The 227,135-nt window shown below is 42.4% G+C and overlaps 3 protein-coding genes, 3 long non-coding RNA genes and 1 other non-coding gene across 8 annotated transcripts; 6 read left to right on the top strand and 1 right to left on the bottom strand.

Moving 5' to 3' along the window:
- The first annotated feature begins 25,610 nt into the window (after positions 1-25,610).
- On the top strand, positions 25,611-88,697 carry ARID4B (AT-rich interaction domain 4B). Its single transcript, XM_085056700.1, has 24 exons — positions 25,611-25,728; positions 25,843-26,504; positions 29,809-29,919; positions 34,637-34,702; positions 35,295-35,385; positions 39,209-39,288; positions 41,628-41,719; positions 44,180-44,318; positions 48,038-48,117; positions 49,447-49,520; positions 50,342-50,496; positions 54,850-54,922; positions 55,975-56,069; positions 57,194-57,291; positions 57,506-57,773; positions 58,789-58,961; positions 68,891-69,139; positions 75,641-75,725; positions 76,478-76,670; positions 78,097-79,305; positions 81,158-81,268; positions 83,989-84,204; positions 85,806-85,952; positions 86,925-88,697. Exons 1-24 carry the CDS (start codon positions 25,611-25,613, stop codon positions 87,053-87,055), a joined length of 4,716 nt encoding a protein of 1,571 aa, XP_084912826.1. The 3' UTR covers positions 87,056-88,697.
- A 2,207-nt stretch (positions 88,698-90,904) lies between these two features.
- On the top strand, positions 90,905-97,268 carry RBM34 (RNA binding motif protein 34). Its single transcript, XM_085055500.1, has 10 exons — positions 90,905-91,129; positions 91,273-91,415; positions 92,404-92,623; positions 93,212-93,271; positions 93,789-93,832; positions 94,304-94,387; positions 94,603-94,666; positions 94,796-94,838; positions 96,076-96,194; positions 96,900-97,268. Exons 1-10 carry the CDS (start codon positions 90,950-90,952, stop codon positions 97,209-97,211), a joined length of 1,269 nt encoding a protein of 422 aa, XP_084911626.1. The 5' UTR covers positions 90,905-90,949; the 3' UTR covers positions 97,212-97,268.
- Positions 97,269-98,201: 933 nt separating this feature from the next.
- TOMM20 (translocase of outer mitochondrial membrane 20) lies at positions 98,202-106,403 on the top strand. Its single transcript, XM_085055499.1, has 5 exons — positions 98,202-98,379; positions 103,588-103,634; positions 104,344-104,425; positions 104,711-104,853; positions 105,996-106,403. The coding sequence occupies exons 1-5, from the start codon at positions 98,256-98,258 to the stop codon at positions 106,038-106,040; spliced, it is 441 nt and encodes a 146-aa protein (XP_084911625.1). The 5' UTR covers positions 98,202-98,255; the 3' UTR covers positions 106,041-106,403.
- On the top strand, positions 99,226-99,360 carry LOC146439583 (small nucleolar RNA SNORA14). Its single transcript, XR_014851446.1, has one exon. It is a non-coding gene; the product is annotated as a small nucleolar RNA SNORA14 (small nucleolar RNA).
- Positions 106,404-111,880: 5,477 nt separating the features above from the next.
- Positions 111,881-135,309, top strand: LOC146439581 (uncharacterized). The gene is made up of 2 exons (XR_014850843.1): positions 111,881-112,469; positions 134,233-135,309. It is a non-coding gene; the product is annotated as an uncharacterized LOC146439581 (long non-coding RNA).
- A 9,439-nt stretch (positions 135,310-144,748) lies between these two features.
- On the top strand, positions 144,749-226,931 carry LOC146439579 (uncharacterized). 2 transcript variants are annotated; one of them, XR_014850842.1, is made up of 3 exons: positions 144,749-146,489; positions 226,290-226,522; positions 226,816-226,931. It is a non-coding gene; the product is annotated as an uncharacterized LOC146439579 (long non-coding RNA). The 2 variants fall into 2 exon arrangements; XR_014850841.1 differs by lacking the exon at positions 144,749-146,489 and having other exon boundaries at positions 222,169-226,522.
- LOC146439580 (uncharacterized) lies at positions 203,768-205,445 on the bottom strand. Its single transcript, XR_014851281.1, has 3 exons — positions 205,325-205,445; positions 204,995-205,149; positions 203,768-204,680 (listed from the first exon to the last, which is right to left on the bottom strand). It is a non-coding gene; the product is annotated as an uncharacterized LOC146439580 (long non-coding RNA).
- Positions 226,932-227,135: the final 204 nt, after the last annotated feature.

Genomic DNA, 227,135 nt, shown 5'->3' with positions numbered 1-227,135 from the left:
GAGAGGAGCCTTCGCCCAGTTCCCTTCCGTGCCCCCCGCCTCGGGCCGGGGGAGTAGCGGGCGGGCGGGCGGGCGGGCGGTCGCCGCGGAACAAAGGTGAGGGCGCCGAGCCGGAGAAGGAGCCCCCGTGCCCCGCCGGTGGCGGGCGGCGAGGCGGCGAGGGGCCCCGTGGGTGCGCGGGGCCGGGCGTGCGGCGGCAAGGGGGGCGCTTGTTTTTCTCCTGGTAGCGAGACTGCGGCGGGACTCGCCGATCCTCCGTCTTCCCCCCACCCCAAACACCCAGTGGCGGGCCGGGGGGAGGGACCGGCGGCTTCTCCTCCGGTCCCTCTGCCGGGAGGCTCGGAGCCCCCTCCTCCACACTCACAGACACACGCTCCGTGTCCCCGCCGAGCAGGTCGGGCCCCTCTCTCCCCGCCCCCTCCCTTCCTCCCTCCCCGTCCCCGCTCCCTTCTTTTCTTCTTCTTCTTCCTTTTCTTTCCCCCCCTCCGCCGCCTCCTGCCTGCCCTCCCTCCCTCCCCCCCCCCGCCCGGACCCGCTGCGCCGAGCCGGGGAGTTGCGGCTGTTGCTGCCGAAACTCCTGCGGCGGAGTCAGCGCTTTCCTTTATTTAGGGGGGGAGACGGAGGGAGGAGGAGCCGCCGCGATCCGGAGCCGCAGCCCCTACAAAAGCGTGTGTGTGTGTCGGGGGTGGGGGGACTGCTCCCGACACTCCGCTCCCCCGCCGCGCACACGGGCACTCTTCCTCGTACAATGGAGGAAGAGCCCTCCTCTCTCTCTCCCCCCTTCCCTCTCTCCCTCTCCCCGCGGTGAAGCGAGGACGGGGGTGTTCTCTGCGGCGGGACCCCCGCGGGTGCCCTCCGGTCGGTCGGTGTCCGGGGAGGGGGCGCAGCGCCCCGGGGAGGCGGCCGGGGCGCCTCCCCCCTCCCGCGGCAGCCGGGGGTGGGTTGTTGTTGTGGCAAGTTTCTCCTCCTCTGACAGAAATGGCGTCAATGGCAGCGAGTGTAGGGGAAGCCGCGGCGTGTGGGAGCCGCGGGGGGGAACAGCGGCCGAGGAAAGAGAGAAGGGGAATAGCCGCGGGAAAAGGGGGGATCCGGGGAAGGCAAGGGGGAGTTTCGGGAGGAGCCCAGCGCCCCCACCCGTTCCTTGGCTCCCCTCCCCCCGCCCGGTGCGAGCGGCTGGTGCGGTGCCTTAGCGCTTTGTTTTAAATTCCAGGTCCAGCCTCGGCCGCTCAGCCACGATCGAGGCTTTTACCGCAGCCTGAGCTCATCATGAAGGTAAAACGCTCGCTCGTGTGCCTGGGAGGGGAAAGGAGGGAGGGTTGTATGGAGAAATGCTGTCCTATCTGTCAGTCCATCTGTCCCGACCCCGGTGCGAGGCTCGGTGCTGGTGCGGATCCAGACTGCGGGCTGCTTCGCCCCCACTGCCGTGTTTCGGTGCCTTGGCTCGTTCGCTGATCGTGGGGCGGGCTTTGCTCCGCCGCGTTATGCTGGGAGAAGCTCGAAGTTCCCCGAGCAGGGGTTGTTCTCCTTCAGAAACATTGTTTGTAGGAGAATAAGGACATGGCTGCCTGGGCTGAGCTTGCTTCATGGAGGAGCAGGGCACAGTCACCCTGCTCGAGAAAGTAACGTTGCGGGGGAAATGCTGGCTCTACAACATTGTTTACTTGAATAGAGGGTAGATTTACTTACTTTCTATTCGTTAATAGGAGTTTTGTTGAGTGAATTATCTTGATGTGGTCGGGGAGGGTGCATGTAAGAGATTCGCTGCAGTGAAATGATTGCTGTAAGGTGCGGAAAGATTTTCAAACAGGTTCTAATTTTCCTCTCGGTGCTGTGTAGTATTCATGTACCTCGCTGTCATGCATTTTTCTTCTCTTAGACCTTTCTAGACTATTTATGTTTAGTATATTATGCAAGCTTTATAGAAAAACAAATCGTATTGGTGAAAGAGAATGAATTCTTCTGTGTGTGGCAAAGAACTGTGTACCTAAAAGTAGTTTTTAACAGCTGGGTTTGTTAGGTTTTTCTTTACCGTTTTGCTTAATACGTCTCGCTCAAACTGCCATTTGTGTTACCATGACCCCCATGTAATTCAGCTCCCGGTCCTGCTGGGCAGCAGTAAATCAAAATAATATAAAACTTATAAAAAACAATTGTTACAGACCTGTGATACATCAATTTTTTAGTGTTTATTAATAAAAAAGAGCAGTCTGTATGTGGGTACTGCCACTATCAGAGTTGTGCCTACTGTCTGTGAATGAGTATTATGTAAAATGTGTACCCAGTAGTATATTCATTGCTGGAATGTAAATGGAATAGACTCTTTTAATTTCTAGATTGATCTGAGTTGCTGAACAGTGAAGTCTTTCTGTATAGCTGTTAAAGGTTTAGCTTTTTTTTTTTACTTTGGTGACTTTATGACAGGATTTTTTAAAAGTAATGTTTTAATTGCCCTTCCTATGATTTTTCTTTAACAAGTGCTAAGATCTAAAATACTACACACATCTGTCTTATTAAAAGTAAACTATTTATGAATTTACAACAGGCTGTTGAAGTTGTATGATAGGGAACTTTCTAAATGTGGCTCATTGCCTGGTGGGGATACAGGAGATGGAAGCAAGATAAATAGGAGGCAGTATAGGGAGCTTTTTTTCCCCCAGAAGGAAAAAACACTTATTTAAATGACAGTTAAATTTACATACGTTTCTAATATTCTTTTTCTGTGTAAACAAATCTTAAAGTTACCATAGAGATTAGGTTCAGATACAGTGGTTTTAGAGGGATATTAATATGTAGATAGACAGTTGGGAGCATGAGGAGGTCAGATCACAAGTAGAACGCAAAGTGTTCTGTGAAATAGTGATATAGATCCACTTCAGGCTGAATTGAATGTATAACAGATGATTAAATTTAAAGTAGCAAACACAAAAACTGCTTAAAAAAAACCTAAGAGCCTTTTTTTTTAAAAAACCCCTCGCAACTTACTTATTCTTTGATAAGGTTTTTGCTACTGTTGCATGGGTTTTTTTGAAGTCAGGATAAATTCAGTCAGAGTGTTCAAGTGTTAAGTTTAAGTCTGTAATTTTTGCCGTTTGTGTAGTGCTAAACTTACATATGCTTGAGATAACTCCCAGTACTTTGTTTACTGTGCCCTGTAGTGTTAAGGGAGGTTAATCTGTAAGTCATTACTTTGAAGCTTTAGTTATTACAGGGAAACTTTTAACAGAATTGTGGTTCCAAAGAAATTTCTACCATTTAACACCCTAACCAAGATTGTAGGAGTAATACAGTGCATCAGTCCTTCTGGCTGGCTTAAATTTGTAATTTATTAGTTAAGGTTCAAAGCGTACAAGCTAGTCCAATAAGAAGCAGTAAGGGAGAATGCTTAAGAGAATTATTATTATTAGCTGTATTAGCTTTTTGTTTGTATCACTTCAAGGTAACATTGACTATACTACATCAAGATACTGTTTAAATATGACTGTATATTTCTGTGCATTTATTTTGTAAGTTATCCAAAGAGTGTGCCTCAAGGACACTTAAGCATATAGAGGATTTAGTGTTTTAAGACCTAGTCTTGCTTTGAGCTTGCTGACTGCAGACTTGCTTCTGCGTGTACAATTGAGGCCTGTGTTTTGATTTATGCCTTGGTCATTCTTTCGAGTGCAGAGGGTTGTGGATTCTGGTGCACAGAGCCTTAGAACTGGATTCCTTGTTAGTATCTTTGTCTCTTAAGGTGAACTTGAACAACGCATTTCGTTTAACTGACTCCTTTCCCCCATCTGTGTAGTATGGATAAAATGTTGATCTTCCTTTGTAAAACACTGTAAGATATATTTAGGAATAGCACCAACAATGGTATTGATACAAAGCTGTAAGTCACTCATGTTCTTGGATTTCACAACCCTTTGACACAAGAGGTATGTTGCCTGCTAAGAGATTACCAAAGGTGTTGGTATAATTGTTCTCCTTGTAATAACCCAACTCAATCCAAGGAAATAAAGTCCCTCGTATAAACTAGTAACTTTAGCTTATTAGGTAGTCGTCCCATGGACTGCAAAGATCACTTAAAAACGGACTTGAAATATGTCTTACAAGAAGTGTTCAAGTCTTAACAGAGTTATGCTTGTTATTGTGTTCTGCTAAATCAGGCTTTTTCCTGTGTTGATTGACCTCTGATAGTTAATACAGTTGTATAGATAATGGCTGTGATTGCTTGCATGTTGTGAAGTTTTTCTGTTGTTTAATTTAGCACCTTTTGTATAAGATCTCTGTTCATTAAGTGTGCTTCTGAAGAGTATAGAATCTGATGATTTAAAAACTAGTTGCATGCCATCAAATTACTACTTACTAAGTAGGTAGCAATATATACAAAAACATTCTTATTGTTTATTTTTTTCCCTCCGAAGTCAGGAAATAAACTCCAATGAAAGCAGAGTGTTTGCTTTTAAAGAGAGAAAAAAACACAAGCTTGGTTTCACTGATCATTTGTACTAAAAACTTCTGCAAATGCTCATGAGATTTTTAATATGTATAATGACAATTGCTTGATATATAAATATATGAATGAAGGTAGTATGCCCACTGTAGTTAAAAAGCTCACTGCTGACTGGAGATCAGAACAGTAGATGCCTCAAAGGCCAGGACTATGAATTAAGATATCTGAAATGGTTGTTAAATGTTTCGATACTATTTGCATGTTAGTGTTTTTCAGTCTGTAAAGTACAAAATATTTAATGGCTGTTGATATTTTTGTTTGGTAGAGTAGATGTTCCTGAGTGCTTGCTCGAAGTTGCCACACTAACAAATTAAGAAAGCCATGCATACAGTTTATGGTAGATTTTTTGTTTTGGTTTGGTTTTATTTCATCCTGAATTTACACTTTTGTTTCAGTAGTCTGTCCTAGTGACCTCTCCAGCTACCCACAGAGATCAGTGGTGCACACTTACGCTGTAGCTGCTTTCCCTTAAAGTGTGCCAGACCATTGCTCATATTCTCTGCCAATATGGCAGAGGACAAAAGCAAAATATCTAGTAAACTTTTCAGCCACTAATTTCCAACTTCGAACACAAGTCAGTTGAAAGTCCTGTTGGTTTTATGCAGGCTGGAAGCAAGTCATGGAATGTAGCAACCTTTAACTTTTTGGTTAACTATTTGAATTACAGCAGAAATTGAGATTTCTAAAGGAAGAGTACCATTAGAACAGTTTTTGTGATGGAGGCAGGAGAACAGGTAAGTCTTAAAAGGTGGTTTTCCCCTATAACTGGTTTTTACATTGTGAAAAATTATTTTCTTAAATTCTTTCCTGGTGTTCCAGTTTGAACAAGTGATCAGAGGCAGTTGCTGACTTCCTCATGCTTGCATAATTATGTAGAAAGGAAAGCAAACACCACTTGCACCAAGTAATTACAAGTCATGTTGGAATAATCTATGTTATTTTGAAATTGTTTATTTGCACTTTTAAAATGCTAATCTTTGTATGTTTTACAGTGGCTAAAAAGCATGGAAATCTTGAACTCAAATGTGCATGGGTAGTATGTGGCTGTTGAGTAGTTGTATTGGTTGATAAGGACTCAAAGTTAATTAGCCCACATAGTGCAAAAAAAGGCTGTCTTAGACTGAGAAGACTGAAATTGTAATAAACTGTAAGCATTTGTACAGTTAAGTTGCCTGTATTATTATCTTCAAAGCTGTGAAGGATTTTTGGATCAATGCTCTCACGGCAGCATAACTATTGTATCAGCATACTGTGTAAGAGAAATGTTAGTAGGCAGAATAATGAATGTGCATATCTTCACTGGAACACTTTGAGATGGTTATTCAGTTCACTTTGTAATCCAAAACAAGTATTGTATACATGTAGAGCAGAAGCATGCTGTGATACACATTGCATGTCTGTTTTCCAAGAAATTCTGCATTGTAGTTGAAAAGCCCTTTGAAACAAAGTGCAATGGTTTTGAGATATTAAGCTTTAAATTCAATATCAAATACTTAATCTGAATGCTTTGCTGATTGTATAAACTGAAAAAATAAGTGCTTACTTTGAGAAAGGTGGAAATATTGTTGTCACGAATTGGTTTCAGATTTTTGTTTAAATCCTACAGATACACACATTTTCCTTAGAAACATATAGTTTTATAATAGGCTGAAGAACAAAAGGGAGTTTGAGGTGTCTTCATTTGAAAAAGGTAACAAATTTTATAGAAAAGCCTAGAGCTCAACTTTACTTGGCACCCTAATGCCATCCAGATGCTCGATTATTTACCAGTTCATACTTATTTGAAAGTAGTTAAACCACTTTCTGTTCACTACCTGTTATGAAATGCAACTGTTAGATTCTCTGCATTTCTTACTTAATAGGCCCTTCAGCTGTTTTTACTGAAATGTACCTAGCTGAAAAACACGGATCTTGAACTGCTTCTGCCTTAAATGTGATTTGGGTCACAGTTGAGAAATGTTGGGAAGTCAAATATTGTGGCTGCTTGCTTTTTAATTTATGTGCTTTAGTAAAAAATACTACTTCCTGCCATTTCTGTTTAGCACTAAGTGCTGCCCAGTTACTGTGCTTGCTATCACTCACTGGGTATTTGGGTATTTTCTTGGATATGTGCATGGAATGGATTTTTAAAGACTTCTAGAAGACTTCAAATGGCCTCCAGGGAACTAAAGAAAACTGTTTAGTTCTATGCATAAACTAAATGTTAGTGATTTAATATGTGTTAGAATAATTATTCTAAAAGGTTTTGATGGAAAGTCATAAATCTGGGTAGTCTGGTTTTCTGTTCTTTTTTCTGTTAACATGGGGTGAGCAGATGAGGGTGTATTTCAGGGAATTCAAGTAAGGAGAAGACAGCAAGCCACTTTGATATTCAATACTTGACAAGACATTTATTTTCCTTCTGAAGATTAGTTTGAACCAGGGGAGAAATTCAATAAAGAGAGCATATTGTCTTTTTTTTTTTTTTTTTTTTTTTTTTTGCTTGGCAGTCTGTAGAGCAGTCATGACCTGTTTAGCAAGAACTGTTTGTAAGCAAGCTCCGGAAAGCCAGTTGTGAGAATGTCAGAGCAGGGTGGTAGAGGGTGTTGCTGAGTTACCTGTATAAAACTAGGACTGCAATGACCCAGCTGCTTGATGTTCGACCATTGTGTGATGGTGACTTCCTGAGTGAGAGCATATTAATTAATTGAATGTGGAGTACTATTTTGGGGGCTCCTGAACCTGTCTTCACTCTGCGGGAGATTCTTTTTAAGAGCTAAGCAAAAATTGTGCTGAACTACGAGAAGGCATTTTCCTACTGTGGGCAAAAGCAGTAGTCCTTTTCAATTAACATGGAGTTACTTGGTCCTGTTGCTGTTGTCTTTGAGCCTGTAGATGCTCTAGAATGAGCAGTACACCAGTAGTGTACTAGGTACCAGTAGTGTAGGTAGTCAGTACACCAAAGGAAAGACTTTTTAGCATCCAGAACTCCAATTCAGTAGTCTTTGACTGTGACTTTTGCAGATCACTTTAAGGAGTAACTGTTTAGACACAGCATTCTTCAGTTGTCATTTAAGCTAAGTGTGAATGCAGACATCTGTAGAGCTTTGTTGCAGAGCAGATCACCCAGGCTGGACTAATGTGAATAACACTGTTCTTGGGCAGAGGAGTTTGTTGTTCTCACTGTTTAATCTGTTGGTTTATCCCCCAACAACCTGTAGCAAAGGATTTTGTTTCATAAGTAGTTTGTCAAATTAAGCTTCTGTGGTCATGGAAGAATGCAGTCTTGCCCCCTTCTTGCACTCCTGGCTGTTTATTCTTGTCTTCTGTGCTAGCAGTCCATTTGCGTGGTGCCAGAGTACACGGAACTAAGCTGAAATTAAGAACAATCAGATACATATACTCTTCAGCTGCAGATAGTCCCTGTCCTGGCTGATCCCTGGCAGAGGAAGAAAGGACACAAAAGCAGAAGTGTACCAAGGCTGATTAGGATTGGTTTAAACTGCATGAGAACACACACTCTTCCCCATCCCTCTGCCAAGTTAGCAGCTTACAGTCATTAGGCTAAACATTTTGTAAACTTTCTACAGGTGAAACTGCTATAGAGGATTTTTTGTGCTTGCTTGCTACCTAGAACACTGGACTTCTATATAGGTTTGAAGTCTATGTTTTCTAGAAGATGTTGAGTGAAAAGATTGAATTGATGCTGTAACTTGAAGGGGATGAATAAAATTTAATTTTCAATATGATATAACTTAGATTTCAAAAGATGGAGAGGTCTTAAAGAAGAGATGGTATCAGATACCATCTGATTTTTTATCCCCCATTTTTTAAGGAGGCCAATATAAGCTTTGCCTCCCCTCCTCCTTCAAGTTCTTGTTCAGTATTTGGAAAGAATACCATTAATAACAATTATGTCTCTTTCTTCTTAAATTAGAGAAACAGTTGTTATTCTAATTTTCTGCAGCAAAATATTTATAAATATTAAATTTCTATCCTGTAAAGGTGACAATGTTTCTATACCTAATATTTATCTTAATAATTGATTCTGACAAAAGGTATTTTTACCAATGGGTGGAAGATGTAAAAAATTGTATTACCTTTATTCCAAATTAAAACAATAGGAAATGATAATTTGGGGAGAAATGACATCACTCTTTGATAAAGAAATTGAGGGGAATAGAAGTCAAACTTTGGATTTATTTTATTTTGTAAGTGTTAAGAAGGCCCATATATTTATGGGTAGACAAGTGGAGACTTGGTGACAGTTGGGTGTTAAAGCCAGTTGGAGATGGTAGCGTGAGGTGTGTGACATTTTCTGCTTATTACCACAAACTTAACACAGATATTTGGAAGATACCTTATCTTCCTTTCCAAGAACAGCGGTTCTTGCTGAGCTTTTATCTGTGATCCTTTCCCTTTTCCCTCTTAAGTGTCCTAACTTAGTATTCCTCATCATTTAGACAATCCTTCTAAATGGGATTTGGGAAATGGGATTTGACTTCAGCAAAATTCAGATCCATGTGTATCTGATGCAAGATTTCCGCTAGTAATAACTAATGTAGTAGGGAGTAATTTGTTTTTTCACATTCTCTTCTGATCTGAAAAAAACGTTTCAGTTTGTGGCAGGGCAACCTGATCCACTGTGATAATTTTTTTCCTTCCTATTTTCAGCTATCCTCTCAACAGCAGATTGCAAGCATAAATCTCATTTGTACATTTAAAATAGTCCACTTCATGTTTTCTTAAAAATAAATGTGGAATACATTCTTCTAAGATTACAAAGAATACTTTAAATTAATTTAGAATGGTGGAAGAGACTTTCCAATATCCTGTATGAGTATTTAAGTGAAAGGGTGTTAACTTAATCTTTTTGTTAATACTATGACTCTTAGGTTGGTGTAACTACTTTTGCTGGGAAAAATAATAAGGGATTGAGACTTCTTTAAAAATGAGTACATGTTATACCAGCATTTTAGAATTCAGGAATTTGTTATAGAATATGTGTTTTCACTTTTTAACTTATTTTACTGCTCTGCTTATTGAAAGATAGATGTTGCTGTAATATTAAATGAATATTACTTCAAATTACATCACTAAATCTAGAAATAAAATATATATAATTCTTAATCTTTGTGTTTCCATAAATATAAATGCATTTTTGAAAACATAGTAATAATTTTTTAAGTTTGTACCTCAGTTTCTTTAGAAGATTGTCCTGCTCGATGAGCATCAAGGGAGACAGTGAAATACTTAAGCATAAGTAAGACTGCAATAGTGTTTGAAAATTAGAGTATGATACATAACAATACCTTGCTGCCTGGAACAGAGACAAAAATGGAGACAATAATTCAACTGTGAGTAATTTCCATTTTGTAAATGCAGATTCATTCTGAGGTGCTCTTCCAGAACTTTACAATGACAAGCCACATACATTTACAGGTAGAACTTGATTTTGGTAACCATGTAGTGTCTTAGTCTTCTTTGCAGAATTTCATGTCCATTTTTCTGCAATGCTGGACAGTTTAAAAGACATTAAATCTTGAATTAATTCCTTTACTCACAGATCACTACTGCATGTTTTACATTCCTAGAAATGAAGTAGTACAAAAGATTGTGTCACCTGATGACATGCAGTATTGGATGGATGGGCTGAGACCTGCAGTCACTCTTCAAATATATTCTGATATTTTTGATCCGTTTTAGGAATTGACTGCCAAGGCTCCTGCCAAGTGTGTTCCTTGGAATAATTTAACATGAAGTTCCAGAAATATTAGTATGTATATTAGATGTCTGTCTGCACTAATTCAGTTTTTCTTTGCTAGTAGTTCTTTGGCTGTTGAGCTAATACTCTGATTTCATTTTACTTTGCCTGATGTGAGCAAAAATGTTGGATTGATAAGGTAAACAACATATTTCATTTTATTTAAAAAATCATCTTCTATTTCATACATTGTACATAATACAAAGTACATATTTATATATACACTTGCCAGTGTAGGGTGATTTAGGTTTTTAGATGCAAGTAAAGTGAGTGAGCTGCTTTTGTTACATTCTGTAGAGTATGAAAAATTCTCTTTTGGTGACATAATAATAGATGTGAGAGATAGGTGTATGTCCAATGACAGACTTTTTTACTGGTAGTGCCTTGGCATTGGTAGCATGTAGATAGCAACTCAAGTGGTAGTAGGTCAGCTTTAAATTAGTGGAATGTTTTTATTTGTGTCTCAAGTAGCACTGAGTTCAGTAAAATTATACTTACTCTTTGTTGCATTAAAATAGAGAACAATCTACCTTTCTGTCACTGGAGTAACTTGCTATGCAACAGCACTTACTTGAACATTTGAAATGGTGTAATGAAATCCTACTTACAGTCTGACAATAAATATTAAACATAGCATTTATTATGTGGAGTAAAAATGATCCATGGCACTTAAGTTGGCCTCATCAAGTTTCTCTAGTTATGTATATTGTATTTACATAGTTGGAGTCTTGAGGAAACAAATCAGCTTTTAAGATCTTCATAGAAATATATATATATATATATATATATAGATATATTAAACAAACAAAAAGCCAAAAGGAAATGGTAAAGTTCAGGTACTTGATTCCAGGCAAATCCAGATACAGTTCCACAACTTTGCTATCTTACTGCTGTAGCTGGATATCCTTACTATGTTTGCTCAGAATTGAACTTGGGGAAAAAACCTAAACCACCCCAATACTTGAATGTAATCTGCAGATGTGACTTGTGTTTACAAGAAAACTCAATCTTAAAGGAACTCTGCAGCATCTTTTCTTTTTTTCTGGCAGTTTCTCTTAAAACAGCTTTTGTGTCCACTGAAACAACATTCCAGCCAAAGTGGTATGTGGACACACATCAGTTGCTAAGTAAGGACAGTGTGAATGCCTGAACTATGTTTTCCTCTTCTAGCAGGATGATGCACAGTAGTTTTGTGATAATAAATATTACATTGGGCTCATTAGTCACACGGTAGTACTGAAAGATTAGGTTTATCCTTTAAGCCATGTGTTTCGGAATTTCTCTTCAATTATCTTAGGCTTAGGGGAAAACATTGATCATAAACATATAATTAATTAGAATTTAATTGGCATATGAAATTGATACTGTAATCTGGTGATTTGATGGAGACACTAATATTTTATTGATAGACACTCTGAGAATTCTGCATTGTGTCTCGGAACGAAAGACCTCTTGAGGTGCCTCTTATTCAACTTTTGAGAACAGAACAAGGTTTCATCTGGGAAGTAACTGTAGAATTGTTGACATACAAAAGACTATCAACTAAAACTTAAGATAGACTTTTTCAAGATAGACTTTAGTAATCCTAAATGTTACTTGTAGAAAAGAGACTAAAAAAATGAAGGTTTTAGTATAAGAGGCTTAAAGACTTTTAAGAAAAAAACTGGGCTTTACATAATAGTTTCAGCACACTTGAAAGCAGTGAACAGACTCTTATACCACCTATGCAACTTCAAAAATTTTATGCTCTGTTCTTTAATATGTTCAAGAGTTTTGTAGAATCTGAGCAAAGCTCTCTCTTTAAATAGTCACTCCCTGGAAATGGCTGCCATTAGTCACAGGCTAAGCCAGTGCAAGATGTTTTGGAAACAGGTGCAGCAATGAGTAGCCAAAGAAACTGAAGTATTCTCGGTAGATAAATTGGATAAAAGATATGAAACAAGTAGTTTAGGTTCTTTAATTCCTTAAATTGTGAAAGGTAACCTAGCTGAATATTAACTGCTTCTTTATTGTTCTTATTCCTTATAATACTACAGTGGTACTTACACTTTCCGTGTAGCATGCATCTAAAACATGTCTTCATAATTATGTAGAACTTGACAAATTTCCTTTACACTTGTCAGCTGGGTATTTCTGTTTTCTTATTATCTGTCTTAATGCTTGCATGCTTGGTTGGCTATGGGTATTTTCTGATGGAAAAGTAGAACTTACTGAACAGGAAAAGCTTGCATCACTGTTTTGAATAGTTGCCACATTGACTACATTTTGTGTTCTTACCCCAAACCTCCTTTCACAAACTTGAAACTTAAATACTGAACTCACATGTGGGTAGAGAACAACTCTGCAAGGTAAATGCTGTTGTGAAGAGGAATAAGAAAGAGAAATTATAAATTTTCTTTAATACCTTTGCTACTGACTATACAAGAGTATTTGGCCAGCACTATTCTCTAAAAATGAATTGACATGGGAAAGAAGTTTGCATGTGTGCTTATGTTTGTTAGATTTCTGTAAGTTAGGAATTGTGTTGTTAAAAGTTACGACACTTGTAAAACTAGTTCAGCTGAATATTCTTAAAGGGACACTGTAGTTATGATGAAAAAAAGAGAAAAAAATAGAAACTGTGGACTTGACATTTCAGTCCTCATCTTTTTTTTTTTTTTTTTTTAACCCACGTGCAATTGTACCAAGTTATGTATGCCTTCCTTCAGAAGAGGCATTTATTTCTGTTAATCTGGGGAAAGTGGAATGTACAAAGAAGTTGTCGGTTTCTTCAGTTTGGAGAGTGAGGGAAGGATTTACAATTACTTGATAGTTTGAGGAACTGTCCGTTTAAAAGAAAAGTGTATTGTGGAAAATAATGTTTATATTTTCCTGGAAGAAGATTACATTAGTGAAAATCAAGTTTATTCAATATTAGAAGTGTATTCAATAGTAGAAGTAGTCTGCTAGTGAGCATAAGTTACAATTTACTGCAGTTCTCCTGGGTAAATTACTCGCTGTACTAATTCCTGTGCTGCCCTAGCTAACCAGTGTCCAGCTCAGTTGAGAGATCTGCATTCTGCAAGGTTGTGACTATCGTATCTGACAGCAGTGGCCCAATAGGTGCTGGTAAGAAACATGAGGTGTAAAAGAAAATAATGTGGTCTCTTTCTCTTTCAGACCCAGACAATTGGTTATATGATTATAATTGGTTAAATAGCTAAAATCTTAACCAGTCTACTGTCTGCTGTTCTCGACTGGAATCTGTACTCTTAACCATTTTATAGTAGTGCCAGACCAAACCTTATTTGAATTGGTTTCTGTGCTGCTTGGGTGCTTCTACATAGTGTGTGTATAGTAATGCTCATACTTCACTTCTCCTTAACCGTATTTGTGTCTTGTCTCCAAAAGCTGCCTTCTGATTATCTTTAATATAGTGCTGTGTGTTCTGTAGCCTGTTTCTAAGGGGATTTAAGATACAATTAAGAGAGCTTGTTGTTAATAGGCATTATTCAGGGCATAACAATTATGTTGTTAATAATTCATTATTCAGGGACCTATAGCTCTGTTAGAATATAAGGGGGAAATCAGAGTATTGAAAAACTTTGACTAATGCAACTCTTCTTATGTAATTGTATTTATTTGCATGTATATAGTCACCTCTTTCTTTGCACATGCATTAGTTGTGGTTGCTTTGAAATTTCACAGGAGGTTTTTTTCCCCTTTTCCTTTTTCTTTTTTCCCCTGGGAGAGGAAGCTGAAGAATTTTTGGACTATTTTGAAAGGTGTAGTATCTTTCTGTAAAGATAGATCTCCATAGTTCCATAAAAGAAAGATAGTAGGGAGATAGATATTTGTATTGTACCATGATTTAGTGGCAGCTCAAAGATTGTTAGACTGTACTCCAGATGTTGGAAAAATACAGCCTCTGCATGGACTAAGGCTGGAGTACTATTGCAAAGAGACCAGTATAGATACACCTGTAAAGGATAATACTTGTAATTTTTACTTTGAAAAATTTATGCTGTAAAGGTAAAATGCTGTGAAGTTTACACTTACTCATACACACACAACAAACACATACGTATATATTTTAATACCTAGAAATTACCTACAGTTCTTTCAAAGGTTCAATTTTTTGGCTGGCTTGCCTTTGAATTTCATTACAATTATATTCTGTTAGACGTTTTAAATGCATAATTGTGGCATAGGGAATTCCAGGAAAGCCAAATATCAGGGCTTACTATTTTGAAGCCAACATATTGCACTCTTGTTGTTTCAGTTGTCTTATCCAATTGAGATGCGTTTTGTTAGCTCTTGTGTAATATTTTCCCTTTGAGACTAAAGAATAGTATAGCAGGTTTCTGGTGAAGAATAAGTGGCTAGTTTAGACCAGGAGTGAAGATCTGTCAAAGTGTTCCAAAGAAGGATTCACTTACGCTAAAACATAAGGAAAAGTATAGAGATTAATGTATATCTAGTTGAATTTAAACGTCAACAAAACCCAACACAAGTGAAAAGTATTTTGAGTTTGGCTAGTTTGCAAAGCGAGAGCCTTAAAAGTTATTGCTGGCACTGACCTAGAAAGGAAGACAGACTGTTCGTCTGTGCATGCTGAATCTCCTGAAGCCAGTGCAGAAATCTGAGGATAGTTTTTCAGAGCAAGTCACTGGAAAGCAGAGGAGAGCCTGGTTTGACTTTTCTAAAGTGCATCTTCAGGTTCTGTTACTTGTATCTTAGTGAATTTGAACCTTGCACTTTATCTGAGATGAAAACAGCCTGTTTGTAAAAGCCAGGAGAAAACCAAAAGGCAAGTTGGTAGAGAGAGCAGGAGTTTTTTTCTGTAGGTAAGGTATCTTTGTGCTACATGCTATTAATTTAATATAGTCTGAAATGGAGACTTAGATGACCATATCTCCACCAAGTGTGAATTTATCAGAACAAACTAGATGCCAGAGGTGTAATTGAATGAAATGATCTTTTCAGTGATACTGAACCTTCCTTCAGTTGATGTTTTTAATTGCAATGTCAGGCTCTGTGAAGGGGAGAAAGTCTGCATATTCATATTCCTGTAACTGTAGTGCATCTGTGAGTGCATGTGTTGTGTCAAATAGTGCTAATGGGATCTCTGGGCTAAATCCGTGCAAGACCATGAGACCACTGACAGAATGTTTTCTTGTATTTTGGTCTCTTTGCCAGTATGGTGTAATGTGAAACAGGTTTTCTGGATTCAGGTGTGCTTTAGTGTCTGCAATTGCTGTTAAACTCGGAGTTACCCTGTGCAAAGGAGTGACCTGTGAGCAATCTGACTTCTCCAGCTGTATCATTCTGGTTAATTTTCTTGTTCTACTGTAGATCTCTGCTCCTTTTGAAGCAGGACTTTTAAAGACTGCCTCAGCACTGGATCATCATCTTCGTACAAGTTATCTCTAGTCCAGTCACATGAAATATTGTATTTTTCAGTAATGTCAAATGAAGCAGTGTTTTTTGACAGGACTGATCCCATTTATAAATTGAATTAAACAGTGTCTATTTTGTGGGAAATTCTGAAATTTTTGAAATTAATTATTTAATTAGTTTGCCGTTTACAACTAGACTTCTTATTTTACAAAAACAGATTATTAAAGAAATGCTTTGTTCCGTGATCTAGTGGTAATGGTATTTTGCTAGTTCCCTTAGTCTATTCCTAGAGAATGTTCAGTTAAATCACTAATACCTGCCTTTGTTTGCAAATAATGTGTGCTGGATATGAAACTGACATTAACTGTTCTTTTGAATGCTATCCAACTAGATTAGACTTCGAATACAAACTTGTGTTTGACCTTGCATAGACTCCAGTGGTGAAGTGCCTTCAGCCAGTTTAAAGCCACTTCAGGGTTTTAGTGGAGGTATTTGACTGGAAGCTGTTTGTTTGACACCCAGATCGTTTGAAGAAGAGACAGTTAACTTGACTATCAAATTATTAAAGAAAAAAAAAAAGTAGTTTGGTAAATGTCATCTTTCTCATCCAGCCAGGGGCCTCATACATTCAGTTTTTGGAATTTGGAAAAAAAGAAATTAAAGAGCTAGAGTATGCAATGAAAAGGTAAATATCGAAAACGCTATCAAACACCCACAGGAAATGGAGGCAAAAAGAAGAGGATTATTTGCTAAGTTTTGAAATTTCTGTGGTTTTTTTTTGCAATAACCTTACAAGCTCTAAATTATTGTGGAGTACCACTTCATGTTGTAGTTTGAGGCAGGCTGCCAATTTGCCCATTGATTTATCTTCTTCTATTTTGTTAACTGCTGTGTGATCGTACAGTGAAATGATACAACATACTAAAGTGAAAGTAATTTAACAAAAGTAACAGAAACTAGCGAGTTGATGAACTTTACCCCTTAATCAAAGGTGTACCAGAACAGATGCAAAAGGAAGAATGGACAGGGAGAGGTGTCATTCATGTGGATTTGAGTTTGGAGGGCCAAAGCTTTTCCCTTTTACACTTGTGAGTTGTTAATTTAACTCACAAAAGAAATGTGAAAGAATACACCATCTGTTTTAACTGCTGGTGCTGAGCATCTAGCAGTACACACCTCCCCTCCACCTTACCCACTTTCAGAAATTAAGAACTAATGTCGGCAGTAGGTAGTGTCTGTCACCAGCTTTGATTGTTTAAGCCCATTTTATTTGATTTATTTTTGATGACTACTTTTTTGTTTTTTCTGCAGGTAGACAGAGATTTTTAGAATATTTATTTTAGCATTCCTGGCTTTCTTAGAGGAGTGAATAGGTTCAACCCTTTTTACTAGACTGATTTGCTAACTTTGTATAATGATCAAAACTCCATTCTGATGATCAAAATTACCATGAAAAAACAAATACATTAGTTTGACTTGCATTTAGAACAATTTTGTTTGATTAGATTTCCATCATAAAGAAGCCATATACTTTTGCACCAGTTAGATTTTAAAGCACTTATATTTTTAGAAGTTTCCTATCAGTTCTGTAGCATTCAGGCTGTTGTGATGTTTTGCTTCTTGCCACTTGTCAGCTTATACAGTTCTGCACAAAACATTCATATTTTGATTCTTATACAGGTAGCTGTGCATTTTGGTTGCAAATACAGCAGAAACTGTGTTAGCAATTTGTCACTTAAGATTTTTCTCTTCTTTAGTCCCCATTTTTCTTCTTTCCCTCCTGAATTTAACTAAAGGGCCTATTCTGTCTGTTCCTTTGCAGAGATAAAGCATTATGACTATTGCCATTTCAGAAATCTAATAAGCAACTGTATTAAATACAAGCTATGTTAGCAGATTTTTTGTAAGCACTAAGAAAAATGCATTATGAAATTTTAATCTGTTATAATGGGGTGTCTTAGAGACTGAAAACCGCACAGCTATAATAGCCACAAGATTGCAGGATTTCAGAGCAATGACTGTAAGTACAAGGCAGCCAGCTTTGGCCTACATAATTTGTTGAGAGGAAGTGGGGACTGACTGCAACAGTTGAGCTTTTAAAACTAAAGAAGTGAACAGATTGTTGCTGAGTGGAGTTGTATACAGAGTATTTTTAAAATGAGTATTATGGTAAGTAAGTTGAGCTCTAAGCCGAGATGAAACCATGTGCATACTTCCTGTCTGTCTGAGACATCGCACAAGTGCCTGGGGGTGGCAAAATGAGTTTTGACATACATCAGCACAAATCAGAAGTGGTAAAGCTGGTATTTCTTTGACTGAGTGATTTTTCTGATTACTTTGATTGGCTGTTTTGTGCATGGGGCAATTCACAGAATCTTGAAAAGCACAGGTAATTCTGAAGAAAGACTTCGTGTTCTGTAGCTGCCTTTTATCACAATATTTTGTTTTAAGTGTGGGAGTTCCTTGTTGATTCAGAATTTCAGTGTGAATACCTATAGCCATATTAGGCTTAGTTTGAATTGCTGCCTCAAAAGCTGCTTGATCATCCTTTTAATGTGTATTTAGTAAGACTGTTGATTTAAAGCCTTGAAGAAATGGAGTATTTTAATCAATCTTATCTCTTCAAGCAACTAATTACACAGTATATTCAGATCCTTTTTTTAAACCTAAAAACTCTGTTCATCCTGAAGCTATGGGATTTTTTTATGCCCTAGACTATAAGATTAAAGGTCCCTGCAGTGTTGCTTTTTTCCTGTGCGGTGAAAGAGCACTTGAGTCTGACACTATAGGCCAAATCCAGTGAAGGACTTAGCTAAGCTGTGGGTGTTTGTGATACTTCGCAGCATGAGTGATGGCACTGTAGAAGTCTCCTTTGTTTTGCATGCATGGACATGTGGCACTGGGTGCTCTGTCCACTGGGCAGAAAGAGAATTTGGTACGAGTGCTTTATAAAGTAGGGTAGATTCTGTTGCATGGTTAGTTCAGAACCTATCTACAAGCACCAATGACTTGTTCAGGCATCTCATTTCCTTGAAGGTACTCCATGGAATGGATTTGCAGGAGTCCCGATCCTCTGGAGGAGTGAGGTGGTGCTTTTATTCAATGAGCCAAGACTCCCAGCACATCGAATCCAGGACTTTGCTGCCTTCTCATGTAAGGTTTTAGCATCTGGGGCTGAAGGCAACCAACAGGCTGAGCTGGGGAGCCATCACCAGTCAAAACACTTGCCAGGGTTTCATGGTGGTGTGTGCCACCTTGGTACTTCACTGCCTTTTAAAATGGAACGTGCTGCTTGCTATCCCTGCTTCCTGGGGGTGCAGTTCTTGGGAAAATAGCCAAAAAATAAATGGAACATGAGGCACTGTCATACTTCTGCCAAAAAGGCAAATGCCATACTGGAATGTTAAAGTATTACTTGAAAACTGTGTGAAATTATATTTGAGTCTCTTGCAATTTAATAGGCCGTACCTGTGTTTTTAGGCACCAACTAGAAGGAATATGTGAGATAATTGAATCAAACTTCAGAGGAACAGTTATGACAAAATAAAGGGCCTACAGGTAAATAGAAATACATAAAAAAATTTTTACCAATAGGTGAAATTTACGCCATATGTTGTTTTCTTCTTTTAGAGATGGGATTACTCTAAAGAGTTGCACCTCTTGAAAGCTGCAAAGCAAAAGTACACTTGTCTCCATTTGCAGTATTGATAAGACAAGAAATAGCAGTAGCAAGGAGTGTTTAGGTGAGATGTTACAGAAAAGCCTGTAAGCACTGCAGAGAGTGTGGGATATTCACTCCTAAATGTAAGAACAGATATTACAGACACCTGTTACAAATAATAAAGCTAAAATGATCCTGCTGAGAGGAATGACCTTGATAAACTTTCATGTGTAATTAAGTTTTTGTTTGTTTTTCCCAGGAATCTCATCCACTGTAATTTCATATTTGATAAAGTGGTTAGATTAAATTATTTCAGTCTCTTTGTAGGTATTTTCTAAACTAATTTTCATAGTTTTTTTCTGAATGTCTTGTCCCTGGCCAGCAGTTTTACGCTGAATTACTATGCAGCAATGGAGGGAGCATGGCAGATCTAAAATCCTCTCTCTTGTCTAAAATTTCTTGTGTCACTGTATGACATTAGACATTTTATACTACCATGCTTTTTGTAGATTGGTGTGTACAGTTGGCTCTCTGCTACAAATTCATTTTGTCTCCAGAACCACAGTGCACATGTTCTTAGTTCCTGAATGCTTGGATTTGTGCACAGCCTTCATGTGCAGATTGGTTGCACGTAACTTACTAAAAAATGTGTCTTTAGGAAGGATTGATTCTCAATAAGAAAAATTCTGGTTTTTGCTTTGTTTTGTATTTGCATTTTTTGTTTTGTATTTACATTTTTTGTTTTGTATTGCTTGAGAGTTGTGTGTAGGTTTGACATTACTTTTGGTACTCCCCCATTCTCCTAGCTAGCAAGTGGCAAAAACCAAATCCAAAGGCTACACATGATTTTTTACCAGACTAATGATGTAATTTAATGTGTTATTCTAATTTTAATGTGGCATTCTAAAAAGTACTTTATATTAAATTACAGATCAGCTACAGTAATTTACAAATACATTTACTTATTTCTTACAAATATACAAAATAACATCTTAACATAAATGCCTAGAATTTTGGCATATAATTTTACCAGTACATATTTAAACATTGTCAATGTAATAAAATTATAGCTATAGTCAGTGAATTGATTTGGGTCAGTGTTTGACAAATCTCATGCTGCTGGGGGATTTTGAATTGTATGTCAGTCCTTCAGCTTTCCCTTTCTGTTTTAACTTAGCAACAGAAATAACAACTCCTCCCCCCTTTTCCTTCCTCATAGTCAGTTTAGAAAGTGTTGTACAAAATATGGAAGTAAACCAAGGCAAGAAATTTTATTTTGTGTTGGCAGAAAAAGGAGTCATACTTTATGGTTAGGGTTTTTTGGGTGTTGGTTTTGAGTTTTGGTGGTGGTTTCTTTAGGGTTCAGTTTTCAATTTAGCATGAATTTGTTTCTGAAGTTTTACACAATGAAAAGTAGTAATAAACAGAACCTTAATATGCCACAATTTCAGTAAAAAAAACCCCAACATTCTTACATAACTATTTGATTTTAATTTCTGTTCACCCTTCCTGCTCTTGCTATCAGTTTTAGCATCTAAAAATACAATTACATTTTTCTCTCCGCTAAAATGCCAGTATTATCAGTTACCTAGAATACAGACAATTAATTTCACAAATATAGATTTTCCTGTTCTGTATACCAGTACACTGAATTTACTGTACAACTAACTTCTTAAAAAGAAAACAATCATTAAATTGTCTTTGACTGGAAATAGAAATAATGCCAAAGAATTACCAAATAGTTTTAAAAATATATTTGGGGTTTTTTTTCTCTTAGGATTTCGTTGACTGTTGATTTTTCAGACTTTATATAGTCTTAGTCATTCATCATTTTGCTCAGAAACAGCATGGACTGGTTTGTTTGATTAAACTATCACATAATCTTTGTTCCAATCCATTTGGAACGCAAGCATATTGTTATTATATCATGCTTTTCAGTGCTTTGAAACATCCCAGGTTTTTCATAGCAGCCTCTCTAGACAGAACTGTAGCACATTTTTTAAAATGAGGCAAGTTTTCCAGACCTAATAATTTAAATAATGCTCCTAAGCAATATCTGAAGCTTTTAGTTGGAAAAAGGGTGTTTGACAATCTAAAAATTGAAGTTTACTTAAAAGTGCTAAACAGGTATCAAGGACATACTTTTTCCTAAATTATTTTACCCTCTAATAGTAAATTTTATAGATTGCTTCCTTTTTTTTAACTTACAGTTCTCCATACTTGAATGAATTTTGACTGTTGCACGAAAGACAAGAAATGTGAAAGAAGTCTTTCAAATATTTGTGATTAGAAGTCTCCATTAAGAAGCTCCTTATTTCAAAGTAGTTGTTACTTTTTTATATATATGTATGTAGAAACTTGATATTCAGGCTTGAAATATACAAAAAAGTCTGGCCAAAATGGATGAAGTTGCACCATTTTACAGTTCTAAGCTATAATGTTATATAGTTTGAATATTTAGCTAAACCTGACAGGGAAAAATTGCAATCTGGTAGCTATGGCAATAATTGACTTCAAGAAAGATTTTATATTTAGGGGAATAAAATGCTCTCCTAGCGGGAGTAGGCATTCAGAGTATCTTTCCTTTATGTAGTCTTTCAGCAATACAGAACAAGAGACATACAGAAGGAATTGTAAAGAATTGGCATTATTTTTAGAGAGCTTGATCAGCAGTTCTGGAGTGTTTTTATTAAAGAAAACATTTTATAGAGTGATATGCTATACTGATAAAAAGAACACAGATTTCCATTCTTAGGTCTGAAAGTACTATAGAGAAACATCAAATGCCTACTTGCCTTTGAGTGAGGTGTGCATTACCCCCATTCTGCAGACTTGAAAGTTGGTACACACCTGCTGGGCCACATCACGGTGAAGCAAGTCTGTGACCGAATTAGGAACAGAACCAGAATTCAGTGGATTTTATTCAGTATGGTAGGGGGAATAAATACCTAAATGCTGTAATTTTTTAAAGCATAGTCACCTTTCTGGATTTGCTATTTTGAATAGGAAATGAGGTAATTACAGTTTAGATGTTTGGCAATTACACTACTCAGTAAATTTCTGGATGGAGAATTGAGTTGCTATTTAGCAATGAGTAGGATAGGCTAACTTGTAAAATCTTTGAATTATTACTTCTCATTTTCTTAGTAGAGTTAAATATTTTTATAATTTTATTCATCAACTTATAGTTTAAAAAAATAATTAATTCCATGAAAATTCAACTTTATGTCGATAAGTAAAAATAATGAAAATCTGTTCTGCATTTATTATAGATGTAATAAATAAAAGAACTTGTAATCACTGAATTAAATTTCTTGTTTAGGATCTCTTGGTCCTTCATGGTTTTAGAACCTGTTAATCCTTTCCACAGCTCATTTTTATTTGGAGAGGAAAATCAGCTTTTGAACCCTTTCAAGTCTTTAAGAACTTTAAATAAGCTTGGCATTGGACTGACCTAGCTGAATAATTTGAAATAAAGAAAATACTCACTTTGCACCTGTAGAGAAGGCAATGGTTTAATGCTTCCAGACGTGTTTCCACTAAGCTCTGGTAACTTCCAGCTTGGTCGAGGGAACAGACAGCAATAACATTTTGCCACAGTTATGTGCTGTATAATGTTTGCTTTCAAGATTGGCGAGGTGTTACTTGAAACTTCCTGTAGATTTTAGATTGAAAATGGAAGTAGGTTTCATTACAAGAAGCTTCCTCCCTGCCTTTATAACTTAAAAAGACTTGGTTTGGTCAGGATGTTTCCTACCATAATTTTGATTTGTGGGAAATATTGATAAAATTGAACCATTTTCCTTCATAAATTTCAGAATTAATAGTTCTGCCTTTCTATGAAATGTACAGCAGTAACAAAACCAAAATATAAAGTCAAAATCAGATTTTCAGCCAGAAGACTTGCTCAAAGCACTCTCTTACTTTTGGGCTTTCGTGTAATAGCCTTTTCATGTGGAAGACATCACTACCTTTTACTCTGTTTTGTAGTTTGCAAGTTGCAGAAAAATTCCTCCTGTTTCCTATTGTGGTGTTCTCATTTCTGGAAGGTGGATGATGGGCCAATGGATTTACTTTTTTAAAAGGAGTTTTTTATTTTCTGGGCTTCAGTCTTTGTTTCAGATACTTCATTTGCATTTGAGGAGTTGTGTGCCTTGATGATACGGTTTGTAGAAAGGTTTTAGAAGTTTCTTAGCTTTGTCACTATGAAAATACATGAAAAATGTATTTGAAATCAACGATAAAGATATTATCCGCAAAACTGACTATATTAAAGTGTTACTATAATAGTTTTTCCTGCAGATGTCTGCTATTACTAAAAAATTGAACATCCTTCGAACTACAGCAGGTTGAGCTGTAAACAAAATCTTGTGCTCTTAATTACACTGTGATTTTGCTTATTAAAAGGTTGATTCTACAGTGTGTAGGCAGATCTTTGCTATTGGGTGGGACTTACTGCAGTTTGAAAGTATTTAAGGTAATAATCTGTAAGTTAAATGTGTTAGTATTTTGGGAGAAAATTTTTAATGGGTTTATGTCTTTTTGCACCCGTGTTCATGAAAATGTTTTTTCAGAATTTGTCTAGGAGATGTTGGATTTATACTTTATTTTAAAAAAAAAGATGCTGTTTGAAAACTGTGTCTTTTCAAGCCTTCATTGCCGCAAAGGTTTGCGAAAGCCTATTGAATGACTTTGAGGTGGCTGCTAACTCTGCAGCGTGGAAAGGGAATTTAAGTTACCAGCTATGTGAAATTTTTGCCCTTCATTAGAAGACCTAAGATTTGGCTTGGTTTTGGATGGAAGTAGTGGGGTATGATTGGTGGGATTTCCCACTGATTTGTGGGACTGGAATGACTGTAGATGCAATAGTCAAGTATGTGTGTATTGATTCCACTTGCAAACTGTGTTTCCATCTTAAATTATGGATGATGAGCAAACAGTGACAAAGCCACTTCTCTTGGAAAAATAAATTCAAAATACCATAGGCAGTAGGAAAATAGTTTTGCCACTGCTCCTCATGCCCACGATGGATGGGAAATCAGATTTTGAGCCTTATGATGTTTGTTTTTGAAACTCAGTAATAATTTGGATGCCAGGTAGGGTCAGGGGAGAGAGTCTTGAATCTTTAACAAGGTTTTTCTGAACCTTGGTTATTGAAATTAAACAAATCTTAACAAAACCAGTTATTTCTTCTCACTAGTTGTGGGATAGTTTGGCTGGTTTTTGCTTGCTGAAAATGTATCACTAGTTACTTGACTCAAGAGTTTTGTAGAGTAAATAAATGCTGAATTTGGAATGTTTAATGCAAACTGAAATCTTGGCTCTTCAAACTACATATACATGAAAGACTGAGGGAAGATTTTTCTCTTTGTGTATTACTCCAAAAGCAGTCCTGCACGCTTTCCTAGTAACCAAGTCTGCTATGTTTCTAGATTGAATACTTAATCTTGTTTTCATGTGGTTTACTTGAAACATCCTGTGCATGGTGCAGAAGAATACAGCTTAGGAGACAGAAATAATACATTCACACGCACTGTACTAGATGTGCTTCTGGGCGAAGCACAATGTAAAGCAATTTTATCAGCTGCTCCATGGCATGACAGACTTTACAAAGGAATTTGAATATAGTAATGCAGCACAGTTGAAAGAAGAGGTGCGAGGATGATTTCATCCCACATAGATGGAATAATATATGTGCGTAAAAAAAAAAAAAAAGCGCTTGAAAACTGGCTTATTTAACAGCTTTAAATTGTATGTAGAAGGGTGATGTTTCTATTTTAGATTGCAGTGTTAAAATGTGTATTCCATAGTGCTCTGGAGAGGTCTGTGTGTTTCCTCCCTCACACACGGAAGACCAGAACTATTAATAGCGATGTAAATGCCCAAATTCAGAAGATGTGCAGGTTGTTTTATGATGTGGGCACCTAGCCATTTATCAATCCTTCCAGGTATAATCGGCTCGAAAGCTGCAGCAGAACTCTTCCAGCAGCATGGTTTGCCTGCCAAAGAAAATTCCGCCACTGAATTGGTGGAAATTGCTGACTGGTCACCTAGAGACTGCTCCTTATTTAAGTGGGAAACCAGCTTTTCAGTGCGGCAGCCTGCACTGCAACTCCTGTGCGCGCACAGCACTTGGGAATTGAGATAGCAGAGAACTATTCATCCTATTCCCATTAATAAAACAAAATGAAGTGCTAGTAGTAGCATGGCGGTTGTCCATTAGTTTGGATTTCCTAATGGAAAGCGTAAAACTGCAGGAAGTCCTTTTCTTTTTATCCCTTCTTGCTCACCCAAGACAGCGCCGGAATTTTTTTTTTATAGTAATTTGGCCGATGATCTGGGATATTCAAGGCCAGGCGCATTCCAGCGGCGTTCGGAGGAGCGGCACTGCAGGGCGCGGGCAGCGCTCGCTCGTTTTCCCGGCCGGATCCCGGGAGCTGCCGCTGCTCCGTGCCCGACTCCAGCCGCGGCGGGCTCCCGGGAAGCCCTGCGCGCAGATTTACCCGGCAATCGCCTTAAGGGGACAAATTTAGTTTACTGCAATCCGCGCTTAATCTGCCGGAGCCCTGGGCGCCTTTGGGGAGAGGGCGCGGGCGGGCCGGCTGTTCTGGGGCTGGCTCGGGCAGCCAGAAACTTCTGGCAGCTTCCCGGCCCGGCCCCTCCCCTTAAAGCGGCAGCTCCCCGGAGGACACTGCCGCTCTTCTGCCGCCGCGAACGGGCTAAACAAGTTACCCGGGCGCCTTCTTCCTCCGGCGGCCTTGCCGAAGCTGGAGCATCGGCCCGGCTGTCCGCAGCTCCTCGAGGAGCCGCTCGAAGCGCTGGTAGCGCTGAGCACCCCCCTGCAGCGAATGCTGGGGCAGGGCTCATCCCGCTCTCCTCCCAAAACAGCCCCTCCGTACCCCCGCCTGGCTCCCGCGGGGCACAGCCCTCCCCTGGTACCCGGGTGGGGACGGATGGCCGTCTGCTGGTGTCACCCAGCACAGCCGGTCCCCCTTCTGGTAACCATGCTTCGGTCATTCATGCAGAATAGTGATCCTCTTGGAAGCACCTGCTTGGTTAGCGGCTTCTATGAAGATCTTCAGTGCCAGTTTTCTGGCAATAGTAAAACAACAAACGAACAAGCCGAGATATTTCCATCGGCGTCACTTTTCTCTTTGCAATGTGAACTGAAAGATTTTCGGAAGAGTACTTATAAAGGCATAGAAACATTGACAGGATATCCTGGGGTGTGTATTGAAGCTGCTGTGAGTGAAAGAAGTTCATGATCTCATTATAAATGAATGATGGCGTGTGCTGTCATTCTTTTCAGTTTTGCTGCTGACAAAAGTTTACTGATGGTTTTATGATATGCTACTGAAAAGGTGGTTCTTACCTTTAAAGTGTAAAGTGCAGGTGAGTATGTTCACATATAAATTTAAATGCCAGTTCATATTATCTTGTTTTAAAATAAATGAAGGCTGAGACAGCAACGTATGAGACTAGTACAGTTTTGTTTCAAGATGCCTTCAAAAATTTTAGGACGCCCAGAACTTTTTGTATTATAGGATACTCCCTCTTCCCTTTGAAGACCACTGCAATGCTTCTTGTTAAGATATTTTCAGTATTTTGAGACATTTTCCAAGATTACTGAACTATCAGATTCTAGCTGCATTTTAGCATACTGTTTGTTTTTTTCTGATAACCTGCTCTGAAAAGCATAAAAAGAAAGAAACCAAATTGTGATAAAAATGTCAAAATTAAATACACAAAGATACATTCAGTCTGAGTATAAGGACATCTATTAAATGACGTAAGCACAAAGCAGGGAAGGGATAACAGGTAAAAATAGCTGTATACTAATTTTTAATCTCTCTAATGTTGGTGGAATTGAATAAAACCTGGTTGAGAATAGGTGACTCAGAGTTGGTGAAAATAACAAAGTCGTGGTAAGAATTACCTAAAACTAATGCGAGACTTTTATCATTATTGTTTATTTTTGTAGTTTGCATTCTCTATGATGTGTCATATTTTGCTAATTATTGTAGCTTGACACTTTCAGCTGTTACTCTGTCAGAATGAGGGAAGTATTCTGGAAATTCGAGTTAAGTGATCTGCAGGGGGGAAAGCCCATGTAATTTGTCTTTCAATGGAATAATAAAATTGCAGAAAAAGATCCAGTATGTATCCATTGAATATTTCAGATGCTGTTTTAAACTATATAATGATTTATAGTGGTTGTTAAAGAAATTAATTTAATAATTTTTCTCTCAAAAGCCACTCTGATACTGTATTTCTGGTAAATAATACCTACATTGGTAATCAAATAGTCCATATGTTTGCTAATTTTGAAATTCTTTACAGTAGTAAATATTAACTAATTCCAGTGAAAGGAGTAAGAGAAATTTCAAAAGATTTAGGCTAGAGATTAAAATGAACTTGTGTGTTAGTAACAGAAATTAATCCCTACAAATGTCCTTCTTTGAATATTCTTTCTGGAAGATGTTGTTAAGAATAAGAGTAGTGATAAAGTAATCACAATATTGGTAACTACGATCTTTGTAAGAACTTAAAGTCCTGCTTAAAGTCTGATTGTTGACTTGCCTGTTCCTCTGCCATAAATTTTCAAACATTCAAAGATCAGAGGTTCAGATTATCTTGGTTTTCAAGATTATATCTTTTTAGTTAATGTCAATAGCAGTGAAGAAAAAGTGTTCTGTATTTTTCTGTACGTTCATCTTGTCAGTATGGATTGGTCTTTGAGATAATTTGTTTGGCTGTATAGAGAAGTATAGACCGACACTGACACAACTAGCTCTGTAAGTTTTGTTTACAGGAGAATTGTAGCTGTGTGCATCTGAGATCTGTCACTCTTGTTAAAGTATCCTCAGTACTCTGCACTTTAACTTCGGAAGATGAACTGGCGGGAGGTGCTATCACCACTATAGTGGTGAATGGGTTTCTGTACTAAAGAGTGCAGTGAAGCAGGAGGGATGCTCCCCTTTTAGGGCTTTACTGTCTTTGCGAGAGAATACATTGCTGCTTTTCTCTGCTCAGATTCATATTGCGTGAAACAGCCACTTTTTGGTTCACTTCAGTGAGAGTACTGCCCAAACCCAAATTTATCACTGTCTGAGTCCCTCTGTCAGCATCCGTGCAACTGCAGCAAGAGTAAAGCATTGCACCCTGCCTCAAAGGCAAGTACTGTTGGACAAGCTAGGAGGGAATGAATTTCAGAATCCCTACACTCTTAACAGATTTCTTGTTAATCTCGGTGGAGTTTTATTGCGATTAAGCCTGGATTAGGAACGGATAGGTGTTCGTGGATATAGTACCACCAACGTACTATATCCTAGTGCTCTGCATTCAGTCACGTACCACACATGCAGGGAGAGAGAGGGAGGGGTTTGTCAGTGCATCCATGTTTTTGATGATTTTAGTGCAGATTGGTAATGATTTGTAGTACTCAGAAATATATTCTGTTACCTACTCTATTACCTATGAGATCTAGGCTGGAACAGAGTCAGTGTAAAAATCATTAATAAGGAGTTAATCCTGTCGCATCTTAATGTTTCTCAATATCAAGTTTTATAAAACTTAAATTACTGAAAAATTGCACATTGAAGCATTCAGTTACGTACTTCCATCCTTTACTTCTGATGTATTAGAACTGGAAGCAGCTAGTGGGAATTATCTGATGCTGACTGCAAACACCTCAGTCTCAAATAGTATCAGTCTCTGATGCCTGTGAAGATTTATCTTTATATTCTTCCCACAGAGAACCTGGATGTGCAAGAGATGTCTCTTGTAAGCTGTGTTTGAATCTGTAGGGGCACAGAAACATGATGTGGCTTTGACAAGGGCTTAATCTCTCTTCTCTGCTCTTGTTTGGGGCTCTATGGAGGCTTGCAGCTCTTGAAAACAAACCTTGCACCCTCTGCCTTTCCTCTTCTGACGCATAGTCTGTGAAGTGATACTGAGGTGCTTCAGCTATATGGAATCTCCTTGCACAGATTGCATTAGGAGATGGTGGATTTCCTTTGAAAGAACCATGCCTTCATGAGCTCACTGAGTATACTGATTTGACCTATGTTCTCCTCCTACTCCCAAACCCACTTATTTCCCGCCTCTTCTGTTTCTTGTTTCCTGGTGTCTTCATGCAACTTAGCAGGTCTTGAGGCAATTAAAGAAGGTAGAACACTTGGCTGGCCTTCACTATTGCAGCGGAATTGATCATCTACTGTGTCTTCAGATGGTGCAGAGGCTGGAAGCCTATGTGATGCTTGTTGTAGATAACTGTGCTATCAGTTTATTATATTTATGATCTTCTATCATGAGATTATGTATGTATATTATGAAATTGTAATTATGAGATTGTAATTAGTGTTGTGTTCCGTGTTTCTGCTACTGTGATACACATATGCTGTCAATTTAAATTTCATTAGGTTGTTTTGTAATGCTTTGTCTACAAAAACTGGTGGGACCATGGCAGCTGTATGGTCTCACAGCCAGTGGTCAGTAACTAAAAAGCAGTTGGTTTCCTTTCTGTTCCAGGCAATTGATGAGCCTCCCTATCTCACAGTGGGCACTGATGTGAGTGCAAAGTATAGAGGAGCCTTCTGTGAAGCCAAGATCAAGACAGCAAAAAGGCTTGTCAAAGTCAAGGTATGTGGTTTTCCCGCAAACACTTCTTTTGAGGGGGTAAAAAAAGTTATATTAATGTTCAAAATAGCACAATAGGAAACTTCTTAGTCTCAGGACGGCTAAAAGGCTGTCTTGTCCTTGGAGGCTGGCAGTACGGTCTTTGAAATAACAGTAAGCTTATTATTGTTGGGATGGGAGGGGTTCCCCCACTCCCACACAATGAAATATGTTCTGTTTCTGTCACTACTTTGTCATTTGCTTGCATCTCGTGTTTTTGACCTTCAATGCCATAGGCTGACCTTAAACTAATTGATTAAAATGTGACAAATGTAGGCTTATGTATGGGAGAATGTTGCCAGAAAATAGCTAGGACTACTCGAAGTAGGTTTAATGTATTTTCTTTTACTTGAGGAGCACAGGTCACTGTCATTTAGCAGTGGCAACTAGATGATGCTCCAGGAATAAGGTGAAACTATTCTGCCTGCCAAAAAAGACTTGGCATATTGAGTTCTACAGAACAACATGCAGGGGATCTCACCTGAGCTTTATGATAACTAGCGAATGACTGAATCAATGTAAGCCACATGCAGTACAAATAAAAATTCTGGAAAGGGATTGCAAGAGATACATTTTAACATTCCTCAAAAATTTAAAGTATTGTTTCTAGAAATAAACACAACAATACACTGCAAAATGGCCATATATTTCTGTTTGCATAACGTTGCCCTAAATGTTTTTAACTTGGGAGGAGGTAGTATTTTTCTGCTTTGGCTCTTAACCTCGTATAGAAATATTACAGAGCAAGGATCAAAACCACCTAGAAAATACAAATTAGGTTGTTGTTCTGCAACAGAACAGGATATTTTTCTTTTATCTACTGTAAACTTCAGTGAAAAATGTGTGATACGTGAGTGGTGATAACCTGTTATTGAAGACTGTTGCACACTATGAGCTATTGTGCATTATTTGACTCTGCCCTCGTGCTGTGGCTGATTTTTGCCTCTAGTACATATGAGGGAGAGAGCAGGTGCTCTCCATAAACGCTGGTGGGAAGGACTGTTGTCACTTATTTGATAATAATGTTAAATACAAAAAGAAGATTTTAGTCTTAAATCTGACAGAAGAGCAAATTAGTGGTCTTTTCATTTCATTAGTCAAAACTCTTAATAGCATCAGCCGGTCTGTGCTTTACAGTACCATTGGGTTTAAGTGATTAAATATTGCTATTTAAGCTGTTAAGCATCAGTATTTAAGTACAGGGATTGTGTTGTGCCTAGATCAGTGAAATCTTAACTCATTTCACTTCTTTAGGGGACTTTCAGTCTACCTCCTTAGATGGCCACTTGCTATTTATTATTCAGTGCTAAGTATTTTCTTATGGGTTTGTTGCATTAAGTTTGGTTACTGTAAGGCTTGCAGAAAGATCTTGACATGAGGTGGAGTTTTTCTGTAAATTGTTTGTTGAGATACTGTAAAAATCTCTGTGGATTCAGTTTTGTGTGTGTGTGTGTGTGTGTTTCTTCACTGTTACTGTATTGCCTCAGAAAGTTCAACCCCAGTACTATTGTTGCTCTATAGAGTAATGTGATTTGTGGTTGAGATTCTTCTGTGTAAGTGCTGTAACAATATCTGTTTACATTGTCTTTTCTCCACCAGGAATGTGTATTCCTTAAGTTTACAGTGACCCTCTGATTTTCTCTGAAAATCTGTTTAGCTCTTTCTGGCACATGCATACTTCCCTCAATATTGGCTTTAACAAAGACTCTTACTATCAGGTGTGCTTTGTCTGGAATTTTGGTACGTTATCTGCAGCATTATTTTTTTCACTTGCTGAACGGTTTCTTTTGGCCCCAGTATATATTTTATGCCTTAGTCTTTAACTACTAGAGGAGAAGGAAAGTCAGTTAACTTAATGCTGTCAATTTTAGTATGAAGCATTCAAGTTTTATAACTAGATGTTCTGCTGAGAAAGTAGGGTGGCAACAAAATTCTTCTGGTGTGGAGTATGTAATCTTCAGACAAGTAAAATATGTTTGTGTCTCCTTTTATGTGCTTTCTTCTTCTGTTGAATTCTGCTTCCTAGAATATTTTGAGGAGATACCTTCACAATAGCTTTCCCATTATCACCATAATTTAATAACTTTATTCAATTTAATAGAGGTGCTATGTACTTATTATTTCAGTATCAATAGGTACTGTAATTCACAGTTTAGCAGTCTTTGGCAAATTCTGTATGTGGTATGGAATTCTACAGTAACATGTAACAGCATTGCAGCTTGGTTATGGAAAGCAGTAAAACTTCAGATTTGCCTGGACTTTTGAAAAGTGTTGAAGGTTGTACTGACTTGACTCAAGGGCAAGACTTTGGGTGTTACAAGAGTGTTACAAGAGTCTACTTCATCAGATCTGTTATAGCCTTTTTTTTGATAGTACTTAAGCTGGTTTATTTTGGCAGCGTCTCCTGAAACAATTAGCAGCATCATCCACCACCACTTGTGTTTGGGCACCCTGCGCAGAAGTTTCAGAAGAAATTGTTTTCTGTGTAGGTCTTTATTAAAAAGAAACAAGTAAAGCTTCTGCTGTAATAGGACTTATTAGGACTGTCTTTTCAGGATGGTGAAGCAAAAACAAATTCTAGCGGAGTCTAACCAAGTTGATGATGTGCTCAATGTCTTAATCTTTTGCCCGAGACAGAAAAAATCCACACTGCTAAATACTGAGGGAAATGAAACCCACATCTAATAAATACTGACATCACTTTTCTCAGCTTCAAGAAAGGCCAGCAGTGTCATGTTGAGTTTGGAGCTTAAATATTTCTGTTAATAACCAGTATTTTTTGAGCACATATGGGTATCTCAAGAAGCAAAAGCTGTCGTTATCAAAAATCTCCCCCCAAAGAGTCAAAGCCCCAAGACATCTTTAAAAACACAAACCATTTTTGAATATACAATAACAATTACTTTTCATCAGAGTACAGTGTGGCTGGCTCATGGTTCTGGATAGAATTCCTTTCTGCTGCAACATACATTTAAGATAACTATAGAAAGTAAATAAAATCAGATGTCTCTAAATCAGAAGTGATATACTGGATATTTTGTATGAGCCAGTACTGACCCTAGATTTCAGATTATTTTGCATCCTAACTGAAGATAAATTCTCCTAAAGAGGGAATTAAATGCCTCTACATGTCAGGATGAAGTTCAGAAGAGTAGTCTTTGCTCGCTTAATTCCTAGCTGAATCCTTTGTCTGCCTTTTAGTCACAAGGTGTGATTTTGTCTGTGTGGTGGACAGAAAGTATTTGCCATCAGTAGGTGAGATGTGCAGCACTAAAAAGAACTCTCACAACTATATGCGTTGCTGTAGTTCTGAACAGAAGATAGACAAGATGGCTATTTCATTGAAGTAGCACCTGAAAGGCAGTATAGCATTTCAGTGCATTTGTTTTCTAATCAGTCAAGATAGATTGTCCTTAGTCCTGGTTGTAGATTCTGTTCTTGGCAAAACTCCTTAGAATCTCCTGTCTGAGAAGGCCATGTAGGAGAACTGGTGTTAGAGAGCACTGTGGTTCTGAAGGAAATTTTGCTGTTGCTGTGTGCTGCAGTGAATCTCTCAACAACAGTGAGAGCGTGATCTTGTGTACGCCTGTGAAACAAATCCTGAGATTTGATGTAGGATTGCTATGTAGTTCAGAGTTACTGTTACACAGCTGGATCTCATGTTACATTCTTACTTCTTTCGAATACTCACTAAAAGCATCATATATAAACCAAGAGAGAATGTTCTGGTGAACATCAGAGTATTATTTGTGTGTGTTAATAAATGTATATAGGTACATAAAATGTAATGCCAGAATTCTCTCAGTTTCTTATAATTTTAAAAGCAGAGTGGAAATAAAACTTCAGATGTAATTGATCAGAGGATCCTATGACTTTCAGCGTAACCAAGTTAATTGTGAATGAAATGGAAGGTGAATGTCAATAGCACCTGGTACAGATAACTTAATCATACATTTGAATTTCCAGACCAATTTTTGTTCTGAGGACAGAGTGTGTGGGATTAAAGACAAAAAGCCTTTGTGTCTTTATGGGGATGACAGGGGAAAATACCTTGGAACTGTTTGCAGGATTTAGTTACTTCAGTTTTGAAGGACTGGACAGATAGCTGTTTTTACATTTCTTTCCATTAAACTCTCTGTGTAGGCTAGACTGACATTAACTGAAAGCTTGTTTGAGTTGTTCATTTTGTTTTGTCGATAGCGTGTCCTGTACTTGTGTGAGTCTTTCAACCATGAGATGAAAAATTTACTTTTGTCAGTAGAAGATAAAGGTGCTAAAACTGTTTGATTTCAAAGCATTGAAATGTAAGTGTATCTTTAAAGTTGCACTCAGAAGTCTTGAAACTTTCTCTTTTCTTGCTGTGGTACTAGAGAAGTTCAGATCATTTAAGAGAACTGCAGAGATCATTTTGAGCCATTAGACAATTTTGGTATACTCTTGTCTATCATTTCCTTTAGATATAATGGTGTATTGTGAAAGTTAAAAAATATTTTAGAAGTTTTGATAAGTAAGAAATTGGCCCTTCATATATCTAAAATATATTAATAAAACAGCTTTCAGCAAGTGGAATGATTACGGTGACTAACTGTAAAATGAGAGCAAGAGAAGGTGTATTGACATTTGGATGTGCTTATGCTGCTCAATTGTATCAAGTGATTGTCAGTTGAATTATATTTTTTAGGTAACCTTTAGGCATGATTCTTCAACAGTGGAAGTGCAAGATGACCACATAAAGGGCCCATTAAAGGTAATAAATTTGGTTGATATATTGCTAATGCTTTGGAAAACATTTTTTTTCCAGTATTTGACATAAATGTGCATGTGCAGTATGGGGTGAGAGTAGAAGGTTCAGCTTATTACACAAGCTAGATTTGATCACAAGGCATAAAAGGTAATGCTACAAAGTTAGAGGTAGTATACTCGTCATGTTAGCTTTTTCCTCTGTAGTTAAAGGGGATGCAGCACAGGCTGGTGCAAGCCTCTTTGTTCTTTTTGCCTTAAAGCTAAGAAGTATGGCTGGTGCTGATTTTTAGTCTCCATTTGTTTTGAGAACTCAGCTGGAGGATTTGATGGGGAAGCTCTTATACAAGAGAATGACATCACTCAAATTGGTTCTTGTTCCCCACCTGGTGGCAGGAAATAATCTGCTCAGTTAGTTGGCTTATTTTAAAGGAATGAAAAAAGACTGAGGGATATAAGTATATTCAAATGAAACTGGAAAAACATGTTTTATTTAGTATGGAATAGGTTAGAAATTATCTCTGTCTGCTAATACAGAGGTGTTAATTTCATTGCCTGTTTTAGAAACTCTCCAGTACTAAGTGACTTCTGTATTTTAGGTGGGAACTGTTGTGGAAGTGAAGAATCCAGATGGAACATACCAGGAAGCAGTTATCAACAAATTAACAGATGCAAGTTGGTATACTGTAGGTAAGAGAAATATTTATCTATTTGAATAAAACTCATGACTTAAAAATAAGCCTGTGACCTGGACGTGTCCTAAGCATGGATGAGAGAGATTTTTTTGGAGATGCTTAGGTATTCAGATATTTTATGAAAAACACTTAAACTTTTTACTTTGGGTTTTTATAAGAAACTGTACCACTTAAAAAGTGAAACTGGGACACCAAATAAAGACTTGGTGAATTGCTCTATAACTGGTGACTGCTTCTTAGATATTTAATATACTGTTGTTAAATACTCTGAAGCAAAGTGTACCGTCACACTTCATTTAAAAAAAAAAAAAAGAAATGCTTTTAGAACACAAGCTGTGACACCTACTTTTCCCTACTCCCAGACTTAGCCCTTACAACAGCTGCTGTTAAAACATACACGGCTTGTTATAATGTGGTATTTCAGATGTTACACGATATATGCACGTGCTCTCTAGCAAATACAGGGTGGGATTTTTGAAATTAATATACAGAAAATGTATTGATTCTTGAGAAATTACATAACCTTGTCCTGGGTAGATAACTGGGATATGGGGAGATGAAGACTAGATCTTGAAAGAACTTTAGCAAGACTTAGTTCTTTTGAGATATTATGGGTTGTTGTTAATTAAGTGATGTTGAACTACTAGAGAAGGACCTAATTTTCCCTAGTCATAGTCCGTTCAGAAGGGAATAGAGCTTTAAATTTAGATAAGATTTTACAGATAAGTTTTGAAGAAAATGTGTCTGTTTTCCTGTTGGAGAAGTGGAATCTATTGGTAAAGGAGAGACTGGGTTAGGATGGGGTAAAACGTAAGGTACAAAGACAAGATTTAACATTATAGATAGTGTTTTGGTAATTAATACCAGAAGTGGATCAGATATGAGAGATTTTAAGAAGCACATGGTACAGCTCGTGTTAAAACTGTGTTGTATGTCCATGTTTATGTTTCTGTGGAAGTGTGAGCTTAGCAGTTCAGCAAGAAGAATAAGTTGGGAAGCCATGCAGATGAAATTTTGAAGGTAAATGTCAAGGAGTTACAGTCAAAGTAGATACCTGTCAAAAATCCTGAACCTCAGAAAAAGGAAGAAGTGTGGGTTTTAGTCTCAACTCTTGTGTTTTATAGATAAAAGCAGACAAAAGCATATTGACCTTGCAGAATTGGTAAAAGTAGCACAGCTGCTGGCAGGGTAATGCACTTTGATAGGGAATTGACTCTAGCTGTGGATGATTAGAATTATCTTTGTCAGGAGGGTGGGTGGAATGAGACAGAAATTACCTTTACTGACAGTGATGACTTTGCAGATCTGAGTGAAAGTCCCACTGTAACATATACTGCCATTTACCAGACTGCAGAATTGGCACACATCTTAACTAGCAGTTACCTAATGTTGTCCTAGCACTTGCTGTGAAGGATCTAATTATTTGCACTGTTAATGATTTTGTGAATAAAACTACTATGATTTAGTCTAAAACTTGGTGAAGGCATAGATCGATCTAAAGTAGTACATTTCCAAAAGTTACTTAAGACCAGATGTGCCATTGCAGCAGTATGTGGAGAAGAATAACCCTTTGAGGACTGCTTGAGAAATGGTTTAACACTGAAACATTCGTAAAGTTGGTTTAACAGCATCCCTGTCTGTCTTGTATTCATAAGGTCTTGTCTGAATAGAAATTGTACATCAGTTTGCTTATGTGTCTTTCTTGGTGCTACTGCTTTCCTACCAAAGAATGATAAGAACTAAATTAAATTTTTATAAAAATCCAACTTACATAGTCTTTTAAAATTAGTATAGCACTTTGTGTTTATATATGTGTATATATGCATAAAACCTGTAAATATAATAGGCATACATATATGAATATATATATATACATATACATACACACTACCACACCACTCCTCCCCCTCCCCCCCTTTTCTTGCAGTTTCATAATACATGATTTTAAATACATTACACTACTGTATGCTGGCACAGTAGATTGTTTTCAGGATGTTCCAATAGATGAGAGTGTCATACTCATTAAGCCATATGGGCCATGCTGGCCACATAAGTCTTTCAGGGAGGTCAGGCTTTTCCTCTGAAAGTATTCGTGTTATGGAACAAGATTATGAATCCCTCTGGCGGGGAAGAGGGCACAAGCAGATTACCACATAGGACACATTATGGGCTGCCTACCTAGCTCTGAATAGGTTTACCTCTGCTGTAGTCAGCTTATCTCTTGAAGTGGATAAGTTTTTTTTTTATCTTTCATTATATAAGGAGATTGTTATGGTAATTAACACAAACTGGATTAGGAACCTGCTGACTTCTACACTTAACCAAAGGGGGGCTTAATTACGTATTGACCATTTGAGATGCAGTTCCAAATCCGTGTGGTTTGTGTGCAGTTCTTGCCGTTGATACTTTTCAACAGATTTTGAAGTCACAGATGTGCATCTCTAAGTGATACTTCATCACAGTTCAACAGTGTTCAGCAATTACTGTAGTATGTAATACAAGCTGGGGAATTGTAGTTACAAAGGGAAGTTTCTTCATTAGCAGTACTGAATTTTATATAGGTGTGAAAAATTCTTAGAAGTAAATAAAAGGTTCTTTAATATTAAGTAAAATACTAGTCAAGAATTTTGATGTACCTTGTTGCTTTTTGTATGTTTTTATTTAAATTAGTAAATGTTGAAGAGTATAGCACCCTCCATCTGAAAGCAAGAATTTAAAATTAATCTCTCTAATCTTGCTGGTCAACAGCCAATCTTTTAACTCTGTTCATTTGATCTGTTGATGGACAGAGGAGGAGGTTTAAATCAAGCTGAAAGGTACATGTTAAGAGATTGCTGAAAGTTTTATTTTTTAATGTAATATTTTAGTCTTACTTTGCAGTTGTTCATGTGCCCACAAAAATCTTCACGGTCACTGTTTTGTGGGAACAAGAATGTAATTTTTATCACTGTTCAAGAGGGAAGACGAGATCAATTCTTGTCTCACTGAGCAGTGCATGCAAAGCCTGAAAGTCAAAATTTGTTACCAGGTTTTCATCTGTTAAGCACCTGCAGAAGACATGACAAAAGCTTACTTTTTTAATATGGCCAGTTTATCAGGTTCTGAAGACCCCACCTTAAATGTGCACAGTGCGTTTCAGGATTCAAAAGGATAATGGATGCAGCTGAATGAACTGTATTATGAACTTGTTTCCAGCTGACCTAGTGATAGCAGAGATAGCAAAAAGTGTAGAAACTGGGAGGTCCACAGTTCTGTCAGTACAGCTGATTTTGATGATTGTCAGCACTTTGACTGTTGTCATCTTCCTTAGGCTGGTATCACTGTTGTTTTGTGTAATTTCATGAAGTCAGTAGAGAAAGGCATTAAACTTTCCTACATTAAACTGCAAGTTGTTTCTATAAATATCCACTTATGTTACTCCGTGGTAAGCATAGCTTTCACTTGAATATCATACGAGTTCTGGTTATGTGATAAAATTATTTAAAAATAGTAAATGTTAGAAGAAGAGTTTTTGAATTCTAGTATGTTGAATTTAATTTTGTGTCCCAATCCATGAATTGTCTGCTCAACTACTGATTACTCAAGATTCCTTTAAAGATATGACAGCATGAAGTAGATATGGTGAGAAAGTAGGTTATATATTCGGTCAATCTGTGAAATGCTTTACTGGGTCTGCAGAGTTATCCAGGCATAGGTTTGTTCTAAGGGTTGACTACAGGAATATACATCCCATTCTTTCTGACATGTAAATGAATCACTTACTAATATCCTGAGTTAAAAATAAATGTTTTCTTTCCTCACTTCTTACCTGGTGACAGTATTTGATGATGGTGATGAGAAGACTCTGAGACGCTCTTCCCTGTGTTTAAAAGGAGAAAGACATTTTGCTGAAAGTGAGGTAAATGAAGAATTTTTATATTACAACTTTTTATTTAGAAACTTCAGAAATTTAAAAGTGGTACTTTTTACTTCAGTTTTTAGTATGTTAGGTGTATCCATGCTACTAAAAATGAGGGTTATGCAAAGTACAGTCCACAGGGTCTGGGTAATTATTTTTTAAAATCAAGAAATACAATTAAATTTCACCAAACTGTATAAGTTAAGAAACAAAATCAGCATTTCAACTTTGAAATTTTTATGTTACTGATAATTCATAGATTGTAGATGACACAAAAAACCTGCGCTCACATAGCTACTTTGCATTGTATAAAAAAATATCTGTGAGTATTAGTCAGGAAAAAGCTACAATAGAATTATAACATGAAAAGTAATACAATTTATAACATTAAAAACTAATGGACATGTTTTCATATAATTAAGTTCTGCTGCATTTTTGATTGTCAAATCCAATATGTAATAGTTGATGAAAGAAAAATGCTTATCTTTTAGAAGGCCAAAAAGAAGTTGCTGTTACTTGTTTATTTGAGAACAGCTACCAGTATTTTGAAGCTGGCTCATGTCTTAGAGGTGACTTGCACATTAAAGTATGCAAACATTTGTAGCACATTTCAAATAATTGGAATTTCAGAGCTAGGGTTATTCCGTCATATTATGTAAGACAATCTGGACGGATGGGCAGATTTATGTAAACATGTTTGTTTATTGGACAGCTACTGAAGATGGGGCTTTTTGCTCTACTTAAGTGTGCTGTTATTATTGCAGTCAGCTGAGTTTGTTGCTTGCATACTGCATTCTTGTGAAGATTCACACATCTTCTAGAATCCTAAATCAGGATTAAACACATGTAAAGAAAGGAACCTAATTAGATGCCTTAATCTGGATTTAGATAGAAATGCTATAATTTTAAAGAATGTGGTATTCCTTCAATTAGCTCTTTGTTATTAATGATCAGCACAACTGAAGATTAGATTTTGTCTGTTCCATAAATACTATTCTAATATGGTTTCAGGAGTGTTGCCTTAGAGTACATGGTTGAAAATTTTAGTCTATATATAGATATCTTTGTGACCTGTTTGACTGAATGAGAGTAATTCGGACTATTTCGTCGGATTCAAAGAAACCTTACATTCAGATGACTGCTACTTCTTTTTTTATCATCTAAGCTTTTGATGTTTTGCCAGAAGTCACTGATAGGCAATTCACTGTCACCAGCTCTCAATGAAACATGTTGTACATTTCTAATAATTACCTTGTGATTGCACAGCTACACAGCAGGGAAAATTACATCTCAAATTTCTTTTGTAATTAGGCCAGTGCCCCACAGTTGTCTTGTTCTGAAGTTGCTTCCCACGTGTGTGGTGTAGAATCTTTTAGGACGTCCACCACAGTTGGAAGTAGTAATACATTTATTTTTAGATGCTAAAAAGCCAATTTTATTGTCCCTTTTTCAATTCTCTCTGATACAGAATACTTTTGAAATTCTTGTTGATGTTACACATCTAAAAATTCATACATAGCAAAGAAGTTGAAGTCAGAGGACTATATGTAATTTGGAAGGCTTTCTGCCTTCTTTCAAAGGACAATAATAAGTGGCTGTACAAAAAATTGTTGTGTACCAGGAGCCTTCAAATCTGGAACAGTTATCATTGAAACAATTAACAGCAGGCTTAGGGAAAGAAGATACTGCATGTCCATAAATTCCTTCTGTTGAAGCATTCTCCCTGAAGAGGGAAAGTTCTTTCTCCCCCTCTCTTTTTGTTTTGATGCTGATAAAGCATCAATTAGCACCCTCCCAATTATCTATATAGCAGCCTCTTCAATATTGTTTTAGAATCTCTTTCACCTATCAAAGTATGAATTACTAACAAAAAATACAATTAAGTTGTCATGTTGGCTGCTACTGAGTGATCTTGCAGTTTCATCTCAAAGGGGACCTTTGTTCATTTCTGTGTAGATGTTTCAATGTTTAGTCTAATGATAGGACAGGCAGAAAATCAATCTGATAAAGATGGAATATCCCAGGTGAGTAGAACATGTGATACCTACTTCTCTGTGTTGTAATGGTCCAAAACCAGAACTTCTGGGAAGAATAGTCTGTGTATGTTGGACAAAAGTTAATTATTCAGAGGTGCAGAGAAAGTGTTGAAAAAACCCCCAAAACAAAACACGTTTCTATTTAAAAATCTCGGCATGATATATATGATATACTTCTGTATTTCTTTTGTAATGAGAAAGTCTCTATTGACAAAAATTACTTCAACAAAGCAGGTAGTTTGGAGAATAACTTATGCCAGGTTTTTCTAATGTATATGCATATGTATTTTTTCATTTCAACAGACATTAGATCAGCTTCCACTCACCAATCCTGAACACTTTGGGACTCCTGTTATAGGAAAGAAAACAAACAGAGGAAGGAGATCCAATCATATGTAAGTTTAATATTTTGATATCTGTCTGCAATTCTGAAGCTTTCAGTATGTGTGGAGTTTTATTACTTGCATGTTCAGGCTTCTCTTAAAAAAAAAAAAAAAAAAAGGGGGCTGGATGAAAAGTGGTGTTTACCACTCAGTTTGATAGTCAGATACATGTGTATTGTTGCATGCAAGCATTTGAAATGTTCATGTAATCAATATTTAAAATAGTACCAGTTATAGGCAAGAGCTTTTTTTGGTTTTATTAAGTTTAAAAAAAAAAAGGTGGCATCCCAAATGGAAATGTGATGTTAAATTATATTGAAAAATACCTCTGTGGTGTTGTAAATGTGTTGGACTCAAGCTAAAATCATTACAATGCAGTCTTTGTCCAGCTGATATGAAGCCTTTGTGGAAGGACCCAGAATCCTCCTGTAGACCTTTGGTTTCTCAGTACAGGGTCTCTGAAGGGCTTTTAGAAGTAGATGAACGGTATAACAGAATTACAGAAGAATTACAGAACGGGTCAGGCTGGAAGGGACAACAGGTGATCATGTGGTCCAAGCTCCTTGCTCAAGCAGAGTCATCCTAGAGCACACAGCACAGAATTGTGTCCAGGTGGTTCTTAAACATCTCCAGTGAGGGAGACTCCACAACCTCCCTGGGCAATCTGTTCCAGTGCTCAGTCACCTGCACAATGAAAGTTCTTTCTAATATCCAGGTGGAGCTTCCTGTGCAACACTTTCTTCCCACTGCTTCTAGTATGGTTTGCAGCAAAGCTAACTGATATAAAAACAAAGTTCAAGGGTAGCATCTTGATTTCCTAGATGCCAAAATTCTAGGTAGCTGTGGTCTTGATAAACCAGTGTTAAGTGATTCAGTGCCTGTTTTTCATTGTTTGTGTGGGATGTTTTGATTGTTTACTTAAAATTTTTAGGTGTAGTGGTTTTCATGCTTAGGTTATCTACCTTTCTGCACTTCTTGGTAGCTTGAAATAAATTTTGCCCTGTATATGTAGAGGAGCTATAAATTTACTCAGAAAATTTCCGAGTTACTACTTTTGTGAGGTAGTGAAGGAAAAAGCTGTAAAAAGCTGAAAAAAGCTGGCATTACCAGAATGAGTGTAACATCTGACTGGGTTGAACAGGACATTATTATGTCAGAAGCAACACACCTATCTTTATTATGATTAATACTGCGTTAACTGTGTTAAAAGACAGTTGTGCCAGTATGTGTACAATTTGAGTTAAGAAGTAGCCTCTTCAAAATTGTTCTGGCTTTCTCTTTAGTCTTTGATTTTTTTTTCTTCCCATGAGAGATTCTTGAACCCTAGAAAGCAGCCTGGGAGACTTCCATATCTTTTAAAAGAAACCATTACTTAAAAAAAAAAAAAAAAGAGGAAAAAAAAGGAAACCAAAACAGTGCTAAACCAAAACAATTATCATCACTGGAAATAAAGTAATTTTAAGGTGCGGAAAAGGAAACTTTCCTTAGACTGTGTATCAGTTGCCTTCTGTTACACAAATGGTAACTGTGAGTTTTTTGTTAATACTGAATTTTGTACTCAAAGCAATTATGTGACAAATGGAAGATAGCTTTTAAAATAATGCTAATTGTGCTCATTGAAAATGCTGTTTATTTTCAGAGAATTAACCTCTGAAGTGACTATTTTAAAAGATACGTATAGGAAGAGCATCAAGAGTGCTGTTTTGTTTTGGTTTTGGAGGTTTTTTTGGTTTGTTTTTTGTTAATCAGTTGCAAGTAATTTTAGTTTGTAGTAGTTTTATACATTTAGACTCCCCACATGGTTAAAACCAGGTGCAGCTTTGTACTTGAACAGTCAAAACAATGAGCTAGAACCTTTTTAAATGAAAGTGTATTTGCACCTTGGCCCATCTACTTGCATTCCACCACTTCATTCAATGTGAAATTGAAACAGTCATGGAAATGCTTCACTGCACATCTTTAAAGAACTTTCTAAGGATAAATAGACTTCTTTTTCTCCTTGTTATTCATCTTTATATCTGATGTTTCTTCTTCAAAGATTTGTCCTTGAAATAGCTTTCCATTTTGCCTGGTTGTTAAAGTAAAAGCATGGAGAGATTAAGAGGGAAAACCAAAACAGTTTAGCTTAACATTAGTCCAGAACTACAACTGTAACAGTGTTTTTGAACAGTGTTTCTGTAGGGCAGAATGGTTTCCCTATGAATGTTCTGACAGTGCATTTCTCTTCCTCCATATGGATGCACGGTGGTGGGTTTTTTTGAGTTTTGCATGTCTTACTAGCAAGTGTGCATTTCTGAGTTTGTGATGTTTGAATTGTTACTACAGTTATAAATACGTTGTTCATTTTTATGCCAAAACAGGCAATTCAGGTCACTAGTGTTTATGCCTCTCTAACAATTAGCTTTGGATCTCCTGTAATTATAATAAGCAAATTTTGAATAGTTGAGTTTTAAGTCTCTTTCTGTTGTTTAGTCCTGAAGAAGAATCTTCATCCTCTTCCAGCGATGAAGATGAAGATGATAGGAAACAAAGTGATGAGTTATTAGGAAAAGTTGTGTGCGTGGACTGCTTCAGTGTGGATAAAAAGAAAGCTCTTTGGTTTCCAGCCTTGGTAAGAATTTAATCTTTATTATAATCCAGTGCAGCTTTTGTCATTTTCTAGGCACCAAAGAAAGGTGTGGGTTTTTTTTTTTTTCATTTTGGCATTTTTTTATTAGAACTTAACATGTTTTTTGAAATTGGACTGTACCATAATAGTCAAAGGAAATATATCTAGATATGTTTATTTAGAAAAAGGGATTGCTAGCATGGCCTTTGTTTTTCCAAACAGCTAGAGCTTGTTGACCTAATTCTAGCTCAGCAGGGTGTTCAGTATGATTGGACTAAAATTTCAGGGCTTTTTTCCTAGGCTGTTGCATGTCAATTTTCCTAATAACTGAGTTTTATCAAGGAAGGAAATATAAAGTACAAAGACAGGGGAAGTTTAGTGATTACATAGACATGATTTTTCAACATTCAGTATAAACACATAGGATAAAAATTCAAATGGTTTTTTTTCCTTGGTCACTACAGTAGGTAGTGGAAAATTGACAGTAAATTTACTTTAAAATTACATCGGAGCCATTCAGTAGTGGTATTTTTCTCTTCCTTTATTCTGGCTTAAAGATACATTTTAAGGAATAAACTTCTGAAAAAATGCCACAGCTAGGCCAGTGATTACATGCAGACTCACTGATCGATATATTTGGAAATTAGTATCTTTCTATATGCAATACCTTCTAGTACTGTGCTTTTTAATTTTTATTTCGTTTTTCATTGTAAATATTTGATTAATTTCTTCCTGGCAATGAAAGCTTAATATGTTTATCTAACTTCAGGAAGACTTGTGCTCTGCTTTTGAAAAGATGCCCTACAGTAACACTTAACTCTTAGTGTGTGCAGTAGCTCTCAATTGCAGCTTTCTGCTTGTCACCTGCTATGTCTTGTAATGCAGTCCAGCAGCTTTCCAGCAGGAGTTCTTGTGGTGAAGTTTGTGGAAGAAAAAGAGTCACTGAAATCTTTTTACAACAAGGGAGAGGACAGAATGTCCAGCAAGGAGATAACCATGTTTACAACAGATAGCTTTAAGAGAAGTTTCCAGTGATAAATAATAAAAATTGAGTTGTTTCTATGCTGAAAGCTGTCATCAAGATGATGCAATATCTGTCAATATCACCTGCCTCACAGTTCACTCAGAGAAGTGGTCAGTGAAACTGTCTTGAGCAGTTTTATGTCACACTGCTGGGTTTGCCTTTCTGGTCATGCCCATGACCTACTCGCTGAGAGGGGTTGGGCTTGCTTGTGGCACGTGTAGTGCTGCTCAGGGTAGCTGTGGGTCACACCTTAAAAAGTAGCTGAATTGTTGCTTCTGCTGAAAAGATACACTTAAGATACACAATTATTTCTTTGGCTTTCTTTTGAAGATAGGAATGTTCTTCATGGAAAGCTCCCCTCAATGAATAAAAAGCAGTAGGGGGGTAAAGTTTGAGGGTGAAGCTTGTTAACTCTGAAATAGCTTATCCTAGATTAACTCTTACTTTAGTAATCAGGTTTGTGGCTTTGCAAATAAACATCATACTGCATTTAACCAGAAAAGCTAGGCCAAAGAATAGGTTTATGGCTCAAATAGCTGCCTTGTTTGGTTTGGTTTGGTTTTCTTTGTCTTAATCCACTCCCCAGTAGCTGTGCCTCTTGGATTTATTACCTTGTAAGCAGGTTACCTCTGCTGTATCAACAAAGTAATCTTACCTTATTGCTGATAAATTTTGCATTAACTCTGTAGTATGGTAATTGTAATTACATTACTAATGAAATGAAAATTCAGGTTTAATGTCCTGAAGAATGTGTATGTAAACATTATTTCTTATTAATGAAACTATGCACAGATACTTTGGGTATAAGCACAGAGGACATTGTGCAAGTCTGTTATGTGAAAACAAGTTCAGGGATTAGTCTAAACCTTTACAGCAAGTAACAATTAAGATTAGTAGTGGAAACTGAGTATTTTGGATATCAAGCCTTTAACCAAGTAGCTTATCACTTACAAATTTAAAACTGTAGAGGTCTAAATTGGGTAAAAAATTATTCTGAAGACTCAGTGATTGACTACATCGTTTTAATCCTGCATACATGTTTGGGTTGGTGGAGTTTTTTGTTTGTTTTTATTGGTTCTTTGGGGAGGGGGTGAGCACAGTAACTAATTGTAATTGTAAAAGGGCCTGACAGTTGCTCCTTATGTCAAAGAGTGTGATTTAGTATGCCTTATAGCAATCCTTTGTTTTAATGTGTACTTAAAGGCTTTTGAAGGGTGCAGTGAGGAAATCTGCCCGCAGCATTTTCAGAAAATTGAGTTTACATAGGATCATCTTTTTCATCCTTCTGTGATTCCAGTGGAGTTTGTTTTGCAAGGAAATTGAGCAAACTTGATTCAGGCAAAATTGAGGCGCTGTTGCTTGATGTAAAGGCACTAGGTGAGGTTGTGGCAAGCTATTTTCCAACCTCTGAATGGATTTCTGACTACTAAGATGTTGATGCTTCTAGAAAACCAGTAGCTAGAGCCTGAAGGGCCTTTTTCCATCTTTAAAGAGCTAGGAGTTTACACTTGTCAGTTTAAAATAGAGGATTATAATCACTGTCTTTTACCTTGACATTGCAAACTGTATCTCAAGCTGTATTTCAGTTAGAAAGTTGTATTTTCCTAAAGTAACTTCTTCGTAGACTGTAGAATGCATTGAATTTTGAAACTTGGTCTGTTAAATTTTATTTGTCTTGAGAGGCATATTGAGCCTGTGCTTTGTGATATGGAACTCTATTTCCAAATCACTTGGAGCTTTTGACTTTAGCTTCTAAAATTCTGTATGGCTGGTGACCAATGTAAGGAGGAAAAAAAAAAAAAGCTTTTGCTACGCAGTATCTATGTATTTGGTGGAAAATTAGGACTGAAAGGCAACAATTTCTCTAAGAGTAGAGGCATTTCCCTCGGCTAAATTAGGGCTACAGTCATTTGCTGCTCCTTGAGGTTTTATAGCAGCCGAAAGTTTCCTAACTTTCAGGGATCTATACATGTTATGAGACGAGAGATGAGTGATGGAGAGGGTTACTTTTCTGGTTTATATTTCTGGCAATTCAAAGTATATATACATATATATTTGTATTTTTATAAACTCCTGAAGCTTCTTGATTAGTGACTTGTAGACTGGTTTAGCAAAATTTAAATAGCTTTTAAAATTGCAACAAATTATTCATATGTTGTCTCAGTGCTAGACTTGATTAGTCTACTTCTTGAGTTAGAGAACCTGTCATAATACTTGTACTTGAGGTGCACTTCTCTCCTAGGAAGAAGTAAGTCTTCCCTTATAAAATGGCATTTCATAAATCCTGTTAGCTTTTGTTTTGGCACTGTGTGTGATTACATCCTTGCCATTTCTAGAAGTTTCCAGAAGTAGTCTCTAACTCAGGTGGCAGCACTTGGTGGAATTTCTGTCCTTTTAGGATGAGGATTAGAATAAGCTGCAGAGGCATGACAGGTACTTACCTTTTGCCAGAATGCTGTTCTTACTTATGTTTCTGGCAGCAGCTGTCAGTTTCCCTCTAGGAAGCCAGCATGACCTCATGTATTCAGTAATTTCAGGAGGTCATCACTCCTGTGTTTTGAGAGATCTCAGTTGCTCTCATTTCAGGATTGCCAAAGAGAAACGAGCATAAAAGCTTTTAAAGAAGCACTGGTATATACTATTACTCTCTTGTCTTTCCTTTTTCTCTCTAAACTTAGCATTTTTAATATCTTTGCAGGTGGTTTGTCCAGATTGTAGTGATGATATTGCGGTGAAAAAAGACAATATTCTTGTTCGCTCATTCAAGGATGGCAAATTGTGAGTAGGAATGTAGAGGTTGATAATTGAAAAAAATTTATACCAATCTAGTGAAGTGTGGCATGAGATGTGTTGGGTAATCAGTAAGCTTAGTAAGTTCCTGCCAAGTTTTTTCTAATGTTTAAAAAAACCTGTTAACAGCCCACATTGTGATGAAATTAGTCTTGAACTTTGTCAGTATTAATAATGGGATGTATAAATCTCTCTGTCTTAGTTTTAATTTCATTGTTAAAATTGTGGCAAACACAGCAGTATTACGTGACTTCAAGAATGGCCTGAAACTCTTTCCTGCTGTGGTTGGAATAGAGCACTGCTTTTCAGGGATGTGGCTGTAAGCTTATCCAGCTACAGAAGGGTCGGAGGGGACGTGTGCATGCCTGCACGTACACCACATGCATACACAGAAATCCTCTTTCTTGTTTGAAGGTAGCAAGGCATATGTTTGTCTCAATCTAGACTGCAACTGCATCTTACTGTGCTTCTTGCTAAGAACTGTAATGCTACTCAACGTAGGAAAAAGGATAGAGAAACAGAGGAAACCAGACTGTCTGGTATTTGCAATGAAACACAGAACTTTGTGTTCTTAAACTGACAACAATAGAATTCTTTTTCTAGGTTTTAGGTTTTATTTTAAAAGTTGCAGATATTTATTGTGCTTGATTCAATTTAACAGAATGTTTTGCAGAAAGGATGTTGAAATATTTAACAGCTTTGTTGTGGTTTAATGACTTACTGAGTCTAGGCTATCACTTTACCATTTGATAGTTTTTCAAGCATCAGTGCACATCACCAAAGGAACACACATAAGATGCTTTCACACAAGCACATACCCACCCCCCCCCAGTCCTCCAGAGCTGCAGTTCAGATTTGCTTCCTTGGTTATAGACACAGTAGAAATCAGAAAGTGCTTTGTTCTTTCGATATGGAAGTCTTTAATTTCATACTGACAGTTTACACTAGTACTGATTTATGTTTTAAGCAAGGTAGAGTTCTAAATTAATGAAAATTAATGTGAAGGTTTAAAGTATTATATATATGGGAGACTGCAGAAACTCCCTGTTTGTGGAAGTAGCATGCCTTCTTCAGTATGCAGTAAATGCATGTACTTGGTCTAACCAATTTAGTGTAAAAGTTTTGGTTTTAATCCGCTGATTAATTATGGTAATACTGTACCAGACTTAACACTACAGAATTGTCAAGATATACTTCATAGGCTTCTTATGTATGTTTAGTAAGTGTGTTATAATCCTCGTGGTAGCTCTGTATTGTACTGTTAGTTTATCTTTAAAATATTTTAATTTTTTTTTTAATGCTTTCTAAATTATCTAGTGTTTCTGTGCCAAGAAAAGATGTCCGGGAAATCAGTGAAACTTCACCAAAGCCTGATGCTTTGTTAAAACAAGGTAAAAATAACATTCTGTGAGAAACGCTTCTATGTATTTGCTAAGTTACATGAATTGGACAAAATCTGTGGCAGATTGATTCATGTCTTAAAAATGATAAAATATAGGATCTTTTCTTATAAAATAATGTATTGAAGAGAACACTTCTGAAAAGTTAGAGGAACTTTTTTTGGACAAACAAAAACACCCAACCTGCTCTGCACCTACTTTAAGCGTAGACATACCAAACGAAGGATGTAATCATACAGTACATGTTGGTTTTATACATTATTTTAGTGTTTTTCCTTTTGCTTTAGTCTTTATAGGATTAGTCTCACAATAGTGCCCCTAATAGTTGTAAGTAAGTTGCCTTTATGGACTTTGAAAATCTGGAATTATGAGTGCATTTGAAACTTTAGGCTTGTGTGATGAAACTCTTAGAATTAGCTTGTGCTTGTTTCTTCATCCTTGCCCTCCCTGTTGGATATATATAAACTGCAGTGTAAACCTGTTGGATAGAGGTTTTCTGAATTAAATTTTAATATATGCCCTATACAGAAGATCGTTGTTTGTGTCTGTAGACACTAAAATGGTTAAAATACTAGTAATAGCTCTGAGTGGCTTGATGTGCAGAGAACTCTAGGCCAGTTTGACTGTGAGACAAATAAGGATGGACAGCGCAGAGTGGTTGTTTAGGTTCTTTGAATTTGGGGTGCAGTTCTTAATTAGCACTCTTTCCGTCTTCTCCCCTTCCCCATCACCCCGATTCGTGTTTTTTAAATTGAAATATTTGTGCAAACTGATACCTCCTCCAGTACTAACAAAGGCTGATTCTTTTACAGCTTTCGACCAAGCACTTGAATTCCGTAAAAACAGAACTGTTCCTAGTAACTGGAAAACAGAATTGAAAGAAGACAGCTCTAGCAGTGAAGCTGAAGAAGAGGAAGAGGATGAAAAAGAAAAAGAAGATAACAGCAGTGAGGAAGAGGCAAGTGAAGTTAGTAAAGGGCATGGATACACAGCTGATAAAAATTAACAGGGCCGTATATATTTAAGTAGGCCTTTTTAATGTTATGGGACATTTAACATGTTAACATAGGCAACACTGTTAACATAGGCAATAATGAATACCTCTCTCTTATCCTGGTCTGCTGAAGAATTGCTTCACTGCAAGCTATCTCTCTGACTACCCTGATGTAAAGAAGCAAAAGAACTTCCAATCAAAGCATTAGCCCATGCACTCCACTTCCACCTTTCTTCTCTTTTTTGTTTTGCAAGTATGGAGTCCCCACATTATGCTTGGTTTTCTAATTATCTATTCTTTCCTCCCAGCCTCCTGTCCAGAAAAAAAAATGAAGAAGAGAAAAGAAGAAAATTAGTGGAAATAACTTTATTTTACAGCTGGCTGAGAGGCTGAAAGAGAGGCTTTTGAATCTTTTACTTCTCTGTACCTTCTTGTGGTACTCTAAATCTGTATCTGCCCATAATCACTTTTTCTCTCACCAGGATTTGAGAGCTGTTCTTTTAATTTGTTAAGCAAGTGCCAGTAGTGCAGCAGACTTAATTTCCTATTAGTAGTGGAATTGTAAAGAAGAAACTGGACTGATTCGGGTCTTAAATGGTTGTTAGGTTCCTTCTCTCAGTACATCCTTCCTGGCTATTGTGGCACTGGCACAATAGTGTTTTATCTTTTAGTCATTCTTTTCTTTAAGATGTGTTGGGATACTGCAAAAGTGTGAAGTTATGACTTTGCCACCTCTCCATGCATGTAATTTCTTTCTGCCTCCTCTTTTAGCTCACAGAAGATTGTCCAGCTTTGATCAGGGATGCACTCTGCTTAGTATTTTGAGAAGCAAGGAATAGTTCCTTGGGCTCAATACAATTTCTGAACTTTCACAGCAGGTTCATGTCCAGCTGTGAACATCATGCTTGTAGATAGGTTTGTATCTATGCAGAATGATCTTTATATAGTGATCATTCCTTCACTGCTTCTAGGGGAAAAATACAGAGCCTGTAGTGACAGCATTTGTAAACATTTGACCTTTTACCCTTCGGACACCTTCTCTTGAGCTCCTCTTAGTTGCATGTGATGTTGTTTGAGCTAGTCTTTCCATGTGCTAGACATAAAGATTTAATCTCAGACAAATATTTTGGAATTTAGTGTATCATCTCTTGTGACAGTATTTTTTCCAGTAAACAGTGATTTCAGTCACTTGTTGAACAAGGAAGTTTCTAAAACAGGCAAATTTTTTTTCCCGTTCTCTTTTTTCTTCTTCTCTCTCCTTGGTGGTCAGTGGTGTGTGAGTCTGCTCTTCACCCATACTTGAGCAGTTTCTGCAGCTTCTTTTTGGTTTTGTGCCTATAACCTCCTGGTTATCAAGCAGCATCTCTTCTCAAGCAGGACCTGTGGGCCTGCTCTTGGTGCTTTGTTATCCACCTGCAGGTTGTTCTACTGCTTCCCAGGACTTGAAAAGCTCTCACTGGTGGCCTTGAGGGCCATCCATGTGGCCCCACTACCTGTAAACCAGAACAAAACAAAACAGAAAACCCAGTCTCTTAAAAATGTCACCATAGGCTTCAAAAATAGGTACTTCTCTAGATATGTTCACACCCACTTCTGTAGGTATGTAGATGCTCTTCTATATCTCATGTCTGTATACAGGCTTCTAGCCTATATAAATAGGAGTTGACATGCAAGTCCTCTGTACTTCTAAGAAGAGTAGTTTTTTTTTTTTTCTTTCACTTTTTTCCTAGTGGAAGATATTGAAAAATGGCCTTCCTTTCCCTTATGAAATTTGACGGTATGTAAAAGAGTTGTCAAAGACCCTCTCTTCTAGTGCTGTGCTGTAGTACTTTGTGAATTTTGTGTTGCAGAAAACATTTCTGTGTTCTTGGATTTCGATATCCTATGTAGAAGCCACTTCATTTTACATTTTAGCATAGACAGATAAGTTAGAGATTGCAGAGCGACCTGCTAGCATCTGGTTGTAAATAAGTAACTTGTAAATAAGCAAATATGACAGTGTGACATACCTGTTTCAAACCATTATCTAGGAAACCTTGTTGTCTAACTGTAGAGATTCTGAATGTGGTTGAAGATTATTAACAGATACTATTACTGTAGTATAGTATATACTGACTCTTACTAGTATAGTATAATATATACTGACTCTGTACAGATTCTGAGAAAGTGTAAGTGCTTTTCAGAGGCATGCAGAGTGTTAGCACGTGTTAGCACATGTTAGCACAACTTTCTTGGAAAGTTACTTTGTTCTGTATTTTGAAAAATTAATAAGGAGTATTCATTCACTTGCTTTTCTGGCACCTCTGTGAATTACCACATTAGAGACATAAGAGTACCCTTCAGGCTGTGTAGTGGGAAAGGAGTGTTTTATTCAGCCTCTTCATCACTTTTGCCTTATTTACCCCTGTATTTAAAAATAATACATTTCTTCTTCAGAACTTCATTTGGTTTCCTGAAGGTTTTGTTCAGTGACACCCCTCACCCCTCCCCTAAATGCTCTGTGGGACTAATGTCTTATGGCAAGTTTTTTCTTGTTGATGAGGAACGTGATAAACCCACATAGCTGCTTGTGGTGTCTATTCCACGATCAGCAGATGCTGGTAGAAGTCTTTTCCAAGTACCCTCTACGGGAGATTAAAATTAAAAAAAAAAAGACAGAGTTTTGGAGTTTTATTCCACTCAAGTAATTTGTTCTCCTTGGCCTGTGGAATGTGAATTTTCTTAACCAGGCTTTTGTCTGTACTATATGCAGGGCTGCAGCATCACCTTGTATGTGTCAGTGAAGAGTTGTGCTAGATGTGCCTGATTTCTGGTGCCCCTGCCCTGTGAGAAGGATCTCTAGTATACTGGTGGCAGTTCTCTACCCAGCCTGTCCTTCCTGCCTATCAAAGCAGCCTGCTCTGAGCTCTGCTGGTACACTGGGTATTGAATGCCCATCATGTTATGCCCCTTGCAGAGACTTTCCTCTTGCATTGCCTTTGCAAGACGGGAATAATTTCATTGCATTTCTGTTGATAATTTTACCTGAAAGGCAACTGTTTCAGTATATTGTGAATAGTGGTCCTTAATTTTTTTTGCCTGTTTGCTGTGATGTCATCCAAGTGCATTTAATGGGTAAGAGGAAGTATAGAATAAGAAAAAACCCTACTCCCTGACAATAGTTACTAACTTTCCTGACCTTATTTTCAGCTGTCCATCTCTTAAATAAAAAGATTCAATAGATGTTGGAGGGTTTGGGGTTTGTTTTTCTTTGTGTGTTTGTTTTTCCCAGTTCTGTTTAGTAATGATATTCTGTTTCTGTTGTTTTCTCAACTGTCTTAGCATACTTTAAAGACAGTATGTTTTGTCCCCTTGCTTCAGGGTAGGTGAAGCTTTAATATTTAGTACAAGGAGACTTTTGAAGAATGGAAATGATAAACATGGAATGAAAATACACTAAAGAAAAATAATTTAGTCTAGATTACTGAATGACTATTTTTGGAAACTTTACAGGTAGTATTAAAAATTAATCAACTCATGTTTGGTGTACTGTTTTGCAGCAGCTCAGTCATCAGAATTTCTTCAGGATTTGATTATATTAATCTGTTATTACTACTAGTTGTGGCAAGCCCCATTTCCTAAGGAAATTATGAGGTGTTATAAAGTAAGCCATAGTGCTTTGTTGTGAAACTCCACTGTTTATTAATCTAAGTAGATCTATTACAAAATTTTGTTAGTGCAATGAACTGAACTTCCAAAATATCCATTGTTATTTCAGTTCTGGGATTGATCCTGCTCAGCACCGTTCAGCTGGTACCCCATGGCAGTTCGCATGCAGTGCCATTGGCTGCGGTTTGCCAGTGCAGTGGATTAGAACTCCTAAGAAAGTGCAAGCACCATTTTCTCTTTGACTTCATCTCTGAAAGTGACGTAGTCTATCCAGGAATCAAGGAGTCACTTAACTGCAGTAGAAATAGAGCTCAGATTTCTGATATGATCTGGATCATTAGTAGAGCTGTCTCCCAGACTTTCTGCATAAATGGACAAAATTGAGAACACCTCTTGATTTGTGGTATCACTTGTGGTACTTCAGTGATTAATCAAAAATCCAATTTCAATATATGTTTACAGACAATGTTTTATATATTTTGAAACACTGTAGTTTATAAAACTTATTTTCATGTGGCATAGCACTGAGAGCATGTATCTCTCAGTACTGTATCCTGTTGCTGACTACAGTAAAACAAACTTAAACATTTAAACCTAAATTATCACTGCCTTATGTTTCTAATGAAGGATTGTAACTCAAAACGGTGACAATTTTCTTGTATGCATTGCTTTAAACAGGAGGAAATAGAGCCGTTTCCTGAAGAACGAGAGAACTTTCTTCAGCAATTGTACAAGTTCATGGAAGACAGAGGTAGGCATTTGAATTAGTAGTACTTTAAAAAATTGAATCTATGTACTAGTAGTGCTTTGCAGTACAGTTTTGGAAACAGGGAAACTGTACTCATTCCTTCTGACCTCCATACTATTCAGAAGATGAATCTGTCACTTGACTCATCTCCTAAATACAGTCCCATACTTCTGCTTTCAGAAATAAATGAATATATCTAAATAGATATCCTATTATGTTCTGCCTATATCCTACTGTATTTTCTATTGTGTACTTACAGTGTGTATAATCAAATATTTAGTATTCTACATCATATTAATTTATATTCTCAGTTGAATAACTAAAATAACAAAACACACACCTTTTAGATGCTGGAAAAATGGATTTACTTTGTGCTAATTTTCTTGTGTGAATCCTGATCACTTAAGTGCATGAACATTACCCCTAGATTGAAATGTTTTTAACAGCCAGTGCCATGTTAAATCTTTACGAGGTTTTTATACACTGCAAGAAAAGTGCAGTGCCTGTAGAGGAAAGGGTGAAGGTATTTGTGTTTAAATTACTATTATAACTGGTTAAGTTAGTATCTGTTTTAATGCTGTGTGAAATGAGTTAAACTGTTTACAAGAGATGACAATGTGATAGCTACTGCTAGTACAGTAGCAGAGGAAGTTTCAGCTCCTGAAGCATTGTGGGATTGTTCCTGGTGAGGATTGGGTTTTTTGTTTTTTATTGCAGTGAAAGGACTACTCTTGTATTTTTAGATGGAATTATTTCAGTGGGTGAAATAAAAATATGTATAATGTAGTTAGCAAGAAAATTTGCATCATTTCTGCATGTTCAGTAATGTATGGGAAAATGTATGTATATGCATTAAAAAACATAACCCATTTTCCCTCTAGTTCAGTAAGTAAGACTCTTGAGTTTTAGTTTCATGATGACAAAGTACCAGATGTAGGAGGTGAGGTTTGCAATACTATGTTTAATAATGTTGTAGTGCATATGATGTGAATTTCATGTTGTTCCAAAAAAACCCAAAACTTCAGAACACCCTAACAACTGTTTTTGTTTCCCAGGGACTCCTATTAACAAACGACCTGTATTAGGATACAGAAATTTGAATCTCTTCAAATTGTTTAGACTTGTACACAAGCTTGGAGGATTTGATAATGTAAGTATTAGTATGATGAGTACTCCAGAGCCATTAAAATCTGATGACACGGTTTATTATTGTGAAATAATTTATTACTCTGTGAAGCAGTGACAAAGAACACAGGACCTTTAGCCGTATGAAAGTTTTCTACTGTGGCTGTGTAAGACATCTTGTAGCTCTAAAAACCATGCTTTAACATGAACCAGAAACCGGTTATATGGTAAATAAATTACACATCTACTCAGTATTTTTAATTATTGATGCATAAAATCAGCCAGCATGTGTGGTTTTTTAATATTCCAATAAATATTTGTCTGATAAGGTTGTTACCTCCAAGTGAAAGGAGTCACTGCTCAGTAAAATCTCAAAGACAAGCAATTTCGTTCAGAGTCTGATGTGAGACCCTTAATTTCTACTTTTTCTGGGCAGTATAAAGAAGAATTTGCTGACTGGGATTAGTGAGACTGGTCTTGGGAGGAATAATTGAAACATGGAATTTATGGCCAAGCAGATTCTACTAGTGCTTTGAACTGCTTCCCGTGAATGTAGCCTGTCAGCTGAGGAGGTGTGTTTGGGCAGTGACACCTTTTGGATATACAAGACAGGTTGTACTTGGGTATTGCAGTACATCTGCTTTACCTTCATAGATGGTTTAGAAATGAGCACATCAAGGAACTTTGTCACCAAAGGACATATTAAGGATGTAATGAAAGACTAATAGGCACTATGTCTGGTGCAAGAACTGCCAGGGCTGAGTATTGATAGTGCTTTGAATTATTTCTTTCTTTCCAATTTAATTAAAATTCTAGCTCCAGTAGTTAAGAATTACTTTCAATATAAAATAAAAATAAAAATGATATACTGATTTTTCTGATGGTTATATTTTCTTTCCTTTGTTTTATTGCCACCTGGAGAGGAAAGCCTGTTGTGGCTTGTTGTGTTGCAGAAATGCTGAATTGCTTAAAATAATTACATTAGACTACAGTTCACATTACAGTGAAATACTGTGTGTGTGATAAATAGTAATTTTATAGATCAGAGGAAATTACTTACATTTATTTTCTGAAGCTGTAAACTTTGTCAATGTAGTGTTTTTGGTCAGTGAGTTAATTCAAAAACATTTACTTCATTGTCTTTAACAGATTGAAAGTGGAGCGGTGTGGAAGCAAGTTTATCAAGATCTTGGGATCCCTGTATTAAATTCAGCTGCAGGATATAATGTTAAATGTGCATACAGAAAGTAAGTAATAAAGCTATGAAGTTCATACTAATGCTTCAATGAACTGAAGTGATCCTGTGCTAGTGGTAATATACATAAAATCCATAACTCTTTGGTTATAATACAGTTTTTTAGGCCTTAAACTTACTGTCCATGTTTAGCTTCTCTAGGTAGCATGTTCCTTCTTCAGTCAAACTTTATTATCACAAACAATATCTTTTTTTTTTTTTTTTAGATATCTCTATGGTTTTGAAGAGTATTGTACATCAGCTAACATTGAATTTCAAATGGCATTGCCAGAGAAAGTGATGAACAAGCCTTGTAAAGACTGTGAAAAAGAAAAAGAATTGAAGATGCTTGAAGAACCAGAGCAGGATGCAAAAGAGATAAAGGTGGACAAGGATGAGCGCAAGCAGGAGGAAGTAGCAGTAGTACAACAAGAAGAAAAAAAGTTAGCTGAGAATGACAATGAAAGTAAAGAGAACGATAAGCCCTCTGCTCTGGTAATATATTTTAAAGTTCATGTTATATCTTGCTGATAGTCAGTTGGTGTATTAATAACCATGAATTAATGTAAAGACTGAAATCTCTATGATGGATTTAAAATAAGACAAAATCTTGCTGTAAATCTAATTGAGAGCAAGACATTTGTGCTATATTTACCCTAGGTGCCTGTTTTAGGGGATCATGGTGTCAAAATGTCTGACTTGTTAGAAAGCAGCTCCAACATTCCACTTGTTTGGGGGCCTGCTGGGTCAAATGGAAACTAATTAGTGTCCAGCTTTATCCTTATCTGGGTAATGCATGCTCACAGCTAACTACATTGCTGGTATTTTTATTCTGCACTTAGTTGTGCTTTTAAGCTCACATAAATACTGTTTTTATTCCTGTATTCCAGTGAAACCAATGAAGCTCTACAAAGACCTAGGCTGTATGATGTACACATGGTCTAATGTAGTTTAGTGGTCCAGAGAGACAAATGTTTATAGCTTTTCAAAATCCAGTTTTGACTCAGTGGCTTCAGCAAAGGAAGTTCAGGGCAATAAACTGATGTACTGCACTTTGCAGGCCTTGCAGTTTGCTGTGGAAGCAATGTGGCTCTCAAGTCAGTGTGCAACACAACTATAATGCTTCTGCATATAAGTGGCAGCCAGCCCTGGTCTGTCTGCTGGTATTCTCTGGGAGGAATGCCAGATGGGCCAGTATGGTATCTCTTCATCCCAAGTGAAAACAGGCTCTATGAAGAGTTCATCTTGGGGATTGCTTTGCACTCCAGATCTAAGAGCCACATGCTTATGTCATTGTGATAAAACAAGTTAGGACACTGGCTGCAACTTTGAACTCTGTTAGGTTTAGTTTAAGATTTTCAAAAGGAAAAATAGCAGAGGTGCTGTAATTTTAGGACAAGCTCCACACTGTAGCATTGTTTTGCTCTTGTAACTTCAGTATGTTTTGCCTGCCTTTTTAAAAATCGTTTGTTTTCACCTTGTGAGTTAACTTAAGGTTTTGTTATCCTAGGGCAACAAAAAAAATTTGCCAGATTCTGTGTTTACTCAGCCTGATCAAGAAAAGGACTTACATGTAATCAAAACCGAAGATGAAACCAAATTGGAAGACAAAGAGGAGGAGAAGATTAAAGAAATGGAAAATCCTACAGTAAATGCAGATGCTGAAGAAAAAGAAAAATCAGGGTAAGTTATGCTGTTTCTAATCAGATAAGACATATGGTATGGTTTTTTTAAAAATTTACTCTTGTAATTTGAGCTTTAAATCAGACATGCTGTTGTTAAATAGACTTGTATCTTCCAGGGACTGATGTGTTTATAACTTTGTCATGGTTAAGCCATTGAAGTTCATTGATCTATTTTTAAAAGAAGAGGCAGCTTAAGTTTTACAGGTTCCAGGCCTAAATATAAGCTAAGTGAGAATGGAACATGTAAAGCATCAGTGACTATTTGATTTAATACAAAAATGCTGCAGTCATTGCCAGTAGTATTCTTCTACTTGATTTTGGTACAAACGTATGGCAGACTTGTGGTTTCCAGCTTTTGCTGTTGGACAGTGGTGTGTAACATAGGAAAAGATGGAAGTAACTTGCATCACCCAGTTAACAGCCTTGCTGTTGAGTAGGCCTGGTACTGGCAGGAGTTTCTTGTGCAGACATCCAGACAGGTGTTTTGAGAGTAGGAGATTGAAATAATAGGGATGCTCAGGGCTATCTAATCAATGAATGTGTGCAAATCATTTGCTTTATAGAATGGGCAGGTTTTCCTGTTTGTGTGCAGCAAAGTCTTACAAGTGTTTATCAGCAGCCACACACAAAAGAAAATATAACCAAAATATGGTCCTCATTAATCCCCAGTGTGTTAACAATCTATATTCTTACAATCAGAACCCTCATACAGTATGGTTTCAAGCGTAAGGAACACAAAAATTGCCCTTAGAGGTCAGATAGGAGATCTCTTTTAATACGCTATTTGTCTTCACTGAAACCCAGCAACAGATGCTTAAGAGAGAAGCTGTTACAAGAGGGAAAGCAGTTAATGACACCTCCTTAGACTTTCACAGCAATCTGCATATCAGGGATGTGTTGGGTTTTGTTGGGCTTCTTTTGTAGTTAGTACCATCTGCTGCCTGACCAGTAATTCCCTTGTTCACTCCAGCAATTTTGTTGTTGATCAGCTGTCTTGATCTTCTGTCTAAATATCATTAGCTCTTAATGTTGTTTCTGGCCCATTGAAACTTGTGGCCAGAATATTGGAGTTTAGTGTATTGGTTTCTGATTCATTGGTAGTAGGGTTTTTTTTTTATTTATTTCATTAAGGCTTTCGATTTTTTTTTTAGTGGAGTCTGGAATGATCCTTTTGTAAAATGTTTTTGTTCTTAATATTTTCAGTAGGATTTCATTGGCAATTTCTGTAACTCAGAATTGCAGAATACAGAAAAATCAAGTTTACCTGAACTCAGTTAAAGAGCTTTTTCTCTATGGATGTGATTTTATTTGTATCCCGTGTAAACTTTTATTTTCTAAAAGACTAATTGCTGGACTTTGTTGCATTTGCTATTTTTAAGATGAACTAGATGAGTTGTACTGTAACGGGTTTGCAAGATTTTCAGAATTATTAAAGACTGATTTTAAAATGCTGCTTTCGAAATACAGAACTAAATTAATGGAAAACTTTGCAATGTTTAGAGAATAGCAGTTTTTAAAGTTTCCTAAATTGTGTATTTGTATGTGTGTATGTTTGAAATGTAACTGTATACTTGTTTATATACCTCAAAAGTACAGTGGCTTAATGCTTACCATGCTGCTGTATTAAATGGTACATGAAAAGATAGAAGCTGCATTTGTTTTTCACTAATCCTATATTTTTATTTTTTAAGTTTGGGTGTTTTTAATCCTGATTCATGTCAATTTGCATTATTTATGACATGAAAAAATGTTAAGAGTTTTCCTAGTTATTTATTTATGAGAACAACCAAAATATGTAGAAAATACTTAATTCCTCTTAAGTTTTCCTAATTTACCTGATAGTAATTGAACAAATTCTTTTCCCTCTGCTCCTCCTTACTCATCCTAGTGGAAAATTCTTCCAACTAGTATTTTGCTATTATGATTCATGGAAGATTGTAATGAGTTGCTTAGAATAGAAAGCGTAACTCTAAAAAGAGGTGTAGGTGGTGATGTGGTCATTGCTGGGAGGTAAGCTATGTTTCAAGGAATAATTTAAATTACAAAAACGGAACACTTATAGGAGTTAATTGTAAGTATTTATAAGCAGCGGTGCTGTAGTAGCACTGTTAGCATGATTACCTTTCCCTTCTACCCTCTTAGATTGACAGGAGGTACAAAATGCACTTGTATCAGCTTTAAAGAGCTTCTAAAAATGTCACTGTCATCCTAAATGCTAAACAATGTTTTTAGCATTAATACTGTAAAGGCATGAAGGAATTTTGTGGGGCATTGTATTAGATGTTCTACTTCCCTATACCAAACTTCATGGATTTGAAGTGGCTGAATTTCTACAAAGATGGAAATGCTGTGGTTGGAGTTTTTTGTTGACCTGAAATGCAAAATGAAAACAGGCATTTTTGTAGGTAGAAAACTAATCACACACACCAATACCTGAAATGTAATAAAAATAGATCAGTGTTATATTCAGACTGAATTTTTGTTATTTGATGTATTTAAAATGTCTTCCTGGAACTTTTTTTATGTTATGGGCCATCCATCTTTCCCAGTCTTAACAAAATAGCTAAACAAATTAAACCTAATGTTACATAAGCAAGCTTGTAGAGTTTTCGACTTGCATTTATGTGTGTAGGACTTTGGACACCTTCATGTACCTTATTTTTATATAGACAAAAAGAACCATGAGGATAGAAAAACTTCTGTGTTTCTTGCTGACTTTCTTCTGGGAGGACTGGATGTAACTCCCAGTTTCCAGATCACAGGAAATACTTCTGGAAGCCAGGGTTGTTTATATTTTCTACAGGTTTTGTTTCTCTGTGCAATCCTGTGTGTCTCAACCCTTGGAGATTGCTACAGCTTGAATTGTATGGTCCCAGCTACACAGACTTTAACAATAGGATGAAGAGGAAGGCTCAACTTTCTCTTCCTTTCTTCCCCAGAGTGCCAGTTTCTTGCCTGCTGGTGTATCTGTGAACACTGAGAGTAGAGATTCAAAGGCACCTTGCCCTTTATTCTATACATGCTTTTCTTGTTCACTTTTGGCTTTGTTGTTTAGGTTTTTTTTCCCGTGGCTAGTAGAAGGTACCTGTGCTAGATACAGGTTGTGCAACTTATGATCATTAAAAACAAGTTTAAAAAAAAAGCCAGTAATGTGTTACTTTTCATGTGTCTGTCCCAGAGGGTCCTTTACAAAACTGACTTTGTAAATTGTCCTTTTCCATAACATACAAGAAAGTACTCATACTTGGCCAATGAATAAACAAGAGTGTTTAAAGTCCTCCTTCTTCTGAAGTTCCCACAAACTTTATGTTGTGTGGAAGTAACGATCTTCAAATGTAGTATTGCAGAGTTGGTGTGCCTTTTCCTTTGTAGCATCTAATAGTCACTGTTTTAACTTGACTTGAGTCAGAGTCAAAAAATTGAGAACCAAGGTGTTTTTCTACACAATGAACAATGTAGACAATTGAGTATGTTCCAAAGAGATTGAGGCCAGGAGCCTAGCAGAGTTTTTAGAAGGTGTGGGTTTTTAGTGCAAGCTAATAAAATGGAAGTTAATTCTTTCAAAATTTCAAAAGGTGAAGTGTACAGTTTGGAAACTGAAGTGTAGATTAATTGTTATCTAACCAACATTAGTAAGATTCCCCTCCCCCGGCCCCCCCGATAATTAATTCAACTCCAAGTTTCTTTGTTGGTCTTAGAGTTTTTATTAAGAAGATTTTTTGGTTGGTTTTGTATTTCATTTTTGTTATAACACTTTGCTCCAAAGCACCTGGAACAGACCACCATCAGGAACTTTCTCATGAAATGGAAGTTAAAATGCTGAGAATCTGGGTAATTTTTGCTTCTCAACAAAAATTGGCATCAGACTTGTATATGGGTAGTATTTGGAATTTTGAGGTGCCCAGGCAAAATTCTTTTGAGTAATCCAAGGTACAGTACAGAAACATTGCAAGAGAGTTTAGTTCTCATATTTTCCTTCTTGTGGCTGAGGTGCTGCCTTAATCCTAGCACTAGGAAGGGCTCCCATCTCTGGATCTTAACCTTGCTCTTGCTCATCAGACTGGTATTTTCACGAGTCCTCCTTTGGCCTTGTGAATCTTGAATTTATTTGTTTTTTCTTCTTGAAAACAGTCTTCTTTTTTATTTCCTCCAAGAAATGCATGAACAAATGTTGCCAAAGAATGCTTTAGTAACCTAAACACTTCTGGTGGTCTGATATTGATGGTTTGGGTCTTTTTGGTGTGGTGTTCTGGCAGTTGGTACTGTCATGTTTTGACAATATTACAAGATGAAAATGCTAAACATTTACTCTTTGGCTAAATTCCATTCAAGACTATCAGCCATTCATGCAAGGGGAAAATCTTAATTTTTTAATTTAAAATTTTAAATTTAAAAATCTTAATTAGAGCATTTACATATACCTTTCATGCAGTAATAGATTCTCCCCTCCTGTAAGCAGTAGGAGGGAACTAGGAGTAATAAAAGCACTAATGGAGAGCTAAGTAAAGATGGGCATTGTTTCATGTGAAGGATTTTACTGAGGTTTATTGCCCTTGTAGGGTAAGAGGACTACCTGCTGTGCGTGTGCTGCTGATGAAACTTTTTGTACAAGAGTTAAATTTTCTGGTAACACCTGCTAGGGATTTCCTGGAAGCAATTTACAATGGGATTATATAGTAGTCAGAAGCTCCATTCCATATATGGGAGAAAGACATTGTTAGAGGCAGTATTTTCTTCAGTTCCTTATCTGTTAAAATGTCATGTCAGAGCTTTATGGTGGTCAATCTAAAATGGTTGGAAGAAGGTTAAAATCTTTTGGAGTGAAGAAGATTTGATATAAAAGGCCTTTCTTTTAGCTTCTGGGTTAGGTGAGAATTATTTATTGAGAGCTTTCTCCAGTCTGATTCAGGTTTATGAGGAATTGATTAGCTTGGGAGAAGGGAGAATAATGTGTCATGTTCAGTGCATGTGTAGTGTAAACATATGCTCAGAACCTTAGAATGTAGGTGTGTATGCAAAAAAACCCCCATTCTTAGGAGTTTTATTTATAGGAACATATTTCTATGCTCTTATTTGTGATGTGTGTTCTATTAATGTATTTCAGCTGTATTTGTATTAGGAAGGAAGTTTTTGTATAGTCATGTTTTCAGAAACACTCGAACTGATTTTTTCCCCCTAATATAGAATACAGACTGATACGTACCTACTTGCATGTAATGATTGCTTTTGGTACAGCAATAAGCTGCAAATGACACAATAATTAAGTGTAAAGTGGAAGTGTGAATGTACTGGCTCTGTGTATTGGATGGAAGGGAGACGTCTTTGATTTGGGAAAAATGGTTCTGCTGTCATATTCTACATAGCATGTGGTCACTGTGCAGGTTATTAGCCATGGTAGGTGTCATCAAGACTTACGTGTGTGGGAAAGTCCTAAACACTGATCAGATACTGCATGCTTCCAAGCTGAATGTGAACCAGTGCTCTAAAAACAGGAAGGCCTGTGCTCTTCAGTCAGACTTTGGAACCACCCATTATACTTTTGAGGAATGTTTAGAAACATGTGGCTGAATGATGAGAAGTGATAACGTGAGGTCCTCTCGCCTGCCTCCTCTGCAGCAGCAGAGGAATATGTTGGTTACAGAGCACCTGCTTGCATGACTGAAGTGTATTGTACTACACTCAGATGTGAGTCAAATCCAGTTAGTTCCTTCCCCTTCCCTTGGGACAGGGGACCCTAACTGCATTTATTCCAATTTTCTGTGTGCAGACAGAAGACCTTGGGGCTTTTATTTTCAGATTTTCTTTGTAGCATCAAAGGTGTTGTGGTTTAACCCAGCTGGCAACTGTGTACCATGCAACCAGTGGCTCACTTTCCCCCCACCCTGGTGCATCCAAAACAGAGCACTGTGCTTGCTACCAAGGAGAAACAAACTCTATCCCAGCCAAAACCTGGACAAGAGGGAAGACAAATACTGGTGATTTTTTGGGAGGGTTTGTTATTTTGTGTAATTACAGATGAGATCGCATTGTCGTGGCATAAGTAAAGGTCTTAATGAACTCTCTGCCTTGAAACTTAAGGTCACCTTAATACATCTGTGATTGAGAATATGAAAAGAGATTGAACATCTTTCAGCTCTGTATTATGAGAAGCAGAGGTTAAATTATGCTCTAGGATGAGAAAAAGTTAAAAAATAAGCAGGAAACAAAAATAGAAGCTAATTGCTAAACTTGAAGTGTCAATTACAGTAAAGTTTATTTCTGCTAGTGCTTCAATTAACTGTAATAACTGAATTGAACCAAATATTGAAACAATCTTCCTTCCTCAAATTTTAGAATAACCCCTGAAAAAAATAATCTTGCATATGCCATCTCACCTGCTGTGTGTACCAGTTTGGTGTGTCACGGGAAGTGCCTTTGGAGTAGGGTTAGATTTGCTGCAAAACAGGGATTCTAGGAGGCAGATAGAATGTTCCATATCACACTCTGTCTCTTAGGTTTCCCCTGGGCTTTGTTACAGTGACAGAGAACGTGGGTTGAAAGAGGTTCGCATGATGCCGCGTTTTCTTGAGAGGTGTAAGAGCAGCAGTGTTTCATCTGTTAACTACATCTGGTTGTTAATACACTTAATTACAGAGTTGTTGGTGTTAAATCTTTACATTGACTGAGAATGACCTGCTGTGTGTAGTTTTAGCCTTTTGAGGATTTTGCAATGTCTGTTGGAACTAATGATAAGCAATATTTGTTTGATCTAAACATTTTAATGGTTTTAGTTCATTAACAAATAGTTTTGAATTTTAACTCATTCATTTCTTGCTTCTGAAGTTTAATGTTCCCAATTTTTATGAGTTGGGGGGACGGTTTCTTTTTAGTCTGTGATTGTCATTTGTGGCTAGCACAGGCCTTTCTCGTGAGAACATTCCGCTGTGTTTTATAAACAAAGATAAAATTTGGATGTTTTTTAAACAGTGTCTCGAGATTTGGACAGTTCAGGCCTGGCCAGTCAGGCCTGGGGGGAGGTTTCTGGCTGACCAATCTGGGCGACATCTGAAAAGTCTATATATATTGAAATCAAAATAATAAACGCTCTTCCTTGCCACACTGAGAACTTGGGTCCTTTTCTCTGCTAGCGGCTCAACAACAACAGTCATTTGAAATGCTTTTGAGTCCTGGTAAGCTTTCTGGTGATACTTTGGACTCTGGAACAGTTACACTTCCATTGTTGTGTCTCCTATACAGTGTGTATGCACATCTGCTGCCTTGTTTCATCAGCTGCTGCTTGGGTTGTTCAAATTATTGCAGCTTTGTGGTAGATATTGGTTTTAAGTTGACAATTACTGTGTGTTGCCAAGAGGTTTGTTTGTTTGTTTGTTTGTTTATTTTTTCTTTTTTTCCCTTTTCCCCCATGTCCTCCCCCAAATGGTATTTTGATTAAACAGCATTGAAGGAAATCCAATGATCTCCTGCATACATACATGGACTAACGAGGTTATGACTGTGCATACTGGATGCCTACAATCACAATTCCTTCTTAAAAACCTTTGTTTCATGCCAGTCATGGCATCTCCTTTGTCTGCACTGCCAGGTTTGAGCTATTTCTGGAATTTTAAGACAATATCTTCCTTGGAACCATTGGTATTTGTTCTTGGGGTTTGTGTTGGGGTTTTTTGGCTTGGTTGGTTTTTTTTTCCCCAGGAGCTATATTTTTCCTGCTCCAAAATGAACGTTCTTTGCTTTTGTTTGGTTTCCTAAAATCTCGAGCTAACCAAGTCACTCCTTGGAACACTTTTTACTTGCAGCCATCTCTGCTTCCATTTCACTATTGCTTCCTGACATGCCCTTCACCTGTGTTCAGCCTGCTGCTCACATCTCCTTGACCATCCAAGTTACTCTACTTCACAATGAGGGTTTCACACATCTCTTCAGAGGGTAACAATTTCTGCTGTTGTGATGGAACCTTTGTAGGATATCTGTTGGGACACCAAGAAAGACATATGGTAATTAAGATGAGAGAGACTCCAAAATTGTTCAGCTTTCAAAGAGCCCCATGTCCCATAATTGCCAGGGTCTGGAAAAAAAAGGCAAAATTTGGTTCATTGCAGTTTTGAAGTGTACTTAGTTATGGAAAATCACAAGCTCATCTTGTTCTCAGAGCAGTGGTGTCTCTGCTTCTGATCCCAATTTTTTTTAAGCTTTTGTATGATAATACCTCATAAGCTGAAATTAGCTAGGAGTTTTTATTTAATGCAGCAGAGAGTATAATTTAAAATCATTTAAATTACTGGTTTGTGATTTTTGTTGTTAGCTGTGGAATTCTGTTCAGGAGTTTTTCCTCTGATTCTTTGGACACCTTTGTTCATGATTTCCTGGGGAAGTAAATTTTGTAACTCCTAGAAGCCTGAGACTTGTGTGTGTGTGTGTGTGTGTGTGCGTGTGTGCGTGTGTGTGTGTGTGTGTATAAAAATTGAAAGCCTTGTATGGTCTGTGCCATATAGACCTGAATAGATATGTCTTCTGTGACTTGGTGTACTTAATACAAAAAGAGGGATTTTTTAGCCTTTGTCTCATTGTGTATTCACGTGTGTGTGTGTGTGTGTGTGTATTTATGTATTCATCTATTTATGTGTGTCTGCATATATATATGTGACAACATTCATTTCCGAAGTAATTTTATTAAAACAGTGTGGTTATACTACCGGTGAATTCAGCATATTGTTCTGAATTATCTTTTGCCAGCTAATTAGATAATAATACTGCAGTTTTACTTCTGCAAAGAAGCATCCTTTTGCAGAGGGAAGGTAGCTTGGTTTATCTGAGTATTTTCTACTGAAAATGTTATGGAAAGATTAGGCTATTAATACAGACTTCTGTGTTTGAGAGGTTAGCTTAAATATTGGTGTGAATCAGACTTGGAGCAGTATTTATCTTTTCTTATCCGGACATCCAAACATACCTGTTTCACATATCAGGTTTTTGGATTACTAGTGGTCTGCAGTTGTGAATTTAGTGAGCAACTAAATCTGTTCTGTGTTGCACAGGGTGTGGAATTAGAATGACATGAGGGCAAATAATACTGCTTTATAAGGCTAATTAAGATTAAAATATGTTTTCGTCCATTAACTTCTGTAATGTAGTCTGCTTCTTTAAGCTGATTGCAGGTAATTTTCAGATAACTGAGCAGCCCATAGCTACCATCGACTGAAACTAGCAAGATGTGTGGTCCTTACTGCATCTGAAAATTGGTCCAAATATCTAAGGATGTGTTCAAAATTAGCTTCTGAAAGCAGTGAACACCTGCTTGTGTATTTATATAGTAATTAAATGCAAGTTTGACGTATTTAGAATACTTTGGGCATAATTGGCAAGGAGTGACAAGGCATAAATTAGCACAGGTTGTTCAATTTGCTAATATGGTCACGTAAGGTGTTGGGGAGTTTTTTGTCCAAAATCTGGTTGTAGTTGCAGTAATTTCAAGCTATTGAGATAGCTGTGTCAAGCTTGTTTATTTATTGTAATAAAGCAAGGATTTTTTTGAGAAGCAAGTTTCAAGAAGCATTTGTAAAACTTGTAGGTTGAAAAATTATGAAATTTTCTCTATATTGAAAAGATTTAATTTTAAGTGAAAAAATTAAACAAAGAGACTGCATGCAAGAATCATATAAAGATGAGTTTGAACAACTTCTACTCATACAGATTTTGCTGGATTTTTTTTTCTTTTAGTCATTTTTGCACCTTACAGTCACTGGATTTTGTGTGTTGCTATACCCTATTTTGCTGATATTACTCAGCTGTAGTACAGTTTCACATATTTGGAGCCTCCTGTTTCCCAGTCTCTAATGCATCCACAATATTTATCAATATATGTGGTTTGGAACTGAAAAGCTTATGAAGTATCTCATATTAACTCTACAATTTTTTAAACCTTTCAAGAGATGACACGAATAAGGAAGAAGATGAAGATGAAGAAGAAGCAGAGGAGGAGGAAGAGGAGGAGGAGGAGGAAGAAGACAACAATAACAATGAGGAAGAAGAGTTTGAATGCTATCCACCAGGCATGAAAGTCCAAGTGCGGTATGGAAGAGGGAAAAATCAAAAAATGTATGAAGCTAGTATTAAAGATTCTGACATCGAAGGTGGAGAAGTCCTTTACTTGGTGCACTACTGTGGATGGAATGTGAGGTAACTTGAGTTTTAGTTAGTGATTACTTCTTGAATTACTTCTCAAATACACTTACGAATTTTAAAAACTGAATTAATAGACATCTGGAGTCCTAAACTTTCAGTATTGGTATTCTGTGAAGGTCATTGTACTGTATGAAACTTAAGATTTTTAATACTATATAAATGCAGGGCTTTAGTTACTTTGAAAATCATCTTAAAATTACTTGTTCAAAGAAGGCTTCATTTGTTCCCCATCTTACTTTTAGATCTTTCCATACAAGTGACAGCTCACTCTTTTCAGATTCCTCCTCTGGCTCTCTTAAGCCAATTTTGTCTCATACAGTATTTGAGTAGTGCATTTAGCCGAGGCTGTGAACTCACTCTTGGCAGTGAAGCACAGAGTACACCAGCAGTATGGTATTTAACGGGAAAACAACGAGATTCTTAGTGGCAAATAAGTGCACAGCAAATAATTGCATTTCATCAGATGTGGTATCTACTCTCCCTACCCCACCTCACCCTGAGGCTGCCTTAAACTTCTAAAAAGGACTCTCCTTAGCCTGGTGGCTTCTTATACTTTCTTTAATATAAGGAGGAGCATATGCTTTTTATTGTCTTTAGCCTAGCATTAATTGAAATAAATGAAATATTCCTATTGCTATTCCAGACCTTTTTTTCCCATTTAAAACTTAAAGCAACCTTGAAAACAGTAGAGAGAACAAAAATTTTTGAGCAGCTGATAAGGATGTCTGCTGCTTTCCTCAGTTTCCACATAACTGCTCATTGTCCTTAACTACTATATTTTTAACTTTTTTGCTGTCTCTAAAAGAACTGTAAAAAAAAAAAACCCCACAAGTCTGAGACAAATCTGATGTATGTTTTTCTTTACTTACTTTTCCTTTTCTGGGAAAGCTGAGGCTCTTGATCTTCATTTGTCATCTGGGCATCCTGCCTCTGACCAAGAGGGTAGAAAAAATATCCTTTATTCAGTTCTAGCAAGATCTGCTAGCAAAGGTAACACAGAAGTGTGGTGCTTCTCTTCCTCCCTTGAATTCACCTCTTTGCATCAAGGCCTGGTGATTTCCAGGTGCACCTAAGCTACTGCCGAGGAGGAGTCTCGCTCTTGCCAGTTTTGATACCAGTCTTCTGTAGAACTTTGATCTACATCTACATTGATCTACAGGAATAGGATCTGGCATGAACTGTCTTCAGGCAACATCTGTAAGCATAGTGGGCTGTGAAGTCAAGATGCAAGGGGAGATGCAGCCCGCTGAAGGTGGGAGCTGGGGTGTGACTTGCGTTTTGGTCTGGCCCTTGTTGGGGAAGACTCCCTTAGGAGTGCAAGTTGCTGAAACTTTCATCCTGCTTGCTGAAGACTACTTTGTGTACCATTCCAAGAGGTTTCTTGCTTTTAAGCTCTTGTTTTGGGATTCACTTGTAAGCGTAGAAGTTACTTTCCTTTTTGAGCAAGTACCATGTTATCATATGTGCTATGAGGTGAGACGATCAGATTTTTATTTGAGCAGTACCACTTCAAATCTGAAGAAATGAGAAGTCAGAAATGAGTCTTCTTCACCTTGGAGATGTCAGCACCCCAGTTCTTAAAGGAGAAATCAAGATCCTAAATTTTTAACTCTGCAATTTAAACAAATCTGCAGATTGATGTCAGAGGCATTATTTCTGTGACTAGGATTTGTTTGATAATAAATGCATTTTTAGTTAACTTGCACTCACTTGACAAGTAAGGAGTGTTGGTTGTTTGGTCCTTCTGGCAGCAGGACTCAGGTTTATATTTTAACTTGGTGTTTTGAAAGAGCCCTCTGGAAAGGTTTGGGGGAGTAGGATTCTTCACTGAAAAATAAGTCAGTGATTGAGATTCAGCTATGGGACTGCGTGTGGACTCTGCTAAATGTGGCTAATTTTTTTCATTCATGTAGAATTGCTTAAATTTTTGGATTTGACAGGAAGAGTGTGTACACCTGAGCTTATGCTAGCAACTAAACCCTTTGATAGTTCAGTATTGTGAAAACTAGTCTTGTGCGTTGGAATAGCTTGATTTGGCTTTTAGTCAGTGACAGCCTGGAAAAGCAACTGCCTTAGTTGGATAGGAAGCAATTCCTTCCTCCCCTTATTCATTGTAGCTTACTTAGCAGGGACAAGTACTGTACCTACAATACAGGGGATGTACAGAACTAGGATTTTCTAATCATCCAGGGTTTTTTAAATTCTATCGTTCTCCTACTCCTTAAAGTTGAATTTCCTGTTTCCCTTTTTGGTCAGTATGCCATTTAATGACCTGTTCTTTAAGCTCATAAGTTTGAACAGAAATCCTAAATAATTGCTAATGTTTCTTTTCAGAAGTTAATTTCATTATCAGTCTTGAATTCAGAGTAACTGTGTGTGTGGGTGTGCTCACATACTTTGGGGTGCTTGGAATGAGGTTTGGTAAACTTGATACTCATCTTCACTAGTTGCTTTTTTTTCTAATGCTCTGGAGCCAGTGACATGAAGAACTGTGACTTTTTTCCTTTTTAAAAAGAGTAAATAGCAAGTGCAGAAGCTGTACAGCATTATGCTAAAGGATCTTGTTAGCACCGGAGATTCAGGGGATGTGTGTCTCTGACAAAGGTCTCAGAATGGTAGTGTTTGGAGAAGCCTGACTTGTAGTGCAAGGGAATGGTAGAAATCTCTACCCTGTTATGGTGACCTGCTTATGTTACCATGTGTTAACCAGAAAAAGCAGAGAAATATAGAGAAACGGTATTTCTTCTAACAGACCAGTAATGCTCTGAATTAAATATGCTTTGTATGTAACTAAAACTTCTTTGGGGCCTACAGTGCCAGTTCCTTCTGTTGTAGTTTTAATCTTCAGCTGCCAGTGCAAAGAAAGGCTCATTGTGTAAGTGTTTGAGGTGAATTTCTCCTGCAGTGTGTTCCCAGTAATTAGGGGGTGCATATTTGAAAAGCATTTAGGTTGTTGAAACTCTGTGTGTCGTTATGGTACACAATCACAAGACGTGTTATTCTTGAATGCTTCAAATGTTTAAAGCCAAGATTTATTACTTTCAACCCTTTTTTCCTTCAGAAATCTGCATGTGAAAGTGCTAGTTTCTGTCTGAATTTGTTGAAATGTTACTTCATATATAAACTTTATACTTAACAGTTGACCACTGAAATTTAATGTGAAATTTAATGGGTCCTGGAGAGTAATGTATGTAATGGAGGGACAAGGGAAGAATTATTTAAAAAACAAAAAAGAAATTAAACAAACCTGAATTCTCATCTAGTGTTCCAGTATTTGAGTATCAGACTAATTTTGGCTTCTTTCTTTGATCACAACCCAAGAAAATACCTGATTCTCCCTTTTTAGCAGCTGCAGATAATATACTGGAACTTTTCAGTGAATTTGCCAAGGCTTGCTAGCCCGTTGAGGTCACTTGTCCTCCTGAGAAAGTGGTCCCTTTGCTAGTATAAATCTAGAAAAATATGCTTTCTTCCTTGTTTCCCCTCTAGTACTTCCATGGAAGATTGTGCAATCTCCGATAGTATATTGTGGTGCATTTTAGCTTCCAAGTAGTGCATATGGATGTCATAGAATCAGTGCATACATTGATGCAAGGTCCCAATTATTTTTTTCTGCTTTGTAAACATTACTTTAACATTAGCTTTTTTTTTTTTTTTCCCTGTTCAAACTCACCTTTCTCTCAACCATTTATTTTAACCAGTAGGGCAGAAAAGCTTCTCTCCTTAATGGCTCTTCTTTGTCTTGATTTTGGTAAGGCAAGGGGATTTTCTTTATGAATGCATTCTATATTTCGTATGAAACCTGATTTAAAAAACCAAGTAAATAGTGATTTCTTATTAAATCCATCCTCTAAAATTTCAAAGAAATGTGTGTAGACTCTTTTAGGAGCAGCTCCCCCTATTATCTCCTTCCTCTCCACACTCATCTGCTCACTTTACGGTGGTGAAGCAAGTAATTGTGAAAGACAGCACTGTAGTAAAACAACCCTAGTCCTCTGAAAGTACATGTTTCTTGTAAAGAGAGCTGAAGAATCTTTTTGATAATATTTTTGGGTTTATTTTGTTTTGCAACTAGACTGTCTAAAGCAAGATTAGTGATGAAGTTTTCCTATGTTAGCAGGTGCAGTTCTAGAAAAATGCTCTAGTCTGAGTCACACACCCCATTTAGATGCAGCTTTTAGGGTGCTTCTCTGTCTTGCAGTGGAGGAGAATGTAATTTAGGGTCAGGTTGTCAACTGTGTGTTGGAATACATCCTTTTTGCAGGATCTGTTTCAGCCAGGGGTCCAGTTGTCCCAGGTTTTGGCAAACCATATGGACCCAATGTGTCACTAATGAAAGGGGCTGTGTGATAAAAGGTGTGAAGTGTGGGCGGGCAGCTGATTCCCTGGAGATGATGTGAGAATTCTGTGGCCTCCTTGCAGGGTCTGTCTGCTGTTTTGGGTGCAGTCAGGAGTAAAGCAGGATACAGCAGGGACAGAGGTTCCTCTGGCCAGGAGCTCTGACTGTCACACATTAGTATTTCTGTTTGTGCTCCTTGAGATGAGGGCTTGTGTGACCACTGCTTCTAGGACATAATGTTTAAGACTGTGGTATGTACAGGTAATCTCTTCAAATTCTGCACTTTTCTCCTTCCTTCAGTATGCCCCCATGTCTATCAGTTCTTGCCCCAGCAGGCATTGCCAGACAGTGTGGGCTGTGCACAGACTTTGCATAGGAGGAAGATTATTTTCTTACTGGAGATGCATAAGAATGAGTGGATAAAAATTTTGTATCCTGGCAGTGTGGTTGAGGCAGAAGGGACAGTGTCAGAATCACTGCTTTTTACCATGTGTTTGTCAGGTCCTAATGCTATTTTCCTGAATGCATTTATATCCAATAAAATACTCCTACATTTCTGTGGGTCACAAAGTCCATTTGACAGTCACTTCATGGTATTCTTTGTGCAAAACATGTCTTTGTCTTGAGGAAAGATTGCTTCAAATAGGGTTTCCCACAGGCTCACAGAATATGGGATTTTTCCGTACTAAGCAAGTAGTCTACAGAGTTGTGTTTTGGTTTTGAACCTGTTTACTGACAGTTCACTTGGTAATGACAGTGTAATAGTACAATGACAGTGGTATCTGCAGTGGTAAAGGCAATCTTGGTATATTTTAGTCTGCATGGTCTGCTGTGAGATTTTGTGATTTCTATTGTCACTTGGCAGGGAGAAAACCAGAACAAATGGTTTTGGAAAGCTATTTTTCAGACTGCTGCTATTTCATTTTTCACTGTATTATTATATGAAGTTTAATAGAATACAGTATTTAGCTTCTGAAATCCCTTGTATAGACAACTTATAACTCACAGGAAAGCAAGTTGGAAACGTGCATGTTTTTCCCTAAATATTTTTAATTTATGTGTCAGTATTGTGGATATAATTGTCAGTGGTTGAAAGGAAGCTGAATTGGGACTGTATCAGTAGTCATTGCAAATATCAAAATGGTGATCAAGTAAGCCCAGCTGGAAAGCTAGCATAGTCATTGAGTTCAACTCCACCTTGTACCAGTTTTCTTGGAGAGTGTGGTTTGGGTTTTTTAGTATTTAGTGGTGGTGAGTTTTTTTAAGGTTGGTTTCTTCCCCTGTATTTTCTTGTTTACCCAGGAGGATCAGAATTTTTTTATATGTACATTCAGGCCAAAATTAATACAAACTAATTTTTAACTGAACTGTTCCTTATGCAGATAATTCTTGAATTTACAGTTTAAGTAGTAAAGCAGCTTAATCTTATTGGGAAGAAAAAAAATTTAAAATGATTCTTGAGTTTTTTCAGAAATACACAAAGAATCTGGCAAGTACAGTACCATAGTTACAGTATATTCTTACTAAGAATGTACTTTTTTGTTCTTGGATATGTATTTAATAGGTCCAGTCTTGAGTAACAAGATGTCTGTTGTTAATACCTTGGCTCGATTTAATATGCTTTTCTAATGTATCACTCTGATACAAAATTGAAACCTTTAACAGAAAAGGAATTGAAAAGTCTCACTGTGAAGTCAGTGACTCAAAGTTGGTGACTTAAAGGTTACTCACTCTAGATAGCACTTTGCAGTCACTTGTGATCGAAAGAGTTTCTTAACTGGTCACATTTTATGTAGTTGAAAGGACTTATTTTATTGTTAAGCTTTTGCAGTGTATAAATAGGAAGGATACCTCTTAGAGGTCTGTACAGATTTTTCATTCAGGTAGTTTGTTTTACCTGCATGCGTAGATTTCTGCTGTTCTGTGCAGACTGGAAAATAGAAGATTTTACCCTTCAGTGTGAAAAAACCAAAAACTTTAATCCTCTGAACCTTATCTGAAACTTCACAGACTTGACAATTACACAGTTCACTTGATTCAAATTCCAATTCTGTTTTTATATGGCTATTAATTCTCTGTTTCCTCAGTTGAATTTCTCTTGTGATGTGATTATCTGCTTAAAACCATAAATGTGTACAATTTATTTTTGTGTTTAGGTATGATGAATGGATAAAGGCAGACAAGATAGTGAGACCAGCTGATAAAAATGTACCAAAAATTAAGCATCGAAAGAAAATAAAGGTAGTTTTTCTCTCTTTTCTCCTTTGTTGCCCCTAACTTTGGTTTGATTCATAGTTAAGTAATCCCTGCCTCCCTTCCTCACCTTTTGACTGGCCTACAAATGCTTGTCGGGAAAAACAAATTTGTAGCCTTTTAGACAGGGATACTCTTATTGTAAGCTTCTGGGTTTTCTCTTTGAGGTGAGGAGGGGAAGCTTCTCTTTCCTTCTGTCGTGAATTTTTAAATTAAATGTAGGTATGCACTTACAGAAAACAAATGAGAAAGATCCAGATCATTGTCAGTGCTAGGAGCCAGCTTGGAGTGGTGAAATTTGGGAGCTCCCTGGTTCTGCAGAGCAAACCTGTGGACTAATGGTTTGGACTAATCCATGGGACTCTAATTTCATTGCCAAGCATTTCAGAATTGATTCTTCCACAAGTGATATTTAGGCTTAGATGATTACGTATTCCTTGGACAGTGGGATGCAAGGAAGCTTTTCTTCTGCCACTGCTGAGTCTGGCATCCTGCAGTGCCACTCCTCCTAGAGCACTGGCTGTGTTTGTTTTCCCATTTGTTTTAGTATTGACAAAGTCCCTGTCTTCAGTAGAAAGATCATGGCGTGGGGTGTAGAAAAGTATTTGTAGTTCTTTAGGCAAAGAGGAGAGCTTTCCTCTACAGGTTGAATGTTAAGATAACTGTAAGCATTGTATAATTGTAATCCATGATAAGATGTGTGCTCAAATGAGAAAAGTTTATCTTTTTTTTTAACCTAGAATAAAACTGACAGAGAGAAGGAAGAGAAGTATTCTCCTAAACCCTGTAAATTGCGACGTTTGTCAAAACCCCCCTTTCACACCAGCACATCACCAGAGACTGGGTCCAAACTTGACAGCAGTGAAGCCAAAAATACTGAACAAGCTGCAGTTAAATCAATAGAAATTACTTCTATCATTAATGGGCTACAAGGTACTGTATTTAAAAGCTTTTTCTAATTCTGTAAATGGCTTTTAAACAGGAGTAAATAACAGTATAGAACAACTGATGCAACTAAATGCTTGAGTCTGTCTGGCTAGTTATAACATCTTCAGAAATAACCTTTGGGCAAAAGCAGTGTTGGCAGTTTCTGTGGATTCAGTGTATTAAGTCAATTACATTTTGTGTTGCCATCCTTTTTTTTTTAATGTAGTTATATCTGATCTTTAAATTTTTAATTTTTTATTTATCTAACCTATAGGACCCATTATTCATATCTGCATGTCTGTTGTTGCTAGCACTGTTTTTCCCTTTCCCACACATTTACAGCAGCATTTTAATACCTAGCTGCTTCTCTGCATTCTTAGTTTAGAGCATGCTTCCAGAGAAAGAAATAATATGTGGTTTAGGTAGTTTGGGTAACCACAAACTTTTCTGGAAGCTGTGTGAATTTAGTAACTGTTCAAACTTATTTGAACTTGGATGACACTGGCTACTGGGTTCCAAAACTGTAGGTAGAATGACAATCAGAATAATCTATGAAGCTTCATTTCCTTAGGAAATGTCAAACAAAAAAAGCAATTAATGATGACACTATTATTAGTGTGACAATTAATCTACAATTAACTTTACAAATCAAGGAATTACATATATACTTACGTGTGTGTGTGTGTGTATATATATATAGATAGATAGATATATAAAATGTTTGAGCCAGTTCCTGTGTTTCTCCTTGTATCCATATCTTTTCCCACTGAATGGGATTGCTGTTTATTCCTTCTGGATTATATATATTTGTTCTTTTCTCAGTGTCTTTATTGCTGACCCTGAATTTTCTTGCAGTTGTTCTACATTCTTCTTGTCCATTTGTTTCCCTAAGTGCCTTTCATTATCACTTCCTTTTTTCAGGCTGATCATCAGTTTGGTTTGTTAGAGAGTATCTAATGTGTGTGTGTGTTGTTTTTCTGTCCTTTATACTCTGGATTTCCCAGGGAAAGTGATGTCTGTGTTATGGGCTTTGGAAAAAAGGCAGATAATCATAGCATTTGTAACCCATAAGAAATATGTAGGCACATCTGTCCATTTTTTGTTTGGGTAATTACGCAAAAGTTTGTATTTTATGGATTAGTGCACTCTATGCTTTCTCTACCTCTCCAGAAATTCCTGGAGATGTACTGTATAACAGAGAATCTCCCTAGTTTCTAATCTAGCCATTATACCATAAGTTTTTGAACTCTTGGGAGGTACTGTTTAGGAGAGATTTTGCTAGAGATCCTTGTAGTGTGTCTTCATATCTGCACAGTTTTCTTTAGTTGGGTTTTTTTGGTTTTGATTTTTTTTTTAATAATTATTTGTAACCAGAATCAAGACAAACTTCTCTTGTTTTGTTTTTGTTTTGTTTGGATTTATTTTTAATTAGCTTCTGAAAGTTCTGATGATAGTGAGCAAGAAGATGACCAAAGTGCCCCGAATGTACATGCTGATGGCAAAGAGGAGTCTCAGCCTGAAGCCCTAAGCCAAGATAAAAATGAACTTCGTCTGAAAGAACAGAGTGGTTCATCCCTCCCAGAAGAAACTAAAGCTCTTACAGATGCAGTAGTGCCCAAGTCGGTATCCAAGTCTCCTGAAAGATTACGAAAAGAGATGGAAGAGTTATCTGAAGACAGTGACTCTGATGGAGGAGATGAAGCCACAAAGAAGAGGAAGGATGTAAAAAAGGAGATTGTGGATAAAACAGCAAAACCACAAGTGAAGCGTGGTAAAAGAAGACACTGTGTTGCAGAGGAGTCCTTAAAGACCGTGTCACCCAATAGAAAGGATGAGAAGTCCAAAAACAAAGACTCCCTCAGTTTAGAAAACAGCAGTAACAGCTCCTCAGATGAAGATGGGGAAGACAAATCTAAACTGAAAATCACTCCAACGAAAAAGTACAATGGACTAGAGGAGAAAAGGAAATCTTTACGGACAAGTACTTTCTACTCCGGATTTTCTGAAGTGGGAGAGAAAAGAATAAAGCTTCTAAATAACTCTGATGAAAGACTTCAGAACACCAGAGCGAAGGATCGAAAAGATGTGTGGTCAAGTATCCAAGGACAGTGGCCAAAGAAAACGCTGAAGGAGCTGTTCTCAGACTCTGATACTGAGGCTGCTGCCTCCCCTCCACACGCTGCTCCTGAGGATGGTGCAGCAGAGGAGCAGCTTCAGACTCTTGCAGAAGAAGGTATTTCTTTGCCTAACTGTGAACTTGAAAAATCTTTGCCAGCAAGTGTGGATGTTAAACCTATTGAGGAGAAACCGACTGAAGTGGGTGAGAAGAAAGTTGAATTTCCAAGCAGCGGCAGCAATTCAGTGCTAAATACTCCTCCTACAACTCCTGAGTCACCTTCCTCTGTAACTGTGACAGAGTCCAGTAGGCATCAGTCCAGTGTCACTGTCTCTGAGACACTGCCACCAAATCAAGAAGAGATACGAAGCATCAAAAGTGAAACAGATAGCACAATAGAGGTGGACAGTGTGGCAGGGGAGCTGCAAGACCTCCAGTCTGAGGGAAATATTTCTCCAACAGGTTTTGATGCCAGCGTCAGCTCCAGTAGTAGTAATCAACCAGAGACAGAGCATGCTGAAAAAGGTAAAGGAAAGGGTAAACAGAGCTGTCTCCAGCCTAACCAGCTCTCATTTTTAGCATTGCTGATGTGTTTTCATTCTGTTATGGTTACGGTGCAGGCAAGTTAGTTGTTGGAGGAAGTAGAAGCCTGCTGTCCATTTCAAATGTGTGGAAATGGCACAATCATCTAGTGAATAAAATATGATCTCCCAGCAAGTTTGTTGGCCTTTCAGTAGGAATTGTGATGGTTTCAATGAGGGATAAAGAATAAAAGAATGATGTTTTTACTGGCTATGGCAAAAAAAGCCCAAAGAAAACTGTAATAGCTTGTGTAAGAAATATTTATTGTAGAAGGATGGGAGCATTTTAAACACCCTCCTTAGAAGTAGAAGATGCTTTTCTTGCATAAAATTTGATTCTCTATAAATTGTTTGGGGGGAGAAAGCCTTCCTGCTGCTAGGGTGCTTAGGCAGTCATTTTGAATTTGCATTTTTTTAGAACATTAACTTTGTAAGATTCAAGTCAAGCTGATAAAAGCATTGAGCTTCTTAGCTATGTTCTACTTTCAGATCTGATTTTGCAGATTGAAGTTCCTTTCCTCAAACCACTAGAGAACAGGGGATAATAAACACTTGTGCACATGATCACTGTACTGCTGCCTGCTTTTTAATCGCTGGCAAGACTAGATCCAAAAGCTTTTTTCTGGACGTGACTGGCTCTTTTGCAGTTCATCAAAAGTAAAGCTACTCCATTGTGTTGCAGTGCCTAAAAATTAGGGACACAATGGAAGAAAGTACATTTTGGCTATAATCCTGAGACAGAAGTGGGGTTTTTCATCTCAGTAGATTTCAGTTAAACAATTAGCTACTTTTTTTCAAAATGCCCTGAAGGTGTGTTACCTTCAGCATCCTGTGGAAATGTTCTTCTGAAAGTATGCAACAAAATGTGTTTCCTTAAAGGAGAGAATTTGGAAGAGGTGAATGTGTACCCCTCAATAAATATATCTGTATTGCTTTGTTAATTATAGCTGTGTAAGTTTAGAACTTAATTTGTTGGGGTTTTTAATATGAAAGTAATTTATTGCCACTTGAAAGAAGTTTTACACTATTGTAAGATTACTTCTACATGCATTAGACTTTAACTTGTCTCTGATTTTGTCAGCATGTTTCCTGTTTCAGAAAAGTGGGTTCCTTAATTTAAATTGTTTTATTCCAGAGGTCATTTTTAGTCTGTAAGTCACGTGGTTGTGAAACAACGTTTGAAGAACTCCTAAAACACTCTCTTTTAGCAGGTTCTTCCATCTTCCTTTTCTACTTCTTCCCCTTGTAGTCCCAAATACCAGTAGACTTCTTCTGTTGTTTTTGGTTTGCCTTTCTTTTCTTGTTGCTTTTTTTTAACATTACCTAAGATTTATTTTTTTAATACCTTCAGTTAATGTAATTACCAATCACAGGTTATGGCTTTGTTTTTTTTTCTCACAGCTTCCAAGTACAGCAAACTTTTAAAAATATTTTTCAGTCCCAGTAGGTCTTGATAACTTTTTAAATAAATGTATTCTTATTTAATTTACAGTATTAAAAGCATAAAAATTCCATGGTTCAAGAGAAATTCTGGTGATGCATATGGGAAAGTTATTTGTAATTATCATACATGTGCACTCTGTGCAAAGCAACTTTGTCTGCCTTCCATCGTCTTTCACCTTCTCTTGTCAATATAAGTAGAAAACTGAGCTGTATTAAGGATAGGCAGAACAGTTGCATTGTTGTCTACAAACTTAAGCTTTGAAGTATTTTGTGGGGTTTTTTGAGACTGAGAAAAAGACAGAAGTGCAAGCATTTATTTAATTTCAGTTTCTTTTTTTTTTTCCCAATTATAGTCTGTACAGGCCAAAAAAGACTTAAAGATGCTCAGGGAGGAGGCAGCTCCTCAAAAAAGCAGAAAAGAAGCCACAAAACATCTGTGAACAGCAAAAAGAAGAGTAAAACCAGTAAGTACAGCACTTCAGTGTGAACTAAAAAGTGTGTGAAAATACTTGGTCATTTGTTCAACTGATTGTAGGAGATGAAGTCTGTTACATAAAAAATGTATTAGGACAAAATGTTCTCATCAGGGAATTTTTAAGACTGTTTAAATGAAGAAACTGCTCTACCTAAACTGCCTACCTATCTGCCAGAGTGTTTTTAAATGTCTTGTACTACTTTCTGTATTATTTGCCCGTTTCTAAGACATCCTTAATACTGTGTAATTCAGGAAGGCCAAGAAAAGCGAGTATTTAACACGTGGCAGAATTGGGACAGGTATCTCTGTGTCATGATAGCTGCCTGTTTTAGAGGGGAGACTGGGGCCTGAAGGAAATTGTATTTTCTGCAAGATGAGTTTTTAGAGGTTAATATCTCTACCCTGTAGCAATATGGGAATAATTCCAGAAGAATATAGACTCTTGTTTTCTTCCTGTGCTGTCTGTTACATCTACAGTAAATAATGCACCTTTTGCAGCTTTTTGTAGTTGTAGAAGCTAATTGGAATAGAAACCACAGTACTGCATAATGGAACCTTAATAAAAGCAGTGGTGTATTGGGGGCCAAATGCACATGTGTTTGGGAGACAGCAAGATCCATTACGGCTTCATTTTACTTTTAGTAAAAAAATGTCAGGAAACAGATAGAGACTGAAGCCTGGAGGATAACTGTAAAATATGGAGTTAAAATAAGGATAAAAAGCATATGCCATGCCTTTTTTCCTTTCTCTTCCCCAACTTCCCTCCCTGCTTTCTATTAACAGCTTTTAGTAAAAATCTGTGCTTTCTGGTCTGGTATTTGCTTTCACCCCACCTGTCCTTTGTGTTTGTTGATCTCCTCTTCACATTTTCTCAACCTTTTTAATTTCCTTTCACTGGACTCCTCGTTCCATAATCCTTATTGCTTCCTTTGCCCCAGGAATTAAAGTAACAAAATAGAATTTGCAGAACTAATACACCATTTTTAGCTTTGTCATAATTCCCTTGGATTTGGTGAATTTACTCCTTTCCTCAACCTGTGTCTTCGTCAGGATACGAAACTTCAAAGCTACTACCACATGGTCCTTGATGTGCTCTTTTTGTTAGACTTCAGGTGCTACTGGATGTAACAAGGAAAATAAATAGATAAAATGTGAGTCAGCTGTAAGAAAAAAGCTTTTGGCAATATTCAGGTATATCTGTTAAACTGCTTTTGAGAAGCCGTTTAACAGATACACCTGTTCAGCTCTTGCCTTTGCATTAAACTGGCCACCACCACCAAGCAGCTGGCCAAGCTCTTTCATACCACGTGTCTTGGTATTCAGCTTCTCCTGTCTAGATCACCAGATTATAAAAGGTTCAGGGCTCGTTTTGTCAACACCCAAGGCAGGTAAAACTGAGGCAGTTGTATACATTTTTCTTGATAAACGTGAATTCGAAGTGGTTTTAAAAACAACTCTAATGATGGAGGTTCTGCAGATTTCCTAGACATTTTATTCCACTGCTTTGCTAGACTTGTGTTGAATTACAATCTGTTGTACCTGGTTTCACCTCAGTTTTATTTTAGTAATGCTAAAAAAACTTAATCCTTTCAATCATTACTCTTAGCATCTTGTCTTTCAGACAGATTATTTTATTACTCTCCTTTGAGTAGTTTCGTTAAAAACCTGTGTTCAGTTCAGCCTGTTGCTTTATAGTTAAAGTTTTTTCAGCATGAGGTGAAGTGCTTCTGCTTTGGGTCAGCTAAAGATCTTTTTCCAAAATTAAAAAAATGTTGTCATCATGTCTGACGAAATTCTAGAATATGTCATACATATTCAGACTATTGATAGTTATTTTAGTAGAGGAAAATTAAAACAGTGACATAAGGCTAAGAAAAAGCTTGTTGTTTACTCTGATTTCTGCTATACATGTCCTAAAAATACAGTCAAAGGTTCATCTGTAACTGCTAGCTCTAAAACAGGATAGAGGTTCATGTATATTGAATACTGCTTGAGAAATTGATAGTAAAAAGGGTAAATAGAAGATGGAACATAACAATGAGTGTTTTGAACTCTTAGAAAAAGTATGGCCCCATGAGCAAGGAGATGTGGTTCATTTTGGCACCTATGCTGACACACTGGACAGCCTTTTTACCTTCTTTTCAATGTAGGCAATTTATTTATGGCTGTGGTTCTGACACACTAAGTGTGATGCTGTCATGAACAATGTGAAGAGTAGAGGCTCCTTCCTCATGGGGACCTTGAGCACTTGGATTGCATTCAAGAGTCTCCTTGCAGGAAGCATGTCCTGACCCCAGCCCCTTATGTTTTTGCACACATGCTTCCAGCTATATCCTTGCCAGTCTTCAGGATGGACTATAGTGCCACAGTCTGGTACTTTTATCCACCCTCTAGCTCTGTAGGATTTTAGTTCGAATAGTTCCACAGACCAACTCTGACTTCACCTGCACGACTGGGCAGTATTTCTTGTTCAGGGCTTCCCTTTCACAGTGTGCCAGAATCAGAGAGTCCCCATTTTATACCTGGTTTGTGCTTTAGTGATGCAGAGAGCATCAAGCCAAGCTGCTACACCAGCATAGATTCTGTTGATTTAGTGTAAAAGGATTTGGGTCAAGTAAACTCCTGTTACGTGAAAATCAGCACAGGGATTGCTCCTGATAAGCTTCAGTTTGGGCTTTGTTTTGTAACAATGTCTTCCTGTTTCTTCAGCAAACAGCAGTGACAGTGACGAGCTATCTGCTGGTGAAAGTGTGTCCAAGTCTCAGTCAGCAAAATCCGTTTCTACTGGCATGAAATCTCACCAAACCAAATCACTCACAAGAACACAATCTCCAGGAAAATGTGGTAAAAATGGAGAGAAGGAATCTGATCTTAAAGAACAGAATAATCGTTTGCCCAAAGTTTATAAGTGGAGTTTTCAAATGTGTAAGTATTTTCTTGAAAACACACCCAGTTTATGCCACTATCTTGTGGCATAGTGTAAAAACGTTTTTTGAATGGTCTGTATTTTGGCTTTCTTGTTTCCATCCTGAATTTGCTTAAGATTGTGATAAATCCTCATTAAAAAAAACGGGGTTGTTTTGGTTTGTTTTTTTTTCTTTTTTTGCAATTGCAGTACAGGGACCTGTGTATGTCACACTCCTCCAGGACTGTTTTTAGATATGACTCCTGAGCTGACTTCTGTTCTTGTTGTCCTGTGCATACCTGTCATTCTGGCATAAACATTTATCTGCTCTGTGTGCTTCTTCTATTGATATTTCCTTGCTGGTTTACTCCTCATTCTCTAGTTCTTGTTCAGACACTTCGGTGATTGATTTGTAATTTTTTCCCCTTCCCTTTTTGCATTAGTGAGCCAGGACGTTTACTATTTCTAGTATGAAGAACTTCCCACTGTGTTTGTTTCAGTCAAGATATTGGTCCAGCCAGGGGTGAGCAGTGTGGGAAGGATCATGCATTTGCCTATCTGAAAAACAGATCAGTGGCTTATTAATTCCCTCATATTAGTGCAACATACCAATTGAATCTGACTCTGCTGGGTTGTTTTTTTTATTTCCTTTCCTGCCCTGAATCTCAGCATTGCTCTACTTTTAAAAGTATTTTTTTCCTATTACTTCATCATAGTCAAGTTACATTCTGGTTACTCTCTTCAGGAGTATGTAATGTAAAAGGTCTTCATTGTCACTTACTGCCCTGTTCAGATTGTCTTTCCTGGTGCAACACATTTAAGGTGCTTTTGCTCCTTCCTTTCTGCCTTGGCTACATTCCACGTGCTAAAGTTGCTTGGCAGAAGTTGGTGTATGGAGTGCTGTTTGATACATTTTCTGCTGTTGCAGAGTCAGACACTTGCAGGGTCTCTGAGCTTTAAATAAAGTGCCTCCAGTGTGGCTTCCTTGTGGCTTCACTGGAATGAACTGAGAGTTTCCCCTGCCTGTGCCACCTACAGCTGTGTGCCATGCTGTGGAGAGCTCCCAGCTGGAAACAGCCAGAAGGGCAGCTCCTGTGCCCATGTCCAGCAAGGAGGTCCTGTATGGTTATTCCTTATGGCATATACGCCAGGGATTCCACTAGAACCACCCCACAGCTGTGCACATTCCTGTTGTAACCTGCTTGTTTTGTAGCAACCAAGTCAAGTCAGGCAAGGCTGACCTGCCCAGAGTCTGGAGCCAAACTGATCTCTAGCAAGGACTGAAAGCAGCAGGCTCAAAGCTAGTTTTGGCCCTCGTGTTTTCACCAGCTGCCTTAACTTTTCTTTTTCTCTCCATGAGAAAGGGAATGGATTTTTTTCTTCCTCTCAGTTCCTTAAAAAGTCCCCAAAGAGTGTATGGTGGTATCTTGTAAAGAATAATAAAAAATGAACAAATTTGTGGTGATAAACAGCTGCTGCTGCTGTTGCTGTGTTTCTTAGCTTTGCTGTCTGCTACCTCAAAGCACAGCACTAAGATTTGAAGACTTTCCACTTCACTGACATTCAGAAGTGTTTGGAAATGCTTCAGTACAAAAATTAACAGGGATTGTTTAACTTACAGCTGACTTGGAAAATTTGACTAGTGCTGAACGCATAACAGTTCTCCAAGAAAAATTGCAAGAAATCAGGAAACATTACCTATCCTTGAAATCTGAGGTGGCTTCCATTGACCGAAGAAGAAAGCGCTTAAAGAAAAAAGAGCGGGAAAGTAAGTGCTGGAAACTAAATCCTTCTTTTAGAGGCCTTAATTGCATGTTCTGTTATGGTCCTGATAAGAACTAGATAATTTATAAGGACATGTGTGTCACTAGGAGTGTGGTTTTGTTTGGGTTTTGGGAAATGCTGTGTGCAGTTATTTTATGGCTGTTACAAGGCGAGGATCAGGTACCCAGTGGCTGGAAGAGGAAGAGCATTAACAAGGTGTACATCTGTTTAATGCTCTGGAGGCAGAACTGCTTCATACAGCAGATAAACTTTTCTAAGCAGTGAACAAAGTTTCTAAGGGTATTAATAAGTTCTAACTTTTCTTCAAGTTACAGATAAATTTACAGTAGTATTGCTTGTGGGCCTAGGCTTTCCCCTTAGGATAAGGGATTTATTCCATGATTTTAAGGGAGACCAGTTAAATTTCTCATCTTTCAGAAGCTGCCACACCTATTGCTGTAAGGAATGTTTTAGTGTGCCTGCTTCTAGGAATGCTAAAAGGATCATTTTCTCTGTGTGAGATATGCCATGGGTAGTAGGATGTCTGTCATGGCTGCAGCCATGACATGGAAATGGCAGTTGCTGCTTGGTTGCCAGAGCAGTGTAATTGTGCAGGTTTAGTGCCGGGGCATGGCCCTGTCCTGATTCCTGTGGGAAACAAAGGGAGCAATTGACTGTGCTGATGGGTCAGGAAGGAGCTCTGGCATCCTTTGGCTGGGCCCTTGATCTGGGTGGTCGATGGCTGAGGGCTACAAAGGGTAACAGTGCTGCACTGCCTTGCACATGGCACTGTCATGGCACTGCACATTCCTGTCGGAGTATTTCCTACACAAACTAGGAAATGGAGGCTTCTTTCTAATTGCTAGGCATTGGTTGCTGGAGTCAGTATGTACCAGTGCTTGCTGCTGAACAGGAAAACATCTTTATTGCTTGATTTATCAGTCCCTATAACCTGTGTTTTCCTTTTCCTGTGCAGGTGCTGCTACTACATCATCATCCTCCTCATCACCTTCCTCTAGTTCCATTACGGCTGCGGTTATGTTAACGTTAGCAGAACCATCTATGTCAAGTTCATCACAGAATGGAATGTCAGTTGAGTGCAGGTGACAGCAGGACTTGCCAAAGCACTTTGCACTTAATGGCTGCTGAGGGCCACTCTTTTTTTTTTCCTTTTTTTTTTTTATACTGCACAGTGGCACAAAATTCAGACAAGCACTATTTTGTATTTAAAGTTGTTTCTTGACAAGCTAACTTTGCACTTAAGTGCACTTTTATGAAGAAAAAGTACAACAAACTGCTTTTCCTCAAGCAATAATTGTTTCCAACTTGTCTGGGAATTGTAAGTCTAGTGACTCGAAGGCCTTCCACTGTGGCAAATGGAGGCTGTTCACTGCCTGTAGAGACAGGACATAAAGTATATAGTTGTTGGGGTGATCTAAATCAATGTGGTAAGGCTTACTGTATTCCCTGGTATTTTGTTAAAGCTGGAACATTTGATATTTTTCCATTTATTTATGACAAATATTGAAAATATTTTCATTTGTACAAGCTAATTGTTTTTTAACTGCTAAGTCACCTTATAGTGGCTTTAATTGTATACGTCAAGCACATCTATTCAAAACCTGCAGTTAGTAGGATGTCTGACATCAGTCCTGATAACCAAATACAAGGATTCCTTAAAAAAAAAAAAAAAGACTGACTAATGTTTACAGGTTTGAATTAGGCTTAAATAGGTTACTCTGGGTTTTAAGAACCCGTTAATTGGAATGAAACTACTGTACTTTGCCATTTTTCTATAAAACAGTATTTTTTTTTAATTTTGATAAAATACATTATGAAAAAGAAAGAAAATGGCTAACAAACTGTATTAAATCTTAATGTATAAAGATTGTATTCAGCCAGTTTAAAGTGTATATTTATTCATAATGGATTATAACAGGTATATTTTTGTGTTTTCTTGTAAATGTTTCTTTTCCCCTTAAAGCAACAAATACTTCATTTGTAATGCTTATTTTATTACGAGCTGCAAGGAGAGGACTTCAAGAGGGAGTAAGGTGTGAGTTACAATTTGTGGTTGCTGATACCAACACTGCCACAAAAGGGTAGTTGTTTTTAAAATAACTAGCTAGCCGAGTGGTAGATGTTTAATTTTTTAAATGCCTTGTACAAATTCCAAAACCAACTTCAAAATGTTTTCACTTGTATTGATTTTATGTTGAATGGATCCCAAGCTCTCTCCTGTTAATTCTATACCTTTGTAAGACATTTGTATATTGCGGAAGTGTTCATTCAAGCTATTTAATACCTGGCACTGTTAATACACAGTACTTTATTGTACAGATTGTTTTACTGTTTTAATTGTAGTTCTGTGTACTTCTTTTGCCTGGGGAAATAGGGGCTGGCATGTTTTTCTTTGTTTTCTGGCAATACAACATGTAAGAATTTGAAGCATTTTGTTTGTAGATGCTAGAGTGTCAGAATCCTTTTCATTTGACTTTTCTAAGAAAAGCATTTTCAGTCTTCGTAGTGTGCGCTTAAGGTTATAACTGATTTTATTGAAAATGGTTTCAAAGTATTCAGAATTGTACAGGACTGTAAAAATTTGTTGACAGACATTGAAGGAAAAGCTTATAGAAAAAAGCTATAAAATATATATTAGGTTCTGCAGAAAATGGAGAGTTATGTAATATATTGTACAAATGTAAGCAAAGGCCTCTGAAATAAAATGCCATAGTTTGTGAATCCCTGATTTTCGTTTCTAACGGTTTAATTAAGCAACTGTAGTCTGTTCATAAAAATTACATCAAGCTGCAGAATCAGTTTAGCAAATGATCATTGATGTGCTATAATGTGTGTAAAGATAAGCTAGAACAGGTGCATTTGCCTAATTTCCTCTTAGTGATTAATTCAAATCCATCCTCTTTTTGAGCAGAAAATGAAAGTGTCGCTCATCGTTAAGGCAGTGCCAGTTGAAGCAAACTACTGTCTGTAGTTCAGGTGACCAAAATCCTGTTACACTGGCAAAGTGACAGGTTGCTGGTGAGACTGACAGTAACAAACCATGATAAATAAGCTTTGGAAACATTGACTACGTTAAGAATTATGGTGAACTGAGTCTGACGGGTGACTTTAATATTTTCAGTGAAGCTACTCAGAGGATATTTTCATCTGTTTAAGTTTAGTGGAATCTGTGTCAGAGAAGTTCAGTTCTGCTTTTCAGTCTCAGTAGGCATAAGGGGTATGGATGTAACTGGGAACTACATCTGAGCAAGCAAGATTCAAATTCAGCTCTTTGCTCACAATTAGTTCTTGATCAGCTCTCAGTTTTAGTGCCAGCATATTTGTTTTGATGTGACAATTACTGACTCTGTGATCTGGGGAGGATTTGTTTACCTATTTAAAGCAGGGATCATTAGTCATCTCCCTGCTCCCAATCAAGTTTTTGCATAAATAGGACTTTTGCTTTCCTGAATTTAAAGATTCTTTAATTTTCATCACACTTCTCATGCATTTTAGTGGCTACCCAAACATTTGTGTGAATGTGTTACATTGTACCTCTTCTATGTCTGCAAATTGTACTCTGCAGATCCATGGAACTACTTGTCTCCCAGTGGTCACAGAGGAAGGTATCTTTGCCAAACTGTTAGCCAGGCAGTTTTACCATGTTCCACTGGGTCAAATCTGAGCTGCTTTTCAGGGTGTCTATTGCATGCAGCTTTACACGTGGGTGAGCTCCCTGCCTGGCATGTGCACTCTGCTTGCAGCTGAGGAAGTTTGCCACTAGCAGTGCCTGCTGGGCTGTGCCAGTACTCCTGAGCACCTGCTTGGACCACGACCCGAAAGGTGAAGCAAGACAAACAACCCCTGCTGTGTTTTCTGCACCTTGGCTGAGCAACAGATTTGGGTTTGTGTGTCTCACAGTTGGTCACGTTGGGAATAGCTGAAATTGGTGTATGCTGAGAGAAAGCATGCCTCACTCGAAGGCTTTGCAGTGCTCCCACCTCCCTTTATTTACAGTCTCCACTGGTGCCTGTACATACTTATGATTGGTAGTTCCCATCATGCTGTGGAATTTTCCTGTTAGCATAGGGCTTGAACTCACTCTCAGGCAGAGTCCCTGGAGGCTGTGTGCTTCTTGCTGAATTTCAGTGGCTGTGGGTCTCTGAAATGGGCCGGATGATGGTTGAGCCTGTTCTGCCCCTCCTGTGTCACTACAGTGCTGCTCTTCTGTGGGAAGGCAGACTGGAAAAGCCACTACATGCAGCAGCCGCCTGTCCCTTTTCAAGGTTTTGTGTATTCTCTTGGGCTGACCCCATCCATGAGGGTCACTACCTTTTCTGGCATCCAGGAGGCAAGGCGAGGGGGATACCTGGTGCATGTGTCTAGACCAGTATTTTTCCTGTGTTCCACAGCTGGGTTACTTGTTTTGCCTTTGGTTGGATCCTTTGTTGGCTATGTCAACAAAGCTGCTTACAGCTCAGAAACCCCCAAAAGTGCATCAAACGTGTAATAAGACAGCCAAAGCACCTTCAGGTTTGCTTCAGCTCCCTGTGGCCCTGAGGGTCATGGGAATTCAATGAAACAGCCCCACAACATGCCCATCACAGAATCAGTTAGGTTGGAAAATCCCTCTGAGATCATCGAGTCCAATCTATGTCCAAACACCATTCAGTGCCATGTCCGGTCTTTCCTTAAACACTTCAGAGATGCTGACTCTACCATCTCCCTGGAAATCAATTCCGATGTCCAATCATCCTTGCTGTGTTGAAATTCCTCATGTCCAACCTCAACGTCCCCTGGCACAGCTTAAGTCTGTGTCCACCTCATGGTGCTGTTGGATGTTTCCACGGTGCCCAGACGGAGCGCGGCAGGATGAGCGGCTCCAGCAGGGCTGCGGGGGGCGGCGGAGGAGGGAGCGGGGCGGTCCCGGGAGCACCGCCCGGCGCCGCGCGTCGGAAGTGACGCGAGCTGAGCCTGTTCCCGCTGCCCTCGGTGCCCACCATGCCGGCCCGCCGGAGAGGCGCGGGGGCGCGGCACACACCGGCGGCCCTGGGGGAGAAGGAGGAGGAGTACGTGGTGGGGCAGGTGTCGGGCAGCCTCGGAGCGGGCACGGCGCCCGCTGCGCCCCTCGCTCGCCTCTTCTGCGCCGCCTCCCCGCCGGTGGTGGTGGCCGTGCCGGGGGTGAGTGAGGAGTGCCGCCTGGCCGGGCGGCTAGGGTGCGTGAGCTCGGCAGCGGCGCTCCCAGTAATTCGCAGTATGTGAAGTAGTTGCAGGGCGTTCCTGGAATTTTGTCTTTCAAGTCTTTCTCTTACCAATTTTTAAAGGGGAAAAAAAAAAGGAAGCGTGTAGAAGAAGACGAGAAAGTGTCAGAAGACCAGAGTTCGTCCGTCATACAAGAAGCTCCAGTAAAAGCAAAGAAGGCCAGAAAAAAGGAACATTCAGAAGCAGAGAAAAAACTGTCAGAGAGGTGAGTAGGTGAACCCATTTTATGATAAAATTAAACCCCACAACACCTACTTTAACCATAATATGAGTTCGATGAAACAATGAAGTTCTCCTCTACTACCCATCTTCAACTTGGTGTTTAAGATTATTTTTAAGATTGTGCAAATTGTCTGTAGTTTTCCCCTGAAGGAGGAAGTAATGCAGCTTCTTGGAACACTAGGTCCATGAAGTGCACATGCTGTGTTAGCGGATGAAGACACATCCCTGGCATAGGGATGTGCTTTCTAGCTGTCCTTAGCTTTATCCAGCAGAGGTGATTTCAGCAAGAGCAAGGAGCCAGGCAGAGTGAGCTGTCTATCCTGCTGGGCCTCTGCAGTGACACAGAGCCTCTCTGTTCTCTTAAATGCTTGACGTGAGGCACTGTCAGAGCAGGCTGAAGGCTGGTCACTCTACAGTGCAGTGTGGATAATGAAGTGTGCTTGATTGTAGCTCGAGGTTAACATCTCATCCTCTCCCTGGCACTGGGTGTTGTTGCTTCCTCCATGCCCATGGAACCTGTTTGCTGTGTTTATGTCTGTAGCCTTCCAGAGGCTCCTTCAGATCTGCTCTTCTGGCGGGTTTGTATAGATAGAAGTTTGGTAGTGCATGGCAGTATTCCAGAGGTTTGTTCTGAGTGTCCAGGATATTGGGAAGTGTTAAATCTCTTCTTAGTTCTAGCATGCAAGGATGATTTCTTTTTTTCCCCTTCAGTTATTTAATTCTAATGTATTTCTGTATTGCTCCTGGTAAATAGTGAATGCAGTGTCCTGGGGACAGCAAATAACTTTTCATGTTGCTGAATGGTCAGATATGTTTGTTTAATGCAGAGTAAACAAAATAATGTTTGAAATTTTAAGTTGAACATAGTAATTGAAAATGCAAGTTAAAATATCTTGGAGGCTTTAGTTCTTTGACCTCAAAACCCCTGTTTTTTCCCATCAATTGTAACTTGCCTGTCTGTTTCTGGTCAGAGAGAACGCTTTGGAGCAGGCAGATGAGGAGGAGAATCAAAAACTGTTTCAAAACAAAGTGAAGCAAAAGAAAAAGGTTTCTCAAGCCATCACCAAAAATGTTGTTAATTCAGCTACGGGTGCTCCTGCAAAACGGCAAAAGAGAAAAAGGGTGGCTGATGAAGCAGCAGACAGAAGAACGGTGTTTGTTGGAAACTTGCCTGTCAACTGTACTGTTCAGGTACGTGGGTGGGTTCTGACAGCTGAAGGAACGAAAGGAGTGACAGCAGTCCTCAGTTTGAGAGGATGTTTTCAGCAGAGAAAGAATCATAGACATTTGTGATTGGAACTGATTGGAAAGTAGGAAATAGTGCTAGTTCTCAGAAGCCATTAGAGACAATCTCTGGTTTCCTGGAGTTGGGTTTCCTACAGCAGTGGATGCGATGACTCTTTCTTGACTAGACTTGGTCAGTTTCTTGTCAATGAAAAAATGACTGAATAAATGAGAACTGCATTTACAAAGTTAGTTTGCCTCTAATTTTGTATGCAAACGGTGCTTCAGGTCATTACATAAAACATGTTAAATTTATACTTTCTTCCACAGTAGGAGACACAACTTCAGTTTTGGCTATCTGTGGAAGAAGAAACTGGCACAAAAAGCACAGAAATAGTTGTGAATTATTTGCATTTTTTTTAGTAGCCCTTTAAGGAACCTCCTATAAGTAAAAGGAAAACAGTGCAAGAACAGTATTACTTATAAATACTAAAACATAATTCTCATTACCAGGTTGAAAAAAAGTACTGAACATTTGTAATATTATCTGTTTAGGAACTGAAATCTCTTTTTAAGAAGTATGGACCAATCCAATCCATTCGCTTCCGGTCTCTGGTATGTTATTTCCTTTAATGTTATATAACAAAATAATTTTTTGATGTTAAAGGGCAGTAGTATTTGTAAGGCTTGTACTTTCATTAGTTCAGAAGTGGTTTAGGGGTATGTGGGTTTTGCTATTAAAAGAAGCCTTGGAGATGTTAGCTGAGGAGCACCACAGATGCATTTTTCCATTTAGCAGCAGCTGATTTATTATTGCTCATTTAGTTAAGGCATTGCTCACCCATTTTTAAATCATAGTAGCAAAGACACATTGATTGTAAATCAGTGTACTCACTGAAACAGTTGATGATAACCCTCTTGGAACTCAAGAAATGTGTCAAAGTCAAGGCCAGCTCCTTAACTCCAGGGGGTTTTTAGACTATCTCTAGAATGAGCCACTTCCATCGTTTGCTCACTGTATTGGCTACGTGTCTTTGGGTGGCACCTGTTTGAATTCCTCTTTGTCTTACAGAAAGACTTTGTGTTAAGTTGACACTAGACCCACCTAACTCAAACTTTTTTTATCCTTAAGATTCCAGCAGACGATACTGTATCCAAAAAGGTAGCAGCAATCAAGTAGGTTCCTCTTGTGAATTTTGTGTATTATTTTTCAAGGCCTAAACAATGTTTAAGTGTTGGTTGTTAAAAGTTTGTCTGTATTAAGTCCTTTCTGTGTATTTTGTGTTTCTTTATCATTTGTCATTACCTTTGTGTCTTTAAGTTTTCTTAAAAAGTAATAAAGAATTATGTACCACGTGTACTAGTAATTTGTTGACTGAGGTTGCATTTCTTACATTTTAGGTAGGAGGAAGGTGCTAGAAGTCTTTAATTTCTTCGAGTCTCTTTGTCAGCTGAGGAAGCTTGCTCAGGGTGCATATATGGGCTGGGACTCCCTTGCAAATACAGGGTTAGCTTGACCTGCAAGGGAAATGAAGTTGTCAGTGTGCACAAAACAAGCAAAGGCATAAATGTGTTCAGCCAGAAGTGCTTGTGCACTGCACAGCATCAGCAGGATTTAAGCACTAATTTGTCATTTTCTTGTTCCAGGCATAAGGTGCACCCAAATGCAAAGTTTGTCAATGCTTATGTTGTCTTTAAGGAAGAATGTGATGCCCAGAAGGCTCTGAAGGAGTAAGTCTCAGTTTTGTTCCTCATTCCCTGTTGAAGAGGTAGATCAGGTAGATGTACAGCTAAATTTAAACAACCTCCCCTCTTTTGCTTGAATCAAAATAAAACGTTGGTTCAAACTTAAAAGTAACTTTGCTTTTGGAATACTCCTGTGTGGTGACATTGTCAATTAAGTAACATTTATTTCACTTTTAAAATTTTTGCTTTTGATCATAAAGGAATGGAACAGAAATTGCTAGTGGATTTCACATCAGAGTTGACACTGCATCTAAAACCAGTTCGGTAAGTAAGATGTGTGGCTAGAAATTCCCTTTTCTGATTCGGTTGTGTGGTTTTTATTGTTTTTGTTTGGTTGTTTTGTTATTTTCTGTAACAAATAACATACTGTCCTGTCTCTCTTCTTGTCTTTAGCATGACAATAAACGATCTGTATTCTTGGGAAATCTTTCATATGGTAAGTCTAAAAGGGATTGTCATACACCATTATTTAGCCTTTATTGAATATGTTGACATGAGGCTCTTTATTTCTTGGTATTTAGGGCAGCATCTTTAGGTAGACAAATACCTTTTGCTAGAATTAATTCTTATTTGTTAATTGAAATACCTAAAGGGGTTGTAAGTTTCTCTCAAGTTCTGCAGCTTGATTTTTTTTCATTGTAGGTAGCACTGCAAACACTTTTAGTTCTTGTTGTTGCTTCATGTTTTTCAACTAAATATGACCAAGTTGCATAACCATGGCTTTCTAAACCATTCAAGGGTTACCAATACCTTTTTGTAAACCAATTCCAAGTGATTGACAGTGATGGCTTCTGATTTTGATGCTTTCTATGAGCCATGGGCTGAGTGACTCTGTCCAGGCAGGGCTAAGAGTTGGACTTGATGATCGTTGTGGGCCAGTTCCAACTCAGAATATTCTGTGATTAGCTGTGCTCTGAGATTACTTCAGCAGCTTGGACCTTTCTCAGCACATCTAGGTCTCACTGCTGTACTTAAACGCATACTATTGAGTTCAGCTCCTCCCCTTAGCAGAGAGAGGTTTATACCTACGTCAGGGGATTGTACAAAGTGTACCTATACAAAAAAAAAGAAAATAACCTGTGTTTTTATGATGGCACATCATGCTTGTTTGCCTAGGCATGAGATGGAGAAAGCCTCACATGTCCAGCCATTATCAGAATAATTGTATAGCAGCTGTGGTTGGAAACTGTAAATCCCTTCTGGCCCATTCAGCTAAAATTCTGAATCAATGAGCAGTTGAAGAACTGCCAGCTCAAGCTCATTATCATCAGCATTAATTCTTAGAAAGAAAATTCTGGCATAAGGAGGAGCTACAAAAATGTATAACAGTAATCTTAATTTCTACTATGTTCCAACCATAAACAAAATAATTTGAAAAATTTATTTCGGCCTTTGCCTTCGTCCTTATTTGTGATTTATGTTGTACTCTTCAGAGCTGGAGAATCAGTAACTGTCAAAGTAAATAGCCCTTTATAAAGTCTGCATTGTCAACTTGCTGGCATTTTTTGAACCACTGATACTTGCCTACCTATCGTCACTCATATGATAATATATATTTAAATGTATTTGTTTGTGTCCCTGAATGGGTAAATGTGAAATCATTGGATTTGGGCCAGGCTTTTAAAGCCGTGTGACTCCCTGAAGAGGCATCTGTTGCGTTGTGTTGCCTGCAGACATCCGTGATGACGCCGTGCGGGAACACTTCCATGTCTGCGGGGATGTCGTGGCAGTGCGAGTTGTGAGAGACAGGAGGACGGGCTTGGGGAAAGGCTTCGGCTATGTCCTCTTTGGGGTACGTGTGAACGGCCTGCTCCAGCACATGGGAATGCTTCAAAACCTCTGTTTGGGTCTGCCTTTAGAGCATTTTTATCTTCTTCTGAGTAATTTTTTGGGGTGTGTATGTGTATATGTGTGATATTAAATGGTAGCATTGTTGTGTGTGGTGAAAGCAGCTTTATATCTGTGAAAGCAAATACAAAACAAACTATTGTAGGTTTTGTATGCGCAGGAGTGAAAGACGTGACTTTAAAGTAGGGCCTTAAAGGAGGGATGGATGACTTTATTTGTTATAACTGCAGTGTTCTCCCATTTCTTTTGTGTCAAAGTATGAGTGGAATTCTTTCCTGCAGCTGGTTTGCTTCCTGGCTCTCCACTTTTGATTCCTTTCTCATGGCAGCCTCTCAGCCTCATCTTCCTTAGTTAATTTCCTGCAGCCCAATGTTTTTTTCCCAATTTCTCCTTGTCTGTCTGCCTCATTTTTTGGTGTCTCATGTAAACTGCTTCACAGCCTGTTTTCAAGTATCTGTGCCTCAGTGTGTGGGCTGTGTGGGGGTGCTGGTGTTCCGGAGCAGGGATGTTTTGTCATTCCCTAAGCAGAGCAGTTTGAGTGCTCTTCATTGTAAAATCGTGCTTGCAAATTTTAAAGAAAGGTAAAAGCTGTTTAAAAGCAATCAGTTGGAAGTAATGCTGCTTTTAAGCTGGTTGTCTGGTTTTGTAGAATACAGATGCTGTACATCTCGCTCTGAAACTCAACAACTCTGTTCTGATGGGAAGAAACATACGGGTGCAGCGCATAGCGGGCAAGAGGAAAGCACAGAAAACTCCAGACCAGTCTCGTGCTCCCAAGGACAGAGTTGATAAGAAGAAGAAAAAAGAAAAGAGCTGCTCTAATGATTCTTTTGTTGGTGAAAAAGCAACCCCATTAAAGAAGAGCACGAAACCAAAAAGACTAAAAACTATTCCTAGGAGTAAAGCTGGGAAAAACAAACAGTCCTTTGGTAAAAATCAATCTGATAAAAATGCTAATTAGTGTTACACAGATGGATGTATATGAGAGTGTCATGTCATAAATTTTGTTTGCTAATAACAGCTGTTGTCATTCTTGGTGTTTGCTCTGGGCCATTTGGCTTCTCGCAGAAGGCAGCAGGAGGTGCTGCATGATTTTATTCCTGTGTTCCAGGAATCCATCTCCAGCCGAGTCTTGCTGCAGAGGTTAACTGTGAATTCTTACTTTGGAGCTATGTAGGATTACCCACAGTGACTATAGAAGAAAGTGACTCACATGCAGACTGAATCTGTGATGAAATAGAAATTGTTACCTTAATTTGGGTGCTTTTTTGGCTGTCCAGAGAAGGGCAATGGAGCTAGTGAAGGGTCTAGAGCATAAGTCTTAAGAGTGGCTGGGGGGCTGGGGACTTTTAACCTGGAGTAAAAGAAGCTCAGGGGAGACATTATTGCTCTCAAAAACTCCCTGAAAGTAGCCAGAAGGGGATCGGTCTCTTCCCCCTGGCAACAAGGGACAGGATGAGAGGAGACAGCCTCAAGCTGTGGCAGGGGAGGTTCAGGCTGGACACGAGGAGGGGTTTCTTCCCAGAAAGGGTGATCAGACACTGGAATGGGCTGCCCAGGGAGGTGGTGGAGTCACTGTCCCCGGAGGTGTTTCAGGAAAGACTGGATGTGGCACAGAGTGCCACGGTCTAGCTGACAGGGCGGTGTTGGGTCACAGGCTGGAGGCGGTGCTCCCGGAGCTGTTTCCCCGGGATCCCGTATCCCTTATCCCATATCCCTTATCCCTTATCCCGCACCCCGCTCCCCTCACGGCGCCGCGCGCACGAGCCCCTCAGCTCAGGCCACGCCTCTTTCCCCGCGCGCCTCCTCCCGCGCACGCGCCCCGGCCCCCGCTCAGGCAGCGCGTGGGGCGCCCTGTGCCGCCGCGGGCTGATGACGTGAGCGGAAGCGCGGCGGGGTCCTTTGGCGTGCCCGCTCGGCCCAAGGTGCCTGCGGAGCTCGGCGGGCGGCGGCGGAGCGGAGCGGAGCGGAGCGGAGCGGAGCGGGGCGGGGGCGGCGCAGCGCCATGATGGTGGGCAGGACCAGCGCCATCGCCGCGGGGCTCTGCGGGGCGCTCTTCATCGGCTACTGCATCTACTTCGACCGCAAGAGGCGGAGCGACCCCAATTTCAAGAACCGGCTGCGGGAGCGTGAGTGTCCCGGGACTCCCCCTCCCCTGCCGTTCCGTCCCTGCCCGCCGCCGCGCGCTCCCCTCGGCCATCCCCCGTTTCTGCCTCCCTCACCGGCCCGGCCGGGACGCGGGAAGGCAGCACGTGGTGCCGCCGCAGCGCCGTCCCCGCCCCCGGCCGGCATCCCCCGAGCCCCGAGCCCGGCGGCCTTGTGCCTTCTCGCCGTCCCTTCACCGAAACCGGGGCACCGAGTCACGGAACCAGCAAAACTGGGCGATACTTTCGAGACCCGTCCCACCACCCGCCCAGCGCTACCACTGCACCGCTGCAGCACCGACCAGCATCGCCCAGCGCCAGATCCTGGTGCCTCTTGAGCAGCCCGAGGGATGGTGATTCCACCGCCTCCCTGAGCAATCTGCTCCCAACCTGCCCACCCCAACAGTGAACAAGGTTTTTACAGTGTTAATCTGAGTCTCCCTTGTCTCAGTTTAAGGCCATTTTCTCTGGTGCTCTCACTGCAGGCACGGTAGAAGAGATCGATCCCCACCTCACTGCAGCCTTCTTTCAGGTGCTCCTAGCCAGGGTCATCCCGTCGGAGAGCATTTGCTGTTGGGGTTGGGTAACCTGTGGTTTCCTTCAATGCGTGGTTCCAGTTCACCTCCCCCCCTGCTTTTTTCCTAATCTTGTTCTCCTACAGGCTCAGCCATGCAATTATAGCCACCACATTTACGTGGTGAGACTTTCTTCTTTTTTTTTTTTTTTTTTTCGCTTTTGGAAGACGAGCAGGTAAAACAATGTGATCTCTTACGGTGCAGTTGTTGCTGTGGTGAGGCAGGGGTTGGTTGCAGCTCTCAGGTATTTCATGGGCTGCATTCTAAACCCTCCTGGCAGCCCTGCCTTTGGCTGCCAGGATAAGAATGAATGCTAGAGAAAACTGTTGATTAATCCAAGATGTAGAGCTCTTCTCCCATGGCTCTTCATTATTTCACGTCTTCAACATTTATTTGAATGTTTTAATAATCAGTGAGGGGTTTAAAGGCAATTTTAGGCACGAGTACTGAAGGAACATGAATCATGAGAAATAAGGTGATACTTCTTACACAGAGTAACTCCTGTCGGCATAATATGTATATTATTCCTTTGGCAACTAATCTGAAGATAAGAAGTTACCATTAAGGTAAATTTTCCAGGCAGGTAAACATGATGTGATCAGCAGTTTCATGGATGGAAAAGTCAATAACTGGCCAGGCTGAAAATGAGTATTTACCTGATAACATTAAAATGTAGTTTAAAAGCTTCAGTTCTGCCTTCGTGGATTGAATTTGAGTGGCCAGTGTTGTTTCTCAGCAGGGCATTCATTCCACTTTCCAAAAGCTCCTCCACAGCAAATTATGTCTGTCAAATATTTCAGTTTCAGGCCCTCACTCCTGTATGTAGGATTTTAGGCACATACCTCTTGTGTGTCTTCCAAGTCTTTTTTTTCCCCTGCAATGCAAGTCATTAATTGGGAAATTTTAGCACAGTTAACTACTGTGTGCTTGCCTTGCACAAGCAAGCTCGAGTTTTGGCAACATAACCAGCCATGGGGTTTTTTTATGGTGCCAAATATGTAGTAGGAGAAACACCGAATTATGTAAGGTTTTGCAGAAGCATCAAAAATTATTTTTGCATTCCAGGTTTTCACAACCTGAGCCTCTATCCAGTCGTGTTCTGAACAATGTTCTTAGAATTGCTCTGATTAAGAATTGACATTATCTTTGAAGTGGAGAACAAATGCACTGTGGTTTGACAGGAGGTGGCAGTTGTCATTTGGAGGACATCATTGTATGACTTAGGATTCTTGCAGCTGATGCACTGGTCTACATTTGGTTGTAAGGCTTTAGTTAATATTAAGGAACTTGGTTTTATTTATGTTTTTGGTAATGTAACATTAGTATGGATGCTTCAGTGGTTCCAGGGATCTGGTTATTACAGCATTTTTACTGTTGGGTAGACAGGAAGGCGTGGGCTGTAAAATACTTGACCAGGAAAGGTTCAGTGCAGCAGCTAGTTGCAGTTCTTTATGTAAAGATGCTCCAGGTGTTGTGCAATAGTGGGGGCTTGGGATGGAAAGCTTGTGGAAACCACCTTTACAGCACATCTTTTCCATCAACCTTCTTAGGATAAGGTCCTTTGTCAGCCTCTGTGATGCAGTGTCACCAGAATTTGGGAAGGACAGGAGATCTGACATGTCAGTGGATTGCCTGTCATACCTGGTCAAGCACATGCTGAAAATGAAGAACTAGCTGGGGATTTTTGCCCTCCCAGTTACACTGCACGTCTCTGTGGGCTGTTAGGGCCAAAGTTTACATTGCAAAGGCCTGTCATAAAAATGAGGTGGCCAGATTTAGGTTTCCAGGAAAAAATTTGATTTCCTAGAAGCTTCTGGGAGGCTTGAAAAACTACTGGTCTTTGATTTTCCAGATGTTTTAATCTTATTTAGCAGGTTTTGTGGGTGGGTTTCTCTGTTGGGTTTTTTGTTAGGTTTTGGTGTTGCTAGTTTGGAGCATATCTATATTTAGCCTTGGGACCAAAAGATAGCAAAGCCATAAACATCTATAGCTGCTTAGCTTCCCCAGCTGTATTTTATGAGTAAAATATTTTGAATACGTTTACTATTTGCCTTCTTGAATGGACAAAATAGAAGTGTTCTGGTTTAAAGTATAGACACAGATGTCTTTGTTCAAAGACAGCCAGAATTTCTGACCATGCTGAATTTTCTACCTTCTACCCGGACAGCAGAGTGAGAGGAGGGCAGTAGGCAGACTTCACTGATGGGAGCTGAAAATGCAAATGGCTTTTTGGGCCTTCTGCTCCTTGGTGGGACTGCTTGGGAAGCTGCTGGGGCTGCTCAGGGGCTTTTGCAATCCATGCCAGAAGGACAGATTATCCATTGGTACTCTTTTGAAACTTGTGTCCTTGTACAAGAGCACCTGTCGTGTGAGAGCTGCAGTTTAGCTTTGTGTTTTGGATGGATGCACTACATTTCTGTGGTAATGAAGGTGGATTTGATGAAAGATTGTCTTTCCCTTTTCTAATGTGATCATCTCTTTAGAAAAGAGGGAAGTTTTTCATTTTTGTGGAGGTCCTTGAGGGAAAACAAACTTGGGGTGTTTTTTTTTAGTAGTGGGGTGGTTGTTCTGTTTATTCGTTTGGTTTTTGAGGTTTTTTTTACTTCTCAAAGCCATTGCATTTTTCTTGTCATATCGCAAATGTAACTTTTGGCTGTTATTGCAAAGATACTTTGAAACTAGTATTTCCTCCCAACCAGTGTGGGAAGAATTCATAAATATCCCTTAGAGTTATTTAGGTTTTGTAATTGTTTTAGCTAGTGAACTTTGAAAGATCCTGTAAAAAACTATTAAGAAGAGAAGGAAAAGTTTTAAAATCTTGGTGATTCTTCATATTCCTTTACTCTTTTCAGGTTCATGTACATGATTTCAAATCTGTGTGATCAGTGGTCAAAAGCTTTCATTAGTTCCAGTTACCAGCATGTCTTTTGTTTCATTCTTTATTTCAGAATGGTTTACCTGGTGAAAGATACCTTTTATAATATTTTAGAAGGTATCATAATCATGGCAAGAAAATATAATTTTCTCCTGCAAATGATATACAAATGTTAAGCTGTTACTCTGTGTATTTCTCTTTGGTGTTTTTGCTGAATGCACTACAGTTGCAACATGGCTTGTTTTGATAGTAAAACATTTCAAATACAAATTTTTAAAAAATTTCATCTTTAGGGTTTTATCTATTATCAAAACTTGTTTGCATAGTAGTGCAGTTTAAAGCTTTGTGCAAATTTATGCTTCCGAAAAGCTGGAGTGAACTAATTGAAGCACTGACTTTCAAAAGAAATTCCTTAATATTGAAACCCACCAATGTGATAAAATTATAAAATAGTATACTACAGTTATATCCAACACATTTTTCTGTATATCATGTAAAATAACATATGCAGGTCAATAAGTTGTGGAAGAAGTCTCAAGTGCTAAGTGTTTTAAGGTGTTGTGTTAATGTAAAAGGGTGTTCTGTGTAACTAGAATGTGAACTCCCTTTGTATAAAGAACACAATCTTTTCAGTAAATGTCACATGTTAGGTTATCCCTCTACTAGGGAATAGTACTCCTGAATGTGGTCATCATGTGGACAGTTGAAAGTTTTTAATTACCATTTAAAACTGCTAGTCATATTTGGAAGTACTTCCATCTTGTAAAATTGTATGAAAAGAAAAATCAGGGCTGGGTGACAGTTGTTCTTTGTCAGTATAGGAGTTTTCTGAGCAGACACTGAGGACAAAGAGTGAGAGGACAGTTTAACCACAGGCTGTATTCAAAGGTTTTATTGATGTAACTTTTTCAGTTGATGAACTGAAGACTTACAAAAATGATTATTCTAAGGAAATTACCAGTGTTATTACAATTATTCTTTCTTGCATGAAGAGATACTACTATAAAAATACCCTTATGCTTGCCTAGTTGCATTAAAAATTTTAATTTTAATTACACTAGTTTTGCTGGAGTGGTACAACTTCATGTAGCAGACCAACTTTTTGCCTTTAGGTTAGGCAGTTATATCTGTAAATGTTTGTTCCATCTGTAAATGTTTGATTTCTCAGGTTTCAGAAATGTATGCTTTAGTATTGCCCTTGCTGGGGGAATGACGAGATATTGCCACTTATTAACTAGTTCCCAAGTCTTTGCTATAAAGTAGCTGAGAAAGCTCGCAGTGTCTGTATCTGCTGTGACCTGCTAAAGTTCCTCTTCCTTGGTGGAAGGGGAAATTTACTTACAATTCAAAACTGGATAGCCTTGACTTGTAGACAGTTCTTCTGTGGCTTATTATTAGAAATCAGGTAGATAATTCCTGTATTACTTGAAATCTCTCTGCTTCTGTGTGCCTGCAGTACACGAGGTGTGCTGTGCTGCAGGCCCTGCCCAGCTGGTGTTTGCTGTAGCCATCAGGAGAAGAATTGCCATTTTGAGTTGGTGCTACTGCCAGCCCTCATTAGACCTCTAAATGATGTTCTGTTGCACAGAGTGGGTTGCAGTCTTGTGCTCAATCTTCAGTATTTGGAATACGTTACCAGTTTCTTCTTTTGAAAAGAACTTTGATTTGTTCATGGTTTCAGACTATAATCTGAAGGGCTTTGTAATTGTAAATTGAAAATAAAAGATGTTTTTATTCTTACAGGAAGGAAGAAACAGAAGCTTGCCAAAGAGAGAGCAGGGCTTTCCAAGGTAATATTGTGTTCAATAATGTAGTGCTATTTTGAAAGATGTTTCATTTCTATTATTTGTAAGATTTTGTTAAGGATTTGTTTTCATTCCAGCATTGCAAACACTCCTGCAAATATGCAGTCTTTAGGAATTTTTAATGCTCACAAATAATTGTATGGTTGTTCCTTTTTTGTGTCAGATAGAGGAGTTATATTAGAAAGTACAACATTCACGGTGTGATTCAATGACATTTTCCTCTTCGTTAGATGCACAAGGACTTTTCAGACTTAAAATCATTGATGGGATATACCTATAACTGAATTTGATAGGTTGTTTTGCCATAAGTATTTGATTTCTCTTTCGTTATCACCAGTGGATCCAGAAAGGAAATACAAGATTTCTCTTAAACAATTTAAAGAAATATAGTTGTTATAAACATAACACACCTTAGAATTTGTATTTACTCAAAAATGATGCACTTAATAAACTGAGTAAAGGTATTTCAGGCTCTGTCTCTCTACATATTTGTGATGCAATGTTATGAGACCTGACTCTGATTTTCAAAAATATTCTGTGTATGTTTAACTTAGTGGTGAGAATTAGTTTTTTGCCAGTGTCAGTGTAACAATATGGTTGTGTGCATGTTTGATTTCAGTTGAGAATGTTTTCTGCTAACTTTTTGTTAGCTGGTGTTGAAGGGCTGATTTAACTTCTACTGTGTGTGTTATAGTTGCCTGATTTGAAAGATGCCGAAGCAGTTCAGAAGTTTTTCCTTGAGGAGATTCAACTTGGCGAGGAATTACTAGCTCAAGGTAATAGCATTTTTTTTCCCAAAGGGTAAGTTGTAAAATAATTTTTCTCTTCCTTTGCTAGAAGATGATTTTTATGCACTAAGAAATTTTGGGGAGTCAAATTCGTCTAAGAAAATCTGCTTACTTGTTTCTAACCTTGTGTGTTCAGAAGGTCCAGCGAGGAAGGAGAAGAGTAAAGTGTGGATTCATTCACACTAATTTAATCCACTCTTGGTGGATGTTTTATGTAAATGTCTTACATTGTGGAAGATGGTTGATTTCAAAACATTATAATTTGTCATGCAGGTGAATATGAAAAAGGTGTTGATCACTTGACCAATGCCATTGCTGTGTGTGGGCAGCCACAGCAGCTACTACAAGTTCTACAGCAGACTCTTCCACCACCAGTGTTTCAAATGCTTCTAACTAAGCTCCCTACAATAAGCCAGGTATGTGAAACGTTCCATGTTGTTTTGGTTTGGAAATAATTGAAATATTTATTTTATCCACTACATCAGTCTTGAGTATTGGGATTTGTAATCTGTTTTTTTTAATATGTTCAGTTAGATTAAAAGAAGCTTTTTTTTTTGCCTGAGATATTAAAAAGTGAATATGAAAATAATCGTGTAGAATTAATAGAACACCAGGATAAAATCTCTTGTGTTTAGGGTATGCTAAGCTCTTGAAGAGCTTAGAGGCATCTGACTTAGAGGCATCACTTAGAGGCATCTGACCACAGCTCTGGTACTATAAGGGAATCTACTGTTTCCCAAATACATATTGGGGGATTGGAAAAGCAGTAACTTTATGGCACTGGATCTTGAGGTTTTTTTTTAATTTACATATCTACAAGTGGGTGTAAGTGCTATGAAAGTCCATCAAAATGTGTCTGTTGCTTCTGCTACCCTCTTGCTTCTGGGAACAGCTGTAAACACAAGATGTTAGCTAGCGCCAGAACCCAGAACAATTTTGAAAGCTTGGGAGTTTCCCTGATGATAAAAGTGTTAGTAGCTCTGTATAAAATGCCCTCCCGTTTTTGTCTGAGTACTGAGTGGCTAGTGTTGTTAATATGCTGGCAGGTGAGTCTGTTGCAAAATAAATAATATGGTTTATGTTCTTGGAAGTACAAGGGGACTCCCTAATATTAGTGTTACCTGACAGAAAGCAGAGATTCAGTGCTGAGTATCAGTTGGCTCTTTTTACAGCTCAGGCCTGGTTACGTTTCAGGTTAAGGTCCATATAGTGAGTGAAAACACTGGAAGGTGTCAGGTACACGAGATGTGAGAGTCGGGCAAATGATTGAACAAAAATGTTTCCTAAGAGAACAGTGCCAAAAGCGACACAGAGGTCATCACTTGAGGCTGATAGGATATTGTTTATCTGCCTTTGAGTTTGTTAGGTATTGCAATGTATATAATTTCTGTGGAACTGATTTAAAAAACATTAGTCAAATAGATTGCCATTTTTAACTTTAATCAGTTTGTTCAGTAATTACACTGCTTAATGTTCAGTGTAAAATTACATTGCTTGATAATCAGTTGCCTACTGTCAATTTTATGTAATTGTGAATGAGTTTTTCTCCTTCTTACAGAGAATTGTAAGTGCACAGTGCTTGGCTGAAGATGATGTTGAATGAGGTCACACCACAACGGGGGGAAAAAGTTTTCTTACCCCAGAAGATGAGCATCAGTAGGGGGATAAAGGGGCAAACATAGTAGTTAATGGACTGTGTACCACATCGGGTTCTACCAGAGTTAAAATTAACTTTGTGTAGGTGGGTTTCGCAGGATTTTATTTATTATCCCAGTGAAAAGTGTATTTTGATAAGAATTCATTTTATAAATACACTGTGTTGAGTTATCAAAGTATCACTAACTTCATTATTATTGAAATACGCAGTTGTAATGTTGTACATATACAGACATAAAACTACGACCTATTAAAAACCCAATGCTCATTTTTGAAAAAACGAAGTTATGGCAATAAAGATTTATCTGCACTTGTGTGTCCCTATAGTACTACTTTAAAATCCAGAATATTTGGGCATCAGAGTAAATGATCTTAAAATGAGAACACTAAAAATTATTTTTAATGTTATGGCTGGTCTTCCAATGCTTTTAATTAAGTTTAAAACCTTGTGTCATTTCCTGAGAAAATAAAAATACAATAATTTAAACAGTAACAAATCACCTTAGAAAGAGTGGTAATAGATTACTGGCTGCAGAAAGAATGGCATCCATTTCTGTCAGGAACAAAACCATGTAAAGTGATCAAGTCAAAATTACTGGCAAACTTGAAAACTATTAATACAGGTGTCTGAAACAAAGCTGTTTGGAATAGACCATGGGGCAGACTGTAAGAGCACAAAGGTTGGGCTTTTGGAAAGCTTGAAACTATGCAAGATAGAAAGTTGAAATTTCAGTCTGTAGTCATCAAGACCATAGCAAATGGTTGTTAACAGTTTTTTTATGGCATTTGCCTTAAGAAAAAAATTGCACTGATAAGGCAAGACAATGATATCCCTGGGGTAAATAGCAAAAACTAATGGAATTAGATGTAAAATTTTGGTATGGTGTGGTTAGTTTTCCTTTACCAGTGAAAAGGAGACAAATAATATGCAGGCTCAAGTGAGTAGGAGAAGTGTACTTGTGAAAGCAAGTTTTCTCAGGGATAGGATCTTCTAAATGTCAAAACAGATTGGCTTCTACTGTTCTCTGGGTTTGTACTATGAGCAGTTGGGTGGCAGAAGGATCAATTAAAAATGTAACTTTATCTTTTTGGCACAGAACTGATTTTTAACTTAAGGAGAATTCTTTGAGGTGTGTCTTTCAGACCAGCTAACAGTTTGTACTAATGATGCTGCTAGATTAATAGTAAGGTACTAGGTGACAAAGTTTAAGTAGAAGTGAGATACTTTGAGAACACTCTAGCCTGTCTCTGTCTCCGTTCAGCCTTGTGTAAGGTTCTTCAAAGGCAGATTCTCCTCGGTGATTCAGGAATTGCCTCACATAGGATTTTTGAGAGGTTAAGTGGATAGTTGATGGTGACCCAGCAGTCAGTACCTGAGTGTGGGAGTAGAAATAGCTCTTAGTGAGTCTGTCTGCTGAGATGGTTTTCTACAGAAGAGATATTTTCCCCTTAACCTCTTGCAAACATGATTTCCTAAGATTTGAGGTGCTATTGAAGGTTTCTGTAACGTGACAAATATTAAGTTAGTGGCTGATATCAAGAAACATATCTTTAATAGCTGGTTGAAGTATAATATTTGTGCTTGAACTGTTTAGGTAGCATAAGGTAAAACTTAGTAGCCATATTCTTCATGTGGCAATGGCTGGGGTGCTCTTTTATTTTACAGGGAAAGTTATTTTGCACTTAATAAAAATACTGTGAAATTGCAGAAGGTTCTGTTTTTAATGGAGCTTTTTGAAGAAGTTTTTCTTTTTCCTTCTAACCCTTAAAAGTAAAAAGTAGAAATTCTCAGTTAATTTTGACAGGTTAGCATATTTTCCTTCTGTCTTGCTGGTCACTTCAATGTATCTTTTTAGTTCAGCTTTTAACATTGTCTTAGGGTAAATCAAATTTCCATCCTGCCTTGAAAAAAAACCCAAACAGCATAAGACAAAAGTAGCACTCTTCTGTCAAACCTGAGCAATTTTCTACACTCTTTGGTGTATGATGACACTGTAAATTCACATTTTAGCTCACAGCAAAGCTCTCCTGAGCTGTGTTTCAGCAAGCCTGGGTGTCAATTCTGATTTTGATGGACGGCATGGTAACAGTCTCATTATGTCTATAAATGCTATTTGCCTGTAATAGGCATCATAGACACACACATTGCTCTAATAATTTTTAGTTTTCTTGAGCCTGCAAAATTAGATGCAAACAAAATTTTAGATAGCATAGGTTTAAATGTAGCCTTAAATGCAAATTTAGTCTTATATCTGATAACCCAGAAGTACCTGGTTTGTATGCTAGGGCAAGCTCTGATAGCTGTTTTGAGTGCCTTGGCTAATAGGGTGGGAATGCTGAATCCGTTTAATAAGACTTGAATTTTTTCTTTTCCACAACTGCCCCAGTGAAGCTAGTACTGCACAATTGTGAAGACTTGGAAGATAGTGTCCAGAATGGGGATCTGCTGCTGCTTCAAGAGTGGCAGGTTGACAGTGGTATAGCTTGGCACACACAGTTCATAGATGTTTCAGACACAAGCAAAGACACTGCTTTCAGACAAAAACAAAGTGCAGGTCATCAGAAACGTGGTGGTAATGATGGATGTTACTGCATCAGCAGTAGTAAAGCCATTCCATTAGCTGTGCATATTGCAGTACAGTTCTTGTCACCTGTGTGAATGAAAAAAGTGTGAAAGTGAGCCATTCTAGTTGTGGATTTGCTGCTACTGAGTTTAAAGCTGCTGGGGAATAAGATCTGTAATCTTAATTTACTGCTGGTTAAACTACTAATCTTTCTTCCAGAAAGAGCCATCTTCCCTTCTGTGCTTCTCCAAGAACAAGGCACTTGTTTTCAGCACTAAAAGGATTTCTTTTAAAGAAAATGAGAGGTTTGTTAGTTTTATGTTGGGAAGTCTTCTGTCATCAGTTATGAGCTTCTCAGACAGCTTTTATAGAAAAAACCGCACCCAGCTACTTTCATTATCATGCAGGACTACCTTTGATGTCTCACCATTAAGTTTTCCAGATAATGGAATCAAATCCAAAACCAGAGTGATCAAGCACACACTGAATCATCTGGCACTAATTTCCTTCCCCTGGGGGCTGACACAATATTATTGTTGCCCTTAACTTGAAAAATGGAGAAGTCCCAGCCCTGCTGTGTAGGAGGCCAGCCAGCCATCATCAAAGTAAAGCTCCAGCTATTTATGCACTCAAAAGAATCTTTCTAAAGTTTCATTTGTACATCTGTTGATGGTGTGTTTAAAGTCCCTTAGGCTGAACAGTGGCCCATGACTGTTGTGTTACAGTTAACATGAGTTAAACATCAAGGGAATCTTTGAAGTGGTCACTAAGTGCTTTTAGAGATTGTTTCAAAAGCATGTTGTGCTGCACACCCATGCTTCTGTGTTTTTAAATGTATGGATGTGAAAAGGACTGATGGGGAAAAAAATTTCTTCAAGGCTTCTGTTGTACCCAAGTTTTAGTTTGGTTTTGTGTGTTTACACTGACCAGCATAGCTTACAGTATTCTTTGTGCACTGACCAAAGCCTGTTACAAAGAGCTGAAACTTGGGCTTAATTCATGAGGACTGGGCTAGCTTTCATCAGAGGCACTCTGGAAATTGAACTTCTGGTGTGGGTAACAGTACTTGTTTTCTGCATTTTGACCAAACTCAAACTTCCCAAAGAAGATGTGGACGTCTAATGCTGTTCTCAAAGGGCAGAATTTGCCACATCCTGTGTATGAATGTGTGAGTGAAGCCATAGAAAACAGCTGGCCCTTCTGTGATATTTTTTGTACCAAACTGTCCAGCATACTGGCACTACATAATGGGCAGCTTTTTCAAAGTACAGTGGTTCTTGAAAAGAAAGTCCAGGTTCTCTCTTCCTTCCCTGCAGTAGGGGCTAATTTTAGAGAGTATTTACTGGATATCTTTTGATGAGCTCACTACCCTGTTTTCTGATCATTGCTGTGACTTAATAGTCGTTAACTCTTAAAGGCGTCTGTGCTATAAGCTTTTGACTCCAGGCATACAGTTCCTGTTCTGTGAAGGTCAGGTCTGCCTTTAACAGGTTGATAGATGGATGTCCTGCAGTGCCCACTCACATAATTTCCCTTGCACCCTGAGGTGTTCTCAACCCATCTTTGGGATGAGCGGACGTCTGGTGGTGCTCACACGTGGTGGGAGAGTTTTTAATAAAGTGAGTGTTGCAGCTGGCACAGTGTTCCTGCAGCTTGCAGATCTCTTGGGTCCATGCTACAAGGCAGTTGTGAGTGGCTTTCATGTATGAAATTTCTAGTGTGCATGGAGGCAAGAAACAGATGAAGTCAGATAGTTCTGCCTCTTTGCAAGTGGGGCTCTTACAACTGAAAACTGATTTGGTCACAGTCATTTACTTGAGCAGGTCTTAATGTAAACAGCAGAGGGCAGTTTTGCACACACATTTTTTGCAAGCTCACCCTGCAAATTCTAATTTTTAGAATCTTTCTGTCTGGTGAGGTGATGCAATGCAGCATTTTGTCCAGACAAATTTGGTACGGTGTGTAAGACAGACTCCGTGTGGCAGCAGTGGAATGTGTTTCTATTGATAATACCTGATTTGGGCTTTTTAAATCCTGTGTGTTTAAATTATGATGACATGATTAGGAGGATTTCCCTTTTCCCCTCCATCCTTCAACACAATCTAGGTATACAGATAAGCCAGCTGCATTGTACAACTTAAACTCTGCAACTAAATGCAACCACATCTGATTCCTAGGCATGCAAGAGGAGTTTTCCCCTGCCCAGCTGTAATTATTCTGGGTGAGCTTTGCTAGCTGGAATGAAAATAATGCACCTGTTAACTGCAGTAGGGGTGGAAGTGAAATCTGCATCTTGAGATTTTGCCTGGAGTTGGACTCTGCCTGTGATGGCCCTGTGAGGAGAGCCAAACAAGAAAAAAATAAAAGGGCAAGATATTACAGGCTGGTGACAGGATGCATTTTCAATGCTGGTTGAATTTCAGTTTAAGGTGACAAAATCTACTTACCCAGTTGTGATCCTGTAGCTGACATGAAGTGAGCTGATCTCATACTTTGTCTCTCTCATGCCTTGGAGGCAGCTATTTGCATTGTAGTGGCACCCTGGCTCCGAATCCTAACTACTCCTACTCCTCAAAAGTGTTTTTCTCTGCTTCCTGGTCTGTGTTTGTGGGGGGGAAATGTGTATGTATGCTATACAAGTAAATGGAAATTTTCCACCCTTGTAGCTGTCAATCAGCATTTTTCAAACATTAAACTTGTTAATAAGAAATTCTTCAAAGTCTGCTTAAAACGTGACAAGTATCTAGAGAAAGCTGCTTAATAAAAGATATTGTCTGAAAACCATGCTGCTTCTCATTTCTTAGGTCACTTTTGCTATGTTACACCCTGCAACATAGCCTGGAAGATACAGAAATTTGCTGTAAAAAAACGTTTGCCTATTTTGGCATGTATGTAAAAGGGCATTTCCTGGAGCTCTGAAACAACCTGGTTAGCATCTTATGTTGTATTTAATATTATTTAATGAGAAAGAATGTACATTCAGCTTTGGTGATTAAAATGACAATGATTATTGCATGAATTTGTTAATTATAATGCAATGACTGATTAAATGGAGAAATGGAGAAAAGGGATGCTTGAGCAAGCATGTTCTTTGAGAAACTCTTGTTTTTAATTGATAGTACACACCTAATCGATTCATAGCAGTATTTCATTATTGGTGGGAACAGTCTTTTGTTCATTAATTTCTAATTTCATTATTGGTGGGAACAGGTTTTGATGAAGATTTACTTTCACCACACACTGACCTGTTCTAATGTAATTGCTTGATCCTGTAAGTTACTGTGAGGAAGACTGCCAGCTCCTAGCACTAAGGTGGTGGAAGTTTTTGTCTATAAATAAGGGAAGTCCCATCTGACCCCAGGTTACAGCCTCCATATTTACTGAGTTCTAGTTGAAGTGTTTGCTATAATGACACTCACCTGAATTTGCATAACCATGAGGGGTTGCTATCTGGTTTATGTTTCATTTGTTTTTATCTCTCCATCTAAAGTTTTGAGCTTTAACATCAGGTTCCTTGGCTTATATTAGAAGTTGTCTGACACAACTAAGGGCCCTTTTTCACTTTGTAGGGATTTTATTTACTGGCCATTGGCACTGGTAGAATTCTTAGCATGCAATTATTATTATTATTACTTCTGTATCAGCAGAGATGTGTGTGGCACTCTGAAGAATCTGTCAAGATGAAGTCTCTGCTTCTGCAAACTCACAGCCTGCAGTCCTGATCCTGTAATTTACTCTGCATGGTCCTTTCCTCATGGAAACCTAAGCAGTCAAGAGCAGGACATTGGGACAGTGACACAGGAAGGGAGAAGGTAAGGTTTAGGATAGTATGGTTGTTTTGGTAGTAATTGGGTGGGTGTTTTATCTGAATTTTGTTTGAAGCTCTAAAGCTTGCTTCTTTTTTACGTCACATTAATTTTAGAGTAGTTGCCTAATCAGCGCTAGTTACTAGTGCAATCAGGAAAAATCAGGCTTCAGCCAACCATAGATCTGCTTATAAATCATGAAACTTACCTGAAGAAAAAAGTATTAAAGGCACTCTCTATAAGTGAATAGATTTGAGGCACAACTTCCCCCCCAACTGAAATCAATAACATGAGCTGTCAAGCACTGGGTTAATTGCTCTGCTGGCATTCCTGCAGTTTATAACTACCTTCTGCATTGAAAATGTAAGAAGCAATCTTTCAGAAATCTAGCTTGCTGTTGGATAGCAACTTTAAAAGGGACTCTGTTCAGTCAAAACTTAGTCATCAGCCCAAACCATAGTGCCTGAAATTCAGAGACACCATGCAAATAGGAAAGCTGGGTCATAGGAATTAAAGCAGGCATAAATAAGGGAAATGGCTTAGAAGGCAATGCAGTGAGTAGGTGTCCATCCTAGATGTTGGATTGCAAACTGTGAAGCCTTGAGAACCTGACAAACGGTTGAAAATTGAAGAGGTACTTTATGGAGAGAAAGTTGTAGTCCTGTTTTGGACAGCTGCCCCATCCTTAAAAACAACACAGCCTTCTAGAACAGCTTTTGACTCTGAGAGTCTTGGTGGCCAGAGCAGATCTGTTGGCCCACATGACTCTATCCTCCTATTTCTAATTTGGAGCTGGTTTCCAGAAACGAGAGAGGGACATGCCTGACAGGAGCTGGTTATGTGAGAGCCATATATTCAGGAAGTCAGATGATCAGACTGGTATGTCCTGCCACCCTCAAGTACCAATGGACTGTCTGGTTCCTAGTGGGAGCTTGAGCACTAAGCTTGAGCACCACTTGGGCTCCTTGGCTTCTCTGGGCAGCTATGAAAGTGCATGCTCATAAGTTACGTTAATTTTCTAAAGGGCACACAGCTCCTGGGATAGAATGTATTGATATTGAGGCAGTACTCTTCCCATGCTTTTGGTCACAAAACATGAAGCAGGGAAAAAGTTTACTCCTGTGTAGAATCCCTCTCTTTATTTTGCTTGTTTCCAGGTTGGTGTTAAGACCCTGTCCCAGCTGACAAGGCTGGGAGCAGTGTTTTCTCTACTGCATTGCCCTTGAAGATCTTCAGCAGGCCTGACAATATTTGTCATTAGACTTTAGGTCTTTTCACAGATGGATGTCTCCTATCTTGGGCAGAACATTTTCAGGAAAAACAATGATCTCACCCTGATTTTAAAGAAAAAAACATTGTAGTCTGACAGAACCAGCAATGACTCAAACTCAGGAGTATTTATGGTCTTTCCTTTTTTAAAATCTGACACTTCAAATTCTGCCTCCCCAGCTCCCGGTCCAGTGTTGTGTGTGATGTGGGTTTGGTCTCAGGGGGTGACAACATGAATTGTTGTTAACTGATGCAGGAGTGGTTTTGTAAATTCAGAGTATTTGTAAGTCCTCATAATATAGATAATCACCAAAGAATTTGTAGAGACCATCACTGGGTTTTCGAAGACATGCTGCTGAAAGAGGAGTTTACTGGAGCAGCATAGATTATCTTTATTTGGGTGAACTTAACTTGGAAGAGCACATAATTTTTTGCTTATATCAAAGAATATCAGCCTTTAGACATGACTGCAGATGCAGAATAGCTGTGCTCTTGTGAAGTTTCACAGGACTCAGGGACCAAAGACACAGAGCTCATGATTAGCTAGATACACCATCCTTTGTCCCAGAGCCAATACAGTCTGCTGCTAATCACCTTTAAATGCCCATAAGGTGTGAGTCTGGTCATTTATTGCCAGCAGAAAGTGCACGTGCCACAAGGCTGAGCTTTGTGGGCAGTCTTGGATGCCTGATGCAAGGCTTCTTCCATTGCTTCCCAAAATGATGGTGTCTTCTGGCAGAGTTCAAGCACTGGGAGTGTGTTTTCTGGGTAAATGTAGGTCTGCGGTAGGCAGGATCTTTCAATTTAAGCTTTCAGGGAATGTCAGAATTCTCACACACCAAAGCTGTTTTTTTCTTTTTAACTTGCTGTTTGAAGATCATTCAAAAGAATTTGTTCCACTGTCCTTTGCTGTGCACCTTCTGAAGACCAAGTGCCTGCCTTTTGCTGTCTAAGGAGCTTAGCACTTTGGCTTTTCTTTTTTAAAGTGTTGAAAGGTCAACATTTGTATTCTTTTCAGAATATAATGTGTCATTGCAGTGGTACATAGTGGAGTCAGATTTTCAGGGTTGGTACTGCAGATAGAATCAGGGCACACACGTGTTTGGTCCAACAGGACTGGGAGCAGGGCATCAGGTCTAGATTCAGGCCTGTCTCCATGGGACAAGGTAGAGTTCACTGTTCCTGGCAGCCCATCATTTTGCCATGGACATTCATATGATAACTGCAGAAGATGATGAGGCTGCAGTAGCTTTGTGTGCAGCAGCTGCAGTAGCAGCAATGGAAGATGAGAATCTTAAAACACCAGCTTTTCCTAGCAAAGCCAAGTTTGTCTTAAACTTCTCTATGGTGGAATTTTTCCCTTTTCTCCTTGCCTTCCTACACCTGTGTTTTATAGACCACGCAGTTTTGCAGTTTTCAAGCTTGGCTGTAAATCACGGGAAGGAAAAGGGGCCCCATGTCCAGGTAGCTGTGTGCTGGCCAGCGGCGGGCACTGCTGTAGGAGGCTCGGGGAGCTGGTGGAGCCCTGCTGCTTTGGCTTCCAGAGCCCATGTCGCTAGATGGCAATGTGGCACTCCTGCAGCTGCAGCTCCTGAAAAATGGCTCGCTTTTCCTGTATTTATCTCTGTCAAACTGATGATTGCACCCACCACCTCGGCAAGAGAACAGAACAAAATCATTTCATAGAACATTACAGCTGTTGTGCCTATTTCTTTTCTTTCTTTTTTCCTTTTTTTCCCCCACAGTTCTTTGTCCCGCAGCAGGGTGCAGAGGTTTAAAAACCTTCTTTCTTAATCACTCTCCTTCTAAAAGCAGAGAAAACACAGCCTCTTGGGAGCAATTAGCTGTGAGAAAAGCATTTCCCAAACAATTGCCAGGAAATATTGTCTTGACCGATATTCCTGATGTAACACTGTCGTTCTCAGTACTGTTATTCTAACATACTCGACTGAAAAAACAGCAGGATACAGATCTGTAATGCACGATCTGCAGCTTACCACCTACCTTACCTTTTTATACACATTTGCTTTCAGTTTGCGTCCTTCCCCCACCCCCTGGAGCCATTCTGTTTAGGAGAGTGAAGAATTATTTGTGACTCTCCTCTTGTGACTGGTGTATCAGGCCAAGACTGTGACAAGGCACGGCTGAAAATTAAGGTTATGCCTCTGCTGCCTGGGTTCCTGATTGAAATTCACTGTTGTGTGCTGTGGAGGGGATCAGGCTGCATGCTTACAGCGATCCCTCCTAGCCTTACAGCCTGGCAGCCTGAAAGTACGTGAGGTTGGTGAAGCCTGAATTTCAGTGGGAGCAGCTGTAGAGCAGGTATACGTGAAGCAGGCAGCAGAAATACACTGAGACCAGGGTCTCAACCCTCTCCCCATTTTTGTATTCATGGAAGATGGACCAGGCTGTAGGGTGGGGAGAGGTTGGAGGAATGGTGGTGAACTTGAAGAGCTAAAAGCCAGCGTTAGCAATGACTAGGAGCTGCTACTATCTATTCAGATAGCTGTGGGTACACATGTGCGTGCCCATTAGCATGCACAGCCATAGCTGTTTGTATTGTGCGGTTCAGATTTTGTCCTTCCTTAAATAAATTCGTGGAGATTTGAGAAGCGATCCTTGCTCTGTGGGACAGGGTGTGAACTGAAGCACCTTCTGGAAGACAGACAGCAGTGTAATCCTTTCATTCAACCATGTCTGCAGCTGCTTTTTATAAACTTGGCATAAATACATACTCAGTGAAGCCAGGCCTGTGTAGCTGGAAAATATTTTCCACCATCCAAAAAAACCAGAAGATTGGAAAAAGAGCCCAGAAATTGTGCATAACATGGAATGGCCTCGCTTGTGGTTTTTTCCATGACTTCCTCAGCTCATTTTTCTGCTGCCAATTTTAGAAGCCCATAAGTCATACTTGTTAAACTTTCTCAGTTAAAATGTAACTCTAAGAACAAAGTCATATGATATGTTGCAGCCAAATAATCCTTCCAGAGCCTCTGACTGGAGAAAAGCTACCCTGATCTGGCCAGCTTGCAAGCCCGCACGGGCTCCTGTCCCGGGAGAGGCAGGGCTGAGGGGCTCAGCTGTGCCTCCAGCATGGGTGATGGCTTCAGCAATGCCTCCCTGCTTTTGCCAGGGTGGTCAGGCAAAAATTTCAGCTCCTCCTCTAGAAGGACTTTAGACAAGAGGCTGAGCAGAGGAGGGAGCGAGGGGAGGTAGCACAGAGGGTTTGGCAGTGGAGGAAGGTGCTGCTGCGGTCAGGGTGAAGGAGCTGAGGGGTGAGAAAACAGCAGGTTGCCAAAAGTGAAAGTGAATTTGCTGGAGGGTTTGAAGAAAAGACATCCTCATTCTCACTCAGTGCCTTTTTAAGTGTTGAATCAATATAGAAGTACTTTCAAGCCAGGAGCAATACTGTTGTTTGCTAGTTTTGCTCTACTTTATAGGGTGATTTTGCTTACACCAGGCCCCAGATGACTGTCTTGAAGCGCCATCCCTTGTCCAGGGCCTGCTCTGAGCCCTTGGAAAGACCTGATCCGCAGTCACTGCTGGGAGGATGTCACTCTAAATTTACCCTTGGCAGTAGCCAAGAGTGGGATCTGGCTGCTGGCCCTGCTGGCAGTGGTGCTCCAGCCCGCCTGTGCTGGCAGTCCCGTCCTGGGCCCCTGTGACCTGCTGGTGGCTTGGGAAGGCAGGGAATCCTGGTATCCCAAGGGCTACCTTGGGCACCTTCTGTGCCTAGAGTGTGCAAGTCCAGCAGGGTGTGAGGAACTGGAGCAGGCAGGGGAGAGGCAGGTGAGAGGAGGGTGTGGAACTGTGAGGAGCCTCATCTGCTCCAAGTTCCAGCCCTGCCTCCCCCTTGTGCTGAGGGGGAAACAGCATGAAGAATCTCCCTCTGGAAAAAAAAGTAAGAAAATACTTATTTTTTCCCCCTAAATATCAGCTTTTGAGTTTGGTTCTGGCCCTCGATGGAAACTGGGAGAGCGTGTGGAGGAAGCGGGGGGAATCACAGTGCTGTGCAGCGGCTGCCGGAGCGGTGGGCCCCAGAGACCGCCTTTCTGCGGCAGGGCGTAACGTCCTCGCGAAGCCTGTGTGGTCTTCATGGGAAGGGAGGAACTGAGCAAACCCACTGGAAACCGGCAAGGGTGTTGTAATGTTTTTTGGACAGCCTGTTTCAAAAACCAGTGACTGCCTCTCTCTCTCTCTCTCCCTCCCTCCCCTGGCAGCCGCTTCCCGTGCCATGACATTGAGGGAGGTGGTGGTGACTGATGTAACCGCGGCCAGGGAGAGTCACTTGCCCAAAGTGCAGAGGCTGGATGATGGCCAGAGAAATTTGCTAAGGCTGGGTTTTCTCACAACGGGCTCCCTGTCCCTCTGCACATACCTGTAAGTGGGCCAGGTGCTTGGCACGGCCGCCTCCCCAGCCGAGTACACGAGGTGGCAGAGCTACTCAAGCCAGGAAAAGGAGAAAAGGAAGAAAATGTTGTTCTTTTCCTGCATGAATGCAGACCCAATAACATACCTAGGCATGCATTGTTTGTGTCACCATGTTGCAATTAATAACACTGCCTGTTTGCTGGGGCCAGCTGTTCTTTGTGCTCATGACTGGAGCATGGGGGAGATTGTGAGGAGAGGCCTAGCAGTTTTTTGCTGGATCACCACCTTTAAGTTATTGTGACAGACCTTTAAAAGGATGCCTTTGTATGAACTGGAATATAATGCTCAGCTGGGCTCTTAAATTCTGGCTCGGTTGAGAAAAGAGATCCTTTCATATCGATTGTCATTTTGTATGCAGTTCAGGCACCGACTTGTAGAAAATCTGGGCCAAGAGAGATATCATTAGGTATTTATGGGGGTTTGGTTGGCTCAGCAGTCAGTTTTTCCATTGTCATGCCGTGACAGTAGTGCATTACATACACCCTCAGGAGACATCCTTCTGCTACCACAACAATAAAGGACTTTTTTTTTTATTTTTCTGACTCATCTTCAGCTTGGAAAAAAAATGCCAACCACCACCAGTAAATATAATTAGCAACAGGCAGATATACTGTAGGTAGCTTTCAGAGCCCATTGGGATAGTTCCTGTTAAAATATATTCTCATGTTTGCTCACCCACACTTAGACCTCCAGCTGCATTCCTGATTATACTTAGATGTTTTAACATAGTCTGGTGATGTTGTAGGCTGAGGAGCCATTTCTAGTTTGGACAAAGAGGAGGAATATATTTAATGCTGGGATCATCTTTCATGCAAACGCAGGAACTTTGGCCAGACTCACAAGGCAGGGGAGTACAAATGGCTGTGCTGTGCCGGATGCGAGGTCTGCTTAGCTCTTTATCCTGCCTCTGACAGGGGCCAGCAGCAGATGCTGGGGGAAGGAGGACAAGAAGCAGAGCAAGTCTAGACTGATTCTGTCCCAATGCACCCTCTTGGTTCCCTGCATAGCTATTCTCACTCACCAAAGGACAAGGGAAGAGGAAACTGCTTCCTTAGGCTTGTTCCCCAGCCTCTTTGGGTCCCTGCTGTGCAGTGGCCCTTGTTTGTTTTGCTTCCCAGATGTGGCTTCGGGTGAGATGGAACACAGACCCAGGTCTGCTCAGCTTTGCTTAGGATCCACTCGGTCACGTGAGGATTTCTGGGTTAAATGTGTCCTGGCCCCCTCAGTATTTCCCTTATGTAAGCATGATGGAGCTGGGAGCAGGTGGCATACAGCTGGGCTCTGCTCGCTGCCAGGTGGGTGTTCCCTTACACCGCAGGCCCAAGTCTGCGCAATCCCAGATAGGGGCTGCTGCCTGTCTTGTTTGTGCCATTGGAGCACCGTGAAGCCAGGACCCGGTCTTTGGGTCCATATTTCACCTTGGGGTGAGGGCTGACACCAGTCACATGACTGTGAGCAAGCCAACTGGGAGATTATATGGCTTTGTTTATTTATTTATTTATTTTAGCCTATGACTAAGATGGAGGAGTATTTGGAGGGAGCCACTCCTCCCAGAAATTGCTGTTTATATTTCAGTCTCCTGAGCAAAGTCAGTCATATCTGAAGTGCTCATAGCCCAGCAGTGGTATGTGGGCTCTGCTGGCATGTCCTCACATAACCTGGCATTCATGCTGCTGGACAGAGTGTGGGCTGGTTGTTTGCTCATCCTGAGTGCCAATGAGCAGAAGTTTTCCTCTGTATTCCTAATTGCTGAGCTCAGAGGGGTGGAGGAGAGGAAGAGCAAGCTTCCCTCTGAAAAGTGGCCAAGGATTGAGTAGGGCCAAACCTGGGGTTACACTGAGAAAAATGAGACAGTGTGGGTGGGGTGGTGGCCCTATAGCCACAGACAGTATTGCAGGGCTCACTGGTGCAGCATGTGTTCAGCACAGTCACTTGTAACACGGCTGTGTGTGTAAGCAAGTGAGTACCTGCTGCCATGTGATCAAAAGGAGAGATGCTTTTAGAAACATGCGAGGGTGGTGTGAAAAAACAAGTCAGCTGAAGCATCCTTAGCTTGTAGGACACCTGTAGGCTAGTAGGCACAAATGAAACTGTGCGCTGAAACTCCTCAAATACCAAGCTGGTGATTATTTCCATTATCTCTACCTAATTCCACCTGTGTAAGCTACTTATTTCTTTGGGATCTCATCAATTCAAGATGCTGGTTGTAGGCACACCTAATCTCTGGGGGAAGGGCAGAGCCAGTTCAGACAACTTTAATGGAAAATGGTTTCCCAAAGCGAGGGTCTTTGCCACTATGGCAGGGCAGAGGTCAATATACAGAACTAGCTAGGAAGAATTTAAAGCCTAGGGCTTTAAACAGCACATGACTAGGTGGCTAGCAAACTAATGGTATATGGGGAAATAGAATTTTGTATTCTTGAGCCAAGGGAAGTTTGGAGAATCCTGTCCCCATATGTCATCAGTTGCTAAAACAAGTCTTCTGGAAATGCAAACATTTGTCTCTCTCCCCTTCTTGCCCCATAAGCAATATAAGTAGCACAACTTCATCAGAGTTTAGTGACAAGTGAGTAATCCTGCCTCCAAGGCTGTCTGGGACTTCTGCACCACATCCTTGCTCCAGCTTGTAACTCAGTACAGTATTTTACAATGTCTGGGGTAGAGATAATTTTTTCTGTGTAGCATGCTGTGGTATGTTTATTGGGCACGGTGCTGTCTATGAGGTGAGAAATGGGGCAAGAGTCCTCTTGAGCCATTGATATTGGGCATTTTCTGGTTTAGCACTGCCTAATTCTTCAGTAAGTCCCCTGACCAGCTAATGATTCAGGTCAGGCCTGTTAGCCTTTGGCCAGCAAACTAAAGCCTGGGGTTTTTTTTCCTGAGCCAAGTTTGTAAACAAGGCATAGACCAAAACTTTTTAAGCTCTCATGGCAAGGGCTAGAAAATGGAAAGAAACCAGTGCCAGCTCAAGTGAAGTGTATGCTGTGAGTCGTGCTCTCATTTCCAGCAGGGAGGACTTTGACATTCTAAACCAGTAGCTCAGCCATGGCAGTGCAGCAGAACCCCCCAGAGAAAGAGGACTGTGGAAACTTCCCTTGTGTTGGTGGTACCTCCTGATCAGGGCCCAGCAGCTGTGCGACTGCAGGGAAAGTTGGTGTGGTGTTTGCTCATGTGTTTAGTGCAGGATCTGTAGGCTCCAAGCTGCCCTCCTGTCTGTGAGCTCCTTAATCTATGTCTTCAGTGGTAACTGGGGGAGAGGAAAAGCAGCTTTCTAGCCATGTTGAGGTTGATCTTTTTTCAATGAAGAAAGACCTAGATATTAGTGGTTCTCAGAGACTGAGACAGGTTTGGTCTTGGGAACACCTATGGAAAGATGGGGTATTCCCAAGGAGGTAACTGTGTGAAACTGGTGTAAATGGGGCCAGGATCATGTGGTGCTGTTCTCCAAATATGAATTTTATGTTGAGGTCAGTGGGAGGCAAAGATGTGTCATTCTTTGTGTGGATGGGGTTTTTTGCCACTTCTTGAGCCCAGTGGAGAACCTTGGGGAAGCCTTTATGAGTAAGTTGACTACCTGTACCTTGCCTGATTTATGTCCCTCTGGCTTGTGCTGATGCACAGCTGCACATTGGCAGCTTTCTTGGTGTCTAGATCATTGCTTCCATGTGGTTAAAACAAGCAAAGTATCTTTCAAAGAGAAGGAATGGGGCTAGGAAGAGGAAGCTGCTGTTGAGACAGCATTATTGAATCATGCTGGGCTTGGTTTGGTAATTCCCTCTCTCTAGGCCCAGAATTTCAGTGGTTTCATGTTTCAGCCCAGTGCAGCATCAGTAAGTCTGTTTTTACAGGAAGGTCACACTTAGTTTCAATCCCTCCCTCCCCTTCTCCCTGAGAGACTAAAGCTGTTTAACAGCAACAGTTTGGGTTCAGGGTGCAGTCTGAGCAGGAGGAAGCACTTTTGCTTCCTGCCAGTTTCTTGTCCTTCTGCAAGCAAGCAGGGACATCTGTCTCCTCTCCCCCTGTAATCACTGAAATGTCCAGCTGCCCCTATGAGAGTTTGGCTGCCTGTACCTCAAATGGAAGCCAAAGCCAGTTGTGAGTGCTCACAACCTCCCAGGACTGGCCCTTGGCATAGTTTTCCCTCTGGCCTCACCAGCTCAGGAACCCCATCCAGTCATGATAAAATTGGAGGATGTGCTTTTACTGACAATGCCTAAGGAAAATTTGTGGTGGCAGATGACTGTGCATTTGTGTCTTAAAGCTGCTCTGTGGCACTGAAGGACAATTATTGAAATGAATAAATAAATGTAGCAAAATAAAATTCAGGAAAGAAAACAGCTCAAGAGGAAAGTTACAGACTTAGCAATAAGCGTGGTTTCATTCATTTTGGGCTGGATGACAGTCACAAGTACAGAATTCAGTGACATTCAAACCTTTCTCTACAGGTGAAGGGACACAAAATGGGATCTAATTTGTTCTTCATGGGGCATCACTTTCTAGTGTTCTTTTTTTTTATTTGGCAAAAAACTACAGGTAATTTATGTCAATGTCATCAAAGAGACATTCTTGTTACTCTCACAACTGTGACCTTGTATCCAGCTAGAAGAATTATAGTGGGTAACCAGTGAGATGCTCAACTTACATCCACAGGGCAAATTTTCCAAGCAGCAGCTATGCTGGCAGGGCTACCTGCCATGCTGTCCAGCCACATCAGTGCCAAGTGATTCTGGGAAAATGCGGGCAGTGACGCCACAGACCAGTAACGACAGAGGTGAATTCCTGGAAGAAGCCTTCCGAGAGCAGCAGCCCATGGTGCAGCATACTGTGGGATGCACCAGTGTAGGGACAACTGAAATTTGAGAGAAGGGGTCACACAGTCCCACTGGCACACTGCAGTGTCCTATCCGCACAGCAGGCAGCAACCTTACTGAACCGGTTACGGAAAATGGGCTGCTTGGCCAGGAGGAAACAGCTTAGACATCACAGCTTTCATTCAGCATTAGCTGTGAGCTGGCCAGGAGCTGGCCAGGCATAAATTGTGTTTAGAGTCTGTCCTGCCAGCTGCATTACCAACAAGGCAAAAACTGTCTGAGGAACAAGGCTCGGGTTCACACACTTAAACCATACCTGTCATAAGGTTGCTAAACTTTTCCCTAGGGCTGGTACTACACTGTTTACTATATTGGCATGCTGTCTTTTCAGTTCAACTGCTGCATGATTGTACTATAGCACGTGCTGTTGACAAGGACTAAACTCAGATTGAGCTGTATAAAGAGGTAACTGTGGCCTTGATCTCTCCATGATGAAATCAGAGTAAATTACTGGATGCCAAATGAGTTATTCCCTATTTATTTCAGTTTAAGCAAGCCTACAATCTGATCTTCAGATCATGTTATTTCTCTAATTCAAGTGGTCGTATTTATAAATTCATGTAATGGTCAAAATGATCCAATAAATGCCAGCACACAGTGCTAGCACTTGCAAAACATTGAAAGTATATATTGGCACTTTTCTTATTTGCTGACCGCAGGACAAATAGGTTTCATATTGGGACATCCAAATTTGTTTCAGCAGCTGGATGCATGACAAAGCCATGTTATAATCTGGGTACTGATTACGGCTTTGAAACATGTTGGCTCAGCATGTGGTGGATCTGGATGCATAGATAGATCAACTTTTTAGTGACCTATGGCTTGATTTCAGCATGGAGAAGATTGTCAGCATATTTGTGCTAATTAAGGAAACGGCATGGGAAACTCCTTTCCACTGCAGATATGGTCAGAGCTAAGGAAATGTCATTGCTCCTCAATGTTTTTTGTAACAGCCAGTTTGTCTTGAAGTAGAGAAACAGCTTTGTGTCTTAAGTGTATTTCTAAGCTGCACTGAAGCTTGTTTGGTTCTTGCCCAAGTCTTCTGTTTTAACTGCTTCTGGAGGATGGATTGAATGGTTAGGTCACAAACACATTAGGAGAATGTTTCAGCTGTATTTGGGGCCAGTAGTGCAGGCTTAGATTCTCTGCCTTGATTTGCTTTATTTGTAATGTTGACACTAACTGAACACCAAGAAATAAACACAAGTCTGTGCTCATGCTTTGCTGGAATAACTTTCTTGCTGCTGAAAATAATACTTTTGCCCAACACTAACTCTTTTCTTCCATTCAGACAGTGTTTTGGATATGTTATTCTACTCTTAACACATTCCCATTTTCAAGTTCCCAAGAAGGCAGGCTGAAACATTGCCAACTCTGTTAAGTTCCTTCTGTTACACTGAGTCAGCTGCTGTGATTTTACCTTTGCTCTTGGTCAAAGTATTGCACTTGATTACCTTTTTGTTCTTTTTTTTAAGCATAAGAAATTGCATTACAAGTGTTTGTTCCGTGTACATACATTTCCTCCTACTTCAATAACAAAAGCAGCACATTACTTTTGTTATTAATAAGACAAGTACACCCAGAAGCCCTTAATGTTTGTGCTGTGGATTCCCAAGGGATTCACAGCTCAAGCACAAAGGGCAAACAAAAATGGGAGAAATAAATGCCTTTATTTGCATTTATGAACAGGGAACTGAAGTAACCACAAGTAAACGGGCACTTAATTCCTTCTTAGTGAAAGGCCAAAGGAAGGAGTCTCCAGTGAGGCAATAAGCAGACCCAGGACCAGCAGATCTCTGTTCTGCAGACAACCCTGGACTCAGTTCTGCTCACAGGCCCCAGCAATGCTCGGTTCAGCAACAGCCATACGTCCACGTGCCTGCCTGCCTGCCTGCCTGAGCTCTGGCCAGCAGCCAGGTCTTTGCCAGCACCTTCACTAGGTCAGCATGGTACTCCTGTTCCCAGTGCAAGGTGCTCCCAGAGCTTTTGCCCTTCTGTCCCCTCTGCTTTAGTAACAATGCTTGCTGAATTGACGCCTGCAGTGAGAGGTTGTGGTGGCTGCTTGTATTGAGCATTGAAGGCCTCCAGAATGGCAGCTTTCATAAGCAGGGGTCATGGAAGTCCTTCCCCACGTGCCAGTCCATGGGAAGAGTTTTGCAGCTCTTACAAGTTGAAGGTGGAGTCAGCTGTAACCTGACTTACCTTCCTTGGCATTTTGAAGTCTGGTGAAACATGATGCATAATGACACTTATTCTGCCTTTGCAAGTAGGAGACTGCATTTAAGCCAAAGTGTCTCATCGGCAAACCTCACCTCAATGCAGAGTGCTTATTCAGATGTAACCACGAAAATGAGGGCTGGCTAAATAATGCCTCTGACTGAAAGGATTCACTGAAGCTCATTATAATGATCTTAATGACTTCAAATTCAGCTGTGGCTGTGATATCAGAGTGCAAAGGTAATTATGGAAGTGCTAAATACTATTATTATTTGATATTAGTGACAGGGTGGAGGTGAGACCTGGTGAGCCCTTCTCCCATCTGGCCTAGAGAGGAATGAGGGTTACCCTTCCCTCCACCCCTCTCAAGGCTTGCAAAGGAAGGCAGGGTGGAGCCAGGACTCTGCTCCCTCTTCCAGCTGCGGCAACCTTGACTCTTCCTTTGCCTTCACGGTGTCAGGAAGTGGCTTCTTTCCATGTGCAGCAAACTGAGAGAAAGGAGAAATGTCTCCACACCACCCTCTTGCCTCTGTCTTGCCAGCAAAGGAAGCAAACATGCCTTCTCTCTCTCTCTTCAACATGGGTTTTGCTGGTCTTTCTCTCAGTTTACTCTGTCTTTCCCATGGCTCTCTACTACTACCTGATATTCTTGGATTTTTCCATCATTTTTATTTCTTAACTATATGACCTTGGTGGGGCTTCACCAGCACAAGTGCTCCTTGGCTTGCATGGAATTTCTTGCTTCCTCTACATTGGCGGCTCAGGCTCTGAGGACTAGGAGGGAGGTGGTCAAGCCTGGCTTTTTAGGGGTCTCAGAGCAGATGACCTCCTGAGGTCCCTGCCAGCCCCAGTTTGTGTTTTGGAGGCCTTGGCTTGCTATTGACATAGCTTGAGCCTGGGAAAATGCTAGCCCTTTGACCCATGAGGAGTTTTTAAGGAAACGGTGATAACTTGCATGGTTAACAATTAGCTGCCTGACTTTTGTGTAGAGCCCAACAGATTACGTGATCTGAGGGAGCCCTCTGTGCTACCAGGGTCGGCACAGAAAGCTGCAAGCAGCCTTACCGGCTCTCCCGGATCATGGGTGAAACAGTGAGAGCACATTGAATTAGCTCTGCTCACCGATCACACCAGCCTGCGCTAGGAGAAACCTGTGCGGTGATGGTGAGTCAGACTCAAATGATTACTTGACCCAAAGAGAGGCTTGATGATACACTGAGGCTGGGACACACCAGCAGTGACTGTATGATGATTCATTGCCTGTGCTCTGCCATTCAAAACATCCTCTGTGTTGCACAGGCAGGGCCATTCACGGAGGCTGCAATGAGGAAGTGATGTTTGCACCTTTAGCTGCCGCCTTCTCACTGAACCTTTCATCAGCTGCCTGTGGTGCGGCGCTGCTCTCCCTCTGGGCAGGCTGACACTGGCGAGGTGTGCTGGCAGGGGCAGCTCCCTCATGTGCTGTGTGACTACAGCTGGGCACTTCCTGCCGATAATGTCCAACCTCACCCTCAGAGGGTTTGGCCAAAGTCTAGTGCAGCCAGGCATCCCAGCATCCCCCCAAAGCCATTCTGTGCAGTGCAGAAGGACTTAGTTGGACTTTAATGCTAAACTGAGGGGCAGATGGGAACTCAAAGTCCTTTAATTCTCTGTGCTCCAGCCCATAATTTGCACATCATTATTCAAAACTCTCATAAATTCTTTGCAGAGCTGTTCTCATTTCCATTTTCCCTGCTGTCAGAAATGTGCACCTCACACAGCCCAGACTGCTTCTGTGTGTCTTGTATAGAGGGGCAGATAGTCTGCTGTCTATACTTCCCTTCTTCCTGTTCCACCCACCTTTTTGTCCTTTACTCTTCCTCGCCTCTCCTCCAGATCCTCTCATGCCAGATGCATGCACTCATATGGTTTTACAAAAATGGTCTGAGTGTACTGACTGCGTCTATCTCGTTCTGCTAAATGCTTCCCAAAGTGCTGATATTACTGCAATGCAGAGCAGGGAAGTCCTCAGCAGCTGGGAAGCACCATTTTTTCCTGACGCAGGAACTGATACTGCTTGTGGCAGTTTTCTGGCCACTGGTAAGATCTGAGGCACAGAAAGTTTACTCATGTTGGCTGGGACTCACAAACGTGTTGGGGCTAATAACACACATGGTTGGTATTGTACTTTCCCTGAAGCTAAGTTGAGCAACATACTAGTTAACAGGCAAGGCATTACTTTGAGCTCCTAAGCCTTGTGTTTTGCCAACGACAAAGTTGCAAACTTGAAGTACAACAACTCTGACGTTTTCTGTGTAGTGTAAAGGCCAAGCTCCAGCAGAGTTGTGATCCATCCTCTTAGTCTTACAGTTAGTTCTGCCTGGACTTTTTTCAAATTTAAGTCCTCAGCTGTCATGCATTCTTGCCAGCTCTCCTATATGTCTGAATAGCTAGGTGAACTCTCTCTGGAAAAGAATCTATCCAATTAATTTAGTCCTTGTTTCCTGTGAATGAACTGTCTTCAAATTGTCTTTCAAATGTATTTTACATGCAGCAGTGTTATTTGTGCCCCATCTAAGCATTAGCTGGCTATGGCTCCTCTGTGTGCTCTTGGATGTAGCTGTGATTTTAAGTACCCTCCACTGGTTATTCATAGCACGCATTTAGTCATTTAACAAACATGGTATTAGTTCTGCTCTCTAAGTGGATGACTAATACTCTTATAAATAGGAGGAATGTGATCTGAAAGGTCACGTGAATGTTCCCAGTGTGAACATGTCCCCAAACTATGAGACTTCTCATTCCAGGATCATGCTTGCAAAAAAGAAAATGCTCATTATTAGGAAGAAGGAAAAGGGTTCAAAACCCATTCAAGCAATTTCTCTGCTTTAACTCAAACAATTTGCAATTGTTTGTAGAGTTTTGCATTGCAAAAGGTTTTTGCAATGTTTGCTTTCCTCTGCAATCTCTCCTGACCTGCTTGGGAACATACGAATTGGACCAGTCCTGATCTCTGTCCTGTGCCAGTGCCTCCCTTGGAATACAACAAGACCTGAATCTTTCTTAAGCAAATACAAGAAATATCTTTTTACTTTCTTCCTAATCTCTTTCACATTGCTTTGGAAAGCAAGACAGTGCCTAACACTGGATTCCAAATGAGATGGGAGTGCGCAGTACAGGTTTCTGCACTGCCTGTAAACTGACAGCTTTCCTCAGATCAGTACCACAAAGAGATGTTGTGCTGCCCAGGCAGTGGTGAAGAAATGAGGGGTGCTTGCTAATGCAGCCTCCCAAGAGGTCAGGTTTCTCTGATGGAAATTGCAGGAGAGAAAATGCAGGAGGATCAGCTATGCAGGCACCCTCATCTTTTCATTTTTATCAAATGAAAACAAAATCACTGACTGCTGCTGCTCTCCTGCCCCTGCAAGGTTTGGTTTATATTCACAGGAATACAATACTAAGGAAAGGAGGACTGGTGGCATCAGGACATCCAGCTTCATTTCATGGTTGTGCCAGACTTGCTGAGGATATGTCTGTAGCAAATGCATAGGCCAGGTTTGAGCCCAGTCTATGTTTGTGCACTGCCTGTTCGGGCAATTAAAATCCTTGGCTGGTTCAAGCCTGAGGCCCTCCTTGGCTGGAGTGGGGAGGGAAGGCACATCATGCTGGGGCTGGGGCAGGAGGGCCTTGCAGAGGCCACATGCCAGGGGTTGGACTGCTGCTGCTGCCACTGTGATGCCAGCCCAGTGAGGCAACTTTTCTGCTTGTCTGTGGTGTGAAGTCAAAACAAAGCCCTTCCGGTGGAGTAAAAGGCAGCCATGGCACCATCTTTCACCCTGGCTACGGGTCAGGTATGCCCAGGTGCTCACCTTTGGACTTTGGTAGTGTGGAGTGAAGCAAGGTGAGATGCTCCTGGGGACAGGCTCAGCTCCCAGCAGAGACATGGCACTGGTTCCATCAACTCTGCTCTGCTTGGCCTCTTCAGTGTCAGGCATGATGGTTTAAACCAGCTGTAGCCAAAGTTATTTTGACATTGCACTGGAACAAAGTGGGGGAGAGGTCTGGCACAGATGGCTCTGAGGTGTGTCCAGATCAGCAAAGGCAGGTACTTTGTCTCTGGCAAAAGCCCAAGGCACAGGCCCGTGTAGCATGGGTAATGTCTGTGCTAAGAAACCAGGCAGGAGCTGTGCTTGGCTTTGTGGCTGAATAACATTGTCTCACCCTGGTGTGACAGATAAACCTTCTTGCCCTCCAAAACCAACTGGTCACATATACACTACCTGTTGGGAACAATCTTGGGCCATGCTTACTCCTGGACTATGCTTGGGAACAGTTTGGTAGAGGACTGGTTGGCTTGGGCCAAAACTTTACCCAGGATCACGCTAAAAACTGGAGGGATGGATGGTTGAGCTCCCCTACTTGTGCCCTGATTCACTGGCTTGATTTTCTGCTCTAGATGCTGCCAGTCTGGCTGGTGTCAGGCAAGTTACCCAATGCATGACATAAGAAAGAAAAGAGTCTTCCAGCTTCATTTCTAGCCTTTTTCACTTCATGCCCTCTCTTACATGGGGGTAAGAGCACATCCTTACCTACAGACCAAGGGAGACTGACAGATTTGGATACATTGGGAAAGGGAGGTGTGGTGAAAGTCTAAATTCACAACCGTGGTTTATAGAAATTTGATTCACTGAAGAGCTGGGTGTGTGGTATAGACATGCCATGAAGATGGTATTCCCCATTCACAGATGTATTGTAATTTTGTCCATGCTTATTATACAGTAACAGAAATGCATTAACATTAAAGTATGTGGGCTAAAAGCAGTCAGCTGTGTCCTATATTCTCCTCCTGCCAGCCTTTGTCTTGACTTTAGGTTGCAGATTAGAAAGGACAGCTGAGGATTTGGGTCCCTCCAAGCAGTCTATACATAGTCAAGGAGTCCCAGAGATTTGATATACTGTACATGATGTTTCTTTCTGAGCACACAACGTTTCCTTACTTCAGCAGTCTCAGAGGCTTGATTTCAGTGGAAGATAGTATACATAAATGATGCTTGCTGAGAAGTGCATATGCAGTTCTTATAAAACAGTGTGCGTGTCTACGTGTGCCTGCACTAAAATAACAGGGCAAAGGTGACTGCCATATATTATTTACCTGCTGGCTGAGATTTATCTGCCTGCCTTAGGGACTCCTGCCTCTTGTCTCTCAGATTTTGTTCCTAGGCAACATTTCAGTTTGAAGAACTGTGTTTGAGGGTGCTCTTCTATGGATAGGGGGGGCTGAGTTTAAACTGAAATAATTTAAACTGAAATCAAATATTCCATAAAATCAAATATTCCATGTGGGTTATTTTCGATGTACCAATGTTTGTTTGCTTGTGAGTGCTTCTGAATTTCTCTTCTCCCTCGGTCAGCAGCAGAAGCATTTTTCTAATTGGTATCAAGTAGGTGGTTAGTGGTGGGGGCAGGCCTTGTTTGTGGCTAGTGGCCAGCTGACAATGATAAAAAGATAGGAAAAGATTGGAAGAAAGGAGTGGATAGTGTAATTACACCTGATAAGGATCAACACGACACTATATGTGGTATACACACATTTGAAACCTACGCACATAAACACATAAAACATTCAAGACATGGAGTCAGGTTCTTCCACACAGCAACTACAATTACATAAAGAAACTAAAAAGGATTTTTTTATACCGTGGTGCTGGCAGTCACAGCCTCCCCTCTGACTGCGTCTGGGAGAAGAGTGTGTTAAGTGTGAGCAGAATAAATGATTTATTCCTAGGCAGCATGGCAGACACCTGTGTAGCACCTCACTGCTGCCCGGGTGCCAGGCATCATGACTAGACAAAAGCAAACCTAATTACAGCAGACCTTGAGCAAGATCCTTGGAGGTGACTGTTGGAAAAATGCACCTACATGTTCCAGGTAGATCTTTTTTCAGTGCTGTTCAAATCTTGCCCTCTATACTTGAACAAAGGCAGACCTGGTTTTGCACATTGCAGAAGAGAAAAGAGAAGCCATTTTGCAAAGGAGAAAGTAGCAGCACCTACCCTATTCCTGAGCTGTTGCCTCTCTCCTGAGGTCTGAGAAAAACAGAAAGCAATCCCCCAAAGCTTTCTCCTTTTCTGCTGAGGCACAAGAGAACGAAACAGAATTTCTGAGTTGCAAAGGACCCACAGGAATCATTGAGTCTAACTCCTAAATGAATGGCCCATATAGGGGGATTGAACCCAGAACCTTGGCATTATTAGCACCATGTTATAACCAGGTCTCAGGATTTCCTGTGAAGCAGTAACAGGACAGGCTTTCAGGATTCTTACAAGAGTGAATTCAGATGCCAGGGAGTGGAATTTCCAAATGCATTTCCCTTCCTACACCTTTTCTTTTTCATCTCCATAAATCTGTGTCAGTTTTTAAAGAATCTATTTTGGTGGGAGGAAAAGGGGACAGAACAAGTGATGAGCTATTCAGAGCTAAAAGAAGAGATTCATGCTGCCAGAGGTAATACTGTAGAAAAATGTGTCAGTGTAGCAGATGATAGTTCTCCTCTCCTAATGCCTCTCCTGAAGCATCAAGGTGTGTGTGTGTTTCAGAGGCAGTCTATGAACTGCATGTTGAAATGGTTGCCATGGCAGTGACTGAGTATAAGTTAGAGAGCGTGATAAGCCAGAGTTGGCCTAAATAGCTAAAGGGAAGGAAAAAAGAAATAAAGGGGGAAAAAAAAGGCCAAGGACTTTCTGTTATTTCTAATACAAATCCATCAGCATTCGACTGTGCCAGGAAGAGGAAGCAGGACTGATGGAGAGGAGCTTGCAGGAGCATGCTCTGCACCCCAGCCCCAGCAGCACAATCTGCCAGGGGACCTTCTTCCCCTTACAGTGTGCCAGCACTGTAGCTACAGTGCCAAGCAGCCCTGTCAGTGTTGATTTGGTGAAATGATGCTTGTCCAGATTTAGAGGTGAGGGCAGGACTCTGCTCAGCCTTCAGCGACCCAGAGAGCATAGTCATGTTGCTCTCCTGGCTGATGTGAGACACAGCCACATTTGAAATGTTGGAGACTGGCCTGCAGAGAGGTTGCAAGGCTCTCCAAGAGACATAGAAGGCTGCTAGCCTGGGTGGGGTGTTGATTAGCAAAATCCCTGTCCCCAGCGCCATTCCAGTTCTTCTAGCCCACTAACCCACATCTGCTTGACGCATGCCTGCGAAAGAGATCCTGTCTTCATTTGGAGTCTGTGAATTGGAGTGCACAGCCTTTTTTGTTAATTCATTGCAGTAGCTTGTTAAAAAAATAATATCCTTATATCTAATTTAAATTTGTATGATATTTGTATTAGCCTGTGCTGCATGCTCTGTTATTGTCTGCTATATTAAAAAAAATCACTTCTCGAGATCCTGTGGGTTTTTGTAGTAAAGGTTTCTTATGCACTAGAGTCACTTTCAAGCTTGTTTTTGAAGAAGTGAAGATTCAGAATCCTTTCTCTCAAAGGATTTTATTTAAGCTCCTCTCAGGGAGAAGTGGAAGAGTGGTAGAATAACATAAAGACGTCTCAATAGCAGGTCTGGATAGAGAAATACCTTCTCTAGGAGCTGTGGAGTGCCACATTAGGGGGCCAGATGCCCAATGTAAAATCAATAGAAGCCATTTCTGCAAGCTGAGAGTATGCAGGAAGGTGTTTGCAGGAGCAGAGCCTGTTAGCCTGATTCTCTTCTCTTATAGCTCTCTAAAATAGAGAAGTTTAATTTACATTAGCCTGAAGTGCTTCTGCTCTTAGTCCTTTGAGTGAGATAAGATATGAATCTACTTAGGCCAGTCCATAACATATGACCACTTACCAAGGATATTTTTCTCCCCTGATGTCCAAAGGGATCTGTAGGTTCCCCTGTTAAGAGGACTACAAACTAGCAGTACTTGCTGTGGTTAATAGGCATCGGTTTTAGCTGGCAGAGCTGGCATGAGAGAGATCAGATCATATGGCCTGCAATTTAGGAGGAAGAGAAGAAATACCCACAAGACACCTATTTGCCCTGCAATCAGGTTGGCTTTTGCTGTTATTTGCAGGAGTCTCTTCCACTTCTTGCATCTCTTAAATCCTTGTCATCCAGGTTTGAGAGCTAGGACTATCTTCCTTGGCACCAAGTCAATGATACGTTTTTTAGCACCAGCAGCCATTCATATTTTACATTACTGCTCCTCTCTGTTCCTTTCAAGCAATAATCGTAAATATCAGCTTTCATTCCTAGAGCGCCTTTCATCCCAGGGGCTCCCAAAGTACTTTCCAAGCTTAACAAGCTTATTGTAGAGTACTCCTATAGAAAAGTTGAAACTTGCTTCCCATTAAAGCCTGATTTTGGGAAGGAAAACACTGAATTATAATGACTCCAATACATGAGGGAGCCTTTGCAGCTGCTATTTACTACACGCTCCCTTATGAAAAAAGATTGCTTCTTGCTCCTCCATCCCCCAGTCTCCCCAGCTTAATCCAGCAGTGCTTAGCTACCTGGGAGAGAAGAGTGCAAGTAGGAGAGGTGGTCATCCCCTGTGATCTGAGGAAGTGCTTTTTTTTCTGGAATCTATAGCCGCCCTCAACAGTTTCTTCTGACAACTCCATTTCCATCCAGTCTGTTTTCGCTTTATGGGGTGCAAATGTCCTAGGGCAAAGTTGAATGTCCTGTGGCTTTGGCCAGAGAGGTCACCATCCACAGTTGGGGTATGCTACAGACCATGTGAGAAGCTGTAGTCCTCTTCAGGACAAAGTCAGCTGGCGTAATTTAAGTCACATTCCCCTGCAATCAAAGCAAAGCCAGTTGCTTTGCACTGAAACAAATCATGACCTTTGAAATGGTCCTTTATTTGGCTCATCTGTGGGAGCAATAATCCCACAAGAAAAGATTGTTACTGGTAATTTCTGAACTGAAAAATTTGTTTCCTAATGAATCATATGATTAATTTTAGAGCAGCCTGAATCTGACCAGTGTTGATTTGTTTTCTCTTCTTTCAGGAGGACTCAGTACAGTGGGACCTGTCCTTCTCATGATGCACAGAACTTTTTCCATGCTGCTGTGTGGGAATGTGGTCTTTCCTCTGCTTGACTGAGAGAGTCCCGGGTCAGGCACACAAACTCTCATTGCTTTTCCAAGGACACACCAAGAACTTGTAGAAGTGAGAACAAAAAAGTCCTATCTGGTTCAGTGCTTCATCTGTACAAACATAGTTTATCAATACAGATAGCTTTAGATGAAAGATACATCAAAGCATATTTTTGGCTGTTGCTTTCAGAAGTAGTATGAAATCTCCTGGGGGAATACAAGAAGTGAGATATGATCCAACTATCAAAATGCCCATCTTCTCACTGTCTCTCCTTCTCTCTCACACTGGTCGGGTTCACAGGAAAGCCCTTCCTTGAGGTTATGTCATCTATTCCCATCAGTAGATTATGGTTCCTAAATGCATTTTTGCTCTTTTCCAACAAAATGCTGCCTGTTTCAACACTAACTCTGAAGATCTGTAAATTGGCAAAGGATACAAAATGAATAATGAACCAGCAGTTACTGTTTACTTTGGCGACCTTGTATAAATGCTGATATTAGCACCTCTGAAAGGATTCATTCATCACTGGAAAGAGGTTTGTGCCTGTGAATAAGAGCTTGCCTGGGAGGGCCTGTGAGCTTCCTCTCCTCTATCAACACAGCCTACAAATATGAAGAGATGGTTTTGGAATGGATGTTAACGCATATCTATTATTCCAGGATGAGAATAAGCCAATTAATGTATTCCATGCAGCAGTAAATGAATGGAAGCAGCAGTAAATTTAAAGAAAAATCTTATTTATTTTCATTTGTCATGTTTATTTATTTAGGAATGTGAATAGATATATTTTTGAAGTGTCTCTCTTGAGCTTTTTTCTTTGAACCAGAATCCTGTGATACAACCTCAAGCCCAGTGGTTAGGTCTTGTGTAATGGAAAATCAGAGAGACCTGAACTAGAAAGAACAATGGCTGCTGAAAACATTCTGCCAGTTCCAGACTATGATCTCTTCTGGGGATGTCAGTGAAATAAACACACTTTTGAAATACCCTTAAGCCTTCCTTACCTCCTGCTGTTTGTCACACTTGTTGCAATTTGCCTTAAATTAGTCAATTTCACACCAAGGTTCATGGTGCTGTTTTGTTTAAAAAAGAGCTTGGTACATTCTGCACTGGCCCTGCCGACATGCCATGAGCCACAGCTCAGAGATGGAACAGGGCCTCTGCACGGCCAGAGCCAGCATTTGTTCCATCCTCATACTGCAGTCAGGGGTCTTTCGACAATGGGGGACACATAACAACAGTGTTTCTGTGGCAGGCAAAAGTGTCCAGATTCTGGGATGGCTACAATTTGACTAGATTTTCCTTGGGATTCTGTAGGATGAAGATCTAACTCTTTTTCAGGTATGTTATTACGTTAAAACCTCTAATATGACATTTTTCTTTTAACCTTTAGACTGCCTCACTTTTAGGCTGGAAGCAGCTGAGGGCTAGGACTCTCCCTGGGCACTCACAGAGCTCCTGACACGGTACAGCTTCAGTTCTGGCAGGAGAGAGGCTATTGCTGCAATCTGAATGCCTGTTTTTCTAAAAAATGAAAAGTCTGGAAGGTAACCTTCTTGCAAGTGCATCTTTCATGCCAAAGGTGATGTTTGCAAGCACAGTGTCCGTAAAGCAGAAGTAGAAAGCAAGTGGGAATGAAATGAGAGAACAAGGACCAGCCTGCTGCTGTCTTTGGGAAGTTCTTTGGGAGGGGTGCGAGTCTCTGAGACTCCTCTAGTGGAGTTTCTACTCCCCTTTAAATTGTGGGCAGGGAAAGCTGGGCCAATGACTGATGAGAAGCCATGAGGGTCATCCCCTCACAGGGCCGTGGTTTCAGCATGCAGCTCTGTTGCACACAGGGAGCAGAAATAATGTGAGGGATCTCTAGCAGGGCGAGTGGGTATGTAACAGGCCAGTGATGCCCAAAAGCAATTTCATCATAAGTGGTCAGAGAAGAGGTGCCTTCTCTGCAACAGGCAAACATTTCTCTGCACAGAACCAGAAAAATTTCCCTTCAATCTGGGGCAGATTGCCAGCAGTCTCATATGTAATCCTCCTGGTATTACTTCCAAAGATGGAACAAGGGTGTTATGGACACTGCCACTGAGGCAGGTAGTCTTTAAATATAGCTGCAAATTGCCTGGTTTAATGCTAACAAACCCTAATGTTGAGGAAGACAAGACAGGTAGCAGCACTGATACAGCATAATATAATGTGATGGCTGATGTAAATGTGAGTCATTCTAGCCAGAGGCTTTAGCATAGGAAGTCGGATAAAAGATATAAAAACAAATCTGATTTTTTTTTCCTTCCTGGTGAAGGTCACTGCCAGGAATAGCATGGGAAATAATTAATGGAGGAAGAAATGTTCCCCTTCAACTTAGAAGTATTGTCTTGCTTTACAGTTTTGTTCTCCTCTTTGGACTCCCATAACAAATACCAGCAAACACACAGGGCCTTTCTCCCCGAAGCCACTGACGGATATCCCACCCGGCAGGCAGGGACTGTCTGCGCAGTGCTCATGGAGTCTGTCAATGGGTATCCCCTTCCCTGGCACTCCACCCCAGCACTGTGCTGAATGGGCCTGTGAGGCTGAATGGGGCTCTACGTAATGGCAGCCAATTTTCCTGGTGGCAGGGAGGCGCCGTGCCAAGGCTGTGTGTGAAAGCCTGCTGCTGGGAGGGTTTCACCTCTTTCTCTCTGCTCCTGAGCACTGGGGAGGTGGGTTATCTTCTCCTACACTCTCAGTCCCTGTGCTTTGTGTGGGAAGACACGGATGACATTGTGACCATTGCTCTTGCAGTGGCACAGGCTGTTTTCTGCTCATCCCTAGAGACCTGGAAGGCTCTGAGCTGCTCATTTTCTCCCCATGGACCAGCACTGCATTTACAAATGTGCAAGCTGCACACTTGCAGCTGTGCCTGTGGGTACAGTGTGTGTACAACACTATCTGGGGCAGGAGGGATCCACAATGCAGCCCATCTGCTGTGCAGGAATGCTGAACTGCAGTTTAATTCCCTTTCCTCACAGTACTCTTTGAGTGGGGACAGGCAAAGAGAGGAGTGAGTGACTCTGCTTCATGTCACCACCCTGCAGGCTGGAAGCTGGGCAGCTGCTGGGGCTGAGGGGCTGCTGCTCCTCGGGGCACTGCTTTGTTTTCTTCCAGGTGGCCATCTCAGGGAGAAATGCTGGTGGGAATCTCTGAGCGTCACACTGCTGACTAAAATCTCCAGCATGTGATTCTGTCCCTTCTGCCACAAAGGACTGGTCATGTTTTCCATTCTTGGCTCCATGTGGCTGCTCTGAATATCCCAGGTTATCTCTGCACCAACCAGCTGTCTTCCCTGCTGCTTGGTTCACCAGGCCTTCATCTCTGCTCAGTGCCATGCCAGGGTCATAAAGGCAGTTAGCAGAAAGTAAGATACACTTCTTGTTGGAGGACTTTTCACTTGGGAGCCTGGGAAGTAAGAGTTCAGATCCTCCCTCCTTCAACCATAACTCAATAGTTGACTTTGAGGGGTAGGAGCACTGCAGAAGTCCGAGTAGCCTGGAGCTCCCATACAGCACAGGAAAAACCTATTATGGGAAAGCTGCTAATAGCAGGGGCAAGCTCTTAGCCGCATTTTCCACTGATGTTACAGACTCTGGAGAACCAGCTTGTTTCAGACAGGTTTCCAAACTGCTTTTTGGTGTTTATCCAAAGACTTGGGGCCACACATTCTCTTCTTTGGGCCTTTCACAGCTGCTTCTCCTTGAAATGATTGCAAGGGGTGCTGATTTGGGTGGGATGACCTGTTGCTCTCAGATTTTTTTCTTTGGAGCTCCTCTGTCAAGAAAGACTATAAGACATAATCATTAAAATACTTCTAGATCACCACAAGTTGTCAAACTTCTTGTTTTGATCCCTGTGAATGTCACATTTGTGAGCTCATTTACGACAGCTATTATCTCCTTTTTATTCACTGAAAAAAAAGAAGTTATGTAATTCAAGTTTTTCCTTCTTCCTTCTCTTTTTGCACTCAAATTTGCCACATTTGCAGATAGACTGTGCCTATGGTTATCATCTGGTGTGGTGCATCGGGAAGCAGATTCACAGAGGTGGCTCTTTGGTGCTGAGCACTTGCTGTGTCAGGGGATTTACATCAGACTCCCTCAGTTCTGGTTCCCAGGGACTGGACACTCAATAGAGGTTGAAGTGCAGGAGTTGTGCTCCTGGAGTCCATCTCCTCATTTCCTTTCACTCAAATGGAATCCAGATAAAAAATTGCTCCCTGACATAAATCAAAACACAGCAAGTGCAACAAACAGGGCATTTGCCTCATAAACTCACTCATGATACAAACAAAGCCCAGGACATCGAAAGGCCTGTCAAAAGACCAAGGTCAAAAGACCAAGGTCAAGAGACCAAGGCCAAGAGACCAAGGCCAGGCACATCACTTTACCTTGAGGTCCCACATGGTTTGACCATGTGGCAAATGGGTCAGTCCCTTGGCTAGTGAAATAGCTGTTTATCTTGGCTGAGCAGCTCTCTTATTCTTTCTTGGATATAGCTGCTAATCTATTCTTCTCTCCTTGTACACGTCCCCAACCCTCCCTTTTGCCAAACCCTCACTAAGCATATACATATATATCTGTGTGTGCGTAGGCAGTCGTGTCTGCTGCCGGGATTTCCTCCCAAACAATACCTGTTGTGCTGGCCACAGCAGTTCTCTTGGTTCCCATGCTCAGAGCAGTTTGAATTTCCTGCTGGCTCAGCAGCAAGACTTTCAGGGCTTTTTATACTTATTCTTCTTCGGGAGCCAAGCGGAGGAGCGCAGTTTGCCTGTGAATAGTGAGCTGGCTGGGCAGGCAGCAGGAAGCTTGCATACTAAACCGTGTGAACTTTGAGGAGGGGAGGAAGGGGGCTGGGGGCTGCTGGCTGGGCTTCACGAGGCGTTTGTTGCAGCTCTCTGCCTTATAAACTCATCATCTCAGCACAGGGATGCTCTTTGCCAAAGGAACAATAATATCTGTAAAATGGGGGTGGAAAGAAGCAGGAGAGATGAAAATGGAATTATAGAGAAAACAGGAGGAGGGATTGGAACGTGGAGAACAGTGAGGAGGCTTGCGTTTTCATTATTCACATGAAAACTTGTGCATGGGTTCCCTGCACAGAGTGATGCCTCTACATCTCATGCAGCACTGCAGGGATCACAGGCCCTCTTGTTTATGCCCTTGCTGCCCCAACAGTGGCCACACCATCAGTGTTAGGGTAGCTTTTCTATATTTCTCAGACAAAATCAAAAGCACAGAAATGAAAACACACTTCTCTCTTCCCCCCTGCACCCCACCTCCACTCCTTTCTGTTTCTGTCAGCAAAGATTAATAAATAAGCAGGTTCCCATTAACAAGGATCAGGAATCGTGGTGTGGCTATGAAAGAGGGATTTGAAGAGCAGCACTGTGAAACACCAGCACCAGCTTGCCAGTCACAGGTGAAACCATACCTGGAGCAGGAGGAGAGGTGTTTCAGCAAGTGCTGTGGCTCCTCTGCAGGTGCAAGCATGCTGTGGGCATTCCTGGGAAAAGGTGGGAGGCAAGAGGAAGGAAGGAAGGAAGGAAGGAAGGAAGGAAGGAAGGAAGGAAGGAAGGACGGACAGGTTGAGCCCATCTGCTTGCACTCCTGCTGCCTGCTTCCTACCCATGTCTGCATAAATGAATGGGGAATAGGCTTTCCCTGTGCTTTGAAAATGAGGTGGCAGAGGATCGCACATTCTGCATAGACACCTCCTTAGCAAGAGCAGCCTGATATGGGTATGGTGCTGTGATAGTTATTGGTGGGATGGCCCTGTGCAGGGAGAGCATCTGTGTGTGTGTGTGTGTGTGTGTGATGTAGAGGTGAAAACGCTCAGCAGTGACAGACTGGGACATGGGGTTAGGTGAGGCTCTGTTAGTTCATTCCATAACATCATTGCGAAGTGATGCGACCTTCCTGGCCTGACCCAAAATAGCAACCCACAGCTTTCCTGCTGTTTGGCAGCACCCTTCACTGAGGGTGCCCATTACTCCAGGCCCTAAGTAATCCACACATACGCAGTAAATCCCAAAAGCTGGAGCCCTTGTTCCCCTACCCGGCTCAGGAGCTCCCTGTGTCTAGCTCCCAGCTGAGCACTGAGCAATGCAGCTTGGCACCTGCATCCTTGTGGTGCCCCTCTAGAAGGAGCAGCCTTCCTTGGAGGTCTGCGAGCGCTGGGAAAGTGGGAAGATACAGCTCCAGGTTCCAGACTGGGCTCCTGGAGAGCCAGTGGAGGTCCTGGGGAGAATTGCCTGCCAAGCTCATTTAGATCCCAAACAGTCTATACTTAGGCAGCTTGTGGCAGAGCACAGGCACTTCCAAAGGAAACAAATGTCTTCACCATGGTCTTCTTAGAAAGTACAAAAGCAGTCACAAATTTGGGGAATTTACGATCACATTAATGCATTTTCTGTCAATCTCTACTCCTGACTCAGCAGAAGCTCAGTTTAAATTACATGTACTTGATGACTTTGATGCAGACTATGTCTGTTTTTAAGACTATCTAATGTTTCTTATAAGACCAAGTGTTCAGTTGCTTGTAAGCCCCTGAACGCTTTATCTATCTACCACTTACATGTTCTGGGTATCTGTCGCAGGCTGAATGCATCTGGGAAGCTTCAGCAAAAAATGTTTTTGCTTGCTTACAAGAAAGAGATGAGAGAAACAATTTTTTTTCTTCATATTCAAACATGTTCTTAAAGTGATCTGTTGATGAACTCTAGCACTTTCTGCCTCTAAAGGAGATGCTTGAAATTTGGCAGATATCAGGAATGCACCTTTGGTTGTTTTTCACCCGGAGAAAAAAGTAAGTTGAACTAAGAAACCATAGGGGAAAAAAGGGCCTCAGATCTCAGCCACTCAACAGAAACTTCTTAAGAGTTAGAATCTGAATTCTCTGAAGACACTTGCTCAGTGGAAACTTGTTCAAGTCTGGCAGCTAAATCACAGATGATGGTATGGCAGGCACAATGCAGCCTCCTGCTGCAGGTGCCAAGCAACAGCTCTTTGACATTGTTTCTCTGTGCTGACAGGGTTGCCACAGTGGTGTGGACCAGAGCCTGGAGGTGCTCCCAGATGATGTGCTCCTTTGCTGATACGTATGTGAACATGCAGGAAGGCTGATGTTGACTAGGGCTAGGACCTGGCTGAGGGAGGGAGGGAGGGAGGGAGGGAACCCTACAGCAGTGTGGTGCAATGGCTGGGATCCCCTGCCTGGAGAGGGGAGCTGATGTCCGATGTGGAGGTGGACATGGGAGCAGGGCCAAGACAGAAGACAGGATGGAAGGACCAGGAGGAGCAGAAGTCAGATTTAGGAGTATCCTCACCAGATCATACCTCCTGCAGAACCTGGGGTACAGCAAACCCAGGGAATTCTGCTGCTCAGTAATTGTCTGTTGTCAGCAAATATGTGGGGAAGCTGTTGGCACAGGCTGTGAGTCATTTCTGCCTGCTCCCTCAGCAGAGGTTGTTGGGATATCAGTATTCCCAGTTATTCTGCTTTTCAAGCATGATGGAATTAACATCTGAGAATAAAAGCCAGTCCTGCTGGTGAGTCATGCGGTAGCCAGTGTGATGTCACATGATGGGATTCCTGCATTTTGCTTTCAGTTTGCCATGTGTAAATCAAGGAAATAACACAAACCCAACATAGATTGAAAGTACAGGAAGCTTGTAGGGTCAAGCATCGGCAGCTAGAAATGATTGATTTAACACTTGCCATCTGAGTCCCATCTGCAGAGGCACCATGACAGTGTTGCTTTTAGCTACAGGACCAAATGCATATGTGAATATTCTTTTTTCCCAGCAACAGCTCTGTATCTTTTAATGCCCAGGGCAGAGAGTTCTCAGGGGAGTCGAGGTTGTGTGGGGAAGGGTCCTTGTCCTGCCTAATTGCAGCTGTGCAGAGTGAGAGGAGGATCCCTGCTTCACCTTCAAGGCCACTTCCAGCCCTCAGCGTTGGTGACGGTAGGCAGCACCTGCATCCCTGGGCTGCAGCAAGACCAAAACAGATGGGGTCCTCAGATAAATTATCTGCCAAACTCAAACAAGCCCGCATTAGGCACATGCACAGTGAGGCTTTGTATAACTTGACCAGAGGTGGGGAAAGTTAGGATCATTGCAAAGGAGCATCCTCCTCCCCTAGCTGAGTATCAGTACTGGCCTCTGAAGACAGACACACTTAATCTCTTGATTTGAACAGAGCAAGCTAACATATACCTTTCTAATCTTATTCTAGGAGACAGTTAAAGTATTTTAGCTAAAAATTACCAAAAGAGTTTGCCTGAGGCAGACATCCGGCATGGTATATTTGAGCTCAAGCAAGCCATCTCTAATGGGAAGAGCTAAGCAACTTTAACTCCAGACAGTGCTCACAGGGGGAAATTAGAAACTGGCTCTGTGGATGGCCCCACCAGAAAACATGTAGGTGTGTGTGTGAAATCCTGCTGCTACACATCCGGTTATCCAGTTGCTACAGGCAAGTACTGACCTGCGCTTGTAATGCGGCATTTGCAGGCTCCAGGGGTGGACTTGCTGTTTTGCAGACCTACCAGATGCTTCGCGCTTTGCTGTTGAATCAAATGCTGGGGAGAAATGGTATTTTAGCGATGTTAAAATGTGAAGAGAAACACTTTGGATTTCTCTTCCCCTGCGGGCGGTGCAGGCACAGGGGGACAGGACGCGGCTGGTGTGCAGCATACATGGTGTGTGCGGCAGGTTGTTTTGCAGAAAGGTGTCACCCTCATGGCTGTGAGTGGTCCTGGGGACTCACTTGGCAACCTCTGCATCAGCTGAAGTTTTGGTAGGGGATTGAGAGGGCTGCAAAGGTCACCGGCAGGGGGTTAGCAGCTCAAACTTCCAGTGTGCATTTTCCCTTTCTGCAGGAAGAGGTATTTTCCAGTCTTGTTACACTTCATCTAGAGCTCTGTAAACAGCACTCTCTCCTTGATGTTGACACCTTCAAATGATTTTATCTTCCTCTTAGGGATTTACTTACCCAAACTGTACTATTTAGTTATTTAATTTTCCCTTTAGTTATTTGGTTGTTGTTCATTGTTGAATTCTTTCCAATATGCCAACATCTCTTTGACACACGAGTGCCTGCAGTTGCTTCCTCTGTTTAGAGGATGGCTCAGACCCAGCAGCACACTGCAGAGAAAAGCCATCTCCCTTCTGCTCAGTGATACAATGTTCTTCACCTCTCTGCAGGTCAAAATGAGGCCCTCTTATTTTATAAACCAACATTTAGTTTGATATTCCCTCTTAACCGTTTGTTAAACCCTTTTCAGTAACTGCTATGGATTATTTTTTCCAAATGTTTCCTTGCATTACCCATGTCGTGGCAGGAACTGTTAGACGCTGTTTTCCTTCCCAATCCCCCATTTCAGAAACACTTTTTTGTGAGATCATAACTAGAGACCAAAGCTTACACACTTCCCATTAATAGATCCAAAACGATCCTTTAAAAGAAAGAAAAAGAAATGCTTTACAGGTTCATTAGTCTTCAGCTTGGGAAATGATTCCTCTCCATTCACAGTCACACTGGGCACTCCCTGGGGTTTGGGCAGGCTGACAGTTTGGATATATGGAAAGGGAGGGGTGTTAAAATGGTGAGTAAGTCTCTTCTGGAGAAGTCCAGGCCTTGGTTATTCCCAGCACTAATGCATTCTGCTGAAACTCAGGCAGAGGTTTTAAGTGCTGATTGTTTGGACACGTATAAGCTTTGGAATGGCATATGCACTTTGGATGTGCAGGTGGCACTTCATTTTTGTATTAAATGTGGGTTAGAATATGAAAGGACCAAATTTCAACCTAATCTGTAAATGACACCTAAGACCAACCTGCGAAACATGCACTACCTGAAGAGCATTTACTTGGATGTCTATGCAGTTTTTGTATTTCTTAAGAAACCTGTTTGACTATTTCTTTGCTGTAGGCATTAGAGGTGGAAATAGAAAGGGGTTTGTACCTAACCTCTTACTCAAGGAAAGGAGAGAGGCAAAGGGCTTTGTCTGTGTAGCTCTCCAGTATCATTGCATTAAACTGGCAGTGAACTGGAAGCTTCTCCAAAGCTGTGGGAGCTGAATGTTCCACCCTGTTTGCCTGTGGCTCATGAGTTATTTGATTTCTATTTTTGTGGTCTGAACCCTTCAAAGCTTTGTCTTATATGGATAAACAAAAACTTGCTACAGCCTATGGACAGACCTGGAAATGATTAGGTGCAGAAACATCACAGGACTTCAAGAATGAATGCAGACTTCTTTTTAAATGAATATATACTTTAAAAGGATAGAATGTGGAAATACATTCATAATGGCCACTATCAGGAGCTGCTGGCAGTTTCTCTGAACAGAAAAGTCCTTTTCTTGGGGATTTCTGCTACCCCTCAGGCTTCTGTCCATTTCTATGTTGTTACTTGCAGTGTTTAAGCATCATTAAGCTTAAATGCATAAATTTTCTTTGGCTATTCAACCCCAGCCACTTTTGGGAAGGAATTGGCCAGAATCCCTGAATGTAAAATAATCAAACGTCTGTCTTTCTGTTAAAAAGGCTGCCATTTATCTGACAAGTAGTGCAAAATGGAATAGGTAGCTCAGTTCAAGCATCATCTGAGAAACCTGTTGTTGCAAAACCAGGCAAATATCTTGCACATAAGCAGATGGTACCTTTGCCAACACCCGGGTTGTTGCACAGCATGTGAGTATATTTGGTTTCTTAATGTGTTATTTTTATTATCAGTCCCTTGGTTTCTACCACTCTTTATAAATACTCCAGCCACAACCTGTAACCTTTACAGGCTCATCCAAGGAGCATGGTCTTTCAGGCACTCCTTTTGAGAGTATTTATTGTGCTCCGGGAGAGGATGTCTTTGTTTCAGGATTGTTCTGGGCATGAGAAATAAAAACCAAAATGGAGATGGTGGCCAGCAGAAAGAACCAACCAAGGTAATTTTAATGAATTTCTTTCCATACCTGCCAATCCACCCTTCCCTGCAGGAAAAACAACTCTCAGATGAATAAAGCATATGGCACAGAAGATGGAGCACCAATGCCAAGTTTGTCTTTGCCTTAGCAGAACTCACTGCAAAATGCTGAACCTGCAGATCTTCTAAACATGCTTTGTCCCACTGCCTTCTTAGCTGGAATTGTGCACTCTCACAGTTTAAATCCTCAATTGGCAGGACATTTATTGTGGTTGCAGTGCTGGGCAGACACACAGTACTACATTCGAACTACCTGCCATGTTGCAGCAGCAAAGAAAACCTGCCAATGAGGTGGGCTAAATATTTGGGAAGGATCTGAAGCCCACACTGCCCTGCCTTCTGCATGCACACGGGCTAGTCATTTGTGACAGGCATGCCTGCTATATGGTTAGATACCATGTTCCTGGCTGTGGTTTGTTTGATTTGAGCTGTGCAGGAGTGAGGCATTCAGTTGAAGTCCTATCATGACTTGCTCTGCAGTGAGGAGAAAGACAGCAACCCCCACAGGTTATTTATCCTAAAAGAGGTGTGGAGTGTTGTGAGAAGGTGCTCCTCTCTCTGCATAAGCTTAGAGAGACCCTCAATGCCAGCTCAGCCTGTGTCCAGACATTTCAAGTCTGTCTGCTCCCAGCTTAGTCCCATCAGGCTCTGGGAGGACATGTGGCTGGTGGGTCCTGGTGTGGCACAGGTAAATGGGATGTCACCACCAACCTGCTCTGCTGTCTTCTGAAGGATGTAGGATGCTGGAGGAATATCCAGTTCCTCTCAGCAGGACAACTCTCCACAACAGGTGACACTGAAGATGAGTGTCTGAATTAAGAAGTTAGGCATCTAAGGCCATTATTGGAACCATGTCTGTGGGGTCTGAAACTGAGCAGACTTAAATAGAAGGAAAAAATCCCCTGCTGAGTTACTGTAATCTTTCAGACTGCAATGGAAATGTGTGTGTTGTGTACTTTTACGGACATGTTTCTTTATACGTGCTCTTGGACCCAGGAGACGAGGCCATCATTTTACCCGCCATGGGTGTACAACATGGGTTGGGTGAGGGGTGCTACTCTCCCAGGACCTCTTGCAGCGCTTTGGCTTGGAGATGTTTCTTAAGGTGGGGATGAACTCCCCTGCTTTGGGCCCATGTGTTTCCTACCACTGTGGGTAAGCAATGCCTCTCTTTCCAGAAAGTAGAAGATACCTGACACGGTGATGAAATTAATGGACCAGGGAGTCCTTTGTTTAAATGAGTGCTAGGAGAAGCAGTGGTAGGCTTGATTTTTCACATGGTTAATGTTCCCAATCCTCTTTTTAGTCCTCTCATGGCAACTGTGTACTTTGCAGCTCAAAGTCACATGAATCTCTGCTCAGCAGAAATGTAAATGTTTTGATAAAACTGTTCTTAACAAGTTTAATTCATTTAATCAGCTTGATTAACTGTGGAGCTTTATGGTGTTTAATTGGGAAGGATTTGCTATAAAGTAACATTTTTTGTAATTTTATGAAGAATGTGGGGGTGTGCAGGCTCTGGCTGCCTTGATGGTGGCATGGGAGGTGCCTGTCTCTGGCACCCAGCCATTCCCCTGCAGCTTCACATGTTTCAGAGCCCTGGAGACCTTTGGGTGCTAAACCTGCCTGCAAGGCCAAGAACATGCTGGGCAGGGGGCATGATGTAGCTGGAAGTGTCTCAACAGACACTATTACTTTTCTCCTATGTTTGCATCTCCTAGATGATTAATCTTCCCTTCCAGTAAAGATACAGCATGCCTCTTTTTCCAGCACGGCCCACAAGAAAGCAAGCACAGATGTCTACAACAGCCCTCTCCTTGGTTTGCTTCATAACCAGCCCCAGCCTGCACCTAGTTTTCTAAGTCTCCAGGTATATGAGTAGAAAGAGGGGGAAAAAGAGGAACGATCAGAAGATCTCAGCTTGGGTGCATGTCCCAGCTGGTCTTTCTTCTTTTCCATTTAATGTGCCAGACTGACAGGCTGTAAAATATGTCCAGCTGGAAACAACATAATTTTGTTTTACTCTGTCCAGACTCATTTATCAGGGCTGAATGTCCAGTTGTGTACCTGTATGAAACCTCCCAGGCCCTGGAGACTTCATGCAGCAATATTAATTTTTTAAAATAGGCAGTTTATTGTCCACACAACATTTTCTTATGCCTTTTGGTTGATATCCCAGACTAAAGAAACCAAGGAGAGACTGAAAACAAATGAAATATCCCCTTAAATTTAAAGTCTGCCCAAAGCAAAGGAGCAAGCAGAGCATCAGCAGAGTGTCTGTCCCGGTGGGTTTGCTCTTTTCCGGGCAAGCACTGCCCTCCCTGGCACTGCTGTGCTGCAGAGCCACTGCACACTGTGTCCTGGGGACCTTGACATCTAAATGCACTGGCAGAACAACATGGATCTGCAGCTCTTCTCACACAGCTTTGCACATTTACTCCTCTCTCACTCTGAATTGGAATGGACCCTGGGAAAACAGTGTATTTCACAAGAAAGGAAGGTTTTTCATCCTTTCCTAGAACTTCCATGGTCTTTCTGCATGCATGGCTCTCACAAGCCGGTGTGATGCAAGAGGAGACATTTCTAACAGCAAACAACCCCAGTTCCTCTTTCACCCTTGACATTTCTACATTTCTACATTTGATACTTTTTTTGCTTTTTTCTTTTTTTTCCACAGACTAGACATTCTCATGTCATATCCCGTTGGAGTAGTTGTTTTAATGGATGCACTGCCAACAAAGACACTTGAGTTTAGGTGGTTGATCCTTTGTGATTGTAATGGCCTTTAATGAAAGGTTTTGTCTTCATAAGGACAAAATGTTCTTTATCTGGCTTCAACTTTTGAAAGAAACACCACAAATGTTTTTGGATTGGATGCAAAATGTTGTGTAAATTCTTTAATACCAAGGTGGAAAATCTGTCCTTTCCTAATTAACAAACTGTATGTCAAAACAGGGAGGCTTAATGCATATACACAATTAATCAGAGTTTTATATCCCCAGCAAGGGAAGTACTTAAAAACAGAAGAAACATGTAAAAATAATTTAGATATGAAACTAAAGAAATATTTGTGTGTGTTTGGTTTTTGGTTTTGTGGCTTGTTTTTTTTAAATTAGATTTAGCTTTTCTTTTCAATTCCTCTTCTCTGAAATTGCTTGCACTTTTAGGCTGTGCATCCTGAGCCTGAGAGGGCTCTGACAGGAACAAGCAGGGACATGGGAGCCCTGAGTGACTCTTCGTAAAGGCAGAGATTCAGAGCTGTCCTTCAAAAGTATTTCAGTCCATGGTGCAGCCACTGCAGCCTATGTTTGAGGCTGAGGAAGCCACAGTTTACTGGTGCAGTCAGAGGAAGTGGCAAAAACCTCCATCAGTGTTCAGGATGCAACATGGTTTGGGTGGCTTGGAAAATGAAAGTCTTGTTGCTAGTTACTGGATTCAAGGAGAAAGCAGCTGTATGTTGCTGATTGCCTTCTGGGAGCAGTACCAGGTGACTGACAACTTTTAAGTTGCTCTTTCATCATACTGTGTGAACTGCACATGGGGCTGCACTGGAGGCTGTTGCATTATAGATCATGACTTCAGCATCAGAGCTTTTCAGAAAAAAAATTGAAAGTAAATGGTGTTATTTTCAGCCTGAATAGTAAGCAAGTTCTCAGTATCTAAATGAGAGCTCTTGAAGTAAGCTCCAGGTGCTGCAGGAAGTGGTGGAGGTGACTCAGTAAATGTCACACTTCCCTTCAAGTCAGCTCTGAAGTGGTGTCCAGAAATAACATATCATGGGCATTTGGCTTTTTGACAAGCCCTGCTTTTCCATGGCACTCCAAACTAGTGCTGCCTGGCACCTTAATGATTTTACACCTCTTTTTTTTGTCACAAATGTTTGCCTTTATCTTTCTGTCTTTGCTCTTCCCTATGAAGACAAAGATCTGACAAGTTCTGTAGGTGTCTCAAAGCAGGAGAGTTGGCCTTGGCCATGCTGTAAGCTGCCCCAGGTGGCAGATGGAGGACAACATTCCTGGAGGGTCACTGTGGCCACTGTGCCAGGGGGAGCTCTGAGGAGCTGCAGAGTGGTGGCACACAGTAAGCTGCACCTCATGCTGGCAGTGAAATCATCCCGGAGCCCCCTGCCTTAGCATGAACTGTCACCTCCTGCTTTCACAATGATGAGGTTTCATATCCTTTCTGGAGCAGCTTGGGCTGCAGGCCAGCCTGCCCAGCTGCCTTCTTGTGGAGGAGGCTGGGCTGAGCCGCTTGCCTCTGCCCCACAGCCTCCACCCCCCAGTCCAGGCCTTTGCTCAGATATGCTTTGAGGAGCACCACCCTCTTCTGTCACCACTGCCTTTAGGAGCACAGTGTGGGCTGGGATTTGAGACGGGGATGAGATGGGGTGGCAGGGAAAACCTTATCCTGTCCCACTGGATCCCAGCATACACAGGCAGGGGCTGCAACTGTATCCATTCTCCTCTGCAGCATTGCTTTCCTAAACATATTTCCTCTCCTTCCCCTTCTCAGTCAGTGTCCTCTGTGCTTATGCCTTGTGTCAGGGTGCCTGGATCCACCTAGGCTGCTTATGCAAGTCACTTAGCATCTGGTGAGCAGTGATGCTGGGGCTCTTCCACTTTTGCACCCAGAGCAGACAGATGAGCTGGAAGTGCCTGCATTACTGGCTCAGTTCAGGTTGGGAATGCCCTTTGGACTTCCCGGCTGCTCCCACACAACTTTTCACCTTGTGGAGGTGACCTTGCAATACATAGGCTGGGTTTCTGGTGGAAGAAACTAAACTGGAAAATGCTCTCTGGGAGCACCCCATCTGCTTCCCAGCTGAGTTTATAGAGCCAGACTGCAGCTAGTCTGATACAACCCCACCTAAAATGTGTGCTACACGGATGTAATATCCTTAGTCCCGAGTGCTTTGCCCTACAGATATGCTCCTATTGGTCTGCATGACTTGGTCTCACAGTCATAGCCCTTGGGGCTGCTGCTGGGAGGGAACAAACCTGAGCTCTCTTGGTAGTGGCCACAGCCAGCCTTCTGGGATGTTATAGCAGCCTGAAATTGGTACCAAGAAACTTTGACACTCCAATGTGTGAGCTGTAGCAGTTCAGCAATGTTGGCAGAAACCCACAGTGCCTTGAAAGACCCAGAGGCACTACAGAGAGGGGCACTACAGAAACATGTTGGTGGCAGCACGCTTCAGTCATGTCCCCATGCCCTACCTGTGCTCCCCAGACTGGATGCAGAGATGCAGGAGGGTAGATGAAAGGCACAGAGGACACTGGATAGATTTTTGTTTCTGAACACTCAAACATGACAGGTGGCGTGGTTTTCGCCTGGAGGTTGTTTTAGTCCCATAAGTATAGAAAACAGGGGCTGTCTGCTTCTCACTTGTACCAATGGGACTGTGTGTGTCCCCATTATGCAGCATGTTTCCTGGCACAGAGAGCAAGTTTTCAGGGCTTCTGTTGTTCTGCTTCAAAAATTCCTACTTTTTTTTTTTTTTTTTTTTTAAACTTAGATGAAGGAACCCTTTGGAGAATGATGTCACTTGCACCTCAAATACTCAGAAGTTTTTGATCATGAGTTTTGGATGGCTTCAGGGTCAGGCTTGCTGATTTACAAAGCGCATACGCACACTCTTCAAAACTTGTAAAATATGGAAGCAATTTGTGTATGGTTGGGAGACTGCTCACAGACTTGTAGCTTTGGGGTTTTTTGCTGTGTCTTTACAATTTCTCAGTCTCAGGGGCTTTTTGCTATTTTTTTCAAGCAAGCGCAAATTCCTTATGTGAAGCACAAGGCCTGGCCCTTTGACTGAAGGACTAAGTAGCTCCAAGAAACGATCAGCCCTAAAAGCAACTTCTTGTGAGGATCCTTCTCAGTTTTCCCTGGCAAGGAGCCAGCACAGAGCACTCTGCCTCTCCTGTTTCTGAGAGCCCATCTGAGACCACAGCCTTACGATCTCCAGGCTGTAATACCAGGATTGCACTCGTACCTTTTCCAAGCAGTGATGGCAGCTGTAGTCATGGGAAGACAACAGCTGAGTTGGCAGCCCCAGCAGATCCCTGAGGGGCAGGCTGTGCCTCTCTGACCTTTACAGTGGGCTCAGCCCCCCCTCTGCTGTGGCTGCCAGGGTGGCAGAGCCAAAATGTCCACGCAGATTTCCCTGAAAAGGTCAAAGCAGTGCAGCTCGGTGGTGCTGGCAGGGGAATGGCAGAAGGGGATTTCAGCCTCATTACTGGGAAGGCAGTTGTGGGCTGGGAGCTCACCCTGAACACTGGTGCTGGCTGTGGGGGGACCCCAGCTGCCGCCCACCCCAGTGTGGGCATTTTTGGGTCTGGAGGGGTGCCCTGGCATTCCGCACAGTTTGCTGGGGGCCTGCCAGCCGCAGTTTCCTGCTGGGGCAGGCAGTGGTGCAGGGGATGGTTCACGGCCACTCACAGGGCAGCATTTTCTCATGGAGGATCACAAACAGCACCTCAGAAGGCAGGCACAGAGTGGGAGCAGGGCAGGGATGTGCTAGGGCCTGGGCTGGTGCGACAGCATGAGCTGATTGTGCTGGTGCTCAGCATGACACCTGGGCGGTGCTGTGGGAAGTTGTGTGGGGCCACTTGTCCTTGCGCTGGCCCAGGGCTGACATCAATCCCCCTGAAACCAAGGGACTACTTGGATGCGCTGGCCCCCACCGGGTGGCTGTGAACCATCCCTGAGCATTTCTGCTGGACACAAGCAAAGCTGTGGGTGATATGGCTGGGCCTGCTGCCCTCCTTTCAAGTGCAATGCTACTTAGCAGGACTTCGCGTAGTTTCTCGAAGGGAAAGATTTGGCAAGACAGAAATGGGGAAATGCAAACTTTTTCCTTTAGGGTTTTTTTCTGTTGTTGTTGTTTTTTGCTAGGGAAGCCACAGCCTTACGAAGTCACCATTCATTTTAGGAGCCAACGCAGCTGCACACAGCAGATTTGGTGACCGGACGCTGCGGTCTGGTTGTGTGTGCAGTTGATGCAAAGCTTGGAAAATAATAAACACAAGCTTCCCCGAGCAGGGCACGTCCGTTATTGTGTGCACGCTGTAATTCAGGAACTAGCAGATGTCTGAGCTTCATGCCCAGCCTGACAGAGACACAAGAAGGGAACTGGTTCAGGGTTTGTGCACAGCTGCGCTGGTCAGATGACTCTGTCAGCTGAACCTGCCTCGGAATCAGGCCTGATTTACCATAGCAGGGACTATGACCTTTGTCTGGTCACAAAAATACCATCTTGGAAAGATTTCTGAGTGCTTTGTAAAGAAGGAGAGTGGTGGTAATAATAGTTCAGGGGTGTCCCTTGTAAAGGACTCTGTCTGCCAGCTGAGATGTGCAGCTCTCTTACTTTGAGTGCTTTTCACCAGGGCTAGTGAGAAGCAATCACACGAGACATTTTCCAGGGGACTATCTCATGGGATGGTTAACATTTTGCTTGCATTTTTCTGGGGGTGATGGGGCATGGCTCTGCCTAGTGGTCTTGTTTCCACCTTCAGGCAAGTGCACCTTCAGGTCCACCTTCAGCCTTGCCTGCAGCTGAGTGGCTCAGACCCATGGCCAGCCCATGGCTGTTTGGTGGCCAGTGTGACATGAGTTGGCAGCTGCCATCGATCCTGTGCTACAAAACCCGTGTACATTGACAACCTCAGCCCAAGCTGAGCAATCTGAGCTATGTTTCTCACCATCAGGGCCACCTTGCTTGGAACTTAAAACCTGGGCTCAAGCTCTGCTCTCACATGGCAGGGTGGCCAAGAGCTCTCTGAATATAGCTGTGCAGATCAGCATGGCTTGGACTTGACCACATCTCCAAAAATAGCTCAAAAAGAGAACTGGAGAAACCTGTGGATTTCTTTACAACCTCATCTGCCATGGCTGGGCACCTTGTGCTGCAGGCTGTTGTGGCCACAGCCAAGTTGTTAAAATGCTCAGTCAGAGAGCCCAAAGCTGTGTAGGCAGGACTCTGGGGTGCTGTTCCTGCTCTTTGGTGAGACCTTGCAAGAAAGCAGGCTACCACCTGGGCTGCACCTGTCGGGTGTGAAAATGGAAGAGTGTTTTCTTTCAAATGAAATTGCTGCTTAGCTGAGTTATGTATTCACCAAAGCTCCTTTTCTTTCAAAGTCCAGAGGGCAATTGTCTCAGTCTACTGTGTACAGTGATAGGGACTTTCCATTTGCAGGAAGAAGGGAGCATGGGAAGAAGGGAAGAAGGGAGGTTGGTGGCTAAAACTCAGGAGTGGCAACTTGGAGATATGAGCTCCATTAACCCACAGGCACTGCCACGCTGAGTTGTAATTACAGATAGCTATTAATTCCTTCCATTATTTTTTTCTCCAAAATGCCCTAATGAAATTTGCAAATGAATCCTGAAAGACACTGTTGTAAAAGGGACCTCAGCGGGCAACTCGCAGAAAAGGCTAGCGTTGTGCAATGCTTCCTTGTAAAAATCTGTGACTTGTTCTCCGAAGGCGGGCGCACAAGGACGTGGGGTGTTTGCAGCAAAGCCCAGTCTCAAGGGAATTGTAGTTACTCCTGCCAAAAATGACTTGGTTCAAGACCTTTTCCTCAACATTCACAGCATATTAGGTTTCATACCTTAACAACAAGAAGCAAAAATGCACTGCAGAGCAGCAGGCAGAATGCCATCAATTTACATGGGTTACCATCACGAAATCAGGAGATCAGGATATGGAGGGACAAGAAGAATGTGCTGGTTGGTGATCATGTCATTTGTTTGCAGTGATTCATGGTCTTCCACTTTCACACATCCTACTCAGCCTCCTGCACAAGGATGCACTCCCTGTCTGCAGTGTTCTGTGGAATGACTGTGGCTTTTGGCTTTCCTGGACAGTACTCTTCTCCTTCTCCAGCTCTGGTGATCGTGGTGAACTTGACAATGCCTGCAGTATCATTTAATTAATACATTGGATTTTTAATGCTTCAGTGATATTTACTTAAGTCCCGTGGCCACACTTAGGAAAAAATTGCTCCTTTCATTAAGAGGTGCCGAATGGAACGGGTGTTTCATGAAAGGAACAAAAGTTTGGGAAGAGGGGAAAAGTCAAATGAGTGCAAACACTGATCAAAGCTGTTCTCTTGCTCAAAATGAATACTAAGAAAACTTGCTCAGTGGGTCATGATGAGCTCATTCAGTCCACTCAATTACTGGAAAAACCTTCCACTTGGAGCAGTATGCATGTGTCTGTGTTGAGTCAGAACCTGGCACAGCAACTTCAGTACACATTTTTGTTATAAAAAAGTCCCCCTTGTCTTTTGCAACCCTAAAAAAATTCTGGCCTGGACACTTTCTATGCTTCATGTTTTTGACACAGAAAATGTGGGCACTGTAGAGGCAGGTTTCACCTGGAAGGTGATGTCTATGAGCCTAGGGTAGGTCCATTTTTCCTACCTGCAGCATCTCAGTGTTGTACATCTTTTTATTTGCTGTCCAACCACCTTTTATTCCATATGCAAATAGCACTGCATGAAAAGGCTGCAAGTGCATGATTATACACAGAAATAATATTTTGAAAAGTTTGCTGAAAGCATAGTGGAATTTTTCTGCTGAACTTATTGGCATATTTTCAATGCAAAGCTGGCAGCTATTGTATAATGCCTCCAGTGTACAGTACAGGGGCCTCAGAGAAAATGATGTGTTCAGTGAGACTGAGAAAACACAGTTGCAAACGCCACAGAGCTCTGCTGGGATGGGCACAGCAGTTGCGGGGAGGGGTCATGGTAAAATGTGCTATTTCAAGCAAAATCTGAGATGAGGATGTGTTCTTAGCCACAGGAAGAGCGTTGTCTTAGTCAGAACGGTTAATCATGCAACACGAAGAGAAATACACACTGCAAGTCCTCATGATTTCTGTTTCCAACAGCTTTTTTCCTCCTCTGAAATGACTTGCATATATTTTGGTGCTGCTCATTTGCAACATAGTAGCATCTGTGCTCTGGCTTTGTTGATGGAAAGCTGGAGGTTCTCCGGGTGTATGAGCCATGCTTCTGTCACAGCATTAGCCTCCATGTGTCTCTTTTCAGGAGGCAGGCAGCAGAGGGAAAGAGAAGGAAAAAAATGTCCTGCTGACGTCAGTGAAGACCACACTGGGCTGGATAACATTACTGTGTACCTCAACCACCCACTCCCTTTAATTTACTAGAAACTAAGCAAGCTGTTTTGAAACCCGTAGCTTCCAGCGTGTTTGCACTGTTTTCCCCCGACCAAAGGCTATTAATTGTCAGGAGGTTGAAAGCTACCTGATTCCTTGTTCAAAGCACTGAGACAGAGGGGATTTCCATGAGTAATAATTTCAGTCTGTGCCTGTGCAGTGCACCGTAGGCTAGAGTAAATTGATCCAGCTGCTTGCAAGACTAGATGGAAAAGTGCCCGGGGGGGCTGGGAGCACATCACCAGATGGAGCTGGATGCTGTTGTCATCACATGGGTCTCCCCAGCTGCTGGGCATGCTCGGGCTTGACTTCCACCATGAGCAGGGAGGCTCAGCTTTCCTGTCTGCACTGACTTGCAGCGTGAGGCAAATTTGCCAGCACATGTTGCAAGGTCTTCTCTTGTAATAAAAAGGATAATTTTAGATTAGCCAGAACTGACTTCTTTTTTTTCCCCCTCTCTTTTCCATCCCTGCTCAATGTCCTTGCCACACTGACCCCAGTATTTTGTGCGTGTATTTTGCTCAGTAGCAATCTTCTCTGTGACAGAGACTATAAAAGCTTCTGAGAGGCCAACTACTCCTACAAATAATAAAAACTGGCAGGATTAACCTGTAACCTGAGGCAACAAAAATACAGATTCCACTAGCCAGATGGCAGAGTTCAAAGATCCACTCACTTCCTGGCGGAGGTTGCACAAGTTATTTTTTATCCTTGTTAAAAAGGAATAAAAAGTGAAAACATAGCAATAAAATGTGTGCTGCTTGCTTCTCTGGTTTTAATCACATTTGTTTTATACCTTTATGCTTTGTTATTAGACATGTTAGGAAATACATTCTTGCTCCCTTCTGGAGTTGTTTAAATCCTGCCTGGTTTTTTCTTTTTTTGATTGTTATTTTCCTGGGGTGTTTGTATGCTCAATTCAATTTAGTCTGTTGGAAGAAGAGCACTACATGGGAGGAACTAATTAACATAGTAGGAATGCATTTCACTTACTTTTTAAAATGAGCAATTTAATTAGAGTTGCAGGGAAAAGAGATGGCACCCTGGATTCGATGGCCACATCCTTGCAGGAAAGCCTGGGTTTGGCAGTGTGGCAGTTGGGCAAGAGCCAGATGTGCTCAGAGGGCCTGGGAGCTGCCTGAGCCTGAGAGCTCTGATGAGTTCATGGAGGGAGAGACCTCTGTTGCAAACGAGGTACAAAGCCATTAAGGAGGTTGCCAGAGCAAGGGCTGCATCCCTGTGGTGGGACAGGGACTGTGGGAAAAGGCATCCCCCAGTGCTAGCACTACATGCTGAGGATAGGAAATGGAGAGCAGAGGCTTTCCCTCCCCAGTGCAGAGCAGCTTGCTTGGCAGAAGAAAGTAATTTTGCAAAAGCGGACATGGGAGCAGGAAAGTGGGATGTGGGTGATCCAGGGAGCTAGTGCAGTTATGTCCCACCCATGCCTCATGCCCCACAATCCTGTGGCAGGGCTGGCCAGACAGCACTTCTCACAAACAACAAAACCACTCTGTCTACCTTCCTACAAGTCCCCACTGACAAAACCAACACATGCAGACAGTGTAGCAGCGAGTGGACCTTACTGCAACTCTGCTGAATTGGTGGTACTGAATTTACTGGAGAGAGAGGATCAGGACAGGATAATTTGAATTCTTCTTTCCCCAGGATGGGCCGTACAACTTTCTTCACCAGCCAAGTGCTTGCTGTGAGAAGAAAGGATGCGAAGTGTGAGGTCGAGATAAGCGCCTCTGTGCCTGGCTGTGGTGTGGCTGTCATGAAGTGTACACAGAGGTAAATGGCTCGGCCCGCAGATTGCAGAAGTGGGAGTGGAAGAGTAAAGTTCATGGGTTGTTTTTGTGACGGTTTGTTCTCCCTCCCTGGCTGGGCCATTAATGAGCACAGGGTTTGAGGTACTGGCAGGGTTTTGGAGCAGGCTGCAGGTACCCTTCAGGAGAGCAGCACTGGGAGTTCCAGGCAGGGAGTTTATGATTAATTTTGCAGGCATTTATTGTGCAATGGGAGATGGCCACCAGCCAGCTCAGAAGTTAAGCCAGAAGATGACTGTCAAATGAAACTGTTACGTTTGGCAGATCTTTCCAAAGCTGCTGTGCAAAACAGCCGTAGTGAAGCTGATTTCTGGATTTTCCAGACCCTCTGGACGGCATATCCTTGCATGGCAGTCCTCTTATTTTTCCCACTTTTGACTGAAGATTTGGATTTGACTTGCAGGCTGTGTGGATTTTAGATCAGGATTTGTTGTACAGGCAGCCCTCTCCATGCATTAACGCTTACCTGCAAATGTCTCCTTCTGGTAATTCCTCCTTTAATGAACTTATAAGGAACCAGCTCTACTTGGATTTCTGAAAACAAAACTATGTTTTCTTTGAAAAGCCTTTTCAGCCCAGATGAAGGCGGGGAGGAGATGAAAAAGCTGGTGGTGCGAAACGAGCTCTGCCCGTGCAAGCAGATTGCGATAGAAATTTCCCCCTTGTGTGGCTTACCCTGAGCTAAGGTCAGTCAGTTAACTCTGTTTGGACACCGTCTGGCATGAATACTTCAACGATAAAGCTTAATGTGTAACCCAGGGCTTTTTTTTCTTCTGTGTCAGCAGTTGGCAGGAAGATACTGTAAATAAGGCTCCCTATGAGTAAATAGATATGTGTGGAGAAGGGAGGGGAGCACCGCAGTAAGCAGTTTTGAAATTCATGCCAGCGTTGCTCCAAGTGATAAGGTTATTTGAGTAACCTGCAAACCATACGGATGCACAGGTTTCAAAAAACAGGAAAGAGTCTTGTTTAAAAAAACTTCTGAGGCAACCCGAAGGCTTAGAGAAGAAACTGGCTGTGTGGTTAGGTGCCTGTACTTCCTTGTTGGTATCGGGATTGAGGCACTGCAAGGCCTCTCGGGAGGGCGGTGGGGCAGGTGCTGAGGGGGCAGCTGTGGCAGCCATGCTCACCAAGGGGCTTTTCGGAGGGATGAGAAATATCAAAGTTTCCCTATTCATTTCCTCTTCGGGCGAGTTGGGAGGGTTTTTTTTCTCACTCTCCTTTTCAGTAATGTAATAAGAAATAAGTAAATAATTCAAGTGGATCGACATCCTCAGAGGATGCTCTGTGTCTGAGTTCATCACGTCCCCTCTCCCGGCAGACGTGGCCCTGCTATGGGCTGGCTGGTGCTGCACCAGACTCCTGGCTCTGACACTGCCAGCCCAGTACCTGAACAGGGGGGCCTTTGGAAGGGCACGGCACAACACCTCTCTGAGGGGTTTCAATGTGGATGTGCAGAATTTGCTGATGCTTTTGGAAAGTCTGATGGCAAAGGTTCTCCATAAATAAACCAAAGCCACATACTTTCTGTTTGACCTTTGCTTCTGGATTAAGAAAATCAACCCACGAGATCTGAAGTTTAGTTTCTACAGGAGAGAGAAATGCATTTGCCTGGGCACACGTGGCTGTGGGTGCGCACGTGCCTCACTGAGCACAGCATGACCCTTGCTTGCACTGGCACCTTGCTCCTCGGGGATTTACAGAGCTGATACCTAGAAAACGCAAGTCTTGCTCACCTGAAATGACATAGCCGACACAGTTCCAGCACACTCTGTTATTATTTATTGAACAGGACTCAAAGCACAAAGTTGAGGCGCAGGCTTTTTCTTTTCCACCATGTGTGGTTTCTGGTGGAGGTTATGCTCCTTTCTGTTGGATTTGGGTATGTCTGTTCTTCAAGCCTTTGGAGTCAGACAGAGGCCTGACTGGGACTCTTCCCAAAGGCATGGCTCTTCTCCTGGAAGAAAAGAGGATATTTCAGTCCCAACCTGGCTTCTCCTCCCTACCTGCCTTACCTCCCAGGATGTCCACCTTGGCTGTTTCCCTGACCGGTGTCATCTGCAGTGCCAGTCACAGCAGTTACAGCAGAGATGGCTTTGGCCCTTCAGGTCTTGTATTTTGATTGCTGTTCAACTGAAATGTCAATGGCTTCTCAGTCACTTAGCGCAGAGAAAATGTTTGAAAAACTCCAGGAAATTAATTGAACTAGACTTGGAGAAAATGTCTTTGGCTAGAAATTCAGGCCTCAGCCAACACGGCGGACTTTCGCCAACTCAACTTTTGCCTTGGTCCTAGAAGCAAGCAATGAAAAGGGAGGGAAAAAAAAGGGAAAGAAAAAATCCCCTCCATTGCCCCTTAGATTTAATTGTGTTTTTCTGTAAGCTTCATAAATCCTGCCCAAATCACGTCATCAAGCCACAGGGAAACTGAAACCTTGCCCAAGGCAGGAGCCAGCAGGGCTGTTCAAGCCAGAAGGGTTACATTCAGGGACAAGTTCAATGCACTGTAATCTTGTTTTGAATGGGAATGTGCTCATCTGTGTGTGTGTGAGAGAGAGAAAGGCACCTGGATGCAGGAGATGGTCCTGCCTTTTTCCTCTTTGGATGTTAGAAAAGCTACAAAAGGAAGAGTTGCATGAGTGGAGGCAAAGCAGACATCCTTGTGGCCGCCCCCAAGCCTTTCAAGTGTTTTTCCTCTTGTGCTGCAGCAAGGGGGAGCAGGAAGGGAGGGACAGGGACTCGCACCAAACTGGCCTGTCCAAGTGCTTTATTTTTTCCTTTGGGCATCAGACAAACAGGGGGAGGAGGATTAAAACCCCCTGATGTCTAAGCTGAATTACTGAGGGTTTTCTTACCCTTCTCTCTTGTGGCACTCTCATATATTTTTTTTGCATGTAACTCCCAGCCAGGAAGAGAAAAGCAAGTTTGGAAGCTGAGCCTCCTGGTGCCTTTTGTGCCTTACACACATGCGATCCCATATGTGGGGTGGATGCTGCCCAGCTGAGAGATCAGCAGTATCTCCCCAGGGGGAAAGCAGGACCTCCCCAGCCCCGATGGGGCTAGCTAAAACACCAATGCTGGTATTTAATGTCGGGGGATGTGCTCAATACGTCCTAAAAGGTTTCTGCAAGCTCATTTTTTTAGGTTTGCACCAGAGCAAGGCTTGGCCCAAAGTAGTGGCTAACACTGCACTGTTGCTTTCCTGTGTCACAGGCTTGTCACGTCGTGCCCCACTGTGCATCTCCCCTGCTTCAGTGGCAGACAGATCCCATCTCTCTGGAAGGGATACAGCAGCAGCAGCAGGCTCTGATGGGGGCTGAGCTACTGCCAGCAGTGTTCAGTCACCCCTCTATGGAACTGCAGCAGAAGCTGAAAATGTTTGCTTATTTTTATTTGGCTTTTTTCCCCATCTCCTGCAGTAGAATACATTTAAAAGCAAAAGAGGATAAGGCTCCCTCCTGCCAAGCATCAAGCCGAGCCCCCTCTGCTCCGCAAAGTCCCAGCAACCTGACCTTTGCCTTCAGTCGGGCTTTTTTCAGACTCATCATTATTTTGGCTGGATTTGTGCTGTGGAGGAATGCAGGTGTTTCCTCTGTTCCCACCAGCATGCCCACACTCTGGTTTCTGAAGGGTTGGGGAGGTTGCTCGTGCATGTCCTGTCACGTTCCAGAAGGCATTTGAGGAAAATGTGGATGCAGTTCAGGCATATGACCAGGGAAACAACATATTTGCATGCACTTGCATGTAAGTGTAATTTAGGCAGGCAACGTGCCGAGATTGCTTGAAAAACTGGCCCATGTTTTTCCATTTCTGGGCTGTTTTTTTTAAGTTAAGGAAAGGCAAACAACTTGTTCCTCCATTTGATCTGTAATAACCCGAGCTGGTTCCCTTGGAAAGCTTATTTATTCTCCTTGGCTGCTGAAGTGGATGCCAAATTTTGAGCATCCTGAGAAGAGACGGTGTGCTTACGGGGTTCTTTGTTGCTGAAGCTTTTGTTGGATGATTATGAGACTCATTTATATAGCTGTTTATGTATTAAAATTGTTGGGTTGCCTGGAGCTACGGATAAACGCTCCTTGTTTGACATATCTCTAAATAAATATAAAGACACATTATTAATGGATACAGCTTTAAAAGCAAACACCCAGAGATGCACTTACAATAAGGGGAGGAAAAACCAAGTTTACATCATGTTTCTAGAAGCCAATTGCTTTGTTTTCTAAAATGTTTCTCTGTAGGACACAGATGATTTTTTGACTCATTCAGTGTTTGAGCATCCAAAAAGTCTCACAGTTGTTCCAAAATTCTTTCAGCAGCATCCCACATGGCATTGATTGACTGTTACAGTGTTTTACTGTCCAGTATATCCTTTTCCCCCAATGGACTCATGCTTTTGTATTTCTGGAGAACTATGTCCCTGCTGAGGGAGGAATCAGCATTCTGGGGCTTTTCAAACTGCATAATTTTGCAGTCTGAGGAAGAGCCCAGGGCTTTTACATGTGTGTGAGTGTGAGTGTACTGATGGGAGAGCACTGTGCGCCATCAGGAGAAAGTGGCAGCAGTGCTGCTGCTGTTATGCTGCTGATGCCTTAGATGTTGAGCTATGGCTGGCACAAGGAAACATCTCCTAAGTGCAGAGCTGGTTCCCTCACTGGCAGTTATGAACTCATTTGTGCACTCTCTGCCACCCCTGCTGCACCCCTTCTCTGGAGAGCAATGTTCCCATCACTGTGCTGCTTTCTCCTCCTCCTCCCCAGCTCTCTCAGGCTTAGAGCCAGAAGCTCCCACCTGGCTGTTGCTGATGGCTCTGCTGTTTGCTCCTCAGCCCTACCAGGAACTGGTTATTGTTTGTTTTGGATCTGAAGGGCACAGATTCAAGCAGGGCTGTGACTGAGGACAGGTTGTCCTGCCTCTGAACAGGGAGCTGAACCCAGGGCTCAGAACGGTAGGTCAGGTTGAGAGCTGACAGCTGGCGTCCCTCTGTTCTCATTGCAGAGAGAACAACGCTTTTGCTGCCATTTGCACCCTGGGCCAACCACCTGCAGTTTTTGATAGAGGATCCACCACCAGCCACCTATTCCAGGGGCCAGCCAGGTCTCTGCTCAGACCTCCATGCTCAGCAAAACCCATGTGATGACATTTGGGACACAGGACTCAGAAATGCCTGCTGATCTTCCTTGCTGAGCTGCAATGCTCCCAGGGCTGCAGGTGTATCCTGCTTTGGCAAGTTGGATGGCTGCATCCCTGCACACACCTCAATGGTGCTGTTCTGCCAGCAGAAGCTGCAGCACAAACCTCCTTTAGGCTGTAGTTTTTGTGGCAACAAACCAGCTTTCCATGGCATGCCTGCTGTGCCCTGGGGGCAGGCTGGGACCCTGAACCTTCCCAGGGAACACGGAGCCAGAGCACAGCTGGGTGCATCAGTGCTAATGCTGGCCCAAGGGGGCTGTGTGACTTAATGAGACCCCTCCTGCTCTTCACTGGCTTTGGTGTCAGTTGTTTCTGCTCACCCAATTAAAAAATAAATACACTGTGCTTGTAAAACCAGTGAAGGAGCAGCTTGGCTATGTGAAGCAGCGAGACTCCTCAGTGTGGACATGCAGGAGGCATACTAGCTATTTAAGCCCTCGGAGGGGATGGTGAGGCTTCTGGCAGCTACTCTGGCTCCTTCCTGGGACACACAATCCCCCAGGCTGAGGGCTGGTGGCTCTCTGAAGGGTGAAAGCAGGGCAGATCTTGTTATTGCCTGCTTAACTGGCCCCTTCAAGTGGCTCACCTCTTTCCTATGTGGTTGTTTGTACTGCAATCTCATCTGTAGGTGGGTGAATTGTTCTCTTCCTCACCTGGCACTGCTCCTGTGGGCTAGCAGGGATTTGGCTGGCATACTCCTGTTTGTTTGCTCTAGGGAAGCGGTGTGCATTCACCTTCCATGGAGAGGGTGCAGGCTCAGCAGCCAATGTGCCTCTTTTGGAGCCCGGTATTTGCAAGGGCACCTCAGGCTGCTGCTGTTTTCTGGAAGCGTGTCCCTTGGCATCGCTGTCACAAGCAGGGGTGGTGTCCCAGCCCGACCCTTTGCTCCATGAATAGCTTCCCTGAGAGCCTCAGCCGTAGGGCTGGGTGCCTGCAGGAGAGCCACTGACACAGCCAGGTGCAAGCAGCCCTCTGCCAGCAGCACTGGCTGTGCTGTCTCTGCTGTGCTGTATGGAAGTGACAGTCCCTGCTCCCACCACCCTCAAAACAGTGATGTGGGGTCCAAGCAGTGGCTTCTCCCTGTGGGACTAAGGGTACCATGGGCTAGGCACCATGCACCTGGAATGCATGGAAGACTCAGCAGAAGGGAAAGGAGGGAAGAGTGAAAGAACACAGAAGATTTACTGAAAAGTGCAATCCAGTTATGGTGCCACCATTGTCTCAAACTTCTACACCCTTTCACTTGCCTGTGTTGTTGGAATAAGGTGGGATGGCAAAGGGGGCCCGGCCTGGGCACTCATGGGCTGGATGGGAAATGTTTGTATACCCAGTTGGCTACTGCTCAGCTGCTGCTCAGATTCCGAGAAGCTGTGAGCCTGGCAGGAGGGCATGACACCTCTGGCACAGTCTGCCATCAGAACAAGAGTGCCCATGGCACTTTTAACCTCTAACCAGCCTCCTGGCCAGGCTCCAAGGACTTCTGCAATCCCCCACCTCTCCCACTAGCCAGAATTCGGTTCTCCCAAATTACTCCTGCCCTTTTCCGTGAACAACCCTCTGTCAACCTGTGGGGCAGCTCTCCTGAGGAATGTGAACAGAGCCAGCTTTCATACGTGTGCTGTTAAACATTAGCTGCATCCCTCTCGGCAGGCAGCCACTTTCCACCTTCTGTGCTGCGCTCTTTGCCATGCGTGCCGGCCTGCCTGCGGTACGAAGCACTCCCTCCTCATCCTCCTCAAATGGGCAAGCAAAATGGCTTGATATCCAGATGAATGTTTTGAACTTTTGGTTAACTTGCAGCCTTTCACTACACAGCAGAGCTTTGGAAAGTGATGAAGGAGACAGAAGTGTTGAAAAATACAGAGAGAGAATAAAAGGGTAGGCTGGGGTGATCAAATTCCAGCCAAAAAAATCTCCAAAGCAGCAAACCAGAGATGGATAAAGAATTGCCAGTGAGTCAGGGGGAAGGAATGGCAGCATTGTCTCATATTCAAGCAGAGAATCTGTAATGGAAGAAGATGAAGTGCCAGGGAACTAATATCCCTCTGCAGTGATTGTTTGATCCTTCCCTTCCCCTCCAAAAAGCAAGTTGCTGCTGGCTAGCTAACAAGTTAAAAAATCCAGTCCAAAACCTAATCTAGTCTCTTGTGCCAATAAGCGCATCTGTCAGTGTGTCAGTGTTGATCCTCCTTCAGTACATGCCACATGCTCATGTCTTTACACAGGATGGGCTGGAAGGACCATTAACTAGATTAGAAATTCTAAGGCACAATTAAAAACCATGCTGCTGCTTTGCTTTAATCTTCTCTCCTCTAGCTTCCAGGCTTGTTTTTTTCCCTGGGCTGACACAGTCCTAAGTTGTTTGGTGGTGGTAGGGTAGCATTACACAACCCGGGCTGGTTTCTGAAGTGTGTAATATTGTGCGTTACCTCGGCAGCAACACGAGGCTCTCAGAAAAAAAGAGTAACCCCACCAACTGGCAAAACAATAGCTGCATTTACTGCCTGAGGAGGGGAAGATTTGGGCCGTGCAACCAAGGAGTGAAATGTGCAGTTTGCTCTCCAGAGCTGCCCAAGAAAAATCAGTACAAGGAAAGGAAACGTCTGGTAGGTTTGTTCAAAATGCAACTGTAGGTCTGTAGATGATGCATACGCCTACAAGAGGGGTCCTGCTTTTGTTCTCCCTGCACAGCCTGGCAGAAATGTGGACTTTCCCTATCCCACCTGGAGCAAGGGATGCTCGGGCAATTCCCGCCCCGCGGCTGCGAGGCACCGAGCAGCTCTCGACGCCTGGCTGGTGCCTGTGCCCCAAGGGCAAGGAGAGCCCCGGAGAAGCAGCACCATTTGGAGCATTCCTGACCTCCTAGGCAACATCTGATAACACGGGGTGGATTGCAGCGTCTTTTCTCAAACAGGGAATTGCTCCTTAATTGTTACTGCATTGTACAAAGGCAGTGGGAATTTTACAGAGGACATAACATATTCTAAAATTATGGTTTTTTATTCCTTAGCTAAGTGTTTTCCTCATGCAGAACGGCATTTATTACTATTATTAATGGCATCACTAGTTCTTGTGCTAGTTCAGAGTCTTTATAGTTACTGTCATTATACAATTTTAAAGGTACAGATGGAACCCTGGCTTACCTGCATTGAAAACACTAGAGTTCAGGAATTAGATTTTTCACAGGTTTGGTGCTCAGGATATTTTTGCATTCTGTCCTGTGCTTATTGTGATGAAAAGCTTTCATCACCACAGCCTATAGAATAAAGCAGGAAAACACTTCCCTGCTACAGAAAATTAGAGACATTATAATTGTCCCATTGGGATTTTAGAAAGGAATACTATAGTGTCCTAGTATTTCTATAGGACCCTATTTTCTTATCCTTTTTAAATGCTGCAAAATTTTTCCATATGGTTATGTTTAGGATGCATTATGAAGGCCTTTCATCTAACTCTGAAGCACAGGATGAAATATGGGTCATGGCTAGAATGAATCAGTAGGGCTTTGTGATCTGGTAGTCTGCTGTATCTGATATGGCAAACCCCGTGCTGCCAGGAAAGCCATCGTCCTTTTGGGAGCTAAATGGCTTGGCGGGGTTGCTTTAAAATTGCAGCTACACCTATTTGATACTTTTTTGGATGAAAGAACAAGATCTTTCACTCTCCTTACTGTGGAGTGCCAGCCAGGCTTAAAATTAATATCAACTGATGCTGAAGAGAGAAGGAAATGAAAGAAGCATTTCTTCCCCAGAAGCAGCCCTGCTTTCCTGCCTTTTCCATACGTGCACAGACGTCTGTCAGTTTTGGCACCACAAAACATTAAAATAAGAAGTTTTTTAAATACCGGGAATTCTTCTGCATCTTTAAATGTCGCCCAACAGGAATGCAGAGGCTGTAAAATGGACAAAAGAGAATTGAGCCAGTCAATGTTTCTGCAGAGAGCTTATTCCTGCCTAAGAAAACATTTGAAATATCCCGTGTGTTTTTGGAAAAGGCTGGAACAAGGTGAAAGGCACTGCCTCTTGTGCCCTGGAGCCTGGAAATTGAGAAAAAGCCCAGAGCTGAGGAACAGAGGTTGAGTTTCCTGCTGTCCCAAATTCACTCCAGCTCCCTAGCAGATTCCAGGAGTCTGGGATAGCTGATGTGAGATGCCTGTGGTCTTTTTTGCTAGAAGTACTGAGTACCTATCCTAGACACTGATTTGGAGCACAATAAACTGTGGTAAATCACGCTCTTGGCACTCAGAATACAGATGTTTGAAATGAACAGAGGCTCTCTCAAGAGATATTTTTCCCAGCCATAAAAAGGCGAAATAGCTACGTTGTAAGAGAGGAGGTTAAATCATGGAGTTTTTTGTAAACTGCTGTGAAGCTTTGGAGAGGAAGCCATTATAGGAGTACAAATTGCTCTTTATTTTTTATTTTATCTATTGCCTCATTTTCAAATAATGAAATTCTGAACGTACCTCCTTGCTAGCTGCTGAAAAATAAGAGAGTGTGGGAGGATTCTTAATGACACTAATAAACCCAGCTGAACACTTTGCCAGCAATCTTTTTTTATTGCAAAAATACCATTTTATTAATACAAATGGTCTTTGTAGGGTTGTATTTGTTGTGACACAGTTTTGTTTAGAAAAATATACAGGCCAAATTATTTTGTTCAAAATGTTCCCTTTTCTCCTGATTAGAATGGAGCACCTAATTTCAGAATTTCATTTTATAATGGCTTTTTTTTTGTTGTTTGTTTGGACAGCGTAATTTGTATGCCATCATAAAAATACAAAGAATTGAAGTGATGTGATTTTAATGAAAGTGCAATATATTAGCATGGGATAGTTTTATGTGACTGGAAACTTCAATTAGTGGGAAAAATGCCAATACACTGGTGGTCCACTCTGCAGCCTTTCTGCTCTGCTCTACTTAGGGAAGAGATGGAAAACTTGCTGGAGTGTCCAGAACAGCCTTTTTTGCTTCTTCTGTTCAATCCTTCTTGGTGTCATAACACCTTCCTTAGATAAAAGGCAGCATGTTTTCAACTGCAGGTTATTTTCTGGCTGCAGCACATAGATTTTCCCCTTCTTTTGATTGTGTAGAGATCGTGGCCATGTGTGACAGGGGATCATTCAACCAGCAGTGAATGAGGGTGTGAAAATCCATCCCTTTCGCTGCTCCCAGCCACTGGCCTTCCCCATCCCTGCCATGCTGATTTCAGGGGTGCTCTCTGTTTCAATCACCACATGCTGTTGGGTTTGGTGGGTTTGGTGGGTGCCCACAGATAATTTTCTTCCTACTATCCCCTTTGGTAAATTGCTATGCTTCTTAGGGGGTTTTGGTGATATGATGGTGCCATTTGGGTTGACTGGCCTCTTCCCATTGACTAAAGATGGTAAATTGTGATATACAGTATGTCTTGTGAAGGACAAGGAACACTCCTGCCTTATTCTGGGGAAGAGTGATGTGGAAACATCTGCCCTTGGAAGCCACCAAGAATGGAGCAGGAAAAGGAATGAGAAAAGTGGGACCTAAATTCTGCAGATGGACATGTGTTGGAGGTGGTGTGGTGCTGTGAGAGGTCAGAGCCCCAGTAGAGCCCCATGCACAATACACAGTGTACTCTCCCTGCTGAAACCACTGCTGCTCTGTGCTTTTCCAGGAAAATGGAATATGTGAGGCTCTGCAATATGTGCACTCTGTTAGGCATTGTCTAGAGTGGCTTTTCAGGGAGCAAGGGAGCTCTCTGTGCATTAGCTGGAACAACTTCTCCACCAAATGTACGCTCTGCTTCCTTGCTTCTCTGGACCACTCCCTCCCGTCTGGCTCTTAGCGCTTCCAGCCTTCAAAATGTTCAAATAACTCAGTTTATCCTCACCAGACCTCTGTGGGAGGGATGGGTAAATCCTTAGTTTGCAGTTGGGAAACTGAAAAATAATCCCTCATCCCTAATTTGCAGTGAGGCTTCAGTGTGCCAGGCAGTGCTCACCACGCTGCAGGCACATGCCTGCACACACAGGAGCAAATGGACACTTCTGGGTTGTCTCTGTACTGACACAGCTGCATTTTTATGGCTTGGTCAAGCTGTGTGGGTACTGCAGGTTCAAACATAACTTGCTTTTGATTTCCCCCACACAGCGCACACCTGGTGTGAGAGAATCTGTTTTGTGCTGCTTGTAAGAGATGTATTTGCCTGTTGGGCTTGGTCAGTGAGGAGGAGAAGGAATGAACGCTGTGTGGTGATATGGACAGCAATGTGAACCTGGACACAGCAAAGGGGAACCCACTGGCAGGGCTGGTCAGAGATGGCCAGAGACATGTATGGGAACCAGTGTTGGACACCACAGGGTGCGAAGAACCAAGGCACCACTGCCTCAGGGTGCTCCTGGGCACAGCTGCTGCATCTGGGGGGACTGGTTTGCTCTTCCTGGAATCAAACTAGAACCCCCAAAGGATGTTGCATGAAATTTGTAAACCAAAGTCTAGCCTCTTTGTCTTGTGATGCTTGCTTTAATTTTACTGTGGGCTGTCAGGAGAATAATTTGTGATTAAAACTGAAAGCTGCCCTGGAACAGCTGTCAGGCTGGGAGATGTTGGTGGGGACTCTGAGGGGTTTAGTGAACTCCAGATCTTTGGTGCATTGTTTCCCCCACACTTAGATCCATGTGCAGGATCTATTCCCAGATCTAATCAGAATTTGGAATTGCAAAGGGGTGAATGCTAGAGCTGTGATCACTGGGAGAACAAGGCAGCCCTTGTGTGTTTTGCCTTTATGCTGCTGCGAGCTGCTTGAAACCCTTTATATGAAAGGGGTGAGTCTGATTCAACGAATTTACCAAAGCTCACAGGTTTGTGGTGAAAAGTCTGTACAACAGGTCTTTGTGAGCCATGGATTTATGACATGTAAATAAGTTGGTGTGCTAATTGTGGCTGGTGTTACAGGTAGCAGGCAGTTAAAGAAAGTCTCGAAGGGTGATTTATGTGGGTTATTTCACACACATGTGTGTGAAATACGTTTATAGATCCTCTGCCTCCCTTCCCTGTGACTGCAAGGATAGGAGCAAGGAGCAGCATTCAGTGTAGGTTGGCCCACGCTTCCTCCCTGGGGTGCTGAGTTCCAGCAACCAGGAATCATTAAACCAGGGGAGGAAAAAAAAGGCTTTTTGGCTGAGCCTGAGCCCTCCCATCAGTGTTGCCCTGCAATCTCTGTGCTGAATGGAAACGGTTTCCTCTCTCCCAGCCCTAAGCTTACAGACTGGGTTTCCTGCCTTCCTGTTAGTGCCTCCACCTACCCAGACAGCTCTGACACTTCAGACTTACTGATCAGCTATTTTCTACCACAGCTCTTTTAGCAAAGGTTTTATGCGGCAGTGTAACAGCTGACTAAGCAGCGAGCCTGCGAGAGAGAAATGAATGTAGGGCTTTTTTTATTCGGAAACCTGACAAGGATCCATCTCAAACTGTGAGGCATTTCTCCATGTGAGCAGCCGGTTCAGTGGATGGGCTGATGTTCAGTTCTGCTCTTGGAGCTGGGAGGCAAGCCCTGACGGGGCCCCCCATGAGGTAGAAAGGCTGGGGGATGCTTCAAATAGAGTACCTAGAAGAGAGGAGCACAGGCAATTAGCATAGTGAAACCACGATGGGAAGATACGCTGAATGTGCGACTCAGCTTTGAAAACAGTTATCATGTGCAAAAGCAGTTAATACATGGGAGAATTACAGAGGGAGACTCTGGACCAGAAATATGAAAGTTCAAACTGATTTTCATAACAGACAACCTGTCATTTCAGAAGGCTGCAGAATAGGGCATTTTGGGGGCACCACAGCCGAGCTGGAGCCAGCCAGCCAGCTCTGAACTGAATTTTATGTGTATGTGTATATATATATAATAGGTATATACATAATATATATATTCCCTCATCCGTGCTGAATTCCTTCCATAGTCAGTGTAGTGTAACCATTAAGAGCACATTTCCATGATGCTTTCAGTTTTCATGCTCGCTTTTGTAAATTACTTCAAATATATCTTTAGAAACGAACTAACTCTGTCTTCAGTTAGTGATGGATGTATCTTAAAACATTCAAAGCACTCAAAAAGTTCTGATATCTTTGGTCTGATCCTCAGCCAAACTATATCTAGGCTTGTTGGAGGCCCTGTTTTATTCAGACACCGTTGGCAAAAACATCTGTAGACTTCCATTTAAACACTGTTGATCTACTGTCATCTATCCTAAATGGGTCTTTAATTTTACTACACCAGGCAGCTGGTAAGAAAAAAAAACCCAAAAAACCGGGGCATAATGTTTTGCAAATTTTAGGAACTGAGAAAATTTATGTTACTGTTATGGCACCCGGTTACCACTGTGAGGTGGTGTTATTAAGTGCCCTGTCACCCACTGGGTGGTGTTTGAGGGCAGAGGGGTAAGGATACCAGCAGGACATTAACACTTGCCCACTGATGAGACACACTCCTGGACAGGGCTGCTAATTCTGGGAAGGCATGTTCCTACCTTCTGCCTGGAAAAATGTGAGAAAGAATAGACGATTAGACAATTATTAACAAGGAAAACCAGCAAAACCACTAAATGAGTTCATAGGGACTTGAGAAGGAAAATGAAGAACATAGATGCTGGGGAAGTATTGGTAGTGAGAGGAGATGATGTGGATGGACTTTTTGGGGGGATAAAATCTGGTTCAATGGTGAGATGGAACAAGATTAGAAAGAAAGTCCAGGCCTGACCTGTGTGCCTGAAGATGACAGGACCTGGAGGGAAAGGTGACTACATTCGAGGCTGCTTTTTCCTTGTGCTTTGTCTTTTAAGAACAGCAGTGGCACATTTTTATTTGTATCTGCTCCTGTCTCCATGCTTGCCAATACCTCCTCGAACAGCTTATTTGCACAGCAAAAAGGATGAAATATCCATTGATATTGGGAATACACACTATTCCTCTCATTCAGAAGGAACCACAGGGGTGCCTGTGAAAAGTATTGGGAAGGCAAATCTGCAAAATTGAAATTTTATTCTTTATACTCACTGTAACACACGTGGTTGGAGGAAGGTTTGCCCTCAGACTGTGGGGAACTGACAAGGATGCTCAGTACCAGAATTTCTACTGAGTGGGTCAATAAGCCCACTGATGTGGTGGTGCCTTTCATGGCATGCCTAGAAACTGCTGCTGAATGCAATGCAGCCTTGACACCTCAGTGAATCGATTTCTCTGAATGCCATGCCAAGCAGATGAGAAGCCTTTGTCAGCCAGTTTGGGTCAAGTCCGTCATCTGATCCTTGACCTACAGCTTGTGGGAGTGGAGTACAAAGGATGAAGTCATCAGAAAAGTGCAAAGGTTTTATGTCCTTCGAGAGGAGAGTTAGATGTGCAAGAGGAACAACATTTTCAAAATAAATCAATAAATCAAAGATGCCAGCCTATGCTGGTTTCTGTGTTTCTGTGCTGATTCTGGTGCCCATGAAGAAGCACAGCAGAGCAGAGGTTGCCTGGGTGTCTGAGAGAGACTTTCACACCGCAGGTTTGAAATGAACTGTCACCAGTGGAGCATCGGAGGAGAATTAACATTCAGTGCTGCATGCCTTTGCTCCCCTGACCCACAAGACTAAAGTCTGCCGAGTGAGAAGGATTTTTCAAAGTGGTGTGGCAGGCTAGCAGATAAAAAAGAGTGGGTTTGTGGTGTTACAGCTATTCCTTGTATGTAAATATCTCTTTTTACTCTGTTCAGACTCCATTTCCCCCAGGCTTTCCTCTGATTTCTTTATCTCATCAGAAGTGCGTCAAACTCATCTGTACGTTCAAGAGGGAGGTCTCAACTACTGCATCTAGGTAAGATGCCTTCAGTCAAATGTCACAGCATGCCCACTCCAATAAGGGGCATGACTGTTTCCACAAGCATGAGAAGGTCCCAGATCCTAATGCCAGCACTGCTGGCAAGCTTGGTGGCTTTTTGGCTTTTCTCTCTCTGTGTCTCCACGTCAATCCCAGGATTTGTGAGACGTTGGAGAGGCTGGATGTTCTTGTCTCTGTGGTTTGGACAAGAGAAGGAATAGGACTCGTCTGGCTCCGAAACTCAGGATATTAGTTACATGTTGGTAGGTTCTCCAGCAGGGCAGACTGACCACTGCATGTACCAAAACAACCTGGGTTGCTTTTTCTGGCATGACATTTCAGCTCCATGCTTTAACATGTTTGCCTGGAAAGTGAGACAGGGGCAGCATTTTCAAAAGTGAGGACTCAGAGGTATGCAGGGACCGTTAGCGGAAGAGTTTGCCTGAAGAGCTGGAAAATTAAATAAGGAGAGTCTAAGAAGGGTGATTTAGGAGTGTAAGGGGCAGCGAGATGCCAAGGCTATGGATAGATAAATGGAATATCAATTTGGAGTAAATTGCAGTGTAACAGCTCTGTGCACACAAGTACTATGGGATTTTAGAAGCCAGGCAAGTTTAACCCTTATATCCCAGGTCTGGATGCATTACTGTTGTTGCTGGACTGCCTAGTTCTCATACATTGCAGGACATTTCTGGCTTTTTAGAGATGAGGCAGATCTTGCCACGGCTTGATCCATTTATGGCTCCTGGGTCCTTGTGTGGGAACAGAAGAAATAAAGTGAGGAGCTGAGAAGAGTCTGGAGAATGAAAGCCCAGAGAAGTGAGAGAGCAGGAGGTGGGATGCATCCATGGGCCTCTGTGGTGGTGCAGAGCAGTTCAGGGAAGTGGGAGAGAAGCCACAAGACTGGGGTAAGATGATATTGTCAAACTGATGAGATCATGTCCAGGCCAGGAGTAGAAAAGCCATGCTTGAGTCAGGCCCCTGTCCCAGCACTGGTGGACTGTTCAAGCCCCAGCTGCTTTCTGGAGGTAGCTTTGGCCAGTGTCACACCAGCAGAGGTGTGGTGGGGTGTCCCCATGGCCTGCCTGTGCCAGCTCTCCATGGGTCACAGTCCTTGTATGTTGGGGCCACAGCTTGCTCTGCCCGTGGGGATGCTTGCTAGATTTCAGAATCATAGAATAGTTTTGGTTGAAAAGGACTTTCAAAGGTCATCTAGTTCAAGCCCCTGATGAGCAGGCCACCCTCATTGTAAAAAAAAGAAAAAAAAAAAAAAAAAAGCTGGTCTGGGACTACGTCCCCCACAGACTCCAGAAGCCTGGAGGTTCACTACCTCTCCAGTCATGCCCTGTGGCCCCACTTTCCTCCGGGTAAGATTGCTCGAGGCATTGGTTGGGGAGGCAGGCTTCTCAATTTAATTTGAAGTTTCAGTTTTTATCAGGAGCACTGCAGGAGCAGGGAGTTGTAGTGGAGTGAGCTGTTGCTGTTTCTTGCTGTTAATGCCAGTGACATTGTAATTTTCGTGGCTCTAAAGATGCCTGGAGCAGAGGGTGGGCCCACTTTGAATTAGCAGCAGTATTTTTTTTTCATATTCAAGAGAACAAATGATCTTTCCAGCAAGCAACCTTCACTTCTGTTGCCATGATCTGCCCTTTTCCCAAGAAAGTGCTCACTTCAGAAAGACTCTGCAGCCCTGCAGCATGTGAAGGGCTACTCATAAAACAGACACACACACATGCAAACAAAAAAAACCCAACAACACGAAAAACCCCAAACAAACAACAACAACAAAACAAAAAAACCCCTAAACCAAAAAAAGTAAAACCACACAAAAAAAACTCCACTCTGAAATAAAAAGCAGCTGCTGGAAGTCAGAGCTAGACTAATGTGGGGATGAAAGCATTTATGTAGAGCAGAGGTGGGGAATATTGGCTCAGTGGAGTGGGTGGAAGTGTCCTCATGAATGAGCAGCACGAAGCAGGGCTGCCTCAAATAACAAAGAGGAAAGGAGGGCGTTAGGATTTGATAGTACAGACTTTGGAAAAAATGAGAAGCTGAGGAGAGAAGGAAATCATGGCTAATTTAAAACTGCCTTGGAGAAGCAGGTGGGAGGAAGACCTTGAACATTTGTTACACTGGGACTTGAAAGTAAGGAAATGGTAAAACAAGAGTTGGAAGGCAGAACAAGGGAGGGCTCGTCTCCTGATTGCTCTTTAAAATTAACAATACTGACTCTCAAAGAGAACATGAGGGATTTTCTGAGAAAATACAGAGCTCCTGGAGTAAACTGTCCTAAGGGAAGGGCCGAGGAAAGAGAATGAAGCCAGTGGCTTCCAGAAAAATGATGATGATTTGATGAGTCAGAGACACTTTCAGTTGCACTGAAATATTTACTCTTTGTCTGCATGTATCCACATCAAGAAACGAGGGCAACCCTTCTGTGACAGGTTCGAATTATGCTATCAGGAGGTGTGCTAAGGGGATAAATAACAGCACCCAGAGGAGCTTTATCAGCTCTTCCTGTTGTTACTTGCTTTGGACCAAATTCTTATTGACTCAGTTGGGTGCGTACCCGGTGACCAGGAGCGGAGGCTGGACACCTCTTCCCAGTGTGCCTGCATTTCCCATTTTTGCATGCTTATCTTGACAGAGGTGACAACTCCTTTAAACAAGGCACACATGACAGTGGCACTGTGCCCTTCTTGAAAAGTTGCCCAGGTCTGCATCCCACATTTTATACAAAGGGAGCAAGGGCCATCCAGAAAAAATAGGGACAAGCAGCCAATACAATCAGTTTCAATATATCATCCTTCTTTTTTAAAAAAAAAAAAAAAAAAAAGGCTGAACATCTCTCCAAAATAATCAGAGCTGTTAAATAACACTTATTCTGTGTAGAGGAAGTACAGTACTATGGGACTACTGGCCCATGCCAAGGAAAACACTTGGACTTGCTATAACAATGGACCAAACTGAAGGAAATGGGAGGCTGTGGTGCTTATGGGCTGTTCTGGAGGGAGCTGGGGGGAGCAGGTCCTGGTGGCAGAGCCGAGGGAGGAGAGGCACACGGTGATCGTTACATGCCATGCATCCGGAGCACTCCTTGGCTCGCTCTCCCTCAGACAGTGTCTCCCAGCAGCCAAGCCCAAATCAGGTCATGAAAACAGAGTACTGTCACCATGCAGCAGCTTTGTGGTGATCAATCAAATCACACTGATTTCACTGAGGGAAGAATTTAGGTTTTATTTGCAAGTGTAAATACATATATTTTTTTTCCCCTTTCCCCTCTGCTATACCAAATACTTACCTGCTCATATTTGACAAATAGTCAATATTTCTGAAACACTGTTCAGGATCCCTGCACCAGCACTGAGTAAAGATGTAGCAATATACATGCAGAGGTTTTAAAGCCTGGAGTACAAGGATGAACTGAAGAAATCCTTTAAGGACTGGATCAGATCAACTCCATATTCTGCCTCCACCTACTCCATGCAACATTAATAACCTTGTTTCAAACCAGACTGTCTCTGTCCCACTTAGCCACATCCCATTCTCACAGGCATGTAGATTTTCAGGCATCTATCCTCAGGTGCCTGCTCCACAATGGTGGTATTAAGCAGCTCAGACTAGATGCCGACGTGGCCCAGGGTGGGGAGACAGGGAGGCAAGCTTACCACAGGCTGCTGGGTGGAGAGTGCTGGTCGTGTAGGGCCAGATTATATTGGCTGCTGCAGCAGCCCAGCACTGTGGCACTCATGCAGAGAGCCATCACAAATACATCATGCTGCATGCAGAGAGCCATCACATGACAAATACGCCACTTGCATGCATAGGTATCAGATTAAAAATGTGCAGTGTTTGGCCTGAGCAATTATGTATTAGCTGTGCTTGCCTGGTGATCGGAGGGAAGGGCCTCAACTGTGTCAGAGATTTTATATGTGAAAAGAGATTTAATGAAGCTCTCTAAGCTCACAGTCATTTTCTTGTGCTTTTCATGGAGCAGGAGGTGAAAATGTAGATTTGATTAGTGTTACTGGATCTGTTCTAATCAAAGACATCTTCACTTTGTCTTCCCATCCTGACACAAGGAGACATTTTAGCTCTTGTGGGTTTTTTTCCTGCCTCTGCACATGAAACATATCTTTCCCTCCTATAGGTCTCCCCGTAAAGGTATTTATCCTTGATCTTCAGGTGCCCTCAGTCATCCCCAGTGTCCAGCACTGTTAGACAGCTGTTCCTGTCTAGGGCTGTGTGTGGGGCAACCCCACTCCCCCACAGCCAGCCCCATGTGCAGTTTGGGGCAGCTTCAGCAGGGCTCCCTTCTGGGCTCCCTTCTGGGCTCCCTCATCCCAGCAGCCGCTCTCCTGGACTGCATGAGACCCCACATGATGGCTTTCATGCAAGCAGGACATGTCATGGTGCTTAGCTGGAAAGGGGAACACTCATAGGAACAGATATAGGAATGAGGTGGTGTCTCCCTCAGATTGCCCTGCTTGCAGTGAGTGGTGCAAGGACATGGCACTGGAAGGATCAGCATCATGCCAGGGCAGCGCTTCTCCTATCCCAGACATGCTGCACAGGGCAAGTCCCTGATGCTCTGGAGGCAGGAACAGGAAGGGAGGAATGGCTGAAACAGGAATTGCTGACAGCCTTATTTTGGTCAGCATCCCACTGAAGTCAATGGGATGTTGCTCCAGGAAAAACTGGATAAGGATCTGGGGTTTGGCAGTGGCAGAGGTTCTGTCTTCTCGCCATTTATTCTCTGAGTGGAGCCCTAACCCGCTGTTTGTGACTTCATGATCATTTCCAGAGCTGTGCTAATGATGTCATACCCAGGGGATTCTGGCTTCAGGTGGGAAATTAACAGCAGGAGCAGATGAACTCTTTAATAAACAAAGTTCCTGTTTTCATGCAAATGTCTTTGGAAATAAGGAATGAGGGGAGTGAGAAATATAGAAATTTATGGTATAGAAGTGACACTGTTTGGAAACAGACTTTTTATGAGTTTTCCAAGAGGCGCCAGCTGCTCTTTAATGTTTTCATTTAAGAGTTTTATGTATGAAAGCTCTAGCTTGTGTAAACAGCAACGCTGAGAATGTTGCAGGGATTGTTGTTAATGGTGAACCTCACAGGCTGGGGATTTGGCTTGGAAAAGACTGTGAGTGTTGATGATTTTTCGGAGCAGAGGTTTTTAACATGGCTGGATGATGCCTCTGATGTCCCTGTTGTTTTCTGGGCTCTCCTGCCCATGCTCCTCACTCTCATGACCACCCCCAATGTCCCTCCTTTCTCCCACCTGGGAGATGGTGGCACAAGCACATGGGAAGCCCTTCAGGCAGGGCAGCACCTTCCCTGCTGTGCGGCAGCTTGTCATCCTCTGGGAGCAAGCCTCACGTTAGGAGGTGGCCAGGTTTCCACACTGCTCCTTCCTGAGCTCTGGAGGCAGAGCAGGGTCCTGCTGCAGCAGCATGGCAGCAACGCAGCCAGCCATCCATTGTCCTCTCAGTCCTGTGCTCTGCTCCTCCCTGCCCTCACCAACAGCCATTGCTGCTCCACATCAATTAATCTGCTATTTTGGTGAGCGCCTATTGTGCACTCCAATTAATATAATTGCTTTTTTTTGCTGGAGAGAGTGCTGGTGCCCATGCCACAAACAGCTTTGTGAATGTTTTTCTGGTGGGTTCCCTTTGTTTGGCATTTAACCCTCCAGGGGTGAAATGTGTGGCACCAGATTAAAAAAAAAAAAAAAAAAAAATTAAGTCCCTTCAGCAAGGCCAGCAGACACAAAACAGGCAGCTGCACACCCAGCACTTCCCAGGGAGGACCTGGGAGATGATCCATGGTGCTTGCTGCTCTCCATCTTGCTCTCAATGTTTTTGTGCAGCAGCTTTCTGTTTGCTCATCTACAAGAATACTCTGAATCTTGCCTGCCTGTTTTTGAAAAGGTGACTGCTGATGACAGCTAAGATAACAAGAGAGTGGGTTTTTGGGGTTTTTTTTGCCTTCATGAGAACACCTCCGGTTCTATTAATAAAATCCTGAATCTGACTCGTCCTTCTGAGAACTCCCGGCCTCTCTTCACCCATTCAAATCTGTATTTTTAAGCTGCTGTAGGTGGATTGTCGACAATGGTTGTTATGCAAACTCCGAGTGCTGGCTTCAGGAGCTTCTTAAAAATATGCAATGAGTAATCTTTATGTTTCTGACAGGTCTACGAGGAGGGAGGGTGTGCAGTTTTGCTGAAGATAGGTTGACAAAATAAGTGTCAATTCATGACAAACTGACTGCCAAAAATACTCACATCAAACACTGAAAACAATTAGTGAACAGTATGACAGAACATCTCTGAGGCTGGGGAGTGCAGTGAGGACAGAACCCCTCGCTAGTAAATGGATATTTTCATTTTTTTTTTTAAATTTGGGTCAGGAGAAATGATCAGGTCGTTTGTTCTCCAGCATTACTTGTAGGTTTGGTGGTTTGTTTCTTTTTTGTCTCATAGGCAGTGGCTATACTTGAAAGATAAGATAGGTGTATTTATTTTTTGAGCTTGTTGTGTGAAGTGAGCACTGATCACATGAGACCTGGCTAATACAACAGGATCCCAGAGGTGTGATATGGACATAAAAACTTGAGGAACTGTGTCAGTAGCAACCTGGACTGTAGAGGCTTCTGAATTTGAAGCTGAAGCAGCATCCTGTGCTCCAGTGGGCTGATTCATTTCATACTTCTGAAAAAATTTATCTGAAGAGAAATTTTCCTGAATAGCGAATCGGCTGTTGATAGCTCTTTTTGTACATGGTCTACGTCAGAAATATAACGTGCAAGCCTTCAGATGCCAAGCTGTGCAAAACAGGGACAGAAGGACTTCTTGGGGCAGGGGACTCACAGCAAGATGGGGTCCCTCCCCAGATAGCAGTGCACTTGGGAAAGTCGCCATGTGGTGCAGTTTGCCATTGGCTTGGCCCAAAGTCATCACATCCTGTGCTGGCTGGAATTGGGAAGTTTGGCTTTGCAGTAGCTGTTTCCTGACTGTGATGAGTGGCTTCTACGACCAGCAGAGCATGCCAGCAGCAGATGGGGAAGAGCAGCCAGCACAGCCCATTGTGGTGGCCCTTGGGGTGGGGCTGCTGCTGCCTCTGACACACAGTGTAAGTCACCTAGGAATTTGTAACAGCATCAGCCAGTGCTGCAGGCTCATCTCAGTTGACTTTTCAAGGTGCTAAGCTTCTCTTTATGATACCTCACAGAACTCTCACCCTCCCAGTGCTCCCCAAAGAGGACTTGCATTTGGCAGAGGTTTTGAAGTGCCTGTACTGTACCTGCACGGATGTGACCCTGGGGTCAGGAGCCTCTGAAGGGCACAGTGCCAGGTGCCCTGCATGACCTTACACTGCTGTTCTCTGTAAACCACCCTGTGTTGCTCTCAGCCTGCACACCCAAGCACCCATGGCAACCCATACCTTTGCATTTTGCTGGTAGGCACAAGGAAGCAGAACCCAGGACTCCACTGGCTGGAAAGCCCCTTCTCTAGGCACAAGCACTGCTTTTTACTACACCATAGCTCACAGATCTTCAGGAGTCGACCAGCTCTGTGATTCCATGTTTTCTAGTGCTGAGATCCCACTGCTTCTGCCAGACTGCTAGTTCCATCTCTCCTTTTGCAAGTGAGTCAACAGCCATCTGTGCATGCTAGAAATCAAATAACTTTTGCTTTAAGAGGTTTTTTTTGTCACTTATAATGAATCCCTCTGCATCACCCTGTGTGGGACCTAGTGATGTCCAAGATGCAATCAGGAGGAAAGAGTATGATCTGAAGCCACCCACACCAGCCTGGTATCACCTTTCCATCTCAGCTGCACTTCAGCAAGCCAGCTGAAATGAGGCAGTTTTCTCTGTGCTTGGTGCCAAACACTTTTCTCACTGAACCAGAGGGAAGTTTTGTTTTTCCCTAAATAGGAATGATTTGGCCTTTGGTGGTGCTCAACTGGAAAGAATCCAGCAGTTTTCTGATCTTGTCAGAGTGGCTGAGATGGTCATAAATCAGAAAGGCTGATCCAGAAATATTTTCCCTGGGCTTGATTCTCAATCCCACCATGCTGGTATAATGAAAAGAAAAATTGGGCCCACCACTGGTTTAATTTTACAGATAACCGCTCTCTTTCCAGGCAATCTTTGTGATTAATTTTTCTCACAGTCTGTCTGGGGCTTTTTTGGGTTTGTTTCATAGGGCTGTTGAGTTTTTTTTACCCTCCTCTTCCCTTCCATATGGGGAAGAATAAAGTGAAGAAACAACATTTTCAGAGAAGAAAGACTTGGAAAGAGTTGCTGTTTTCTGGGAGTCTGCTACAGCTGTTAATTTGTGGAAAACCTCAGTGGAAAGTAAGCAATATGGCAGCATTGCATTACACAAGAATTCAGCAATGGCCTCATTCCAAACCATGGCTGATTTAGGTTCTTGGCTAGCACAGCCAAAGCTTCATGTAGTGTCATGCTTTTTTTAATAGATAATGTTGATGCAGCTGTGGAAAGCTCTGATGTTCTTTTTTATTTTAACGTGGAATTGTCGTCATTCAATCAAGCTTAAGCATTGTGGAGCTGTGTTGTTGTTTGTCTTTGCTTGTTAGATGTTGGTGTGTGAGCCTGAGATGTTGTTTGGGAACAAAGAAAAGGCTCCCTCCCTTCCTCCTTGTCTCCTTGACAGAAATGCACACAGACCCAAACTCTCATCCAAAAAAGCTGAAATGCTGAGAAAATTTGGAACTGGACTTAGAGACTGTGGGCTGGGACCCTTCTGCCTCTCCAGAGCACGCACACTCTTTTCTTCCTGTAGGCTTTGCTCCTCTCCAGCATTTGTCATGCATAGTTGGTGGCATATCAAAATTCTGAGTACTGTACTGAGTGCAGTAACCTTTTTTTCTTGGATGGACATTTTGTTTGTGGAGAATACAGCATGGTGCTCAGTTGTCTGGGCAGAAATGAACACTGAGGAAAATCTCAGCTATGTGATGTCTATTAGATCAGAGATTAATTTTCCAGTAGAAATGTCCAGTTATTCAAACCTCTCCAGTAGCCGAAAGAGCTTTTGACAATCTATTTTTCTGAAAAACCCTACAATTCATTTGGCATGGATTAGAAGACCTATTAGAGATTAGAAAAAGGGAAAAAGATTTCTAATTAATGTCAGCCTAGCTGTTAACTTAGGGAATATCAGTGAGTGGTAGCACAAAACAGATATTTCTGTGGTCACAGTTCATATGTATATTGCTACCTGGACCGTCTGCATAAAGCATGGCATGAGTTCCCCCTTGCCACGTAAGGTGTTAGTGTGCATCCGACCAGTTGCTGCTTCTTGGCTCTGCTTGCTTTTCCAAGGCAGGCTTTTATGAATGGGCAAGTTCCATTTTTTTCCCCACTGCTACCTTGTCACATGGAGACTGATGCACTCACCTCCTTATCTCTGGGCCATATGACTTGCTTTGATTGCATCTTCCTCGCCAATTTGGCTATGTAACTTGTTTCTTTCCCTCAGGGTGAATTAGGGCAGAATCCTTCAATCCTTAGAGTTTCCCCACAGCATCTGGAAAGAAGAGGAAAACCAGAGATGAGCCAGAAAAAGTCAGGCAAAGAAAGATGAAAGAATTTGGAGGCGGGAACTATTAACTCTTGGAATGAAGCTTCCTCCTGGCTGGCCTAAGGCAGAGCAATTTACTCTTTTCTGGAACATACACACTGGCCTAGGCCCTGCTCTTAGGAGTAAACAATTCAAAGGTGCCTGAGGGGTGCCCCATTTGTATTTTTATAAGGTATTTGGTCTCCTTTGAGGCTCAGGCTCTATCTGCATTGCCAATATTGGAGCTAACTTGAAGTGGGGTACCTTGTGGAGGTCTGTGGAGGTACCTGAGCTAGGTTGAAGATGTTTAGCTGATAGAAGTAGTTTAGCCACAGCAGTGTGTTTGTCAGACCATTATACCTGCCTGCTGTGATCCCTTACCCTGTGCCAAGCCGTGTTTAAAGCTGTCTCTAGCCCAGACTTGGGACATGGCTTGTGCTGCAATCCTGACTTCCTTGCAGCTGCCCACTGAGGCTCCAGGACCTAAATGCCACAGTCAGGGTAAAGCATGGGGTTTGGGAGCTGGAGTCCTGCCAGTGCTCTTGCAAACGTTTTGTAGGGCTGAACCCTCATTCACTGTTAAATGCTTTCCTGTTTTTCTCTGTCCACTTGAACTTACACTGCAGCCCTAACCGACTGTCGCATTTTGTTTTTAATGACAGAGCAAAGGTGCCAAAATACTTCAGTAGCTCCCCTAGGAACATCTGCAACTTCTTTAGCTAGTATTTTTACAGCTGGCTGAAACTTTATTTCATTTTTGAATGCTAATAGTTGTGAATCTGGGACCCTGAAGGAGAACAATGGCTAATTTCCCTTGCACCAGGATATAAAATGTATAAAAAGGTACTCTAGCACCTTAGAATAAATGACCAAGAATGGAGCTTAGGGGTACTTTGTCATTTGGCAGACCAAGTTTCTGAGCTCCAGACAGAACTCAGACCAGCCTTTGGGCTTAGGATGAAGTCTGTGTTTGGAGCCACCAGTATCAAAACCTACAGACGCCTTAAGTGACAGAGCTGCTGCTGGTGCTATTGAGGTTCATGCTACTGTGTGGCAGGAGAGCCAACTGATCACTGCCTCCAGTGCAGTTTCTGTCATCTTTGATAAAAAAGGGGAGAATAAACTATCACACCCCTAACATGATACCAAGTCTGGGAACAGGAATCAGATTTGGGAATTTGAACTTCCATCTAGTAAAAATACTGCAGACCTTTAATTGCAGCTCAGATTTATTACCTGCTAGCTATGCTTAGTTGGTCTAACGATGAAAATAAGCCAAAGATGTTTAGTCATTGTATCAACCTGTCATTCATAATCTTTGTGTGGCACCTCTTCTCTCCCTCTGCTGAGCTAGAAAAGCATGAAGAGAAAAAAAAGTACCCTGCAGAGCTACCCATTTTATTTAACTACCAACAAAGAAGATTTCAACTGAGTTTTAGACTGGTATCATCTTTGACTCCTGCTGGGATGGAGACTGTACCTGACCTCACATTCAGATGCAGCACCAGGCACCACTTCTGAGTATGGCTCCCACCCACCTCTGAGAGCTGCTCCCTGTTTCTTGAGGGCAAAATGCTGGGAGCAGGCAGGTCTGCAGCCATGATTTGAGCAAATGTACCAGAGGCACTTGCAGGCTGGTGACACAGGCAGGATGCAAATCAGCACTGGGTGTATCTGCTCTTGGAGAAATCCTTGATGGTCTGCCTTCCTGGGGGGAGCCAGAGCTGCCAGAAGGAGGATGCCAGTAGTGGAGGATGGTGCGAAGTGTCACTTTCCGAAAGCGACATTGCTTCCCAGTGTAGGTGGACCCATGCCAGCATGCTCAAGCACCGATTAGATCTGACTGTGAGATTTCCCACAGCTCAGGGGAAATGCTGACGTGGAGTAGGATTCGGGGTTCCTGTTGGGGCTCATTCCCAACACAGACAGGTTGCTCTGGTGGGTTGTTATGGTGCTTCCCTGGGGACAGAAGAGACAATACCCCTCTCGCTTGCACTGGGATCACAAGCTTGTAATTTCCTCAGATCCAGCAGTGTTTCTTTCGATTTACATCCAAGTGGGAGGGGAGGTAGGCTAGGAAAAAAGACTTGATGCTTTTTGCACATTCCCATGGACCTGCCCTGTCAAACTCAGTGGCAACTTTGCTGTTAATTGCAACTCAAGCAGACACATTGTTGAGCGTGATAAAATCCAACAGAAATCTTTAAAACTCCCCAGATTACCTCCACTGCTGCAGTTAACTTTTTGTCCGTGACTTCTCTGCGAAACCAGATACATCTCATGCAATTCAAGAAGGCTCAGTGCCTTGACCTAAGTGCTAAGGTATTGCATGATCTGCCTGCCAGATACCACAGCCCCGCTGCTTCAGACAGGTAATTGGGTCACCACTTGTGAACTTTTGACACACACAGACTTATGGCCTGATAGCACGGATGCCCTCAAGCAAGTAAAGGCAATTCACCTATCACCATGAATGTAACGAGCACTGAACTGCAGTCATTTAGAATAAGGTGGCTTCAATCCTCTCCATTTCAATCCTACCTGAGGGCACAGAACTTGTCTATGTGGATCTCTTCCAGGAGATGCCCAAAGGATCTGTGGGACTGCTGTGCTGGTGTGATACCATGCAGGGACACTGGCTGGGTGCTGTGCAGACATGTGTGCAGCGCCTGCTTTGGGACCCTTCGCAGGGGTGAATGGTGTCCTTTAGCACTTTAACACCATGGCAGGAGGTGTATGTGTGTATCTGTGCCACAGCAAGCCCACAGAAACAATGTTGGACTGTGACAGGGAAGCACAGCTAAGCACTGGAACTGGCAATGCTGCTGTTCCAGGTGTGTGTGAGACAGGAGGTGTCCTAAAAATGCCTCCACTCATCTTTCATAAATGGAAAATGCAGGGTTTGGTCAGCTCATCTCCCTCTGTCCCTGCTGTATTTGTGTATTCTGCATATATTTTCCTCATAATAGATCTCAAGACACTTTCCCATCAGCTCATGCTGTTATGTCACTCTCCAGTGGGTGAACTCAGTATGACTAGGAAACACTGAAGGAAAATGAGATGCAGATGTGGTAACTGCATTAATATTCCCCTTCAATGCAGTTGCTGTTGGGGAGCTCAGGCTGTTAATTTGACTTTGCTCCTCCACAGAGCATGCATACATCAAAGTGTCAGTCTTATGTGCCTTTTGTTTCAGCCCACCTGCCCCCATGGAACAGCTTGTTCAATGTATTTGCATCCTCCCTGGTCATTCTCCATGGGTGCAGCACATCTGGCAGGGGCCACAGGGGACACTGGAACCTGAGAGGGGCTTGGATCTGTGGTTCAGTTATGTCATGTCTGAGTGGTGCTTATTTGTGTATTTTCAGAAAACCCAGAGTAAAAAAGGTTTTCCCTATAAATTAATAGTGACCTCAAAGCTTCCATGGTGGAAAAACTGCTATGTGATGCAATGCCAGCAAAATAAAAGCAACTGCAACTTCATAGAAAAAGCAGTGATATTCTGATTAATTGCTCTGTTTTCTGGAGTTTCAGTAAAAATGTCTGCTGATTATTTCTGAAACTTATGATGACTGTCTAAGTGCATAACCCCTTCTTAACATCAGTTTGGCAAACATAAAAGGAAATATATCATACAATATTCCGCTTGTAGGGCCAAGTTCTGTCATTTATCTGCTTGAAAAGCCTCTGTTGACTGCCTTGGGATTTCTCCCTGCAGAATGATGGCAGGACATGATCCAGACCCAATATAAATGTAATGTATGAACCAGTATATCTTCAGATGGAGAAAACGTGTGTGGAATTTCCCTGCACTATCATGTGCATATTTTATAGGCAACTGCATGCACAGTTATTGAAAAGAAGCACAGACGTCTGTGGTTAGACATCAATGACTATTGTGGGAGGGAAAAGACGGAAACTGGAAGGCTTAGAATTTGTGCTTTATTGGTTTACTGAGAAATACAAGGCGAGAGAAATGAAAACAGTTTAAGATAGAACTGTAAGGAGGAGAAATTGGCATTGCTGGCAACACTGATGAAATATAATGTCCTTGCCAGAAGAGTATAAATAATGGGTTTCCTGATAGAAAATGTTGATGAGGCCAGTAGGGGGGAGAGTCTGAGGAAAATGTATGCATGTGGAAACTGAGTTTTATTTTGGCAGTGACTGAAAATAACCATGAAGCCTGGAGCTTGTAAACCTGGGAATCCTGAAATTAATAATTTTCAGAGTTAACTGTTGGAGAGTGACAGCCCCATGAGGACCATTTTCTTTCCAGGTCTTGCATATCCTTGCCTATTTTAAGACCCCAGACTCACTGATGACCACATAACAGCTTGTGAACCAGTATTTAGCTGAGATAGCAGCCTTCATTTCAAAAGCAGCCATGGAGGCTGCAGAAAGTGCTGAGGGCAAGGAGCTGTTTAGGTAAGGGATCTGCTTGGGGAAGGTTTTGCATTGCACACATCTCTGCAGTACCTGACTGATGCCTTCCCTAAGTGTGTTACATATCACCACTATCTGTCTTGTGCTGTTCTGCTCTGTCCTGCTCTGTCCTTTCTCCATGGGAAGGAGGGTGTACCCTACTGTGCTCTGTTTCCATAAAGCTTCTTGCTCAAGTCTACACTGTGGAACACAGGGAAGCTCTGGAGGTCTCTTGTCCAAACTCCTGCTCGGAGCTTCACAGGGAGATCAGGTTTTTCAGGGCCTTGCTCAGGCACATTCTGCATGTCTCCAAGGATGGAGATTTCACAACTTCCCTGGGCTGTAGGCCTGCTTCATCAAGTAGGATGATCCTTCTTTATGACTTTAAGTGATTGGTGCTGATCCAGGTTTTAGGCCTGTACAACAGAGGATGCTGCTATTCATTGCCTTTGGGGTGGGTTTGGGCTGCTTGAGTAGAAGCAGATGAAGGAAGATTTTCTTGGCTTGACAGCAAACCTCAGTATCAGCCCCAAGAAACTGGATCTAAAGAGGTTTCCACAAAGGCAAGCCTCAGGCTACCTGGCAGAGAGAAAGAGGATCCTGCGGGGAATAGTTCAGAGCACCTCTGTGAAGCTTCTCTTTTGAAATGCCCTCAAGAAGTGCTGGCCTGTCTCACTGATAACAGCAGGCATGTAGGAAGATTAGTTTCCCCCTCGCTTCCTATCTGCATTTGCTGTGCATTAGCCTTTCTGCCATCAAGCCTGGAATTTGCACCCTTTTTTCTTCATCTGGACAGAAAACTGAGGAGATCTGAAAAGGCAAAGGGGAGAAAGGTGCTGCTGAAGGGCACTGATTCAACAGATTGGTTTTGTATACAAGTAGTGATAATGCCGATGATTCATCAGCCCTTCAACTCCTTATCCTGTGCACAGGTTGTGACTGTCCTTCAACTGGCTTGGGAATTTGTTGAGATAGAGCAGTATTTGCGACCAACCACTGCTTTTCATCACCTGGGAGCTGGAAAGTCTTGGTCTCATAAAAGATGTCTTGGACAAATTCCCAAACCAAACCTACTGCCTCTAAGCCTGGTGGCTTGCCTCTACAAATACAAATGTATTGGTGGTTAAGATCTCAAAACGGCCCATCAAATACATCCACACATGTTTAGGGAAAAGCAGACTGGTGATCAGTTGCCCCAAGTCCCCATACAGTCAGACCTTGGTGGGTGGCAGAGGAAAAGTGTTCTTGGTGGCTAGGATCCTAAACTCTTCCTTCATGCCAGGAGTTGTAGTCGGAACAGTCAAGCAGCAATTACATTAGAAAGGGAAAACCAAAAACATTAACAATTGTCTAGACCAAGCACAACTCCATCAATTCTACACCATGGCATGGAAAAAAAAAAAAAAAAAAGCCAGAAGCTTTCTCAGAATTTTGCTTTCATATGGAAGCACAATACTTTGCTTGAGGATTGTCTTTGGCTGAGGAGCTGTGTGGTGCAGTGATCCTGGTGGGTGTGCTGCTCAGCTGTGGTTCAGGCCTCTCCATCCTGGGCAAGCTCCTGGCTGGGAGGATGTTACAGAAGTGTTTGCTACAACTTTTTTAAATTTCATCTGTGCTTAGTTTTCCTGGCAGATAGGGCTGAACCTCCCAACTATTCATTTTGAAGGAAAAATATAAATAGTGTACAATGGCAAGATAATGCCACAGTATGTTTCATTTTGTGTGCAGCTCTTGCTTTGGTCCTTTGCTCCATTTGGGATTTGATGTAATGAAAAAAATCACTATGTAAAGCCACTTTATTGAAAAAACGATGCAAAAATGCCCAAAGCTAGCAGGATTCAGGTTACTCCTAGAACTCCACACATGCCTACAGATTGCAGGGTGGCTGGTGAGCCTCTCTCAGACTGCCAGTGCAGCAGCATTCCTCTTGGAATTGTGCTTCCCTTCTGCTGCATTTGCAGCGTAGCTTCTCAAAAGAGCAAGGCTCATGGGGTCTTGCTTAGCATATGTGTGAAAGTCTCTGACAACATTTTTCAACATTTGGCATATTTCAATCAAATTTGTCAGGAGGGTGGAGATCTCAGCAACTTTATGTTCTCTTAACAAGTTTTGTGAATATAAACAGGTAGGTAAAGAGGAGACTAGTCCTCATTGATATTCCTAGTATGGAAAAGGCTGAAGAATGAGCTCTTATTTCATTACAGCATCTGGATGGGAGACACAAAGCTCCAGGGTTTTCCCTTGTTATGGAGCTGTTTTTTTATTTCCCCACCCCAAGTCCAGGCGAAGCACTGCATAGCAAGAGGCGGAGCTGGGGCTGGTTTCCCATCTGCAGTAAAGATGAAAGTGCTGGAACCACTGTACTTTGGGCTCTGTCAAGAGACAACCTTTTCCTGGGCCCCTTTGCATCACTGTCCACGGTGGCAAAAGTCAGTGTGTGAAATGTGTGCATGTCTCCTTCTGGCTGCTGAACTTTTTTTTTTTAACAACAGAGCTCAAATGCTTACCCAGAGTCAACTGGCTCTGGCCTCCTGTCTGCAGAATCTCTTTTATGAAGTAAATGTTTATGCTTTCAGACTCCCTCTAGGCCTGTATACTCATTCAGCACATGGCTGCAGGATAAATCTGTTCTTGCAGTTAGCAAAGGAGTAAATGCATTCTCCAAAATCCTCAGCGAAACCATGAGAATTGGAGGGACACCAAACCCAAACATTCTTTTCATTTACACTGTTAGAGCTGCTGGGAAACTGGATATTTTGCAAAGGAACTGGCTTTCCCCCCCTCCCTTCAATGCTTTTTTTTTTCCTTGAAGTCTGCAGCAATGGAATGAGTGAATTATTTCCTGGGGCAGCTGCTGTGTAACATCCAATACTTTATTCTTTGAGCTCATAAAAATAAGCGCATCAAAAAAAAGAAAGTGGCAAGTTGCTCAGTGTTCCAGAGGATCGGGTGGCTCCAGAGATTTCATGTTTGTTTTCTTGGCATGTGCTAGATATGTCCATCTTTTCTCTTTCAGCTTCTGCAGGCATCACCTGCCCCTTGTTCTTCTTCAAAAATAGATGAAATAAATCTGAGACACAGGGCCTCGAGGGAGTGCCTAGGGAAGGAGCAGAATAGAAAACAGTAGGAAGAGAGAGGCTTGAATCTGTCTTCAAGGGATGGAGATGATAGATTTTAAAAAGCCTTAAATGTCTGAAGAGTTGGTGAAAACTGTCACCCATCACACCTTACTTGCATACTTACATACCTCTACAGGCAAATTTCCATCCACAAATTAAAGGAACAAGCATTATATAAATGTATGGCCTTGGCCCTCCTATGGCCCCATTCCTCTCCAAGTCATGCAGGGTGTCATGGTCCTGCAGAAATGGCCAAAGCTTAGGGCAAACCACTGGCTGCTCAAAATTGCTTTACTCATCTTACAGGATCCCTAATGCAAGCTGTTTGGAGTGGAAAATGCAACTTCTTTCCCCTGGAAACAAAGGTTAAGCAGGCACCAGCTGAGGCCTTTGTTGTGGGATCTGAAACATCCAGGCTCACCGTGAAGGAGGAATCTCTTCCTGGCTTCTCCAGGCTGGAGAGAAGGGGAAGGTGTAACCAGCCAGCTGGGTAGATCAGTTAAGATGCACAGAAAAGGAAATGGAGGGCTGTGTGAACTGTGCACATCAAAGTTAGCAAGGCATAAGCTCATAAGCTTCCTTTCATCCGAGGCACGCTTCTCCACAGGCTTCCTATCATAAATGTTATTGCCACGTGCCCATCCAAACAAATAACAGAGCAAGGCAGTGCTTTGGGCTGGAGGGTCACTTTTGAGGAGCTTACACCCAAGAGGCACCCAGCACCACTGGGGTCCCACCCTTGGTGCTGCCATGAAGTGCTGTGGACAGGAGACCCACATGCAGCACCTGCCCAGGGCAGCATCCTTCACCTCCTCCCCTCCCTCTCTGCAAGCAGCCACAGCATCAGCTGAGGCAAAGCTGTGCAACTTGTGGAAGTCCACGTTGCTATGCTGATTCACTCTCTCTGAGGATGTGGCCTGTCCTCACTGCCTTGCTAGCTGGTCTCCAGATCACTGTTATCCTAGGGATTTTGGACACTGGTGCACAGGAAGTGGCTACATGCTGCAGCTGATTGCACTTTAGAGGAACACTTGCAGGCCATATTTCTCTGTTGCTTGAAATGATGGAGTGATCTCCACTATTTCATACATTTTAATGCAAAAAAAAATCATTCCCTCCTGCTTCTTCTTAGATGTAGAAGTGGCAGAACACATGCTTGCAACATTCTTTAGGCAGTTGATGAGGGAACAAAATATACATGGATCTCTTTGATACACCCTGATATCACTGGGACCTTCTTGGGCACAGAGAAGGGTGAGTGTGAGACCCCATGAGTGTGTTGAGCAGCAGCAGGGTGTGCCACCGTGCTGTTCTCACAGAGCATGATTTGCACACCCCCCACCACCCCCAAGTCTCTCTGCTCCTCATCTTCCCATCTGTGAAATGAGACATCTCTTTGCCTCTGGAGAAGGCAAAGTGTGTCTGAGATACTTCGAGGAGCAGTGCTTTTTTCATTGTTAAGTATTTCTGTTTATGTGGTCTGTGGGGTTTAATAGTGTCAAATGGTATTTTAGTACTGTCCTAGTTTTCTGTGGAGGTTGGGAAGAATGAGAAGGACATTATTTGAAGGAAAAAAGTCTGTCTGTGACGTTTTAAGGCCATAGCTCAGAGCATGTTAGGAAAATGTACCAACAGAAACTTCCTGGCCAATGTATTCTCTTCCTTATAACAATATATGTGAAGTGTTTTGAAGAAGGAAAAATACAGACATGACTAAAGTGATGAAATCAATAAATTAGTATCATATTAACAAAAAACCACTTCATCCACAGAATGAAGGTTTAAACAAACATTAAATAGGAAAGAAAGTTGCCTGGGAGGAAACCAGTGCGGGAATTAACTGTAACCAGATGCAAAGTACCATTATCTTTCTGAACAATGTGAATTTATCTCTAGCAATAGACCAAAATGCTGCCACTTACTATAATGCTAGGACAATTGTTGGGGAGTCTGCTTTGGCAAACTATAGGCTTTTTTAATATAAAAGGATGAATTCTTACATTATGGGAGGGGTATGTAATGAGACATACATATTTTTTAAATTAAGAAAGTCCTTTCTTCTCTTCATGTGGAATTAACTAAAAAAAGACAATCATGGAAACTTTCCTCCTATGCAAAGTCCTGACAAGCCGTGTAGGGGAATCCAGAATGTCCCAGTGCTGCACCACAAGTCTGCCCCTGCTTTACTGCACGACCTTGAACAAGTCACTTACCAACACTGCTTTTTTATCTCCTCTGCAGAAGGGATAAAATGTCCTGAAGCAGATGTTAGGCAGTTTGTTAAAAGCAGGATCCAGAACTGACTACAAGAGGGAAAGTACCATGTTATTACAAGAGGGTGACCTCTTGCAGGACAGAAGCATTACAGTGACGGTCTGTGTAATGAAGAGGAGGTGAAACAATAAAAAGAGGGAGACCAAAGCCTTACCAAGGACACTGTCAATGAATTTGCATGGGCAACTGCCAACTAAGACTGTTTGGAGGATAAAGTCCACTGGTTCAGCATCCTGGTAGGTTTCCTAATCATGGTTTGAGTCTCCCTGTGCTATTGAGTTGTCCTCCACAAGTAGTCCCATAGACACTGCTATTGCTCCTGGAGCACAGCACCACTCCAGATGTGCTGGGTGGTAAGAGTCTCCTCCTAAATCAATGTTCAAAACAGGGATAATATGCCAGAGGTCTTTAGTGAATTCACTAAAAGTAATAGTTTTCAAATGCTTCCATAAAGTGGCACAGCTGGAGTTTGAGAAGGCTTTTTATGGCTTTGTGTTTTGTTTTATAAGTAAAGAGCAGGAAGGAATACACTCTATGTATGGCTGTGTTTATACGAGTGAAGAGATCTGGGTGTGTAGACTGAAATCCTGTGTGGAAGTGTGTGAAGCAAACCAAGTATGTCCTTGGAAATTAAAATAAAAATAACCCGTGACCTTTCCCTAATGAGCTGTGTGAAAGGTTGGTAGTGATGGCCAATAGACTGCACTTGTCATAACAGCATCTCATCTGCTGTTTCACAGTGGGAGTCACAGCAAGAGCTCACTAGTCCTGATTTCTCCCTCCATTTCCAGCATAGTATCCACTCTGTGCTGAGTCCTTTAACTACACTCATCCTTGCAGCTCCAAATTGCTTTATGTGATATACAAGTGCTCATGGTATACTCAAATCCATTTTCTTTCAGTGTGTAATTTGTTCCATCTGGTTTCTTTTCCCCACCCTGCATTTTTGCATGGAGGTGCACGTGCCATAATGAACTGTCTGTGCATGGAGCAGTTTATTGTGTGCTGCCAGAGGGGCTGGAGTTTTAGGAAAAATTGTGTGGTCATCCACTAGCTCCCAGTTCCTGTTAAGGGAACACTCCAAAGTCTGTCCTTGTGCATTGAATTTGGGTTAGAGATGAGTCTTTGACCCACTTTTAGATGTCAAGCAAATCACCTCCCGTGTTTCAGGCCAGTGTTAAGTGGAGGAAATCCATGCAGTCCTTATGAAGGTAATATACTGGCACAGCATCATTAATAACAGACTTTTTACCTAAACTGCCAATGTGCCAACTTGATTTTCATTTTTGGTAGCAATTTTTGCTCTCTCCTCTCCAATGTGGTAGTATTTTATAACTGTAAGAGCAGTAGTAACTGTGAGGCCTTCTGGCTTTAAAGTAAATGCTTTCCTCAGTGGGAAAATGCCCTCTGGTTCCACAAAAAGTATGCAAACCACACTGAAAACCAAAACAAACACTCATCAGATCTTCCTGCAGAAATTTGGGAACTTGGGTTCTCATGTTTGTGTGTATGTGTCTCTTTCTTTTTAAAGACTGACGAGGTTTAGTAGAGAGGAAAATGGCCAGTGTGAGGGATTTTTGCTGTTTGCTCAGCGTGCCTGTGGGAGGGTGTGAGAAGAGGAAGGAAGAGTCTCCAGGCACAAGGACAGAGCCTGACCTCACCCCGCACTGCTGGAGGTGGATGGGTTGCTTGTGGTGGGAGCAGAGCAGAGTGGCCACGCTGGCACCACCAGTGACAGCAGCAGGTTTGCTGGCAGTGGTGGCAAGCAATGTGGCTTTAAACAACTGAGCAAGGAATTCTGTCAGAGCAAAGGCAGTTCTTTTGCTACAAAAAGGGCTGTGGTCCATCCTTCTGCCTCTTTGTTTTCTTCTGAGTGCTTATTAAATATATTTGCACTGGTGGCACCTAAATATGTCCAGTTCAGAAGGCAGTGTCATCATTTGTCAGAGGAGCCAGAGGCACCATGCTGCCTCATGCAAACTCTACATTCACCCTTAGGCTCTGGCACTTCCCTAGCTCCCTCTGATCTCCAAATCCAGTGTGTCTTGCTCCTCCTGAGGTCCTGGAGCTGGTGAGGAAGGACCTGTGCCCAGAGGGCCTGGCTAGTGCTGGCTCCTGGTGGTGTCCTTGGATGCTCAAGGCTGCCTGTCTCTGCTGGTTGAGACCATAGTATGCCATGGCAAACACAAGAATTTATCTAATAAAGCAGAGTTTATTGGAGAATCAGTATGAATCCATACAGCAAATGTAGCTTGCCCTAAGTTGTTTGAATCCCAGCCTTTGATGTGGGATGCTCCGTAGTCCCCTCAGAAAAGTTTCAGGACTTGGATTTTCAGCCTGGTGTCCACAGTATTATCCCTTGTGCCACCAAGACCCATCTCCTCTGTGGATGTGCTTTTGGAGTTCCCTCCATGAACTAGCTGTGTTTGACCAACATGGCCCAGTTGTTCCTACTCATCCAAATCATAGGATTTCAGTGTTTGAGCAGTGGCTGTGTCTAGACAGTCAATTACTCTCTGCTCTCACGTCTCTTAAGAAACTTCAATGCAAATGTCTTCTTTGACCTTGCATGTATAATTATTTGTCTTCCCTATAAATAATGGATTTCTTTGTTGCTTGTTGGTGCCAATTCATTAATATTTTGTTACCTTCTTGAGTTTCAAACACAGTGTCTTCCCAATCTACTCCAGGCACCAAAGCCTGGTCCTTTGCATGGTTCCTAGCCCTTCCCTCAGGTGCTACTTCCAAGTTTTCCAGAATCCCATTCACTTTAACTGTAGATCCTCCACTGATGTGTACTATGACATCATCCTAGCTTAGCTTTTGTTCGTGAAGAATGGGATGATTGTTTCCTTCTGCTTGTATATTCAGACTCAGAGAATTTCCTCTGCATTTTCATCATCTCCATATCAAACCCAGGAATCTCAGTTTCACCCACTGAGGGAGAAGGAAAAACATGGGGTAAAGTGGGACCAAACCTTGGGGAAGTGCACTTTATAAAACACAGAGTAATTTCCCAAGGCATTTAGGAGCAAAGCCCCATGGAGGGCAAACCCAAAATGAATCTGATGAGCATGTGGAAAGTAAATTCCTAGAAGGGTTGCAATGACACTGGCCCTGCTTCCCAGGTGATAGCTGGCGGTCACGGTTCTTCAATTTTCCCTTTTGAAAAGCAAGCCATGTCAGGTTATCCCTGCGTGTCTCGGGCAACCCCTGGCAGCACACGTGTGCTTCTGGGGCAGAGCAGCACCACGTGAAGCTTGGCCCGGCAGAGTTCCAGCTTTGCCTAAAGCCCCCTCGGGCACTCCTCTAATTGAGATGCTTAGTACGGGTAATTAGTAAGGGCGCTAATTGTCCGTTTTTAAGATCTCATCTTTCGCACAATGCAAATTGGCTGGTAGAGAGGAGAAGAGGCACAGGAACTGTCAGTACCTCTCTGCAGACAGCTCACTGCACTTAAGGAAATAGTCTTTGAGAAGTGCAGTGAGTTTACTGTAATCTGCCCAAAGGCTCTGTTGCTAAGTCAGCGCCTTGTGAAAATGATAGCAGACCACCCTTTTCTCAGGCACGATAGGAATTCACAGCGTGCTCGTCGAGAGGGACTACAAACCTGACAAGGGCTATACCTCTCAGTGGGATCAAAAGGGCACGGAAAAGGGGATCAGGGAGGGTAAGTGAGGCACTGCGCTCTCAGATCCCTTGGGAAGATCTCTGGGAAGGTGCACCAAGACTGTTCTGTTACGATGCAACTCACTCAAGCAGAGCAAGACGTCCTAGCCCCACACTTGCTTTGAGTTCACTGCTTCATTCCCCCTTCCTGCATTTGGAAGAGAAAGGTGACTGCTTGGTAAGTGGCAATAAAGGCACCCGAATGCTCAGGTTGCCTTTCCAGGTTGAGGGACCCAGGTATAATGTGTGCCGACAGCCAGCCTGTGTGCCCAGCTGATAACATTTGGGATGGCCCAGGCTCCTCATCCCCTCTGCCCCGGGTGCCTCATCCTTAGCAGTGAGCAATCCATCCCTGCCTGCCTGGGGGCGCAGCACTGGGCAAAAAATGGGACAATTGGGTTAAAGTGGTTGAGGCAGGGATCGCACTGGCTGTGCACGCTGGCAGCTCTTTACCACAGCGAGTGAGATGCACCCCAGTGCCTGAAGTGGTTCATATCTGCTCCCACCCTCCTCGCACTGCAGAAAACGGGAAACTGGCTCTTTGTGGCTGTTGGCGGGGGTGCTGGAGTGTTCCTCCCACTGACAAAGTACTGCAAAATCACACAGCTCTCCGCTGCTTCCCTGAGAGTTAAAAGAAGCTGAACTTTCTCTAGGTTTTACTGAGATCAGCAGGAGACCAATACACAGTGCATCAGTGATGCTACCCTGCAATGCCAAGGAGTTCAGCAGCAAGGAGAGCTGGGTCAGTGGCAACTGCTAATCACGTGTACCCGCATCAAGATATGGGATTTCCTCCCACCTGGGTCTTCATGCTTACTTGGGCTCTCCAAGGCTGTTGCTGTTTCTCACAGTGTGTGTGCAGCCCCAATCTTGTAAACTATACAGCTTGCAAATACCAAAACTAACAGCTGTGGGATCAGGGAATACTTGGTTCTGAACACTGCTCACTAGGCCCACATCCCTGCTCAGGCTGCTGGACCAGCTGGTGGCTGGTTCCCATCTTCTCCAGGGATGGTGGGAATAAATGATTTATTCCTGCTTCTCCTTATGCTGAGGCGTTGGTGGGCTGGTCTGGGGTGAACAGTGCATCACTCTGTGTTTGACATGAGCTGTGGAGAGTGTAGCCCACTGCCAGACAAATAGCCTGACGTCTTGGGAAATAGTCTTCATTTGGCTCCTGCAGCTGGCTGGCTGGTCTGAAATGCTGATGTTTGCATTGTTTACAGGAGGCCCCAGCTGCAGACTACAATTTCCCAAGATTCAGAGTATTTTAGATCTGTGGGTTTGGTTTGGACTCTTTTTGAGAGTCCAGTTGTTTTAAGTGGAGAGCTGACTTCACATGATAAGTCTGCTTCCTGCAATTTTGGGCAGTAGCTGCATTCATCCAGAGCGTTTGTGTACAAAATACCTAGATTTCAGAAGTCCTTTGTTTTATGGAATTTGAAACCTCCCTTTTTTTACAAATTTGTGTCCTTTGTGTTCTGCGACCCCACTGAAATATATTTGCCCCACCATATCCCCCATAGCTTTCTCCACCATTTAGTGTTGTCAGCTCCTTCCCATGTCTCCGTCTCCCCCTAACCTTTGGTTATCTTTCACCTTATTACTGCTGTCACCTCAGCTCTTTTCCATGCTCCCATGTCCCGGTTCCCAACATCCCCTGGCACCTCTCATGACCTATTCCCTTGAGAAATCTGTCTGAAAAGCAGACCAAGGCTAAGCACTTTAACTGGATCAAAATTGTATTTTTACATTTTCTGCAAATGTGGCAGAGAGGATTTTAGTGGAAAACTAAGCACACTTCATAAGTCTTCGCAAGGCCACCCAGATCTGGTGCTACATCACTGCAGCAGGGGCAGGGCATCCTTTGCCATGTCCAGACCTCAGGCTGCAGTGCTGGGCTACCATCAAGCTCCCTTAAAACCATGCTGCCATCACCAGAGGGTCTGTCTGCATTTTCCCTGCTCTATCTGCCACAGAGTGCTGTGTGAGCACTGCTGCGGCCACACTGTGTGTTGGAACAGTTTGTTGTTCCAGGGTGGAAGTGAGTGACTTAGTGGGGCAGTGCTCAGTCTCTGCAGGGTGAATGAGCAGAGGCAATTGCCCCCACAGCTTCCTGAGCCCTTGGTCTGACATCAGGCAGGTGGCAGGAAGGTAGGAGCAGGGATGAGAGGCAGGATAAGACTATAAGCCTTCAGCAGTGATGCAGTATTAGGCCAGTGTTGGGTTGACCATGACACTGTGTCCCAACACACCCTTCATTCCAGCAAATGTGGGAATGACAAGGGCTGGCTGCAGTAGGCTAAAATGAGCTTCATGATTGCAGGGAGGAGGAGGAGGAAGAGGAGGGGAGGTTCCATCCCTTTTGGGGCCTGTTCAGGCAGCACAAACTCCCTCCTCAGAGCAGGGGGGCCACCACACTGTAAAAAAGCTACTGCATCCTTTTAGACTCATGCAGTGCCAGGAGATATCAGCCCTTCACTGTTAATACTCCCTTTGTTCCAGAGCAGATTTCATCAGTGCCACTGGATGCCTCTTTTCTCTTTCAACAGAAAACACCCAAGTGAACCCAAACCCCCAGAACTTCATTGAGCAATGGTATCATATTAAAAGAAAACAAACTAGGGTGAAGAAAAGCCCAGTTACAGCAGTTTGCATCAAGATATGAAGACAGATTTCCAGCAGGTTGTGTGCACAGGGATTGCAGACTGATTTGGTGAGCAAGCCAGTGCTGTCAAAGTGGGAGGCAACGGTGTCAAAACTACTGATGACAGGAGCTGTGCTCACACAAGAGAGCAAATCCTTCCTAGTGCAAGTCCAGGTGCTTCAGAAATGTTATCAGCCTATACCTCTTTCCCTCTACCTTGGACCAACTTGTTTTTTTCCTTTCTGCTTCCACAAACCACAGTAAGCTCATCCAAAAACCTGTCATCCTTTTTAACAAAAGGGTGAAATAAACATCCCAGCATCATCCTCGGCAACCTGCCACAGAGAAACTGCTGCAAGATATGACAAGATGAATATTGCCTTTAAATGTGATACGGAGAGGAAACAGAGGACACCCACTTGGAAGAAGCAGCAGCTCTGAGGCCCTGCAGAGCTGATCCCATGGTGGCAGGATGGGATGCCACAGTCTCCTCCCTGGCACAGTATGTGGTCATCATGACCCAAAGGGCCCATTGGCCACACCTAGGGCCCTGTCTTGGCTGTCCTCATCAAACCAGGATGGATTTCTGTTGCCTGGGCAGATAGCCCAGTCCTGGCAGGACTCTCCCAGATGGTGTGGAGACAACATCAGGGCAGCTGTGCCTTGTTTTGTTAAGTTGGCTGTAAAAAAGGCAATGCCCAAGGCAAGCTGATTTTCTAATTTTTTTTTTTTTTAAAGAAAAAGGTAGTGCTCGTGGATCTAGACTGAGGCAAGAGGAAAAGGCTAACTTTTAACTTGCTAAAGAAAACTCCTAAAAGAAAGGGAGCCTCTAGGGAAATAAGTGCAGTAGCAGGGCAAGAGAAGAAAACATTGTGTGCAGGGCTGTCAGTCTGGAGGCCTTTGAGCCTTCCAAGGGCTGTGCAGGTGTTCTGTGCTCAGCCACTCGGCCTGCAGGAATTTGGTGTACCCACACACCAGCAGCAGGGGACACTTGCTCCCGGAGATGTAGTTGCACTTGCACCCCGGAGATGGGTGATCTGACTGCTGAGCTCTCCACTGTGTTACCCTGCTTGTGTCTGTGTTCTGTGCTGTGCTGAGCTCCTTCTAAGGCAACAGCACAGCAAGCACAATGCACTGAAATGTTGCCATTTAAAGGTGATCTATGGCTTCTCCTTCTAGTTCTTTGCTTTTAAAGCTTCTCACTGCCAGGGACCCACCATAAAACACAAAAATGTAGCATGCTCTTCAAGGAGAGACTTGAGTTATTTCGACTCAGTGTCTCTAATCTCAAAAGCACATCAGAGAAATATATAAAGGATGTAGTCTTTACCCCAGAGATATGATCTAAACATAGATAAAGCATAAGTAAAAAGATGACATAACATGAGACTAGAGGGAAAGGCACTGAGATGTTATATCTGGGATATTGCACCCTTTGCTAAGTTTATGGAGACTAGCAATGCAATTCCATGTGTGTCTATGCATGCATACATACATGTGCATTTGTGTATTTGCAACCATTACTTTAGCTCTAGTTGCTAAAAATTCATCCCATAAATGATTTGAAGTAAAAAAGTCCTCAGTGGTTTGTGGTGGTCAGAAGGGATGGAGACGAAAAGAGGATAGAAGTGTAAGAGTTTTTCACGGCCACTTTGTTTCCCCTCTGAACCCTCCAAATGCAGCTGAGCTCTGTGTACTAAAATTGCAACTCCCACATGCTCTTACACACCTTCCAGGAGCTCAAGTCCCAATCTCTACCAGTTTGTTAGAGGGCATTAGCTGCAGTGATGGTAAAAATGCTGCCTGGGACATGTAAATCTTTGGCTTTCACAATGTCTGTGCTTTGGTTCACTAGGCCACAGCAAACCTTGGGTAGCTCTTGTAACCATGACTTGTTATAAAAATATTCTTGTTGTCTGGAGAATGGGAATAATGCTTGGCTATATTTCTGCCACGAGTTCTGATAATTAATTATTTAGTCTTTCTAGAGCACTTAGATATTTGGATACCTCTTGATAGAATCACATATTCCCTTAGCTGTCAAACCACAATAGCACCTTTTCAGCCCTACTGGCGATGCACTGAGAGATAGTAAAACATCCCCAGTGCCTGAACACACTGAGTGACTGGCTCTACCTTTATCAAAGCAAACCACAACAGGTTTCACTACTTGAATGAAATAAAGCCTGAAAGGAGATATGAGAAAAAGACAGTGAGGAGATTAATGCTAGTCTTGATGGAAGACTTCCTGGCTGGCTGGTCAGAAAGTCCCTTAGAGAATAGAATTAGTGGGTTTTATGCACACATTAGCAGCATTTCTTTGTCCAATGCCATCCATGTTCCCTGTGCTTGCTTCCTCTCTCATGGCTCTGCATGCTTCTTGTTCATAGTTATGTAGCCTGGGTCACCCTTTCTTTTGTGTCTGTGCAGCTGGGCTCGCCTGCAATGTACTGCAAAGGTAGAGCAAGGTGGGGGAAGCAGACAACACCCAAATGTCACTGCTGTTTGGATGGGTGCTTGGCTGAGGGAAGGTTTATAGCCAGCATGGGAATCTGCAGTGCCCTGAAATCCCGTTCAGTGGCACTGAGGGACATCCCTGCGGGCACTGCTGCCATGTGTGCCCAGGCAGCAGGTCCAGGCTTAGGTCTGGGTGCTGAAGCAGCCAACCTGGGTCACTAGCTCAATAATTTCTAGTTCTTGTTAGCAAATGGTGATGGTGCAGCATTCCTCCTGGCTGTAAGCCCTGGCAGTGCAGTGCCACCACCGGTGACCTCCAGCTTGTGCTGCCATGTGGCACTTAGGGCAAGGCTGCCTGCTTTTTCTCTTAGAACAGACACAAAATGGCAGATCTCAGTACTCTGAAGCAAAACTGGATTGCACTGCAAGTTAGACATTGCAAACTTCAGCAGATCTGAGTTTGATTTAGTATCTCATATTTAGGGATGGATCTGTTCTGGACCTTAGAACAGTTTCTGTTCCCTCCTTACTCTTTGGATTTATTAGATAAACTGAGATCACTGTGGTTTGACCACTATAAAGAGTCACAAAGTCAAAACTCTTCATCCAGATCATGCAGAACAGACTTCGATGACTTCAGATATATTGCAACTCATCTTTAATCTGTTTATGTTTTTTCAGAATTGTAACATAGGTTAACTGAGCTTGCATAAACCCTATACACAAACTCTTCACCTCATCTTGGTTTCTATTACCTATCTTAAAAGTGGGATTTTTTTTTAAAGTCACATTGAAATACAGCTTCAATTACATCCTGTTAATAACTAATAATTTAATTGCTACTTAGTGCAAGATCCCACCCCACCAAGGATTGGCATTTAAAGGATTATGCCTGCAGGGGTGAGGACAGTTTGGTTTCAGAATTGTATCTCCTTGGTGTGACTGATCCTGATGGATTGTGAACAAAATTGTATTGTGAAATACATGTCCTTATTGGAATTGCTGTTAACTTCATAATTGCTCTGTAATTACTAAAGAGAGAGTATCTTACACTTCTGACAGCCAGGTGCATGCATTGCTTAATCTGTCTCCATTATTGACTTGGCTCAGTTCCTGGGGGTGCTTTCCTATTCTCTTTCAGTTGTGCAATACCAAAACTGACTAAATGGTGTGTCTGCTGTTTTGCTCCTGCTTCGGAGCTGACATCAACAGCAAACAGAGGTGAACTTTGAAGAAGCTGAAGCATCTGGCTGGCTCTGAGCTGGGAGCTGAGCATGTCACTCCTGCCATGAGCTCCTTCCCTGGCTGGAGGCCATGCTGTCAGTGCCGTGGATTCTCCACACAGGACAATGGAAAACAGAGCCTGGCCCAGACAGAGCAAAACTGCAGCATCTGACAGGCAGCTTGGCCAACAGCTGAGAAGGCTATGAGGAGGGAGGTCAAGGGTCTTTCTTCTGGAGCTCTTCAGGCTGGAATCTGGGTTAGAAAAAGTTTCATCTCAAACAGTGATTAAGAGTGGGACTGAAATGAGATAAACAGTGAGTTGTCAGCAGCTTCAGAAGCGATTCCTGCCCTAGGGGAAGTGCCATTCGTCTGTTTTGCTGTATACTGGGTCAGAGCTTATGCTAAAATATTGCAGATTGTCAGCTTTGTCTGTGGCTTTGGGAATATTTCAGTGGCCCTAGCTGCATGCACTGGCATTCTAATGGAGCTTTATGAAAGGGCTTTCTTGGTGTAATCCGTCAACAGATAAGCCCAGGGAGAAAGAAAAGGAGAATTCAGTGCCTCTCCCAAGAGAGACAGCAATGAAGATGCATGCATTAAGCATTCCTCCTCTCCCTTTGGTTCATCCAGGGAGAACATAGCAGGGCCTCTGAGGATCTCGTCAAGCACAGTGCTAGCTGAGTGGGTGTCCTGCCTGACAAAAGCTTTTCTTAATAACCTTTTTCACTTACATGTAGAGAATAAAGTTCTGACTTTATCTTTTTTTATCCCAGGGAAATAAATTTTTCAGGTATACGTGACCAAAACCCAACAACCCTGTGGGGATATTGTCAATTTTTATTGACTTTCCAGTAAAGCAGAAATCGATGAAACAGGTTACTACAGATACAACTCACTTGTTACGCATGTGGCAGCCATGCAAAGCTCTGACCAGGCAATAATTTCTCCCAACATTGATGTTACACCTCCAAGGCCACCAGCAGTGTTCAGTTCCCAGTCAGCACAAGCCCATAGGAGGCTGCAGAACACCCCAGTCCATCTCAGCTCTGCCCTCTCTCTCCTAACCAGCCCATGAGCCTACAGGCTCAGAACATGCTCTGGTTGGCATCCAGCTCCAAGCAGCTGCCCCTCGGGGGTTGCTTATGCCCAACACCTTTGTTGCCCACAGCCCAGGCTGCCTGTGGCTTGTTTTCTAGGCTCCTTACTGGAAACTCTTTGCATCTTGGGCAGACAAACTGGCTTTGTGCTCTCCTCTGTCAGGAAGATGGAGGTCCCCTTGGGCTATGGAGACAAAAATTGCCTCTTTTTGAAGATGTTACAAGTGTCATATTTCTTTTAAGTCACTGTTCCAAGGTCAGGTGATGCCAGCATTTCTTTCTTGTCCTCAGTGGGCTGAAAGCAGATTAAACATCTGGCTTCCCTTGGCCCTTTTTCTGCTGTCTGCTTATCCACATAGAGTAGAAGTTGTCTTTCCTAGAGCAAAGAGTGCACTTTGTGTTATAACATGTGAACTTTTCAGCTGCCACAGCTCTCCTTTTCCCATTCCCTCTGTTGTTAGTATCCCTTTTCTGCTGAGAAATGTTTTAGATACGAGACACCCAGCAAAATACTGACATTTCAGGAGGTGCTGCAAAAGCCCAGAAAAGGGAATTTCTAATTTCATAAAACAATCATGTCTTCAAGGCCTCACAGTCGGTGCAGTTCTAGGAAACACTTTGAACTAGAGAAGCATATGAGACTTTTTTTGGAGTGACTCATGCTTTTTACAGATTACAAGTTTCACAGCCTTGGAGGCTGATAAGTCTGTCCACAGAGCAGGTGCAGCAAGAGCCCTGTGGAGGCCAACCCTGGGGGTTGTGTCAGTGTTCCTGCAGGGAGATATGGCTGTGTGGATGCCCTTGACTTCTCAAGCCTGCTGTTGTGCTTGCTGCGGGGGCTCCCAGGGCTTTAGGATGCACAACCATCTAAATGGGCACAGCAGGAGACTGGAGAGGATGGACACGTCTCTTGTGGTGCAAATGTGCACTCTTGGAGGGTGCAGAGAAGAGAAAGTTGATGTGGGGAGTGTTGAGGAGGGACCTGCACAGAAACAGCTGCTTGCCATGACATGGCAGAATGAATTCAATTCCAGGTGCCTGCAGGTGCATTATGACAGTGGCCAGAGTGTGTCTGAGTGGACACTGAGCTCTGCCCCTCAGCATCCCGGGGTCTGCAGGGAAGCCTGAACGGACTTTACGTATAGCCCACCTTGTTCAGAGTGTGTTGTTATTGCTGTTGTGCCTTCCTTTCCAGCAAATCTACAGCTCCTTGTAAGACTTTTCCCAATAAATGGAAGTTGAGATGTAAATGCAGCATGACTGTGCTTTATTAGATACAGCTACTAAATAGTTCCTGGCCCAGCTTGGGGCTAAGGCCTGAATCTAAGTGTGGCTTCGCAGTAATTCACAACACACTAGCTTTTGGAGCTGCAACACTTTGTTGTGTTTTCCTCTGGCTGTGGCATGTTCCTAAATGTTCTCCCTCCCAATACCATGTTCAGGTGCTTTCTACACATACGCAGAGCAAATGTGATGTCTGTTTTTTCTCCAGGAAGACATCTTGGACCTTTGGTTCTGTCATCAGTCAGATAAGAGTTAGCTGCTCTAGGCCTGTTCCTATTCCCAGTCTGCTCTGGAATGCATATTTTTCCAGATGCTTGGTTCTCATGGGAAACAAATTTCACATAGGAGCATTTTTTAATAAGGTCCTGCCAAAATCTGGTCCCACAGTTGGACTCAATAATAGCACAAGGTCTCCCTCTCCCTGGCTGCTGTGTCCTATGGTGTGGCTCTGTGGGGCATTGTTGGCTCAGCTTCACCCAGTAGTGATGCAACTCCTGGTATCAGGATGCACCTTGGCCCTGGAAGATATAAAATGCCTCATCCTGCTGGCCTCAGGATGAGTTACTGGCAAGTAACTCTGTCTTTATAACTTTCTTTATACTGTTTGGAGGCAGTGGCTTGTGTGGAGGTGGGAGGATGGCACACATTTGTCACTGCCTCTTGATTACCTTGAGGCAGGTTAGCCAGGTTGTAGATTAACTGTGCACAAAAGCCCAGCAATTACAGAGCCATTATAGATATGCCATTATGTATATCCTTATGTTTATGACTTCATTCTTTCTTAACCTCATTTCTCAAAGGCGAATACATTGAACATGTGGTGTTTTCTCACCTGGGCTGACGCACGCTTTGTGTGACCTGCCTTCCTTCTGAATGGGATGTGCCCTCCTGCCTGCTCTGCCTATATGCTGATCCATTCTGGATCTCTGCAGGATGACTGGGACTGAGAGACCTCGAGGAGATGCCATCAGAGCTGCTGGGCATGGACTGTGGAAGCAGAGGGCCTTGCTTGTGCTGCCTGCAAGCACGACATGCTTCTGTGCTCCCTTTGAGCTCAGCTGAGAGCTGCCTGCCCTGCTGTGGTCACAGGGGCTCAGCTCCACCTGGGCTTGTTGAAACCAAAACACAGCTTGGTGTAAGGAAGGAGGGCACGAGAACAGACCCTGTCTTGAAACTGCTCAGCACTGACTATGGAGGAAGAAGGCAGAAGGAGAGCAGGGTGAAGCCTGGATCCTTGCATCCTCCCCATGGAGGACCCCTGCACAAAAGGCAGGCAGAGTGTGGTGTGGGGACCTGCAGGCACACCATGGGGGTGTTTAGATCCCCCTTTGTCTGTGAACTCACAGGTTGTGTGTGTGCAATGGGCTGACAAGGACAAGAGGCACCTCTCCTCCCTGCTCTCTGGCTACCATGCCTGCTCTTGTGAGGCCTGGCTTGCTGCAGGCTGTCGGGAGGAGGGGCAGATTCTGTCCTCACAAGGGAGCCAGGGGTATGCAAGAGTGTGGGGTCACTCCTCTTGGCTGTCAGGGAAACCAGTGCACTTCAGCCTGCAGAGCTGCTTCCAGTACCTTCTCTTTAGCTGGCTGATTTCTCTCTTAATGCACACATTATATTGGCATGGCTGTTGAATGAATGCAGAAAGTGCTGGGAAATGCATGTTGACTTACAGACAGCTGGAGATTCAGTGTGATTCACAGAAACACCCATAGCTGAGAAAATACTCATAAAAGCAACCAGCCACTTACTCCAGCTTAACACTTCCACTTCTGGCTGGAACAGGAAGTGCCAGCTCCTCGGGAAAGCAAGTGGGCAGGCTCACTCAGGTGTGTCTGAACTGTGGGAGGAATTTGCCTTGAAAACATTTCTGATTCAGCCTCGTAAACCCAGTGCCTCAGACCTTGTGCTGGCTGCGAGTGGCCCGGGTCAAACCCATTGATGACATCAGGCAAGGGACTTTTGGCACGCTTGGGAAAGTAGGAAGGACAAAAGGGGAAAGACAAATCCAGACCCAGATTTTGCAACACTTTTGAAAAACCCCACCAAACCCCAGAGCCAAACATGGCTAAGCTGGGGAATACCGTGAGCGCGGTTTGCCTCTTGGGCCTGTCTCCCATGCTCTTCTTTCTCTCCAAAGATTTGCCACTGAGCTTGCAAACAGAAAATAATGTCATTGACTTCAGCAAGTCTCTGTGCATGTGGCAATGGTCCTGTGTGTAGCAGCAGGACTGCAGTGCTCAGGAAATGTGGGTCTGGCATAGGCTGAGGCTGGGAGGCACTGGCGAGCCCTGGGCAGGGTAACCCCCCAGCTGTCCTTAGTGCCAAGCTCAGCCCATGGCTGCCCATCAGAGTGGTAGCCAGGGCACAGCGAGGGGGCTTCAGAAAGAAATAGCTTTTTGGGAAAACCTCCATCCTTCTCCCTGGTGCTGTGCACTGCAGTGGGAGCAGGCTAGCAGATGTTTCACTAATGATAGCCTTCTTCCATGGTTTCAGATTGCCAAGTTCTGCCCTTCTTTCTCCCTTCTGCCCTTCACAATTGAAAAAAAGTCCACCTACTTCCTGAAGTTTAGAGATTTTTGGAAGGTGCAGAGTTAACAAGGTGGATTTTGAAATGAGATGGATTTTGAGCTTGAAAAAAAGCAGAAAACACAGGACTGAACACTGAGTGCCGCCTTCCTGTGGCACATCCTCACCTGCATCAGGGCACCCTGCTGTTAGAAGGAAACACTCCTGCACAAAGCATACACTGACACCCTCTCCCTTTGCAAGCAGAATTAATCATACTTATGTGCCATATTCCATTTTAATTTTTATTGCACAGTCCAAGATTAAAGGTTAATGTAGTACATCTCCCCATCTCCACTCCCATTACAGTGGAGTGCTTTGAATAACTATTAACTTCTCGGTTAACTGAAAGAAAATTGTTAATCATCTACAAGCTTATGTTGCATAAAAATCGTTCTCGGTAACTTTCTCCTGACTGTGGAAGAGCCCTTCCCTCAATGATGACCTTCAACGACACCTGGTACCTGCAGCCTGCAAAACAGAGAAAATCATACTACATGGGCTTATCTGCCAGCCAAGGTCATAAACTGTGTAAATCAGTGGAGTGCAACTTATGTTTCTTGGTGTTGATGTTGATCCAACATCCGGTTCTTCTGCCAGCACAGATACAATTCTCTGGGTCTTTAGAAAGCACCTAATGCATTGTTTTGTTTTGTTTTGTTTTAATTTAGCGAATTAAGGCTAATCTGTGGAGCGCTGGGTGTTGCTGGGACACCCATGGTGACAGTACAGCCTGTCCTTCTCACTGCCCGAGACGCGTGCAGGGTGGCAGGCGTGTGCACTCTGCAGGTCAGCAGCACGGTTAGGGCTGCCTGCCCCAGGGACAAGCTCTCATCTGGGCATCAGCAATGTGGGGTGGGGGGCAAAGCCCTGGAGACTTCGGCATCTCCCTTCCCTCTGGAAGAGCCTGTTGGCTCTGCAGATGGGAGTGGCAGCTTCTGCTCCTTTCGTGCAGCTGTTGCAAGTGGCCAAGTTTGGCTGCAGAGGTGCAGCCTCCCTGTTGAGTGATTACATGGAGGAGGCTTGAGTCCAGCCATTTGGGAAATAAATCATCCACTGTTTGTGAAGTAGGAGGGAAGCACTTGGGATGGAGAAAGATTAGACTGTAAGCCTCACAAAACTCCCCTTCTGGCTGTAAAGATGGGCTGTGGATGTTGTGTTTTTTAGCTCTTTAAATGATTATTTCTGTGCCAGACTTATTAGGCAAGACATTGTTGGGACCTTGGCAAAGAGATAAATACGGCTGCAGGCTCCGCAGTTGCTCCTCTCCACATCTGGTCACTGTCAGGCCTTCAGCTCATAGGCTGAGGTCTGTGTGCTACAGTAAACAGCCTCTGCAGCTGCTAGGGGCTAATTGTAACTATATATTGCTCCAAACACAAACATTTCCACATTAGGCATTGCATGTCCTCCCCCGGCACAGAGTTGCAGCCACTGACCTCGGGAGCCTGCACTGCATCAGCTTGCCCTGGCTTCTCCTTGGCTGGCAAATTCCGTCTCTTTTTATGGCTGTGGCTCTTGAAAGTGAGAGCAACAGCCCCTGCTCGGGTCAAACTGAATGTGGCCAAGCATTGTGCAACCTCCTGCAGATGGTCTCAGCACTGAAGAGCCAGGAGCTGTGGGGTGGCTGAGGCAGGAGCCTGGCCAGGAGAGACTTGCTGGGCACAGAGGGCAAGGTGGGGAGAAATGGGTGGTCTCAGCATCAGGAAGCTGCAGGGGGAAGGGTTTTGGAGGAAGGCACATGTAGCTCCAAGATCTCCTGGGACTTTCTAGACATCTCTGGCTGGGCACCCCCCAAGCCCAGCAAAGAACTGGGAGCTGCTCTTGGCTCTTGTCTGAACTTCAGACAAGTTGCCTTGCATGCAAACATGAGGTTTCTATGTACAGTACCCGGCTCCCCCAGTAGTGTGCTTCCTCCCCTCTTCCTCCTCCTCTGTACTTTTCTCTGCTGTCCAAGGCTGGGAGCAATTTGGTCAAGACTGCTTTCAGCAAGGTGTTTGCTACACTTGTCTCGTGAGAAAGACAAATGTCTCATCAGCTGGAGCCTTTGCTCACCCCTATGATAAAAACCAAAATCCACTTCCATCCAGCATCTGCAGGAGTGCTCCCTTGCACAGGAGGTAATCTGTGAGTGGTGAGGTTTGGTGTAGCTCTTTGCAGGTCTGGCCTTTTCCCAAGTTGTTGCAGAATTCTGTCCTTCAGTGCCTGCTCTGGCAAACTGGATAGATGACAGGGCTCAGGGAGGCTTTGCCTCAGTGCAGCAGTTGGGTATCTAAAGCAATCTTTCCAGAGAAGGCTTTTCCAAGATCCAGCATCCAACACAGCAGGTGCATCCCAGGCACCAGCCCCCAGTTTGGAAATTCAGCATGCTGTGCTGACCAGCCCTGCTTAAATACCTTCTGATTAATTAAGTGTTAGCTTATTTACATCAGCCCTCCAGCCTGCTTGTCCACTGCACAGTACCACTTGGTGCTGCAGGAAAGAAAGACTCCTTTTGCTGTTTGGTTGACTCCAGGCTGCATCAGCTGGCCAGGTGCACAGCCAATTTCCATTGCCGCTTTGAAGCTGAGAAGTATTTTGAAAAGAATAGAGCCTTTAGCCTTGTAAGTAAAAGCCATTTATCTTAGGATGAAAAAGTGCTGGCATGGAAAAATTCCAATGCTATGAAAGTCTCTTTTCCTGAATGTCTTGGATACTTGCTGGATTAGGTTCACTGGTAAGGAGCTCGGAGTTATGAATGTGTCTTTTACAGAAATGAGCTGCAGAAGGAAAAGGCAAGCATTGGCATGCTTGTAAGTGGGACAGAGAGAGATTCCCTGTGGACCAGACATTTCTGAGATTGCTTTTAGAGGTACGGTCAGTATTGCTGCAGTGAGCTGAGGTGGTAGTAAATCCCCTGTTGTAACCATAGCTCTTACCATTTCCCAAGGGTATAGTATCAGCAGAATACCTTACATAAACAAAAGCGAAGCACTATTGGCTTTGCTCTGCATGGCTGTTTAATAACGCTTTGTGCTCCACACGGACAGCGTCAGAGTGTTTTATAGACGCTAATGAAATTAGCCTTGTGATGCTCTGGCGAGATGGGGATGTGTTATTAGCCCTTTCCCTGGGCTCAGTGTGTGTGTGCTGTAGGATTCCCAGCAGCATGGGGTGCTCATGCCTGCACTTACTTTCTAGCAGGAAACACCTCATTGGGATGGGACCTTCTGCAGCCCTTGGTCTGCTCCCCCACTCCCTCTCCAGAGAGTTTCTGACCCCTGGTGCCAAGGGTGGGTGTGAGAGGAGGTGGTGACAAGCATGCTGCCATGTCACCCCCCTGCTAGACACAGACTTTCTCCTGGGTCAGAGCAATCTTCCACCGCTCAAGGTCTGCTGGCAGAGACAGAAAACTCAGATCCTCCGCTCGAATCACTCAGCATGTCTGGAACATTTCAGGACCTTATGTCAGCTTGCAGTGGCTGAGCTCCAGGACTTTTCCTACATGGCCAGTGTGGGATAGTGGAAATGCTGGAGAGCAGCTCTCTCACTTGCACTGTGCATGGCTCTGACCTCTTTGGGTGCAAGGTGGGATGTTGTCTGCAACAGCTTTGCAACGATCCAGTCCTCCTCATGTGCAGTAGCCCCAGTTTTGTCACAAACATCAGTGCTGGCCCCAGGGTTGTGTTGAAGCTACCACTGATGCATTGCTTTAAATAGATCCTAAGCAAACCTCTCTGTTTGTTTTTCTTGACATGGTACTGACTGGTGCTTTCCAAGAAACAAGGAAAAAAAGGCTGGATTCACAGTGGTGACTTTGACTCCATCTGGCAAAAGCAAACTGATCTCCTAAATGAGAAAGGCACAGCCACGAATAGAAAAAGTAAATGGGTCACTGCGAGAAGCAGACTGTACCTTTTGACCCAGTGGCTGCCAGTGACAAAATCACACTGGTTACTTGGTTAGAAGATCCCCCACTTTAAGATTTTCTGTCATGTGAAAGCCAAAGGGCTTTCCAGGTACGTGAGACCTGCATATGGAGTTTAGTACTGGATTTCACGAAGTTTGCTGCACTTTACCCTGCTCTGCTAGGTAAATATTTTGCTTCCAAATAATCATTTGCCTTTCTGGGTCCTGTGGCCTGTGAGGCTGGACCAGACTGGGGAACTATCATGCATTCTGCATGGAATAAGCTTTTGGGATTCCTAGAGCCTTACTTAGACACTCCTTTGCTGTATTACTGTCTTCTAGCTGAATGTCCAGCCTGCAGGAGCTGGGAAACCACCCTGCCTGTGCAGTAGTATCACACAAGCTACTGAAAGTGGTCTCTGTAACTCAGAGTGGAGGGAAAATGCTATGGTCAGGCTTGAGGCCCTGTTATGAAATGAAGAGATGAAAATAGCCCTTTTTAGCATCATCTCCATAGTCCAACTCCTCTGTGTCCTCCCAGAGCTTTGCTGGCTGATCTCTGCCTGCAGCACTGCCTGTGCTCTGAGAATCCACAGGGCATTTGGCTGCCATAGTATCACAGAATCACAGAAGGAGTTGGAAGGGACCAGCAGTGGGGTCATCTGGTACAACCTCCTTGCTCAAGCAGGGTCTTCCTATAGCACATTGCACAGGATTGCATCTTGCTGGCTCTTGACCATCTCCAGCGAGGGAGATCCCCCCACATCTGTGGTCAGCCTGTTCCAGTGAGCACAGTGAGGGCTGCACCTGCCTGAGGCAGAACGTGACACTCAGGGCTTCAGGTCCAGCGAGTCACCAGTGTTTGGCTAGTGATGAGCTCAGGCTGTGGCACTTGGGGAGACCTTCCTGAGCCTCTCCCTCTGACCACCCATGGGTGCTTGGGGATGTGCTCTGGTTTGTCTGGGAATGAGTATTCAAACTGGAGTTTTCTACCATCGGGAAATTGACTTGGGAAGTCCTAGTGGGCTTTACTACTGCTCGTTGCAGGCAAGCTGGAAGAAGCAATAGCACACAAAGGTGCAGTGAGGGCTATGGGTTATGCTTTCCTCTTTCTCAGCCAGAGGTCTGAACTGCCCTCTCCATCCTTTCTTGTAGTGTGCATTCTGACCAGGTCACATCCAAATTAATAAATGCTGTTTATGGAAGAGGTGGAAATCCAGTGTTGGGAAAAACACTGTGTTGGAGGTAACATTGCAATACAGGCTTAAATATGGATGTACTTGAAGACTTCATCAGGTCTGGATCTCAATTTTGTGACTGGTTCTGTGTTAATGACTGGCTGGGCCTTACCTATACACAGCACATTGGGTGGGCTTCTCATTGTGAGGGTGGTGGTGAAAAGTGCACTTCAGTTTTATTTTATGGCTATGTTCAGACATCTTATTAGGCATAAAAGCATTGATGGGGAGAGCTTGGGACAGGTTTTGTCTTCCATGCTTGTTGGTGAGCTGTGGAGGGAGCATGAGCACCCCAGACAGGCTCTGACCTATTGGCCCTCCTCTTCCCTGCCTGTTGCTAATTAGAGCTCAGCTTAAGCCATGCAGTTTGAGTTTGAGGGCCACTTCCACAATCTCTCTGTTATCATGACATATAACATTGACACCAGTAGGCAGTCTTGTGTGTAGGTAGAAATTCCATCCTCATCCGAGATGACTGCTGGCCTTTTGCAACTCTGCTTGAAATTTGGGCTCTTTATAATCTGAACGATAAATCTCTGGTGCTTCCCACTTGGGTTTTTTCCTGCTGCCTGTAGTGCCCGGAATATATGTTAGCAGTCTATTGATGGAAATGATAATTAGGGGATTTGTCATGAGAAATGTGCATGAACTTTTCAAGCTGTCATTCAAAAAAAGATTTTTTACAGTCAACTCTCGATTATCTGTGGGTGCATTCTCTGAGCTTCAGATTAGATGTGCCATGTTTAAAAAATGCAGAAGTCTTTCACAGCCATTATAAAGTATAATGCACAATGTTTTTTCTTTTTATTTATAACCTCATGCTGCATCTTAAACTTGTTTTTTCAAAGGTAAAGGTATTAAAATATTACATTCCTGAGGCCTTATTTACATGTATTTTGTATTATTAGTTTTGCTTTTCTTTCTTTGCTCTCATTACCCCGGATACTGAGAGCTGAACATATCAGTTTATAGCATCTGTGGAGGAGAGCATGTGACACAGTAACCTTTCCCCAGCTGTTTTCTTTTCTTCGGGTGCTGCATAAGAGTTTCTGCAGTGTGATGCTGCACAGCCAGATGGGCTGGAGAGGAAGTGCTCTGCTGTGAAAGAAAAAAAAAGGTCTGTACCTGAAGGAACATGAGTGAGTGACAAACAGCTGAAAGAGAAAGGATGTCTTAGAAACCATTTGTCAGGCTGAAGAAGCGTCAGCTTGTTAAAAACATGCCTGTTCAGTTAAAAGGATGAATTGACAGACGAAGTCTCGGTGCAAATTCAGCTGCCATCACTTCAAAAGCTCTCACAGCTGAATCAGCAAATTTCTGTTTCTATACATAATGGATGCAGCCAGTGTGCCATTAGGATGCCCACAAGAAGACTTGAGTTAAGCTCTTTAAATTAGCTGTTTATGATAGTCACACTCTATAAATGTAGCTTGTTTTTTCCTGGGCCTCCTTCTCATCTCATGCCTTTTGTTTTTGCAGCCCTGGGAACAGCTGCCTAAGCAAGGATTTTGGGAAGGGAGTGGTACTGACTCAGTGCTACTATGCTGAGATTTTCAGCCATGCCTTTCATGCTCTCACTGGCCTGTGCACTGCCTGCAAGTGCCCCTGACTCGTGCTGGTGCTGCCAGTCCTACTGTGAGCCAGGGGCCAGCAGTGCCATGGGATTGACCTGCAGGGTGTGCCATGCAGGAGAGTGGGGCTATGGCACTGGGCACTTTCTCCCCACACTCGTACCACTCCTTCCTTGGCATCCCCTCCCTGCCTCTGCTGCCAGAAACATCTTTCCTCTGCCACCACCTCCTCTCAAAGGTCCCTGTGTCACCCCAGCCTGGACCTGCTGCCCTGCCCTCCTCCCATCGGGCTGTGGCTTGAGGTGTGCTCCCCTCCTGCCTAGCTGAGCTTTGTCCTTGTGATTGCTGGGTACAGCTAGAGCTAGAGAAAGACCCAACTTAACCCTACCCAGACTGTGGCAACCTTTGGGTCCAGGTCCCCGGTTTGATTATACATCTCTCTAAGAATTGAGACCTGGTTTTTTTCAGTGTTGCTTGAAGAGTTTGAAAGTAGCTCAGGATTTTCACAAAAAGTCCTGCTGAGTAAGGAATTATTGAATGATTGTCAACATTAATCCAAAACCCATTGTCCTGTGATAAATTTACTCTCCCATTTTTTGGTTGGTGGTTTTTTGGTGGGGTTTTTTTTTTGGTTGTTGTTTTTTGTTTGTTTAAGGTTTTTTTGGTTTTTTTTGAGCTGAAGGCATGAAGAGGAATAAGAAAGAGTAAAAGAATAAAATCAAAAAACCTTTCCTGTGAAAACAGAAAAGAATTATATGAATTTGGCATCTTTTTGTTCAAATCAGAAGATTTCCTGAAAGCAATTTTTGGCAGAATTTTTTTTTAAAGTGTTGATTGAGAAATGTCAACCAGCTCTAGTATCTTGTGAAAGATGTTGCATTTAATAAAACTGCAGGCAGGGAGGCAGAAACACTACACCCATTCATCTCCCTTAGCCCCTCGCTCCCTTCTCCTGCTGCCCCACTGGCTCCCGAAGGCATGAACCCCATCAGGTGAGGTGAGCCCTTTCTGTGGCTTCAGTATGCTTTCTAGGCCAAGCAGACATTTTGTGAGCCACAGCTTCAGGGCAGCAGCCCACAGCAGCTCAGGGAAGCACACATCCTGCACGGGGGGATGCATGGCATCTCTGCCACGGGAGCTGGAGCTGTGACACCCCCGGTGGATGTGCTGGGTGGAGGCCAGCAAAGCACAGTGGAGCAAGCAGCAGTGCTGGCTAATCCCTGTTTCCTTAAACAGGCTTTCATCCTCCCTCTCTTGACCCTAGGGAAGTGTGAAAGCTGTGTTGGCAGTGGAGGAAGGATGGAACAGCTGGAGCCCCGGTCAGGGAGCAGGGGCTTGCAGGGGCAAGCAGCACAGCAAAATTGCCTCCGGGGGCTTCTCCTTGCTGTCCCTGTCCAGAGGTGGGACCAATAGGGACGGCAAAGTGCTTATGGACCCCGGAGGCACAGGCAATGTTTTTGTTTGCTGTGCTATTCCTGGAAGTTTTCATAAGGTAAACAAGGGCCTCCTCTTGATTCGTTGAGGTCATTAGTGAGCCGTAGGATGGTATTTACACTGCTAAGGTATTCACACAGGCTCTCTCCCAGACGGCAAGTTCACCGGGGAGGAGGTGACCTTCAGCGTTTCTTGTTTTGCCCTGTGTCTGGCACGCAGGGGGCCTGCCTGTTTGACTGGAGTGCCTGGGTATTGTAATCAAAATAAATCATCCTTATCGTGGCTGGTGTCAATACTGCAATGGAAACAGAAATAGGCGCCTACTTTGCACTTTGTGAAAATGACATCACTGCAAGGAGTGGGGTGGGAGGTTGGAGGATAAGCTCCAGGCGGCTGCAGCTGCCACCTGTCCTGAGCAGGGCTCTGCTTTTTGGGGCCAGCCTCCCAGTTTGGCACGGATGAAGCACTGTGCATGACAGGGGAACTGATCTGCTGTCCAAATTAAAGCAAATAACAACTGGGAATGATTTCTAATGAGAGAAAAGGAGAGACTATGGTGATGTTCTGGTTCAGCCTATCACAAATTGACAAGAGACCAACCCATCCCTCTGTCTCTCCATTTTCTGGGCAAATCACAATACACAACTTTTCATTTTTTTGTGTCCTGGTCTGCTTCAAGGAGTAGTGGAACCATTTAAGAGGTTGGTCTTTTTTTCTGTGGATTTATATGGTTCTCACAGTGCTGAGGGCCAACTGACTGAACTCTTATAGTACTGAAGAAAATGACCACTCAGAGAATCTACTCAGACCAGCAGTGCTATGGATACCATAATCATAGGGAAAAAACTTCACAGTTTGCATGTATTCAAACCCAGCAACTCCATATAAGAGCAGGCCATGAGCTGAAGACTGAATTCTCTGATGCTCAGTAATGTGTAATAATTTTTCCCTTTGAAGGAGGATTTGTAGAAACCCTGTCCAGCTGCATACTTTCATGACACTTGTAGCAGGAACTTCCTATCTCAGAGGCCAAAATGTTTCAAAGAGGATTTTCCGGTTGGTGTCAAGGAAAACAGATGTGGGAAAGGTGGGAGGATGTGCAGGGAAGAAAGGACTTGTGCTTGAAGCAAAGCCAGGTGAAGCAGGTCCTGCCTCCTCCCATGAGCAAGGCACTCATGCTGCTTGTGCCTCCATGGCCTGTCCATAAGGCAGGATGAGCATGAGGGATGTGGGCATTCAGGCTGTTGGATGCTTTGGTGTCCTTGGGTATGACATGTCATTCCTTTACTGCAGGCCCTTCAAACCCCAGGCGAAGGTGGTGGCTCCATCACCTAGGAGAGGGAAGTCACAGGTATCCCAGCTGCAGGGTCAGCCAGGGAAAGTTTCTGCCTTGAGCTATCCCATGTGATATCCCTGGTGACACGCTGCACCCTGGCAGAACTAGGCAAAGGGCTTTAAGATGAATTGCTTTAATACTTCCACACTCCTCCTTCTCTCCCTGCCTCAAAGAGACAAACCTTAGCTTTGAAGCCTTTGAAATTACATCAAAGGATGAGATTTCCAGAAGAGCTTGAGGAAGTTGGGTGCATTTGTCCCATTGATGGTCAACAGGAGATGGGGAGATGGGTGCTTAATCCGTGGAGGTGCTTTGAAAATTTTGTTCTACGTGTACATCCTTGCTCAGGAGGAAGTGAGAAGCAGCTGGCAGCTCCTTGGCTTTGTAAAAGGCAGATATTGCCTTTTTTTCTGAACATAAAACATGATGAATTGGAAAAATATGTCCAAAACTCAAGTTTTCTGAGAAAACTGATGACTGTTTTATAAAGAAGAAGGAATTTAAAACAGTCTGTGACTTTGCCTGATAGAAAAGATGGTATCTGTTGATAACGGAGGTGCTGTTACTTTCTCTCTCTTCGCATCACTGCGGGCATTGTGTAACCTTGCCGGAAACCTGAGAGCCTCCCACCATGGAGGCTGTTACCCGTGCAGGTAGTACCACTTCTCTGCCTCTCTCTGTGTCATCTTTCAGCAGTACTTTAGTACTGTGCTACTTTTTGATGAGGATATCACCGCCTTTTGCTTTTGCTGCTGATGAGGATATCACGTTTGCTTCTGCTGGTGAATGTTAAACCCAGGTGGTTTAACTCACAACACCCTGGAGTGGAAACTGCAGGAGCAGTGTGCACTCTTGGGATCTTCTCCCTGCTGCCAGCACCGATGCTGGATGGCTGCTTCCAGGCTGTCTTGGGACCCTGAGGTGCAGACAGGACTTGCTGGGAGCTGTAAGTGCTGTTTCAGCCAAGCCTGCTCTGAGTGATGTGCCACCAGGCAAGCATGGGGGGTGTGGGGCTACTGCTAGTGCCCATCCTTGGGGCTGGTGTGGCCATGAGGAGAGGCGGTGGCAGGGGGCCATGGCTGGGGCAGCCCAGCTGGGGCTGTGGCCAAGGGCTGGTGTTGATGGGCTCTTGCAGAAAGGCAAAGGAAACTGGGCTGCAGCCTTGCTGTTGTGCTATTTTTGTTCAAGGTAATAACAGGAACTCCGCTGTAAATAAAAATAGACAAGTGAAGAATTTCCCGAGTCTGTCTCTGCTCGTTTCTTTCCTGATGAGGAATTATCCCACTCCAGAAGAGTAAATCCTTTTTGTCTGCTCCTTGGAAACTGGGACAATAACACTGGAAGGAAAAGAAGAGATTATGGAGTTGTCACGAGGGCAACAGCAACATACTGTACACTGGGTGCCAAAAATGCATTCTTTAAAGCAAATGATAGCCATGCTCTGCGGGGCTCGTCCTGACAGCGTGAGGGCAGGCAGAGCCAGTCTCTGGCACTCCTGGTGCCAGCCGCCCTGCAGAGGCTGGGCTGGGTGAGGGCCTTATCTCTTGGCTGCCTGGAGGGGCCCTGCTGCCTCTCTTGGCTTGGCTCCACCACATCCCTCCCTTCCTGCCTGTCACCCACACTTTGGCAGCACCTCACCTTTGGAAGCACACAGCATTCCTGCCTCAGCTGATAATCCAAGAAGGTGTGGGGAGTGTGACCTTCTTTCCCTGATGATATCAAGTGTCTTTTTCACAAAAGACAACGTTTTGCTGCAAAGTCTGAATTTCTGGGGGTACCTTTTTCTTGCCATATGATCCAGGGCCCTGAAAGCCTCCCACCCTTAGCCACTGAATGTGTCTGCTGGTTAATAACTGCTGCTCAATCATGAAAATGCATTAACTGCACTATTCCCCCAGAGCCAGGGGACTCTGACAAGAACTGGACTAACTGACTCTCATCACAGCCTTCCTGCCCCTCTGACAGTGCTAAATGGTGCTCGCTTGCTCCTTTCCAAGTGTCCTTCATGTTCAAGGAAACCCCAAGTTACCAGGAAATGCAGAGGCATTTTAGCAGGAGTCCCAGCAGATGCTTTGGGGAACTTGCAGATGTGCTGCAGACTGCAGATGGGATGTGGCAGAGTCAGAGGCAGCATCACACAACCCCAGGTTAAAATTTCTCCCTGCCGGAGGGCTCTGTGCACAACGCATACTCACGCATCCCATCCCAGACGGGTTTGTAGAGAGAGTTAGTGACTCACTAAGGGTGGGAGTCTTGTTAAAGCTGTCAGATGGAGGGAGCGCCAGAAGCTCATCCAGTTTCAGATGTTGGTTTTTCAGTTCTCAGCTATTCACGGCTAAAATAAGGAGATGGATAAGCCCACTGTTATTGTCTGTATAGAAAGTGAAGGACAAGGGACATCTGCTTTAGGAAGCAAATGCAGGAATGTTGTTGGATTTTTTCCCCCAAAATTGTAAGCAGTAAGAAAGTGTTTTCAAACCCCTTATTTTTAAGAAGTTTGATTATCCTTTAACTAAAACCAAAATGTCAAAACAAAGAAGGCACTGCATCTTCTCTGAAACTGTGTTACCCATTTTTATAAAAACCGGTTACTGAAATTGATGGATAGATACTTTGAAGAGAGGGGAGGTTCTTGTTTCTGCCCCCAAATCCCAGACACCCTATAATCAAACTTCTGATCAAAGTTTACAAAGTTTGAAACTGCAGAGTAAAGAGAAATGCAAAGCAGCTTGTGAATGGAGAGGTGTGAAACCGAGGGTGTGAAACAGCAGATCTGATCTGCCAGGTTAGCTTTCTCTCTCTGCTGAGATGTAACCCACAAAAGACCAGGCAACTCTTCTATACAGGATTTGAACTTGAGAAGATTTTAAAAATGCCTGCATGAGATGGATACCCAAAGAAAAAGGGATTTGTGTGCATGTGAAACCCTGCTAGCAGAGTTGCTTAGTTCTGGGAGGCTGAATACAGCCTGAGAAGCCCAAGTTCTGTCCTTCCTCATGAATAGAGCTTTTGTCGATGGCTGTGGATGTTTGAAGGATGAAGTGCATGGATGGTCTCACCCCCTCTCCACCTCCTGCTATCTGTGTGACTGACAGAGTGGATCTGGTGTTACAGTTTTTTAAACAAACATGAAGCTCCTCCATGACTCTTACCCAGGTTGCCTTACTGAGGAGCAGAAGATGATTGAGACCGACAGTAAACGCTGCTGGAGAAAAAGTGGGTGGTGGTTCTAATTTAGGGATGCTCTCTAATTTTACCCTTGCTCTCTAATTTTACCTCTTTTCTCTCTAATTTAGGGATTCAATGCACATTGTTTGGCTAAAGCTCAGTAGAGGCTATGCAGGAAGTTGCTGTATTCATCCACTACCTTGCTGAAGCCTGGATTTTCACAGTAGCCTGCTACTAGCACTGCTGAGGAGTGAGATACTTAGTGTATTACTTCTGTGCCTGTCAAGCATTTCCAGAAAAAATTACTTGTATTTTAAGTTTATTTTTTTCCTGGGGTTTATGATAAAGAATATTTTCAGTTCAAAGCTTAGCCCTCTGATATTTTTTCATCACAGCATTAGTCTAGCCAAGCACTTACACCCATGCTTAAGTGTAAATGCATGCTTAATAGAGTTAAAAGGAGCTTCAAGTGTGTCCCTTGCTGCCCTACTGAACAGGCCTAGCAATGTGTAAATGTAGTTGTCTTGATGAATCAGAGCTAAGTGATAATATGCTCTCACTAGCTGAGACAGAGCAGTGAACTGCATGTGTTAACAAGGTGAAACTTCAGAGTGGAAGTGACATTAGAGGACAGGGAAACCAGCTTTTAATAGCATCCGCTGCACCTTGACATTGCTGCAAGACAGGAGTCTGAGCTGAAACAGTAGGACTTTGAGACATGACTTGGAAGAGGTCTGGACATTTTGCATCTCTGCTGGCTTTCTGTGTGGGCATATAGAGGGGAGGATTTCTTCTGTTCTCATGTGTGCTGTCACACACCTTACTTTCTCATGGCGGGACAAATAGGCCACCACGAACAGAAAGTAGGACACTTGGCCTCTCTCCTCTATGGGAGGTGCAGTGCAGATTGGCTTCTGAGAACTAGGACAGTACCTCCAAAAGTAGAACAGCTGGTCACCCTGTTCGTGTGTTTGTTGACTTACAAATGTATCCTTTAAACCTCAAGATTTAAGAGACATTTTTGGCCTACTTAGGGAAATGTTTTCTGCAAATAGGGACAGATACACTGGAACAGACCCAAACCTGTGCTTTCCTTCTGGAGCACTTAGCAGAACTAGCAACTGGAGGATCCGCATGCTGGGCAAATAAACACAACAGGGTGCTCTGTGTCACTTCTTGTGTATCAAGTGATGCCACAGTGACAAATCCACTCTTGTTGTCCGGAAGGTGTTCATTTTTCAGTAGCAGAGCATGGGCAGAAGGTCTTGCACTGCAGTGTGAGATGATGCTTTGCTGCAAAAAAACTGTTACCAAATCAAACTTGTGTGCATGTGTGTGCTATATATGTGTGTGTGTATAGACAGACAGACAGACTGTTAGATATAACATCTCTTTGACCAGAAACCAAAATCTTTCATTGAACTACATAGAAAGCATTCACAGAGGGTTTTATTGTCCTGCATTAAGGTCTTTCTCTAAGTGTAATTAGGTCCATAATGTCTACAATCCCATTTGAGTTCTAATGATGCCAGTGGGATTGTAGCATATTTTCCTGGTCAGTAGAATGTGCCTGGGGACCACGCAGAAGCCTGTGTGAGTAAACTGAAGCAAACAGTACAAACCAGATCAGCTGACATGGTTCTTGGAAAGAAGCTGATGTCCTCACTGGTTGAGGAAAACCCCTCCATGGCTCCTGTAATGATGGCCATTAATATTTCCACCTGGTTGTGACTTGGGCTAATCCCACATGAGCTTCTCACCTTGAGCCAGAGGTTATTCAAAGTCATTGTACAGCTCTGAAGTCTGGGGTCACTCTCTTGGGACTCATCATTAGTCAAGTCAGGTATGAGGCTGAATCTTAATAGTTAGAGAAGGAAGCTAATAGAAAGGGAAGCCTTCCAATTTTTTTTACCAGTAAGTGTGCTATGGTAATGAATTTGGAGCCCAGTGGCTCCAGTTGGAGTGGGAAGCTCACTGCCTTGAGAACAAGTCTTTAATCCACATAAAGAGGTGTTTCATAAGCCATATGTGATGTCCTGCTTTGAATATTAATACCCAGAGTACTTATTCAGCTCACAGCCATTTCATGGAAATGCCATGCCTCTATGAGGCCAGACGGAGCCCTTGGGTGCTCCAGTTTTGGCTTTTTTTGCAAAGACAGTTTCAGGTTGTTCTGTACTCTTAATTCAAAATTCTCATTCAACTTAGAGCCTCTGAAGCCACTGCATTTATATTACATAATATTAACTGATTTTAGATTTAATGAAAATGTGAAGGAGACTATAGGACAGCAGGTTTGGTCTACTTAGCCAAGTGACCTGTTAGTTATACACTTCATGAAGTTACTTAATCTTCTACAGGGCAGGCTCTTCTAAAATGAAATAACACAGGAGGCAGGGACTGTTCTGGCAAGCACTCGTGTTTTTAAACGCCTTCAGCAAAAGCTGGAGAATGAATATTCAGTGTGAACTGAGATGCATTCTAGCTGTGTCAGCCATGCAGCTTTTGTTTTTTACATTTATACCTGTGGGCAGAGCTGGGGAAATTACAGCTACAGAGTCCCTGGTGTAGCACTTGCTCCCACCAAGTGCCACTCATGCAGAGCTGGGGGCACTGCACCTATGGCAGTGGCAGGCTCAAAGTGAACGGGAGGTCTGAGCAGTGGATGTGCACAGCCCTGATTGTTTTTAAATATTAGAGTATGCCTGTGATAATGCCTGGGGAGGATGGTTTGGGCTGCTATGCTGAGCCCTGGTCATACTGCAGCTCAAGCAATCAAGAGTGGAGCCAAGCCAGCTGCCTTGTGGGGGATCCTTCCTACAAAGCCAGACTTCGTGAGCAATGAGTGGGTTGTCACTTCTGTGCATCGATTGTTGCCACTGTTTTTCTCTCCCAGCGCTGGAAAGGGAGGATGTGGCACGTATTGCTTTTCTCTGCGGGTGGTTACTGCATTTAAATGTGCTCCCGATTAAAAAGTATCATTGTTATTTGCTAGTTTGGGCTGCAAAGCACTCTTGTTCTCTGGTGACCAGCAGGACACAGCACATACTTACAGCGCAAGAATCCTGCTCTGAGGCAGGGCAGGGGCAAAGCAGGGATTGATGTGCATGCAGCAGGGCTAGCTAGTTTGTGTCACACACAGGTGCCTGGTGTTTGCATTGCAAGTCTGTTTCTGCTCTTTTTGCTGTCTCAAGGGAGCTGCTTGGGAGAGACAGTTACTCTGGATTTGAGCTAGGTATGAATGGGATGCCCAAGAAGAAGAAAGCCAAAGCTGAGAAAGCTTATTAGTATCTTTGAGACATGTCACTTAGTCCTCCAGAGTGATAAAAAGAGGCAGGCAGCAAGTTGAAACCATTGCCTAGTATGCAGCAAGTCTCTGTTCAACTGTTTTGTTCTGCCACTTTCCACCCTTGTCTGCTCACCTTGCCCATAAATTCAGACTCTAACTCCTCTTCAGGGAATATTTTATCCTCTTGCAACAGGCCTTTCCCAGCCAGGGAACTTAGTGTTAGTTACACTTACGAACACCTACAGATATTTTGTCCTCATACCTGCAGTGAAATCAATGGAAACTGTGTGCCTTTGGATCTCTGTAACAACTTAAACTCCTCGGATGGTGTGTTCAAAGGTATGGGTTTCCTCTCCAGGCTCCCTCAGCTGGGAAACTGGCTGGACCACAGCAGCTCCCTTATGGCCAGGACAGCAGAAAGTCCTGCCATGGGACCAGAGCATGCCCCTGCCTTGCATAAACAAATCCTAGTCTTTAGATTGATTAACAGTGAGAAATAGTTATGGAAGGGAATATTTTTGTGCAAAGCTCAAGGACATGGACCTTGCAAACTGTGCTCATCAGCAAACCATCTCATCCTCTTTAGTGTATTTATTCATGCATGAGGCAAGAGGCTCACTTAATGCTTTGGACCAATTCCTTCTGGATTTCAGTTGTGTAACCTATGATAGAAATGGTGTATGTAGGATCACACAGATCAGGTACCTTCCAGTGACTCTTCCAGATGACTGGGGAGGGCACAGCCACACCACTGGCCTGAAAGGCTTCAGCCTGGGTGGATAAGTGCTTGCAGAGATGGGGGCCCAGAGCTCCTGTGTGAGCAACCACAGCCTTACTCTGCTGAGCCTGATAAGTAGTCCCACCTGGGCCAAGGACAGCAATAAATTATGACAAGGAGAGCTAGGAGTAGCCTTTGGGTATTTCTAGGCACACAGCATGGTGTGGGGTTGTCCTGGGCATCTTTGTTTCCTAAGCAAGATGGAGGTGTCACTTGCACAGTACTCTGGGGGGTGAGAAAGCAGAAAATAAAGAATGAAAATGTCTACCCAGACCAGAACTGTCTGCTGATGAATTCAAGGAGCATCAAAAACCATCCTGAATTTTTAAAGCATGTCAGAACCCCCAGCCTGAATTTCAACAGGAGTGTGTCACTCAGAGCAGAGAGGGATGAAAATCTCAGGTGTGCTGCAGACAGAAGGAGTTTCAATGCCCCCACAGCCCAGGGAGGCAGGTGGGAAGGCGAAGTGGGTGCTGGGTGTCATATGCTTTGGAAGATCCCTCTCCCCTGCCTGCCATTGCCTTGGATATGATCCTCTGCTCCAGCAAGCCCCTTCTTCTCACCTGGTGGGTGTATTTTGTTTCTTTGGTGCTTGAGCTTGACTGGGAGAGACCAGCAGTGCTCTCAGGAGCCAAGGTGGTTGTGCAGAGACAAAAAAGAGGCAAAAGGAGTTTGAGGGAGAAAGAACCGTGGCCAGAGAGAGCTGAAAGGCTGCAGATCCCCTGAGTGGTGGGGTTCTGACCTCCTGGGGCTGAGAACTGCTGGAAGCTGAACAGCTGTATTCTTTCTCTGTCCTCGTGTGCTATCAGCTTGAGAAAATAGCCAGGATTGTTTGTCTTATAACTGTCTCTCATCTGGACATGCAGGGGAAGCTGTATCAGGTGGAACAGAGACGCCACCCCCAGATAACTCCCCCGCCTGCAGTGGGGCCAGTGCACTTGTGGCTTTGCAGCACCACATGGCATCCAGAAGCTGAGCTTGGGGTGGCTGCAGCATGAGCAGAGTGGCCTCTTCTCTGTTACATCCAACTGCACAATCTGTTCCCCCTGCCCTTTATAGGGTAATCTGTGAGCTTTTTCTGCATATCAGGGGATTTGCTCAGCTCTGACCACAAAGGTACCAGAAAGAGATGGCTGAAAATGCTGCTCCTGGTGAGGGAGAGAGAGTAAGACACTGAAGGAACTAATGAGCAAGGAGATTGAACTGGGTATAACAAACAGGTCTAGGATGGTGAAAGGATCACCTCTTCAGCTCGAGAGAATTTGAGGTCTGAGAGCTTATTTAGAGGGTGTGGGACTGGGGCAGGATGGCAGTAAGCCCAGCCTTTAGACTGGGAAGGACTTGGGTCTTTCTCCCTCTACTGCTCCAGGGAGTGTGTTCAATGCAGAGTGGGACTAGCAGTGGGAGCACTGGGCAGGGAGGAGAGAGCTTGACTTTCTAGCAACTCGCCTCTGCCTTTGTGGAAGCACTGATGGAGCTTCCAGGAAAGCAGAGGCTGTGCTCACGGTGGCTGGGTGGTGAACCAGGCAGTGTCAGGAGCTCATGAGAAACAACAAATCTAAGGAGAAGGATTCATTTTTCAAGACTGAAGTCGGCACAGAAAGTGGCACGAGGGTGATTTATGTTCTTAAGCAGGGTTTTGGCATTTGTGCCCAGCTTTGTGGTTCATTTCCTCATTCACTCAAATGCATGAAGACTGAACATTTGTTTGGTAAACAGGAACCCAAGGTTTCAGTGATGAAAAGCTTTAACTCTCGCCCACAGAGCTGCTTGCAGCATTGGCTTGGAAATGTTTTTGAGAAGATGATGATTTCCTCCTCCCCAGTCTCATGACTGGGGTAGCTGCAGCCATGACCCCCCACACTGCCTCATGGCTGTGCCCCCACCAAGCTGCCAAGGGCTGGAATGAGCGAGAAGAGTGGTGAGGTGGGGCCCTTTGGGTCAGCCTCCATCGGTGCTGGCAGGGGCAGCTCGGAAACTTGCACAGCTGCTGCCCGGGCTCGGCTTGGGATATGAATAACTGGAGAGCTTTCCATCACCAGGGCTGTCGGTTCAGGTATTTTCAAGCACTTTCTTTGGTGGTTTCCTTTTAGTGTGGTTGCTGGACAGGGAGGACAGGATAGAGAGAGGAACCTTTCATGCTTCAGCTTCTGCAGCATCCGGCGTTTTCATGAAACCACAAAGGAGGTTAAAGAAAAAAGAACAAGCACTCTGTTTATAGGGATTTAGACCATCAAAACAAAGAGGGGGCTGTGTTGTTCAGTGATCACTCAGAGTCAAGGAGCCAGAAGACATAGGTTCACAGGAGATGGGCTTCCAGGCTGAAGCCCACCCTCCCTGGGCCACAGTTTGCTGCCCCTCACTTGTGCTGCTACAAGGGTTGGCAGAGCTTTTTGGCACTTCGTATCCACTGTGCTGCCCAGCATTGCTGTGCATATTAAAACGTCTCTCGGGATGATGACTCTAGCTTTCTGCAGCTATCTGGGAATTTGTCTTGTGCAAGGCTTTTCCCCTTGGAGCCCCTTGCAAGACATGTTGGACACAGAGGAGAAGTGTGCAGCACCCAAATGAGAAATGCATGGGGAAGGGAACCGGGCAATATGTAGCTCACACGCTGACATCTGCTGCTGCCCTGGTTGAGAGCAAATGTTTCTTTCCACCACCTGTGTTCGGTGCAGATTTTGTGCAAGCACAATAGTAGGAGGTAGCACAGAAACAGGTCTGATGGCAGTAGCAGAGAGGCTTCTGCTTCCAAAGGTGGTCTGGATGCTTTTTCTAGGAGCATTGCACCAGGGCAATGGCAGTGGGAGGAGTAGGGTGATGACAGCCTGTGATTCTTAATCTCTTGTTCATCTCCCCTCAGTGCCCAAGATGACTGAAATGCAAAATGAAAGCAATTGTGCAGCATAAATCAGATGCAAGAAGTCCTTTTCATGTTCTACACCCAATGTCACCAGCACAGCTCCTGGGCTCTGTGCTGGGGCAGACAACAGGGTGTGAAGCTGCCCCAGCCCACCACTCACCACCACTTCAACCCTTGGAGGAGCAAATTGCAAACCAAGCCTGGAAACATCCCAAGCCACCCAATGCTCTTTGGTAGGTATCTGTGGAGAAAGGCATTTTGGAGGGATGCAATATGAATGGCTGCAGTGCCATTGCAGACTGAAGGTCTGTCCAGTCACTCCTGGTAGTGGCTACAGGAGCCTGCCTGCTCCCACATCCCAGAGGCTGGCATGATTCCCAGAAAAGTAGCGGCAACACAAGGGTAGAGCATGAGAGAGGCACGACTCTGAACAGCCGTGGGTGCCCTGCACCAAGGAGCATCCACACTGCCTCCAGCTTGGTGCATCAAAACTTTTCCATCTGATTAAAAGTTGCTGTTTTCCTAGATAAAGAGACACCTGCCCACTGCCAAAATTCCTGGTTTCTCCTCGCTGCTGGAGTGCTGGTACCTCTTAGGAGAAAGAGCTGCAGGAGGCAGAATAAATAAATATGTTTTCACTCATCTCTCTCACTGGTTTTTTAGTCACCCAGCGGACATTGGACACCTCATTTAAGTATATTATTAGCAACGCAGACATTTCAAACATAAACAGCAAGCAAGATGGTGTGTGTGTGTGTGTGCTGCCTCCAGACACTGCTGCCATGTGCCTGATGCATGGACTCTGTGCATCCCAAAAGTGTCTCCCAACCCAGCGGGCAGGGATAG

The sequence above is a fragment of the Lichenostomus cassidix genome, chromosome 3 (assembly GCF_008360975.1).
Source record: "Lichenostomus cassidix isolate B80296 chromosome 3, HeHo_3.0, whole genome shotgun sequence".
NCBI lineage: Eukaryota > Metazoa > Chordata > Aves > Passeriformes > Meliphagidae > Lichenostomus > Lichenostomus cassidix.
Note: the sequence above shows the minus strand (reverse complement) of the source record. Positions and strands in the feature narration are given on the sequence as shown.

What these genes read in the sequence shown, in the direction of transcription:
- ARID4B (XM_085056700.1), top strand. Translation starts at nt 25,611, where the DNA reads ATGATCTGGGATATTCAAGGCCAGGCGCATTCCAGCGGCGTTCGGAGG. An exon ending in GTGAGGAAGAGGCAAGTGAA is followed by an intron (nt 50,497 to 54,849) that starts GTTAGTAAAGGG and finishes TGCTTTAAACAG; the next exon opens with GAGGAAATAGAGCCGTTTCC. An exon ending in TATCATTAATGGGCTACAAG is followed by an intron (nt 76,671 to 78,096) that starts GTACTGTATTTA and finishes ATTTTTAATTAG; the next exon opens with CTTCTGAAAGTTCTGATGAT.
- RBM34 (XM_085055500.1), top strand. Translation starts at nt 90,950, where the DNA reads ATGCCGGCCCGCCGGAGAGGCGCGGGGGCGCGGCACACACCGGCGGCC. An exon ending in CTGCATCTAAAACCAGTTCG is followed by an intron (nt 94,667 to 94,795) that starts GTAAGTAAGATG and finishes TCTTGTCTTTAG; the next exon opens with CATGACAATAAACGATCTGT. An exon ending in CTTGGGAAATCTTTCATATG is followed by an intron (nt 94,839 to 96,075) that starts GTAAGTCTAAAA and finishes TGTTGCCTGCAG; the next exon opens with ACATCCGTGATGACGCCGTG.
- TOMM20 (XM_085055499.1), top strand. Translation starts at nt 98,256, where the DNA reads ATGATGGTGGGCAGGACCAGCGCCATCGCCGCGGGGCTCTGCGGGGCG. An exon ending in CAAGAACCGGCTGCGGGAGC is followed by an intron (nt 98,380 to 103,587) that starts GTGAGTGTCCCG and finishes TTATTCTTACAG; the next exon opens with GAAGGAAGAAACAGAAGCTT. An exon ending in CGAGGAATTACTAGCTCAAG is followed by an intron (nt 104,426 to 104,710) that starts GTAATAGCATTT and finishes TTTGTCATGCAG; the next exon opens with GTGAATATGAAAAAGGTGTT.